At 49.1% G+C, this 288358-nt stretch overlaps 1 long non-coding RNA gene across 2 annotated transcripts; it reads right to left on the bottom strand.

The window, feature by feature from the left end:
- Window positions 1-89329: 89329 nt before the first annotated feature.
- Window positions 89330-269885, bottom strand: LOC115642988. 2 transcript variants are annotated; one of them, XR_003998271.1, is made up of 3 exons: window positions 269788-269885; window positions 260623-260693; window positions 89330-89538 (listed from the first exon to the last, which is right to left on the bottom strand). It is a non-coding gene; the product is annotated as an uncharacterized LOC115642988 (long non-coding RNA). The 2 variants fall into 2 exon arrangements; XR_003998270.1 differs by lacking the exon at window positions 89330-89538 and adding an exon at window positions 110176-110455.
- Between the last annotated feature and the right edge of the window lie 18473 nt (window positions 269886-288358).

Here is a 288358-nt window from a genome sequence, read left to right as displayed (position 1 = left end):
GGAGGATTGGATGGAGAAGGGGGAAGACCCCCAGGGGGATCTCTTCCCTGAGGTGGGAGCCAATCTCCCCATCAGGTGTTCCCCATTCAGAGTCACTGGGAAAGCAGCCCAGAACCTGGACAGAGAGATCAAGGACCTGCTGGCGTTAGATGGGATCCAGCCATTTTACAGCTCATGGGCCTCACCTGTGGCTGATCCCCAAGGGAGACAGGATGATCTGGTTTTATGGGGGTTATCAGAAGCTTAAAGCCATCACAGTGTCTGATGCTGACCCCATGCCTAGGCCTGGGGAGATTCTAGACAAGCAGAGGGCGATGGAGAACTTGGCCCTGGCAGACACTGATAACATGTGCATCTTTAGCCAGACCTGGGAGGAACAGGTGTCCCAGGTGAAGAGGGGGCTGGGCTGCCTCAAGGAGGTGGGACTGACGGTAAAAGCTGGAGAGTGTAAGGTGGGGACGGCAGAGGTGTTTTATCTGGGCCACAAGGTGGGGAGCGGCGGCCCAAGCCCAGAGCTGGCCAAGACCAAGCTGAGGGCTCTTAACCAAGGGAGCCCGAATTGCAGCCCAGGGAGCTGGGAAAAGACCCAATCCCAGCTTGAACCCCAGGGGTACTGGGGTGGCAAAGGGTGTGGGCTGCATAAACCTTCCCACATGCGGCCTGCAAGTGCCATCAAGCATACCCGACCTAAGGGAGGGCGTGAGACTGGACTGTCCTGGTGTAACTCACACCAAGGAATGGGAGAGATGCTGGGGCATCCCTGGGAACCTTGGTGGGTTTGAACTTCCCCAGGTCATTGGCTGGAGTGACCTCGCTCAGTTCGGTCTCGAAGGGGGGAGAGATGTGATGAACTGGGAATGTTCTTAATGTTTCCTATGAATACTGTGTTGGTGCCTCAGTGTCCCCAAGGCAGTTCTTAAGCATCTGGCAGAGCAAAGGGCCAGTGCACCTAAATGCCTGGCACTCTGTCTCCTAGCAACTGATGGCCTGGGCCCCTCCCCTGCAAAGGTGCCAGCTGAAGGTGTTGGAGACAAAGGGATCAGGTGACCTCCTGGCCCAGGAAAGGGGCTGAGGAGAGAGGAGGGGCTGGGAGGGGTTGTTAGTCTGGAGCTGGCTGGGGTCAAGGGTGGAGGGCAGACCTGGGGGTCTGGCTCACTACCCCCCAGAATGGACCCAGCCGAGGGGTCCGGTTCGCTGTATCTACAAGCTCTGTTTTAGACTCTGTTCCTGTCATCCAATAAACCTCTGTTTTACTGGCTGGCTGAGAGTCACGTCTGACTGCGAAGTGGGGGTGCAGGACCTCTGGGGGTGCAGGACCCCGCTGGGGTGGACTCGCTGTGGGAAGCGCACGGAGGGGCAGAGGATGCTGAATGCTCCAAGGAGAGACCCAGGAGGTGAAGCTGTGGGAGCTTCTTGCCCTGAACAAGTCTGCTCCAAGGGAGAGGAGGCTCCCCAAAGTCCTGCCTGGCTTGGTGGGGAGCAGTTCCAGAGCATCGCCCGGGGACTCCGTGACACCACCCCTTCCCTGCCCCTATCCCTGCCCCTTCCCCAAATTGCCATCCTGGCCCTGCCTCTTCCCCTGAGTGCGCCGCCTCCCTGCTTCTCCCCCATCCCTCCTGGAAAGTCCTAAGAGCTGCCAAACAGCTGTTTGGTGGCGGGAAGTGCCGGGAGGTAGGCAGAGGAGTGGGGACGTGGCGCGCTCAGGGGGCCGGAGGCAGGGGGTGAGGAGAGCCATGGCAGGCTGCAGGAAATAACTCGGCCTGCAGGCCACGTGTTTGAGACCCCTGGGGTATTCAAAGGGTGCAGCAGATCTGGATATTCAGCCCAAACTCAGCTGGCTGCAGCCGCTGGCCATCTATCACAGCCACTGCTTTGCATTTTGTGATACGGCTGAAGCATTTGGGTAACAAATGAAATTCTTCCTCTGTGAGGCCCAAACTCCAGCTCCAGGCCGCGCATTCAAACTTGGTAATTACTTGTTTGCAGACCACTGGGACATGCCAACCAGTAGGGCTCAGAATTTGCCCTTGGATATAGTGTTTATGCTAACGCAAAGGACTTAATCTCCTGCCCAGCCTTAGCATAGAAAATGACCACAGTGTTTACCTGTATGGTACTTTTCAGCCACTTAAGCCCTTTGCCATTCAGGAAAACACCTTCCCAGATTCCCTGCAGGACAATTCGCCTTCCATGTAGAGCTGTTTATCTCAGTTGGCTGCTTGGCAGTTTGCTTAGAGGGCAGTAATTGCTGCCCATGGAAAGCCACTTACAAAAAAGGCTCTTTTAAAAATATGCATAAAATGTTTGTTTAAGCAGCTCTGGGATCTTGTAAGTTTCCTTCCCCCAGGAGTGGGAGGAGAAGAAGTGTGAGTTCTATGGTGGAGTGGAGAGCACAGACCTGCTGACCACGCGAGTCACTCCCCAGCAGTGACGGTGCCCAGGCGTCGCCCAGGGGGACACAAAGCAGAGCATCCAGGGCAGGCGATTCCTAGCTGAAAGCAGCCTCTCTTGGTCTTCAGTGGCTTGACAGGGGCAGGTACTTTCCTCTCCTCCCTAGGAGGCCTGAACCAAGACCCCTGCTCCTCGACACTGGCCCTGAATCGGAAAATTCCATCACTGTCAGCTCTGGAGAATCTCCAGCAGTGGGTGTACGAGTGTCGATGAGGCCTGGCAGACCTGCCCTGAACAGGGATAGACACCGTGGCTGAAATAGGAGCGCCTGGGGGTACCCACACTTGTCCTGGCTAGCAGTTGGGGTTACAGAGTATGCACCGTGCAGACACGGACTCCGCATGAGTCTTCTCCGGCGCCAGCTGCTTTACAGCCAGGTTTTATAGACCAGCACCCAACAGACGGGCCACTGAGATCCCTGAGTCCTCGAGAGCTGTTCGAGTCAGGGGCCCGTTAGATCCTGCATTTCTTGGGTGCTTAGAGCTGTAGAGGTTTGTTCACATGCACCGTAACTGAGGCTTATCTGACCAAGAGCTTTCCAGTGATGATACGAGGAGATTTTTTGGAAGTGAAAACGCTAAGCATCAAAGGACAGGTTTGGATTGTGATAATGGACTCACAGGTGCCTGGGAGAAAAAAATATCTCTCCTGCCAGAGTTCTGATGTGGTTAAAAGGCAATTTAGTTATGTGTGCCTGCTAAGGATAAGCTGGAACGATATCTCTAAGCCCCGTTATTAATATCACTGATTCCGTTTTCTTTTCATCCTCACTGTCCCCAACATATGAAATGGTCGGCTTCCCAGCTCCGCTTCTGCAAATGCCTCTTCTGATGTGAAATCAAGTGCTCCATCTGGCTGCTTTATGCCACCCTTCCTCGTGGGATTCAGAGTACTGCCCCTCACCAAAGGGGGCTGGGTAGGAGAGAAACATACTTTCCCAATCCAGGACTGGGAAACTCTCACGGTGTCACCATTCAGGGTTATGAGATGGTCATTCCAAAGGCAATGAAAGTGCTTCGCTCGTGCGGCAGAGAGACAGGCATGTTTCGCAGAGGGGAAGATTGTCTCCAATAACTTCGATTTCCAGAGGCCCAAGGGGAGTTAGGGCCCCGGACAAGACTTACAGAATGTCCACCTTGACACAGCTGATTCTCACGATGCTCAGTGCCCACTCTCTCAAGAGCAGGCCTTTTAGAATGTCTTAAACTGAACATCAAACACTCGAGGCAGCCAGAACGATGAGTCCCTTATGAAGCGCTTAGCCCCTTTGAGAATCCCAGCCTCCGTGTCAACGTGAACTTAGCGTGGAACAGCGATTAGGGAGCACGACTGTTCATTCTGAGTGACAGAACAGCTCTGAGAGTGTCTCCACTTTCCCTCCTTTTCGCTGCACTCTTAACACCGTTGGTTAGATGGCTGGAAATGTTTCCAGCAGGACTGATACGAACCTGAACTCCAAAGTGGTTTGGACCCAAAGATGGAAAATATTGCACAAGCTGCCGTGATGCAAGGCCTTGCCTAGCTTTGCATGTCTCTGTGCCACACACAGCTGCTGCTATGCAAAGCTTGGGTCACACTAATTTATGCAAAGGTTTATGGCACTGAGACACATGCAAAGCTAGGCACACTCCTGTGTCGCAGTGTCTTGTTCCTGGGACTTGTCCTCCACCCAACCTAGCGAGACACAGGAGACAAATGTGCAATGAACAGCGTGAATCTTCTACCCAACTTGCTGTTTATTCACTAGAGTAAGCACCACTGGAGACCCAAAGGTCGTCAGTAAATAAAAGAGCTTGACAGGGCTCATCAATATTCATTTAGGGCAATAAAGCTCACAAACCAACGTCTCCTGGAAAATAGGAGGGAGCAAGATAAATCCCCCTTGTCGGTTAGTCCCAGGGAGTCCCAGGGTGAGTGAAATAACAGGAGGCAGCATGTGTCACTGGAAAGGGAGCAGGGGCTGGTTTCACCACAAGGGGCTAAAGGAGGCCGGACAGCCTGCTCCCTCTCTGGCTATGTCTACTCTGCACACTAAGCTCTGGCTCTGACTCAGGTTTGAGCCTAAGCCCCCCTTCTGTCCACACACATGGGGAAGTGTCTGTCTCAGAGCCCTGCTGTACAGAAGAGGCTGTGGGAAGGGAGGAGCAGGAATCCAGATTCCTGGGTTCTATTTTTGGCTCAGGGAGTGGAGTCTAGTGGTTAGAGCTGGGAGGGACTGGGAACCAGGACTCCTGGGTTCTATGCCAGGCTCTGCCACTGACAACCTGTGTGACCCTGAGAACCTCACCTATCCTCACAGTAAAGACACTATTGAAATGCAAAGTACAGGTACGTCTCCCCCACTCCCTGTCTGCAGCACCTGCTCCCACCTCCCTCCCACAAGATGCCTCCCGCTTCTGGCCAGAGCATGGGCCGCAGGGCTGGGGCTGAGAGCCGAGCCCCCGGCCGTGGCACAGAGAGCATCAAGCACAGGACCGCTGCTCCCACAGGCTTTGAGCAAGGCAGAGACCATGACTGGGAAGCCGGGGGGTGGGCAGGTAGCTCACAGAGCCTAAAACAGCCCCAGTGCAGCCCATTGGCATCGTGCTCCAGGCTGCTCTGGCACCACAAAGGGGGTAGGTAGGAGGATCCCCTGAACCAGTCCTATGCCGGGGCCACCCAGCCGGTGTGGAGCTGGCCAAGGAGCCTGCCCCACCCTGTGCCCAGCCCTCACGTAGGGAGTAGATGTGGGGGCGAGGCTGGCGCACACCCAGGGCCGGCGTTTCCATTTAGGCGACCTAGGCAGCTGCATAGGGTGCCAGGATTTGGGAAGGTGGCAGACTGCTCCGGTGGACCTCCTGCAGGTGTGCCTGCGGATGGTCCGCTGTCCCGCGGCTCTGGTGGAGCATCCGCAGGCACGCCCACGGCAGGTCCACCGGAGCCGCTGGACCAGCGGACCGTCTGCAGGAATGCCTGCGGCAGGTCCACCGGAGCCGCTGGACCAGCGGACCGTCTGCAGGAATGCCTGTGGGAGGTCCACCGGAGCCGCTGGACCAGCGGACTGTTTGCAGGAACGCCTGCGGGAGGTCCACTGGAGCCGCTGGACCAGCGGGCTGTCTGCAGGAACGCCCACAGCAGGTCCACCGGAGCCATGGGACCGGCGAGCCCAAAAACCCTGGCGCCGCTCCAGCTCGCACTGCACTGTGGCTGTTCTCTGCCAGCGGTTACCTTTAGCCAATCCCTTCACCTCTCCGGACCCGGCTCCCCACTGGTGAAATGAGGGGTGTTAACCCTGCCTCTCCTGCCTCTCCAGCTGTTTCTCATGGAACACCAAGCACCCGAGCCCTACTCCCAGGAGAACCCAGTTCCCACATTCATCCTGTATGTTCACTGCACAAGGCAGGGGCAGCTCCATCAGAGGGATGCTCAAAGTCCAAAATAAACACGGAGAAGCAAACTCTTCCCTCTGACCCAGGTTCAGTCCTCAGCTGGCGCTTTCCCTCTCCCAGCCTCTGCAGGGAGCCCAGAATCCACCCCGCCTGCGCTCATGCCATCCGACCTTCCCTCTGCTGGCAGTGGGCTCCTCAGTCCCTGGGCCTGTCCCCAGCCAGTCGCTTGGCCCACCCGGAGCACTGGAGTCTCCTCTCTCTGTTCCCACCAGGCACCCACTGTGCTGGGCTCTGCCTCCCAGCCAGGCCCCTGCTTCAGGGGCTGATTGAATCCCCAGCAGCCCTGCAATCCTTTCCTGCCTGTGGTGGGGTTCATACACCCCATCACACATGCAAAGGAGGAAAGATGGCTTTGGGCAAGGAGCTGGCCAATGGGCAAGCCAGGCTGGTGCAATGAGATGGGAAGATTGACAGGGCAGGGGCAGAGTTACACAAAGCATTGAAGGAGAACCCAATTCCCTGCTCTAACCCATTATGCCACGCCGCCCAAAATTCCTTCCCCACGGCTCTGGAAGTCTCCGCTTCCCTGTCTGCTCAAAGTGAGCTGCTTTTCCTGCTGGCCACCAGATACAATCAGCTCTTGGGACACAACTGTACCCAGACCATGGTATAAAGAGCTAGGTGTGTACACCCCTGGATAGAGGGTACCTGCACTCATGAATGGATAGAAGGGTGCTTATGTGGATGGATGGACATGCAGAGGGGTGTGTACGGCGACAGACAGACAGAGAGCCTGGCCTGGCACATCTCAGAGTGAAGAGACTGTTTCAAGGCCTCTTTGTCAGCATGCATTAATTTTCTCTGTGATGGGTTCTGCCCCTCTCCCCTAGCCACCTCCCATGAAAACCGCCCCAGAAATCTGGATACACCACTGCATTCTATTGGGTTTGCGTTTAAGGGAGGCCCCTCTTGCCATGTCCCCTAGGCGTTGGGTCCTTTGAGAGCTAAGGGAAGGGGAGCTGTGCGTGTCTGACCTACTGTGACCCACCACTGCTTCCACGCACAACCTCCAGGGGACTCGGAGACCCACTGATCCATCACCAGCTACCCCTGCCCCCACCGCCGCTCCCTGTAATTATCATTCCTATATGGCAGCATCAAGAGCTAATGAGGCCTGGCAGCACTAATACCACCATTTATATGAACTTAATTAGTAATAATAGCTGAAGCAACACCAATAACATCCTCATGATGGGATGCCGAGAAATGATGTGGCTGTGTCAGAATCTGGAGCAGCCTGATCTCGGCTTGATTTATTCCCCCTGGGGAATAACTGGCAAATCTGTGCTGAAAACTGGGAAGCCAGAAACTTCCAGAGCCTTTTGCGTCTCATAATCTGCTTTTTCATACATGTGCTTGCTTACGGAAAAGGGAAATAAACTCCTTAGAATGGGGGAGGGTTGGGAGCCAGGACTCTTGGGTTCCATCCCCAGCTCTGGCAGAGGAGTGGGGTCTAGGGGGTTATAGTAGAGGGGGCAGCCTGGGTTCCATCCCCAGCTCTGGCAGAGGAGTGGGGTCTAGTGGGTTATAGTAGAGGGGGCAGCCTGGGTTCCATCCCCAGCTCTGGCAGAGGAGTGGGGTCTAGGGGGTTATAGTAGAGGGGGCAGCCTGGGTTCCATCCCCAGCTCTGGCAGAGGAGTGGGGTCTAGTGGGTTATAGTAGAGGGGGCAGCCTGGGTTCCATTCCCAGCTCTGGCAGAGGAGTGGGGTCTAGTGGGTTATAGTAGAGGGGGCAGCCTGGGTTCCATTCCCAGCTCTGTCCCACAATCAGAAATGCCGAGCTCTTTCAAAAATCAACAACTGACAACTCCATCCAAAGCAACTTCTCCAAGGTCACGCACACAGAGGGGGGCTGTGGCAGAACCGGCGCAAGATCCCTGAGTCTCAGCCCAACACCTTTGCCCCTGGACCCACTCTGCAGCGACAGAGACCGGGCAAGAATCTGACCAGCCATGACAGTAATGTGGCAACTTCTGCTAAGAGACAATTCCCAGCTAATGTGCTAATGGAGCAGTGACAGGTCTGATGTCACCCCCTTGGGTGAGAGACAAAGGACTGAACCGGAGACCTGCAGAGCTAAAAGCAGAAGCTGCTGGAGCATGAGCTAATGAGCAGAGCCACCATAGCTAGCAAGGCAAGGACTCCTGTCCTCTGTGGATCAGCACGGAGAGGGAACCTGTCAGCATGAGCTCCCCTTGCTAATGTGCCCATGCTTATTTAGCTGATATCGATGTACTGGGGAGGCTAGCGTTCTCCTTTAGCACGCCCTTTCCTGGACAGTGAACAGGACATTTTTACATCCCTCTGCCTAGGTCTGCGACGGAGCCTTCCTGGGCTGGAGACCCGGAAAGGAATGACATTCCAAAATAATACTTCGCGGCTAATTGAACCAATGTGCTTCCGTCACTGCACATTTGGTTCAGTTTCTAATTTAAGATAACAGAATGAGTAGCGATTGCAGAAATAGCTATAATTATTCCTGTTTCACATGGGGAGATATTCCGGCTTAAGCAAATAGCAACATAAAATATTAGCTAGATAGCTGTGAAATATTAGCAGGCTTGACAACCCGAGAGAGAGCACGAACCAGCTCGCACCCTGTCTCCTTCTGTTGACCAATCTGCTGAAAATACAATATAGCCATTGCTGTTTACCCGGGCTCAAAGTGAATTGCTTTAATGCCATTAAAATAAGCTTAGAGCAAGTGGTTTACATAACAGAAAATTAAATAAGGCGGCTGTGGCCATAAAGGAGCGGGATTAATTTTGTCGGAGTTATGCTAATGAAAGCAACAAATTTAAACCTTATGCAATAAAAATGTTGGGTTTACTTTTTAATTAATCAATAAATCTAATAACCCTTTTAAAAAAAAGACTTGCTAACGTTGTCAAAATGCAAAGCTCCAAAATAAGGGGCGATGCCAAGCTGGAGGGATGGATTAGCAGGGGCTTGCTTGCACCCAGAGATCAGTCTGAGGATGCCAAACATGTGCAAGTGCCATGGAAGGGTGGTGGACGGTCATGGTGCTGGTCTGGGACCGAGGAGATCTGGTTCATAGTGTCACAGAGTTTAAAGGCAGAAAGGGCTATTCGATTAACTAGCACAGTTACCCCTGTACTGAGCCCCAAAACTTGGGACACACTAAAGCATTTCAGGCCTCAGGAGACTAAATTGTGAGGAACAGGAGAGCCTGAGGGGCCACCTATGCCCGAGGCCCCTGCGCAGGCAAGGAATGGATTAGATGAGATACGGCTAGATGATCCTAGGCAAGGCATGCCCCATGCTGCAGAGAAAGGCAAAAAGCCCTTAAGGTCCCAGCCAATCTGATTGAGGGGGAAATCCCTTCCCAGACCCAAAGCTGGCCATTGGCTTGACCCTGAGCATATGGCCAAGGCAGACAGGGCTGGCTCCAGGCCCCAGCATGCCAAGTGCATGCTTGGGGGCGGCATGCCCTGGGGGGCACTCTGCCGGTTGCTGGGAGAGTGGCAGACGGCTTTGGTGGACCTCCTGCAGGTGTACCTGCGGAGGGTCTTCTGGTCCCGCGGCTCTCGTGGAGCAGCCGCAGGCACGCCTGCGGGAGGTCCACAGGAGCCGAGGGACCAGCGGACCTTCTGCAGCCATGTCTGCGGGAGATCCACCAGAGCCGCAGGACCGGTGAGCAGCAGTGCGCCCCCCGCGGCATGCCGCCGTGCTTGGGGCAGTGAAATGGCTAGAGCCGGACCTGAAGGCAGACCAACAAGGCACCTAGAGTAGGATTCTCTGTTCCACTGCACAGCACAGGTCCATCTCATCTGGTGTCCTGTCTACAGCTGTGGCCAATCCCTGATGCTTCAGAAGAAAGTGACACCCCTTCCCCCCTCCACCACACGCAATATATCTAGCCAATTGTGCACCGAGAGGAAAAATTTCTTCCTGACCTTGGCCAGTGAACAAGAAAATTCTACAGCAGGAAGATCCATTCTTTGCTCTTCTGAGTTACAGATCAACATCGATAACAGCTACTGGATATAGTCCAACCCAACTCCTGATAAGAAGACAATTCAGAAGTACTGTTCCAATTTTGGAAAAGAAGCTATCTATCTCCATAGTGGCCAGACATGAAGAAAGAAGACAAATCAGATAAAAATACAAGAAGAGCGTAGACGTTCTTTTACAAACAGTGCGCTCAGAGAACTGCCCGGTCTAGACCCTGGTGCCTGTATTTGCAGCAAGCTGGATGGAGAAAAAGGATGGACAGCTCCAGCTGTCATAAAGAAAATGAATTCAGTGCCCAGCTCCTACGTGATCTAGACCAACAGTGGAGAGTTTAACAGAAACTGTCACCATCCTGTTCATTACAGTGAGAGGGGGGGACCCAGCTGCCCCTCCTGCCCATTTAGTAGAAATGTCTGCGCCGATTACTGGTGTGGTAGCTCACCCATTAGCATCCTCCAGTCTTTCCCTGCATTAGCTCCCAATGTATCCCTCCTGTCACGGAGTGTGGGGGAGTCCGGTCCTGCACCCCTCTTCCTGGGACCCACAGTGACTCTCAGCCAGCCAGTAAAACAGAAGGTTTATTGGACAACAGGAACACAGGTTACAGCAGAGCTTGCAGGCACAGTCAGGACCCCTCCACCGAGTCCTTCTGGGCTTTCAGGGTGCTTGGATCCTAGCTAGGATACCCTGAATTCCGCCCACACAGCCCCAAGCCCAAACTCAAAACTGCTTCCCTCCTGCCGCTCCCTTCCTTTGTCCCCCTTCCCGGGCAAAGGTGTTGACCTTTCCCCTCCCTTACCTAGCTCAGGTTACAGGCCCTGGCATCGTCCATCCCCTAAAGTCCTCCCCTGCTCTCCCACTCCTCACACAGACAGTCCCTACTGCATCACACCTCCGCCCTTGCCCGCTCTCTGCAGCCTGGCAGTGTTTTCCATTCCCAGTCGTTCCTTCAGGCTACAGCACTGGCCTGGGGCTACGTCCACCCAGCCACTGATCTGACCCCCTAGAAGCTACAGTGTGTCTGGCACATCCTCCCAGAGCAATTACCCATGTCAGACACGTCAAGCTGCTGTCGCTGTCTGCCGGTGTGGGAGCACCAGGGCTGCAGTGAAATGCAGAATAGGGATCCACAGCAGGATGGAAAAGAGAAACTCGGGGCCTGAGTCAAACCAGCATGAGGCGGGTGTAAAATGCTGCCAGTGCCCAGTGCAATTCCTGGCTCTGCGGCCGGCTCACAGGGCTCAATTCTCTGCCCACCCTGCACCATTGTTCACCAGGGTAAAGTGGGCACAAGATGTCACCACATCCACATGCCCCCGCTTTGCCCTGCAGCAAACGACTGACTGAGGAGCAGGACGGGGGGAGCAGGGCCCCAGGCACGGCCATGGGGAGGTCACCTAGGGCCAGAGATTCACACACAGCTCAGCTTCCACCTAAGCACCTCAGGATGGGTCAGATTTCTAAACATCCTCTGCGTGAGGAGCTGCTGTTCTTCTCAAGGCTGCTCTGACTTTTTGGGATTGAGGAGAGTGGGCAGAGAATAACCGGAGCGCAGTGCATTGCGGCCACACCCCATATCCACCCTATGGGCCCTGGGGGGGCAGAGAATATCCAGAGTGCAGTGCACCCTGGCTGCACCCAATATCCCCCCCATGGGCCCTGGGGGGCAGAGAATAACCAGAGCGCAGTGCACTGTGGCCACACCCCGATCCCCACTATGGACCCTGGGGGCAGAGAATAGCCAGAGTGCAGTGCACCCTGGCTGCACCCAATATGCCCCCCATGGGCCCTGGGCGGCATAGAATAGCCAGAGCGCAGTGTGCCCTGGCTGCACCCAATATCCCCCCCATGGGCCCTGGGGGGCAGAGAATACCCAGAGCACAGTGCACTGCGGCCACACGCCTGATCCCCCCATGGGCCCTGGGGGGCAGAGAAAATCCAGAGCGCAGTGTGCCCTGGCTGCACCTCATATCCCCCCCTATGGGCCCTGGGGGGCAGAGAATACCCAGAGCGCAGTGCACTGTGGCCACACCCCTGATCCCCACTATGGGCCCTGGGCGGCAGAGAATAGCCAGAGCGCAGTGTGCCCTGGCTGCACTCCATATCCTCCCCTATAGGCCTTGGGGGGCAGAGAATACACAAAGCGCAGTCCACTGCGGCCACACCCCATATCCCCCCATGGGCCCTGGGGGGCAGAGAATACCCAGAGCACAGTGCACTGCAGCCACACCCCCGATCCCCCCATGGGTCCTGGGGGGCAGATAAAATCCAGAGTGCAGTGCACCCTGGCTGCACCCCATATCCCCTGCTATGGGCCCCGGTGGGCAGAGAATATACAAAGTGCAGTGCACTGCGGCCACACCCCATATCCCCCCTATGGGCCCTAGGGGGCAGAGAATATCCAGAGTGCAGTGCACTGCGGCCACACCCCATATCCCCCCTATAGGCCCTAGGGGCAGAGAATATCTAGAGAGCAGTGCGCCCTTGCTGCACTCTATATCCCCCTCATGGGCCCTGGGGGGCAGAGAATAGCTAGAGCACAGTGCGCCCTGGCCACACCCCTGATCCCCCCTATGGGCACTGGGGGGCAGAGAATAGCCAGAGCGCAGTGTGCCCTGGCTGCACCCCATATCCCCCCATTGGGCCCCGGGGGCAGAGAATATCCAGAGTGCAGTGCACTGCGGCCACACCCTTGATCCCCCCATGGGCCCTGGGGGAAGAGAATATCCAGAGCGCAGTGCACCCTGGATGCACCCCATATCCCCCCCTATGGGCCTTGGGGGCAGAGAATAGCCAGAGCACAGTGTGCCCTGGCCACACCCCATATCCTCCCCAAGGACCCTGGGGGCAGAGAATATCCAGAGCGCAGTGCGCCCTGGATGCACCCCTGATCCCCCCTACGGGCCCTGGGGGGCAGAGAATAGCCAGAGTGCAGTGCACTGCAGCTGCATCCCTATGGGCCCTGGGGGGGGGGGGGTGGAGCAGGGAATAGCCAGGGCACCATGTGCTCTGGTCACACCCTGATCCACCCCATGGGTCCTAGGGCGGCAGAGAATAGCCAGCGCCCACGAACCTGCCTGCTGACGGTGCTGAAAAGTAACATGTAAAGAACCCACCACACTTCAGCTCCCCCCGAATACACAGCTGCGTGGGCGTGTGCCAGGGCCGTGAGGATGGGTGCTGCAGAGTGTAGATTTGACGTGCGCTTGCTAAGTCAAGAATTACTCCAAGCAAAGTCTGTAAATAAAATAAAAATTCCATTTACAACACCACCCGAGAAATTAAGCTAACCCAGAGCCGAGGAGTTGGGCGGGCGGAACCTTACTGTTGTCAGCAAGAAACGGAAGGCAGGAGACAGAAGGACCCAGCCTGCCAACTAACCAAGCCGAGGCACTGAATTATCGCTGACGTGTGAAGGGGATGTGAGTGCAGATGTGAACCCTGCAGCTGGGGCTGGAAAACAGCCTGACTCTTCTTGCACCTGGGAACAAGGGAAGGGGAAGCTTTCTGCACATGAACAGAACTGGCAGCAGGGTGGGATTCAGCCAGTCCTTGGAGCCAGAGATTTGTATCATGCGCAGCGGATCAGAAGCTGGGCTGGGCTGGCTCTGCAGAAGATTTGCTGAAACCAGCTGCATCATGGCTGTTCGCTGCTGCCCAGGGCCCAAACGGGTGGATCACGGATGTGGCTCGGATACACTGCACCACGGCTATTGAAAACTTTCCCTTCATTCCCTGGGGGGAAATTCAGGCCCCAAGGCATAAGCTGGGCCCTCAAGCATCCATGTACCCACTAATCACACTCTGCTTTTATCACTTTTGCCCTAGTTTTCTTTTTTAGAAGAAAAAATTTCCTTGACCTTCGGAAACAATTTATCCTGCCTTTATCTGTGAATTTCACTTCGCAAGATGCCACTGACTCGGGGATCGGTGCTGCATTTCCTCTTCCCACCACCTAGTTTTTAAATACATGTCTCTCTGGCTGCAATGACATTTCTGCTAATCTGCGCTCAGGCTTGCTCCTTCCCCACAGTCTTTAATTAAAATAAATCCTTTTTTGTTTAGTTTAAAGACTTTTTGCCTGTTTCAAAGCAAATATTAAAAAAAACTCAAACCAACCTCCCCCCGCCCCCCCCGAACACACACACACAAACCAACCCACCCACACGGGCCAGTCACAAATGCCTTTCACCTTCCAAAGTGTACTGGATCCTGTGGAAATGTGAAAGGGGCGGGTTGGTGATGTGTGCAGATAAAGGGGAAGGAATCATTAGAGGGGCAACAACTGGAAAAGTCAAGCAGAAGGGAGGCCAGATGCAATGCAGGGAGGAGGGGGAGGAGTGTGAGGCTGAGGAGAAGATGAAGAAACAGCCGGAAGGCGGAATGAGGTGTGGTGGTTCCAATGGAGCAGGCAGAAAGTTTGATGTGGAAATGTTCACGAGAGGTTTTCATCAAGAGTGTCCAGGTTCACGCACTCTCATCCAAGTGGGAATTAATTCAGGGAAGTCGACAGCCTGTGCCAGGCAGGAAGTCAGAGCAAATGATCCCTATGGTCACTTCTGGTCTGAGGATCTATGAAAATTTGCTGGAAATTAGTGTTTGAGCGAGAGCCGTAACTATAATTATTGTCATTGTTATTGTAATGCCTCAGAGCCCCAGGCCTGGAGCAGAACCCTGCTGTGCCGAGGATGTGCAAAACCAGATCCAAACGATGTCGCCGAAGAGCGAAACCCATCAAGTCTCTGGCTAACCCCCTGAGCTAATTCACTGCAGCTCTGTGTTTGAGACGACAGCCCATGCTGCTCTGCGAGTCTAATTGTCTGTAATTACGTGATGCTGAACTAGTCCTGTCTCTCCTCCTGGACAGCCGGCAAATATTTATTTATCCCAGCCCTGCCCCTGCCCTCCAGCGACTTTCCCTCGCTGTTTAAATCTATTACTTCTCGATGCGCTCCCCTTCGACTTCAGCGCTGTTTGTGTTACCCTGTGCACCGCCTCCCAAGCATTAACTTGTTCCCTCCTGCCTCAGCCCCGATCCCATTCTCATGGAGACCTCCGGACACGCGCCTGGACTGTGAAACGGGAGTCCAGAGTCTATTTCGACTGTGAGATTTTTAGCGTAGGGACTGTTTCCCACGCTATGCCCATGCACCATGGGGCCCTCGACTCCGCAGCTGAGATCAGGCTCTGTCCCCGACAGTGGCCAGCAATTGTCCTAAAAAGGAGGCACCAGGTTCGGTAAATATTTGCTGTTAGATGTCAGGGATCTGCCCATGATCTGCCAGTGTCCCTCAATCCTGACCCACCAGCTCTGCCCCCCAACACAGCTTTACCAGCACCCCCTCTGTCCTGACCCACACCCCCTCCCATTCCTCCACACCCTCCCTCTACCCCCCATTCAACCCAGCAGCCACAATACACGTCTCTAACACTCCAGTGACAACCATCACCACGATCATTGGCCTCCGTGTTCTGTCCCCACCCATAACCCCTAATCTGCTGGTAGCATTTATACTGTAGCACTGATCCCCCCCCCCACACTCGGTAAGGCAACTCCCATCTTTTCATGTGCTGTGTATTTATACCTGCCTCTGTATTTTCACTCCATGCATCTGATGAAGTGGGTTTTAGCCCACAAAAGCTTATGCCCAAATAAATGCGTTAGTCTCTAAGGTGCCACAAGGACTCCTTGTTGTTTTTACTGATACAGACCAACATGGCTACCGCTCTGAAATCTAACAGCTAGATCTGTGTGTGATTAGTTCTCTAGACTGGGGGCAGCCTCTTCCCACCCCCACCTTCTGCTCCTCTAGTGCCCATTATAGAGTATAGCCGCTCCTTCCCCATCCCACCCTCTGCTGCCCCTTGTGCCCATGATACAGTATAATCAGGGGTGATGGGTTCAATACTCGAGCCCGGGTGAAAATTTCGGGGAGGTTTCACCTTTCACTGCTTTCTGTGCATATGTTGACGTCTGCAGGATTGTTGCAAGAGAACGGGGTCCTCTCAAAAGCTGAGCGTCTGTCGCTCCGACTGGAAAGCCAGGGTATGGAGCACCCATTGCTTTAGGGAACGTGTAAGAACCCTGCAGCAGCGAATGTGGCACGATCTGCTCCCCACATTAGGACTTAGCCTGATCTCTACTAGCTAGAGATTGGCTAAAAACCTGAAGTACAAGGTTTCATCCCTTCCAGCATTTATCATAATTAATTATATCTGTACATTATTGTTATCCATAGGTGTGTCCAGTCCCTTTCCGAATCTTGCTAAGTTGTTGGTCTCAGCAATCTGACAAAAAGTTTCACACTCCAGTTACACCTTGTGTGGAAACACAGTATTTCTTTTTATCCATTTTGGATTTGCCACCTTCCAGTTTCAAAGAACGTCCTCTTGTCCTTGTATAATGAGACAGGGAGAAGAAACGCTCCTGATCTCTCTTCTCTAGACCAGCCTATATTTTATATAGACAGTTATACCAGATCTATGCATCTATCCATCCCTATAAATGCCGATCCATTCCTATACACGCCCATCTATTCAGCCATCAATTTTAGTATCTACCCCTATAGATACAGACCATCAATCTATGTAGATACCCATCAATCCACCAATGTACTACCCATCCACCCATCCCCAGACACACTCATCCATCGGATAGGATGAGCCATGTGCGCTGGGGATTGTGCGTGCAGAAAGGACCATGCAGGTCTCAAGGCCGCCTGCCCCGGATGTCTCTTTCCCTGCCGTATCTCTAGCTAATTGGAGCCCAGGAGCCGGGCACCGGTGCTGAGATGAAGGGCAGCAAACGTTCTCTTTGTGGCTGCGCGTGCCGAGGGCTCAGGCCCCACTGGGTTGGAGAATATCATTATCACAGCGCTGCAGGTGCGCCACGCACAGGAGTGCTCCTTGGTTATCGCCTCGCTGATTAGGCTCCAGTTCTCCTTTAATTTATGTTTCAAGCACATTCTGCTTGCTTCAGCCCAGGCACCTCTTATCGAGTATGAAACGTGGCCATGAATATATTTAATAGGGCTTTAATGCTTTTTGCATTAGGAGCTGAATGCATCTGCAGATGCTCTGCAAAGGAGAGAGAAAGACTCCTTATAAACCATTCAGGGAGGGTCCTTTCTCACCCGCCCTTTCCCCCAACCCTGCCATCGGCTGGCACTCAGGCCTGACCCAGTTGGAGAAACAATGGTGACTGTTTCACCGCAGCTGGGCGAGTGCCTGTGTCACTTAGGGCCTTAGACACCCGAGTTCCACATTTTAGGCACCAACATTCACCAAACTGCTGCTCAGTTGCTGGCTAACACTGCAGGAGCCCCACAGGTGCCTAAACTTCCACCAGTTGGCACGTGCAGAGCGAGTCCAGACCTGACGCTGCTGCTCATGCCAGAGTCCTGGTAGCCTTTTCAAGCAAAGCCTTCCCCTGCCTAGCTCACCTCTGGGCCCGATTCAGTGAGTGTGCTTTGTACACACCTACCCCCACAAGCGACAGCGGGGCCGAGCGAGTCAGGGTGGCGGTTGCATTCAGTTTTCTGTCATCTGAAGCTTTCCAAATTAATTTTGCATTCTTAAAAGATGTTGGATTGATAGCCCTGAAGAATCGCTGTTGTGTGCCTAGCCCCAGACTGTCTATCTACCGCCCACTCATCCATCATCATTCTACTCAGCTAGCTATTTTTTATTTTCCAGGGCCCTTTTGCACCACCCAAGTGACTGAAAGCACCCTCGGTGCAGATGAGACGCAGGGTCATAGAAATAGTATTTATGAATCTCAAACTGGGCAAGGAATCCACAGAGAGGGGGAGCCCGTGGGTGGTCGGAAGAAGGGCTGAAATGAAGCTGTTGCCAACTCAAAGCTTCGCCAGACAAACCTGCAACACGCAGGCTAATTCTGGGACAATCCCAGATTCCACAGAGTCCTTCCCCACTGGGATCTAAGGGGCAGGGAGGAGTCCCCAGGCAAACAGACAATCAAACCAAAGGTACATAGGCAGCTGTAGCCTGAAACCCCCACCAGAAAGGGGATGAAACGGCAACTGTCCCTGGTATATTAGTATATGAACCCCAGACGAATTCATCGCCTCCTTGGAAGGATGCCCTTGCAAACCGGAGGAGAGTCTGAGTTCATGCTCTGGGAAAGGGTGTCTCTAACTCCTCCAAATCAGGGTGAGAAAACAGTGACCTGGCACCGTGGCTGCTGCCTCTCTGATGTTTTCATTAAAGTCTCTGAGCACGGCTAATCCAGGCAGCATTGCTATGTCATCGTTTTCAATCCCCGCCCCTTGCCTCCACTTGCCCTGTCCGAGCAATTCATCTTAAACTCCTGCTCGTGCTGCTGACTCTGAAAACATCTGGTCAGTGTGTAGCCGCAGTGCCTGGTCACTGCTAACAGACTGTTCGGAACCATTAGGGCAGGGGTAGATAAGACAGAAAGTACCATAATGCCACTATACAAATCCGCGGTGCGCCCACACCTTGAATACTGCGGGCAGATCTGCTAGACCCATTTCAAAAAAGGTCTATGAGAATGGAAAAAGTACAGAAAAGGGCCCAAAACAACCAATCAGAGGTGTGGAAGGGCTTCCATAGGAGGAGAGATTAAAAGATTGTGACTGTTCAGCTTGGAAAAGAGACAAATAAGGGGGGATAGGACAGAGGGCTATAAAAAACATGACTGGTGCAGAGAAAGTGACTAGGGACATGTTGTTTACCCCTTCACTGAATACAAGAACCAGGGGTCCCCCAATGAAATGACTAATCAGTAGATTTAAAACAAACATAAGCAAGTACTTCTTCACCCAACACACAGTCTACTTGTGGGACTAAAGTAAGCCATATTTGGCCTTCCTACATAGAGCTCTAGCTAAGGTACGCAGTACAGAATCTCACCCATAGAACCTAATAGAGAATAGACATCTTTTCTGTGTTTTGTGCCAGGGGATGCTGTGAAGGCCAGAAGTATAACTAAGTTAGAAAAGAATGAGATAAGTTCATGGAGGACAGGTCCATTGATGGATATTAGCCAAGAGGTCAGAGATGCAACCTCATGCTCTGGGTGTCTCTAAATTCCAACTCCCAGAAGCTGGGAATGGGCAACAGGTCATGGATCACTCAATAATTGCTCTGTTTTGTTCATTCCCTCTGAAGCACCTGACACTGGTCACTGTCGGAAGACAGGATGATGGGCTAGATGGAGGACTGTTCTGACCCAATGTGGCCATTCTTGTGTTCACCTGCCATGTTTCCTGTTATTCCTGCAAAGGTCTCTCCCCTACTTGTCTCTGCGCCATATTCTTGGCCTGGCTGGACCCTCTCAGTGTACTGTTTCCATTCATAGGGTGGTGCCATGGATTATAAACGGGTACGCGGGTGACTGCATCCCACTCCCTTTCCACCTAAGCCAGGCTGTAAAACCAGTGCTCCAGATGACAGACACATTAGCCTCACCCCCAGCGGGCTGCAGCAGCAAACACAGCTCTCCGCATAGAGTAGATTCGAGATAGCGAGAAATAAAACCTGAGGGTGCCATCGATGGGGCATGTAGCACGTGGGGCTGCTGACAGAGCTGAGTAATGCTCACTTTCAGCAGCTCTGACATCTGCTGGAAATAAGGAGGCTGGAGGCTTTCGTGCGATGTTTTGCTTTGTTCTAATGCAAGCCCATGCATTTGCGATTAACGGACAGTACAATTTCACGTGTCGCAGCAGCGTGGCCGGATTGCAGAGCCACAGAGCTGGGGTTGTTAATTGCATGGCTTCTATCCACAGGTAACTGGAATTAATTCTCCAGATGGGAGCCGTGAACTAACTGCTCACTGATTGCTCTGTCTGCAGATGCCAGGACAAGCCTGAAATACGGGGCGATAAAAAGAAGGGGATTGTTATGCAGCTAAAGAGAGATGCAGTAGCTAGGAGCTACTGGAGGGGCAGCTGCACTACATGTGCAATGACATATTTATCAGGGTCTCCAATGTTTTTCTGCATCTTCTTCCAAAGTCAAATGAGCTTTCCCATAATTTTCTAAACAACTGCAGAAACATGTACACACACACACACACACACACACACACACACACACACACACACACACACACACACACACACACACACACACACATGAACACCTGCCACCATCTTTTTCCCCTGGTGTCAATGACTGCACACGGTGCTTGGCAGTGGAGAATTGGTGCCTGGGGCATCAAACTGTCACTAGCTTTTCAGACTCTCCTCCTTGCAGTTCCCCAAACAGCTGGGGACAGATCCTGCCCCCTTTCCCTATGTGTGGGGGATCCCAGTGTGAGGTGTGGGATCCATGGTAGGTAGCCTGCCCTATCCAAGCTAGACTGTGAGTGGCTGGAGTATTGTGTCCAAGTTTTGGGCATCACACTTTAAGAAAGATGTGGACAAACTGGAGAGAGAGTCCAGAAGAGAGCAACAAAAATTGATAAAACTGACCTATGAGGCTGGATAAAAAAAATAATAGGCTACGTTTAGTCTTGAGAAGAGAAGACTGAGGGCGGACCTGACATCTGTCTTCAATTATATTAAGGGCTGCTATAGAGACATCTGTGATCAATTGTCCTCCATGTCCACTGAAGGACAAGAAGCAACGGACTTAATCTGCAGCTTGGGACATTTAATTTAGAAATCAGGAAAAACTTTCTAACTCTCAGGGTAGTTCAGCTCTGCACCAGGCTTCCATGGGAGGCTGTGGGATCCCCGTCACTGGAGGGGTTTAAGAATGGGTTGGACAAACATCTGTCAGGGATGATCCAGGTCTCCTTGGTCCTGGCTCAGCGTGGGGCTCTGGAATTGATGACCTCTCGCAGTCCTCGCCTGCCCTAAATGTCTATGATTCTTTGATCTGCTCCCCTCTCTTTGGTGCATAAACAGTCTCACAAATGCAGCCTTCAAACAGGGCTGATTATTCTGCCTCGTTTAGCCATTGAGTGCCTGATATTACAGCTGCTGAACAGCGGCCAAGAGTCAGTTTGTGAGCAGAGGGCCATCATATGGCTTCCCTTGCAAAGGAGAATGAGTGGGCATTGCTTTGTATAGGCACTCCTTGCCATCTGCTTTGCTCTGGTAATGTCAGCCAGACACCTGGACGGACAAGTTTCTGGCTTGTGGGGGGGTCCAGGTGCCACAGTCACACAAATAATTAATTACAGTTCTCTTCCTCCCTCTGCACGGACCCATATCCTGAGCATTTCACATGCAGATTCTTTATTCCAGGAATTTCTTTTGCTTCCTGCTTGTATCTACATGGCTTAAAGCACCAAACATTTCCCCTGAAACTTCAGTATTAGTAGCACCTAGACTCTCCAACTGGGCTCTAGTGTCAGGTGCTGCACATACATACAGGGTATTGTCTACACAGCGAAAGACCTGCACAGTCTAGGCTATCTGCACTAGCTTGAAGGCATCGAGTGTGGGTAACAACAGCAGTTGAAGACAGCACTGTGTGGGCTTCAAACAGGCTCCAAGCTGAGTCTGTACCCAAGGTCCATGCTGAGGTTGTGTTACCCGCATTGCAGCCCATGCCGAGCTGCCTTCACTTGTTACCCAGGCTACCTCAGGTAGGCTAAAGCGTATGTAGCTTTTGCTGTGTAGACATGCCCAGCATGACTCCCTGCCTTCGAGCGCTCATGGTCTAAATCAGGGGTTCTCAAACTTTTGTACTGGTGACCCCTTTCGCATAGCAAGCCTCTGAGTGCGACTGCACCTTATAAATTAAAAACACTTTTTAATACCATTATAAATGCTGGAGGCAAAGCAGGGTTTGGGGTGGAGGCTGACAGCTCACAATGTAATAACCTTGTGACCCCCTGAGAGGACCCACTCCCCAGAGTTTGAGAACCCCTGGTCTAAATTGACCAAGGAAGGACTCTTATTCCCATTTTTACTGTTGGGAAACTGAGCTCCTTAGAGATGTAGTGAATTTCTTAAGGTCATTCAGAAAGTCTGTGGCAGAGGCAGGAATTGAACCCTGATCTCCTGGGCCCCAGCCCAGTGCCCTCACCTGTTAAACCTTGACAACACTGAGTAATGCACTCTTGAAATATAGTGTGATTCGTAACATGCGGGTGGCTGTTCTGTTGTTGCGAGGCATTATTAGCATAATCATCACTTTAATTATGGATCAATTATTTATAAAACTTCATATTAGTTCCCTTGTGAGATCTCGGCTTGTTGTCCTAGTTTTGTTGATGAACCTCTTACAAACTGATCTGATTGAGCAAGTGCCTTTCAGCTGAGCCTAGACCTGCTCCGGAGCCACGTGGTGTGAGGTGCATACAGCCCTGAGCTGCCTGGACCCAAAGAACACAGCAGGCAGAAAAACAAATTAAACATAAAATTAAACAAGCAAATCAAGTAATTCTGCCCTCCGGGACACACCGGGAACCACCCCTGACACATGCTGGTAACTGAATAGTTATATTTATTGCAGTGTGTGTTAAGGTAGCGCCTATGATGACCCCGGAACATAGCTCAGAGCCCCATGGTGCTGGGCGCTGTGCAAATACAGGAAAAGAAGACGGGCCCTGTTCCCAAAAGCTCAGCATCTGAGACAGCTGCTGTGCTGGTGTCACCCCCAAATTCTAAAGCTTAGCCCCTAAAAGAGCTTATCAGCTACTTAAGTTTTAATAGCCAACCAACATAAAAAAGAAACTGTAATCCGCTCTAAACCCTTCGGTGTTCAAGCACTGCAAAAGCAACATTCACATCCTACCCCTCAACCTTACTTTTCGGTTGGTGTTGACATCCCTCCCCCCTGCTTAGCCTGTGAGATTCAGGTGAGGGTGACTCTCTTAACTGGGGCATGCTATGCACAGTTGCTTCTGCTGCCCTGTGTCAGCCCCTGCTCACAACCCAATGGTGAAATTCTCCCCGCTGTGGAGGGAAGAAGGGGACAGCGCAAGGAAGGTGTCCCACTCAAGCCACATCACTTTGTAGCGTCCTAGGTGCAACGCCAGAGGAGTCCATTGCAATCATCTAGCCCGGTGGTTCTCAACCGGGGGCACACTGCCCCTGGGAGTACACAGAGATCTTCCGGGGGACACATCAACTCATCTAGATATTGGTCTAGTTTTACAACAGGCTACATGAAAGCCCTAGCTAAGTCAGTACACGCTGAAATTTCATACTTACAATGACCTATTTATCCTGCTCTATATACTATCCACTGAAATGTAAGTACAATATTTATATTTGTCACAGAGTGTGGGGGAGTCCAGCCCTGCACCCCTCTTCCTGGGACCCACAGTGACTCTCGGCCAGCCAGTAAAACAGAAGGTTTATTGGACAACAGGAACACAGGTTACAGCAGAGCTTGCAGGCACAGTCAGGACCCCTCCACCGAGTCCTTCTGGGCTTTCAGGGTGCTTGGATCCTAGCTAGGATACCCTGAATTCCGCCCACACAGCCCCAAGCCCAAACTCAAACTGCTTCCCTCCTGCCACTCCCTTCCTTTGTCCCCCTTCCCGGGCAAAGGTGTTGACCTTTCCCCTCCCTTACCTAGCTCAGCTTACAGGCCCTGGCATCATCCATCCCCTAAAGTCCTCCCCTGCTCTCCCACTCCCCACACAGACAGTCCCTACTGCATCACATCTCTCCCCTCTTCGAGACTGAACTGAGCAGGGTCACTCTGCCCAGTGACCTGGGGAAGTTCAGGGCCCCCTCTCCGGGACAACGTGTCCGCTGTCAGGTTGGCACTTCCCTTCACATGGACCACGTCCATGTTATAGTCCTGCAGGAGCAGGCTCCACCTCAGGAGCTTGGCGTTGGCTCCTTTCATCTGGTGCAGCCAGGTCAGGGGAGAGTGGTCGGTGTACACGGTGAAGTGTCGCCCAAAGAGATATGGCTCTAGCTTCTTAAGGGCCCATACCATGGCCAGGCATTCCTCTCGATGGCCGCGTAGCTTTGTTCCCGGGGTAGCAGCTTCTTACTCAGGTACACGATGGGGTGTCTCTCCCCCTTTTCATCCTCCTGCATTAACACCGCCCCCAGTCCCGTGTCTGAGGCGTCGGTGAACACCATAAAGGGTTTGTCAAAATCTGGGTTTGCCAGAACTGGGCCGCTAACCAGAGCCTCCTTCAGCTCCCGGAAAGCCTCCTGGCACTGCTCAGTCCAGATCACCTTGTCTGGCTTCCCCTTTTTGCACAGTTCAGTGATGGGGCCGGCTATGGCACTAAAGTGGGGCATGAACCTTCGATAGCACCCCGCCATCCCAATAAAGGCCTGGACCTGCTTTTTGGTTTGGGGAGCAGGCCAGTCTCTGATCACCTCCACGTTGGCTGGTTCTGGCTTCAGGCAGCCGCTCCCCACCCGATGGCCCAGGTAAGATACTTCAGCCATCCCCACCTTGCACTTCTCAGCCTTTACTGTTAACCCAGCCTTTCGGAGTCGGTCCAGGACTTGTTTAACCTGGGACATGTGGTCCTCCCAGGTCTGGCTGAAGACGCAGATGTCGTCAATATACACCATGGCAAAACTCTCCATCCCCCTCAGTAGCTGATCCACCAGGCGCTGGAAGGTGGCCGGTGCTCCCTTGAGGCCGAAGGGCAGGGTCAGAAACTCGTAGAGCCCCAGAGAGGTGATAAAGGCCGATTTCAGCCTGGCATCTGCGTCCAGCGGCACTTGCCAGTAGCCTTTGGTAAGATCCATAGTGGTGAGGTACCGAGCACCTCCCAGCTTGTCTAGGAGCTCGTCAGGCCTGGGCATAGGGTAGGCATCAGATACGGTGATGGCACTGAGCTTTCGATAGTCCACACAGAACCAGATTGACCCATCCTTCTTGGGGACCAGCACCACTGGCGAGGCCCAAGGGCTGGAAGACGGCTGGATCACCCCCAAAGCCAGCATGTCCCTGACCTCTCTTTCAAGATCCTGGGCAGTTTTACCAGTGACCCGAAAAGGGGAGCATCTTATAGGGGGATGTGACCCGGTCTCCACCCGGTGGACAGTCAAATTAGTGCGTCCAGGCTGGTTGGAAAACAGCTGTCGGTACAGATGCAGCACCCCCCTGATCTCAGCGTGCTGGCCCGGGGTCAGTTGATCAGAGAGGGGAATCGCCTCCAGGGGGGAACCAGCTTTTGTCCCAGGGAATAGATCCACTAAGGGGTCATCTCCCTGCCCCTCCCAATGTCCACACACGGCCAACACCACATTCCCCCTGTCATAGTATGGTTTTATCATGTTCACATGGTACACCCGACGGTGATGTGCCTGGTTCGACAGCTCCACCACATAGTTTACCTCATTCAGTTGCTTGATAACCTTGAAGGGCCCTTCCCAGGCGGCCTGGAGTTTGTTTCTCCTCACGGGGATGAGAGCCATCACCTGATCCCCAGTGGCGAAGGCACGGGCCCGTGCCGTGCGGTCATACCAGACCTTCTGCCTCCTCTAGGCTCGGGTCAGATTCTCCCTGGCCAGGCCCATGAGCTCGGCCAGTCTTTCCCGGAAGGTCAGGACATACTCCACCACTGACTCTCCCTCGGGAGCGGCCTTCCCCTCCCATTCGTCCCTCATCAGGTCTAGGGGCCACCTTACCCGCCTTCCATACAACAGTTCGAAAGGTGAAAACCCGGTAGATTCCTGGGGTACCTCCCTGTACGCGAACAGCAGGTGAGGTAAGTACTTGTCCCAATCCTGCGGGTGCTGGTTCATAAATGTTTTTAGCATCATCTTCAGCGTCCCGTTGAACCTTTCTACCAGCCCGTTGGACTGGGGTGATACGCTGAGGCCCAGTTGTGCTGGACCCCACATTTCTGCCATAAGGACCGGAGCAGGGCCAACATGAAGTTGGACCCCTGGTCTATTAAGACCTCCTTGGGGAACCCCATCTGGCTGAAAATGGTCAGCAGCGCATCTGCCACTGTGTCTGCTTCGATAGAGGACAAGGCCACCGCCTCGGGGTAGCGAGTGGCAAAATCCACCACCACCAGGATGTATTTCTTCCCTGACCGGGTCATCTTGCTGAGGGGTCCCACTATGTCCATGGCCACCTTCTGGAAAGGTTCTTCTGTGATGGGTAAAGGCCTCAAAGCCGCTTTCCCCTTATCCCGGGCCTTCCCCACCCTCTGGCAGGGGTCACAGGATTGGCAGTACTGTCGGACATGGGTAAAGACCCCAGGCCAGTAAAAGTTCTGTAGCAGCCTCTGCCTGGTGCGCCGGATTCTCTGGTGCCCTGCGAGAGGGATGTCATGGGCCAGGTACAGCAGCTTGTGACGAAACTTCTGGGGAACCACCAGCTGCCTCCTGATCCCCCATGACTCTACTTCCCCTGGGGGAGCCCATTCTCGGTACAGGAACCCCTTCTCCCACAGGAACCTCTCCTTGCAACCTCTCCTCATGGTCTGTACCGCACTAAGGTCAGCCTGGTCCCTGTGCTTCCGCAAGGAGGGATCTTTCTGCAACTCGGCCTGGAACTCAGCAGCTGGGACAGGGATGGGGACCGGCTCTCTCTTGCTGGCTGGGTCTGAGGCCGCAGCCTCTCTGAACCGTGCCCCTGGGCGTTCCCCGCTCCCTGGGTTAGGGTCCTGCACCTCGGGTCGAGTACCTTCCCCGTTGTCGGGGTGCAGTGCCCTTTGCCGACTCTGACTACGAGTCACGACCAGGGCATTCTGGGTGTTACTAGGCCAGTCCTCGAGGTCCCCTCCCATTAACACGTCAGTGGGCAAATATCGGTGTACCCCCACATCCTTGGGGCCCTCCTTGGCCCCTCATTTAAGGTGTACCCTTGCCACGGGGAACCTTGAATGAGGTCTCGCCCACTCCCATCAGGGTCAGGTAGGTGTTGGGCACCATCCGATCTGAAGCCACCACCTTGGGTCGGGCCAGCGTCACCTCTGCGCCCGTGTCCCAGTACCCAGTGACCTTCCTCCCATCTACCTCCACGGAAACAATGCACTCTTTCCGGAGGGGCAGCCCCGCGCCCACTCGGTAAACCAAAAACCCGGAGCCTGGAGCATCCACAGGTGGTATGTTGCCAGCCCCCCTTTCCTGGGAATGTAGCCCCTCCTCCGATTGGGTTTTTACCCAGTCCACCCTCTGCGGGTTGGGTCTGCTTGGTGTGTCCCTGAGCTTGGGGCACTGGGCCCGTATGTGACCTCGTTGGCCACAGCAATAGCAGCCCATGTCTCGTGGGTCCCCTTGAGTGGGTCAGAGGGACCTGCCACTGGATGTTCCCCTTTTGGGGGGGTTCTCCATAGGTCCCCTTTGGGAGGTCCCATGATGACTCTCTCTCTGCGTTGAGGCAGGCTTGCTCCTTCGAGACTCCTCCCTGCCATCCCCTGCCCGACTGTCCACAAATTGGTCGGCCAGCTGGCCTGCGTGCTGTGGGTTCTCTGGCTTCTGGTCCATCAACCACAGCCTCAAGTCGGACGGGCACTGCTCATACAGGTGCTCCAGTATGAATAGGTCAAGCAGGTCCTCTTTAGTTTGGGCCCCAGCTGTCCACTTGCGGGCATACCCCTGCTCCCGATTGACCAGTTATGGGTGTGTGACCTCACGGGTTTTACGCTGACTCTGGAATCTTTTCCGGTGCATCTCTGGAGTCAGCCCAAACTCGCAGAGCAGGGCCTGTTTGAACAGCTCGTAGTCCCCTGCCTCCGCCCCTTTCAGTCGGCTGTACACCTCCACGGCTGTGGAGTCCAGTAAGGGGGTGAGAACTGCGATCCTGTCTGCAGGGTCAACCCTGTGCAGCTCGCAGGCATTCTCAAAGGCCGTCAGGAAGGTATCTATGTCCTCCCCCTCCTTACGCCGGGGCAGCAAGTGCTTATCAAAGCTCTTTGTAGGCTTGGGCCCCCCCTCACTCACCGCAGCCGGGGCCTCACTTCTCCTCAGCTGGGCCAGGTCCAGCTCATGTTTACACTGTTTCTTCTTCTCCTCACACTCAAGCTGGCGCTGGTTCTCCTCATGTTTACGCTGTTTCGCCTTCTCCTCCAGCTCTTGCCTCTTTAACTCGAGCTCCTCCCATTTCAGCTCCCTTTCGTATTCCAGCCGCATCCGCTCCACGGATGCTGAGCATTGCCGGGAGGATCCCCTGCTGGGGGGTGAGCTTCGCCGGGAGGATCCCCTGCTGGCCGGGGGTGTCACGGTGCCCTCGGTATACACTGGGCTCCTCCCCGCCCTTCCCCTAGGCCTAGGAAGGGGGGGTCTCGGGAAGCCCTCGTCCGCCGGCTGACCACTCCCAGCGGGGACAGACACTGGTGCCTGCGCTGCATCTGCCCGGCTGCTTCCCTCAGAGACAGGGCTCCGTTTATTCATGCGGTCTCCCTGCTCCAGCTGGGCAATCAGCTGGTCCTTGGTGCGTCTCCCCAGGCGCAGCCCCCTCTGCTTGCACAGCTCCAGCAGGTCGCACTTGTACCGCTTGGCATACATCTTCCTGCTGGGCACTCACAGGCCGGGGTGCTCGCCGCTCCCCACGGTTTTCAGGGGGACTCCTAGTGCACCAACCCTTCTTGAGGTTACCACCTCTCTGCCAGGGTCGAGCTGCCGACTCCTCCGCCCCTGGGACCACTCGCTGCAATCCCCCGGGGGACCCTGTTACTGCAAAGTCCTTCTCACTGGGCACACACCCCCAGGGGTTAATCACCCCTTCGTTTTACTGCTCCCCAGTCACTTACTGCAGGAAGCACCGTCCACGGGGTGCAGTATATCCCACCTCTGCCACCAGTTGTCACGGAGTGTGGGGGAGTCCAGCCCTGCACCCCTCTTCCTGGGACCCACAGTGACTCTCAGCCAGCCAGTAAAACAGAAGGTTTATTGGACAACAGGAACACAGGTTACAGCAGAGCTTGCAGGCACAGTCAGGACCCCTCCACCGAGTCCTTCTGGGCTTTCAGGGTGCTTGGATCCTAGCTAGGATCCCCTGAATTCCGCCCACACAGCCCCAAGCCCAAACTCAAACTGCTTCCCTCCTGCCGCTCCCTTCCTTTGTCCCCTTCCCGGGCAAAGGTGTTGACCTTTCCCCTCCCTTACCTAGCTCAGGTTACAGGCCCTGGCATCGTCCATCCCCTAAAGTCCTCCCCTGCTCTCCCATCCCCCACACAGACAGTCCCTACTGCATCACAATATTCCAATCGATTTACTGTATAATTATTTGGTAACAATGAGAAAGCCAGCAATTGTTCAGTACTAGTGTGCTGTGACCCTTTTGTATTTTTAGGTCTGATTTTGTAAGCAGGTATTTTTTAAGTGAGGTGGATCTTGGAGGTACGCAGGGCAAATCAGACTCCTGGAAGAGGTATGGTAATCTGGAAAGGTTGATAGCCACTGATCTAGCCTGACCAGTCCTGCATCACACAGGCCAGAAGAATCACACCAGGAGATTCTTACACCTAGCTCAGAATTGCTTGTTGAACTAGAGCATGTCTTTTAAAAGGAGACACCCAAACTTGATTTAAAGATTAAAGCAACGGGGAATCCACCAACTCCCAGGGAAGTTGTCCCAAAGGTTAATTAACTTCACTGTTAGAAACTTGCGCCTCATTTCTAATCTCAGCTTTTCTGCCTTCAGTTTCCAGCCATTGGAACTTGTCCAGCCTTTGTCTGCTAGATTACAGAGCCCTCTGGTGTCAGAAATGTCTTCCCCAGGCAGGTACTTTACTGAGGCATAAACTGTGCAGGAGCGAATTTTTCCCCACGAGGTTGTGGCTCTGGAAACTTACATGGATGAAGAAGGGTGCTAAACCTTCCTGTCATTTGGCATCACCTTCACAGGTGATCTGCTGACATCCTGGCTGTGTCAGTCTGTATCCCAAAGGGAAGCGAAATGGCTCGCCTGGGGCTGGGTTTGGTAATGTTTTGAGGTGTCATTTATATAAACACTCGAGTGTCATTTCATGAATCACTTTCCATAGCAAGCCACAGATTGGGTCAAGAGACCTGGACACACACCTCATCCTCTTCTTCATCGCTGCATCCTCTGTGAGGTATTCGCTACAGATGCATCTTGCAACCAAGTTATGCCAAGTTATACGGCTGAGATGCAATTGCTCCTTAAATGCAGAGAGGACACTTACCCCAGGTGCATCCGTACAAGGCAAATGTTCCAATTTGTTTTCATTTCAGCCCCGTTCCTCAGGCTGAAATGAAATCTGAATGGCTGGTCAGATGGAAGCGCTTCCTTAAATGCACTAGCTTCCTCCAGGGCAGCCTGGACCCTCAGCTCCCCAGATGGGGAGGTTGGTGACTCAGCCTTTTGCCTGTCAGAATAAGGATGTTCTCCTTCTGCGTGACACATGGCCTTTGAGCTGGTGTGGAGTTAGCAGCCCCAGTGCCTAGAGTTATTCCCGGCTCCCCTTCCCACCCCTTTAGTGCTGTCTGTGACGTTAAAGTTCCAGGCACCTTTACTGTGATGCAGTAGGGACTGTCTGTGTGGGGAGTGGGAGAGCAGGGGAGGACTTTAGGGGATGGACGATGCCAGGGCCTGTAACCTGAGCTAGGTAAGGGAGGGGAAAGGTCAACACCTTTGCCCGGGAAGGGGACAAAGGAAGGGAGTGGCAGGAGGGAAGCAGTTTGAGTTTGGGCTTGGGGCTGTGTGGGCGGAATTCAGGGTATCCTAGCTAGGATCCAAGCACCCTGAAAGCCCAGAAGGACTCGGTGGAGGAGTCCTGACTGTGCCTGCAAGCTCTGCTGTAACCTGTGTTCCTGTTGTCCAATAAACCTTCTGTTTTACTGGCTGGCTGAGAGTCACTGTGGGTCCCAGGAAGAGGGGTGCAGGGCCGGACTTCCCACACTCCGTGACAACTGGTGGTAGTGTTGGGTCTAAACTTTTGGTGAACTTTGGGGAGCCAAAACACACCCAGACTGGCCGTCTCTGCATAATCCTTTCTGAACCCTTTATCGAACAAAGCACTGACCTGCAAACTACTCATGACACCCCCTTTCTCAAGTAGCCATTAGCCTTTATCTCTATGCATTTACTTGTTAAACTTGCTTTTCCTGTAAAATCTTGATTGATTATGCATGACCATTATCTTTTGTTAATCACTTTGTTTACTTCTGTGTATAAATATTGATGCTCACCCCTAATAAAGGGGCCACACTTAATCTAAAGCTTTGAGAGCTAAGGATAGTGTGAGCCCGTTGATCAACGCATTGGTGTCTGGTCTCTGACAGAATTGTGTGCCCCATACCAACTCCGCACGAACTCGGGTGCTGGAGAGGTGAGTGAGGACTTGCTTTATTACCTAACAATTTGGGGGCTCGTCCGGGATGAGTCGCCCAGAAAGTTCTGGTCGAGGCTATTGGAGGGGGCCCGAATGTTCACTCAGATGGATCCTGAGAGAGAAGCAAACCACCCTACTCTTATTTCATTTTTTGTGAATCAGTCGGTGCCCCCTGTAAGGGATTACTTAAAGTTTCGCCCTGGTTGGGGAGGTGAGTCAGTCACTTCAGTGTTGGACGTAGCTGATTTTGCCTGGGAGAAAGAAAGGGAAAGTAGTAAAAAGAAAGAGAAAAAGGAAGAATATAAGCTGATGGCTTTAGCTTTTCACGGCGGTGTTCGAGGCAAAGGCCGTGGCCGTGGATTCCAGGGTGCTCGGGGAAGAGGGTCCTGGCGACCCCAGCCATCAGGAAATTGTTTTCAGTGCAGACAGCCCGGTCACTTTAAACATGAATGCCCCTGGGGACGCCCAGAGGGTCTGGTTGCATCCGCAGATGCTTACACAAGTGAGGAATACACCCCTGCACCACCAGCTCAGCCCATTCCCCAGTCCTGGATCAACTACGGGAAACAGCAGCAGCCGCAGCAAACTCAGCCTCCTCAATGACGGTACCCCGGGGGCGAAGGCAAACAATGTGATGGTCTTATTTCCTTAATGTCTTTAGCCGGCTCCTTTCTCACTTTCTCCCCTCCCAGCAAAGAGCCTCGTTTAACCCTTTCAGTCCAGGGACTGCCTGTCTCTTTCCTCATTGATACTGGGGCTACTTTCTCTCTTTTAAATCATGCCCCCTCTCCCTGGCTATCCTCTGAGGTTAAAACTGCGACTGGAGTGGAGGGCAACCCACAGTCTCTGGAACTCACTTTGCCTTTGAATGTTGTTTATGCTGATAAATGTTTTCCTCACCGTTTTCTTTTTTTCCCAGCTTGTCCGATCCCTTTGATGGGCCGGGATTTACTCTGTAAGCTTGAGGCTACTTTAACCTGCACTCCTGAAGGGGTAGGATTATTGATGACAGTGTTAGGAGATTCGGCCCCTACTCAGGGTAATTGGGAAACCCCCCCTCTCTCTCCCCTGACCTCACTGACTTGCCTTCAACCCTCTGGGGAATTTCTGACACTGATGTTGGCCTGCTCCTTTCGGCAGAGCCCGTAAGGATTCAGGTGAAGCCTTCCTTAACCCCCCCGTCAGTCCCTCAATACCCCCTGTCGCTGGAAGCCCGGGAGGGCATCCGCCCCATTATCGAGGGATTCATTGCACAAAAGCTAGTCCGCCCTCAGCGCACTCCCTGTAACACCCCTATACTGCCTGTCAAAAAGCCTCCTAAAAAGGATGGAGACCCTGTTTGTTGGCGCTTTGTACAGGATCTACGAGTTGTTAATCAATATGTGGTCCCTCTTCATGCAGTAGTTCCTGACCCAGCTACTATCATCAGCCAAATCCCCTGGGATGCTGAGTGGTTCACTGTTATTGACTTAAAATCAGCTTTTTTCAGCATTCCTGTGCACCCAGACTCTCAGTTTCTCTTTGGTTTCACCTGGGAGGGACAAAGTTATGTCTGGCAACGACTTCCTCAAGGCTACAGAGACAGCCCCACGATTTTCAGCCAGTGCCTCCGCCACGACTTGGAAGGTTTCACCAGTCCGCAGGGATCCACATTGGTCCTATACGTAGATGACATCCTATTAGGTAATCGCGAAAAAGCTGCCCTCCGCATCGATGGTAAGGCACTTTTATTATACCTACACACCAGAGGCCACAAGGTAGACCCTAAAAAGATTCAGTGGGTCTCACAAAAGGTCCAATATCTGGGCTTCCTGTTAACCCCAGAGGGAAGACAGATGGACCCAGCCCGCATAAAGACTATTCAAAACTGCCCTCTACCGAACACCAAGAAACAACTTCGAGGTTTCTTAGGATTAATTGGCTTCTGTCGCCCCTGGTTGCCGTCCTGCGGGGAGTTAAGCAAACCGCTCCACCGAATCACTGCTAACCTTGCTCCTGACCCTTTGCAGTGATCCCCGGACACTATTCAAGCCTTTCAGTTACTCAAGGACAGTGTGGCCTCCTCCATGTCTCTCCGCCCCCCCAATTACAGCAAACCCTTTCACCTTTTTGTCCACGAGAGGGGCGGAATTGCTAGTGGTGTCCTTACCCAGCTGAGCAGGCCCCACCATTTCCCGCTTGCTTTTTACTCTCAGCAAATCGACCCTGTCGCTCAGGGAACCCCATCCTGCACCCGGACTCTGGCAGCAGCTGCCCTGCTGATCACAAAGCCAAAGAGCCTAACCCTGGGTCATTTTACCACGGTTTGGACCTCTCATGCCTTGTCAGCCCTTCTGCGTAGGGGCACAACCCAAGTCTTTTCGGCCCATCGTCAGCAACAGCTAGAGGCCGAACTCTTAGAAGACACTAACCTAATTTTTGAAAGGTGTGGACCCCTTAATCCAGCTACCTTGCTTCCTGACCTGCCAGTCCTCCAGGATCAGCATGACTGTGTGGAAGTAGTTTCCAGCATCTTACAGATAAGGGACAACCTGTTTGACGTGCCACTGGACAATCCCGATTGCATCCTCTTCTCGGACGGAAGCTCCTTCTATGTTGATGGCAAGCATTTCACAGGTTATGCTGTCACCTCTGAATGGGACATTCAAGAGGCCGCCTCACTGCCAGGCAACTGGGGAGCCCAAGCTGCTGAACTCTATGCCCTGGCCCGAGCTTGCCAGTTGGCCGCTGGTAAGACCGTTACCATTTTTACTGATAGCAAATATGCTTTTGGAGTTGTGCATTGTCATATCCACCTCTGGAAGTTTCGAGGTTTCCAGACAGCTGCCGGTAAACCCATTCAGCACCTCCCCCTCATCCACAAGCTTTTGGACGCCGTCCAAAAACCCTCTGTCCTGGCTGTAGTTCACTGCCGGGCCCATACTAAAGATAGTAGCCCCGTTACCCATGGGAATGCCCTGGCTGACGCCTCCGCCAAGAAGGCTGCCACCTTACCTTTAGCCATGCCCACATTGGCTATTGCAACCTCCTCCTTTACTCCACCGCACCCCGTACCAGTACCCGCTGCTGAACTACAATCGTGGGAAAGCCTCGGGGCCACTCTGGTCAAAGGGACCTGGCTTATGCCAGATGGCCGAGCCTGCCTCCCTCGCTCCACATACCCCGTGGCAGTTCGCTGGCACCACGATAAAGGGGGTCACTACGGCACGCACGCCCTCGTGGACACTATCGCTCGCTTTTGGTATGCTCCAGGCATTCAACCCTATTGCCTATCAATAGTGAAAGCATGCAGCACATGTCAGCGTAATGGACCTGCTCCGCCTCTTAACAAAATTAAGGGTGGAAGACCTCCGCCTGCTGCTCCATTTCAACATCTTCAAATTGACTTTGCAGATATGCCAAAGGCTTTGGGAAAAAGCACCTCCTTGTTTTGGTTTGCCCTCTGACTTCCTGGGTCGAAGCTTTTCCTACTGCTAATTGTACTGCTGCCACAGTGGCGAAGATTCTCCTTAGAGACATTGTACCCCGTTTTGGCATCCCTCTTGTGCTCGACTCAGATCGCGGACCTCACTTTACTGGTCATGTCCTTGGCCGTTTAGAACAAGGACTGGGCATTTCACACTCCTTTCATACACCCTACCACCCCCAGTCTAGCGGGAAAGTTGAGCGTATGAATAGGGAACTTAAGTTTACATTGGCTAAATACTGTCAGGAAACAGAATTAAAGTGGCCTCAGGTACTTCCCTTGGTCCTGTTTCACCTTCGTACTCGCCCAACTCGCGCATTGGGATTATCCCCCTTTGAACTGCTCTATGGACACCCCCCTTTCAAAGGCGGGGCGCTACCACGTGCTGATGTTTCACTATTGGGAGGGGATCATATGACCGCGTGTCAGTTTCTCTCCCTACAGGCTCGCCTCCGTACCCTTTGGAAAGCCTCGCAGTTTTCCCAGACCGTGCCGCTGGAGGAACAAATCCACCCGTTCCAACCAGGGGACTTCGTCTGGGCCAAAAAGTTCGTTCGTGACGACACCCTCCAGCCAAGGTTTACTGGACCCCACCAGGTTCTTTTGACAACCCAGACTGCAGTGTTCCTGGAAGGACGCAAATCTTGGATCCACCACTCCCATGTCAAGCCAGCCGTAGTGGACCACAGTGACGGACCAGCAGCTCTTGTCACCACTGAGGACACTGCCTTCGACCAGTGGACCAGCTTACCTCTCTCAGACATTAGACTTAAATTGACTCGAAAAAAATGAGAGGACCCTTTATTCTGACAACTGTATGTTTTTTCTAATGCTTTTTTAGTTTATTTTCTGCTTATGAAGATAATGCTTTTATTAGATATTCCCACGAGGTTAAAACTCGTATTTTAGGAAATAGAAGTGATTGCTGGGTATGTACTCAATTTCCAGTAAATGCAGCACAGGGACTCCCCTTCACACCCATTCCCCTAACCACTGCTAATATGACTTGGATGCCACCGACTAGAATAAAAAATCCAGTCCAACCCAATCTTACATGGGACAAAACAGGAGTGCCAATTAACAAATATCTCAGGGTAACCAATCAAACAGGATCACTGTGTTTTGTTAAAGAAAAAGGGTCAACTTTTGTGGGAACAAGTAAATGCAACATATATTTTAATGGCACCGCCTTTAGTAAAAATCTTGGCTTCAAGCCTTGCGCATCCCACTTATCCCATATGTGGATCCCTCACCCCGATCCAATCTTTTCAACTTTTTCATGGAGGGGCAGGTTTTCAGAGTCAGTTTTTAAAAAGCCCTGCTCAGATCTCGAGGGTGTCCAACTAATTGTTAAAGGATACACAATTGCCTTCTACAACTGCTCAAGCAGTACTACACTGCCCTTTGAGGACAACACTACCAAATTGTGCCTCTGCAGTTCACACAACGACCCCTCTGCGTTACCAGGGGAACAGTGGTACAACGGGTGGTGGGTTACCTCCTACTTTGAGAAATGGAATACCCAAAACACATTATATGGAACATACTGGGTGTGCGGGCCCAAGGCTTATTATTTTCTCTCCCCTGATTGGGCAGGGTCATGTTATTTGGCATGGCTAGCACCGCCTTCTCGCATCTCCCTCACTCCCCCTCATTTTCCCCACGTTCGTAACATCCGTGAAACTGACAGAGATATTAATCTCCGTGATGGTTTATCCTGGCAGCGGTGGGCTGGTCACACTAGCTTGAAGGGTGCTATCATCCGTCTACAGGGACTATTAGAATCTTTGACCAATGAAACTGCAACCCTATTTGAAAATCAGGCCAGGGAAATGTCCCAGCTGCGCCAGTTAGCTTTGCAAAACAGAATGGCTTTAGATATGATGTTAGCAGCCCAGGGAGGAACTTGCGCCCTCATAAATGAAGAATGCTGTGTTTTTGTAAATGACACCTACTCTGACACTTTTCAACGTACCAAACACCTAAGGGAAATGGCTAAAAACTACTCCTCTGGCCAGCCACCTTATGATTGGTGGGGAGCCTTATGGAATTGGCTGCCCGGACTTGGGTGGGTTAAAAACCTCTTGGTGGGTGTTGTTGGGGCCATAGTAGTCCTTATAATACTGTGTTGCTGTATTCAGTGTGTCCCCTCCCTCATAAACTCATGTAAGTCAGTTTATTCTTTTCCCACTTCAGCTAAAAGCCTTACTCTCTTCGAATTGGCCCAGGCTGAAATTGCCAAGCGGCCCTTGAGATCTTGAAATAGGGTGTAGCTTTTTGATTAATAGTTATCTCAAAGCTACAAATGGAGGAATGTTGGGTCTAAACTTTTGTTGAACTTTGGGGAGCCAAAACACACCCAGACTGGCCGTCTCTGCATAATCCTTTCTGAACCCTTTATCGAACAAAGCACTGACCTGCAAACTACTCATGACACCCCTTTCTCAAGTAGCCATTAGCCTTTATCTCTATGCATTTACTTGTTAAACTTGCTTTTCCTGTAAAATCTTGATTGATTATGCATGACCATTATCTTTTGTTAATCACTTTGTTTACTTCTGTGTATAAATATTGATGCTCACCCCTAATAAAGGGGCCACACTTAATCTAAAGCTTTGAGAGCTAAGGATAGTGTGAGCCCGTTGATCAACGCATTGGTGTCTGGTCTCTGACAGAATTGTGTGCCCCATACCAACTCCGCACGAACTCGGGTGCTGGAGAGGTGAGTGAGGACTTGCTTTATTACCTAACAGTAGCGGTGGGATATACTGCACCCCGTGGACGGCGCTTCCTGCAGTAAGTGACTGGGGAGCAGTAAAATGAAGGGGTGGTTAACCCCTGGGAGTGTGTGCCCAGTGAGAAGGACTTTGCAGTAACAGGGTCCCCCGGGGGATTGCAGTGAGCGGTCCCAGGGGCGGAGGAGTCTGCAGCTCGACCCTGGCAGAGAGGTGGTGACCTCGCGAAGGACTGGTGCACTAGGGGTCCCCCTGGAAACCATGGGGAGCAGCGAGCACCCCGGCCTGTGAGTGGCCAGCAGGAAGATGTATGCCAAGCAGCGCAAGTGCGACCTGCTGGAGCTATGCAAGCAGAGGGGGCTGCGCCCGGGAAGACTCACCAAGGACCAGCTGATTGCCCAGCTGGGGCAGGAAGACCGCATAAATAAACGGAGCCCTGTCTCTGAGGGAAGCAGCCGGGCAGATGCAGCGCAGGCACCAGTGTCTGTCCCCGCTGGGAGTGGTCAGCCGGCGGACGAGGGCTTCCCGAGACCCCCTCTTCCTAGGCCTAGGGGAAGGGCGGGGAGGAGCCCAGTGTATCCCAAGGGCACCGTGACACCCCCGGCCAGCAGTGGATCCTCCCGGCAACGCTCAGCATCCGTGGAGCGGATGCGGCTGGAATATGAAAGGGAGCTGAAATGGGGGGAGCTCAAGTTAAAAAGGCAAGAGCTGGAGAAAAAGGCAAGAAAAAACAGCGTAAACATAAGCTGGACCTGGCCCAGCTGAGGAGAAGTGAGGCCCCAGCTGCGGTAAGTAAGGGGGAACCCAAGCCTACAAAAAGCTTTAATAAGCACTTGCTGCCTCGGCGTAAAAAGGGGAAGGACATAATTACCTTCCTGACGGCCTTTAAAAATGCCTGCAAGCTGCACAGGGTTGACCCTGCAGACAGGATCGCAGTTCTCACCCCCTTACTGGACTCCACAGCCGTGGAGGTGTACAGCCAACTAAAAGGGGCGAAGGCAGGGAACTACAAACTGTTCAAACAGGCCCTGCTCCGCGAGTTTGGGCTAACTCCTAAGATGTACCGGAAAAGTTCCGGAGCCAGCGTAGAACCCGTAAGGTCACATACCTACAACTGGTCAACCGGGCGCAGGGGTATGCCCACAAGTAAACAGCTGGGGCCCAAAATAAAAAGAACCTGCTTAACCTATTCATACTGGAGCACCTATACGAGCAGTGCCCGTCCAACTTAAGGCTGTGGTTAATGGACCAAAAGCCGAAAAACCCACAGCACGCAGGCCAGTTGGCCGACCAATTTGTGGACAGTCGGGCAGGGGATGGCAGAAAGGAGTCTCAAAGAAGCAGGCCTGCCTCAACACAAAAAAAAAGTCATCATGGAACTTCCCAAAGGGGGCCTATAAACCCCCCCCCCCCCCCCAAAAGGGAAAAATCCAGCGTCAGGTCCCTCCGACCCACTCAAGGGGACCCACAAAACATGGGCTGCTATCGCTGTGGCCAACAAGGTCACATACGGGCCCAGTTCTGGCAAACCCAAATTTTAACAAACCCTTTATGGTGTTCACCAACGCCTCAAACATGGAACTGGGGGTGGTGTTAATGCAGGAGGATAAAAAGGGAAAGAAACACCCCATCGTGTACCTAAGTAAAAAGCTGCTACCCCTAAAACAAAGCTACGCGGCCATCAAAAAAAAATGCCTGGCCATGGTGTGGGCCCTTAAAAAGCTAGAGCCATATCTCTTTGGGCAACACTTCACCGTGTACACCGACCACTCTCCCCTGACCTGGCTGCACCAGATGAAAGGAGCCAACGCCAAGCTCCTAAGGTGGAGCCTGCTCCTGCAGGACTATGACATGGACGTGGTCCATGTGAAGGAAAGTGCCAACCTAATAGCGAATGCGTTGTCCCGAAGAGGGGGCCCTGAACTTCCCCAGGTCACTGGGCAGAGTGACCTGCTCAGTTCAGACTCGAAGGGGGGAGAGATGTGATGGAGTAGGGGCTGTCTGTGCGGGAAGTGGAAGACCAGGGGAGGACTTTAGGGGATGGATGATACCGGAGCCTGTAACCTGAGCTAGGTAAGGGAGGGGAAAGGTCAACACCTTTGCCCGGGAAGGGGGACAAAGGAAGGGAGTGGCTGGAGGGAAGCAGTTTGAGTTTGGGCTTGGGGCTGTGTGGGCAAAATTCAGGGTATCCTAGCTAGGATCCAAGCACCCTGAAAGCCCAAAAGGACTCGGTGGAGGGGTCCTGACTGTGCCTGCCAGCTCTGCTGTAACCTGTGTTCCTGTTGTCCAATAAACCTTCTGTTTTACTGGCTGGCTGAAAGTCACTGTAAGTCCCAGAAAGAGAGGTGCAGGGCCGAACTCCCCACACTCCGTAACATTTACAAATCCTTTTGCTACTGAGTTCCCTCCTGCTCAGGCTGGGAAAGGCTGTTGGTTTTGCAGGATTGTACTTAATTGTCTTTCCTCTGAGTACCTGCCTCTTGCTGTCGCGTGCATTCCAAATTAGCTTCCACTGACCTCACAAGGGTACTGGGAGGGTGAACATAGATGAAGCAAACCTGAGAGTTTTAAAGAGGGGGAAATGAAATGTCCATGAACCCCTCCCTCATTTCCCAATCAATGAGCCAGCTGGTCAGAACTTTCTGAATCTTAAAATCTCTGATATTTTGAAGCTGAAACTTCAAAAATTTGGGGAAGGAAAACATCTGAAGAAAAAAAACCCCTGCAAAGTTCTTTCCCCAATTTTCCATCACACCAGAGAGTTGCCCTGGACTGTGGTCCCTGGGTTTGGGTGCTGGCCAAGGAGAGCTAGGTTCAGTTTCCTGCTCTGCTACAGACTCTCTGAGACAAAGGACCACTTACGGAAACATTTTCCAAAGTGCCTAAGGCCTGAATTACACTAGAAAGTTATAGTGAGACAGCTACATCAGGCAAGGGTGTGACTTTTTACCAACACAGCTATACCAGTGTAAGGGTGCTTATTTATGGCAATGGCAGGGAACCAACTTGTATAGACTATACAAGGCCTTAGGGATTTATGAATGTAAGGAGCCACTTTTGAAAATGGGACCAAGTCTCATGGACTTTCGATGACATTTTGACTCCTAAGTGTCCAAGTTAATCTTTCAAAATGGCTTCTTAGGTACTTTGGAAAATGGCACCTTTAATCTATCGTGTGCTTCAGCTCTGTCCCCATCGCATAACATGGGTTTAACAGCCCTGTGAGGGCACCACTATGGGGATTAAAGATTGTGAGGTATCTGATATAAGGGTATATAGGGCCATAAAAGTACCTATGGCCAGGTCAACTCTACAGACTTTTGCTGGCAGATACATCAGTCAGGAGTCTGATGAGTAGAACTGAGTGAATAATGGGATTTTTGGCTTGGGGACAGAACCAAAGAATCCAGTAAGTAAAGATAAGAAATCAAGTTTAATTTGAACCAAAACCAATTCTAAAATAAATTCTCATTGAATTAAAAAAATTGATTTTGGATTGACCAAAACATTTTGGTCAACTCCAAACACATTTTTCCGCCTATTTTTTTGTTTTGATTTGGGTAGTTCTCTCTTTTTGTGTATGTGACTTGTTCTACTGGCTAAATTTGAAAATGGAAGACCATTTCAAAAAGGAAAGTCATAATGAAATGTTTTGATTTTTTTCAAAATTTATTTCCTCAGGCTCCTTTTGGCTGAAACAATTTATTGAATTTGACCCAAAATCATGAACAGTTTCAGAGTCCTGAAAAAATGGATTTTTCAGAAAAATTTCTCCTTGTTGAAAAGGTTTTGCTCAGCTCTGGTGAGGAGGCATGTCAGCAGCACCCCCAGTAGAGACGCATTTATACTGGCAAAAGTGCACTTTTGCCAGCATGATGTATTTCTCTTGGGGGGGCGGGGTTGTAATCAGCGATATTGTGCACTTCTTGTCAGGATAAGCTGTGTCCATGCTAGGGAAGTGCGTTGACAGTGTAGCACAATGGTATAGCTGCACCAGCAAAGCCTTTTGAGTGTAGACCTGACCTTGGACAGATGCCCTGTGGCAACGGGGGAGGAGGGCATGTTGATATGTAGCCAAAACAGACTGTTTCACAGCTGTTACACAGGATCAGACTGAGCGAGCACAGCCTGAGCTCTGATAAGTGTCTGCCTTGTCAAGAAAACTAGCTCAAGTTTTGCAATGAGACAAATAACTAGGAAAATTATTCAACTTATCTTTAATAACTCACTACGTCCAATGTTCCTAGTTAAATTGCTCTACACCTCATCAGCCCGTCTCACGAGGAAATGACAAAGCACGAGACATCAAGCAGGCAAAAGCCCAGTTGTTGGAGCAGAAAACGATAATGCCAGCGTGAGGGCAGTGAGAATGGAGTCAATATTGATGTTTATATATGAAAGAAAGAGATCCCATGGACGGGGAAGATTAAAAGAATAAACCAGCCATACAAGCTCCTGCTCCAACTGATGTAAGATTTCTACCAAACCAAAACATTTCCGGTGCATAATAAATAGCTCTCTGCAGCTACAGTAACCACACGTGTCTGGTTGTTGGCAGGGCATCAGCAGACCTATTATTTCGAGATACCAGTATTGCTGCATGCAGCAAATCTCTGTCAAATGGGGAACAACCCCGTTACTGGAAAAGGAAATATTACATAATGAGGGGGCCCTTCTCAGGATGTGAAACAGCCTCCTCATCTGCACCCGGGTGAAAACCAGACTCCAGGAAACAGGGGTAAGGAGACATTAACAAACAATCCATGCAAGGGAGGGAGTGTTGAACACAGAAATCTGTGCAGCAGAAACCCTGGTGTTCAGAGAAAGACGGGGTCAGACTGGGAATTCTACATCTAAGTTATGGTGGCAGTGCCTGTGCCCTGAGGTCTCAGCGCATACACAGAGCAACCGCAATCAAGGCCCTGTCTTCCCAGGTGCTGCACATAATTAGAACAACCACAATCAAGGCCCCGTCATGCCAGGCATTGCACAGACACAGAGTAACCGAGATTGGGGCCTCGTCGCTCTCAGGATCAGAACCTCCCTGGCCTGGATACATACACAATGAAAAGAAAGTATTTGCCCCAAAGAGCTTAAAATGTAAGTGAGCAATGAGGGAGAACAGGCAGAGGGGGGACACCAGATACCAGTGGGAGGCAGTCCCTGCCCAGACAGCCGACAGTCTAAATAGACAAGTGTTATTAACCCCATTCAACAAATTTTGGTGGGGGAGAATGCTAGGGTCCAGGGAGATGAAGTGACTTGCTGAACTAGCCAGTGTCTAGAGCGCTAGCCCAGTGCCTGAACAGCGAGGCCTCCTAATCGCTTCAGCTGGAGTCAGTCACAGCCCCAGAGGGTCAGCGCCCAGAGCACTTTTATTTTGGTGCTGAAATATGAGCTTAGCTGCCTGACATTAGGCCCCAAAGACTGAAGTGTTTTGCCCCTAGCTGCTTCACGCCACTGCAGCCCTCCCCACAGCCCTTCCTCTCCGGTGGGCATGAAACAATGAAATACAACCTAACGCTCCGCAGCACCAGGTAGCCGGGGACATTTCTGCCTTTCCCTGGCCAGATAACCCAATCTGCCCTCTCTTCACCGCAGTGGATTCGCAGCGGTGCCTGCTCTAAAATGTTCTGTCTCTGAACAACTGTTCCAAATGCAATGCTCAGGAATTATTTCTGCTTTGCAAACCCAGATGCATTTGGCTGGGAACCTGTATTAACTCCATTAAAAATCTACCTTCCCTGCATAGCACCTACGGCACTTCAATCCCATCCCCTCTACGCAGGGGTGAATTACACCAAAAGTGAGCAGAGCTAGACACCCCAGAGGCAGATCATTATTGTCTGTCGCTCAGATCCCAGTAGTGTCCATCTCCTGTGCTAAACACTTTCAAATCACAGGAGACACAGACCCTGCCCCAGGGAGTTTGCCATCAGCAAAAGATCGGCTGAGTGAGCAGATTTCATTGTCATGCTGTTATTTTCCTGAGTACAGTACAGTAACAAATTGTGGTATGCATGTCTAAGCATCCTTGAATAGCTGAAAATATATTTTCTTCTGAGGTTAATTAATAGCACAGGGTAACATTTACACTAGCACAGACATTCCTGACCTTTTATCTCAGGCCGTGGTGCTGGACTCTTTCATCCACAGCAGGCAGTCTGACTGATTTAATGGCTCCCTGGGCAAAAAGCAGGTATCCCCGAGAGCTTTCTTCTGCAGAGGATAAATAATGAAGGACTTTAAGCATTCTGGGAAATGAAACTGACAGCAAAGGAAACGCTCCTGGTGGCCTAATTTAGAGCCCTCAGTGGAAACCTTTTTCAGCATGGGCTACCTACAGGGCACTGCCCCGTGCTGCTCTGCAGGTCTCCGCAAACAGAGCCTATGGCATTTGCTTGGTGGAACAAGACAAGAGAGAAGCACACTTGGAACAAGGTTTGCCCTGGACCCCACCCTATAACCAGGGGAAAGCCCCCCCCTGCCCCACATACACTCTGTGCAGCCTATGTGGGCGGTTTATTCCCCCCTTGCAAGCACAGGGACCAGGGGGGTTTAAACCAGAGAACTTTATTAGGGAAAAAATAGGGGAAACTTGTGTTAACCTTACAACATAACAATTTCTACCACTGCTGCCCTAAGCTGCACGAATCGCCGTCCCCATCCACATCCATCCTCATGATAAGCCATGAGCGGGTGATGCAGCTAGCTGGTCAGGAAGTCCCAAGGAGAACCAAGGTCCAGGCTGTCTAGGGAGCTCTGCTGCCACAACTTTCGGCTTTGATGCCGGATCAGAGAGGACTCATCAGAGCGCCGAGGCAGATGGAAACAGTAGCTCTAGATCTGTTCTCCTAGTGACTGAAACAGCTGCCATCCATCTGCTCAGCTCTCCCGAACACCACCATTCAGCATTGCTAACTGGCCAAACTGCTGAGTCGCTCTGTCTTTTTGGAGTTGGAATTGCTACTTTACTCTGTGTGTAGGACTCAATCGGATCAGGTCACCTGTTTTACCTCTCAGAATACAGGTGCTTCTTGCACTTCAGTTCTTTTAAAAGGGGATCAGTAACATAAGGGACCCTGTACTCAGGCTCCCCGGCCAAGCAAGCAACTCCTGCAATAGGTCACAATTGTGTAATCACTTTCTTCAAAAATGTGCATTTGGTCCAGGGCCTCAGCTCAGCTGTGGCAAACAGAAGTGGTCATTGGGGTGACCCAGCAGTGACCAGGTGGTTCCCAACAGGCCGAGCTCCAAAATATTGGCCCCAGTGCAAAGCTTAGACAGATTATCCCCTAGTGTTCCCAAATTTACCACAGCTGCTCTGTAAATGCAGTAAAGCCCTGCTCAGTCCGTGCCCCAGCATATAGCTCCCTCCACTCCCTCCCTTGTCCCATAGGCTTCATACCTACACAATTAAAATGTAAAGTCTGTGGGTTGCCAGTGCCGAGTTTGAAACTCAGGAGTCAGGCCCCAGTGAGTCATGAAACTGGCTTAAAAATTCATGAGATTAAAAAAAATAATAATAAAATAAAGTGCCTGCTGGGTGTTTTGAGCTTTTAAAGATTGTGTTTTCCAAATTTTCTCTGCAGCCATGAGAGCTAGAGACAGACAGAAAGGGGTTCTCTCACCGACACAGGACTCCAGGAGCCGGGGCTGTCAGAATCCCCCCTCCCCAATACCAAACATTCACAATGAAGCTGGAAAGCCCCTCAAATGACAGAGAGCCCAGAGCGTTCTGGTCTCCAACCCTACTTGTTACACCAGCTGTGAACACTCAGAGTAAAAGGCTCTTTCCTGGCCTGCGAGTCTCTGGGCTTCACCAGTGGCTAGTTATCAGCCTCCCAGGTGGCAGGTTTGGGCTGGGCCTGGGCCTGGGTCTGGGTCAGGGGTCCAAGCAGCAAAGTTGTTAGCACATGGTGCTTCCTGTAACACTAAGAAGGTTTTACTGGGGGTCTGGGCTGTCTGCAGTCAGCTGGGGGTGAGGCCTAAGAAACAGCAAGAGAAGGCTTAGGGGAGACACAGGCTCGGAAGGGAAGGCCTGGGAGAGGCCTCATGTCTGGAGTGGGCTCAGCAGAGCTCCTCGGCTCAGAGGGAACTGGGGAGTCAGGCCTTGCTACAAGGGTGATGGGGAGCCCCAGAGCAGGCCCCAAAGCCTTGAGCTCACCTAGGACGAGGAGTTAAAAATTCTCTGTTTGGATTCTGTGTGCTGAGCGTGGGGGGTGGATGTTATGGTTCGTCCGGGGCTTGGACCCTCGCCTGGTGCCGGAATTAGCCCGTCCGAGAGTGAGAAACCTCTGGAGCTGGGAGAGCAGAAACTGAGTCAGGGGGCAGCAGGTACCAGGGTGAACGCGTCACAGGATGGAGGTGTTAACTGGAAATAGTCTAACCACTCCGGGGGGCTGAGGGGAGCCTGGATTTTGATTCCTATTTCTGAACAGATGATGTCCACACACAAGTAAGCGAAAATGGCTGAATTTTGAACTGTGCCCCATGGACAGGGACTAGCTGAGTGGGGTGTTTGTGTGGATAATGAAAATGCCCAGAGTTTCAGTCTGAAAGGAGTGGGAGGTAATAAAACCTCCTGCCTGAGGGATTAAGCCACTTTCCCGCTTTTAGGGCGAGCCCTTCCTGGGGGCAACATAGCGCTGGCACTAGGGGGGCTGCCACACCCCCTGGCTGGAAGCGTTTCCATCACATACAGGGGTTAGCTCAGAGCCATTGGCTCAATGGCTCTGAGCACCCCATTGTATACATTGCCCCAGCCCCCTGGGGTGCCGAGGGCCTCACCTCTGTCCGCTGTGGGGCTTCTAGAACCTTCCCCCGAAGCAGCTGCTGCTGGCCGCTCTCGGCCGCTGACTAAAGGGACGTCTTGGAGGTGGCCCACAGACCCGGACCTGGTGACTAGGGGCCCGATTCACAGGCAGCGCTGCGGGGCCACCCTCTGAAAGCCAGGCTCCCACACAATGCTTGAAAGGTTGCTGGTGGCCCAAGATGCTGCTACAGAGTGTTACGGGGCGACAAAGCGAAGCACGAGACAGACTCCCTTTGTGTCCGACTGCTGTCAGCGCCCTCCGCATCCTGGCAGAGGTGAGTGCTCTTGGCGTGTCAGACACTTGAGCTGTGAGTTCCTTCTTCCCTTCCTCGCACTAATCCCAAACCCCTCTTGCCCCACCGCTGCCCTCATGCAGCCCAGCACAGGGTGCTCCTTGGGGTATCCGGAGCTTTGTGTTTTTATGCCAATGTCAAACCAACGTGGCCGGCCCGTCTGCCAGTGCTGTGTCCCCAGAGTCTCTCCTTTTGCTCGCTTTTCCCTGCTTTATCATTTGCTTTCATGCTGGGCAGTTCTTGGTATAACATTTTCATAGGCTGTTTTCTCTCCGGCGCCTCTGCAGCCTGGAGGCTGGTCTGGGAATGATCCGTTAGCTTTAAATAACCTGGGAGTGATGGCTCACGTATGGGTTTAAAATAACAGCCTAGACTCTTAGACCGCTTTTTTCCCTCATTCATATGATTAACGTTCCCGTGGGGCTCAGGCTGAGAGCTGGGCGCTGCACGCACGGACAGTGAGAGAGGAAGACTGCAAGGAATCCTCTCCCCTTTTTACTGCTAGAGGATTGAGAGCCAGAGGAATAGGGCCTGATCCTCCACGGGCGTACACTACAGCTGGACAGGAAATGCCACCTCCTCCCCTTGTGGGGGTGGGGGAGGCTTTGGGATCGCTTGGGTTTCGCTGGGATTCATTGGGAGCTTTTGATGACAACTATTGACATAATAGACGCTAAGAGTCAAGCTGTGTCCAAAAAAGCCAAATTAGATCAGGAAAGAGCCCCACATTTCCACAGAGATTGGTGACTGGCTCTCCCCCGTGTGCTTTGCAGTTTCAGTTCCAGGGGTTGTTCTCTGTCTGCTGCAAGCATGACCAGGTCAGTGGCTTACAGAGGAGGAGTCTTTTCCTGTGTATGGCCTCCCGCTTTCTCCAGCCTGTTTATGCCTTCAGTTAGGTCCCTTGCGCTGTGGGAGTCAATGCGTTTAATCTAATTAATCATAGTCTGGAGGGTGGCAAGAGAGGAGATGTATTGGCTCTCCAGGACTTGTGGTTAATATTTTGACCTGCGTAATGAGCGTATGACACACACTCTTCCCTAGGGATGCTCGGGGGCCGGGGGAGAGATTAATCTCTCTTTAGTGAGAAATTACCCAGAGAGATTATATGATGCTGCTTTCTCCGTTTCCCTCACTTGTGCCATGGCTGACTTTTTCCAGCTGGCACCCAGTTCTGACCTATCTCTGTGGTTTTGTGTCAGTAAATCTGATGCGGGGGGGAAGGCAGGGCCGGGGGAAATCAGCGTAGGAGTCCCACAGGAGTATCACTTCCCTGTAAACAATGCGATGAGATTGCAGTAAGTGGGTTTCATGCTGCAGGCTGGGAAAGTGGAAAAGACAGGTTTAACACCTCTCCCCCCAGCCAAAATAATATCCCTCCCACACTAAAATACATGGGCATGGCCTTATTTACAGTGTGTTGTTCTCTTCTACCGGAAACAACTCGTTGGGGCTCTGAAATCTTCCATCACCTGATCCCATCTCATTTCATGGAAGGGAGAAAAATATATTTGAGGCTGTGCATGATTGTGTCATTTGCTCAGGAAAGACATGAGACTTACATGGATCAAGAGACAGCTGGAGAAAGGGCTATGAGGAAGCATGCCTTTGTTGGGCTGGGGTGCTAGCGACTTGGGTTTGGTTCCTACCTCTGTTGCCTACTTACTCCCTGTGTGACCTCGGGCTAATGATTTCCCCTCAGTTCCCATCCGTAAAATGGGCATAACCCTTCCCGTGTTGGTTCAGATCCGTCAGGGAAACAGGCTGAGAATGTAACAGGACAAGAAGAGGTGGGGTGGAGGAGAAGCGGTAGCCTGTGCAGCCTGCCCAATAGGTGAATGGGATGCAAAATCAGCAGCCAGAATGGGATGGAATTAAACTGTTTGTAGGCCAGGGAGGGTGCTAGGAATGAGAGTGTCCAGAGCCACAGGGCATGGGGAGTATTTCCAGCTAGAACATCCTGTCTGGTAGGGATGTCTCTGCATCTGCCTAAATTTTAGGGGCTCAGTTTGGTTTGGACATGTGCTGAAAACCTGGACGCCTAAAGTCTGGCTCCTAAATTCAGTCCCTTCTGTACAGGGAAGACCCATATGCTAGGGAGAGGGTGGAGGCTCTTGTATTAAGGCATCGAACTAAGAATGGGAAGATCTGGCTTTGATTCTTGTCTTTGCCATGGACTCCATGGGCGAGTTTCGGGCTGGATTATTTTAAGGGGCTATTTCAGGATCCTTGTGCTTGGCACCAGGTTTTCAGAAGTGCTCGGCGAATGCCTGATTCTGCTGGGATGTAGGTCCCCCTTCTGGAAAATTGAGATAATAATTCCTGTCCTTTGTCTTGTCTATTTAGATGGTTAGCTCTTTGGGGTGATGATGGTATGTCTCTCTCTGGCTGGGCAGCAGCTGGCACAATGGGGACCCCGATCTCTATTGGGGTCTCTAAGCTGTACATTAAGTCTATTAATAAACAACAGTTGAAGTAAGCTCATTAAGAGCTAAACCAAACCCACCAGGGCTCTATGATTCTTCTCAGTCGCTTTAGCTGGTCAGAGATGCTCAGGGGAGAGCGATTCTCTGTGTTCGAGACTTTCTGATTCTCTTTTCCTGCCCCCAAATTGCTCTGAGACCAGACAGTGGAATCATCCCTTCAAAAGGGTGTCTAAGGAATTACGTGCTGTGATCAGTGTTTGAAACGAAGGATCAGTCAGGAGCTGCTTAATTCTTATCAGCAGCTAATCACCTTCCAGGGAATTGTGTTTTTTTTAATTTATTTTAAATCAGCCAAATTAAATATGAGGATTGAATGGGGCTATTACGTTGTGCACTGCGGTTATCCTCTTAAAGGCTTAGCATGGCGGATGCGCAGGCCAATTAAGTCGAGCAGCATGTGGCATTGTCATACTGCCATACTGGTCAGACCAACGGTCTGTCTATCCTGGCAGTGGCCAGTATCAGAGCTTCAGGGGGAGTGTATGAAACAGGGTGATTTTTGGAGAGATCCACCCCGTCTTCCCCCTCCTGGCTTCTGGCAGTCAGATGTTTAGGGTCGCCTCAAGCATGGGCTTGCATCCTTTGGGTAACAGCCATTGGTAGACCCATCCTCCACAAACTTAATCTAATTCTGAATACAGCATCACCAGGGTAAGTCTAGCTCAACTCTGATGTGCTGCGCCTGTTCCTGTTCTGATGCGGTGTGTGTGTGCTATGGTGTTTCCTAATGAGTTTGATTCAAATTTAGTCATTTCTAGAAAAGCATTTAAGTTAGATACCTTTAAATCTCTTGGATGCATGTTATCAGCAGGTCCAGATAGCTTACATCCAAGAGTTTTACAAGAGCTGGCTGAGGAGCCTGCTGCATAACTAGTCTTGATTTTCAATAAGTCTTGGAGCTCTGGGGAAGTTCCAGAAGACTGGAAGAAAGCGAATGTTGTGCCAGTTTTTTAAAAAGGGCAAAGGGGATGCCCTGGGTAATTATAAGCCTGCTAGCCTGACATCGATCCCAGGCAAGAGAAGGGAGTGGCTGATACAGGACTCTATTCATAAAGAATTAAAGGGGGCGGGCGGGGAATGTGGTTAAGGCAAATGTGGGTTTATGGAAAGTAGATCCTGTCAAACTAACTTGATATCATTTTTAAAAATCAGATTACAAATTATAAAGGTAATGGTTTTGATGTAATATCCTTTTGCTTTCTGAAGGCATTTGACATGATACCACATGACATATTGATTCCCCACCCCCGCCCTCCAATGATATAAAATTAACATGGGACACATTAAGTGGATTAAAAATTGATTTACTTATAGATCTCAAAATGCAATGGTAAACAGGGAATCCTCATCAGGCAGGACTGTTTCCAGAGGGGTCTCGCAGAGATTGGTTCTTGACCTTCTGCTATTTAACATTTTTATCAAGGATTTGGAAAAAAAAAACATAAAATTGTCACTGATAAAGTTTGAAGATGACCCAAAATTGAGGGGAATTGGAAATAATGAAGGGAACAGGTCACTGATTCAGAGCAATCTGGATTGCTTGATACACTGGGAACAAGCAAACTAGATGCGTTGTATTATGACTGAATGTAAATGAATACATCTGGGAACAGAGAATGTTGGTCGTACTTACAGGGTGTGGCATTTTGTCCTGGGAAGCAGTGACTCTATCAAAAAAAAAAAATGGGAGGATCGTGGTGGATAATCAGCTGAACATGAGCTCCCAGCGCGATGCTGTGGCCAAAAGAGCAAATGCCATGCCGGGATGCACAAACAGGATTCTCAAGTAGGAGCAGAGAGGTTATTTTACCTCTGTATTAGTTACTGGTGTGACCACTACTGGAATAACCATGTCCTGTTCTGGTGCCCACAACGCACGAAGGATGTTGATAAATTGGAGAGTGTTCAGAGAAGAGCCTTGAGAATGATTAAAGGATTAGAAAACCTGCCTCAAAAAATTCAATCTATTTAGTTTTAACAAAGAGAGCATTAAAGGATGACTTGATTATAGACTCTAATCATCTGTAAGGGGAGCAAATAATTCACAATGGGCTCTTCAGTCTAGCAGAGCAGTCCAATGGCTGAACACTGAAGCTGGACAAATTTGGACTGGAAATGAGATGCACACTTTTGATAGGTTTCAGAGTAGCAGGCGTGTTAGTCTGTATCCGCAAAAAGAACAGGAGTACTTGTGGCACCTTACAGACTAACAAGTATATCTGAGCATAAGCTTTCATGGGCTACAGCCCACTTCATCAGATGCATAGAATGGACCATAGTAAGAAAATATATATATATATATATATATACACAGAAAACATGAAAAGGTCATACCAACTGTAAGAGGCTAATCAAGATGAGTTATTATCAGCAGGAGGAAAAAAAACTTTTGTAGTGATAATCAAGATGGCCCATTTTAGACAGTTGACAAGAAGGTGTGAGGATACTTAACATGGGGAAATAGATTCAATGTGTGTAATGACCCAGCCACTCCCAGTCTCTATGCAAACTCAAGTTAATGGTATCCAGTCTGCATATTAATTCAAGCTCAGCAGTTTCTCGTTAGTCTGTTTTTGAAGCTTTTCTGTTGCAAAATTGCCACCTTTTAAGTCTGTTACTGAGTGACCAGAGAGGCTGAAGTGTTCTCCTACTGGTTTTCTCCTACACTTTTAATAGTAAGAGTAATTAACCATTGGAACAATTTCATAAATTCAAGGCCAAAAAGGGTATTGTGATCATCTAAGCTGACATCCTGTATAGCTCAAGCCAGAGAACTGTCCCAACAATTCCAAGGGTTGGGGTGGATTCTCCATCACTAACCATTTTAAAATCAAGGTTGGATGATTTTCTAAAATCTCTGCACCTAGGAATTATTTTGGGGCAGCTATCTGGCCTGAGTTCTACAGAAGTTCAGACTAGATGATCATGATGGCTCTTTCTGGCCTGTGAAGCTATTAATCTAAAGTGCTCTGGATGGATATTTCAGAGCCGGTTATATTAGCACCTCAGCACTGGTGAAACTGCATAATTAACCATCATAGTTTCAACAATCTTCTTGAACTATGTACACAGGATTCCTATAGCAGTTGCATCGGTGCTGAATACAGAAATGACATCTCTACTCCTACTGCAGGCTGGAGCTGTTAAAAACTCTTGGGATCAGCTTGTGTGGATTGCCCTGGAGCCACAGAGCTGGGTTCACGGAATGGGACCTTCTTCATGAGCTTTTTGGTGCTGCCAGATCGTTAGCAATCTAGGCTGGATTGTATCAGAGGGGGAGCCATGTTAGTCTGAATCTGTAAAAGCAGCAAAGAATCCTGTGGCACCTTATAGACTAACAGACGTATTGGAGCATGAGCTTTCGTGGGCGAATACCCACTTCATAGGTGAATACCCACTGTGACAGATCCAAACCAGTGGGGTACAGGAGTCTAGCAGAGGGCAAATATACTGGTCATTGGATGAGTAGTTTTCTGTTCCCTGAGTGACCAGAGCAGGGGCTGCACTAGAGTAATCAGGAACCTGCTAGAGCCAATTAAGGCAGACAGGCTGATTAGATCACCTGCAGCCAATCAAGGCAGGCTAATCAGGGCACCTGGGTTTAAAAAGGAGCTCACTCCAGTCAGGGAGGGGGGAGTCAGAGGAGAGGAAGTGCCTGTGAGGAGCTGGGAGCAAGAGGCACAAGGAGCTGAGAGGGAGAGGCTGTGCTGCTGGAGGACTGAAGTACAAGCGTTATCAGACACCAGGAGGAAGATCCTGTGGCGAGGATAAAGAAGATGTTTGGAGGTGGCCATGGGGAAGTAGCCCAGGGAGTTGTAGCTGTCATGCAGCTGTTACAGGAGGCACTATAGACAGCTGCAATCCACAGGGCCCTGGGCTGGAACCCGGAGTAGAGGGCGGGCCCGGGTTCCCCCCAAACCTCCCAACTCCTGATCAGACACAGGAGGAGTTGACCCAGACTGTGGGGAAGATCACTGAGGTGAGCAAATCTGCCAATAAGTGCAGGACCCACCAAGGTAGAGGAGAAACTTTGTCACACCACCCATCCATAGCAGGGATGATTTTGGAGATGGCACCAGCTGATTGAGGCTAGCCTTGTGCTTAAGGTGCTAGGCTGGGCTTGGGAAAGCTGAGTTCAATTCTCTGCTCTGTCCCTTGCTCTGCCTAAGCCCGTGTCTGCACCAGTACTGGAAGTTGTAATGTCTACTCGAGCTAGCTGCAGCGGCGGGAGAGGCTAGCCCACCGGAGCGTCATCCAGTCCGAGAGCCTATGTCCGTTTTCTGCTCCCTGTGCACCACTGCAGCTGCCTTTCGTGTTAGCATGAGACCAGGGCTAGAGTGGGTGTATCTCCTCTAGCTGGAAATTACCTTTCCAGTGTGGACGTGTCTGTGCAGTTCTTCTGCCTGGGGCCTGGGATGTTACTGTAGTGATTGTCTGTATGTAACATGGGGGCAGGAGGGTTTATGCCTCACTAAGCCCTGCGGAGGCCTGTGAGTGACTGACAGGCCAACCGAGCGAAGACGACATCTTCCTTAAAAGGAAAAGTCTTTGATTTGGTCACTGCTCCCACAGGGACTTTTAAATACAATTTGTCGCTGAACTTGTCCTAAAGCATTGAGGTGCATAATTCATAATGGGGACATGTCAGCAGCTCGTGGCTCAGCTTTGCGCACACTTCCCTTCCAAGTCTGTCTTGTTAGCACATGTCTAGCAAGGAGGAGGAAAACGAAAATGGGCAAATCAATCTAGTTTGTATCTGCTCAATGAGGAGTCACAGATGGGAGGGGAGAGACGACACACGGTGTCTGTGAAAATCAGTCTGACCTTTATCCATGCCACTGCTGTATGCAGCGCTCTTTCTCTCTCTCCCCCTTCGCTTTTGTTCTGTTTCATTTAAAATCATGTTCTCAGGGTTTTTTATACATAAAAGAGAACAGAAATATCTGAGCAGCTGCCTAGACATACAAGGCTTTTAAAAGTCCCAGGCGCCTTTGTGTTTAGCTTCCTAAGGGTGGATTTCACTCTCGTGCAAAGACTCTTCACAAGATGAGCTGGGGGTGGGAGTCAGGGTCTAAACAAACCAGTTGTACTGGCTGAATTTAGCATGACTTTTTGTTTTTTTAAAATGACTTAATTAAGCTGATGCAAACCCCTGTGTGGACATTTATAATGGTTTAAATGTGGATTTATATTGGTTTAACTGGAGCCTCTACATAAGCCAGTTTTCAAACTGATGAACGCCAAAACAAAGTTGCGCCAGTTGAATTACATTGGTTTAAAGCAACACTTCAGCTAAACCACCTAACTTTCAGTGTAGACTATATCTTGGTCATTCCATGTAGGTGTCCAGATCATGCCACAAGCACCACTGCTCCTGATAATCTTTCCCGATAGTCTATCTACTGAAGGGGTTATGGAGATGTGAGACTGAGGTTTCGGTGTCCGAATTCCCATTGAAATGAAAAGGGAAACTGGAATCAGACATGCAAAAAAACCACCATGTGACTCTGGGAATCCCAGGGTGTAATGCCTTCTTAGTGGTCATCTTAACCATTTCCTCTGTGTGGAGAACTGGAAGGTTCAGAAAACCTTGTTCAAAATTTTTTAAACCCAAGCGCCTAAAGTTCCTATGTATCTCTGCCCCGACTTTCAAATATGCCCAGCAACTGCAGCTCTCCTTGACACTGGTGGGATTTTACACTGTTGCCAGCTCTTGTGAGAGCTGCAGGGTTTCTTAAAGCTGTAGCTCCTGCAGCCTGGGGTTTATGGGAAAATCTTACTCTTTGGGGTTTTAAAAAATGAAAGCCATGCCTCTAGCACTTGTGTTTCTGGAAAATAAGACTTCTAGTGGCTGTTACAGCAGAAGGGGATAAAACCCTCCCGACAAATAATCCCAAACTTGTTCTCATCGTTCTCTTATCCAAAACCCGTCTCGTGACTTCGTTGGGTTGGAGGCCTGAGTCATGGCTTTTGAACGCCTGAATTTGTGACTGCTCTCCATTGTAGAAAAATTGGGCCAGTTCTGTGTAAAGGCTTAAGTGTGGCTTTAGGAAGAACTTCACTGCGTAGGTACCCAGGTTTGAAAATGTTTGCCCTTATGGATCTGCGCCTGGTATGGGCAGGATGCAAAAGCAAAGGGATTAGTTAGAGATGGAGTTCTGCAGTGCACCGTTGAGGTATTTCTCTCTTCTCGTGTGCACGGTTTAATGTAATAGCAGGGAGGTTGGCTTTGTCCTCTCTTAACTCTATTTAAACACTGCTATCTCTGCTTGCACATGGCTTGCATACCAATTCCCTCCTCTATGCCTGATAATCAGTCACTTGTGATGAATGTCCAAATAGATCCATCATTTTTGTGCTGCTCCCTCTCGGGGGACTTTCCCTTTCTTTATTTATCAGCTTCTCTTCCCTCCAGGATATGTTCTTGGTTCTCTTTTCCCCTCCAAGCCCAGCAATTCCAAGGCGATAGCAGCAAAAGGCCACTCGAGCCCCAGAAGCTCCAGGAAATCATTAGACTGGGTAGACAAGAAGGGTCTTTTGTAGAGGAATGGTTGTTCCTTCATGTAATTTGCCACTCTCTAATTGGGGTGTAGCTGCCAGCGACAGCTCTCCTCTCCTGTCACTGACAGGATGAGACCTTCTGGCTATGAAACAGAGTGAGCCTATTCCTTGGGACAGGAGGGTTTCCCTTCATGTGCTGCTTCAGCAAGGAAGGGTTTAACCTCTTTCCTTCTAGGCCAGCCCTAACGCTGCGTCATGTCACCTAATAGAATAACTTGGGTCTCTCTCGTCCAGGAGCTGAAAGAAACAGCACACTTGGAATCAGACTAGTCCTGGGGAGAGAAAGGGGGCTGCCACTTAAGCGTTGCCTAGGCCTGGTAGGACCTATGTCCTGCTTCAGCCCTCTGGGCTGGTCCCACTTCCTGGGTGTGAATTTCGAACTCAGGTGCCCCTGAGTCACAAATGCTCCCCACTGCTGCCGCTGGGTCCCTGCCATGCACAATGATCTGTGGGTTTTGGGGGCTGAGAGCACGGCTATATCCCATGTGTGAATGCGAGGGGCTGCATGGCCATTCCAGGGTGTTGTGCTGATCACCACCACACAAGCTGCCCCCTGCTAGGTGAGAGAGAAACTTTAGCAGAGGGTTACAAATATGCAAAGGAAGTCTTGTGGCCTTGGGAGATCTGGGGTCAATTCCTAGGTCTGTTCTCCTGTGTACATTTGTGCTGCATTGTAAATGGGTCTAAGGGAGCCAGCTTGTTTCGAAGTCCACACTCAAGTATCCACATTGCATTGTAAACCTGGGTTTGCAATTGCTGCACCTGGATCTCCTAGCCATGCTAATGCATCCATACTGCTCTATGCAGACCTTTGGACTCATGTCTGTGGCTTGAGCTGTGCCCACGCTGCAAAATGACAGGACCTGACTCACAGCGGGACTCATGTTTTCTCTCACACACAGACCCCCGCTTCGCAGGGTCCTAGGACCCAGGTCTTGAGTGTTTGCTCACCCGAGTCAGACTGATTTGTGGTGTGGACAGAAGTGGGCCTTGGGCTCAAAGCACAGTATAGACACATCCTCTGTGATCTGGTGCAAATCACTTCCCTGTGTTTGACTCAGTTCTCCAGCTGTGAAATGGGGATAACAAGTTGGGAGCAGCGAGAACTAACTCACTAATGTGCACAGGCTGATCAGCTCTTGGAGTGATGGGGGGCAGATATTATCCAAGTAGTGCCTGGAGGCCACAGCTGTGATCAGGGCACCATCTTGCTGCATGCTGCACAGACGTACAGCAAGAGAGAAAGTCCCGACCCCAAAGAGCTTATGGGATGGTTGCTTTCCTGGCTGAAACACTGACTGCAGCTTGAGCTAAAGGGCCAGAACTCCCTAGCTGGGGCTGGAACAGACTCGTCTCATCTGCAGATCTGGCACAGAAGGAAATACACTGGGGTGTGTGTGTGTCTGTCTGAGTGTGCCAGTCAACAAACCATGCAAGGTAGGAGAAAGGAAGATTTATTATCCTCAGACCAAAAAGCCCAGACAGGGGTTACAAAAACTTTTTAAAAAGACTTTGACAACTCCATTTCCACAAGAACAGTCTGCTGGGTCCTAAAAGACAGAGGAAGTCTTTGGGCATATAGTGTTGAAATCAATGGGGCTAAGCACCTGTTCTGCATAGAGAATTTTGAATGATCCACTAGTTATCTGTAGGTTCCTGAATGCCTTTGAAAATCTGCTCCCTGATGTAGAGACACTGTTAGCATTTGCGGAAGGAGGCAGCGTGCACTAGCAGATGGAGCTCAGGTCTGGGGGTCAGGAGACCAGGATTCTATTCCAAGCTCTGACACTGATCTTGGATCCCTCCCATCCTTCGTCTTGTTGCTATCGGCTGTGCGCCTCCCGCACAATGGGGCAAGGTCTCAGGAGGCGATTCTAGGTGCTAGTTGTCTGCAAATATTTAATAATAGCTTCCCTTCAGTTTAGCTGCACTGCTGCTAATGTCATGAAACCATCCAAATGATACTCCCCTGTAGAAGAGGACTGATCGGAGCTGGGGCACGATTTTGTTGGAAGGAAATGCCACAGCAGGATCTGAGCTGCAGTCACTAGTCTGAGTGACACTCCCGCATACAAAGTGCCTTCAAACTACTGTGAACTTTATGGGTGGGATCATCAAAAACACTTACTGCTCAAAGAAGTAGTAGTGTTACACATGAATACTTGCATACAGGCCCTATTTTACTGAAGTCCAGCCCCGACGAGCTTGCAGTCTAATGAGACTTGCAGCTGATGGGAAGGGGGACAGGGTTAGGCACCAAACTCCCATCGAAAGGTCAAAGTTCCCACTGACTTCAGTGGGAGCAAAGTTAGGCCACTGCTGAGCAGTGCTGACGGTTCCGCCCTACCCTTTCAAACCCCTCCTTGACTTCTCCAAGGCCAGGCCTACTCCAGAAAGGTTTGCCGAGAGAGTGATACCAAGACATCTATACCAGCAAGCCCTAGGTTGTGCCAGTTCTCCAGGCAAAATAAGCTATGCTGGCCAAAGCACTTTTGTTGGTATAACTGTAGGCTTATATGAAAATGTGGGGGTGGGGGAGGAACAAAAGACGATATTGCATCTCTAAGTGACATTGCTATACTGGCTAGAGTTTGGAGTATTGTAGATCTTTTCTAATAAACACTCTCCACTGTTGCTGATTACTCTTCTTAGCATGGATGAAGAGGCGAGGAAGTACGTTTGACCAATAAACTTCAATGTTTATTCATCCGGAATGAGGAAACACTGATTTAACCCCCAACCCTCCAAAAAAAAAAAAAAAAAGGGAAAATAAGCACCAGTTCTTCTGTTTCCATAATGTCCTTGCAAGAGACATGGGATAAAGCTGGCTTTTGAAACCCTGAGAACTCAAAACCTTATGGCTAAAATAATCTTCAAAGCAAATCTGCAGTGACCAAGCCATCAGTCTCTTTAATAGTTTGCAATTTTAAAGAACTTTTTTCCCAAGATTTTAAAACTATTCCAGTCCCTCCAGAGAGCTGCTCCCATCAATGTTCAAAGCCAGATTTGCTTAAACATGTAGTAACGTGGGTTCTTCTATCTGAGTGCTTATTAAACAAGACTGCTTGCGATTTCTAAAATACGTAACTTGTCTTGCTGCTCCCAGCTGTGTTTCAATGTCCGCTTCTGAGCGGTTAGAAAACAAGAAGTCGTTCATGCAGAGCTGCAGATAGACTGTATTTCACCTTTGTGTAGGGGAACAGCACAAGCTCAGACTCCATTTAAATCACACTGGAATCATAAAGCCAAACTTTCAAAAAAGCTCAGCGGCAGATTGTCAAGGGCTTGGCTCCCAATTGCCAATTTTACCCATCCTAGGCTCTATGGAATTTAAGAGGTGCCTATGTGACTTGTGCTAGCTCCAGTCTAAAGTTACCAAGAGCTTCTATTTGCTAGTTAGAATGGAGGGGGATTAATGCCAGGTCTTTGACAGTTTTATGTTTGGTGCCAGGGCTGTGTTTTCTTTTTTAGTGATGAGACTCCAGCCTGGTCTTTCAAATTGATTGTGAGGCACCTGGGTATGGCCTCCACGTGCGAACCCATCAGTCTGAATGCACAGGTCGGAGAAGCAAGTTAACTGAATCTGGTGTGTGTGTGATTCCTCCAGAAAAGCCGGCAGCTAGTCCTGACTAGAAGCCTGGTTCATATCCTGAAGGGAACCGAGAAAGCAAACAATGCAAACCTGTCTTGATTATATTGCATCTTGGCTTTTCTCCCCTAGTACAGATCAGTGTGTGTGTTGCCTAGGAGCTCCTTGCACTATTTTTGATTCTGGGGGAGAGGGGGGGAAACTCTCTACAGATTTGTAGAATATATGGCTCAGACCTAAATAGGTTATACATGACTTGGCTAGAAATGTCCAGTTCAGGGAGTTATGTCCGTGTACAGAGCTCGCTCACCTCTGCCGAAATGGCATTGTTAAATGAGTATTTCTGTTCCTTGCAGCTGGGCCGGGAGACAGGAGTGATTTGATTCCACTGAAATGTTAATTTCACAGTATGACACCTGCACAGTTTATAACACTTAACACTAATAACAGAGATGAAATCTGGGCTGAAATTCTGAGCCTTGGAAGTCCTGCCAATACACCAGAGTCTGAAGTACAAAAGCTTCCTTTCTTCCATCTGTCTTTTTTCTTTTTTTAATTTCTCAAAATTATTTCTGCTTTGTAGATAATTGCATTCTGCTGTCCTCAATTCCTCCTGCAGTTTCAATAGAACACACACAGTTCTTTCTTGCTTCCTGTCCGAATGTCTCCACCCACCCCAGAAATGCAGCCCCCTCTGATCTGTGCATATAGTAGATGCATACGTTCCAAGGCCAGGAAGGATCATGATGATCCTCCAGTCTGACCTCCTGTGTGACCCAGGCCAGAGAATTTCACCCAGTGATTCCTGCATCCAGCCCAACAACTTATGGTTGAACTGCAAGTTTCTCTGGCATTTCCCTGAGTGCTACTGGAGCAAAGCGCCTGATTCCACAATGGTTGTCCTCTCTGCGCGTTCACCCCGGAGTTAGCTTCCCACTGCCAAGGTTCAGCTAATGTTGGGTTCCTCCCAGCAAGGGTGCTAAGCACCCTCAAGCCCTGATCCAGCCAAGCACATCAGCACGCATCGTACTTCAAGTACATGCCTATGTGCTGTGCAGTAGCCAGCCCCCAGGCCTCGGGGCCTCAATGCTTCTACCCTACAGAGCTTCTGCTTCAGTGCTTTCCACCCCTCACAGAGACTGGCCCTACCGGCAAATCCCAGTTGAGACCACCTGTAAGTTTCCCTGGGACTGGTGCCCATCTGAGTCCTGCTCCAAAGCCCTTGAAGTCAAGGGAAAGGCTCCTGCTGATTTTAGGTGCTTGGCACAAGAGCTGGGTAAATAATGGAGTATTTGACTCGTTGGCAGCTCTGAAAAATGGGAAAAAGCTTTTGTTTGGAATTGAACAAGATGTTTCAATTTTGAGAGTTTAAAAAAAAATCCTAGTACACTGCAAAACAAAGTCCTTTCAAATCAAAACACTTTGGAAATGTCAATATTAAATGCTTTGGGGCTTTTTGTGTTTTTACTGGAGCAATTCAGTGAAATCTACATGAATTAGCAAAGTGTTTTAGTGTCCCTGAATCTGCTAGGGGGAAAAAATGTTTCAGTCAAAAAAAAGTTTCGACCCGCTCTGCTTAGCCTAATGGCGAGCATGATCCCGGGAGTGCGGCGTTGTGGCTGCGTCTGCACCCTTCAAACCGAACGGCAGGTTACGTGCACCTGTTTGCCAGCTCCGTGCCATGCAATTAACCCATGATCTGTTGAAGTTGGTAAGGATGCCGTTACTCAGGGTACATTGACGGTGCGACCATGGGTGTGATTTCAGCTTGTGTGAACTCATCTGAGTTAGCTTTAGTCTAGTCAGTTCAGATGTGACTGGAGCTCATTCAAACCTAGTGTAGACGTACCCTGAATCGGCAAGGACTGACTCACTGGTGGTTTATGCCCTGTGAGCTCCTGCTTTGCTTCCTCTGTTCTCGAGTTGTGTCCCTTTGTGATACAGCTGCAGAGTCCAGAGCTCAGGCCACATGACTCAGCTCAGCACCCCAGGGCTCTGGGAGTCAATCTTTCATCACAATCGTGTACATGGCATGGGCCTGGGCAGGAGAAAAATGGGCTCATTAAAAGCAACCAGACGTGGCTGCACTTGGGAGGTGCTCAGGTTTGTGGCTGGCCTATTCGGTCTAATGCCACAGTGATGGTCCCATTGCTTAATGTGCTGCCGGAGGGTGGCGCCCGAACCTACGGTATTGGGGGCGGGGGGTAACAGACTGGAGGGGGAAGGGAGTTTTTTTTTTTTATCTGAGCTCTGGCTGCAGTGTGAGGTATGTGGATACTTTAGAAAAGACATGGTTGTGCCGGGAGGGTGCATGGCTTCTGGCCACCACTTCTTTCAGCTACCACCTCTACGGTTCTTAGCTTAAACCCCAGCAGAAAGACTGGTGGCAGTAAATCTGAGCACCTGAGAGGCCAGGAAAGGGGAATCGTCTTGTGAAGGCTGTGCTTAGCGGGAGCTCTACCAGTGTGGTGGCATCGTGGGAACAGCTGCCTCTTCATGCCCTTAATTCTGCTTCACAGGAAAAACGTGGGGGTTGGAAGAGAAGGCAACTTGCTGCCGCTCAGAATGAGCAGAGAGTTCAGGCCACGGTAAACAAGCTTCACGTCTCGGTGCTCAGCTTAAGCCTGGATAAACAAGCTTTGGAGTTGAAATCTGAGGCTGATCTTGAGCTCCATGAACCCCAAAGGAATGGGCTGAACTTGAGAAATAAATTCTTCCAGGCTGGGAGGGATGAGAGGAAGGAACCTCATTAGGTTCCCTGGGTCTCTGGCTATAGAGAGAATCCATCACTCCAGGTCCACGCATTAAAACAGTTAATCCATTTCTATTCCCCGCCCTGCGCTCCCTCCAGCAGACACCATAATACCATGCGTCTGCTACAAAGGGGGATTATCCACTCCACAATGTGTTCCAATTATCGGCAGGCTTGTCAAAGCAGAGCCAGCGGCAGGGAGAATAATGCTCAGACATTAGCAAAAGAGGGAGTAGGAGACTGAATCTGAATCGTCTCCAAACCGCAGCACCAGTGTCCTACATCGGTGCTGCTCTTGCCCTGGGTGGGAAGTTGCCTGGTTAGAGCTAGTTAAAGGGCAGGTGGTGCGGTGGCAACCTGCCTGAGCGTCTACAGGCTCTGGCTACCATGGGCAGGCAAGGTGCAGGGCAGACTCCAGCTTGCACCATCAGGCCAGCACTTTTTGTTCATTTGCCCTTCCAATGAAAAGGAGCCACTTAGACTTTGCTCCAGTGTCCCTCCTGCGCACACATTTAGAAATAGGCTCCTTCAGGATCTCTCGCCCCCCTGCACTCAGTGATTGACCTGCATCGTAGATCAGCAGTTGAAACTGCATTTCTGATTACTGGGATTTAGCGGAGGCAGCGCACACAGTGTGCTTGTGTCTGTGTGGCACGGCATGGGCCTGCCCCGAGGGGAAGGGGCAGGCTGGCAGCACAGGGCCGAGCAGGCCACTGTGTGTCTGGCAACTGCTGGTTTGTAAATAGGGCCCTTGTGCTGGGTGGAGCAGGGAGGACCCTGCCATGCTCCATTGCCCCCAGCTGACCCCTTGCTCCAAGGACTGACCTCCCCACGCCATTCCCCATTGCCCCGGGCTGGCCCCTTGCTCCAGGGACTGACCTCCTCGCACCATGCTCCATTGCCCCCGGCTGGCCCCTCACTCCAGGGACTGACCTCCCCGCACCATGCTTCATTGCCCCCGGCTGGCCCCTCGCTCTGGGGACTGACCTCCCCGCACCATGCCCCATTGCCCCCGGCTGACCCCTCACTCCAAGGACTGACCTCCCCACGCCATTCCCCATTGCTCCCAGCTGACCCCTTGCTCCAAGGACTGACCTCCTTGCACCATGCTCCATTGCTCCCGGCTGGCCCCTCGCTCCAGGGACTGACCTCCCCGCGCCATGCTCCATTGCCTCCATGGGGGCCCACAAATATTTTTGGAGCCTGCCCACAAAAGGTTGATCCAGGCATTCAAGTCCAGGTGCCTGCAGAACTCAGAGGAGATCAGAACAGGAAAGTGGCAAAGTTGGACTGATTCTGGTGCTGCGCTGTGTGATCTGCACTCTGCCATGCACACCTCTCTGCAATCTACTGGTGCATCTTGCTGCACATTAACGAATAAATAAACGCATTGGCTCTTTTCCCCTAGTGCTTGGCCTTTTGAGGCAGTTGGCAGTGGTTATTCCAAGTCAGGTAGCTTTAATGTGGGGCCACAATCATTCCGCAAATGGACGTGCTAGCCACCCAAATGGACGTAGGTCAAGGGGGTTGCTTTGCTCTGGCATGAGTGAGGCAGACAAGGGAATGCTACAGCAGAGACGAAAGCTGCTAATTAGCAGACCGAGAACCATTGTCCTGTGCATCAGCTGCTGCATCCAAGGTTATCTGGGAACATTGTCAGAGATTAAAGTTTTAGAAAAGCAAGAACGTTGTAAATCAGATATGTGTAAAATCAGATCAGCCTTATGAGGGTAAATAAGGTAAGTTGTTTCTTCTCCTTTGGCTTTTGCAGGCTGGAGATGGAAGCGGCACATTGCTTACTGCAGTAATGAGTAAAAGGCAACATTATAATCTGTTCCCGGTTTGGATTTAGTGACTGATCTAAGGGTTTTGAAAGCCCCCGTTAGTGCCTGCCTCAGGGCTCCAACCAAATTAGCTCTACATGAAATTAAAGGGCAGAGCTGCTGTTGTTTCCCCAGAAGGGGTTTATAGACTGTGACGAACTGGGAATGTTCTTAATGTTTTCTCTGAATACTGTGTTGGTGCCTCAGTGTCCCCATGACAGTTCTTAAGCATCTGGCAGAGCAAAGGGCCAGTGCACCTAAATGCCTGACACTCTGTCTCCTAGCAACTGATTGCCTGGGCCCCTCCCCTGCAAAGGTGCCAGCTGAAGGTGTTGGAGACAAAGGGATCAGGTGACCTCCTGGCCCAGGAAAGGAGCTGAGCAGAGAGGAGGGGCTGGGAGGGGTTGTTGTCTGGAGCTGGCTGGGGTCAAGGGTGGAGGGCAGACCTGGGGGTCTGGCTCACTGCCCCCCAGAATGGACCCAGCCGAGGGGTCCGGTTCGCTGTATCTACAAGCTCTGTTTTAGACCCCGTTCCTGGCATCGAATAAACCTCTGTTTTACTGGCTGGCTGAGAGTCACGTCTGACTGCAAAGTGGGGGTGCAGGACCCGGTGGCTTCCCCAGGACCCCGCTGGGGTGGACTCGCTGTGGGAAGCGCATGGAGGGGCAGAGGATGCTGAACGCTCCAAGGAGAGACCCAGGAGGTGAAGACGTGTGAGCTTCTTGCCCTGAAAATGTCTGCTCCAAGGAAGAGGAGGCTCCCCAAAGTCCTGCCTGGCTTGGTTGGGAGGAGTTCCGGAGCATCGCCCGGGGACTCCGTGACATAGACGTTCTCAGGACAAAGTCTGTGTCCTTTGTCTGGGGAAGATTCCCCAGGGATGCTCTGCTCCCCTAAGGCCATGCTCTGGCAGCCTCTCAATCCAGCCCCATGTGGCTTGGGCAGCAGAGAAAAGCCTCGGTGCAGTGTGCTCAGGCCCTGCCCCGATCTGCCCCCTCTTTGCTGGGATTGGGGAGCTGGGTGAGTGAAGGACCCTTATGCTAGCGCAGGGGTTCTCAGGACAAAATTTTTGGTGGCCCCAGAGTGCGACCAGCTCTTGCTGGTGGCCGCTTTCACACTTTTCCCTAAAACACTTAATTAGCTTTAGGAAAAACAAATAAGGATGCACATAGACAGGTCCAAATCATGGTAACTTCTTTATTGCTAGCTAGTAAGTCTGCTGCGAAAAGTGATGTTAACAAACATACAAATATCACTTTTCACAGCAGACTTACTCAGCCCCGGCAAGCCTGGGGGCAAATTAGGCCCTGGAGGGAGGGGTTCGGAGGAGGCAGCAGGGTCCAGGGGCAACAGTGGGGGGCCAGAGTCCAAAGCCCCATTGCTGTGGGATGGGGACAGAGCCCAAAGCCATGCAGCTGGAGCCTGCTGTCCTGCCACCCCAAGGGTGATGCCCAAAGCCAGAGCTTCACTGCCCCTGGGAAGGTGGGGAACTCACCGGCTCCCTGCTCCTCCAGCATTGTCTCCAGCTGTCTCCCGAAGGGGCAGGGCCTAATCCCTGCTTGCAGCCCCAGCAGCTAAAACCAAGGAGGTGCATCCAGGAGCGACAGGGAAGGGAGGAGCTGCTGCTTTGCCTCCCCAGCCCGATCACAGTCCAGGAGGATGTGCCCACACGAAAAGCTCCTGGTGGCTGCATGCGCGAAACACTGTACTAGCCACACCGCCTGGGGAGGGCTCTTGGGAGTAAGTGGGGGGGGGGATATTCCTGCTGCTTCTCACTGACAACACAGAGGGCCCGTGTAGGGTGACCAAGTGTCCTGATATTATAGGGACAGTCCTGATTTGGGGTTTGTTTTTTTCTTATATGGGCACCTATTACTCACCACTCCCGTCCCATTTTTTTTACACTTGCTGTCTGGTCACCCTAGGCCCGAGTGTGATGAAGAATCAGGCTGCAGTCTGTGAGCAAGGCCATGGAGGGCTCTGAAAACAGGTACATCTAAACTGGGGGCCTTGCTTGCACTGGGAAAGTTCCCCTGGTTTAGCTTAAATCATTTTTTAAATTGGCTTAGTCACACCAGGGCAAAGCTCCGTGTGGACAGTGTGAGTTTGGTTTAGCTTAAACATTTTCCCAGTCAACTTAAGTTAAATTGAAATAAGCCCCTCTTAAACTGAAATTGGAGTGTCCACACAGGGGCTTGAATTGGTTTAACTAAACTGGTTTAAACTCGCTCCTGAGGTTAAACTGGTGCCACTTCCCTGTGCAGCTGAGGCCTCAGCTAAAAGGCAGGTGTTGAGTTTGCTTTCCCAGCTCCGTCTCTCCAAACACGTGCTGTAGCCGGTCAGGTGGTGAGTGCAAGCAGCCAGACACCTTTTTATCCTAGTCAAACCTAGGGAGGGCAGTTTTGAAGAGAAGGCTGAAATAAATGGGGATCCGTTGGCACTGCTGGGGGAACGGTGATGGATGGGCTCTGCCACCGTTCGCGAAATCTCTGCAGTAATTAGCACATACAGCAATACCTTCCTCTGTCCACACTGAGCGAAAGGGGGTTTGCTCCCCATACGGTGAGACAGAGAGGAAATAGCAAACATTCACCACAACCCTGTGTTTCCAGCCTCTGCCTCTTTGTCTCATTTTGTCTGTTGAGGCCTCGCTAAGCACATTAGCCTCTAATGAAAACCAATTTCATGTTGTTTAGGAACAATTAAAGTGCAGTCATTTGAAAGCTCAAGTGGGAGGGGACACTGTGCCTGGCACATGTTAAAAATGAGTTAATTGCAGGTATAAGGGCAGACTTTTCCCAGGCAGTGGGGCTCTCCGGGGTGCCGTTCCACTCAGAGTGAACAAACACTGTTGTGTTTTGCTTCTCCCTTGGTGCATATGTGAACGCTGGGAGAATGCTGAGGTCCTGAGCGCTGATTTATCCACAGGAATCCATCCCCCTAAGAATGGTATTAAAATCATTAATGGAGTCCGAGCTGGTAGAGTGACCTGCACCAAGGAAGCAGCTTACAGGAGGCAGAATTCTCGGTCTGGGCTGACCTTTAGGTGGCAGGACTCATTGCGTTTGCAGGTTACAATTAAACCTGTGGCCCAGTGAGGGCTGGGAAGGTTGGGTAAGGATAACGCTGAAACAACCAAACAGCAGGAGACGGAGGAACTTTATTGTAAAAGCAAAGTGAAAGGAGTGGAATTTCATCTCTGGATACAGTGTGCGTCAGAATATTGATTAGAAGAGAGAATGCACTTCCAGCTAAGCTCTGGCAATCCAGTTTTTATTCCAATAATGAATTGTAATTGGAGAGAGTTAGTTTTTAAATACTGCCAAGGATTTAGTCCCGATTTACTCCTGAGCCCGGGCAGATGGCGTGAGAGATAAGTGTGATTGCAAGGGATAGTGTGTGGGGACCCAACTGAGAACCACCCAGCCCTTTCCTTGACCTGCTTCACACAGGCCATAGGATATCCCAGAATTAATTCCTGTTTCAACTAGAGCAGGTATTTAAAAAACATCCAGTCTTGATTTGAAAATTGCCAGCGATAGAGAATCCACACGTGCTGGCTCTCCTTCCTTCCTTCCTTTCAGTTGCACCCAGGAGCACAAACTCCACGAGAGACTTAGGAACATAGACCACTGGATGGCAAGGGACTTCCTGGGTCATCGAGTATAGTTCCCTGGTAGTAAGGTGGGCTGCATCCTGAGGCCACCTCGTGGCTAAAGAGGTTGCTCTGCAGGTCCCTGCCTCTGTTTTCCCCTTTTTCAGGGCTCCCCCAACCTACTCAAGACAGTCCAAAGAAAATGAAAACATTTCCCCACCTGGGGTCCACTTTATTCAGTCCTCTGGCCCTTCAGTGCAGCGTCTCTCTCCCCTTGGGTGGGGTGGGCTGTGCCTTTTTCCCAGGCACAGTTCAGTGGGGCGCTGTTCGCCGTCTCTTGCTGCTGCTGCTGCTGCAAGCTAGCTACACTACCTCTGGCTTTTGTTTCCTGGGCATTCCCCACTACCAGCAGCCACCTGCTGCTCTTTTCAGGGGTTCAGCTCCTCTCACACAGGTCTGCCTCTCTGAGCAATCAGGGCTGGATAGCCCAGGGCCTCCAGACATCAAAGGATGGGCAAGCCACGCTGGTCCGCCTTTGCCATCGGAGACAACCCCACCCTCCCATGCATTCACAAACTCATCATGCTCCATCTTACAACTAGTCAGGTTGTTTGCCCCCCACTGCGCTGACTAGAGGAGCTGAATCAAACCTCGTTCTGATGGTTGGTGTCTTCCTCTAATTCCCAGGCTAAATTTATTCACAGCCGGTTCATCCCCATTTGTTCTTGTGCCAGTGCTATTATTTAACTTCAGGAGCAATTCCTTTTCTCTGGGGTTTATCTCCCCACCTTCCCCTCGATGTATTTATAGAACACAAGCATGTCCCTGCTCAGCATTCTCCTGACCCGCCTAGACCGAGGGAGCTCAGTCAACTTAACGTGTCAAAGAGCAGGTCGAGAGGCTGCTTGATCATGGCCTATCCGTATCTCCACAGGGAGGTGGCATCTCCTGTCGGGGTGCTCTTCTAAGGAGCAAACTGAGGCAGCAGGAGATAGAAGGATGTGCCTTGGAAATCAGACGCTACTCTTTAGCAGTCCGAAAGAGCTGTAGCAGCTTTGCAAGGGAACTCGCAAACATCACTTGGAGTCTTTGGATCAAGGCTGAGTATCTGTTTCCAAAAGCTCTGCTTAAGAAGAAACACCAGCTGCTGGGCTCAGGGGTGTGATTTACCTTGTAGGAGAGCCTAGTCCCCGCCAGTGGGTGGGGTTCTCTGGCCAGTATGAGGCAAGAGGTCATATCAAATTGTCCCTTCTGGTCTTAAAACAGATGAAATACTAACATGCCAAGTGAGAGAGAGAGACTTCTGTTGTTTCTGATCCAGTTACAACTGAAATACTCTGCAGATCTCTCTCAAATTATTTTCCTCCATCGTGACTCCTCCATTTAGGAACAACATAAATACCTAGCTCTTGTATGGCGCTTTTCAGAAGTGGATCCTGACTCCTAGCTCCCCATGCTATAACCAGTGGATGCATTTCCAGGGAGTCCAGCCCATTTAGGAACATAAGAACAATCATAGTGGATCAGACCAATGGTCCATCCAGCCTGGCATCCTGTCTCTGACAGGGGCCAGTGCCAGAACTTCAGGAGCATTGAAGAGAACAGAGCAGTTTTGGAGAGCTCCATCCCTGGCTTCCTCTCCCAGCTTCTGCCAGTCAGAGGTGTAGGCTTACCTTGAGCATCAGGTTGCATCCTTAACCATCGTGGCTAATGACCATTGATGGACTCTGTCCTCTACTTCTTTTTTGGAACCAGTTCTACTTTTGGCCTTCACAACATGCCCTGGCAATGAGTAACACTAGTGAATTGTGCATTGTGAACGAAGTACGTTTAGGGGATGACGGTCCAAGACACCATAGGGTAGGTAAGTGTCCAACTTCCAGCAAAAGTCAAGTAGTTAAAGCTGGGTGCCCAATCCCCTGTGTGCCTTGGCAAATCTCTTCTTAAAGAATCTCTCCCCCTCTGGCTTTTCTTTGTAATCGCGCTTGATTCTGAGGGGAACCAGGTCACCTTCTCTCACCCATGCTGTCATCTCAGCGCTTGGTGGCTTGTGAGATGTTTCAGAAGCTGTCTGTTGATATGTTCACATCTCACTGAAGGAAGAGCTGTCATAAATGTTCTGCAGGCAGGATGCAGCTGGCATTTTGGGGGCAGTTTGTAACAGGAAAGTAACTTACCTCTATACCAGTATCTTTGGTGAATGCCTCTGGTAATTCAAACCCATCCCAATTCCCTATGACAGCTCCGTGAAATCCAATTGCTCATTCCATTAAATACAGTAGTCCCCCAATTTGTCTCATTCTAAGTAGTTTGCTAATGATTGGCTCCATCTGTGCAGGCTTTGGCTTTATATGTATTTTATGAGTGTGTTTTATCTGCCTTGTCCCTAAAGACCAAAAGAAGCATTTGTCTTATTTGTGACAAGCTTTTGTGGTCGGTATCCCCCAGCAGAATGATCAACGAGGCATTAAATAGGGGAATAATCGGGAGCTCCTGCGAGCACTGACACGCGCATAAAATTCGTATTCAAGGTGCAATATATGACTCTGAACTCTCACCAGTTTTCCAGAGCAGAGTCACCTCCATCTGTCAAATGGCTGGAATGAGCTTGAGAAACAACCTGCAACTGCATGCATCCCAGTCAACATAAAATCAATAAAAGAAAACCCTTCTTTATGCAGCATATACCCAGCTCATGGACGGGGGTGTTTGGGAGAGACAGGAGGAAACCCGCATTGCTAATTATAGTCTACACTGGTAGCGGCTTGAGTGCAGTGTGGAAGGACTGGTTTCTTCACCGTATTGAGGTGCCTAAAGCTACAGCTAGGTGTGCCCCTGTGATTTTCAAAAAGGGAGTTAGGCATCTAGGAGCTCACAGAGAATTCCTTACAGGGAAGAGACTTCTGATATATGAGGGCTCTTCAATCCAGCAGGCAAAGGTAGGAGGAGATCCCATGGCTTAGAAGTAGAAAAATCACAACTGGAAACAGGGTGCAAGGAACAGATTCCCTGGGCCTGTGTTGGGGTGTCCATCCCTTGGAGGCTTTATGTTAAGACAATGTTGTTTGGGTGACATTGGAGTCTGGGTATTTTCGTAAGGCAACTTGTTTGTTTACACTAGGTAGGTACCGCTCCTGGCACAGAGGTGGCTGCAGACCACTTGCATTTGTAGGCAATCCCCTCTCTTAGGGGTTACAGTCCAACAGCAGTGCCTCGAAGAGCTGGCAGTGCTGGCGGGCTAGAGGAGGGGGGAGGCAGGCCAATGGGCATGCTAGGCAGATGTGGGGGAGGAGGGGCCAGGAGCTAGCATGGCCTGGGACCAAGCAATGCATGTGAATAGTTAGCAGGTATCAGAACGTCCCAGACATACCCTCAACCACTGTCCCGAAACAGAGAAATACGAAGGCTCTTTGAGAGCCTCCCACCGGCTCTGTCTCATCTCAGGCCTTTTCACTGCCTGGGCTGCTGCAGCTTTTCGACTTCCAGCCAGCCCCCTTTCCCCAAATAGCATGAAGCTGGGACTGGTGCTGAATGTGAATGAGATTGCTCGAATCCGGTACAAAGCCCCACTCCCCTCTTGCAGCAGGGGTGAGAATCCAGGAGTTCTGGTTCCCAGTGCCCCCTTGCTTTAACCACTAGACCCTACTCCCCTCCAAGAACTATAGCTAAATCACCATTAAATGATCTTGTCTGTCAAGGCTTTTGCTCTGCGATGGATCCTTTAAGGCAGAGTCAGTGCAGGGACCCTTTTCAGCTTGCACAAACACCCAGAGCAAGTCATGGGGAAGTACATCAGCCCTCAAACCGGGCGCTCCACATCCACCCTGAAAGCTCCCCTCCCCACAAGACCCGGCTGCTGCGGCTGCTGCATCTCTGCAGTGTGAGCATGGAGAGAGACATACAGCAGCTGCTGTAGGCATCAAATGGATTCGCCCTGGGGTTTGTCTCCACACAAAGCAAACCAGCTCCTCTTTGGTTTGTCTCTGATCAGCCACATACTGTGAACGGATCCCTGAACATCTCCCTCCACTGCCACTTGTTAAGCGTTTCGGTGCTGAGCCAGCCTGGGTTTTTACTCCTCTCCACCACCTTGCAACATAAACTGTGATTAGGAAGCTGAGACAAGAGCCCAGGCCAGCATAAAAGTAAACAGATCAAAAGCTGGCAAGGGTCCCTGATGGAAGCAGGGATGTGTGAGGAGAAGCCAGAATTTCAGTCCCTGCTGTAGGAACAAAGGGAATCTGTGTGCATGAAAGGAACTATTCATGCCTAAAGGGGGGAGATATTTCTTATCAGGGGACTGAGGAGCCAGGACTCCTGGGTTCTAATCTCAGCTCTGACACTGACCCTAGCTGAGTCACGTGCCCCATCAGTGCCTGATGAGCACTGCAGCAATGTCTCATGGGCTGGGTTTGTGAGGGGGGAATAGCCAGAACACCCATGGCGCAGGTTAGTGCATTAGGGCTGAATTACATGGCAAAGAACCCAGGAGTCCTGGCTCCCAGCTGCCCTGTTCTAACCACTAGACCCACAATTCTCCCTTCCTTTATTCAAATATGGCCCCTGAGCTTCAGTGCAAAGCTGCAGTAGACTTGTCCATTGCAAACAAATGTGTCATCCTGGGTGTTTAACTCTCCTCTTCTCATCAAATTAAGGGAAGTTGGAGAGCAAGTTCCCAATTAACACCTGCAGATTTATTTGTGGAGTAGAATGTAATGGCCAATGTTTATGAGCGGGCCCTGAAAGCTCTTGAAGAAACCCGACTAAAGCCATGATATATACACAAACTAGGCTGCCTGCACAAACACACTAGGCTAATGTGAGGCACTAAACTGCTGAGCGCACGTTTTAATGATATTAATAAAATAACTTTGACTTAATTAAAGTAAATTATTGCATAATGATGCTCCCGGGGAAGTAACTGAGGGTTGGGGGATTTTTTTTTCTTGGAAGCTGTACAAATAAAGTTGCCGGATACTAAATACTTTGTTGTTCCACTGCCTGTAGAAAGCAGGGGCCCCCCTCATGGTTTAGTTGGGCAGCTTCTAATCTAGGATCTGCTTCTTATTTAAAATACCTCATTAGAATGGTCACAGCGAAACCATCAAAACCCCAGCATCCCGCCCCTTGCATGCTGGAGATCGCTGGAGATTTTAAAGAGCAGGTTGGACAAACACCTTTCAGGGACGGTCTAGATCATACTTAGTGCCATGAGTGCAGGGGACTGGACTAGATGAACCTCTCGAGGTCCCTTCCAGTCCTACAATTCTATGATTCTGTGGTAGCTGTAATTTACTGGAAGAACTTTGATCAACTAGCTGTTCTACTGTCACCAACCTCAGACACTGAAAACCCTGGTGCAGGCCCCCCAAAATCATGAGGTTTTAACCATAATAAAGGTGGAGTTATTTTTATTTCTCCTAATAGCTTTTGAGACTTTAAGATTCACATTAAGTTTTTCTTCCGCACTAGGGAGAGGCTAGAATTTTGTTTGAAAAAGAAAAAAGAAAGCTGAGATTCTCTGGTAAATCACATAGGTCTTGGAGCTAGGCCTTGAAGAGAAGCCTCACATATCATGAGTCAGGAATGTTGCAACCTGTCATGATTTTATCCGATGTATCTTGCAGTCCAGCTCTGTGCAGAGGGGAAAATTCTCAGTGCAGATAATAAGAACATTGAAGGCACAGGTTCTGTTTGCATTGGATACAAAGGAGAGGCAAGTAATAGTTCTTTGGGGTCTCAGGATTCATTCTTTTCCCCTCAGCCAGGAAACATGGGGTTGGGTTCTGTGCTGTCTCCCTTGGGAGGCACAGGCCAGGGGCAGGGGGAGAAGGTGACTTTGCACCATCCAGTTCCTGATCTGATGGTGTCATTCATCACCCCGTGTTATGGGGTTTTCTCCACGTATGCACAAAAAGTACCTAGAGACGTCCAGGGTCTGATTATCTACTATCCTGCACCTCCTGCAACTGCTGATGCTGGCTGAAAATGTCACCATGGTGAACTGGTAGCACGCTACGGCAACCACTCACTGCTGTAAGCAATGGGGGCCATGGAGAATCCTGAAACATGCATGCCTGAGTATGTGTGCAAGGTGCTGCATCTGCCCTGAACTCAAGGACATTAATTTAAGTGGCCACATCGCTCCGGGCAGTGCAAGCGCTTATCCCGGCAGAGGGAGGGTTGTAGTGACTGAACGTGGATTAGATGAAGTGAATAGATGAGGCAGTTTCCAGCACGACAACCCCTCCCATTAGTCCCCGCCTGCATGGCAGGTTATCACATGGGCTGGGCTGAGTTAATGCAGCCACAGAGATCTGTTAAGGTCTCTGCCATCCCTAATGCCTATTGCAGGTGTAACAGGAAGGGTGGGAGTGTGATGGGCTGTGACATGTGTGCTCAGCACCAGATATGTAGGTTCCCGGTGAAAGGAGTGCAGATAAACCTGGAGATGGATCTCCCCCAAACACCTGCAAGGCAATCCATGCCCATGGGTGCCACCATGCGCTCCCACAACTCGCCTTCCTATGCAGAGTTTTCCCGGGAATTGAAATTAGAGAGGATGTTTGAATTTACAGGGGAGAGGGTCGGAAAATGACTAAATTGGCAACACTGCATAAGTAGCTGATATTGGGGGGCTGCCACACCCATGGGCTTGAAGTGGTTTCCATCACAGACAGGGTTTATAGTTTTGTTCAGTGGCTCCCAGCCCCTCTCCCCCAACTGTACAAATTGTTCCAGCACCCCTGCTAGCTGACCACTGGGATGGGGGAGTTCAGGGAGGATGTAGGGAAATCCCATGTTACAGGAGACAGAGAGAAAGAATGTGCCCTGTCCAGCCACACTTGGATCTATAACCCCATAACTGCTGCAGGACCCTGTGTGCTTTCCAGGTGGGGAGTGGCATTAAGAGAGCTGCAATTAACAGGGCCGGCTCCAGGCACCAGCCCAGCAAGCAGTTGCTTGGGGCGGCCAACGGTGAGGGGGCGGCACGTCCTGGTCTTCGGTGGCAATTCGGCGGTGGGTCCCTCAGTCCTTCTTGGAGCGAAGGACCAGCCGCTGAATTGCTGCCAAAGACTGAAGTGGCAGCAGTAGAGCTGCAGATTGTGATCGTGGCTTTTTTATTGATTTTTTTTTATGCTTGGGGTGGCAAAAACCCTGGAGCTGGCCCTGGTGGTTGAGAGCTGGCTCTAAAGCTCAGTGGAACCTGAGTTCTGAAATCTGATCCATTTGCAGACGGTGTTTGCAGGTGAATTAACAGCAGCCGATCAGCAATGCTCGGTGCCGGAGAGACGTCAAATCCAGCTCCCTGGCTGGGGGTCTGCCACAACCATGCAACTCTGCTTCTCCCAGTGCTCCTGTCCCATCTCCCAGTCCCCTCCTTACCAAGTCAGAGTGCAGGATGTTGAATGGGTGACGATAGTCGTCACCTGCCTTGCTGCACGGCAACACCTCAGGCATATGCTCCTTGCATCTATCAGCTGGAGTTGGATTTGACCTCTTAATTGGGGACCAGAAACCAAGCTCCCCTGCTGCTGGGGGTCCCTGGGCAGGAGCTGACAGGCTGTGATGACTGGGGAAGACAGGAGAACGGAGGGAGCGATAGCACAGACGGAGGGAGGAGAAACCTGCACATCACTTGGTAATTTTATTCCTATTTTGTGCATGATACGGCGCCTTCCCCTGCCTGTCAGACAGCTCAGCTGTCTCCAAGACGCCTGTTTACACAGTTGGAGTCGGGGGGGGGGGATTGTAGGGGGGAGGCAGATACCACCAGCAGGAAGCTGGAAAGGAATGACAGGCACATCTTTAAAAAATAAACCTCCTCTTGGGAGAGCAATTCAGCACCTCCTGGTTTAACCTTTGAGAGCTGGAGTTCTGATGTGCTGCAGCCTGGAGTTCTGAGTGCCTGAGAATGGAAAGGCTTCGTGTTTGCTGCAGCAGGGCTGCTCTGTCTTTCCTCCTCTTGCTGAGCTAACACGCTGTTGTGTGCTCAGGGTAGGGCGACCAGACAGCAAGTATGAACAATCGAGATGGGGGTGGGGGGTAATAGGCGCCTATGTAACATTAAGCCCCAAATAACGGAAGTGTCCCTATAAAAAATTGGGACATCTGGTCACCCTAGCTCAGGGTAGCAACAACCTCCTGATGCCCTGTAGCATGGGTGTGAACCCATGGACCATCTACCCCTAGCCACAGACTTACCTCTGCTCATTAAGATAAAGGATACTCCCACTAAGTGGCAGCAGTAGTAGGCTGTTATCCTCTAGGGGTCAGATTTTCAGAACAACTGAGCAGACGTCGTCTGTTAGTCTAAAAGCTGCCACAGGATTCTTTGCTGCTTTTACAGATCCAGACTAACACGGCTACCCCTTTGATATAGAATAACTGAGGGTACTGAACATCCCCCACTAGAGGGGGACTTGCATCATCTGTGCCTTTCACGACCCTTTACCCCCCAGGCCAGGACTTAATTGTTGTCTTAAGTGAACATAAGAACATAGGAACATAGGAACGGCCCTACTGGGTCAGACCAAAGGTCCATCTAGCCCAGTATCCTGTCTTCTGACAGTGGCCAGTGCCAGGTGCCCCAGAGGGAATAAATAGAACAGGAAATCATCAAGTGATCCATCCCCTGTCGCCCATTCCCAGCTTCTGGCAAACAGAGGCTGAGGACATCATCCCTGCCCATCCTGGCTAATAGCCATTGATGGACCTATCCTCCGTGAATTTATCTAGTTCTTTTTGAACCCTGTTGATAGCCTTGGCCTTCACAACATCAGAAAGGCTCATGGCCCAATTTTCTGCTGCCCTGCGTCCAGTGCCGTCATCTCCATCAGTGCAATAGGAGGGCAAAATGTAACCAGGTCAGCAGAATAATGTTGCACGCCCACCTTGCACTGACGCAAAGGATTGCACAGGGTGCTGGGCAGAGGGGAATTGGGCCTCATGTATGGTAGGTGTGTCCTCTGATTGAAGACACACGTATAAATGCATGCACATGCTTACACATGCACATACATACGTCCGCCTTGATCCGTCCACACTCCTGTAACAGACGGTCATGGAGTGTGGAGGAGTCAAGGCCCTGCACTGCTCACTTCCTGCAATTCACCATAACTCTCAGCCAGCCAGTACAACAGAAGGTTTATTAGACGACAGCAACACAGTCAAAGCAGAATTTGTAGGTACAGAGAACAGGATCCCTCACTCAGGTCCATCTTGGGGGCAGGGGGAGCCCAGACCCTGGTTCCGGGCCTCCCTCCTTTTCCCCAGTCAGCTCCAAACTGAGAGTCCCACCAGCCCCTCCTCTGGCGTTTGTCTCTTTCCTGGGCCAGGAGGCCACCTGATCTCTCTGTTCTCCAACACCTTCAGTTGGCACCTTGCAGGGGAGGGGCCCAGGCCATCAGTTGCCAGGATACAGGGTGTCTACCATTCTCTGTGCAGACAGCATCACCCCTGCCCTCTAGGGCTCTACAACAATCACACAGCCTTATACCACCATCTAGATACTTAAGAACTGCATAGGGGGAAACTGAGGCACCCACACAGTATTCAGAAAAAACATTAAGAACATTCCCACTTCGTCACACAGACACAAGCCTGAGCCAAGCTGACTCGTCCAGGGCCAGGCTTACGATCCAGGAGTGAGCTCTGTACAGAGACACCCCTTGATTTACTGTGCATAGTAAACAGCCCTGGATAACGAGTTTAATGAATTTCCCCAGCTCTGCTGCAGGAATCCTCACAGCTCACTTTTTCTGGAGAGTGCCTCAGTGCAGCAGCAGCTGTCTCCCTGTCTCGCGTCCAGTCAGTAATTCTCTGAAATGTATTCCAAGCGTTGCTGCGCACGGTGAGGATCTGGGGTGGGAGGCGTGTCGATGAAGCAGGTCAGCAGCATGAAGGGAGGAGAATGGGAGCTGCTAACACCACTTTGGGATTTGCTTGTTCTTAGATACTGGGATAATTGTGGGCTTTGGCCCCATTTCCCCCTTCTCTGGATGACCCGCTCCTCTGTGCAAAGGGCTCTATTGAAGCAGGCCAGGCCTAGAATTTCCCTAAAGGAGCTGGACACCTCATTCCTGCAGGTTCCTCTGAAAATCCCAGGCCCGGACACTACAAGAAGTCAGCAAAGTTCAAACTGGTTGCGAGAGGCAAAGTTCGCAGTGAAGACAGGCTGCTCGCAGCATCACAGAGACGCTCCGAGAGAGAGGTGCTGTCAGCTGGTGATTTTCAGGCAAGCAAGGATTTCAAGAGTGGCTAAATCTCTCTTTGTGCCATCTGGGCAGGATGGCCCCACTCCCCCTCAGTGAGGTGGCCTTGCAAACAGCTGAGCTCACAGCAGATTCTTCAAGCTTGGAAAGACAAAGCGCTAGGAAATCAACTGCAAGTCACAGTCTTTTATTGGTAGGGGACCGTCTGGGTGAGTGGATAGGACACTGCCCCCTCAAGGGTCTCTAAAGCACAGGGATTCCTAGTGATCCTCTGAAAACTGGGGGTTTGAGAAAACAGTTCTGGATGTACCTGTGGTTGCATGACAGCCATTCACCTCCTGGGTCCTTGTCCCCGTGCCCTGCTTTGATAGTGCACCTCTCCATTTTGGAAAGGCTCAGCATGGATGGAAGGGGCCTGAAAACAGCAGCAGGAAAGAAATGAAGCATGGGAACACTGGACCAAAGTGCTCTGGCCCTGTGTGCATCCAATATGCTGCGCTTTTCTGAGTATCTCGTCCCCTTTATAGGTGCCAAGTTCTTTGGGAAGCCTGGCCCTAAAGGGCATTGCAGTGTGAAAGATTCATGCCAAGAGCAGCCAGAGCCCAGTGGATAGGAATCTATTCCTGTAGGAATAACTCCTTGGGAAATTGGTCCATGACCTGGGGAGGGGGGAGGGAGCTGACTTGGGAAAGCCCTTGCAACGCTTTGGCATTTAAAGCAGTTGAGGATTTTGCTCTAGGAGCTTTCAGAATCCACTGTGAAAGATATCCAGGGTATTTACTACCACTGATGCTAGTGAATTGGAAGGATAAAGTGAGGGGCAGCAGGACTGGTTTTCCTGATCACCTCCAGCTGCAGACATGCTGCCTCCAAATTGATTTCTGATTGCTCAGTTCTTCTGTGAGAGCTGTGGGCTGAGGTTAGCCCCTTGCATTCAGCCAACGGGTTCTCTGTACTTTTTAGGATTAAAGCTGCTAGACATTAACAACCTGCTGGAGCCTGGTTGTACAAAGCAATCATCGTGCAGGGCAGAGAGACCAAGCAAAACACGGGCCTTACGTTCACATCTCCGTCCTCTCTCTGACCTGGCGGGTCCAGGACTGGGGGACTCCGCACAGAGGCCCGGTACAGGCAGGGGGTGCTGCAAAATTGCATCAGTGACCCATCCTTTGTTAGTGTCAAAGAACAGAAATCGGTTCTGGAGCTTTGGTTTCTGTTCCGGCCAACAGACAGCATCCTTGCTTATCTGGCTCAGCCAAACACTGCCTGCGAGTGAGTCCACATGGCTGGGAGCTGGTCTCTATTATCTCCCAGGCTAATAAGCCAATTTATTTTTGTTGACATGAGGCTTGGAGTAGGATAGGATCACTCACTGAGGTCTGTCAAAATGATTGTGCCTCATCAGGATTCATTTGTACATTGCAGCCTGCAGACAGGAGCCAGACAGCCCATCTCCAAGCTGTGTGGCAACGGCACCGCAGACCGCCCCTGGGCTCCGTGGGATGGGTGCTCTTGCTCTGCTGGGTGAACGGGGATAAGAGAGGCCACCGACCCGGCCACGGCCATTTGGGGGCATCGTCGGAATGATGCACCCAGCGAAACCCACGAGTCTCTACGGAGACAGGTGCAAATATCCCTCATTCCAGAGATCGTCTTCCTAGCATTGAAGGGTATGTGAGAGTGGGTTGAGGAGTAAAACAGAGGAGAGGGGAGTGAATGCAATAGCAGGAAAGACAGTTGGGGTCTGTGAATATGGGGACGCCTGGCTACAGGCAGCCAGAGGCTGGGCAGCTTCCTGTCTTGTGGTCAAGCTCTAAGAGGCTGATTCTGAGTTATGCTAAAGCAGGAGTTCTCAAACTGGGGGTTGGGACCCCTCAGGGGATCGTGAGGTTATTACATGGGGGGGTTGCGAGCTGTCAGCCTCCACCCCAAGCCCTGCTTTGCCTCCAGCATTTATAACGGTGTTAAATATATTAAAAAGTGTTTTTAATTTAGAAGAGGGGGCTCGCACTCAAAGGCTTGCTGTGTGAAAGGCGTCACCAGTACAAAAGTTTGAGAACTACTGTGCTAAAGCCATGTCTACACTGTGATGTAGCTACAGCCACTTCAGATCCCTCCCCCTGCAGTGTGTTGGCCAGGGGCGGCATCAGGATGGCCCTGCAGACTTCGACGTTGATGGGAAAACTCCAGGATCCAGGGCCCAGAAGGGAGTCTGAGTCTCGCTGTTGACCTGCATGAAGCAGGGTCAAGCGCTGCTGAAGTGCAGGATGGCCGGTGCAATGCCTGGGCTGAAGTGGGGCACTTGTGCAATTTAAGTGGCATCCTCAAAGCAGGATATAACTGGGACTTAACTGGTGCATGTGACTTGAGCTGGCTACTCTGCCCCTGGGAGAATTTCACAGCACTGTGTCCCGCCCAACACATCCAGAAATCCTGAACCAGGCCCTCAAAAGCATTTGCTTGTCGTAAAAAGCATGAACTATTTGAAAGCAATCAACTTTGCTTCCTGGTATTAGAGCCATCAGGGATCACCTTTTCAGGCTTTACGCTGCCTCTACAAGGGCCAGAAATGGACTCTGCTTTTTAAATGAAAGCAAGGATAATAGTGCTATCAGCTGAGCCCAGGAGCTGGGGATTTAATGATGAAGAGACTAGAAATAAAACTGAAAGAACTGGCAGCGCTGTAAGACACGCTGTGCTGGGGTAAGATGGGGCTTTTAGAATCCCCTGCTGTTGCATCAGGCTGGGGTGAACTTGGACACTCTGGCTGCTCTGCCCTGAGATCGGGGCTCAGAACTGGGTCAGGAGCAGATTTCATTTTCCACTGTAACCCTGACACAGATGGATTGATGAGGAGTGATTTCCCCCTCGCCACCCCCTTACTGATCTCCTAAAACAGGGGTGCCCAGACTCAGGCCTGCAGCTGAAAGGAGAGAAATGGGTATTGATTTAAAAGAGGAGCAAAACTCTCCTCTTCAGAAAGTGCTGTCAAGCTCTTCAGGGATCGTCTCAGCCAGCTGTGTGTGACCGTAGGCTGAGGAAGAGCTAGGATGGAGATCAAAAAGGAACAAGCCTCTGAGGCGATAGTCCCCCCTGCACGCGCACACACACACACCCACCCACCCACCCACACACATTGTGCATGCTCCATTATACAACCTTGTTTTCATACAAAGTTCATGCATTCATGCACACAGATGCATACACACATGTGTGCACAGACACTGAAGACTGAGGGAGGGGGCATGGTGCAGTGGACAGAGCAGTGGACTGGGAGTAGGACTCCCAGGTTTTATTTGCAATTTTGTCACCTTGGCAAGTCTTTTTTCCCCGCTCTCTGCGTCTCAGGTTCCCATTGTAAAGGGGAAAATGAGACCTCCTGCCTCCCAGGGCTGTTGGAGAATTAATTCATGTGTGAGAGTCACCTATGCTGGAGACTGAGAAGTAGAGAGTGTCATGATTATTCGCAGTGCCCTGGGCTGGAATAGCAGAGGAGCTCTGGGTCAGAATCTAGGGGCCTCAGCAGAGCAAGGTGTCTGGTGGGGAGGCCGGGGCTGGAGCAGCAGTGGGAAATGTAGGATGGGATTGCGGGCCATCGATAGGCCGGGGCTGGAACAGCAGGGGCCAGGTGCATTGTCCAAGCTGGATGTGAGAAGCTGGCACTGCCCCGGTGGCCAGCCCCAGAGCCAACATTCCTTCATTCCATAAACAATAACATAATTAAAGAGCTGGAATTGCATTTGCAAGGAAGATGCAGCCTGTTGGCTGCTGCTCTGCCAGCCCTGGGATGGGCTTTGCTTGTTGTCCGCAATTGCACTCTCTGTTGGGTTGTGTTGGCTGGCTGCTTGGCAGAGCCCAGACAGCGACATTTGGGATTGTGCCTTCGGCCGCTGCTGCAGGTCCAGCCGTTTGCCTCCCCTATGTACTGGTGTGGCTGGAAGGCATCTCCTCCATTTGGGCTGGAAACCTGGGACGCAGCAGGAGTGAGAGCAGCTGCTGAACTGGCCGCTCCTGGCCAGCACTCTGGATGTCAAACCAATGGAGCGTTACGCAGCCTCCCCTTCTCCAGCAAGGCATCAGGCTGCCTTCCAGGAGCTAGACAGCAGCATAGGGTGCCAGGCAGCAGTTGCAGGGCTCCAATTAGACACAGGCACAATGCTGTGGCTGCTGCTGCCAAAATACTGCATGCTGCTCACAATGCAATGTGCTGCTTGCTTAGCGCCTGCCTAAGGCAATCATTGGTGTCTGGACCAAATTCCAACCCAGGGAATTAAATTCTCCCTCCCCAAACCCCTCCTCTGCAGTTTCATCTGGACACAGGATTAATCTCCACTCCCTGTCCTGACCTGCCATGCTGTGGTGTGTGCTGCTAAGCAGTCAGGGAGTGGCTTTCAGGTACTACATGGAGTGATTTCTCTATGCCCAGAGGGAGTACTGTGCCAGCAGTAATCCCAGCATCGTGCACGTGTGTAACTGGAGAGTTGGCCCGTGGGTTTAAAGGGGGCTACGCAGCAGCTTGGTTTGGGTGTGAGGGAACGGGGTCTCGGTCTGGTCGGGGTTAAGCAGTGTCTGGCCCTTATAGGATGGAAGTGGTGCCTACAGTCTGTAAAGCACTTTGGGATCCTTTCAGGGCCAGCTCCAGGGTTTTTGCCACCCCAAGCAGCAAAAACAAACAAACAAACAAAAAAAGTCGTGATCTGCAGCTCTACCACTGCCACTTCAGTCTTCGGCGGCAATTAGGCAGCTGGTCCTTTGCTCCGAGAAGGAATGAGGGACCCGCTGCCGAATTGCCTCCGAAGACCCGGACGTGCCGCCCCTCACCATTAGCTGCCCCAAGCAGCTGCTTGCTGGGCTGGTGCCTGGAGCTGGCCCTGGAGCCGTCACAATACAAGGTAGGTCTAAACCTGATGGCTGTGATGAGCTTTGAGAACTGTAAAGCACAGGGCAGGGAGCTTTTGCTGCAGGTTCTGGGAGGTTGCATCCCACAGTGAAATCATTGCCTCAGAGGAAAGCTGCCCTTGCATGATAAAACCTCAGAACTGCAGCACGCAGCCCCAGTTAAATGGAGGGCGAAGCCCGGCCCAGCCATGAACACTGGGCCGTGACGTGATAAGGAAATGGAGGTGCTTGGAGTGGGCTGCGTGGAAGGTTAGGGTGGCACCAATCACGCTTGGGGAAGCATTAATGTCAGAATAAGCGTTCAGCGCCCCAGCAATGCAGCCCTGCAGGGAGACCCAGGGGCTCTCTGAGGTGGCCATCTGGAGCCAATACCAATTAGCCACGCTCCGCGGTGGTGCTGCGTGACTCTCCCGGAATGAGCTGTCGAGAGAGACGAGAGATTTAAACATTCACCATCATTTCTCTGTGGGAGAGCAGCGCCCCTGGGCACAGATGCAGCACGAGGCCTCGGCACCATCATGTCACTAAGTAGTATTACATAGGGCTTAGCGCTCTCATCCTCTCTCTCTCCTTAGACTTCCAGTTGCCCTCTGCCTTGGAGCTGTCAGGCAATAATGACCTGCTCCCCGCTGAGCCGGCCAGAGGCTGCTCTGATGGCCTGTGGGAGACAGAAGCCAGAGCTGTCACTAATGTGCCGCCATCTCTTGTGCGTGCCATGGCATCTTGTCTAGCTGCCCAACAGCCAGCACTAATTATTCCTGCCCAGGGGCTTGTGCTAGCTATTGGGATGCAATTACCTACTTGCCATGCCAGGCTCTTTCTCAGCTCAGCCCTCGGTTCAAGCATTATCCCGGCCGGCTGGGGTGCTTTGGACAGCGGTGGTGGGTTGCTGTGGTTACAGGTGATTGGCGATTACTCATCCTTGGCATCCCATAGCCTGGTATGTCTCCAGGCCTTGTTCTCTCCTGGCCCCGGGAAAGGGTGCAGGCTGCCGTGGACTGGTGAGTACTCTAAGCAGCAAGGTCCCTGTCCGCATTCTGGAAGGAATGAGCAGATGGTGGCAGCGGCTGCTGAAGTCTATTTGTACCCAGAGTCCTGGGTGGGCAGTCAGGGCCAGCCTGTGCAGCCATCTGTGCTACCACGGCTTTGCTGCTGCTGGTAGTTCAGCGGGCTTGTCTCTAGCTAGATCACAGCTAGCTTGGGCACGCCTATAAGTGGTGCAATCACACCCCCCTGTTGTAATGCAGACATCCCCTTAGTCTTCCTGTGGCTGTAGCTTGGGGAGAAATGTCCCTCCTTTGTCTGCATTGTCTAGATGGAGAGTTTTGGGGCAAGGACTGTGTCGCACTCTGTGTCCATCCAGCACCATGGGGCCCTGGTCTCAGTTCCAGCCTCTAGGCACTAAAGTAATGGAAGTAACAATACTTGGGCCATTAGATAGTGTGAGGTGAAAAGGGCCATTAGGCCCATGGTTGCTTGGATCAAATGTGGTACTTTCAGTGCTGCTCATTCTCTATCTCGAAACCGGAGGACAGAGGTAATGTGAGTGAAAGCAACACAGAGACGCCTGCCTGAATTTGCAGAGAGCCTGGAACAATAGCTTGGAAGTAGGGATGGGAGGAAGAAATGCCCTCAGAGTAACCTATGTAGAACGTTCCTGCCAAAAGCAGAATCTGAGAGAAGGACTTACTGCCCTTCTTCACAAACAATTTTAAATTAAAATATTTTCCAGCTGGTAACTGGCGAGCTCTGTGGGCAGACAGCTATGATTCTGTCTTTGAACAGGATGGGGGCCTGTGAGATCCAGTTGTCCAGAAGACTTCTGTAGTGAAAAATGGATCCTCTGAATTCCAGGATTTCTGGGCCTTGCTGAGTGGCAAACAGCAGGCTCCAAAAATCCTATTTCCTTTTATGGTTCTGGGATATGAACTTTGTGGGACTTTAGCGTGATCGGTTTTAATGGAATCAAAGAGATGCATAAAAAGAGTGTGTAATACGGGTTATTGCAGTTAGCCGGGACATTAAAACAGCAGGGTCTCTGGGCTGGCAATGCACTTCAGTCACATCACTACCAACATTTAGGCCAATTTTAGAGTGCTGAATAAACAACAGGCCGGAACGGCAGTGGGAGATGGTGCAGGGCGGAGGTGGGAGTGGGGATTAGAATGGCGCTTACTCCATTACAAAAAGTATAATCAAACCAAATGGACTTTTCCCTGTCCCCTGACACCTTGTAAGAAACCGAGCATAGCGGAGTTTAGTCAAGTCTTTAGAAGCAGAATATGGCAACAGAGCCTATTGTGTTATAGTCTGTCCATTCGCTGCAAAGGAATCGGATCCGGCTTGTCGTCACTGAACTCCAAGAAACAACATATTTGGACTGGACAAGTTCTTAGAATTGATGCTGAGCCGGGAGAGGGCATCAGGGCAAGTGCCTGGATCACAAGCTAACAAAGGCCTTAATTCAAAGCCTTATTTTTGTTATGACAAGAAGTGAAAATAAGTCTGACATTGCCATTTGTGTTCCCTGTTACCCATTGCAAAGAAAGCAAACAGCAGCTAGTTCTCTCTGGGCTCCGGGCTGGAGTAACAGGAAGCTCTGTGGGTGGGACATAAGAGATATCAGCAGAACTGGAGTGAGGATGCCAAGGGCTGGGACAGCAGTGGGGACTGCAGGTGGTGTATTACAGGTATTATTTGTGAGATTTATATCTGTTATTGTGAAGTAGCAACATTTTTTTTCTGTAGTTCTTCATAGCAGGGTCCTTCCTCTACTTTCTGATATACTCTGAGGGACCTATCCGCCATGAACTTATCTAGTTCTTTTCTGAACCCTGTTATAGTCTTGGCCTTCACAACGTCCTCTGGCAAAGAGTTCCACAAGTTGACTGTGCGTTGTGTGAAAAAATACTGCCTTTAGTTTGTTTTAAACCTGCTGCCTCTTAATTTCATTTGGTGACCCCTGGTTCTTGTGTTATGAGGAGGAGTAAATAACACTTTCTTATTTACTTTCTCCATGCCACTCATGATTTTATAGACCTCTATCATATTCCCCTTTAGTCAGCTCTTTTGCAAGTTGAAAAGTCCCAATCTTACTAATTTCTCCTTCCATGGAAGTTGTTCCATACCTCAATCATTTCTTTCTGTATCTTTTCCAATTTCAATATCTTTTTTGAGATGGGGCAACCACATCTGCACGCAGTAGTCAAGATGTGGATGTACCATGGATTTATATAGAGGCAATATAATATTTTCGGTCTTATTATCTATCACTTTCTTAATGACTCCCAATGTTTTGTTCACGTTTTTGACTGCCATTGAGTGGATGTTTTCAGAGAGCTATCTACAATAACTCCAAGATCTTTCATGTGATCCAAGATCTCCAAGATCTTTCTTGCGTGGTAACAGCTATTTTAGACCCCATCGTTTTATATGTAGAGTTGGGATTATGTTTTCAATATTGAATTTCATCTGCCATTTTGTCACCCAGTTTTATGAGATCCATTTGTAACTCTTCGCAGTCTGCTTTGGACTTCGCTATCTTGAGTAGTTTTACATCATCTGCAAATTTTGCCACCTCACTGTTTACCCCTTTTTCCAGATCATTTATGAATGTGTTGAACAGCCCCGGTCCCAATTTAGATCTGGGGACCCTGCTATTTTCCTCTCTCCATTCTGAACACTATTTATTCCTATCCTTTGTTTCCTATCTTTTAACCAGTTACCAATCCATGAGACGACCTTCCCTCTTATCCCATGACAGCTGACTTTGCTTAAGGTTTTCTCTGCAACCAAAACAGCCAGAGACATGTTTTTTTGTTTGTCTGTCTCCCCCACCGCCCATGAAAGCTGAGATTCTGGCCAACAATCCGGAGGTCTGTCCTTCATGCCTTCCAAGCTGGGGACCTGCCCTGCACCCTGGAAAATACCATCTTAGAGAAATTTCAGAGCATGTTTCTAGATCAGAGGTAGGCAACCTATGGCACGCAAGCTGATTTTCAGTGGCACTCACACTGCCTGGTCCTGGCCACCGGTCCAGGGGGCTCTGCATTTTAATTTAATTTTAAATGAAGCTTCTTAAACATTTAAAAAACCTTATTTACTTTACATACAACAATAGTTTAGTTATATATTGTAGACTTATAGAAAGAGACCTTCTAAAATTATTAAAATGTATTACTGGCACAGGAAATGTTAAATTAGAGTGAATAAATGAAGACTCAGCACACTACAGCTGAAAGGTTGCCGACCCCTGTTCTAGATCATATTCCTGAAAATGGCCCATTTCCACACAGCTGCGTTTTTGCGCCCTTCGTTATTAGCTGCCGCTTCACTCTTTATCGCATGAAATTAAAATGGCTGTTGCCTGGTGGGGCATTGTGGTGATTGATCACTGGCCATCGATTTCCAGGAACCTCTCTTGTTTTGGCTCCTGTGAACGTGTGTAGTTTGTTTCACCCAATAAAAAAAAAGACTATTCCTGCCTGGGTCAGAGCACTTGTCCGAATGGAATGGCTGACAGCTTCCTGCAGTTACCACAACCACTGCTGGTAGAGGGGCCAGACACTATGTCCTGGCTGGGGTTCGATTAAACTGTTCAGGGTACTTCTCTGGGCCATGTCACCATTAATGGACTTAGGCTCGCAGCACTCCTGTAACACTGAGACTGGCTATCCCTTGTGTTACATCGGAGGTACAGAGAGACTAGGGTCCGCATCCCCCAAGGTATTTAGGCTCTTAACTTTCATTGATTTCTAACAGACTCGCCATAGATCACACAGGGAGTTTGTGGCAAAGTAGGACTCAAACCCATATCTGCTGAGGTGCAGGCCTGTACTCACCCCTCTAGACTGAACTGTGGGGGAGAGGGAAGGGTTGGACTGGGACTCAGGAGATCCGAGCTCGGTTTCTGCACTTGCCACAGAACCTTTGTGGGACCCTGAGCAAATGACTTCATCTCTTTGGGTCTCAGTTCCCTCATCTGTAAAATGGGGTTAATAACCTTTGCTTTATCTACGTAGACTGAAGCTGCTTTGGGGCGAGAGCTGTCTCTCTTCCTGTTCCGGTGCAGCACCCAACATAATGGGCTCCCATCTCAACTGGGGCCTGTCAGCGCTACTGCAATTATAAATCATACATAGTAAGAACTTTAATAGAGAGAAGGCTGCACGTGAGACCAAGCAGAGCAATCCACCCGCATTACAGAGACAGAAAGCAAAGCTCCAAGCTTCAGTATCTCTAAGTTGGATTAATCCGCTTTCCTTCCTCACCAATGTTTTTTGCTTTGATCTGGCAAGATGTTCTTCTTCTGTGGATTGTGCATAATGACTTACAAGACGTGGCTGGAAAGCAGTTTAGGGAGAAAAGCGTAATAATTGTCCATCTGATTTTATCCAAGCTTTATGAGAGCAGATAACCTTAAATAAACAACGTATTCAATTACCTCTTGGTACATGCATGCTCAGAAATAAAGGAATTTGTCTGCTTCTAACGGACACGCCACGTACTAGACATTGGATTGTGCACTCAACTTGAAGCCCTCAGGAAAAGGGGAACCTTAGTACGCTAAAGAAAAAAAATTTGCCATAAATAAACAAACACAGCTTTAAAATCCACCAAGCTCTGAGATACCACTGGGACCAAGAGGGCAAGCTGGTTGTGATTAGGAGTAATACATCTGATTTCAGAGAGGTGAGACTCATATGAAAGTAAAAATAATTTACTTGGGAGCATCACACTTTGTCTATTGGCTTGCTAGAGATCAGCTGGCTGGGGGAATACGAGAGTGTCTGAGTGATGCTGCTCTGCTGGGAAAAATTGTGCCTTTGCTTTGCCAGTAATAGATAATGAATTCTTTGCTCATTGTATTATTAATGTGGTAGTGCTGAGGGGGCCAGCTTGTGCCATCCTTACCCTCAATAGCTTCCAGTTTGGGTTCAGTTCCTGTTAATGCCTCACCCAAATTCAGACTGAGGGGTTAGTGGGTAGCAGAGGGAGGCATGGCCTCGAAGTTCAGCTTTCAGCAGGCCTGGTGTCAGTTCCCAGCTCTTCTATGCACAGCCTCCCTTGTGATCACTTCCCCATCCCATTCCTCAGCCACCCCATCTGTGAAATGGGGACAAAATCTGTCCTTTTCTCTCATCTTCTCTGTATTTAGACTGCCAGGTCTTTGGGGCAGAAGCTGCCTCTCACAGAGCATTTGTGTAGCACCTGGAGCAATGGAGCCCTGTCCCCAGCTGGCGGCTGGCTACTGTAATGCAAAGTGGGATAGTGAGTGTATGGCGGATGGGAAGAGATGACAGCTTGGAGTAGGAAGGTTTGGAAGCCCAGTATTCTGAGGCCAGGTTGAACCAGCTGCGTTGCTTGGGAGGGTGTGAAAAATCCACCCCCTGAGTGATGTAGGTAAGCCGACCCAACCCCTCATGTGGACCGCGCTAGTTGACAGAATTCATCCATCAACCCAGCTGCTGCCTTTCAAGGAAGTGGCTTAACTACGCCGACAGGGAACCCCTCCTATCACTGTAGCGAGTGTCTACTCTGAAGCTGCCGCTCTGGGGCTGTAGCATTTCAAGTGTAGACAAGCCCTAAGTTCTGGAGGAGCAGCAGCAGATGGGAGGTTGGATTAGTGTTGTACTAACCTCCAAACCAGGGGGGGAGAGAGGGCTTTATTTGCACCGGAAATGTCAGTCCTTATAGGAACTTCCTGGAGTCAGGAAGCCTGGGTGGGAGCCTCCCAGGGAGGAAACTTTCAGGCAGGGCAGTGGGTGGAGATAGCATAAAAATAACCCAGCTTCTTCACACTGGGGGGAAAAAACCTGTTAGCTTTTGGGTGAAAGTCCAGGTGGGATATTTGCTCTCCCCTGATTGCCTAGAGACACTGTGGGCCAGAATTTACTACACGGCCAGGGGCCTGTGCACCCACAGATCCCACAGCGAACTTTGGTTGCTCAGAACCTTGGAAACCCAGACCGTAGATTTTCCACCAAGAATTTTTGCCTCTCTTTTTACACATTCACATTTGCTGTTGCAACTGGCTGTGCTGGCATGAATGAGGAGATGGTCGCTTTGCATTTGCACGCTGCTCGTTGGTTATTGGATTTGCACACACAAATAGCTGTTGGCTGGCACAGAGCGAGCAGATGCATGAGTGAAAATGAAGACTGCGCCTGAAAATCACATCGTGTTGCAATGATAACAGTCTTATATTGTTGTTGTTCTTTATCATCTCTGCAGTCTGATATTTTTCCTGCTGACATGCCTTCCTTCAGAGCTCCCACACTCCCTAAAAAAAAAGGAACATGGTGTTAATTTTGCATCAGGCCCTGCTGCGTATTTTTAAAACTACATAAAACCTGGGTTTCTTTTCTGTTTATCATTGGGCAATGTGATGTGTTACCAAGACCACTTGGCCTCACGCGGTGACATACCTGGGATAAATTCCACTCCATGCCCTCTGCTGGCCACTTCCTCAATTGGGAAACCGCAGAACTCACCTGGGTTGGGTTTTTGTTCTTTATGAAATTGGTCTTTTTTAAAAAATAAATCTTTTAATGTAAAAAACTGCCAACATTATCAAAATGTTTCATTCATCACAAAAAATTCTCTGATTTTTTGTTTTTAAATAAAAAGTTATCAAAATTGTTCTTTTCCCCAAATCTGGGTTTTTACAAAACAAAAACATTAGATTAAAATAATTCATTTAAAGCTCTGACATGGCGAATAATGGGTCTGTTTTTGTTGTGAAGACTTCAAAACAACCTCAAAGTGTTGAAATTTTTGGCAAAACTCATTTTCCCATCAGCTCTATGACAGACCAAATGGAAACCAAACAGAGGCAGGTGGTGGGGAGTGAAGATGGGGCATGACCATTCTAGGCCATCCCCTTCCTGGTGTCATGGTGGTGTTAGTTATGGTTCATGTCCCTGGTGTGTGCTACCTGACAGCATCATGCTAGGAGACATGAGCAGGCAGCAGAGTAGGGATCTCCTGCGTCTTTGTGTTATGGGACCAGTTTTTATAACTGAGCAAAGCATAAGAGGCAGGTAGGAACTGCACGGCCCCTGGAGGATGCATTCCCAATGAACCTCTCCCGTTATTTCAGTATTATTATCTGTGTTATGAGTAGCTCTGAGAGGCCCTAGCCAAGCTCAAGATCCTCTAGGATTAGAGCCTCCTTGCAGACTCAGTCTCCTCTCACTACCACCAGGCTAAACCAGAAGTGACACCATCCAAGCCCGTGGCCAGGGAGGGAATAAGGGGAAATCCGGGCTAAGAGTGTGTTTGAATCAGGGCCGGATGAGTCACCTCAGCACAGTCTCTGCATCTCATGTTGACAGGCAATTGGGAGGCTGAGCCATGCCACTTTGCCTTAGGCTTGTTATCCAGCGACAGCATCTCAGCCTGGGGACAAATATTGTCTGTCAAAACACGAATAACACACACATTGCCATCTGAGAGGCAACAGGGAGGTTTCCTGTCAGGGCCGAGGATCCCGCCCTGCTGCGCTGTGGTGGCTATTTTTGGAGGGAGCCCGGCCTGCGGGACAGGGAGCGCACCCTGGCCCACAATATCCCAGCTGGAATATTGGGATATTTTCAGCCAAGGAACCCAACCCAATCCCATGCACAGGCAGAGTGCGCTCCACCAAGGAGCCAGAATCTGCTGGCAGGCAGAGGGACAGGGATGAAACACAAAGAGCAATTAGCCGAAAGAGGCTGGCAAACGAGACTTGTGAGGGTGCTTCTGTCGCAGAGAGGATTATTACAGGCTGGATGTTTTCTGGCCAGGAGACAGCAGCTGAAACACCTCGTACCAGGGGGAGCAGAAGCAGCAGAACTGGCTCACGCAGAGTCGCACGCCGGTTATTGTTAATAATATGGCAGTGCTTAGAGATCTCGGCTAAGATTAGGGCTCTTGTTCGGCTGGGAGCTGCACGGGCCAGTCCCTGAGGCTGTCAGACATACAGGATCTGCAGGGCTGCCCGTTGCAAGCTCTTGCTTCTCTGTGGCAGGCGCTGTCATGTAGCAGAGCATGATGTATCTGCCTCATCAAGCGCTTTAAGTTGCCTTGTTCGTCCCCATCAGCTCAGCGTGTTGGGGAGCAGTCAGGCCGGCTAATGCAGTGTGATGGCCTCTCTTCTGGTGCAGCCCCTCTGCTCAGCATGGCTTTGTGGAATCGGCTTGAGAAGGACGCACGCTGGTACCCACCGAGTCTTGCAGGCATATTAATGATGAGGAGTAGGGTGCAGTAGCTTTGTTACCTTGGTGTAGTCCCCCCATCCTGCTCAGGAGTTGCACTGATTATTGAGTCACCTTGTTTGGTTATGTGACAGATAGCAGCCCCCCTAACAGTTTCTGGCGATCCAGATGGGACCCTCCTAGCTCGGACATCGGACTCCGAATGGCTGCGGTGAACTGGGAGCGGCACCACTGGGGTGTTTAGCCTCTCTTCCTCACTTCACCGCAGCCCCTGGGGGTTCGTGCTCCGATAAGGTGAGCCCTAATAGGATAAGGAAATCATAGGGTTCTGGTTATATTCTGGTTACTTGGTTACTGTATTTCTGTCTTATACCTTTGGGTGCTAGGTGTGTGGGCAGAACTGAGATTCTTGTTCGTAATTCCTCAGGGTGGAAGCCATAGAGCGCGAGGAAGTCCTGAGGTCATATTAAGATCCTTCTGTTCTGTCCCCTGTAGCAGTCAGTATAAGCAGAGATTGCTGGCTTGGATTTTTTGGATTAGACCATTATTCCCTCCTTCTTTCTGTTTAATTCTCTATTTAGTGCCAGAAAAGGGGATGGGTGAGTCTCAGCAGAAACCCTCTAAGGATAGTCCTTTGGATTACATGTTAAATAAATGGCCTTTACCAGGTGTTCAGAAAGAAATGTCAAAGAGGAACTGTTTATTCTTGTCTTCTGGACTCTGGGGCTGTCCTCTTCACTGTTACTGTCAAGCCGAAGAAGGGAAGCCTCATGAATACAAGTATTCCGGTAATGGGTATAGGCGGAAAGCCATTTGACTCTTCTGTGCTGCAGGAGGCTACTGTGGAAATCTCTGGTGTCTCCGCCTCTCATGCCTTTTTGCTAGCTCCGGATTCCCCAGTTAACCTCTTGGACAGACACCTGTTGTGTAAACTGCATGCTCAGATCTTTTTTTCAGATGACAGGATCGTCCTCCAGTTACCTCAAAACCAACTTCTCCAGCTATGTGCTGTTCTGACCCAGGCTTCAGAGGACTCGATCCTGCCTGTGGACCCTATCGTATGCAAGTGACTCAGACAGGAGGTAAAAGCCTCCCTGTGGGGCACTTTAAAAACAGATTTGGGCACTCTCCGGACAGAACCAGTGCATATAACCTTGAAGCCAGGCATTGTAATTCCTCGAATTCGTCAGTATCCCATCCCCCCAAGAAGCTCTGCTAGGCCTCTGGAACCTTATCACCACATTCCTGCGGTTGGGAGTGCTAGTTCACACTAAGCCTCCTTTCAATACCCCTATTCTGCCAGTTAGAAAACCTGACATGGATCCAGAGGGAAAACAGGTATACCGGTTTGTCCAGGACTTGTGTGCAGTGAATAAAGTCGTCCAGGCTAGACACAACATGGTACCTAATCCTCACACTATCCTGACTGCCATTCCAGCAGGTACGGCTTGCTATTCGGTAATAGACTTGTGTAATGCTTTTTTCAGTATTCCCCTAGATCAAGACAGCTGGGATATCTTTGCATTTACATGGACAGATCCAGAGACTGGGAGGGCAGAACAGCTGACCTGGACTCGGCTACCAGAAGGATATGTTGAATCGCCAACCATTTTCTCCTCTATCCTGACACTCAATTTAGCTGATATTAAGCTACCTGGTGGGTCTACTTATCTCTTGTATGTGGATGACGTCCTGGTTTGTTCTCCTGATCAGGTAACATGCGAAACAGACACTATTTACTTGCTAAATTGCTTGGCAAATAAGGGACATAAAGTGTCCTCTTCTAAGCTTCAGTTTGCCAAGGACCAGGTAACCTACCTCGGTCATGTACTGACCCCGGAACATCGAGCTCTATCTAGTGCCTGTATCCAGTCAATCCTTAACATCCCATGGCCAGAGACTAAACGTGAAATGCGGGGATTTTTAGGCCTTGCAGGATTTTGCCGTTCTTGGATTCCAGGTTTTGGAGAAATGGCAAAGCCCCTGTATGAGCAGATAACCCATGATGCCGAGGAGCCCCTGCACTGGAATTCTGGGGCTATCAAAGCCTTTCAGGAGGTTGAAACAGCCTTGGCCTCAGCCCCAGCCCTTGGGCTCCCCAATTATCGGAAGCCCTTCGTTTTCTATGTGCATGAGCGACTAGGGGTGGCCTCGGGCATCCTGACCCAGACTTTTGGACCCAAGGAATGACCTGTGGCCTACTATTCCCAAAAATGGGATCTGGTGGCACAAGGCTTTACTGGTTGCCTTCGGGCGGTGGCTGCGGCTGGCCTTCCGGTACCCCAAGCAGAGAAGGTTACTTTAGGCCATCCAATGGTCCTACGGACCCCACATGCGGTCCAACTACTGTTAGTCCAAAAGGGCACTCAGCATTTAACCTCTCAGAGACTGACCCATTTGGAAGTTTCTTTATTGTCCAGAACCAATTTAAAGATTGAGCAATGCCGTACCTTGAACCTAGCGACCCTGTTACCTTTTCCGGACAACGATCAGAAGCCTTCACATGATTGTCTTCAAGTAGTGCATTCTCAGGAAAAACCTCGACCAGATCTTTCAGATGTGCCCATTCCAAATGCTGACCTGGAACTGTATACAGATGGCTTGGCATTGGTCATGGAGGGCCAACAAATATCTGGATTTGCAGTATCTACCCAGTTTGAGGTATTACAGTCTGCACCCCGGGACCCTCCACCTCAGCCCAGGCGGCAGAATTGGTAGCCCTCACCCGAGCATGTGAGCTGGCAGCAGGACAGTCCGTAAACATCTATACTGATTCGAAATATGCTTTTGGCATTTGCCATGCCACGGGCCAACTCTGGGCAGAGCGGGGTTTTACTACCTCCGGTGGCACTAAAGTAGCACATGGGCCCTTAATTCTGGAACAATTAAAGGCCGTGCACCTGCCATCCAAGATTGCCATTAGTCATGTTCATGCCCACCAGAAGCGAGATGATCTCATCATCTGTGGGAACCGATTGGCTGATGCAGCATCAAAAGTGGCCTCCCTACAACCTTATATCACCAATCAAATGGTGCTCACACCCTCTCCCCCATCAACACCGGTCTCATTTGTCCCTGAACCATCAGAGGTTAGTCGCTGGGAGAACATAGGGGCCACTAAGACACCAAGGGGGGAGTGGCAGCTACCTGATGGGAGAAGAGCCTTGCCCCGGGCTGCTCTGCAGCCTGCCCTATTTAAACTAAACCAAGAAACACACAGCGGAGCAGAGGCCATGGCAGCTATTGTGAACAGACTTTGGTATGCCCCAGGAAGCCAAAAGAGTCCTTTCCACCTGTGACATTTGTGCACAATTCAATCCAAGGGGGGAAACAAAAGGCCCCCCGGAACAAGGTTATGGGCATATACGCCCTTTAAACGGCTCCAAATCGACTACTCAGAGATTCCCAAATGCCAAGGCTATAAGTATCTTCTTGTAATTGTACGCCAACTGACTGGCTGGACTGAAGCATTCCCAACTAGATGAGCAACTGCCTTGGAAGTGGGAAAAACCTTATTGAACCATGTTATTCCTAGGTTTGGTCCTCCTAGGTCTATTGACTCTGATCAAGGGACTCATTTCACTGCCCAGGTTATTCAATACATTGCAAAGGCCCTAGATATCACTTGGCTTCTACATACTCCTTGGAGACCACCATCTTCTGGGCAAGTGGAAAGAATGAACCAAACTTTAAAGCTTAAGCTCTCCAAAATATGTGCACAGACTGGGTTAAAATGGCTTCAGGCTCTGCCTTTGGCCCTCTTGGCAGTTTGAACTGCCCCTAGGGGGCCGGCTTGGTCTCTCACCTTTTGAACTTTTATTCGGCAGGCCATACAACGGATTTGCTGACCCAGGACCTGTGACTGATTTAGCCACTTGGGGGGACAAGGAGTTGACCAGCTACGTTGTTTCCCTCCAAAAATATTCTCATGTCTCTTCACAGATATGCAGCCCAATTTCAGTCCTTACCCGCTGATGTACCTGCTCACCGGAGCCAGCCAGGGGATTGGGTCTATGTAAAAGAGTGGAAAATAGAGCCTCTCCAACCCTGGTGGGCTGGCCCTTTTCAAGTCCTTCTTACCTCCCACACTGCAGTCTGAGTAAGGGAACGGGATACCTGGATCCACCACACCCAAATCAAGCTAGCCCCTAGGCCGGGGCCAGAAGCGGATGACATCGGACTTCGAGGGAGCACCGCCAGCTCTTCCCACCACGACCCGGAAGAGCCAGAAGCAGATGATACCTGGAAAACTGAACCTCTCGAGGGACTAAAACTTTTGTTCCAACTCTCAAAAATGGATTATTTTCTTTCTTTTCTTTCTGTGTGTTTTTTGGGTAATGTTGCAATGTGCAAAATGTTTGTGTAGTGTTGTTACTAAGGGCTCTAATGTCTGTAGGAGAACACAATATTTCTCCCTCTAACTTGATTGCAAATTGCATAACGGGCCTGACAATTTGGATTGTCAGGCCCGAAGCGGGGACTGTGACAGATAGCAGCCCCCCTAACGGCTAGTTATAATAGCTGGCGACCATTAGGAGAAACTGGACACTTCACGGACCCAGTAACCTGAACTTTTGAACTGTCTTTTCTTATCAGTCTTGAGGCAGTTGGAGCTGGTCCTAAGCTGGTTTTTACTGAGCAGATTGCAGAAGTGCAGGGTTGCTAACCACTAATCAAATGCTAACATGACCGAAGCCTGTGTGTGAGTATGTATAAAAGATTCTTGATTTTTGTATGGAGTAGAGTTTTTTTGTACCAAGATACAGAACTCTCCTTTCTTCTGCAGAATAAAGCAACCTTTCCTTATCCCTGTCTGGCTGTCATTGGCTCTCAGCTAGGCGGACCCGACATTTTGGTAACAGTTATGTGGATTTGAGCAGCCACAAGAGGTGCCCGGGTTTCGGCTCCAGGCTGCTTTGCCCCCAGTTACAACATGCAGGACATGGACGCAAAGCAGCCAGAAGTCATGCATTCCCCAGCCCACAGAGGAACATACTCCAAGCCAAAATCACACCCCCACTGAGACTCCAAGCCCTTTTGCAAGGTGGCTGCTTACCAGGAGCACAGAGCCTGGCCATTCTGGGCTGATTTTCAGAAGTGCTGAATACTTGCAGCTGGACTGAAAATACCAACCCATTGTGGGATTCAGACTTGGGGATGAAGCAGAAGGTAACATGGATGCTATTCTCAGGGCTGGTTCGCATGCAGATTTTGTATAACTGGCAGAGGTGAGAGACTTTTTCAGCTTATTCCCCTTCCTGTATGGGAGTAGCGACACTGGTACAAAGCACCTTTTGCATTGGGATGACTGCGCCTTCGCTAACAGGATTGTATGGCTTTAACTACACGTGTGTGTTAAGCAGTCTGACTTCTGTGGGTAGACAAGCTGCAGATACTAGAGGGAGCAACAGAGACATGTAAGGCCTTGTCTGTATTACTGACATAGTCAGTTCTCTGTGGCGTGATCATCTTGTTTTGTGTTTGTACAGGGCCTGGCACAGTGGGGTTCTGGACCATGACTAGGGTTCCTAAGTGCTATGGTAACACACATAATAAGTCATCACAGTTTAACTAATTCGATTTAAAATCAAATTAGTTAAACCGTGGTGCCAATCCCAGTTTAAACCGATTAAGAGTAGGTTAGATAAATGTCTATCAGGGATGGTCTAGACAGTATTTGGTCCTGCCATGAGGGCAGGGGACTGGACTCGATGACCTCTCGAGGTCCCTTCCAGTCCTAGAGTCTATGAATCTATGAACCCTTTTGTAAGTCAGTTTAGGTTGGAGTGGTAATTATGAAATTAAGTGAAACCGATGTAAGAGTTAAATCAGTTAATATGTGTCTACATTAGGGGTTTAACTAAATTAGTTTAGGCCCAGTTTAGTTAAACTGACGCAACTTTTTTAATATAGACCAGGCCTTTATAGACCCGTCCGTCACACAGGGAGGGGTCCTTTATAGACGGATGAAATGCAAATGAGCTGAGCTAAGTGATGACTGTCTCTGACTCAGGCTAACAAAGGGCAGGAAAGGGTTAGCGCTTTCAGTTTCTCAACAAGTGAGTTTTCGGTCAGAACGTGCAGGCTGCCGCACTTTGTGGAATATGGGATCCCTGGGCCTAGAAATACACTGCGTCCCTTAAACCCCATGTAACAGGACTGGGTCTGAGTTCAGAATTTGTCTGTCTTCCTGAGGTAAGTTCTGATGACAAGCTGGACAAGGCAATGGAAGAAGTACTGCTTATCTAATAAAGAATTTACATAGAAGTGTCCCTCTCTCTCGCCCACCTCCAGTTTATGTCCCCGGATCTCTGATACCCGTGATGAAGCAGCAAACTCCCTGGCCAAGATGTGGTAAGACTGTCTAACACCTCTTTCTTCATGGCGCTTCTGCTCTCAGTAATGCTTCCCCACAAATAAGGACATGCGAAGTGGCGTCATGCAGAGGATTGCAAGACAATTATCCCTAGAAGCAATCTTCATGCTCTGCATAATTACCCTGTGCAGAGGACATATTTTTGTATATTTGTGTTATATGATGAAGAATCAACTAGGCTGGCTCCTGCTGCGCTTGCTAAATGGAGCAGATTCTTCCAGGTAAAATAATGTAGCTGCTGCACTCTGAACATGCCAAGTAATGTCCTAACAAGACAGTGAATTAAGATTAAGACAGCCTGGATGGATGGCAGAGGGACTAGCAATAAGGGGGTTAAGCAGCGTTTTCCAAAGCACTGAATAACGTTTGAATAAAAAAATAACTTGGGAAGCCCGCCAGGAAAGAAGAACCTCATGCTAAATACTGAGGACTTTGCAACCACATCTCCTACAGCAGCTGCCTGCTCTGCATTAGTGTGCCTTTCGTGCTGGGTTTGGATCCGAACGAACGCACCTTTCCCCAGACACGTGAAACAATTCCATGCCCTCCTAATTGCCTGCCTGCCCATCCAGGAATCGATACTATCCTTCAACCGTGTTGCTGTTTGTTTCAGCAGAGTTTGCCGTGACTTTAAATAAGGATTCTCTCCGCACCCTATAATGGGATCAGGCAGTTTACATGCTGGGACTTGTATTTCCTGCACAAAGAGGGCTGGTGCACGGTTCGTGCCAGGTGGTGGGACGAGAGTAGAGTTTCTCTGGTGATTTCTATTCTATTGTATTCTGGCTCGTATCACCTTCATTACCCCATTTGAATGCCCTGACAAGTACATTAAGTGATGCGAGTAACATCTGGCCTGTGTGGTTCATTCTCTCTCGTCCTCTCCCCTGGGAGAGAATTGTGAGCAGTGGAGCATCGTTGGATTGTCTCAATGTCCGCGGTGCTCTGCGTTTGTTAGAGATGGAGGTAGGAGGAGTGGGCCGTGCACTTGGAAGGGAAGGCAGTGAGGTTGGTGATGGTCCTGGGGGAGCTGGGATAGCTCCTGCAGGAGTTTATTCCACAGTCTCAGCCTGGCACCTGAGACAGTGCTGTCTGCTGCATGGTTTTACCCTGATGGCAGGAAGTTCCCTTGCGAGAAACGAACATAGCTGTGAGCCACAGACCCCGTCCCAGAGCTCTGGGCTGTTTTAGGCATCCAGGGCCTTGAAGATAAGGGCTGAGATCTTGACCTGGTACTCTGGGAAGCAAGTGAAGAGAAAGGAGGATGCGACTGATGTGCAGCTAGGAGGCGTCTCTGCAGCGTTCTCTACTCATTGGAGTTTCTGGTGCAGAAGGTTAAAGCGCCATTAAACCAAAGAGCCTCTCCTAGGGTGAAATACATCTGTGTGCAGAGAGGCCAGCTCAAGGGCTAGATGACATGTGCCGGCTGAGTGGGGGGGCAGAATGTGGGCAGCCGGCTTCAGCAGTGTTACTGAGCATGCTCAGTACAAGCCAAACAGCAAATCAGAGGGCACATGGGACCTCGCATGCCCCCTCCCCGCCACGCCTCTAGCTGTGGCAGCTGCGAGTGACAGGCAGCAGCACTCATGGCAAGGGACATGTGCAAACAGGCCTGTACTCTACAGGACTGAACTGAAACAAGCCCTAGTCCCTGCTTTGCACCTCCTCTGTTGGAAACCGGCAGACCCCCTGGGGCAGGAGCAACTCCAACCCCACCTGGGGACCTCCAGTAGCGACAGACGGTACGGCATCCAGCAACACATTAGCCATGTAGTAGAGCAGAGGGGTGTATATTGGTGGGGTTGCGCCGTTAGCTATTGATCACCTGCTGCTCCTTCATGCATGGTCTCTGCCATTTACACGTCACTTTAGCCCTCATTCAAGGACCAGGTGCTGTTTAAACTTCATTTCAGCCCTCTGTGTTTCCTCGATTCATAGATGTGCCCATTCGATCATCTAGTCTGAGCTCCTGCACCTCACCGGCCTCGTTACTTCTTCTAGTTACTCCTGTACTGAACCCAGGGACTGCTCTCTGGAAGAGGCGCTACAGCCAGACATGCTTCTAGTCTTGGTGTGAAGATACCAAGCAACAGAGAACCACCCCTTCTCCTGGTAGTTTGTTCCAGTGGTTATTTACCCTCGCTGCTGAAAATGCATGCCTTGTTTCTAACTTCTTATTCCCCAAAAGCTCTTTTTAAAGATCGCACCTTAAAGAAAGTGAAAGAAAGTCTCTTTTTTCCTATGGCGCGACAGATTGGCCAAGATTCCCAGGTGACAGTTAATTCATCCCTTTGCAAATTGTAACATCAGCTCAAATGGATACAGAGATGACACAGATTTTCTGGTCAACAGGGAATATATTTTAATGGCATTTTCATTAGATCCATATATACAGACATCTCGGATCCTCCCTTTCCCTCTCTCCTCAATCATGGCAAGTGGGTTTGTTGTTTGGAAGGAAATATTCATTTGGCTTTGCACATATCACATTATACCTGCACTGAACACGCGTCATGGTCCATTAGCATTGTTTTGCATCCTGTGCTCCATTAACTCTGCTTTGGAAAATGCGAGCAGAAAATGCAGGCCGTTTGAAGGGCGGAGCAGTGATATGTTTCTGTTACAATCAGTTGGACAGCAAAGGAATGAATGCACATAGCACTGTCATCACATCTCCTCCTAGGGAGTCTCTGCTTTAGGACAAACTTCAGCATAGCTATGTTTAACTTCTGCCTGCTGGGATCATAAGTCAGGTTTGATCTCAGGACCTCCCATGCTGAAAGTATGGGTGGCTATCACTTGTGTTACTTATATGGCACCCACTACCAAGGGGGGGCACCTCACCATCTTTATTACATTTATCCTCACCGTGCAGTAGGGCAGTGCTAGGATCCCCATATCACAGATGGGGAACTGAGGCACAGGGACGCTAAGACTATGCTTACACTAACTGCAGCTGTAGACCTCTCTTACATCAACAGAAGGGTTTTTTTCCATCACTGTAAGTAATCCCACCATAAGTAATCTCGCTTCTCTGAGTGGTATAGCTAGGTCACCAAGAGACTTCTTCTGTCAGCCTGGCCAGGGCTACACCTGCCATTAGATTGGCTTCATTATGGCGCTCAGTGGTATGAATTTTTCAACCCGAGAGACGCAGCTATGTCAACATAAATGTTGTGTAGACCAGGCCTAAATGACTTGCTCAAGGTCACTCAGAAAGTCTGCATCAGAGGAGGAAATTGAACCCAAGGTTAGTCCCCTAACCGCTGAACCATCCTGTCTCTTCAAAGGAGTAAAACTGCTATCTGACAGCTGTAGTAGGCTGTTACCCTTTTAGAGAGGGAAGCCTTTGCATAGGCATTAAACTTCTCCATACGTAAGTAAAACAAAATTGTATTACTGACTGTAGCAGCTGGGTTTGTGTCTCTTTTCTGTTAATGCCAGCAGAACGTTAAAGAATGCCTTTCCCTGAAGTCCTGACTTCTCCTAAGGAGATTCAGGGCTGGGTCCTCAGTTGGTATAAATCAGCATTGCTGCAGGAATGTCAATAGAGGTCTGCTTGTTTACACTAGCTGAGGTTGGGGCTCTCTGAATCTGAAGCAGGAGCAGGCAGAAGAACCAAAGCTGATGGCTTACCGAAGATCAGAAAATGCTGCTGCAGCCCCCTGGAAACTGATGCCCATGCGGCACAGTGCCCCTCACATTCCCCCAGACTCAGACAATACACAGCAGGAACTCAGGGCACATGATGAGACTGGATACCAGGATCCTGGCTAGTGGCTCCTTCTAGGAAAAAACCTTAAGCTTGTAACTGTGCAGCATGGTGGCCCCACTTCTCAGCCACCTCACGCAGCCTGCCAACTAACCAGAGACAGGAACAAGGGTTACAGGCCTTTGGGGAGAGCAGGAGGCTAGAAACCTACCCAGCCTCTGGCCCATTCGGCGTCTGGCAGGGAACATGCTCCCATATTACAGAAAACACAGCTGTACAGGCGGCTTTGTGGAGGGGCTAGGTTGTGGCGCTCTCTGAGTGTCCTTTGGAAGTTAGCACTATAAGTAATCTCCTGGCTAGAGCTGCCTGGCATATTTTACAGGCTTTGTCCTGCAGGCAGCCGTCCCGGCGAGCTTTACTGTCAGGATCCCTTTATTAAAAGACACAAGAGTGAATGACTCTCTGGTGCCCAGAGTGGTGGAACGGCAGCCTGCTGCTAGCAGAGAAGCCAGTGTCTGGCTGCTGCTCTCCCCACCAAGGACAGGGCCTGGGCACATCTCCCCAGTGCTCTTCAAAGGGCTCTTTTCCTTTTCCAGTGTGAATTTAGTACTGGCGAAAGGCAACAAATCATCAGCCCTGGAGACTTGGGGGCTGATTTTCCGGCCTCATCTCGACACAGACGTTGTCCTGGTTGCTTGCCCACACATGCACAAAGGGTCTCTCGACACGACATGCAGCACCTGCAGATGTACCCAAGCTATAGCCAAGCCGGCCTGGGTACCTACCAATAACAGCAGCGTGGGCCGTTCAAATGTGTACCCTGGGTCCTGGGTGAACACAGTGCGTCTGGCAACCTTGCTATGGGTACTTGAGCTAGCTCGATCAAAGCTACCTTGGATATGTCTACATGAACTGCCAGCCCACTTCCCTTGGCCGTGCAGACGTATCCTCTCCAGCCACAGGCAGCAGGAAAAATTATTCGTCAGTTGCCGAAAAGGTGAGAGTGACTGGCCTTGTGAGAAGCATTGAGAGATGGACGGGGCTGTGGAAGCAGATTTGCTAACACCTTATTTGACAGCTGGTGAGGGCATCAGAACAGGCAAAGAGAGAGTCCGAACTCTTGGGTTCTCTTTCTGGGACTGAGTGGGGAGCAGGAGTTTGGAGCAAGAGACACAAGGAGACAGGACACCTGGGTTCTCTTCCTGGCTCTAACTTGGACTAGTTACGAGGTCAGGCACCATGAGAGGGGCGCATGTAGGCCTGAGAGCGTGAGTAACCGGGGGAGGAGATGCGCACAAGGGGAAGTTTGTGTTGGTATCAAAGCCCACACACTAGCTGTATCTACAGTGCTCCAAAGATGTGCATAAATGAGGAATCAGAACCACAATACATGTTAATAAGACAAAACAAATCCTTAGCATTGTTCAGTTTTATGAAAATATATGCTAGCTGAGAAAAGAAAACAAGATACATCAGAGGCCAGGGTGTTCTCAGAGGGGAAGGAGAAAGAAATCATTGATGTGCCAGTGAAGTGAAGATGAAAAATATCTCGTGTGTTGGTGATTTAACAGAATGGCCTATAAGGTGGGAATGTGCTCCATGGGGACCAGAAGATGAAGACAAGGCGTTCAGTGATGTTTGGAGGCAGAAACCTTGTGTGCACCCCAGCCCCCTGCTCTAACCACTACCCCCCCGTGGGAACAGAACCCAGGAGTCCTGGCTCCCAGCCCCCTGCTCTAACCATTACCCGCCACTGGGAATGAAACCCAGGAGTCCTGGCTCTGAGGGAGGGTGTGTAGGGAGAGAGATGCGCCTGTCTGCCCAGCACTGCAGCAATCATTTCCAATTCAGTATGCACTTCAGTCAGCTCCTCTTGCGTCAGCTTTGCTTGGCCAAGCTGAGCCAAGTCAGGGCTCGGCTGCGGGACCTCGAGAAGTGCCCAAGCGCTGGAGGATGTGATGCTGGGGAGTCAGAGGCTGGCTCTGATCTCTCTGGTTCCAGAGGGAAGATTAAGTGCAAGTCTTGTAATCATTGGCGAGCCCAGGCCCTTCCCGGGTACTGCACTGCAGCTGGCAGTGATCGACTCGACCTGGATAGAGAGACTGGTGCTAGCATGCTAACAGGAGCCTTGTGGACTCTCAGACTGACTAGTCCTTGTGCTAACCTGTCTGGTCGCGAGTGAATTTCATTCTTACACCAGTTTCCCTCTGCTGTAACTCCCTTCCCTGACAGCACTGTCACTATCCTAAGAACCCACCCTCATCCCCAAGAGCGTGAACTCTTTCCTTGCCCATGGCCAGGGGCTCAGGGAAACCTTGCCTGAGTGGGATTTCTCTTTCTTTCTCCTTCTTCCCAACATTTTGCAAGCTTGACTTCATCAGAAGCAGCTCCTCTCCATGGCTGTGTGTGACTCTAATTATCTGAGTTGTAGCCAGAGGGGGGGAAAAAACCCACATCCACTTAAATTGCAGTGTGGCAGAAGGGAAGCAGAGAGTCCCAGGCGGGGGTGTGCAGATAGGGCAAGGCCAATGGGGAGGCTGTTGTATGTGTTAATGAGAGCGAGTCAGCCAGGCACTCAGGAATAAATTAAAGTAGTGGGTTTTGTATGAATCATTGGAAAACTCTGGAAATGATTTCCTAAACAGGAACTTCTGGGTACGTGCAGGTGTGCACCTTGGGGCATCTCACAGCAGGATGCTCGCATGCACTGGCTTTGCATGACAGGGGTATCAGACTTCTTGGGGTACCCAGGGTTGGGAGGAACCTTGCTACCACCTGCCTTTAGCCTATGGAAGTCTAGTCTGAGCCTGCCAGAGGTCAGTTCCCTGATTGTCCCAGCCATGCCCTTCACTCGAGGCTTTGCTGTCTTTCTGCAGGTTAGTGACAGGAGCAGTCCACTCCCCTAGTCCTCCAAGCATCCCCAGGCCACTGGACATTCACAGAATTACTAGGCCTGCTGTTCCCCAAGGAACAGTGCTCCACAGTGGGCTAATTATACCTTAGACCCCACCCAGCACTTAGAGCTGTTTATAGAGAAAGCGAGAATACGTTTGTGTAGTACAGGACAGAGATTCAAATGACAGCAAGCAGAAATACCATCAACAAAGTGTTACATATAAAATCCTCAGGTAAGTCCCTGTTTCCCATATGTAACATGGGGATAATCTGTCACTTTCCCCAGCCACGACCCACTGGACAGTCCTAGCTCAGTGCCCTGTTTGCTAGGCCATACACAGATCCTGCCATGCTGGGCTGATCTGGGGTGTTTGCAGCAAGACAGGGTCATAGCAGGGAGAGGGTTAGAGCCCTCTTAGAACCTTGGACGTTCCTTGTGAGACCAGTTCGGAAATGAACAAGTTGCTGCTGACATCAGCCGTTCAGCGTGTTGCTGTTCTGCACCAAAGGCAGCTGGTCTAGAAGGTGGGCATTTGATAAGGAAAGTCTCTGCAACCATGTCGGAAACAGCTCAAACTAAGCCTACAAATCTCCCAGTGAAATGAAATGCAGCTAATTCTTCTTGAGAGAGAGTCCAGCTTCCCGATTTCCCCTGCATCTTCTGCTAGCACTGACACCAGCGCAAAGTGACTGTGAGACGCTGCCATTCTGACTTAGTGTCGTTTTGCACTGGCGTGACTGCAACATGCAGGTCAGTGGAGAACCTGGAGTCCCAATCCTTTCCTCATAGAAACATTCCCTTTTCCATAACTGCAGAACAGCCTTGGGTGCTGACCTCAGTGACTGACCTGAAACCCACTGGCAATATCGGGACATAAATAGTGTGGAACAGTACTGGTCACATTGGCAAGGCTGGGAACTGCATGTGGCAAATAACCAATGGGAGGCAGCCTCCTCCTGAGGACCTCCAGCGAAGGAGTTTCCACATCCTCCCTGCCCAGTCTGTTCCACTGTCCTATTGGTCCCATAGTTAGGAAGTTTTTCCTGAGTTTTTATCTAAATCGGCTGAGCTGTGGTTTGAACCCAGGCCCCTTCTCCTGCCCTCCGTGGCAAGAGCGAGAGAAACATTTCTCCATCTTTTTGTGGCACCTTTCAAGTATCTGAAGACCACTATCATGTCCCTGCTTAATCTCCTCTTTTCCAAACTAAACATGCCCAGTTCCTTCAGCTTTTGCTCACATGGCTTGTGTTCCATTCCTTTGATCATCTTTGTCGCTTGCCTCTGGATCCTTTCCAGTTTCTTTCCATCCTTTCTATACATTGGTGACCAAAACTGCACCCAGTACTCCAGCTGAGGCCTAACCAGCGCCAAATAGAGTGGTACTAACACCTCCCGTGACTTGCATGCTTTGCCTTTGTTAATGCAATCTGAAATTGCATTAATAACTCCGCCAAGGTCACACAAGGACTCTGTGGCTGTGTCAAGAGTTGAACTTGGATCCCATGAGGCCCTGTCCACTGCTGTAACCACTAGACCATTCTCCCTACCCCAGATTGACTGCCCAAATTCTCTACATGACTTTGCACCTCTCAGCTCAAAGACTCCGTCAGCCAGTGATGACCGACTCTTCAGTCACATCCCCACCAGTCTCACTACCTGCAGCAATGCTTGTACATACTGTAGTAGTTTAGTTTTTGTGAGGGTTTTATCCCACGGGAAAAAAAACTTTGAAAAGTCCCCTCTGCAAGTGTCTCAAATCAAAGACAAGTCCAGCAGATACAGCTGAATAATTAATGCAGAAAATGAATAACAAAGCAAGGTTAATGTTACATCCATTTTTTATGTTGTTCTTGTAACAATGCACAGGTTGGGTTTAAATCACTCGGCAGGTTGGGTCATGGCCTGGAACCAGTCATGGAAGAGAAAACTGCCACCTGGAGAGAAGGGTGGCGGAGCAGTGGGGCAGGGTGAGGGCTATGCATGCATGCATTGTGGGGGAGAGGGAGCCCGAGTTCCCCACTGCCTTGTATGCTGTGCAGTCACAGCAGGGCAAAAGGGAATGCGAATACAAAGCTCTGCAGAACGGCAGGGCATTGCTCTGGTGCAAGAGGCTGCATGAGGTGCAAACCACTGGGGAATCCAGCCTTTGCTCTCATGGGAGCAGGCAGCAGCAGCAAACACACAGAGAGGCTTCAGTGGGTGGGGAATGGACAGGAGATCATAAAAGCTGGTGTGTAAAGCTCCTATTGACCTCAGGGGGGTCAGGATTTCACCCAAGTTCTAATCCAGCTGTGATGCTGGGCAAGTCCTTCCCCTTTCAGTGCTACTCTTCTGCTCTCACCATCCCTGTCTTGTCTGTTTAAGTTGTATGCTCTTTGGAGCAGGGATTTTCTCTCCCTGAGTGTCTGTGCAGCCACCAGCCACTTGGGAACCCACTCTTGGTTTGAGTCAATGAACCTAAATGAGACTCGGCCACCTTTCTAATCTGTCATCTTCGCCTGCCCCCGAGAAGCAAATGCAACCAGCAGCAGTTCTTTGTCGGCAATGGAAAGCTTTCCATCTGCCACTCCTCCTTTTGTTATGGAGCTTTCCTCTACTGGAGACATTACCGAGCATGTTCCTCATCTGGCATCCTCCAAAGAAAGTTTGCTTGAAGTCAGGCTGTGGGCACTAATTTGCTGCCAGCTCTGTATTTCTTTAAGTGATGGAGAGGCACCAAAGTGACACTTCAGCAGGCGGATGTGCTGGCTGGTATTAGTTGTTCGTTTCCCTTCCTCCCTATAATCCATCTGCTCAGTGTGAGGAGCCCCCGGCTGCCTGACCTTTGCTCGAAGGGCTTTAATGAAGAGCTCCTGGCGCGGCCAGCCAGCAGGGAGCTGCGAGGACTGAGGAATGAACCCAGAGCCAGATGGTTAGAGGCTGTGCAATACTCCCACAGCAGCGGTGCCTGGCAGCCTTACCCTCGACCATGGCATTGAAACACAGTGAGAGGCATTCCCTGCTCTGGGGAGCTCAAAATCCAAATGGATATCGTGGAAATGGAGGCACAGAGAAGGGAGGTGACCTTGACTGAGGTCATACAGCAGCTCAGGAGTAGAGCAGGCAACAGAGCCCAGGTCACCCATGTCCCAGCCCGGTGCCCTGCCCATTGCATCGGCCTCGGCTCCTGAGAATCTATCCTTCAAACTCCACATCTGTTTCTCCTTCATGTCAGTGCTATGTCTTGAGATTCTATTTGTGCTTGTGTCATTGCGAATTGTTTATCTAATTAAAAACCACTCCTTGCCAACAGCAAAGCCTTTTCCTTCTCTCCTCTTGAATGTTGTTGTATGCATCCCATAATTCTCTGTGCAGCTCCATCTTGATAAATTTATCAAAACAGTTTTGGGTGCTGGGATCCCCAAGGGACATGGTTGTAACAACTGAGAGTTTGACAGACAGCTGCATTTTTAGCTATTTCATGCCACGTCCGCCGGATATGGCAGCATCGCTAGGTTCACACATTTGGAGAAGGCGTTAATAGCAGAAATTATTTTTCTGGAGATTTTCTTCCCTCCTCTTCCTTCCTCTCCTCCTCCCTGTCCCCCCACCCCATAATAACATTTCACAAAGAGCAGAAGGGAATTTTGCAGTCTGGTAAGTCGCAGAGCATTAAGTTGAAGCAAGAGCCCTCGAGTGTGAAATGCGTTTCTAGAGATGCACAGACCCACCTGCCTGCGTGGTGTGTCACAACGCACATTCTTGACACTTTGCTCTTCACTTACTTCCCGTTCGCACCTCAGCTCCAATCTGCTAATGACGTTTGGGTCAGACCTAGACCCCAGCCCACCTGCTGCCCCCAACTGGCTGAGCTCTCATACAGTCAGAGCTCTTTACATCACTCTGGCAGTGCAAAGGTGCCTCACACTGGCATGAATGAAAATCTTGGCAGAGACAGGAAGTTGTGTATGTCTCCAGTTCAAACCGGGGGTGTAATTCCCCCTTGAGGACACATGTTCCTGCTGCCTCTTATTGAGCTAGTGCGGTGAAAAGGGGATGGAGCCATGCCCGCGTGAGCAGCCAGCTGGCCGGTGTACATACCTTGCGTAGGGGTTGTGAGTTCAATCCTTGAGGGGGCCATTTAGGGAAGTGGGGATTGGTCCTGCTTTGAGTAGGGGGTTGGACTAGATGATCTCCTGAGGTCCCTTCCAACCCTAATAATCTGTGATTCTGTATCCATTGGGCAGATACTTGGAGCAGCTAATCCCTGCCACTGCTCTGTTTTTAGCACATGAGCTCGAGGACAGCTAGCACTAGCAGACTTCCTGTGTTCTCTTCCTAGCCATTGACTTGGGCCAATGGCTTCCCTTCTCTGTGGCCTTCTCCTTTCTAACAGCAGATTGCAACTAGAGGGCAAACATTCCTCTGACAGAAGAACTGCCTGCATTAGATTGCAAGCACTGTGAGTGTAGCAATGGTCTTTTACTCTCCCCTGCTCGTACAGCACGAAGGGGCCTTGACCTCTGGGGTCTCTTAGGTGCTACTGGAATTAAATCATAATCAGGTGCCATTTAACTCCAGTCATCCATCCCCAAACAAACTAGACGAGAGGGTCTCCTGTATTGATCTCATAGGGCCAGATCCTCAGTTGGTGTCCTCACAGCTGTGCTGCTGACTCCTGGCATACTGTATTTGCAGCCGTAGAAGTACCTGTGTGTGCAGCTAACTCATCCATGAGAACCAGCCTAAAAACCAAAGATGACTGCAGGGTCTTGGAAATTCAATGACATTTCACCTGCAAAATTATTGTCAAGCCCCGAAAGTTCTCTGATGAGTTTGCCTTGCTTTTCCTTGGAGCAGAGATAGGAGAGCTGCAGGGAGACTGGAGAGATTTACTGGACTTTCCTTAACTGCAAAAATTATCCCCTCCCTGATTATGCAGAAAATCTCCTCCCCACCGGAGCTGGATCCTAGTGGCCTAGGAGGTGACTAGCGTCTGCTCGCTCCAGCGAGCGTGAAGTACATGCCATGTTCATTCACTTATTTGCTCCAGTGGTCTCAGTGCAAACATCTTCCCTAATGTGTTCTGCTGCTGCTGGAAATCCCATTTCTTTAAGTATGTTCAATACTTGTCCTAGTTGCTCTGTGTGCAAATAAACAAGAGGACTGACTCTCCCAGAGGGCAGAGGTGGGGGAAAGGCCTGGAATCCAGATATTCTGAGTCCATGTCTGACATTGACTCCATCGGAGGCTGTGAGGCAATATGCTGCCCTTTTGTGCCTCAGTTTCCTCATTTGTAAATTGGGGCAGGGAAGAAAAGCATATCTGACTGTGTATGGTGGGGGGATGATGTGAGAATTAATTAGTGTTTACAAATTGTCTTGAGGCTGCAGAGCATTGCTGTGGTGTGAGGTGGTATTACTTTATCTGCACTATCGTTGTATACAAAGTCTTTCTCCCAGCCTAGAAGTTATTTATTCTTTGTGTTACTGGAGCACTGGTCCTGCACCAGGATTCTATCGTGCTAAGCACTGTAGACACATAGAACAAAAAGGTGGGTTGTGTCCTGTTCCCCTCAGCTTTCTGCTGTGGGAGGGCACGTTTCTGCTGACTGTTTGCTAGTGGGTAGTGCTTTGGCATGGGTTTGCAGTGACTTGGGTTATGCCCTGTCCTGCTGTGTGCACCTGATGAACCTTGTGCCTGTCTTGTCTGTCTATGCTGCAAGCGGTTAGGGGCTGGGGCTGAGACTGCTCCAACTCTGTATTCGCAGTGCCCAGCACGGATCTCGGTGCTACGGTAATACAAGACATTTTAAAAAATTGGATTATGTTCGGTAATTGGACACAGTTCAAATGTGTCCGTTTTTTCATAGCTTCTGCTGTCTTTATTGTAAAGGAATGTTCCTCTCTCCAGGTGAAATTCAACCTGGTGCAGAAGATGGAGTTCACCCACAGTCTGAGGGGATGGTCGTTAGGTTCAAGTGGGTGACTTGGAGCTGCTGCAGCCTTGGTCAAACATTGCTCTCTCTCCTCTGGGCCCCTGTAAGAGTGAACACAGCCTCGTCAGTTTAATCAGATAAAAACATAAGGTAGGTTCGTTTTGGAGTTCAGCTGTGCCCAGCACATTTGGATGCAAACTCTCTGGTTTATATTCTCCCACTTCCAGTATTGTAAAGTCTGACAGTGGCCCGGCATAATAATCACAATAGAAAAAAATAAGCGAGTCAAAGAGATCTCTGCGTCTGGGCTCAAAGTTGCTAAGAACAAACATACATAAATTTTTCATCTCTTTAACATGCAAAATTAACTTTGCAAATCTGCAGAAACAAACCCCGGTGTCTCTGGGCTCTAGTGGAGGGGATAAAACATTACTGAACTTGCATAACAGAAAACAAAAAATAAAAACATCCGAGGTTTGCAGCAATAGGGATGTGTGGGTGTTTATGCAGGTGATTAGATTAATTATCTTTATGATCTTAACCGGTGGATAGCTCTTAGTGGGGCATAAGTGGTATATGGGCCCTTGTTCAGGGGTGAATCTCACCTCGAAGGACAAATGTAACAGCTAGCTAATTGTGTTTGGTGCAGATGTCTTTTCTGATGGAGATTTCATAGTGCAGTTGTATATAAGATGAAGTTGCCCTCTACACATTATAAAACAAGACACTTGGGAGGTGGAAATTGAGCTGGGAGAGGATAAAATAACACGACAAAAAACAAGCAAAGCAAAAGTCCTTCCTCTCTTTATAGAAAATCAGGGTTAGAAGTCACCTAGTCCAACCCCCTGCTCAGGACAAGACCAGTCCCCAAATGCCCCCCTCAGGGATTGAACTCACAACCCTGGGTTTAAGAAGCCACTGTTCAAACCACTGACCTACCACCCCCAGCACTGGTAGGGATGAGAGGAGCCAGGTTGTTATTACAATAGTGCTCAAGCCCTTGCACCACTGTGGACCCTTCCCCTGCATGCTGCACCACCTGTTCTGGAAATGATGCTGGCATCTTATCCCGACAAGGCTTCTCTTGTTACTTCTTTAACTTAAAATAAAAGAGTTGGCACCAAACAGAAGGTGAGAGAAGCTGCTATCAAATCCCCATTCACGAGGCTCTGCAAGCATGCTCTATGCTGGAGAGAAAGGAGCAGCACTGCTGCAGGACTGGAACTGGGAGCTTTCTTCTTATCCCAGAACAGATATGAGAGAGGCTGTGCCACACCCTGTCCCTCACCAGGGGGGCGGTTAGCCTGACCATGGAGTTCCATGCTCCTCTGATAACTCAAACTCCACAGAATCCTAAACTACTCAATGTGGCCCTGATCTTGGCCGGGATCTGGGCAGCGCTCGGCGCGACAGGGCCCTGATCTCGGCCAGGTTATGGGGGGCACCCGGCCCGACGGGGCTCTGATCTCAGCCAGGTTACGAGGGGCACCCGGCCCGACGGGGCCCTGATCTCGGCCAGGGTCTGGGCAGCACCCGGCTCGATGGGGCCCCGATCCCGGCCAGGGTCTGGACAGTGCTTATAGTAACAAGGCCACAAGTAAGACCATTGTCCCACTGCACAGACCACTTACCCCTCCCTCCATGTACACTCCATCACCCTCAGCGCCCAGTGAGCTTTGCTGCTAAGCGTGTACAGTAAGAGCAAGGAGCCCATTAGCAATGCCCTGCAATCGACATGCTCCGGCTGCACTTACGCTGCTCTCTGTTTAGCATTTTAAAGCCTTCTGAAATTCATCCAATTTATGAGAGATGACCCAGGAAAATTAATATCCAGCCTCGGCGTCTTACAGTTTGCATGACAGAGTCAAACTTCTTCCCAGTAAAGCAATGAGGCAAACACTGAGTGGCTGATTAAATCTCCCAGCCTTTTCCATTAAAGGCAAAAGATTGAGTTCCCATAGTCTTTCTAAATCCTGCTTCTTGACAGCCACTTCTCCTGCCTGGATGCTAATGTGATGGGGATGGATATGAGGCAGCAATTTACTATCTGCCAGGATTAACGAGGGCATGGTTGGTTCTTGCATGATGGGTGCTGGTTCTTGCATGTTTCCCGGATGACTTTGGGGGCACATTTTGAAAGGAAGTGCCAGGATTTTGCCTTCCACTCTACAGGTAGCAGCACAGCCACAAGCCTCTATGATGTTCTGGTATTTTACCTCCTAAATTCAAGTGGTCGTTGCACTGTTGGTGTTAATTTGTTTTATAGTAGCAACCGGAGGCCTCAGCTGAGATCAGGGCCTCGTTGTGCTGGGTGTTGTGTGGACATGTCATAGGACAGCCCTGCCCTAAAGTGCTAACAATTTAAATAAACAAAGGATTTTGAGCCCCATTTTCTCCTGGGGAGCCGAAGCCCAGTGAGCTGCAGTGACAGGTCAGGCAGAGATCTGTGCCAGGAAATGTGCCAAGTCCCCCATCCAAAGCACTAACCACCCCCTCTGTCCTGAACACAAGGGAAGACTTGTAAGTAAAGCCAGAGCTCCCTCTGCCCCAAGAGCACGTCTACACAACCGTGAGCTGACTCGTGCAAAAACGAGCCGTGCAGACGCTTCAGCCTGGGTAGCAAAGCCCCCCCCCCCCCAGGTGTCATAGCTTGAGCTCTGCTCCAGCCGCAACCTCTCCACGGCTATTTTTCAGTGGGGTAGCACAAGGCTGGGTCTGCTGCCCCAGGCCCTGAGACTCGCGGCCACTCACTGTATAGACGTTTCCCCAAACTCCAAGGTCACTGCAAGCAAATCGGCTCCACCGCATTGCTGCTGCTGGCAGCGCTGCCTTGCAGCTTGTGAATTGCTCTGTTGAGTGGAAGGAGACAGGGCATCATTAACCAACACCCTCATCGCACAGAATGAAAGAGGAAATATATGTCTTGACTTTGGCAGGCTGTAAGTTAAGTAGCACAGGTCTGTGAAACGGAGATGTGATATACACCGCCTCTGCCGAAGATCCTCAGTTACCCGCACCCAGTGCATTTCCTTTTGTTAGGTGACCAAACAAGCAAAGACTGTGGGCTGATTCATGACCAGTTTACACTTAGAGAGAGGTGCGTTTGTCCTGCTCCAGCAATGGAGCTTTATCAGATTAGGGCTTTGAGCTCTCTGCTGGCAAATCTGCAAACTCAGATTTACACCAGTTATGATTAAAATGCCCCTAGGCAAACAAAGAATGTCAGAAGTTTGGAAGGTCTATAAACCTTCCTGTTTCAAGGCATAAACCAGGCACTAACAGAGCAGGTAAGGGAGAAATACTCCTATAAGGCAATGCCCACTTAGCCTGTGGATCCCACTGCCACAAGATACTGAAGCCAAGTGTTTCGCAGTGTTCAAAACCAACATCAACTGGCCATTGATTTGGGCAATAAGAATATCCAGAATTACAGTAACTAGACTTAGGAACAAGGATTGGAAGGGACCACTGGGGTCATCGAGACCCTGGTCTTGCAGGCCACCCCATCGTATAACTCTGTTCGTAAATGTATCGAGCTCCATCTTAAAATGAGGTGGGTTGTTTGACCCCGTTGTTCCTAGTGCAAAACTGAGCCAGAACATTGATCCTCTGTGAGACAGAAACCTTCTAATTTCCAGTCTAAATTTGTTCCTGGCCAGTTTTTCCCCATTTGTACCTATGCTAGCATTGCCCTAGTGCTTGTCCCTCTTTGGGCGTACCCCCTTGATGTATTTATCGAGCGTGATCAGACCCCCTCTCAGCCTTCCCTTTGCTAGGCTAACCAAGCCAAGCTCTTTGAGTCTCCTCACATATAATAGCCTCTCTGTGCCCTTGGTCATCACAGCAGCCCTTCTCTGCACCTGTTCCAATCTCAAATCATCTTTCCTGAACAGACAAACCCATGGTCTGGGATGGGATCGGGCCTTCCTGTGTCTGAGTTCAAATCAACCTCCAGCTGACAAGAGTTGGGAAGAAATTTCCACCATGGACAGATCAGCCCATAAACTGACCTTTGCAAGTTTCAGGCACATTCTTCTGATGCAGCTGGTGCTGGTCAGTGTTACAGATGGGATACTAGGCTAGGAGCCCTTGGTCTGATCCAGTCTGGCAGTTCCTGTGATCCTATTCACCACATTTTGAAAACAGAAACTGGCTTTCTTGCGTCTATATAGAGCTGGTCAAACTGCTTTGACCTAAATTTTTTTCATAAAATTTTTTAGTTTTAATTTCTAACTTATTGTGGTATGGTAAAACCAAAGGTCAGCCAAGAACAGGGCCCCTTTGTACTAGGCAATGTTACCAATGTAGAATACGGACTTATCTGTTTGGGGACAGTCAGGAAAGTTAATCCAAATAACTAAAGGTGTGAATTTAAAGTTTAAACCAAATTAAGGCCACTTAATTCAGAATAAGAGTGATTACACACACAGATTTAATGCAGTTTACCTAGGTTTGGAAAGATTAGATTTTTATTGGTAAATGTTGATTTCATCCACAATCTTGTCTTAAATCTACGACTGTACAATTTATGAGGCATTGACTTTCTTTTGTTATCTGTTTGTGCAGTGGACAGCACAACAGGGCCCCGATCTGGTTGTGGATTCTTGCTGTTACTGGAGAATAATAATGACAAAGTTCTTGCATCACAAATGTTATTTTACTCTTTTATGCAAACGTCCCCTCTCACAGGGAAGGCTGGAGCATGGAAAGGTCAGAACTGGACGCCTAGAGCGCATGTTTCTGCTTTCATATCTGTGAAAGGAATAACTCCCCTTTCCCACTGAGATCCCTCAGGCACCCAAACATCTTAACTCAATTTCCACCACTGCTGCATGAAGATCTTCTGAATAATATTAACAACTTCCCTTCCCTGCAAGCCTGTTTACCATGAAGGAACTTGTCTTGCACTATCCAGATCTAAGTAACTTTTATTAAAATTCTGCCACATGCAAGATTTATTTAATCAAATGTTGGTAGTGTTTCAGTTTTGAAAACCAACCCACAGGGAAGAGAACTGCTCCAGATATTTTTATTTCTCTGCATATCTCAAAATATTGCGAACCAGGGGAATCGTATGCTTCCCTAGGACAACATCAACTGAAGATATTGTGAGAAACACATATGGTACTGACCCTCAGAATTACCTTCTCATCTCTGACTCCTACAGGTCAGTCAAATGACTTTCCCATGAATGCGTCTGTCCTCTCCTTAATTCTTATATTTCCTGCTATCAGAATGTTGAATGAAATTCACCCCTGTGCAAAGAGCCAGCCTAAAGCATCCCATTAAAGCCCTGAAAAGAGGGTCTTTGCTCTGGGCTAATTTCACTTGTAGGGAGCAATAATTTCAGGTGATAAAATGCTGTACTCACTCACTGGCTGTTATTTCCTGAGTCCGTCCCTGCCCTCCTATCATCATCTTTTAATGGTTCTTTTATTTTTTTAATTAAAGTTATTTAGCAATGCTATTTTCATTGTGCTGAACCACAGTTGACAAACCACTTGGCATTTCATTTACGTAAGCCTTTGTCAGGATAATATGCTACGCTTGACTAGCATCAGTCATGCCTAATGGCTCTCCAGGAATTGCCACGGAGATGCAGCCTCCTATGGGATAAAGAAGCTGTCTAAGAGCCGGGCAGTAACACCGCCAACAGGTTGGGGCAGAAAGGGGGATGTTTTTCAAGATGCTGAGTCAAGGGGAGTTGGGCCTCTTAAGTCCCATTTGCACCTTAGGAAACCATGCCCCAAGCGTCGAGGATGCCTGCGAGGGAATGCACTGGCTCAGCTGGGATTTTGACTAGAAACATGGGGATTGTACTGCTAGGAGTGGGGAAAATGCTGGGTGATCTTTAATGACAAGCAGCAGCCAGCTCAGCGCTCTGAGCATTAATTACTGAATCACCAACTTCACCAACCTAGACTAACCCTGCTCAGCTCGCACTGCCAGATAGGGAACACAGCTGCACAGCTGCAGCAGTCCAAGCACCACTGCCAAGCACTGTCACGGCAGAGCAGGGAGGCGGCTGTCGCTCTGCGGCATGTGCCCGGCATTCTGAGGTTGGCTTATTTCACCCTCTTATTACTAATGAATGAGCTTGCCATGGTGCCACTTGTCCTGTTCTTTTATCTGTGTGTGCGTGGGGGGTTCCCTGGCTGCTACAGGCTGAACGCGGGTCTCTAATTCAGGGCTGCCAGAGAACCTGAGAATGCAGCTCTGTTTGGCTTTCAAATTAAAAAATAAAACGTCAAGTTTCATAATAGCTGTCGTACCTAGTGCTTGTTACCCCATTACTCATCACAGGCACCGAGCCTCACGTAGTGATTGGCTCTGCTTTAGGGGAGGGCACCTGGGATGGGTTCCTGCAAGAGCTGAATCCGGCCAGGTGGGCCCCATCAGCCAATTAGGCTAGAGGAAGCTGATGAGAGGGAATTGCACCTGTGAGGAGCAGGCAGGGCTTCTCCACAGCCAAGGCGCTGCAGGGAAGTAGGCTGCAGCCCCTCCCTGGGAGAAGGGAGGTGTGTTTGGGCTGTGGCTTTGGTTGTTCTCTGGGAGGAGGGACCTGTGAGACTGGCAAACCTGGAACCAGAAGGTAAGGGAAGGACTCAGGGAAATGTAGTAGGTTCAGGAGAGCTGGGAGCCACAGTGGAGCGCAGACTCGGGTTCCCTTGCCAGTTGCCAGCCACTGAGGGAGTGGTACCATGGGGCAGGCAAAGGGGATATTGCTAGTGAGCAGGAACATTGTTACACCCCCATAAGGGGAACCCACATAGTGACCTGGCTGCTGCCCAGGCCAGCCCCAATTGGGGCAGAGAGGGGGCGCCCCCCAACTGCGGCCCTGCCACCGGCCCTCGACTGTGGCCTGCTACAGTTCCGCTCCCCCAGCCCCCAAAGTTAGCATGGTTAAGAGACACCCTGTTCTGTCAGCCTAGCCGTGCCTACACTGTGGGCCGTGTCTGCACAGGGGCTGGGCCAGGGGCATGATGCAGCTGTGCCGCTGTAACGTCTTGGTGTAGAGCAGGCCTGAGACCTGACGTATTCATAGTTTGCATGCAAAAGCGACGTCGACTCGAGGTAGTAAATAACTGGACTTGGCATGCTGGTTTCAAAACCTTTCACCTGTGCTGAAATTAATACAGACTTTATTGCTGTCTTAAGGACAGGTCCTGTGACATTGCACTCCATAATGTTTTATGGAAATACTCTTATGGTGTGAATATGATGTAACTGGAATATGCTTCATGCAAAAGGTCTCTTGTAAGGTGGTATTACAAAGCTTATAATCTACTGATGTGTTCATCCCATTTGTATGAATGTATCATTCTTGTATCTGAATCTAGGAATATGAAAAAAGAATAGGAGTAGTTGTGGCACCTTAGAGACTGTCTTGTTCTTTTTGTGGATACAGACTAACAGGGCTGCTACTCTGAAACCTTGGAATATGAAGTTAACTCTGAGTCCTATTGTAACTATGCAAAATGGGGGCCATTAATGGTGGTTTGGAAGCTTGACGGTTCCCATTGACTAGGACAATTGGTTGTAAAAGGTTTATAAATTTGCAAACCTTCCTGGGTGCCTGCAGGCCAGCCCTGGAAGAATGGAGGCTGGGGGTCTCACAGGACATGTGACCATGTCACATGATACTGGTATCCATCTTAAATCTGGTACTTTTTCATTTAGGAGGAGGGGTGGGGACCCAACGACACAAAAGATTCCTGCCTTGTGCCAAAGCTATAAAAGAGGGTGGAACAGAACAGAGAGGACTCCAGTCATGAGAAAACCCCTTGTTTCTACCTAAAATGTTTGCTGGAACTAACAAGGGCTGTACCGGGGAAAGGATTGGGTCCAGACTAGAAAGGCATCTAGGCTGTGAAAGACGCTGATTGGAACATCTCTGAGGGTGAGATTTTACCTGTAAACAGTTTCTTAACATATTAGGCTGAGACTTGCGTGTTTTGCTTTATTTTGCTTGTAACTTACTTTGTTCTGTCTGTTATTACTTGAAACCACTTAACTCCTACTGTTAATTCTTAAAGAAATCACTTTTGTTTATTGATAAACCCAGAGTGAGTGAGTGGTACTGGGGGGAGGGGGGGGAAGCAAACAGCTGTGTATCTCTCTCTATCAGTGGTATAGAGGCTGGACAATTTATGAGTTTACCCTGTATGAGCTTTATACAGAGTAAAACAGATTTATTTGGGGTTTGGATCCCATTGGAAGCTGAGTGTCTGGGTGCTGGAGACAGGTGACTTGCTGAGAAGTTTTTGGTTAAAGTCTGCAGCTTGTGGGGGACATGGTTCACACCTGGGTCTGTGTTGCAGCAGGCTGGTGTGTCTGGCTCAACCAGGCAGGATTCTGGAGTCCCAAGCTGGCAGGGAAAACAGGCTCAGAGGTAATTCCAGCACATCAGGTGATAGCTGTAAGTGGGGGGTCTCTGTGACTGAACCCATCACAGGTCCCTCCCCCCACCTGTCCAAATTCATAGCTACTGAACCCTTCTGTACGTCAGCAGCTTGTGCAATCAACCTGCAGTTACAGCTGTTTCAAATTAAAACAGGCTGCAGTGCCCCAGCTCCTGCATGGAGATGTCAGGAGAAAATTCACTCTCCCGGAAACAGACTCTGGCGCCTGACAACACGGTCAAGGTTGCCCTTTCGTACATTGAGGCTTTTTGTGCTTTCGACAATGTTTCCACCTTGGGAACAGCTGCCTATTTTCTAAATGCACATAGGAGTCTCTCCTCCCCCCATCCCCACCATTATTACCTTCTACACAAACCCCCCAGTGACCCTTTCTCTGCCTGTAACAAGAAGTGAATGATCAATTCCACACAGAGAAAGAGTTGTGATCCCGCTGTGTCCTTGAGAGGATATTCTCCCTGTCAGGACGTGAATGCAGGAAGCTCTCTACACTCCCAATGAACCTTTTTAGCTCATCTGCGTTAGAGACTTCAGCATTTTAAGCTGAGAGGTAGCATTTGTCGAGGGCTATGGGATTTGCTAGCTATTATTCCAATTACATTCAGTCGACAGCGTGACTTCCGCAGCAGTGCAGGCAGTGGGGAGGGTGCACGGAAGTGTGTGCTGGGGTAGGGCAGAGCAAAGGGGAGCAGCACTCGTAGCATGCAAACAGACTTTGTTAGACACTGCTCAGATACATCCACAGCTGGTGCAAATCATGGTAGTGTTATTGTCAGCCCTGGTCTTGCCAATTATGGTGCCCTATGCACCTGACCCCTTCCAACCCCCCACGGAGGATCTGGGCTGTGCTCAAGGCCTGCAGGACTGCGGTTGCAGGAGCTGTAGGGGGGTTCTTGGGGGGGGCACAGGCCCAGAGCAGCCTAGGGGATTAGCGGGGGCCTGGCGCGGGCAGCAGAAAGCAGAACAATCTGGCCCCAGCCCGCTCTGCTCCCCCCTGCCCCAGCTATGTTGCTCATGGGAGGGGGCTTGGGGGGAAGGGGTCCACGCCTCCCCTTGCACTCACCAGTGACAGGAAGTGGAACAACCCAGCCCCAGCCTGCTCTGCTCCCCTCACCCCAGCCGTCTTGCTTGGGGGAGGGGACTTGGGGACAAGGGGTCCGCCCCTCCTCCCTGCACTCTGTGGCAGTGGGAAGCAGAGTGACACAGCGGGGAGCCAGTGAGCAGAGAACTCCCCATGGCATAATGAAAGGTGCTAGAAACACACTCGGCCTGAGACGCCATCATTTACATGCCTGCAAAGTGCTAACTGATCTGATTGATGGTGTTTTGCTTCACCTTGGGCTGGTGCCAATGACTGAGCAAGGAGCAGAAGAGGGAATCCAGCCCTCTGGCTTTGATCACCGAAGTTTTGCTGGACGCTGCCTGAACACTTTATTTGAGACATGTGGGCTTGTCTTCAGCAATGAGGGGGTCCTATTACTGCTGGCCTCCAGCAGGTTGCAGAGTATCAGCTCCATGTGCTCTCACGCTCTGCAGAAGGTGTGTGAATGACACCGACGTTCAGGTTTTCCACTGCGTCCAATCAGACGCTTGCTGCTTTTAATACTGATGGATGGAGATAAGGTGGCAGGAATTTATCCTTGAAAGCACTGGTGGTGGGGACAGGCCAGGGGGCAGCTGAGCTGTATCTCACCAGCTCAGATAATGTCTTCGGGTTAAAACTGAACCAGTCTCAACCTGGGTTCAAACCCATGTGGCAAGAAGGCAGGGGAATGAGGAGGAGCAGGTGGAGGGTGGCTGCCATGGACAATAGAACGCAGGTCTTAGTATCATAGTCCATATGGTCTGAGTCTCATTTACAGTGTCTGGCCATGCAAAGGGACTCAGAGTAAAAGAGAACCAGGCCCAGGAATATTAAAGTCAGAAGGATCCATTGTGGTCAACCTGTCCAATCTCCTGCATAGTGCAGGCCACAGAATTTCTCCCCGAGATTGCTGCACCCTGCCCAGCGACTTGGGCGTGAACAAGCAGTATCTTTCATAAAGAGATTTAATGACGCCAACAGATGGAAAATCCACCATTGGCCTCTGGAACGTGTTCCAGTGGTTAATTCCCCCCATAGGTACCTTGTTTGATGCTGATTTCAGCTTTCAGCCATTAGATCTCATTCTCTTTTGTCTGCTCATATAAAGAGCCCTTTTTGCTCACAGAGATCTTCTCCCTGGGCCAGTGCTTATAGACTGTGATCAAGACAACTCTTGAGCTACCTGACTAGCAATTAGGTGAAAAGGATTTAAAAAGAGAACCCCCCCCTTGTGAGTGTAACCGAGCGCTCTAGTCTAAACATGGGTGGGCGGTTTCTCACCTCCCTTCATTTCTAGTCCTACACAGAGTGTACTGTCTCCCCAGCTTCCCCAAAAGCAGAAGCCAAGAAAAATTGAGCTGCAGGGCTTTTAAATCTAGTGTTACTAAAGCCACAGCTGGTTAAAAACTGAACTGCCAGCAGGGACGGGTGTGCAGCCAGGGCATGTATGTCTTTGGGAGAGTGTGTGTGTATGCAGTCACCTCTGTAGGTTTGGCTGTGGAACGGAGGTATGCATGGCTGCACTGAGAAGTGTGTGTGTGGGCGTGCACAGATTTCTGTGTGGGTGTGTGTATGTACACAGCTCTGAGTTGTGTGTCTGCGGGGGGGGGGGGGAGGGCGGTAGCCAGCAGACATACATCCCTCTATCTCCCTTGCATAACCTGGCGCCCCGCTCCAGGGTAACCACCTAGCAGACCCCAGGCGGCACTGACTGTTTTCTTGCACAGCAGCTCTCAGCTGTCTGAAAGCACTGCATTCAGCTTGGAGCTGTGATTGCGTGGCAAGCACTGTCCCGTTGCAGTAACCCTGATATGTCTCAGCAATTATTTCTCTGCCTGCTCCTATTCCTCTCCTCCCTCCTACCATGAAGCCTTGGCCTGAACTGATGCCATCCCGAGCGTTTTTGTGGCAACATGCTGTGTTTTTCATAAAGTGTAGGGTTATAAACCTTGCTGCAGCCTCCAGAGGAGCCGGATTAGGTGGTTGCCATCAGCCCCAAACTGCGAATATCTCGCCTGCTAGCCAGGGAAATCCAGGGCAGGATTTCATGTGACACAGCGTTTTTCTCCATCTTGGCAAAAGACTCTTGCCAAAGCAGGTTCTGTGAGGAAGTGAGATGCAGCGATAGAGACAGAGACAAAACTGACCTCAGAGCTTATGACTAGAATGACTGAGTACCTTTACTGACTGGGAGAGGGGACAGGTTTCATCTTACAGATCTGTTCTTTTAATTGGGCCCTCTATAGCAGGACACTATTTTCCCTGCAGGTTGAGGCAGCCGTTCCCTCTTTTCATTTACCAGCCGTGCAGGCTTCATTAATTAGTCTTTAACCAATTTCTTGTATCTGAGCCCATTTAAGCTGCAGAGGGGACATTGTTAAATACACAGGGTGTGGGGAGGGGGAGCACAATGAACATGTCTGCAGACTCCAGTCCTGGGCTAGAAAATCCCTCATTAGATTTCTGCTGCCTCTTCCAGGCTGGAAACACAATTAGAAGCCCACTCAGTCTCTGGGACAGGCACTCTCCAGCTGCTGTTTGTTTCAGTATGTGATCATTTTCTCATGTATTGCCAGGAACCCGACAATGGGCTGGATTCTTAATAGGCATGGCCGTCTGGGTGCAGCTGCTGTGTCAGTTCTCTGCGGAGCAGTCACTGACACCCATGTAAAACACTACTAAACCAGAGTGAGTCCTGGTTTATGCTGCCCTGGCAGAGGCGGAGGTGACTGCACCAGTCCGTGACTTAAAGATCTCAAGCTATTTAGTTTATCAAAAAGACGACTAAACTGTGGTGTGTCAGCAATTTCACAGGGAAAAAATCCTGGGTACTAAAGGGCAAGGCAGAAGAAGAACCAGGCTCTGTACACACAGCAGCTTAGGTTGTATAAGTTGTGTCAGTCAGGGGTGTGAATACAACCCCCGGGAGCAACGTACGGTGTGGACAGTGCTATGTCGGCTACTTCTCCGCCAACACAGCTATCACTACTCCCAGGGGCTGGAGTAGTTAAGTCAGCAGGAGAGCTCTCTCCCGCAGCGTAGAGCATCTGCACTAGCAGCGCTACAGTGGCGCAGCTGCATTGGTGCACGTATGTGCGTAGGCATGCGCACGGGGTATGCTGGCTGTGCCCAGGCACGCCCTAATGCCTGCAGGCCAGATCCGGCCCCTCAGGCCTTTGGATCCGGCTCGCAGGATTTGCCCCCCGTGGTGCCGCAGGCCCCGCGCTGCTCTCAGAAGCGTCCGGCACCATGTTCCTGGGGCCCCGAGGGGGGCAGAGGGCTCCGTGTGTTGCTCCAGGCACCACCCCCCGCAGCTCCCATTGGCGGGGAACAGGGAACTGCGGCCAATGGGAGCTTTGGGGGAGGTACCTGGAGGCGTGGCAAGGAGAGCACGTGGAGCCCTGTACCCTCCTCCCCCCCGCCTGCACCTCGCACCCCTCCTCTTCCCCAATTCCTTGCCCTGAGCTCCTTCCTGCACACCGCAACCCCAACCTTTATGATGTTCGCCTTTAAAAAAAGAAAATAAAATATAATTCCCTGGGTGCATACGCCTCTGTATATGTGTGTGCATACAGCAGGTGCATGTAGCCTCAGACAAATTCAAATGAGAAATAAGGCACAACTTTTTACCAGTGAGGGTGATTAACCACAAGAACAAACTATCAACGGGCAGTGATGGATTCTCCATCTTTTGGAATCATCAAATCAAGACCAGATGCCTTTCTGGAAGCTGCTTTAGTCAAACACAAGTTAGTGTGCTCAGCACATGGGTAACTGGGTGAAATTTTATGACCTGTTATACATGTGGTCAGACTATGTCATCTAATGGTCCCTTCGGGCTGTAAAATCTATGAATCTATAGACAAGATGCACGTCAACAGAGAATTGGGCCCCATATGTGCAGAGAGAGATTCACGCTGCTTTGCCCTAGGGGGTTTCACAGGAGCTGCAGCAAAATTTTGTAGCTTGGTTTAGATTAATTGTTCTGTGTTTGTTCTGAAAAATCTCATTTGATGTTTGCATGATTTTATGACTTCTTCAGCGGATTGCTCACAGCTCAGCAATCCTGGGGCTGTTTTTAATTTGTCCTGATGCAATTTAACAATCTGGTGTCAGAAATCTTTGTTGTCTGTGTGCTGTGCAGAGAACAGGTTCATTCTGGTCAATGAATCTCACTTGTGGGGAGGAAGATGTGAAACATGAGAAGGAAAAAAAAAAAGGCAACTTCCAATCATGGGTTGGGTTGATTTTTTTTAAAGGGAGCCATGGTTGCCCATTCCAGTCTAAAGGGAAAAGTGCTTCGGCTGCTTGCAAATGAAACATGTTCATGGATTGTTTGGTAAGCACCAATTCTGTGGAGGGAGTAAAGTACAAGGAACAATTCTGTCCTAGCCTTTCAGAGAGGACCAAGCTGATCTGCAAAACAGTAAGAAATCTCTCCAGGTGATGGTTAAAAATTGTCAGTGTTTAGTAAACTGAACTAAAAAACACTTAAGCGATGAGCTTTTGGGAGCATGGATGGCCTCTGACTCGGTCTGTGCAGAACCCAGCACAACAGAGCCTTGGTCTCAGCTGGGGTCTGTGCAATGCGTGGCACCTTGGGGCCTCAGCCTTGCTCGGGGAAAGGAATTGCTGGAAAGCTCCTGGCAGAGGCCGTATGTGAAAAATCTGGACCAGATTCCAGAGTTCTTTGGATAAATTTCAGAGCAGTTTCCTAATGACTGGGTTCCTATCTGACCTGAGCCTCTAACATCATTTGCCCCATTTGTCTCTCTCCACTCTGGCTCCTGATAGCAAAGTGCCAAGCGGGTCTTGGAAGTTTTTTCTTAGCATCTGACACTGACTCTAAACCAAGGCTGTGTGAAAAACAGACATGTCTGCCTTTCTGTGCTGGGGAATTTCTCAAAGTGACAAGGAAAGTTGTAGGCAATCAAAGGCCATTAAGGAACAAGCTGACATCAGGAAAACATTTTAATTCCCAAAAGCTGTTCCAAGCTGAGTCTTAGGGTTGCTTAGCGCCACCTGCTCTTTGCAAGGGCTGGTTCCTGTCTGAACAGGGAAGCGGCAGATTCCCATTTGAACACTCCCGAATTTGAATTGTGTAAAAAAAACCAAGTGAAATTAATTCATCCTGAATGATGGTGTCTGCTATTTAGAGTGGAGTAGGGGGTCTGGGAGCCTGTACTCCTGGGTGCTAGTCATAACTTGGGGGGAGGAGTGGGGTGCAGTGGTGGTAGCAGGGGGGCTGTGAGTCAGAATGCCTGGGTTCTAGGTATGGGAGGGGAATGGTGTCTCATGGCGAGAGGAGGCAGAGTCTGGCAATCAGGACTCTTGGGTTTTATTCCAAGCCTGGAGCAGGGGCTAGTGGTGAGTGTGGGGATGCTGGGAATAAGGACTCCTGGGTTCTGTTCTCTGCTCTGAAAGAGGAGTAAGGTTAATGGTTAGAGCAGGGGACCTTCAGATGAAAGTCACTTTGGAAGGGTAAAGTATTATCGGTTTGCCCTGACATGAAAAGTGACACGGCTCAACACTTTTGATTCTGCTGCTATTTAGGGATGACCTCATCCTGGCAAAGATGGTTCAAGAGCATCAGTGAAATTAACAATAAAGGATTATCATAATGGCCAGTGTATCATGGCTCCTTCAAGTCAGGCATTCCACCCACCTCCTTCTCTCCCCCCCCGCACTCATCCCGACATCAATTCTGCTTTGCACTCCCTGTCACTAATCCACCATGATTTCTGGAACGACCATCCATCTCAAACAGAAAATGTTTAATAAAGAAAACAACTACAAAAAAGATATACAAAGAGGCTTCCACACAACTTGAGTGCTAACTTTTTGTCTCTCTTGTTTGCCAGGGATTGCACTACCTGCTTGGAACTCCAGAGAGGACACAGACAGCTAGTGATGGTAAGTAAGTATCAATATACTGGTACAGCTCCTGGTCATTAGAGGTTTTTTTCCCCTCCACTTCCCCAATGACTCTTTAGTCTATTCTATATAGGTTCTTACACCACATTCAGCACCATATTGTTATCTCACCCACCTTTGCCTCCTGTCTCTGACTCACTCCCAGTTCTAATTTATTCTTTAATTACAAACAGCGCAGTATTCATGTAATGAAAATGACCAGCAAAGTCAATGGAATGAAGCTGCTATTAACAGGTGAAACAAATTAAAGTCCCTTTTTCCCCTTTGGTAAGATGACAAAGAAGATTTGATAAAGGCAACACACACCCACTTGGAAAGGGATAAACTCTGTGTGTGTGCGCGTGTGCGCGTGTGCATGCTCATAATGATTTAACACAACAGCAATCATTCAGGATTCACAGACTAACATCTAATGCTTACAGATTTAGCCGTGTTCAAAGGCTTGCACAGATCTAACATTATACTCATCTGATCTCTGGAAACAATTTAGTTTGTGTGTGTGAAAGCCAGGTGATATATCAAAGTGGAGCTGGGATAATCCACTTCCCTTTCTGAATAAATAACTGAGCCTGCGCATTTGCTGGTGCTTTGGAGGGGAAAATACAAAGAAAAATCACATCCCAGAAATGAAAACTAGATGCGATCATCAGGGTGTGTTCACAGCAGATTGGGTTTCATCAATATGGCGTAAGAGATTGTGAAAAATTGGATGCAGGCCGTTTTGGATTCATTACTTATTAGCAGAGTCCTTGTTGTTCATGAGAATTTGTTCAGTTGCGAGTTTAAAATGCACGGGAGTGAAAGATGAATCCTTTCTGTCCTTGGTGCCCCTTTCAGATGAGAAGTGGAATGGATTACACTGGTCAGTGCAAAGTGGCCTGAGCGGAGACAGGACTCAGGGCCAGAACTCTCATTGCAAATGAGCAAAGACCTTGCCACAAAACATTATTTAAAAACCCCCAACCTGCGAATGTGTCCGAGCAGATGGGACTCTAAAGGAATGTGGCTGAATTTACCTTCCCAGCCATGTCAAGCATCATCAGGAACAGCCTCACACCATGGGTATGTCTACACAGCAAAAGTTGTGCGCAGACTAGCCTGAATCCATTTAGTGCAGGTAACAGCAGGCAGCACAAGCCTGGCACGGACCCTGGGAATGGGTTTGCTCTGAAGTGGCCCTTGCTGCTCTGTCTTCACTGCCACTGGTGCCCACGCTAGCTTGGACCGAGCTTTTCCTATGTAGACATACCCTCGGTATCTGCACTGCAGCCAGCACAACAGGGCCCTGAGCTTGGCTGGCGCCTTCAGGTGTATCGGAACATAATTATATCATCAGTAAATCAACAGGAGAGAGAATAGTATCTTGCTCCTCTCTAGCCCCTTCCATCTAAGGATCTCCAAGTGCGTGGCAAGTTCTAACCCAGCACTGCAACCCTTCTGGGAGCCAGGCGAGTGTTGTTCTACACAGACACACAAAGATTTAAGCGACTTAACAGAGGTAACACAGGCAGGATCAAAGCTGGGACTTGAGACCAGAAGTGCCTGGCTCTCGCTGCCAGAGCTGAGAAGGAACCCAGGCATTCGGAGTCCCCTGCCCCACTGCTCTGATACTTTCTCCAGGAGCTAGGACTAAAGTGGTGCCGGCCTATCCTTCTGGGAGTGAATTTCACCCGATGAGATCTTCCCCGAGCTGCTGCTTTTGGATTTCAGAGACTTCACTGCCATAGACATTGTCCCATGGTTGGCTGGCAGGAGGAGGAAAGGGTCAGCAGTGGGTAGCAGAAGTGAAGCCCTGGTGTGCCACCCCCCAGTGGCTTTCATCAGGGACTTGGTTACTCCCCCCACTCCCACATCCATTAGAGACAGAAGGATGGCTATGGAAGGGAGCTCTCCCCTATGTGAAGAGCTCGGCGCAGCAGGCAGTCTCAGGCTCTCCATTTCAGTGCCCTGAAATGACACCGGCAGCTGCTGGAGTCCCTGGTGTTGTCATCTTTGATCTGTGAGCGTGGAAAGGAGGGATGGGGAAGATTGGCAGCACAGCTACAGAATTCTGTGGTTTATTGGCCTTCACAGATTTATACGTTTTTAAGGCCAGAAGGAACTGTTGTGATCAGCTGGTCAGACTGTCTGCAGCATGCAGGCCAGAAAGCGCCTCTCAGTAATTTCTGTAAATGGAGTGCAAATGCTGGCGTTCGGAATCGCTAGTGTTCTGCACTGGTATAAATAACTGCTCCTGGTGCAGGGCAACAGAGAGCTGGACCTGGTAGTGTTACACGAACGGGCAGGATGTACATCATGTACTGGGCACCCTGGTCAAGGGAGAGCCTTGCTCCCAGGGACTGGAGCTCCAGTGCTTTCTCATGAGACACTGGAGACGGCGAAGTGAAATACAAGTAACCAAGGAATTTCTCAGGAGCAACTCTATGTGCCTGATTCCCACTGCCCTTACCCTTTGGGCAGTCATTTACACCAGTGCAAAAGACAGTGACTAGCTGTCAATTGTGTTTGCACCCACTCTGCACTGGTGTGATTGAGTCCACATGGTGTGGGCTTATGAGAACCTGCAGGTGAAATGCTTTGCAAAAACCACACTACACGTGCTCCAAGCAAACCCTTGGAGACAAAGGTCCAAACCCAGAATTCAGTCTTAGATTTATAGTGTTTAAGGCCAGCAGATGATCCAGGCTGACCTCCGTAGATCGCAGGCCAGAGCATGTCGCCCAGTTACCCCTGTATGAAGCCCAGTAACTAGTGTTTCACTAACACATCTCTTCCAGAAAGGTGTCTGGTTTTCATTGAAGATGACAAGTGATAGCAAATCCACCACTGCCTTTGGAATTTTGTCCCAGGAATTAATCACACTCTTTGTTAAAATAATTGTGCACCTTATTTCTAATTTGAATTTGCCTGGCTTTAGTTTCCAGCCCATTCTTGTTCTGCCTGTCTCTGCAAAGCTAGAGAGCCCTTTATTACCCAGGATAGTCACCCTAAGAGCCAGCACAGGGCATGTCAACACTGCAATCAGAGGTGTGCCTGCAGCAGTGGAAACGTGTCTTTAAGGGCGACAGGCTGGAGGAAGATGTAACGAATGGGAAATATTGATACCTACAGCCCGACTTCTGCCCTGGTCCTCAGTAGTAGGGAGACAATGAGGGGAAGCAGGAAGTGAGCTTAACAAGATCATGGAGATTCCTGTGGCTCTTGGCAGTGCTGGGGTAGCTGTTCGAAGGGAGTCAGCAACCCCTAGGAAAATTACACATCAGGAAAATCTAAACCAATAAATCCAGCTGCAGTGTGAGGGCTCCATTCACAACAGTAATAGGTTGGACAGCATGACAGAGAAAGTGACAGCACTAGGGCATGGACACAGACTCTGCTCACACCAACAGCTCAATACGCCCAGCGGCGACAGCTACGTTTTAAACTAAAAACTACAACGTGATTTTTTTCTCCCCTCGCCTGCCTTTGTGTCTGTAACGTGTGTGCGCGTGTGCACGCTCTGTGCATATGTGCGCACACACAGACACACAAAACTTAGAGTTGTGTTTTGTTTTTGTTTTTAAAATCACACCAGCAGAACAAGGTTTCTTTCCATTGCAGTGGGAGGCAGCACAGGAGACTAGCTAGATATTTCCTAGTATCAGGAAGATGCTGCTTGTCTGAAGTTGCTAAATTTGCTTCCCTGATCCCCTGACCTTCAGACAGGCAGATTCAGTAACAATAATAATATCTACTCTCCCCAGACGCCTCCAGCACCCTTGAAAAGGGAGTCTGAGATCCCCTGCAGAAACGTCTTGTAGCTGCACTAAGACACAGCCCTGGCTTTCCTTAGCATGGCATTTTTCTAACCCCTGCCAAACAGCAAACTTCCGCCAATGCCCCTCACTTACAAACAAATTTCCCCTTTTGAACACTGCTTCAAAAATGTAATTAACCTGTCTTGTCGCCCAATAATTCACCCAGTTAGCTTGTTTGTATCTTAAAGAAAATCATTTCTATCATTCCTTTAACTGCAGCTCATGCTTATTTGAAATATGACATTGCTATCTCTGTCACCCGATAATTTATAGCCCCTTGTTCGTGTCCCTCGCTGTTTAGCCAATCTTGTGTATTTTGTGTCTCCAGAAGATAAATTGGAAATCTGCTTGAAATTAAAGATCAATTGCCAATTGAACTTTCTTTTCACTTTCCACTGCAGCTGTGGGAGAGGGGAGAAGCCATTTGCAGATACCCTCCCCTCAGTGGCCCAAAGTTTGCTCTCTCTTTAAAAAAATAAAAATAAAATAGAGCTGTTTTTTGTGGCCCAGCCCTTCTGGGCAACTTGGCACTGCTGCGGGAGGAAGGAGGAGGCAGCATCTATTCTTGGGGCCTGAGTCAAAAGGCTCCTTAATGTCAGTCTTGCAGTGCACAGTCAGGGCTAGCTGCGATGAGAGAGGCTGGCAACCTGTGACTGAACAACAATACTTGTCCATCTGGACAGCCATGCTGCTGGGTTTTGCTGGGATAAAGGCTGTGGCATTGCATACTTCAGGATGCTGCGGCACCACAGTCAGGGATGAATGTCCCCCTCCCACTTGTATCATTACACAGTAGCCCAACTGCATGGTTCTTTGCAGTCTTTGGGGGATTTGCCTTCCTCTCAAGTATCAGCAACATCCAGAGACAAGGACCTAATGCACCATGGGTCTGGCCCAAGGATTTGTGACCCACTCCTGGAAGCTCACAAACAGGAAATCGGCGGGGTGGGGTGTCACAACCATCTTGCATTTCCCATGTTGCTACATAGGGGGTGCAGCCCAGCCGCAAAAAGGCAAACGTTTGAGTCACTTTTTGCTCAGCCACACTCTGCAGCGCCTGAGCCCTCCTGCCATGGCTCCAGGGGAATCTTTCCAGCTTAAAGCCCAAACTCAAACCCACCTGGGGATTTTTCTGAAAGCCTTCTACAGGCTAAAGAGACAACCCAGTTCATGTCAGGCTCAGCGGCACTGAGCCTGGCTGCTGCACGCTGGGCCTGGCTGCACTTATATCTCCCCACAAAGCCATGTGAAAGGACAGGACAAAAGGTCCGTGTTACTCGATGCCACAGGAGCTGGTGCAAATGGATTCTGAGCCTCTCTTGAATAACGCTCCAAGAGCAATAGACCAGGGAGCAGATTATCCACAGCACCAGAAAGGTCATCAAGTAGCCAGTGGGGGGAAGCAGGTTTAAAATGTATCTGTTGTAGGGCCCCTCCCCTACTGGGGGCCAGAGAGCTGTACTTCCCTGCCAGACATGTGGGGCTCGCGAGGAATCAGCTTGGGGCTCTAGCCAAGGGCTGCCCTAATTTCCACTCAAGCTTAAATGGCCTGTTTGGGGCTTTGCAAATGCATACAATGCGCACAGCACTGGCCCACCCGTTATGGCCCCTCACTCCTGTCAGCCAGGCCTCACCCATCCTGCAACACTGGCCCCACCCAGAGCTGTAGCAAATGGGGTTCAGCTGTGCATATCCACAAGCAGACTCTCTGCCCCCCTGTAGGGGGGCTGCAGGGTTACCATGATTAGGGCTAGTTGGCTTGTGCAGCCACCCGCAGAATTGCACCTCACAAAAGATGGCAAATGCATTGCTGCCAGCAGGAAATACTTGATTCACACATCATTAGCCACTGGAACTCACAGCTATGGGGTGTTGTTGATACCCTTAAGTTAGCACAACTCACTGCGATCAGCTGTTTATATGGCCAACAAGAATATCCAGCCTGATACTAGTGAAAGCCAGCAAAACCTCATGTATCAGGTTTTACACTCATCAGCATCTAGTGGGCGGCAAGGTCGGGTTGGGACAGGTTATCTCACATCTGCCCCCTGTAGGGTCTCCTGCCCTTTTCTCTAAAGCAGCTAAAGAGATGGAGTCCAGGAGGACGACGGTGCTGAGCCAGGCTGGTGGTACCTCTCTTCCTAGCTTTGCAGGAAGAGAGGAGCAAAGAGAGTCCCACCCTCCTTTGTCAAAATACTCCATAAGAGCCAGTCCTATAAATTCGGTTGCCTGAACAGACTAGGGTGGTATTAGGGTCAAATTTGTGCATTAGTTGCATCCCACATGGTCCCATCTCCACACTGTGATTCTGCACCTCCCTGAGTGCAGGCGACATCAGGTTTCAGAATGAATATGAATGGGGCAGCTCATACCTTTTGGAGAGACCATTTCAGGCTCCATGCAGACTCAGGCAACCATCAGTTACACTCAGTTCATGTTTTCAAGGTTTTTTTGCCACCCATGAGGGCTACAGAGATAAATGGAAAAAACCATAACTAGCCTCCTGTAACCACTGTTCCAGATGTGTTGCTCATGTCCATTCCATGCTAGGTGTGCACACATCACATGCACTCTTGGCAGAGTTTTTCCCCCTAGTGGTATCCGTAGGGGCTGGTTATAGTGTGCCCCGGTGTCCCACGCTTATACACCGGTCTAAGGGATCCTGCTGGCCCCATGCGCTTTGATAAAGGGGTAGGAGGGCAGGTCATGGAAGGGATATTGCAAAGAACAACAGTTACGGAAGGTTAATAACTCTTTTTTCTTTGACTGCTTGCTCACGTCGATTCTATGGTAGGTGACTCACAAGCAGTATCCCTGGTGGTGGGCTTGGAGTTCACAGATATGTCGACTGCAACACTGCTCTCCCAAAACTGGTGTCGTCACAGGCTTGCTGGGTAATGGCGCAGTGGGATGCGAAGGTATGAATTGATGACCACAGGGCGGCCCTGCAGATGTCCTGGATTGGAATCTGTGCAAGGAACACTGCTGATGAAGCCTGGGACATTGTGGAGTGGGCTGTGAAAATGTCCAGAGGCGGAACTTTCACCTGTTCATAGCACATCCTGATGCAGGAAGTTATCCAGGCCAAGATCCTCCGGATGATACTGGCACACCCTTTGTCCTGTCCGCCACCTCTATAAAGAGCTGCATTGACTTGCAAAAAGTGTTTAGTCCTTTTGATGTAGATGGCCAGGGTCCACCAAAGTCTAAGTTATGTAGTTGACATTCCTCATCCGATCCGTGAGACTTCAGAAAGAAAACAGAAAGAAGAATGTCCTGGTTGTTATGGAATTACGAAAGCAGCTTTGGCAAGGACCAGTGGGGGGTGCAGTCAGACCTTGTGCTTGAGGAGCACCATATAAGGGGCTTCTGAAGTGAGTGCTCTGATTTCGGACACCCTTCTGGCTGACGCAATTGTCACTAAGGCAGCCACCTTCCATGAGAGGCACAGCAGTGAACAAGATGCCAATGGCTCGAAGGCACCAGATTAAGCCACGACAGCACCAGATTAAGTCCCATGGGAGAATCGGGTCACGGACCTGGGGGTAGAGTCTTTCTAAACCTTTAAGGAACCTGATTGTTATCTCATGTGAGAAGACTGATTTACCTTGGACTGGAGGGTGGACGGCCGAGAGGGCCGCCAGGTGGACCTTGACCTGATAAGGCCAGATCCGGTGCTTCAGGTGGAATAAATAGTCCAAGATGGACTGCAAAGAGGACTGAGATGGAGAAAGACCCCCATCAGAGGTCTAAAATGTGAAGCACTTCCACTTGGCCAAACAGGTCACCCTGGTAGACAGTTTTCTGCTACCCAATAAGACTTACTGGATCTGCTCTGAGCAGGCCTGCTCCACAGGGTCCAGCCATGCAGCAGGCAAGTCGTCAGAGGTAGGGATGTGAGATTTGAATGAAGGAACCAACCGTGGTTCTGCAAAGTCCGGGTGTAGTGGGAGCTCTAATAGGGCTGCCTGAAAGGTCCAGAAGCGTGCCGAACCAACGCTGGCATGGCCACACCAGGGCTATCAAGATAACCCTCACCTTGTCTCTCTTGATAGTTAAGAGGACCCTGTGGACCAAGGGTGTCAGTGGGGAAGTCCCAGCCACCCACAAGAGCAGGATGGCGTTGGACAGGGAGCCCTTGCATCGAGCAAAACTGCTGGCATTTCCTGTTCTGTCTGGAGGCGAACTGGCCCAACCAGGGAGTCCCCTTGCAATCGCAAGAGATGTTCTAGCAACCGTCATGGGGCGTAAGAAGGGACTGAGAGGGTGTGGGGCCGGCAGGGCCTCTTATACTGGCGCATAAGTGTGGGGCTCCAGGGAGCGCTAGGACCAGCCTCTATGGCTAACTCTAGGGGAAATACCTCCAGCAACAGTGCATGTGGCACGTGCACACCTAACATGGAATCGACAGAAGAAAGCACTCTAAGAACTGAAATTCTGATCTCATTACATGCCTCCAGCCTAGGCGGCTACTGCCTTTGGGTTAATCTGGCACAATGGAGGCTGGCATAAGGATTTTATTGGCACTTGTTTGGGGTGTCCTGCAGATGTCAGTCATAGCTTCACCATGCTGCAATGCAGCCATGGCAATTAAACCTTTTATACCACACCTTTTTGTATTCATGTGTACACAAAAGAGTGTGTGTGTGTGTGTGTGTGTGGAAGGGGGAGGGGAATCAATAAACACGAGGCTTCTGTGGAGAATGCACTCCTTCCGCAGCATCCTTGTGTTCTCTCTGTGCCACATGTGACCCTCCTGTTGCTAGATTTAAAAAAAACCCACAGTGATTCAGGTTTCAGGGAGAATCTCCCACGGTTTATTTTTCCTGTTTGTTCTTTTCATGAATTCAAATATCCACAAAAGGTGCCCTGCTTCCATTCAGCTTCATAGGCCCGGCCCAGGCTCTCTGTTTGCGCTAACACTGATGTTTTGTTCATCTCCAGGTTATGGTGGCATTTTTTCTTTTTATGAGGAAAAAAAGAAAAGCAGTTGTGTGTGTTCCCTCCCTCCCCCGCCTTCTCCTTTGAAAACATGAAAAAAATCAACCAAAAGAAACAATTAAAAGAAAAAAAATCCAAAACTCTCAACTGTAGGTGAAGCAAAGAGTGAGAGATGCCTCAGATTGTCATGGAAACAAGGGGTTTTGCTGTACAAGGTTACAAAGGCTTTTGTTTGGCTCCTTTGTCATTTGAAATTTATATTTCTTGGTAAAGGCCAGATGCCGACATCTGATGCACACCTGGAAAAAAAATCCATCACTGAAAATGTTGCGCGCACGCACGCGCACGCACGCGCACACACACACACAGAGCAGCAGTGCCTTGTCAAGCTGCAGAATTCAGCCTTCTGAGCTAGTTTTAGAAAGGAAGCCTTGTCTTGTTAAAGGCTTGGAATCGGAAGCTGGGTTCAATTCCTCCTCAGTCTGGGAAAGTCACTGACTCTTGCTGGACCCTACTGCTCACATCTGTAAAAGGAGACGAATAAAATTAATCTTTCCTTTGTCTGTTTGGCCTGTGAGCTCTTTGCACCGCTCTCCCTCTCTATGACGAGGGCAGGACAAAAAGGTGGGAAAAAAAAATCAAAATTTTTCATGGCGTGGAAATTTCAAAAAAATTTCAGTTCTGAAATGTGAAAATATTTCGTTTTAGTTCAACATTAATTTGTTTCACCCGAGCTGCTGTAGTGCCTTATGGGACTTGTAGTCTGAGTATCTCACACCTCCATTGTCCTGTATGGTTCACGCTCCCCAGACAGACTGCATCTCCCATGAACACTATGGTAAAAGACCACCTCTCCATGAGGTGCCATGTTAGTTCAATTGAAGTGCATCATGGGAGATGCATTCAAACAGATGGGAGCATTAGGTACCTGAACTACAACTCACACAATGCACTGGGGTAGCTCAGGGAACACACATTAATATTGACCTGTCCCACCCTGAACTGAACTATGTTCATTTTCCTGATGAAAAAAAATAAAAAAAAATTCAGCAAAAATCTGTTTTTTCCCCACGGAGAATGCTGATTTTGCAGAAAGTGCATTTTCCATCAAAACCCCACCCCTATTTAGATGGAAAATTCCCAAAATGCACTAGGGAACAGTACTCAGTTGGGCCATCCATCTGATTGGCTGCTCATCTCTCATTGCCAAATTTATAATTAAACTTAATTGCAACACACGTTCTGGATGCTGCAGGGCTTTTTGGGCTCTGTCATATCTTTTGAGTTTAGCTGCAGCAATTAGCCACTTTCTGCCAGGGAGAAAGCAATGAACTTCTGAACCATAATTAGCATTTGTTCCCAGAGAGACAGATCACATTCTGTCAAGTATCTTTCCCAGGCTCTGCCACATGACAGTGAGTGGGAGCTTTGCCCATTTCCTTTGCAGCCTTAGCAAATCCCATCCATTTTACCAGTGGTGCTGCCTGCAGACACCAGAGAGGTTTTCAGTCTTTGTTTCCCCTTTGCCTTAAATTCATAAGTTAGATTTACTCTGCTCAGCATTGCAATGCCTAGCCCCTAGCTGACCTGCTGGAATCCTCAGCCCCAAGGTAGGTGCTCAGGTTCTCATACAACCACAGGGAGCGCCTGGTACTTCACGAAGGGCTTTTCAGCCGCTGGCCAGCTGAGCAGAGCACTGCGAAGCTCACCAGCCGTGCAAAGACGAAGCTTAGGCCCTGAGTGGATGACGGCCCAGCGACAGTGTAAGACTACAGGCCAACATTGGTCCTGAAGAAACAATGGTTGAGTTTAAATATTAGCATGAGTAACTGGCTCAAACTATGTGACCAAAAGAATCAGCTCACCCAAAAGAAGAGTTGTTTGAAGTGACCATGGAAGTACCAGTGTGATCAAATTGAAGGTTTGAGCTGACGTAACAGAACTATTGAGAACATGGGTAATTGGGCACCAAGTGCAGGGTTTAGCTAGAAAGCCTGCCATTTTTGTTTTTGCCTAAAGGCCAAGATCATCACTTGTTTGTGTTAGTGTATAAAAACAAGGCTTTGAGAATATTTTTTGTCATAACTTTTTCCTTACCGCTTTGGAGAAACACTGGGATGGGAAAAAAATCTCCCAGGCCTGCTTCTGTTTTGAGTATATTGGCCAATGCTTATAACTGTATCATACATACAGTAAAAACAACGAGGAGTCCGGTGGCACCTAAAGACTAACAGATTTATTTAGGCATAAGCTTTCGAGGGTAAAAAACCACTTCAAACAAACTTTTACCCACGAAAGCTTATGCCCAAATAAATCTGTTAGTTTTTAAGGTGCCACCAGACTCCTCGTTTTTGTGGATACAGATGAACACAGTTACCCCTCTGATACTTGACAGATAAGGCAAAAGTTTGTACATATGCCTGTATTGGTATTTTGGCAGCAATTAACATCAAGTGGCCTTTGGACGAGTAAAGGAATCCTGTGTGGAAGCCAAGTCACGGTAAATCATAATAAACTTAAATGAGAAATTATTTCCAACAGACAGATGCCTCCCTCCACTTGGAAGTCAGCCATGAACCCTCTCCGGCCAGCCACTTAGCTAGGCCATGGCCTAGCATCCAAACTGCCCCCCCTGCCCCCAGACTGCTGCTCATGTTCACTCTACATTTCCATTTGTCTTCTCTGTGTGCGCGCTGTGCTGTCCCTCTCCCGCCAGGGGCTGGCAGGTAACTAGTGTTAGGCAAGCTCTGAGCCAGGATCACATGGGCATTTCCTGGCTAGTTTGAGAATCCTGCTTCTGGACATCTGGGGCTTCGGCCTGAGCTGCTTTTTGGCTGGGGGGTGCTGTCAGTGCTTGGGCAGCTTTACGAATGCCAAGGAAACGTAGGCACTTAGCAGGTGTAGGGACCCACAGGGCTGGCTGGCAGCTGAATGGAGGTTTTGAAAATGTTAGTGGTGCCTAAATGGTGGATTTAGGGGCCTAAAGAGACAGGTAGGGGCCTAAATACATTTAAGAAGCTGTGTCTAAGTCATTTTTGAAAATGCGATTTAGGCTCCTAAGTCACTCTGGCACTTAAATTTTTTTTTTTTTGCTGTAACATGCCAAAGGTCTTTCACAGTCTATGCAGAGCAAGGAACAGAACCCAGAACTCCTGGGGCCCAGTGCTGTTTCACAACCCCAAACACCTGAAAAGAACAGAGCTGGACTCTTACAAGAATTTCCAAGACCAAATTCTAGCTGCTAAGGATGTAAATCAGGACAGAACTTTGAAGGTTTTGGCCTCCGATTTTAGGCTCAAGTCAAAAAGGGGATCCTGTGAATCGGCTGGGCACTGAAGGGCCCCTCACTTGTCCTGTGTCCTACATGGCAAAAGTTTTGACTGCAGACACTGGGCACACGGGTGCCATGAAAAGCAGTGGGAGCTCCCAGCGACACGCTGAATGACTTGAGTTTGTGGGTGGCCAGCTCCATTGCTGGCTGCATGATAAGTCTGTGAACACTTCCAGCCTACTGATTCCTCCTTCACATAGCTGTCATCCTTCCTCTGCTATGGAGTCCCCTTCACAGCTTGAAGCCACATTCGTGGCCCTGCCAGGAATTTATTCACTTTTGAAGGTAGAGTGACTCAGCACCTGGTAAAGTCTGGAATCCATTTATAGAAAGGGGGGTTCAGCCCTGTGACGCAAACTAGCTTGTGGGATTGTGTGTCTGTTCCAGAAAAGGAAGCTTGCTTGAGAAGTAGCTACCTCGCCGTTTTACTTCATGCCAGGATGAAAGCAGCTGGCCAGTGGGTCTGGTGACAGAAGCTGTGCCCGGGCTGAGGGTGGCTACAAGCAGAGGGTTATTTGGACACAGGATCAAGAAACATTTCCAAAGCGTGAGATCTCTTGGCCTATGCAATAGGAAGTGCTGGAAGCCCCATCACCTGAGACTTTGCACACAAGACAGGTACAAAGTCCTGCTCAATAGTATAGGGCCTGACCCAAAGGCCCTTGAAGTCCAGGAGTCTTTCCATCGATAGACCTCAAAACACTTCATGAAGGGATGATAGCAGCACTATCACCATTTTACAGCCGGGGAACGGAGAAGGGAAGTGCTTCACCAGAGCTGGGCACAGAACCCAGGAGTCCTGACACCCAGCCCCATACTCTGGTCACTAGACCCTCATTTTCCCTTCTGGAGCTGGGACCAGAACACAGAAGTCCTGACTCCCAACCCTGCTGTTCTAACCACGAGACCCCACTCCCTGCTAAAAGCTGGGATCAGAACCCAGGAATCTTGACTTTCAGACCCCCGCTGCGGGACCATGATGTCATCCGAGACTAGACTGTAGCGAACAATCCTGCATGGGTGCTGGAGGGATGTATGAGAAGGTGTTTGCCAGGTCTTCTCTATCTTTATGCTGCCACATACTGCTGCTTGCCTGCTTTCTACCAATACCACGCCAGTCGAGTCAAAGTCATGGAGTTTCAGGCCAGAGGCCACCAGTTCCTCTGTTCTGACCTCCTGCATACCACAGCCCACCAACACCACTCAACAGCTGCACACGCTACCAAAATTACACCCAAGTATTACAGGTCTTAGGAGACTAGACAGTTCTGTGACACAGGCAGAGAATAGGGGGGAACCAAGGTGCACCAGGGCACAAGGCCCTGCAAGGGCAGGAAAATTATTAAGGGCAATAGACCCATACAATCCTGGCAAGTGAGAGAGAGAGAGAGTGTGTGTGTGTGTGTGTGTGTGTGTGTGTGTGTGCAAACGCACATGTATTATACCTCTCACCGCTGGGTGATTGCATGGCTGGCCCAGAAGCCATCATTACCTTTTGTGATGTTATTGTTTATCTGGTGTTTAAAGCCGACTATAACAGAGGTTTTGAAATTAGAGAGTAAAGAGAAACCAATTCCCCGGGTCCTGCTAGATGAATGGCATTGTTCTTGACAGCTCAAGAGGCTACTTAAGGGCCTTGGAAACTTCACAAGCCACCTGGGACTTATCAGCCCGCGTTGTATGAAAAGCCTCGAAATTCTTTCCATAATAACAATCACCCTCCCCTCCATCAGTGGAACAATACAGTTAGACGCTGGGATTCTTGTGCCCTTGCCATTCCCCGTCTGTGCAAGGAGAACTTCGGGAAGAGGCATCAGGATCTTTCTGTAAGTAAAAGTAAAGGTTAAAAGAAAAAATAGGACGTTTTAAGGCAAATTGCACCACTGAAGGCAATTCTTTTCACCTTCCCTGTGTTCCCGCACTGATTGCTGCTCCCTTAGGATCCTGTTTTGGAGCAGTGTGGGTGGAGGACTGGCACGTGCTCAGGCAGTGGGGAGTATTTTCGTGTCTGTGTCTGTGTCTCTGTGTGCGCGCGCGCGCGGGCTGGGTGATAACATAAGTTACATCCTGCTCACGCTCTGAGTATCCCAGGAACCCACCGGCGCCAGCATCACTTACTCTCAAAAGTGGGCAGGAGGCGTGGGGATCACGTCAAACAACAATTCTTCTCTTCTTGGCTCTGTCACCAGCCCAAAGCTAGGCTGAAATCCTGGCCCTACTGAACTCAACACGAGTTTTATAACCAACATCAGCAGAGCCAGGGTTTCAGCCCCCTGCTGCAAATTATGGTGCCTACTCTTGGCATTTGCACCAGAGCATCTACATCAGCTGAAGCCTCCCTGCCCTTCAACAGTTCTAGACTCGGACGAACAGCACTGCTTCGCCAGGGCGTTGTTTCTCCTGGGATTTATTTGTGCTAAGGCTTCAGCTACATCGGTGGCAGTACGTGCAGCTACATACCACAGCCAAAGGCTCTGGCAGCAGGACACTAAGCTTGTAACGACAGCAGAGTGAATAGGGAGGCAGGACTTGGGCACATACAACGCCGTGCAAGGTAGCTACTAAGGCTCTGCTGCGTCTTTACTCTCCCGGCGCAAGCAGTGCCTCACCATCTCCGCTGCTGTTTATACCCAAGCCGGGGGCTGCGCTCTGTGCTTGTGCGCTGTACGCCTTGACCTAGCCGAAGGGGATCACTGCCCTGCAACTGGAGGTGTGCTTGCAGCACGCATAGCCCTCCCCCAGCTGGCTGTAATCTAGTTACCACAAGTGCCAACTGCAGCGATGCCGTGGCAGCACGGACGTCAGCATGGGCTCACTGCGCCTGGGGCAGGTGTGTACAGCCCACGCTGCTGCAGCATCACTGATTGGCAACATGCTGGTGAACGCTGACTCAGATACGTCTACACATGTTGCAGTCATGGGGGAACCTTGTGTGAATCCCCCAGGATAAAGCAGAGCTTCCTACACTATGGCTGCATGTTAGTGGTAGTGATGGGGCAGTACCGGGAAGGATTTTATTTAGCTGAGCTGAGACTGCAAATGTGCAAACAGAAACCTTTAAACCATGTTATCTTTGACACTTGGATTTTTCAACAGGGAGCATTTAAAATGAATGCCTGGGGCTCGACTCTTCCATTTACACCATTGCAAAACCCTGCTACAGCTGAGCCAGGGTTGCATTTCCCATACACTCTGCACGGGTGTAAATAGCTGCACTAAGTAAGGGGCCTGGAGAATCAGCCCTCACCCCACCCCGATTCTAATCCCTGCTTCCACAACAGTGCCCAGTGTGGACTTGGGTCAGTATTTTCAAAAGCATGCGACCTCGTGCAGATCAGCAGCAGCTAACACCCATTACACAGGAGGTTAGTATCCTTATCCCCATGTTACGCTGGGGACACTGACACACAGAGAGGAAAAGTGACTTGTGCAAGGTCAGCCAGAGCTCCGAATAAAACCAACAGCTTCTGTGTCTCAGGCCAGACCGCCAGGGGCTAAGTGCCTCACTGGAGACATCACGGGCCTGGTTTTCCCTCAGTGTTGCCCACTCGACACTGTAGTTTAAGTCAATGGGAGCAATGGGAGCTTGGTCCCTCTGAAAACCAGATGTGTCTAGCTGGGGAGACCCCAAACTCAGTGCCCGCTCCGGGTGCTCTGCTTACGCCCTACACATGGGGGTGCTACATGACATTCATGAATGGGTACATTGAGGGACAGCTTGTCTGATGCGCTCAGCCCCCCTGTAGGTGCCTATACCAGTGGCTCTTAACCAGATGTCCGGGGCCCCCTGCGGGGACGGTAGCAGGTTTCAGGGACTCTGCTATACAGGGCCAGCATTAGAGTCGCTGGGGCCCAGTGCAGAAAGCAGAAGCCCGGGGCCCTGAGCCCCGCCACTGAAGTCTACACAGTGTAGGTTTGCAGGGTCCCCATGCAGTTGCCCTGCTTGCTATCCCCTAATGCTGGTCCAAGATTTTATACGCAAAAACACAGTTGTTGTGGCACAGGTGGGCCATGGAGTTTTTATAGCATGTTGGTGGGTGGGGGCTCTTAAAGACAAAGGTTGAGAACCCCTGGCCTATATGAAGTGAGGGAGCTGCTGGATGCTGAGCAGATATAAGCATTCAGCCCTATCGAAGGTTGCCTGCACTGGGACCCAAGAGACCTGGGGTCTATTCCTGCCTCTGCTACAGACTCTGTGGGTACGTCAGTTCAGTTCCCTGTCTGTAAAATGGAGCTAACCATTCCGTTCTCAGACCCTTGGCTGGTTAGACTGGGAACTGTGTGTGTTAGGGACCATGTCTGCGCAATGGACCCCGAGCTCAGCTGGGATGTCTAAGTGGTACTGTAATTAACAGTACTCTCTATTACAGGCTCTCTGCTACCACTTTCAAGAATGTTCCTTTAAATTCCAGCTTCCCTTTGCACTAAACAATCACTGATCTCTTTTAGCGTTCACTGCGATTTAATGTTGCTAGCCAGCTTAATGTGGTTAATTAGAATAGCAAATATTGCATTGATTATTGAAATAACCTTTGGCAATTGATGCATGAAACATTAAGTAATTGCCAGAAAAAAACAAAAACAAAAACTGCAGAAAAGACAAGTCGCATTTTAATACTGAAAAAAAAAATTGTCCAAAGTGTTTGCCAAAAGAGGGCCAGTGGGCGGGCGAATGGAAAAAGGTCTGGAGGTGATTGTAAGGAAGTCCCTAAATATTTTTAAAAAATGTAAAATTCCTTGCTGGATGGCTAACAGGGTCCCTGAATATCTGAAAAAAGGGACACCTTAGTCCAAGAAATCTAATTTGTGTTTGCAGAAGGTTTCACCACGACTAAGTCTCTTTTCCGGTCTTGCTTGAAGAGATAGTGCTGCCAGCTTCCTCGAAGCTCGCAGCCCCACCGACCATAGACGCTGACTCTGTGGGTGCTCCGGGGCTGGAGCACCCACAAGGAAAAATTGGTGGGTGCTCTGCTGTTTTGCGTGGCAAGCTTGGGGGGAGCAGGGGGAACGTGGCACGCTTGGGGGAGGAGGTGGGGCCGGGGCGGGGATTTGGAGAGGGGTCTAATAGGGTCAGGGAGGGGCGGAGTTAGGGCAGGGACTTTGGGGCAGGGGTGGAGTCGCGGCAAGGCCAGGCATGCAAGCACCCACCAGCGCAGAAAAAAGTTGGCATCTGTGCCACCATCCAGCGCTAAACTGGCAGCAGCAACACTGTGCAGCATTTCTGAATGAAGAAAGTAGGAAAGTCTAACATACAAGTCATTATGGGCCAGGGTCTCCACTGCTCTTAGCACCAAAGAGGACCTACAATGGCACATAAATCTTTGGTGAACTTCTGCATGGGGAGATTTATATCAGAGGCCTCAAATGAGATCAGACCCCCAGCTGTGCTGTGCACTTGAAAGACACAGTTTCTGCCTCAAAAAGCCTACAGTCTAAGCAGCCAAAGGAAAGATTATTGGCTCCATTTTACAGATGAGGAACTGAGACACAGAGACGGGACCAATGTGACCAAGAGGTCAGTGGCTCAGGCAAGAACTGAACTCAGATCCCCGTCACATGTTCTAACTCAGGGGTCGGCAGCCTTTCAGAAGTGGTGTGCCGAGTCTTCATTTATTCACTCTGATTTAAGGTTTCGTGTGCCAGTAATACATTAACGTTTTTAGAAGGTCTTTAGTTATATAATATAGACTTATAGAGATGCTATTGTTGTATGTAAAGTAAACAAGGTTTTTTAAATGTTTAAGAAGCTTCATTTAAAATTAAATTAAAATGCAGATCTTATCAGTTTAGTGCAGTGGTTCTTAACCTGGGGTGCACGCAGCCCCTGGGGTTGTGAGATACCCTTTCTGGGGGTACAAGACTTGCAAGATTTTTTTTTTTAAGAAGCTGGGGGGCAGCTGCACAGCCCTGGGCTGGTTGCCAGTATCCCAGGCCGGCAGCAGGCTGAGTGGGGCCGATGGCTGGGGCCTCTGCTGGCCGGGGGCCAGAACCCCAGACCGTCAGCAGGCTGAGTGGGGTGGCGGACAGAACCCCAGACCGGCAGCAGCTCAGCCGGGGTCCCAGCCGCCAGCCCCGCTGCCGGCCCAGGGTTCTGTTCACCCAGGCAGGCAGCAGGCTGAGTGGGGCTGACAGCCGGAAGCCTGGCTGGCAGCAGCATGCCAGTAAAACTCATCATGTGTGCCACCAGTTGCTGACCCTGTCATACCCTAGTCCCAGATTTGGACTTTAGCGTCCAAAATATGGGGGTTAGCATGAAAACCTCCAAGCTTAGTTACCAGCTTGGACCTGGTAAAGCTGCCACCACCCAAAAAATTAGAGTGTTTTGGGGCACTCTGGTCCCCCAAACCTTCCCTGGGGACCCCAAGACCCAAATCCCTTGAGTCTCACAACAAAGGGAAATAAACCTTTTCCTTTCCCCCCTCCAGGTGTTCCTGGAGAGATACACAGACACAAGCTCCGTGAATCTAAACAGAGGGACTCCACCCTCCCCGTTCCCAGTCCTGGAGAACAAAATTACCAAGAGCTAATCTCTCTTCCCCCCTCACCCAGAGGGAATGCAAAGTCAGGCTAGTAAATCTAACACACACAGATTTCCCCCTGACTTCTTCCTCCCACCAATTCCCTGGTGAGTACAGACTCAATTCCCTGGAGTTCCCCACTAAAGAAAACTCCAACAGGTCTTAAAAAGAAAGCTTTATATAAAAAGAAAGAAAACTACATAAAAATGGTCTCTCTGTAGTAAGGTGACACATACAGGGTCATTTGCTTAAAAGAAATATGAATAAACAGCCTTATTCAAAAAGAATACAATTCAAAGCACTCCAGCAACTATAGACATGTAAATACAAAAAAACCATATAAATCCTATCTGATCTTTTGTACTTACAACTGGGAAACAGAAGATTAGAAAGCAGGAAACAGAAATCACTTCTCATAGCCGAGAGAGCATACAGGCAGAAGAACCAAGAACAAAGGACTCACACACAAACTTCCCTTGACCCAGAGTTGAAAAAATCCTGTTTCCTGATTGGTCCTCTGGTCAGGTGCTTCAGATACTTCTTTCCAGGTGAAAGAGACGTTAACCCTTAGCTATCTGTTTATGACAGACCCCTGTTCTAACTGCAGGGCCAGCCCAGTTTCCTACACAGCTGTCAATCCAGCTTTCCTTGGAAACATAAATCTAAATGCCAAGCTGAACGTTTGCAAAGGAGAAACCTGTGCATCAAGTGAACCACTTGGACAGAGCGAGCACTGAGTGGGCTGGCTGTAGAAAGCTCGCAGAGGTAAATTACTGAGTGATGAACTGCACAGCACTGAGCAGTGAGAGCACAAGCAGCAATCTCAAGCCAGCAGGCACTCTGATTTAAATCAATGTTTATTTATATTCAGGTTAACATTTCTGTGCATGCTTCAGAACTGATGCACATACAAACAAACTACTGCACTCACTGGATTGCAGGACAAAGCAATCTGCCTCTTTTGTCTCTGACAGCTATGCCTGTCCTTTTGTTCCTAGGAGATCCATACTCCATGGTCATCTAGTAATCCAGAGAGCTGTAGGGGCCTGAGCAGCCTCTGCCCACATCTCTGATTTTGCCCTCCAGCTCTCTGAATCGAACAGTTATTTTGGAGTCACCAGTCCTACTGCAAGCAGTGATATTAGATTTTATATTGTGATGTCATGCTCTTCTCTCTTATCTATAAAGTTCAAAGCACCTTACAGCATAAGCGCCAATATCATTGAGGTCAGAAGGTCTAGCAGTGTTTTAAACAAAAACCACTCCACCCTGCCAGTCACCATCTGTCTGTCATCTCCTTTGGTGCATCTCTGTGACCTCCACCACATCCACATGTACCCCTCCATCCATATCAGTTCATCATCTCCATATATACCTCTTCATCCATCTATCTTTATTCATCTCCCCATGTAGATGTCTGTCTGTCTGTCATCTACATACATATCCCTCTATCCAGCCCTATCTATTCCCTCACGGTTCTGATGCTGACACCGGTCCTCACGCTGTCTGAGCACCACAAGCAATGCAACCCCAGGAAATGATACATTGTGCCCTTGCCGCACACACAGGTTTTATGCAGCTGCAGTGAGAATTTCCTACTCTGTCTAAACCTGGGGCTGATGAATCTCTGATGAAATTAAACCCTGAAGACAAATGAATAATCAACAGCCTGTTAATAAGCCTGTTGACTTCTCACTAGAGACTCTGTTTCTAAAAGGAGGGGAAGGGAGGTGCTAAAAATGTCTGTGGCAGAGGCATACTAGCACGGCCCACGTGGGAAGCTACCTGTTTCTCAAGGTAGTGAATGGATATTGGGTTTCATAGGCCTCTTGCTAGTCTGTGGTCAAAGTGACCGGGGGTTAAGTGCAAACTGGGAACTTGCCATTGAAATTTTGAACTTAAACAAAGCAGTGGGCTCAGAATGGGTGACATCGCAAATGAGCCATCCCCCAGGGTGTGCACACCCAGGAACCCTGCCATGGGGACCATGGCCCTGTGCTAACTGGGGCAGGGAATGCGTTGCTTTTACACACATTGCTAAGTAGGGAGCAGGCTGGGGCTGGCACAGCAGGATATAAAACGCTCCCTAATCAAATGGGTGGCGTTTTACACACACTTTGGCCCAAGGTAGGGGATACAGGTGGGGAGAATCAGCCCCCTGGTTTTCAAGGGAACACACAGAAAATGAAACGCAAACCATGTGGCTCCTTTAACTACTTTGCTACATTTTCTTTTCGGGTGGGCACTTCCTTGTTTGAACAGGGAAATGGGAAATTTCCCTGAGCAACACGGGGTCAGCACTGACCCTTCAAGAGCGTGCTTTGCCTTTGAGACTTCTTGCCAGTTGCCGCTTGCCCTTCGCATTGACCATGGAATGCAACCACAGCAGCTAAAGGAGGCTCACAGAAGAGTAAATGTTAGGTGTTAAAGGTAACCACAAAAGCTTTGCAGCAGCACAAAAGGTGGCAACAGGCAAGGACTTTCTATCAGCTGTGAGTCATGAATTGTATTTATGGCACAGTTAGAGCAGCCATGTGTAAAGGATTTAGCCACATTACACACCTAGTCACCTCTATGTCCCAGTATAAGCTGCCTAGCAGGTCGGACTCCGAGATGGCGAAACCATGTGCACCAACAACAATGGGAATCATTTGAACGGGGCAGTGTTGAAGCAAACTTCTCCTTCAATCTGCAGGCAAGCTCTCCTGGAGCAGCCATTCATGCCTAACACTAGGGGTTAGGGTCACCAAAGGACTCAGGCACTGTAATGCTAGTGTAATCCATAGCTATTCATTTTACATGTGAGAGCTCCACTACTCTGGTGACAGGGACCAGGAGAAAACCCGAAGACAGAGTGTTTAGAGCCAGGAGGGACTATCAGACCAGCTAGTCTGACCTCCTGGATCACACATGCCAGAGAAGTTCACCCTGTTACCCCTGTATTGAGCTCAATAGCTAGAGCACCTCCCAGAAAGGCCTCCAGGCTGCATGTCACCAAGAGATGGAGAATCTGCCACTTTTCTTGAGGGTGATGAACCATTGGAACAAAACTCCCACTTTTCAAAAAAGGTCTTTATTTTGAACGTGTCTGATTTCAGCTTCCCGACATTGGTTCTTGTTCTGCCTTTTCCCACTAAGTTAAAAAGACCTTTAGTCCCTGGTATTTCCCCTCCCCATGAAGGGAGATCTACTCCATCACCTCCTGACCTTCTTTCTGATAAGCTAAATAGATTAAGCTTTGAGTTTCTCACTGAAAGGCATTTTCTCTAGCCCTCGAGTAAGTTTTGTGGCTCTTTTCTGTATCCTCACCAATTTGTCAATATCCTTTTCAAAATATGGGCACCAGAACTGGACTCCAGTTGGTCTCACCAATGCCACCTACAGAGGTAAAATCACCAGCTTGCTCCTATTCACTACCACCACTTTATATAGCCAAGGGTTGCACTAGTCCTTTGCTACTGCATCACACGGGGAAAAAGCATTTCAAAGGCGCAGAGGAGAGTGAGGTGAAAGTCACTCGGAATTGGGTGCTTAACTCCCACTTGTCCCTTTGAAAATCTCCCTAGATACAGTTAGGGTGACCAGATGTCCTGATTTTATAGGGACAGTCCCGATTTTTGGATCTTTTCCTTATATGGGCTCCTATTACCCCCCCACCCCCGTCCCGATTTTTCACACTTGCTGTCTGGTCACTCTAGTTACAGTCAAAAGGGCTGGGAACCCACAAATCCCATTCAAGTCAGCACCAGCACCTTAGAAAAAACGCAGGCAGAAGGCAGGATTTTCAAAAATGCCAAAAGTGTTAACATTTTCAAAAGCCCCTAAAAGCCTCTTTTCCAGAAGTGAATGAGACTTAGGGTTTGATTACTGAGCACTCGTCACTCCTGTTGACTTTCACTGGAGTGGTGGCTGAAAAATCAGAGCTTTCAGCTCCATAAGTGGCTGATCACTTTTGAAAAAGGGACATAAGCGCTGAAGTCACTTAGGCATATCTGAAAATGCTACTCTTTGGCAGTAAATCCCCACCTTAGTGGTAGGGGGGTAACTGCTTGGTGAGGGCAAGAAATTCATTGTGAAGGGACAGAATGAAGTTCAGAAACAAATTTTTAATAAAAAGTCAGTAGAGAGCGAAACTACAATTCCCTGCAGGAAACATTCGGTGACCTACAGCCTGTGAGCAGCACATGGTCCAGTCTGGCCTGAACGCCTGCACCGATAAAGGTGACTGGGCTCAGCTCTCCCCTGCCCTGCATTTCATGCAATCAACAGTAGTGCAAATCAGAATGGGATCATTCAGCACTCCCTTTGCTCGAGTGTCAACAGAAGATCAGGCTCTGGGTTGGCGTGTTTGTTGCATGTGTGAATGCACACTATGGGTGGGTGACATTTTATTTTTGTGCCAAGGGCCAGTCCAAGGACAAGGCACTCTTCCCAGGGATTAATCTCACTCTGTGTACCATATGTTATCTACACTGCGTGATGAATCTTTGCTCCATTAATACAGCTATATGCACTTTCTAGCCTACAATTCTCTGCATTCAGTGAATACATTTGCACAGATATTCAAAGCCTGTTTCGTAAACGGCGTATCTATTAAGGAACAAGAAGATCTGAAATAAGCTAGTCTTGGGAGTGAAGTAAGGGTCAGTATTTCTTGGTCCTCCTGGAAACTTTCCTTAAAAAAAAAAAAATTCTTATTTCTAAAGGTTATAAAAGGTCTGATTTGAAAGCTCAGCAGGAATTGTACAGAAATCTAAGTTCATTGCTACAGAATGGGATTCTGCACAATTGCTCCCCTAAACCAGTCGATTTCATTTTCAATATCACAGGCCACTCTTTCCTCTGTTTGACAGGTTCAACGAGGAGACCTGCAGAGGTGGTTCGCAGGCATTTATACAAACCCTGTAGCAGCCTCTCCCCCATGGCTGTCCTTGTGCCGCTGCCAGTGTCAAAGAATCCTGCACTGTGTGGTACAGAATCTGTGCTCATAAGTACTCGTGTACGGTTTCTGAGAATTGTAACTCAGCTTTCTCTCCTCACAGCAACCAGAGATGCTCCCAGTCGCATTTTCAGCCCTTCCTGAGCTCTGTGGGGACAGCAACATTTTGAAGCCACATTTGTTACTAGAAGGAGCTTGGAAACAAATACTTGGAGCCAAATTTAGCCCTTGCGTAAAGACTGTGGGTTTAATTCCACTGACGGCCCAAGGTTCCACATCCTCAGCCCGTGTAAATCAGCCAAGCGCTATGAAAGTTAACGGATTTAGGCAAATTTACAGCAGCTGAAGATTTGGACAGGTTCATTGCTGTACCTCGATACACATGAAACTTACCTGTTTTCATGCTGTGTTACAAATTCCAAACTTAGACCAGATTCCTTCAATGTTCCACCGAGGTTCAGAAGCTTTCCAAAAGGAAATGAGGGCCTGGATCCCTGCTTTATGGTTTCAACATGAAATCAAATGAAACTTGGCTGTGTTAGGCAGGGGATGCACACGCACTAACCAGGCTCTACAAATATGCTAGCATCTGTGTGTATGAGAATGTGCATGCCAACCAATGCGTGTGCACACCTGTCCATGCTAGCTAATGTGCTAGTATGCAAATTGTGTGTGCACTAGTGCATGAATGTGTACATGCCAGCTTGTGTGCGTGCATGGACACGTGCATCTGTATCAGTGCAACAGGGTGCGTGGGCACACCAGCCTCATTGTATGTGTATAATCTACACTTGAGCTACACGCAATGCCTTAGCATTGTGGGTCACAGTGTGGTGCTTCTCCCCTCACTGTCTCAGCCCAGGCAGCACACGAGGCAGCTGCCTGGGCAACAGCCACACAGTAGCATGAGACAAGAGCAATGCATGTGACCACTGCTCTGGAACTCCCGCTCCGCTTGTCTCCTTATCCCTGTCCGCTCCCTTTGTTCTGACGCACCAGACGCAGTGCGGGAGAGTTATGTCTTGGCATGATCAACTGTGCTGAAGAGTAATGAATCCTGATCAGCTATTGAACACAGAATCAGCTGCTCCAGCCCCCGGCTCCATCTTTTGTTAGTAGCTACATAAATGTGACAAAGATGCACTGGTTGTGGGGAACCAGAAGGTTCCCTAGTTCTGTGACTTCCATTAATCAGTGCCTCATTAGGGGAGGTTGCCATAAGCCAGATCCATCTCGTGGAGGTGAAACATTTTCAAGTGACACAGGAGAAATTTTTAGCCAAACTTTTGTGTGAGTGTATATATATGTGTGTGTGAGAGAGAGAGAATTCAGATTTAATGGCACTGAAATGTTTTGCTAATTCATGCTGATCTCAGTGTCGGGAAAAAAAATATTCAGAAAAACTGGAAAAGGTTTGTTTAAATTTTTTGGTTCAAAATTACTGTTTCAAAAGTTCCTTCAAGTGTATTTTTAAAAAATTCACATACATTACAAAACACACTCAAAATAAAAAATGGTGGGTTTTTTGACTTTTCAATTCGGTGAGAATTTTGGAAAAAATTAATTTGCAGTTTAACCCAAAATTGGTTTTTTGCCCAATTTTTAAGAACAGCCAGTGAACTGAACAATCGGTTATTTTCATAGCTCTGCCGGTGAGCCTAAGTCCCACTGACAATGGGATCTTGGAGCCTGTGACATTCAGGGGCCGTTGGAAATATTACCCCTAGTTATTAAGGGCCCAATTCTGCTGATTTAAAGTCTTTCTGCAAACACTTCACAACCCCAAAAGCTTCAGGATGAATTTGTTCTCCATAATACACTTTACACACACACACACAATGCAGACAGGGCGAGTTTTGCCACTGCTCGGCGCCTTGCGTGGCCATTCACACCAGCATCAAGTGCAGGTAAATTGTCACACTTCTGACTTACTAAGCTGTCACAGCCATTTTGCACTGGTACAAATGTACAAGGTGCAGGACACTGAAGCATTCAGCCCATGAGCCTGTGTGTGCATGAGCAAATGTATTTCCCTGAGACACTCTCACTACCAGCAAGTAGGTTAAATATTACTGGGGGGTGGGAATAAATAAATAAATAAATAAAACCTGTGCAGTTTGCTGCTGTTGGAGAAGAGTCAGAGAGCTGGCTTAGTCTCCTCTTTTAAGAAACAATCTCATGGAACCCATTGAGAAGGCTCCAGAGGGGAACATTTATTTTCGCCAGGAGAAATAATGAACTGTATAAAGGGGTGAGGTGGAACTGCACAAGTGCTGTTTCTTGGACAAGCAGAAAATCTTTGATCTTGCAGACAACTTTTTCGGAGGCTGGAGGAGTCAGTACATGATGTGATTTGAGCTGTTGATGCCAGGTTCCAGCACTCGGGGAACTATGGACTCTGCAACTCTCTCATGCGCTCGATTCTTTCCTTTTACTGATCATATGAAAAAGATTCCCCCTCCCTCTTCCTCTTTTTTAAAAATTGTCTTTTAAATGCTTTATGACACATGTAATGGCCCAGTTAGTTTATACGCAGCTGATAAGATATTTTGTCAGATGATAAAGGGCTTTTCACTCTACAGATTGGGGCCTTGAAATGTCATAAAATTTTCCTTCACTGCAGCCATTAATTGGATTTTTCATTTCAAAGCTATGGTAAATCAGATAACTTATAACTGTCCAGAGAAACATCATTCTCGTGCCACCCCAGTGCAGCCTGTGCCAATGACAGACTGCAGCAGCAGTCTTGGTCTAAGGAAGGGAAGAGTCTCTCCTTGTCTAGCTTTGGAAATGGTTACAGGAGGTTACAGGGAGGGTACATTTATTATTTACTGAAAATCTTGCTAAATGGGATATGCTCTGCTAGCTGTTTGAGGGCCAGCTGAGTTTTTGTCCTGGTGCGAAGCTAGGCAGCCTGAGAATTCAACTCTTTTCTTTGCACAAACAAGCAGAGCATGTCTGAGCAGTGGTCACCAATGCAGAATCCGGTAAGAGGACACACTGGGCCTGTTTCATCATAGCACTGGTCAGCAGATGGTGGAAACTGGCACAGCAACATTGACTTGGATGGAGGTTCCTCTCTGATACCAGACACGGCCTGGCCTGTAGCAGCGCAAGAAATGAACATGACACTGAACCTCCTGTGACCAGGATCTGGTTGCGGTGTCACTACCAGCTCCACCTAGAATGTAAAATACACACGCACACACACACACAGAGCCCTCTCTCTTATTCAGCACTTTCAATCTGTCCATCTCAAAGCACTTCACAAAGGTGGGTCAGTATCAAGGACATGCCAAGGTGGCAAACTTAGGAATAGATCTCAGGTCTCTGAGTCCTGACCCAATGCGCTAGCCTGGGGACTTCTCTGATGAAAACCATGCATCTAGTTTCCAGCGTGACCTTTTTCTAAATCCAGCAGATTCCCCTCAGTCGCTCTGTGTACGTGTACACACACAAACATACACACACCCCCCTAGCTGTAAATAAATCCGACTAATACTATTATGCCTTATCCCAGCACACATCTCAGGCAGAGATCTCACATCAACTTCTGTAACAGGAATTAATAAATCCTCTTAATATTGGGGAGAAGGAAAATTTCTCCAGCTTGTAAGTGATCATTACAGGGCTGGAGTCTCAGATGGCGTAAATTGATACCACTCCATTGAAGTCAGTTGGGCTAGGGCAATTTACATCAATTCAAGAGTTGGCCCATGCATTACAGGTGATAGGATGAGGAAGGTGCAGCAGCTGTATGCTGATCAGAGGGGAAATATTTTTTCCAGTGCTATCACAGGAGGTCGCTTGGAAGCGTAACCTAGAGACCTCTCACATTTGAGGCAATTAAAGACAAAATCGTGCCTCTCTGGGAACGCAAGCCAATCGCAGAAAGCCTTTGGCATAAGATAAAAAGCTGCTATCAAAAGCTAAAACTCCTGCCCCTGTCATTTCATGTACAGATTATCCCTATGCACCATGGGGGCGGTAGTGTCACACCAGGGACACATGGAGACTTCAGGGTGATTGTTCATGGCACAGACGTGTTTTTAGCTAAACACAGGGGTTGCCGTGCTGGGAGATGGGCCCTATCAGGACAGATAAGAGATGTGATATGGCACTAACGTTCTGTTAGACAAGGTTAGATTTGACAGCTGGTATCAGATACACTCGGCTGGAGTCAATGTTCAGCATGTGGCAGCTAGGCCTTTTTGTACAGCCACACAGACATTCATCTTGTTCTTATGACATGTTTGCTTCCCGTCTGCTCTGAGTAGCACCCAAAACAAAATGTCACAGAGTGCTGGCCAGACAGACATGCTAAGAAGAATTGGTTTAGCAGCTTCTGCCATGAAGGACCTGCATAGGGTCTGGAGCCAAAAGAAGGTGAAATTATACACAAAAGTACAGAACTATCTGTGTATTTCTGATCCCCTTCTATGGATCTGAAACATGGATGATGCTTAAACAAGACTTCAGGAGGCATTTTTGTTGCACGGGTAGCAGCACCTGCTGGGCATACAATGGTTTGATTTTTATCAGTCCTAGTGAGGTTACAACTGGCAAACTGAGCTAAGAATTCATGTCCCCCTCAAATTCCTGCAGCTTCTAATTACACTGGGCTGAATTTTCCATGGCCCTGCCCTTTGTGGCTTCGCTGACACAAGTACAAATGCTGCCAATTTAGAATGGCAGTGTTTTGCACAAGTGTAAATAGCCATGTGGGGTGCAGTGGAGAATCAGGCCTATCAGACATGGAATTACATAAAAAGGTTCCCCACTCCAGCGTGCCTGGTGTTTTGTGCTTTATAGCTGAAATTGTTGTAAATTGTTGCTGTGAGGTAATGAAAGGGAGTAGGAGTTCTACCAATATATTAAAACACTTTATTGATATAATAACGGCCCAGGCCATTCGGAGAATATAACTTTTGTACCCCTGTCCCACTTTTACAGTTGCAGAGTTTATTAACTCTCTTTCCCAAGGTCTGTAATGATAAATAATGCTCAGTGAAATTTTTATGACCTCCACTGTCCTGGTTTATGCTTTTCACAGAGTACGGTCATGCCTACTACAGCCGCCATGGCTCCAGAGGACTGAAACGTCTGATGAGCCTCAGATGGAATCGCTGCCAGAAGGACTGAGAGAAGTGGGAAGGAAGCTGAGCTCTGTCTTACCGCCTCTGGAGCAGGTCAGAAGGCCACTTCCAAGTTGACAAAACAACACACCTCGCACTTCACCAAATGCACGCGAAGTGGCTCTCAGGTAAGTCTATCCTGCAAACCGAGATGTAACTACATCTCATGCGGACGTATCCAAGCTAGCTTTGATTTAACCATGGCCGCACGTGCAGCTGCCCAGACTATACAGCCCCCCACCTGGTACATCTTGCACAGCTAGGCCATGCTGCTATATCGACACTGTGATCACTGTTCAGGCTAGCTCAGGTCTGTCTAGAAGTGCTGCAGTCACACCCCTGATTACCATGAGATATTCCCCTAGTTACTGTCATAGCTTTTTTTTTCGGGGTGGGGGTGGGGGCGGGCAATAAAGACAGCTCTTATGTCAAATCCTAGTGGATATAAGGCACTGTGGTTTTTAACCTCATAGAATTTCAGGGTTGGAAGGGATCTCAGGAGGTATCTAGTCCAACCCCCTGCTCAAAGCAGGACCAAGCCCAACTAAACCATCCCAGCCAGGGCTTTGTCTATGTAGCTAGGTAAGGTAAACACCAGCTGGGGATATAGGGTGGACCTCAGCTAACTATATCAAAGTAAAAACTGCCTGAGCCTTCTTTCCACTAATTTACACCCAGTTCGCTGTCTCAGTGGAAAGTCACCCAGGTTATGTAGTGAAGACAGGCACAGTATAGGCTTCAACTCTACTAGCTTCACTCACATGCAAATACACATGCCTGGGCCACGTAAGAGTTTTAGACTGCGTTAGGAAGCACCATCCAACACCACCTAGTCCAAAACCTACTCTAGACAAAGGCAATGACGTTAGAAGAATTACTACCTCACCAATCAGCTGGCAGAAGGTCCCCTGTCTGGCTGATTTCCATTTCATTCATTAAGGGTTTGGTCATTCCCTGGTTATTTGTATTGGATGGCTGTTTTGAAACGGGGGCAGCATGAGACTGAGGAATGCCCATGAACTGCGGAGGAGGAGGAGAATGTTCTTCTCATTTTAGGAACACAAAAGTGCCAGTGATTCTAGCAGTGATAACATGCCTCGTGGTGTAGGACATAATGACAATACTGTAAATGGTGGAGCGGCCTGGGAGGTTTTTTTGAAAATAAAGAGGTTGCTGCATTTAATTTCCCTGGCTTCACTACTTAAGGAATAGAAACGAGAACGCGGAAGAGACTGTTCTGAAAAACAGCTCTTAATGAGCAGTGTTACAAGATGATAAAGGAAAAAACCCTCTCAAGGTGTGCATTTAGCCAAGAATTCATAAATCGTAATTATCCTAATTTGGCACCATAATCCATAATGGAAAAGCTTCTTTATGAAATATGGGCATATGGGGAGCAAAAAGGAAAAAAGCAAAAACAACCGTATCTTCACTCCTGTTGTCGCCTACCTGCGCTACCATTATACCTTGATTTGTGGGGTAGATCTAGCCTCACTCTGTGTCTGTGTGGTGCCCGCCCCACAAGGCCCCACTCTCGTTTGCACCCTCCAGTAATGAGCAACTAAAAATACAGCATCACATGTGGTATGAAATAGTTTCTCCAAAATTCCAACTAGGAGAAAACCAGCCCACTCCTTCCAGCTCGGGCTAATGCTTCAACCTTCAACCATTAGCCAAGGTAAGGAGAAAACTACAGTTGTAGTGACTCTCCTTTAGAGACAATCCAGCCAGTACCAGTGCTAGCCCATTGGCGGCCCCAAGCAGGAATATTTGGGGGGGGCACACGTACCACATACTAATAATTAATAAGGGGGCCTTTGAGCTGCTCAGGGCCCTAAGCAATTGCTTAGTCTGCTTATGCGAAGTGCCAACTCTGAATCCATCCAGGTCATTCCTGTTCCCTAACCTCTGTTGTCCTTATGCTGTGAGCTGCTCGGGGCAAGGACTTGCTCTTTTTGCATGGCTGCCCAGCACCCGGCATGTCGTGGCCTTTTTCATAAACAGACAGCAAGTTAACATGAAAAACACTGTTGTGGTGGAGTTCTGGTTGCCATGGCTCAGCACTGCCCTGTGATCTCCCCGTGCCCACCAAGAACCAGAGAGATTCTCCTGGCAGAACCAGGTAACGTGATGTTCAGGCTGAACAGGATGAGTCACCTTAACTCTGACCCCGATTTGTTCCTGCCCTGAGGAGTCCCTTGGGGAAACAACAGCACCTTCTCCCTCCCTCAGTCCCTGAACCCTGGCAGCTTGCAGCTGGTTAGCTGCCAGGGTTCAACAGTGATGCCCAGAGAAGCAGGGGGACTGTCTGCATGGGAGCCCCAATTTAGAGCTGTGATGGGCACCGGGAAAATGGCAGGAGGTTGGCAGGTTCTATTCAGGATGAGGAAGGTGCCGTGACATCCCCTGTGCCTCAAAGACATTTGGCAGGAGCTTCCCTGAGAGCCCAGGGAATGGCAGTCTTTGGCAATAAAGCAAGGACACAGCCCCAGCCTGCCATTCTGTTAGCTGCATCCCAAACGTTCTCTTTTCTGCCCAAACACAGCAGCACTGAGGGACTATTGGGATGTCCAGACTGCAGGTGAGGTTGTGATGGTAGCACAGGCAGGCCTACCTGTGCTAGCTCTTCTCTCTGCTACCTGGATTTCAATAGCCCCCCCCATCAACTCTCACTTGCAGCACCGACATACCCTCAGCAGAAGGACGGTCCCCTTCCCTTTGGTCCATCGCCCCAGCACGTCCACTCTGCTGCTGAAACTGGTCAGGAGCCCTGTCTCATCCTGCAATGACTCTTCCCTTCCCACCCCATTGCACAGCAGCCTCCTCCCCAGCAACATCCCCAAGAGCTTCCTGCCAAACGGGCTTCCTGCTCTGTGCAGCCTTCAGAACTATTTCTAGCTGCAGCGATGAGCTGGGGGAACATCTCCCAAACCCCTCACAGAGTTATTTTCTGGTACAGTGACAATAATAAATCGGCTCTCCACTTCCATGCATGAAAGGCAGCTGCAAGAACAGAGAGTCAGCCACACAGCGAAAGGTCTGTTGCTCTGACATGGTATCCAGGGGCACATGGAACCTGCTCCAATGCTTCTGTGACAAGTAATGAGTAATTGCTTGTTGTTCTGGAATTGTCTTAGCAACCACAGTGCAAGGATTTCGCACAGCTACAAACAGGGCCTGGATTCTAAGTTAACTCCAAGAATCTTGCACAGAGGATATTAAAGGGCTTGTCTACACTACTGCTTAAGTCAACGTAACTTACGTTGCTCAAGGGTGTGAAAAAGCCACACAAGTTCCATCGACCTAAGCACTGTCCTCACCAGCGCGAAGTCAGTGGAAGACACTTGTCTCTCACTGTGGTGGAGTACGTAGGCTGAGGGGAAAGTGCTCTCCCATTGGCACAGAGCAGGGGTGGCCGAACCACGGCTCATGAGCTGCATGTGGCTTTTCTGCAGTTTAACTGCGGCTCATGGAGCCTCCCATGCCCCCCCCCTCCATTCTCTGGCCACCAAACTGGGGCGGGGGGAACCTTGGGGCTTCTGCCCTGAGGCACGGTAGTGGGGGGAGGGGAGTCTCAAGGCTTTAGCAGGAATGGGGCTGAAGCCCCGAGCCCCCCACCCCATAGGGGACAAGCCCTGAGCTACAGCAGGCACGCCTGGCTCTCGAACCTCTCAAGATTATCGAATGTGGCTTGGCAGGTCAGTAAGTTTGGCTGTGCACATATATCACATATATTGCATGGGAGAGAGAGAAGCTTGTTTACCTTTTAACTCTTGGGCTTAGAGCATCTTCACCAGATGCTGCACAGTGGCACAACTGCACCGATGTAGCACTGTCATGTAGACTAGCCCTGAGTACCACAAACGGCAGCTTTGAGGGCACATCCTCCAAGCACCTTTGCTCTAGCTCTTCCTAGGCTATGCTGGGTCACTAGTCCAAAACGGACTCAGAAGGATGCTGTTAAGCTTATCAGAAAGAAGAGTGAGAGCTGACTTGATTATGGTGCATAAATTCCCTCTGGGAAGAAAAACCCCAGACACGAAAGGGTTCTGTAATCTAGTGGAGAACGGCAGAACAAGAACTAGTGTCTGGAAGTTAAAGGCAGACAAATAAGGCACGGTGGTTGTTCTTTTTAAACAGCAAGGGCAATTAACCACTGGAACAAACTGCTATGGGAAGGGATGCGTTCACCACCTCTGAAGTCTACAGGTCAAGACTGAATGCCTTTGGGGAGGTCATGCTTTAGCCACACACATGCACTGGGAAGAGGTGAAATTCTCTAGCCTATTATTCACAAGAGGTTAAACTAGAAGGGCCTTGCAAACAGCTCTGGCAGTATAAATGGAGCTTGAGGAAGGCATACATTTGCACCCCCTTCACAGGCCCTGTACACTGTTAGTGGGCTATACAGGATCCTTGGTGTAAATCAGAATCAGGCCTGATAATACCACTGAGGTGTTCAGCACTCTCCAAAGTTTCAGAAGCCCAGGAGTAAAAAGGTAAACAAGATTTTCTCTCTCTCTCTCTCTCTCACACACCCCCACACACACACACACACACACACACACACACACTCACACACACACCCCCACACACACACAATATGTAATATATATGCATAGCTCAGTTGTCAGGTGGAAAACTCATTATATTCGGCTTTAATATCAGATCCATTCATAACATGAGGCCTGACTGACTGCAGTGTTTGCTCGTCATAAAACGGCAGGTCACCGCCATGTAGATACGGGGTTTCCGTTATTCATCACCATCCACAAGTGCTGCAATTTTACTTCCCCCCTGCAGTTTAAGACTGTTACAGTACCAACTGCACAGATGGCTGGGAATTTGTCAGAACGCTTTGCACTCACTCATCCGAGGAATTCAAAATCAGGTTGCAACGCTGAGTCACATGTTTACATACAACTCCAGAGATGCACCAATGTGCACAAAGACAATGGGCTTTTGTTTATGATAACACTTTACTCGTGTGGTTACTACACATAGTGCCAAGCTAAGAGGTTGCTGTACATAAACCCCTGGCATGACACCCTGGCTGCATGGATGCCATTGGCAAAACCCCCTTTCTGGACAGGATTTCTCCCCAGGGTAGACAGCTGGGGATCAGATTTTTCAGAAGAGCTTAGCTTCTAACATGCACCCATAGTGCTGAGCTCTGTTGCGAATCTGGCCTACAGATCACTGCCAGAAAAGAGAATCCTATAAGCCAGTAATCTGATTAAAGATATGCGTTGGCTCCAATGGAAGTTGTGGGTTTGATATAGAAATCACTAGGTGCAATTCTCTGTCCTGGATTAGGCAGGAGGTCAGAGCAGATGATCATAATGGTCCCTTCTGGCCTTCAAGTCTATGAATCATGAGTGAACTATGCATTTGAGAGCCTAAATACCATTTTCAAAAGTGACTTTAGGCCCTTAAGAACTAGAGTTTCACTGGACGTCACTAGGACTTGGGCTCTTACATCACATCAGCACTTTTGAAAACTTCACCCTGAGGGAGGTTTTCAAGAATGTGCTGGTCTCCTGAAAACCAGGAGGCTCTTTAGAAAATCGACCCCTAAGTAAGACACATGCCCTGCATAGGTCAGATAGAAAGATCTACTGCTTAAGACAGGAGTAAGGTTGCTTTTGTCTGGGTAGCACTGCCTCTCACGTTGTGCCAATTGCAAACTGGCCAAGCTCACCATGGCTGAAACTCACCCCTCTGTCCGCACTAGGACTAGACACTACTTAAGCCCCACTGAAGACCTACAGGGGACACAAGCGATGCTTATGCTTGTGCTGGCTCCTGCATGCCTGATTTCTGAGGCGCTCACAAGGTATCTGATGTGTCCTTCCATTGGGAGCTGGACAATGCCCTCTGCATAGTGTTTCAGTGCCCTGCAAGTTGCTCAGTCATTGACACCAAGGTTTATATCCATTCTGATCTGGCTTGGGTGACCAGATGTCCTGTTTTTAAAGGGACAGTGCCATTTTTGGGGACTCTCTTATATAGGCGTCTATTACCCTTCACCCCTTGTCCCGTTTTTTCACAGTTGCTATCTGGTCACCCTAGATCTGGCAGTGTTTTCACACCCACTTTATGCTGGCGTACATGACTGCATGAGGTGTGGGGCAACAGAGAATCATGTTTAAAGGCAACCTGATGTCACAAAAATATAAAGTTTAATGAAAATGACTGAGTGCTTTCCCCAACAGGGAGCATGAGTGCATGAAATATTCAACAACAAAAAGCAAATACTGCATAATAGATTCTCTGTGATGCAGACATATCCCCTGACTAAATCTACTGACTTCAACCTGGCTGGGCCATACCTTCCCCAGGTTTCCCTTTGCTAAATTAATAGGATGCACCTTTGCCTGGTTTCATGGAGCCATTTGGTCTCCTTCACTTTTGTACTGCAAGAACATTTATAACAGAGATGATCAGGCCGAAATTCCTGCACACCTACAGGGCAGCAAGATTTTGGATTGAGGTTAATTCATTTAGCAATTTTAAGGCTTCTCGTTAAACCCTCTTCACACTGTGTAATCTCCTTCTCATACTTACATACCCCATCCCCCAGATAGATAGCTTTCTGTGCAGTCCCCCATAACATAGTCTGCAAGTGCCTTTCACACCAGGAGATTGGCCTAGCCCAGACCAGGTGTCAGGGTGAGCTGGCCCTTTAAGAAGGGGGGGATCTCAGCCTCACCTGTTCCAGGTGCAGCCTGCCTCCTCAGCTGAACAGAAAGCATGCAGGGGCCATGTGATGGGAGCATGTGATTCAAAACCAGGCCCACTGGGAGTCTAAGTGCACTAGGCGAAGAGAAACAAAGACCCCATGGACAGGGTTGATATGTTTGATTTATGCTGTGCGGTTTTTAACTGGAGAAATAAAACTCACCCCTGAAGAGACGGGACGGAAATCCTGGTGCCACTGGCAGTATTACTCAGTGCACTGGCTAGCGTGTGAGGCCAGTGGCTTAGAGCAAGCTGTTTATTATTTGAAAGCGAAAGGATACATGGTGCTTGGAAACTGTACTGAAGACAAAAGGGCCCAGACTTTTCCAAACTGACTCGAGTTTCAGGTGCCCAACCTGTGATAACTTAAGGAGACCCAATTTTCAGAGGCTGAAGTTTCAGCCCTTTCTGAAAATCATCTGAGGAGGCTCAAGTTGGGGCCTAAACATTTAGGCACCAAAAATCATTAGTCCCTTCTGAAATCTTTCCCAAGCTCCCTGACCCACAGCACTTACCTACTATAGACAGAGGAGATCAACCCTATGGAGCAGGGGACCTGGCTGCTGGCGGTTCTGGAAGGGCTTGTCAAAGGCACTGTTTTAGAGACAGGAGGAACACAAGGTGGATTCACTAGTTGGAAATATTGGACCCAGTTCTGCACTAAGTTACAGCCACATCAAACGGGTGCGTCTCTACTGACAAATTAGCACAGCAGAGAGGAGAATCGGGCCGCCTGCTGCACTCAATGCTCCATCCAGATACTGCCCTTGCAGACAAGGACCTGCTCCTTCTGGACAGGAGACTCTCTCAAGAACAATGCACACGCCCAGTAAATGCAATATATTCTCAGCCTCACTGCAGAGTAACAGTCTGAAGAGACAGAAGGGATGAGCAATCTGATAGCAGGCTGGAAAGAGCTCCCAGAAAGTCAGGAAAGAGACAAAGTGAACCAGCCAGAAAATTAATCTACAAGTGCAGTGTTCAACAGCGACAGAGAAAATGCTGGAGACACCCTCATGTTTATTAGGTGGAGGGCATCAATCTTACAGGGCCTTTCATCTGCCAGGCTCCTGATGTGCATTCTTTACTCACCGGCACACTCACCTGGCTTCCCAAACTTGGCCAGGTTGCCCTGATGTTTCTGGTGCTGAGCATCCCCAACTTCAGCCCCTCTGGAAAAATCAGACCCAAACGTGCCAATGCTGAGCAACTACAACGTGAGGTACCTGTGACACTTTCTCTGGCTGTCTAGGCCTGTACACCACCTTGCTCCCCTCCTGCCAGAAGATGATTTGCTTGTGCTTACCTGGGCCCAGCTCCCTGACACCCCCAGTCTGTTAGCTACCCCCACAGTGAATGCCAACCCAGGTCAACAGTAGGGCAGCCTAGTCCCCGAGCCCTTGTGATGTGTCCCCTGGGATATGGAGCCCTGGCCCTGCCTGCTCTCAGCCATACCTCATTTGCTCTCGCTCAGGGGATAGCGTACACACTGCTTGTTTGCTTCAGTGGAGAGTATGGCAGTGTTGCCAACTCTCATGATTTTGTCATGAGTCTCGGGATTATTATTGTTTTACTTAAAGCCCAGCTCCTGGAGTCAAGCGGAGATGTGATGATTTCAACCTTCATTCTTGAAAAAGTAAGTTTCTAGCCCTCGTGGCTGTGGAGAAAGCTTCAAAATGTGACCTCAGTCCATACTAAAGACTCAAAAAGCAGAAGGCAAATAAAAAAAATCTATTTGTACGTAATCTCATGATTTTTGGTGAGCCTAACTCGTGATTTTTGAGCATCTGGGGTTGGCAATACGGGGTATGTCTACACAGCAAAAAAAAACAAAAAGACCCGTGATAGCGAATCAAAGCCCTCATCACCTGACTTGGGCTGGCAGGATGTAGATGTTTGGGTTCGGGCTAGAGCCAAGGCTCTGAAACCCAGCGTGTGGGAGGCAGGGTCTCGGAACCCAGGCTCCAGCCTGGGCCCAAACATCAACACTGTTATTTTTAGCCCCCCAGCGTGAGCTCCACATCAAACTCGCTGCCATGAGGTTTGTTTTTTGCTATATAGACATACCCTTAAGATCAGTTCCTAGCGAATATCACAGCACTGAGTTATATTTGTAGCTAATACAATAATGTTTATTATCAAAGGCTAAGATTTCAGAGATAGTAAGAAAGGATAATAATGAAAACAGAAAGGTTAAATATAAAACAAAATCATAACACGCTGTCTAGAGATTAAATTTAATTTAACAGGCTAAAATCCTGTCTAAAGCAGTCTCATCTCACCCAAAGTCTTGCAATGTGTCCAATCCAGGCTGGTTAGAATCCCATTTTCACAACTGTTATCACACTGCTTTATTACTTCCTCAGGTGCAGGATAAAGATATGTCCTTTTGCTTTCTCCTGATTACTCCCAAAACTCATGATCCCCAGTGTCAGGATGCCCCCTTCCCCTAGTGTTTATTACCTGATGTGCTGACTTCATGTTGAAGTCACAGCCTCTTGCTGATTTTGTATGCAAATACGGCTTCCATTATGTGGCTTACAATACTTATTTCACATGTGACCTGAATCAGACAGGTGACTATACACCCTGTGTCTGGTAGAAACTTGTTTGCCAACACTGACCTGATTCAGATTTTAGGAACAAATTATATATAAACAAACATTTTACATATTATCTGTACGTACCTTTCACACCTATATTAATGATCAGCACAAACTTTGCTTTCATTTAAGATCTTATATTACAGAGGGTGCTAGGTGTAGTAAGTCCGTCAGGCCTGTTCAGAGTTACTGTTATAGAACGGTCATGGTGGATAACCAGCTGAACGTGAGCTCCCAGTGTGGTGCTGTGGCTAAAAGAGCTAATGTGATCCTGGGATACATAAACGGGGATCTTGAGCAGGAGTAGAATGGTTATATTACCTCTATATTTGGCATTGGTGCAACCGGTGCTGGAATACTATGCCCAGTTCCAGTACCTACAATTCAGGAAGGATGTTGATAAATTGGAGAGAGTTCAGAGAAGAGCCACGAGAATGATTAAAGGCTTAGAAAACATCTGTATAGTGATAGACTTAAGTAGCTCAATCTATTTAGCATAAGAAAGAGAAGGTTAAGGGATGAGTTGATTATAATCTATAAGTATCTACATAGGGAACAAATATTTAAAAATGGGCTCATCAATCTCACAGAGACAGTTCTAAGGCTATCCAATGGCTGGAAGTTGAAGCTACGTAAATTCAGCCTGTAAATTTTTAATGGTGAGGGTAATTAACCAATAGAACAAGTTACCAAAGTTTGTGATGAATTCTCCATTGCTGACCATTTTTTTAAATTAAGACGGGATGTTTTCCTAAAAGATCTGCTCTAGGGATTATTTTGGGGCATTTCTCTGGCCTGAGTTATCCAGGAGGTCAGACTAGATGATCACAATGATCCCTTCTGGCCTCAGAAACTATGCATCTCACCTACACATCTTCACCCACACACTTTATTTTAATTACATAGTTCCCTTTTTATCGCACTCCTTGCCCTTGAATTTTCAGTTTGTACCATTCCCCTCTTCTTGCCTTGGCCTCCTCTCGTGGCTGCTTCACACAGTGTTAACGGCAGTGGGAAAAGTTCTCTCTTCTCTTCAGACACTCCTATTCTTGCCTGCACAGCCACGCTATTTATGTAATTATTGGTCTGGTGCAGTTCACCAGAAGCTGAAGCCACACAAATTCAGACTAGAAATAAGAGGCATGTTTTTAACATGGAGGGTAATGAAGCACTGGAACATTTTACCTATGAATATGGTAAATTTTTTGTCACTTGGAGTCTTTAAATGGAAACTGGGTATGTCTAAATGACACAAGCTAGCTCAACCACAAGCTATGGGCTGGATGCAGGAATTACTGAGCAAAGTTCTCTGGCCTGGGTTACCCAGGTCAGACTTGATGATCATAATGGTCACCTTCTGGCTTTGGAAATCAATACATCTATTAAATGGGGCGTACACATTGCTCATGGAGTTATAGAATATAGACACCTAGCAACAGCCCCGACCCTAAGCAGCTTAGGATCTAAAAGCACAGAAGAGTGAGAGGCACAGAGCGGAGAACGGTCATGGCTTTGCTGGACAGATGGGTTTTTGCAGTAGGGAATTGACAGACAGTCTAGCAATCTGCAGCATGGAATGAACCAGAACCTTTATGCACCAAAATAAGAGACCTCTGCTACTTGAGTAACAAAAATAACTATTAGATGGCAGCAGAAGTAAGCTCTTATCTTCTACATGCACCATCCACCAGGTATCTATTACAAGCTCATCCCTGGACTATATGAGTGCTGGCCCTTTAAGAGTCAGCTCTCTACCATGAAAGATGCTTGAATTCAATCATCATAGTAATCTGTGTTGTCTGAGTCCTATTGGTTGCCATGCACTCCATTCCCCAGGGGAAGAAGGCCAGGGCAACAGTGTCACCCGCAATGCATTTTCTAGTCCTCTCACAGAGATAGGGTTTCCATTTGTACAGGCATATTTCCCATTCCAATGGCAAGGAGTGCAGCTGCGGTAGAAAACAGCCTCTGACTTTTTATGGCTGCATCAGGTACACAGAATTAGATGTTACATGGAGATGCTGACTTTCCCTTTAAATATTTTTGTTACACCAGTGCCCGGCTGCAATTCTCTACCTTTTCCTGATTGCATCCTCTAGGGTCGGAGAGGTTATTTGGCTTTCGTGAGCTAAGAATTTCCTGACATTGAGTCTTCACCTTCCCTTCTGTCTGATGCACCCAGGGCAATTTATACCACTTTGCTTTTTGCTTCAAAAGCCCTGAACCTTTTACTGGTGTCAGTTTCAAACTGCAAAATGTTCCAAGTCATGTGACCCTGTCAAGTCTCTAGCTTGTTACAGACAGGTCAAAGCTTTGGATTGTCAAGCCAAAGCACCTGAAAGACCTATAGCCGACAAGAACAGGGAACAGGTAATCAAACCAAATGGAAACAACAATCCATGAGCAAAGCTGACCTGGGGCCATAGCACCAGGCTCTGAAAATAGAGGAAAACATCCCAAAGGAAATCATATCTCTCTCTCAGTAAGGGGCTCCAGATGCCAATTCTTAAGTGGACTCTAAGCGTATGTCTACACTGCAATTGGAAGTGTGACTGCAGCTTTGGCAGGCATGTCCAAACTACCTTTAATCTAGCAGTGGTACAGACCCCGACGCAGTCTAGGAACACAAGTAGGTACCTAGGGTTTCAGGTGGGCTTGTACAGCACAGACTGAGGGCCATGCCACCATGACTTCACTGCTACTTTAGTTGTGCCAGCTAGATTGAAGCTAGCCTAGGTCTGCCTGCCAATAATCACACCTCTGACCACAGTGTGGAGATGCCCATAACCTTAGTCTCTAGTCTGTTTCTGTATTCACCTGCTGTCTCGTCTTATGCTTGGACTCAGCTATTCAGGGCAGGAACAGTCTGTTATATGTGTGTGTACCGTGCCCAGCACAGGGAAGGCATGATGGCAATTACTGATAAACAACACTACATAAAACTGAACAGTACATTGTAATAATGAAACATACACAGTAACAGATTAAAAAGTGTTAAGATCAGAAGGGACCATTACAATCAACTAGTCTGACCTCCTGCATCACACAGGTGAGAGAATTTAACCCAGTAATTCCTGCAACAAGCCCACAACTTCTGTTTGAGTTAGGGCTGCTCTTCTGAAAAGAGACATCCCATCTTGGCTGAAAGATTTAGCGAAGGAGACTCCTCTGCATCCCTAGATAAGTTACTCCAGTGCTTACTTACCCTCACTGTTACAAAGCTGTGCACTGGGCTTGATAACAGTTACTGCACTGCGGCTGTGCCACTGCAACGTTTAGAGAATACGCTACCTACGCCGATGGGAGGCGTTGCTATGTCAATGGGAGAACCTGTTACGCCTTTTCTGCTTGTTTAAAGAGCTCGCTGCAATGAGAAATCTCTTTGCCGTGCAGGTTCCCATAGACCACAATAAAGTCACCAATTAGCATTCTCTTCGGTTAAAAATCTAATTGTTCTACCTATTGTATTTATACAGGGCCCCTCCTTGTCCTATCTGAGCACTTCACACTTTGAGGCATTTGTCCTCGCAAGACTCAGTGAAGTAGGGAGGTGCTATTACAATGGGGAACTGAGGCATGGAGAGGAGAAGTGACTTGCTCAAGGTCATGCAGGAAATCTGTGGCAGAATCAGGATTTGAACCCAAGTCTTCCAATGCCCAGGCTGATGGCTTAGCCCTGGGCCAACCTTCCTCTCCGGCCTGATAAAGCTGTATGTATTGTTCAATAAACAATAAGACTCATTTGCTGAAGGAATAAGAGCACACAAAGAGAAAGCAAGAGGGAAAAAGAGTTCTCCTTGTTCTCACAGGAAACAGCAAATGTGTTTCTATTCTTGAACTTGGAGCCTGTTGCTCTGCTGTGGAATTTCTCCTTTCAATATAAGAGATACTGAACTAATCTAAACAAGGGATGCAAGATATACAATCACCAAGCCGTGCCCTCCCCACAGCATGCAATGTGCTTGTTTCACTTTTTTCACCCTGAGAAATACAAGTTGCATGATTTCCAGGTTATCTCCACTGATGTATTTTGATAAATAGGACTCCACTTCCCGACAGGAAAGCAATTCTGCTATCGGCTACTGCATCAAGTTTATTACTGAAAGTGCCTTCTGAGAACACAGCTCTAGTCAGAAAGTTCAAATAGTAAAGAGACATCTTAGCATGAGCCGGCCAAATCCTTGAGTTTTTCTCATCAGCAAGAGCTTAGGGGTGACAGCCCAGCAAGAGATAGCTCAGAAAGGTAGAGAGCTCCCACTATTAAGGAAAATCAGGCAGCAGAAGTTAAACTTTGAGGAGCCTGCCCTGAGCTATAGCTAGAAAGTATCATGGGTGCCCAGGAAAGATTGAAGGCCTGATGCTGTGCTCACTTTCATTGCTTTTTCGTCCACGCAGCTGCGTTGACTGGAGTGGTGTCGCTCCTGACTCAGGGCAGGTCTAGGCTACAAACCTGCATCGGTGCAGCTGTGCCGCTGTAGTGCTGCTGGGAAAGAGACTCTAAGCTGACCAGAGAGCTCTCCCGTCGGTTTAACTCCACCTCCACAAGAGGCGGTAGCTGTGTCGGTGGGAGAAGCTCTAAGCTGACATTTTTCACATCCCTGAGCGATGCAGTTATACCGAAGTAAGTGTGTAGTGTAGACTGGCCTCAGGGCGGATTTAAACCAGTGCAGCTTCTGTGTATAGCTTAAATCCATTTAGTTTAACTGAAGCGTGTGTGTGCATGCTCTTATATCAGTTTAAAACTGGTTATATTGGTTTAGTTTGCACATACCCAGTTTTTATACTGGTTTAATTATTTTGATTATATAGGGGTGTGATTTTTCTAAGAAAGTAGTAAAAAACCCAGGAAAACTCCTAGTGTAGACACAATTACATCGGTATAAAGGTGCCTTATATGGATATAACTTAGCCAGTGTCTGCACAAGCGTACCGATGCGGCTGCGCCACTGAATGATCTCTTGTGCAGCTGCTCTGTGCCGATGGGCGAGAGCTCTCCCACAGACATAGCACTGTGCACATTACCGCATGTGCCGGCGAAACGTGTCACTCCAGGAGGTGGAATATTCACATCCCTGAGCAACATGTTTTGCCAACATAAGTGGTAGTGTAGACATGGCCTTATTCCCCTCCCTACAGGATACATGGCCTTGTCTACACACCAAAGTTGTTCCATTTTAAACTATACCAGTGTAGTTCTATCAGTATAGCTATTCCTATACAGGAAGGAGAATAAGTTATATCAATATAAAGCTTCATACTGGGATAACTGCATCCACACTAATGGTTGTATCAGTATAACTATTTCAGAAAAAAAAAACAAAAAAAACCCACCACACACACCACAACCCACAGCCCAATATAATGAAAATAGTTATATCGTTATAAAAACGCTGTGTAGAGCAGGCGTACGGCACCTTTACACTGATATAACTGTGTCCACACGAGGGTGTTTGCTAAGCACAAATTTTGTGCCTCAACAAGGCCTAAATTTACAATAAGCACAAGTGTAAAATGATCTAAGAGCGTCCACATACAAAGCTGGGCTGGTTTAATGCAACACAGCTAGTTATATCAGTGTGACTGTGTGTGTGTGGCCCAGCCCTTGGAACTGATTTAAGCTAAACTGAAATAAGGGGTGTCCACACAAGGGGCTTGCACCTGTTTAATTAAATTGTTTTGGTGCAATTAAACTGGTACAAATTTGTTTGTAGAGAAGGTCTTAAATTAGCATAAGTCAGATCTCCATAAAGGGCTTATCTACATTTGAAAGTGAATTCTGGTTAAGTTAGGGTGTGTATTTAAAGTGCAGTCACTATTCCTGAATAACTCCATGTGTGGTTACTTTTATTTCAGTTTGGAACACAGCACAATTTACTCCAGACTCAGTGTGTCCACACATGGAGTTATGTGCAGACAAGCCCTCAGGGTGGTCTTATGCTGCTGACACATCCCTCCCATGCCTCCAACCTTCAATGCAGGGTGTGGAAGGGGCCAGGCTGGGCCCCCTCTGTTTAATAAGAAGTAGACTACCAATGCCCAGGACAACATGCTGGGAAGATTTTCAAATCATCATCTGGAAACAAAAGGATATTGCAGTTGTCCCCTAGCCCACGTCCTCTGCTGTCACTGGGGATTTTCATCTCCAGACGTGGCCCCAGGAAAGCAAATTCCTTCACAAAGTGCCCTTATAGTCCAGTCTCAGTTTCCCCTTGGGATAGTTTTGACCTTTGTTTTACTGGTGCACATCCTAGCAGATGCCTCTCTGCTTTTCTCACTGGGGAATTTATAAATCAACCCTAATGGACATAAAGACTAATGAGCATTCACCTGGCTTCTCTTCCTTCACACTTAGAAGACCAAGGTCTAATGGTGTAATGCTTATCGTCATTAGTCGTAGGTAGAGGGCTCAGCTGAGATCTAGGTGCTGCAAAGAGACAAGACACAGTCCAAGCAGACACAGGGAATGGTGTGCTCTCTGTGTCACAGTTCAGGAACTGAGGTGGGCTCTCCTAAAGTACTCATCATTGGTCTAACTTAAATTCCCAATGACTCAACCAGTAGCAGAGCTAGAACAATGCAGAGTGGTTCTGAAAACCTCATTCTAAGAAACTCATGCAGGTCCTACAGGGGATGCCAGGAACGGAACTCATGACTGAGTCCCAGATCACTGCTTTTTTCTCGACACACAGCTTGTGCGCCACTTTATCAGTTCAGAAACCACTCAAGTTTAAACAGACGTTACCCAAAGAGAAAAGTTATGCCACTTACCTCTACCCATCTCATTAGAGCTGTACACGCCTCGAAATGAGGGTGCATTTACACTGGTTTTTTTAGCAGTACAGTTGTTTCTGTACAGGAAGAGAAATGTGGCACCTATACACCAATATTACTGTGTTCCCCACTAGGAGCTGTACTGGTATAGCTGTATCTGCAAGAAATCACACCCCTAATTGAAATAGTTGCACTGAAGCAAAAACTGTACATAGACCAAGATTTACAGTAATAAGTTATAGCACTATTTGAAATCCACCTGTGCTGCCATTAATTCTTGGCTGCCTTCCTCACTGTACTACTTTCCCCAGTGGTTGAGTTCAAACTTTGTCTTAATCTTTGCTTTGCTAAGATTATGCTAATAAATTGGCCTCTTCTAGATGAGGTGGATTCAGTTCATTAAACTGCATGTTAACCTCCCTTGTTCCCCCAATGAGACACATCATATTTTAGTTACAACGATAGGGTTCTGAAATACCCAATTATTAAAGTCCCACAATCCCAGCCTTGTCATCTCTACAAAACACCCATATACGTGGGATTTAACAGAACCATTGTAGGAGCAGGATGAAAGAGCCAGCACATTGTAGTCTGATTCTGTACAATTCATAATTCCAGTTCCGCCCCTCCCCCCCCCCCCGACACCCTCATGTGGGGCAATGCAAATGTGGAAATACAAAAATTCTCTCTGCAGCCTGGGCTGTAAGCTGAGTCTCACTGAAGGTACAAAACCTGGAGTCAACCTGTGTTTTTTAAGCCATGTATCTCTGAGTGCCCTGCTGGTCCCAAATTTGAGATGTGGAGATCCTGAATCAGTCAAGAAAAGACGGAGCATGCCTCTCTAACGTTTAATAAATCCATGACAGGGGCATGGTCTAGTGATTAGACACAGATGTGCCATGAGAATGCCTAGATTCTATTCCCCGTTCTAAGAGGGAAGTGTGTTTTAGTGGTTAGGGCAGAGACTGGAAGCCAGAATTCCTGGTTTCTATCCCCAGTGACTGGAGCAGGCTGGCCGAGAGTCAGCACTCCTGGGTTCTGTTCCTTTTCTGCTTCGTGTCTTTGCATAAGTCATGCTGCCCCTCTAGTTTCCCCATCTGTAGAACAGGTGTGCTACCTAATTTACTCAAGGTGAGCTTCAAGGCTAAACACTACAGGTGCTGGGCACATGGGCCATACAGCTTGCTAATTCCAATGGCAAGAACCCAGCTTTGAAGAAGGAGATTGCACATTGGACCTGGGTTCTGTAGCAACATAGAATGTTTGCATCCTTCTTCAGGCGCTACAGGAAAAAAAAAATCAAACACAAACACAGTAGCCTTCCCACTAGGCACCTACACCTTTAGAAATCTGGCCTTAGTGTTTCTCTTCCCCCACCTACCAAATGGGGATTGTTTTTGCAGGATTGGTGTTATCATCTTGGCCCCAGGATGTAAGAGACAAAAGGTGGGTAAGGTGATATCTTAGGTTGGACCAACTTCTGTTAGTGAACGAGACAAGCTTCTGAGCTGTCACAGAACTCTTCCCCGGGTCAGGCAATGACACTGTTTATAGCCTCTGCTACTGTGCGGCCTGGAAAAACTTTAGCCATGAGGGAGAGACACATGGGTCTCCACCCAGAGAGATGATGCTGAGGAGCAGGGTCGGCGCTACCATTTAGGCAGCCTAGGCAATCGCCTAGGGCGCCAGAATAACTGATGGGCACTGTTTTGCCGGAGGGGGCGGCAGGCAGCTCCGGTGGAGCTGCCGCAGTCGTGCCTGCGGAGGGTCCGCTGGTCCACGGCTCCGGTGGAGCTGCCGCAGTCGTGCCTGCGGAGGGTCAGTTCCTCGCGCGGCTCCAATGGACCTCCTGCAGGCACCACTGTGGCAGCTCCACCAGAGCCACGGAGCACCGGACCCTCCGCAGGCACCACTGCAGCAGCTCCACCGGAGCCGCGGGACCAGCGCGCGGGGCGGTGAAATTGCCGTGCACCTAGGGCGCTCAAACCCCTAGCGCCGGTCCTGCTGAGGAGCCAGAAAACTATGGTGGGTGCTGTTGCTGGATCACAGAAGGGAAATACAGGTGCAGTTGCTCTGAGCTGTGACAGAGGTGATACATCCCTACCTCATGCGGGTGCTGTGAGGAAATGCACTGAAGACTGAAGTACTGTGATAATTGGGGGGCTGTCTGAGTATATCAGTGGGAGTTGTGGGTCTCTAGCCATTCACAGAATCTCAGGGTTGGAAGAGCCCTCAGAAGGTAGGTATCTAGTCCAACCTCCTGCTCAAAGCAGGACCAATACCAACTAAATCATCCCAGCCAGGGCTTTGTCAAGCCAGGCCTTAAAAAGCTCTAAGGATGAATTTCATTTTGCTTTGACAAACCCTCAGCTTTAATATTAGCACAGGTGGTTCTTGCCCTCACGACAGAGAAACTCAGACCTCAACAATGAGGAGCTAATTTCCAGAAACAACAGAGAGGCCACTGGTGACAAACTGTTGAGGATGAGGAATAATGCCATTAAACAATACAGATAAGAACAAGAACCATATTACCCAGTCCCCAGCCTTGACTGCAAATTACTGTAGAGACCGGCAACCTCTGATTTGATCAGCTGAGAGAGCAAAGATACACTCCCCTATTAGTGGAATCTAATAAACAACAGAGAAAACTCCCCTGCTCCAAGATACCCCATTAACTATTTAGTTCTGTACTACACGTTTATTTAATAACAGCAGCATTTTTCACAGAAACGGCATCCCGAGTGCTTCCTGGGACAGAGAAACACAACCCCAAAGAGGGTAAATTGAAGGTGAGAATCCATTTGGCTTTCAGTGGAGGAAAGATGGAATCTGAGCTGTGCTTTGGAGAGGAGGCCGCCTCTGGTGGAAGAAAGCTGGGGAGGGGGTTGAGAGGAGCTGGCTTCCAGAGGTAACACTCTTCTGCCATCCCAGCTGAGAGCCTGGAGTTCTCAGCAGGCGCTGTGAGATGGGCTGGAAGCAAGTCCTTGGGGATATTTTAAAGGGCTCTGCACCCGCCCTGCTCCCAGTGCAGGGGACAGATCAGGGGCATGACCGGAGAGCTCTGCATTGTGGCTAGTCACTGCTCCCTGAGCCACAGAGAGCTCTGACAGACACTGGGGGCCACACAGGGCCCAGAATCGGGCATGTTTCCAATGGGGGCTGAGCACTGCCTCTCCCCAGCCAGGTTTGGAGTCACTGAGAATCAGGCCCCTAGAGGGCAAGAATCCAGCTTGATCCAAAGAACTTGCTCTGTAATAATTCACTCTCCCCACCTTGGCCCAACCACTGAGCTGTATCACGGGGCAGCTCCCCTCAGCCTAGATCCTAGAGTCAGACCACATTAAGCAGGAGTCTCCTCCACTTCTGGGAAAGAATGACAGGCTGAATCACACCTGTCACATTGCCTCTCCAGCTTTGCTCGCAACACAGACTTGCTTTCATGTCAGCAGAGCAATGTCTGCAGTATCTTGGATGACAGCATTGCTCAGTCGATCAAAGTGGGGCCATGCATTTAAATTCTCAAGCAGGTATCATGACCGAGTCTCTGCCGCACGAGAGATTTAGTGTGGTGTTTGAGAGTGGGACCAGAGGTATTTTCACACTAGCGCCTGGCAAGGAGGTGTGTGCAAGGAATGAGCTAAGGCCAGAGGTGTTTATTATAGTGAAGCCTCCCTTGAGCAGTGTATTGCACATACAAATAGTGAGAGAATCTGTGCTCCAAAGAGCTCACAATCTGCATAAACCAAGTTTGAAGGGAAACTGAGGCATGAAGAGGGGACGGGATGTGCCCAAGCTCATACAGCAGGTCACAGCCAGGAAGGTAATTCAGGTCTCCTAAGCCAGTGCCCTAACCACTGCATTACGCTGCCTTTAGTTTTTCTGCACACTTAGCTGCCAGAATCCCCTGGGGGAATAAACTCATTCTACCAAGTTTCAGCCTTAGAGGAGACTTAATTTTTAAATTAAAAACAACTTTAATTTAAAAAATAATAAAATAAAATGAAATCTCATGCAGTAACTCAGACATAGTATGATATAATTGCTACTGTTATCTTGGCAACTATTAATGGGCATTTTCCCGCTCCCCACAGAAACCACTTTAGAAGGAGGGGGAATGCATGACATTCAAATCTGCAGCAGATGCAATAAAATTAAACCCAGAGTATAGGAAGGTGAGAAGAGAAGACTATGAAATAAGATTACACTGATAATTCTGTTAAAATTGTCCCTCTCATATCCAGACAGGGCTTGATGGGCAGCTTGAAGAATGACTTAATTATGATTTTAAACCTGTGCAGAATCAGACACTCACCGTACTGCTCCACTTATTAATGCTGGTAACAGAAGAAAGGGACAAAGGTTCTATAGAGTTTCTACTGCATTTCAGGGGAGGCAAGTGCTTTGGAATACACTCACACAGGAGAAAATTTCTGATAGTAGATGGCTCTTTAAATCTACCAGACAACGGCAGAATGGCTGGAAGCTGAAGCTAGATAAATTTAGTGTTTGTGTACATAGGGAAGTTGTCACAGAGTGTGGGGGAGTCCGGCCCTGCACCCCTCTTCCTGGGACCCACAGTGACTCTCAGCCAGCCAGTAAAACAGAAGGTTATTGGACAACAGGAACACAGGTTACAGCAGAGCTTGCAGGCACAGTCAGGACCCCTCCACCGAGTCCTTCTGGGCTTTCAGGGTGCTTGGATCCTAGCTAGGATACCCTGAATTCCACCCACACAGCCCCAAGCCCAAACTCAAACTGCTTCCCTTTTGCCACCCCCTTCCTTTGTTCCCCTTCCCGGGCAAAGGTGTTGACCTTTCCCCTCCCTTACCTAGCTCAGGTTACAGGCCCTGGCATCGTCCATCCCCTAAAGTCCTCCCCTGCTCTCCCACTCCCCACACAGACAGTCCCTACTGCATCACATCTCTCCCTCCTTCGAGACTGAACTGAGCGGGGTCACTCTGCCCAGTGACCTGGGGAAGTTCAGGGTCCCCTCTCCGGGACAACGCATCCGCTGTCAGGTTGGCACTTCCCTTCACATGGACCACGTCCATGTCATAGTCCTGCAGGAGCAGGCTCCACCTCAGGAGCTTGGCGTTGGCTCCTTTCATCTGGTGCAGCCAGGTCAGGGGAGAGTGGTCGGTGTACACGGTGAAGTGTCGCCCAAAGAGATATGGCTCTAGCTTCTTAAGGGCCCACACCATGGCCAGGCATTCCTTCTCGATGGCCGCGTAGCTTTGTTCCCGGGGTAGCAGCTTCTTACTCAGGTACATGATAGGGTGTCTCTCCCCCTTTTCATCCTCCTGCATTAACACTGCCCGACTGTCCACAAATTGGTCGGCCAGCTAGCCTGCATGCTGCGGGTTCTCCGGCTTCTGGTCCATCAACCACAGCCTCAGGTCGGACGGGCACTGCTCGTACAGGTGCTCCAGTAGGAATAGGTCAAGCAGGTCCTCTTTAGTTTGGGCCCCAGCCGTCCACTTGCGGGCATACACCTGCGCCCGGTTGACCAGTTGTAGGTATGTGACCTCACGGGTTTTACGCTGGCTCCGGAACTTTTTCCGATACATCTCAGGAGTCAGCCCAAACTCGCGGAGCAGGGCCTGTTTGAACAGTTCGTAGTCCCCTGCCTCCGCCCCTTTCAGTCGCTGTACACCTCGGTGGAGTCCAGTAAGGGGGTGAGAACTGCGATCCTGTCTGCAGGGTCAACCCTGTGCAGCTCGCAGGCATTCTCAAAGGCCGTCAGGAAGGTATCTATGTCCTCCCCATCCTTACGCCGGGGCAGCAAGTGCTTATCAAAGCTCTTTGTAGGCTTGGGTCCCCCCTCACTCACTGCAGCCGGAGCCTCACTGCTCCTCAGCCGGGCCAGCTCCAGCTCATGTTTACGCTGTTTCTCCTTCTCCTCCCACTCACGCTGGCGCTGGTTCTCCTCATGTTTATGCTGGTTCTCCTCAGGTTTACGCTGTTTCGCCTTCTCCTCCAGCTCTCGTCTCTTTAACTCGAGCTCTTCCCGTCTCAGCTCCCTTTCATATTCCAGCCGCCTCCGCTCCACGGATGCCGAGCGTTGCCGGGAGGATCCCCTGCTGGGGGGTGTCATGGTGCCCTCGGTATACACTGGGCTCCTCCCCGCCCTTCCCCTACACCTAGGAAGGGGGGGTCTCGGGAAGCCCTCGTCTGCCGGCTGACCACTCCCAGCGGGGACAGACACTGGTGCCTGCGCTGCATCTGCTCGGCTGCTTCCCTCAGAGACAGGGCTCCGTTCATTCCTGCGGTCTCCCTGCTCCAGCTGGGCAATCAGCTGGTCCTTGGTGCGTCTCCCCGGGCGCAACCCCCTCTGCTTGCACAGCTCCAGCAGGTCACACTTGCGCCGCTTGGCATACATCTTCCTGCTGGCCACTCACAGGCCGGGGTGCTCGCCGCTCCCCACGGTTTCCAGGGGGACCCCTAGTGCACCAGCCCTTCGTGAGGTCACCACCTCTCTGCCAGGGTCGAGCTGCAGACTCCTTCGCCCCTGGGACCGCTTGCTGCAATCCCCCGGGGGACCCTGTTACTGCAAAGTCCTTCTCACTGGGCACACACTCCCAGGGGTTAACCACCCCTTCGTTTTACTGCTCCCCAGTCACTTACTGCAGGAAGCGCCATCCACGGGGTGCAGTATATCCCACCGCTGCCACCAGTTGTCACGGAGTGTGGGGGAGTCCGGCCCTGCACCCCTCTTCCTGGGACCCACAGTGACTCTCAGCCAGCCAGTAAAACAGAAGGTTTATTGGACAACAGGAACACAGGTTACAGCAGCGCTTGCAGGCACAGTCAGGACCCCTCCACCGAGTCCTTCTGGGCTTTCAGGGTGCTTGGATCCTAGCTAGGATCCCCTGAATTCCGCCCACACAGCCCCAAGCCCAAACTCAAACTGCTTCCCTCCTGCCGCTCCCTTCCTTTGTCCCCCTTCCCGGGCAAAGGTGTTGACCTTTCCCCTCCCTTACCTAGCTCAGGTTACAGGCCCTGGCATCGTCCATCCCCTAAAGTCCTCCCCTGCTCTCCCACTCCCCACACAGACAGTCCCTACTGCATCACAGAAGTTAATACAGATTAAGGTATGCTATGAATTTCAAGTGGAAGAGTGATTCCTGGTTAACACTATGTGGAGGGATGCTCTTATTTTGGAATAAGAGTGTATTACTCTGAATTAGTTTAAGGCCTAATCTACACTTAAAAAAAAGTTCGGTCGACCCAGCTACGTCACTCATGGGTGTGAAAAATCCACACCCCTGAGCTCCGTAGTAAAGACAGCCTAATCCCAAGTGTAGACATCACTAGGCTGACAGAAGAACTTTTCCATTGACCTAGCTACTACCTCTCAGGGAGGAGGATTATGTATGCTGATGGGAGAAGCCCTCCCGTTGGTGTAGGTAGGTCTACAGTGGTGTAGCTGCAGCTGTGCCACTGAAACTTTTCAACTGCGGACAAGTGCTAAGCCACTTTTATTCTGGAATGAGTGTCCACATAGGGAGCCAATCAGGAATCGCTATTCCAGAATAACTCTCCTAGGCTAGAAGTCAGGAGCAAGATTTTGACAGTGAGGGTGACTAACCCTTGGAACAGATTACCTAGGATGTGGTAGTTTCTCCATCATGTGGAGAGTGAAAATCAAGGCTGAATATCAGCTTCTAAAAAAAGATGTTCCAGCTCAATAGCAAGATATGGGCTCGAAGTAGGAAAAGACAGACAGTTACCTTTTCCGTAACTGGTGTTCTTCGAGATGTGCTGCTCACGTCCATATTAGGTGCGTGTGCTTGTCACATGCACCAGTGCTAGAAGTTTTTCCCTCAGCAGTATCCGTAGGGGACCGGCTCTGGTGGCCCCTGGAGTGGTGCCCACATGGCGCGGTATAAGTGGTGCCGCTGGCTCCCCCTACCCTCTGTTCCTTCTTGCTGGAAACTGACAATGGGGAAGGAGGGAGGGCTGTGGAATGGACATGAGTAACACATCTTGAAGAACACCCTTTACAGAAAAGGTAACTGTCTTTTTTTCTTCGAGTGCTTGCTCATGTCCATTCCATATTAGGTCCCCTCCAAAGCAGTACCAACTTAAGCGGGTAGGAGTTCACAGATGTGTAGATTGCAACACAGCTCTGCCGAACCCAGCATCATCCCTGGCTTGCTGAGTGATGGCGTAATGAGCCGTGAACATATGGACAGAGGACCACGTCGCAGCTCTACAGATGTCTTGGATAGGGATGTGCACCAGGAAGGCTGCCGAAGATGCTCGAGCTCTAGTTGAGTGGGCTCTGACAATCAGCAGCAGAAGGACCCTCACCAGGCTCCTCAAATGAAGCAAGTCGTCTAAGACATCCTGTAAGGGAGAATGCAAGGGAGAGGTGCCACGCTCAGATGCCCAGTGGAAAAACCTGGTCCATTTGGTCAGGCAGAGTCAGTCTGGTTGAGGGCTTCCTACTTCCCAGGACAATCTCTGAACAGGTCCGTTCCTCTGGCTTCAGCCATGCAGCATCCACGCTGAGAGGTGAAGGGACACAAGGTTGGGGTGCAGGAGCTGATCGTGGTCCTATGACTGTTGGGCAGGGGCCAGGGAGGGGCCACTGACAGGTTCATGAGTGTGCCGAACCAGTGCTGATGAAGCCATGCTGGGATGATCACAACCTGTGCCTTGTCCCTCTTGATCTTTGCCCGGGCCCTGCTGATGAGCGGAATGGCATACATCAGGCTCTCTGACCACAACAGGAAGAAGGCATTGGATATAGAGCCCTTGCCCAGATCCTGTCGATAACAAACCTGGTGGCATTTCCTGTTCTGTCTAGTAGTGACCAGTTCCACTTGGGGAATTCCCCACCTTTGGAAGATCATGCAGGCTACCTCTGGGTGGAGTGACCACTCGTGGTGAGAAGAGAAGTCCCTGCTGAGCTGGTCCGCCAGCGCATTCCTGATGCCGGGAAGGAGACATGCTTCCAGGTGGATTTTGTGGCTGATGTGGAAGTCCCATAGACGGAGCACCTCCTGACAGAAAACCGACGCGCACGCGCCCATTGCCTGTTGATGTAGAACACTGAGGCTGCATTGTCTGTCAGGACTCGCGCCACCTTGCCCAACAGGTGGGGCTTGAAGACTCCCCAAGCCAACCGGATCAGTCTGAGCTCCTTGACATTTATGTGCAATTTCACCTCCTCTGGGGACTACATCCCCTGAGTCTGGGGTCACTGAGATGCACCCCCCAGCCAAGGTCCAAGGCGTCTGACACCAACTCAATGGAGTTGGGGAGGGGGGATGTCGAACAGATCCCCCTTCGGGACTGTCCTGTGGTCGCTCCACCAACACAGTAAGATAAATATCTCCTGGGGAATGGTAACGATCTTTTCCAGGGGGTTCTGGGACTGGGAATAGACCGTCCCCAGCCATTGTTGTGTGGGCCGCATCTGGAGCCTGGCATGGCAGACAATGTAAGTGCACACTGCCATGTGACCCTGCCGGCACAGGCAGATCCTGGTTGTAGTTAGGGGAATGCAGAGACTTGAAAGGTTCCAGACATCGATGGACCTCATCTAGTGGCAGGAACACCCTGGGGCAGATCGAGTCGAGGACCACTCCGATGAACTCTGTCCTCCGCACCAATACTAAAGTCGACTTTTTGTCATTTACTAGGAGGCCCGGAGAGCAGCATGTGACTTGAAGCACCACGACATCCCTTCAGACTTGAGACCCGGAGGTGCCCTTGACCAGCCAGTCATTGAGGTATGGGTAGTTCAGGATACCCTGGCGCCTGAGGTAAGCAGCTACCACCGACATGAAGTTTGAACATATTTTGGGTGCTGCCGCCAGGCTGAACAGGAGGACCGCAAACTGGTAGTGGTGGGGCCCCACAATAAACTGGAGGAAGCATCTGCGTGCTTGAAAGATCGCTATGTGCAAGTAGGCGTCCTTCAAGTCTAGGGTGGCGTACCTGTCTCCCGGATCCAGGGAGGGGATGATAAGCCAGGGAATCCATGTGGCACTTCAGCTACTTTAGGTACTTGTTGAGGTCTCGCAGGTCCAGGATGGGCTGTAGACTGCCCTTGGCCTTTGGGATTAAAAAGTACCAGGAACAGAACCCCTTGTTCCTGTACTTGAGAAGAACTTCTTCCACCGCACCCAGCTGTAGTAACCCCCTTATCTCCTGAGCAAGGAGATTCTCGTGAGAGGGGTCCCTGAAGAGGGACAGGGAAGGCAGGTGGGAAGGGTGGTGTAAAAAGGAACTGTGCAGAGGACGCAACGTTATAGCATTCCAAGCAGGGAGGAAAAGGGAAAGGCAGTTGGAGAACACTGGGAAAGATGGATCCGGGGAATAGTCTGGTAGGTTGCCCCCGGGCGCACCCTCAAAATGACCGTTTGAGCCCTTGCTTGGTACAGGTCGAGCCTGACTGGGCAGAGAGTGGAGATGGGTGGCCCAGGCAGCAATTGTAACCCTTAACTCATTTGTAGGGCTGGTCCTGATGAGGCTGGCTCCCCGGCCCTGAGGCTGCTGCGGTTTGAGCCAGTCAGGGAACCTTGCTCAGTGCCAGAGCTATAAGTGGAGTGGGTAGTACCGGGTGACCAGGATCCGGCAGAGCAGTGGCTTTCATCTGACTGGTGCCAGTCACTGCATCCTGGAGCTGACCTGTTTGAGTGGGACGGGCATCTTGGTTGGGGTCTCAGGACTGACGTTTGGCAGATCTGCATCGAACACCCGGCGATGCACGCCTCACGCTACTCGACTGGTACCGGGACGTCGAATGAGACTGGGAGCTACTACGTGCCGGTTGCCGAGCGAATACGTGCGGTTGCCGAGGATCACACCCGGCGATGCACGCCTCACGCTACTCGACTGGTACCGGGACGTCGAATGAGACTGGGAGCTACTACGTGCCGGTTGCCGAGAGGATCTTCCTGAGTAGGGCGACCTGCTTCTGGGAGACGAGCGATGACACTTCAGAGATGTGTACTCTGTGGTCCACAGTCAGTCCTGTGATCGGTACTAGGCCGTTGGCGATGGTCGGGGCCAGTCCCGGAGTTTCTGCTGGGTGGCGTGTGCCTCAGAGGTAAGCCTCGAGTCCCTTGATCAGTGCCCCATGTGGGGAATGAAGAGGGCTGCGCTAGGCCTGCCTCTCTAGTCCTGAGGTGTGATGGCTTCGGGTGGGCCAGCGATGGCGAGATGTCCCTCGCAATGGGGAATGGCGGTGCTGAGGTGAGAACACACACGTAGGTCCCAATGCAGGTTTTCCCCGAGACCGGAGTTGCAGGTAAAGTTTGGGATGGGCTGCATCACTCGACTTGAGGTGAGGCCCGACTTCCCGAAGGGGGCATTGAGCTGCCTGGCACGGGTCTAGCCAAAGCTGCAGGCATTCCAGCACCATCACTGATGTCAAGAAAAAACTGGGGGTGGTGGGGAACCGGTGGCATCCCTTATACCACACCATGTGGGCGCCACTCCAGAGGGTGCCAGAGCCGGACCCCTAAGGATACTGCTGAGGGAAAACTTCTGGCACTGCTGCATGTGGTGAGCACACACATCTAATGTGGAATGGACATGAGCAACTGGCCAGGAACGAGTTGAGGCTGGAAACTAGAAAAAGATTTCTAACCAGCTGAAAAGGGAAGTTCTGGAACAGCCCCCCAATAGCAGGAGTGGGGGACAAGCCACCTAACGGTTAGCTGGCTGGCATTACTATATATTATGCTGATAATACTAACATTCCAAGCATTGAAGTATACACATATTTTTATGCATTAGTATAAGAGTTCTATAGCCCAAACTGGCCTGTACCTTTGTTACAAGAGCCTGGTATCATATGGAACGTTTTCCTGTACAATATTAACACATCTGACTGACACTGGTTTTGTGGCCTCTCAAGAATATTTCATAACAAAATAATGAACCCAAGTGTGGTAGAGCAATTGACGATACAATTTAGCAACAAGATGGAGTTGGCCTGCACTAGCAGTGGACTGGAGTCAAGCCCGGAGGTCCCTTCCAGTCCTGTTCGTCAAGACTGTGAACCATCTATATTTTAAATCAATTCTGAAAAGTGGAAGAAATGAAGATCACCAAAAATGCCATGTGGCCTGCTTTTATTTATCTATTTATTAGGCTAGAGAAATGGAGAGAGGCCGAGTGGAGAGAAAAGAGGAGACAGAAGCATTCACGCCACATTCCCAGTGAAGGGGAAATAATGTTTGTGTTGAAGTTTAAAGAGTGTTAAAAGCAACAGGAGCCAGTTGGGCACACAGCCACTGCTGGACTGAACTGCTGTGCCAGGGGTGTGAAAAACCAGACGTCTGAGTCATTGGGCTTACAAATGGGCAGGGGAAGGATGCACTGTGGGGGAAAGAAAAATATCAACTGAATTTTCTAAACTGGAAGCAATTTGTTGTCGAGATTCCTACGACTTACACTAGAACCTAATTTTGTGAATGACTGGTTATATCAGGGACCGGCAACCTTTGGCACACAGCTTACCAGTGGGAGCCATGATCAGCGGAACCTGCCAACATGGCAGGTAAACAAACCGCGTGCTAAAGGTTGCCGATCTCTGCGTTATATGAACCATTTTTACCAGTGACGTGCAACACCTAGGTTTGAAAAGGCCAAGACCTTTAGTGAGAAAAACGATGCAAGTCTCTCAGACAAATAAAAATCTGTGATTTATTTCACCAGTGTGTATAGCATGACGAGGCTTGGAAGGATCAGAGTTTATTGGTTAATGGTGGTAACCGATGAAAAAATATTTCCATCAATAATAATTGAAATTCACAGAGGCAAAGATAAAAAAGGCTGCCTGAGAACTTAGGGTTTGATTTAAGGATATTTACTCTTGTACTTTTACACGTGATGTTGACAATTTGTGTTTTAATGATTATAACGCTGTAACTTTTTAAATCTTAAAAAACATCTACTGTAATTAAATAAATTGTCGGACACTGCCCCAGTTGTCTGACCCTCTTCACCTAATCTCCTGCAGCTTGGAAATTTTAAACTAAAAGAATAAACACTAATATTATCCTGTGAAATGATATAAAAAATAAAAATCAAAGTCTGTCAAGGCTCTGTATATGTTAGTGCAATCAATTTGTAACAGGCACATGGTACACCTGTGTTACCATTTGTTACGTACTTAACTGATAAATAAACGTATGCACTACACCTATTGCCATTTTGAGATGTTCAGTTTTATGAACTCCTCAATCCCCAATAAGAGTGAATATACCCGTGAGAGGGGATAGCACATGGGACCCAAGACCTGGGTTCTGTTCCTGGTTCTGGCACTGGCAAGCTGTGTAACCTTGTCAAGTCACTTTCCCCTGCTGTGCCTCAGTTCCTCGTCTATAAAATGGAGGTGATTACACCTCCCGAATGCAGAGGGGGGTTGCAAGAATAAGTATATTATTACGCATGTAGCACTCAGATACCATAGGTTGGGGGGCCATGAACTCCGCAGCTCCATGAAAGTCAAAGGCAAAAAACTCTGTAGATTTGTTGGCATGAGCCAAAAAGATGCTTTAGTTTAACTTGATTGAAGACCCACGTTAGCATCTACAGGAGTCTTGGTTACAAAGTGACCACAGCTCATATGATTTTAAAGACATTAAACTGTGTCTGTGTTAAAAAGGAGCATGTGAGTTGGGGGAGGGTGATTTTCGATCAGGTTAAGATAAGCCAATTGAAAAGCCAACCAGATTTGTACTATGACCTCCAATTAGTGCTGTGCTGGCTACCTTTCCCCAGCTCTCCCATGGAAAGGGCTGCCATTTGAAGGCCTGGGGCATGATTCCATTCTGGATTAGTCAGGCCACGAGACGCCAGCCATACTTCAGCAGAAGGGGCTCTGCCCACATGCTTCATTTGTGCATGTGGAATGAGCTGCATGGCTTGGTTAAAAGGTTTATCCCTTGTTTAAAATGTCAGTTGGTATTTTAAGCTTTTTCCTGTTCTGGCTCAGCATGTGGTGGCATTACATGGCTCTGAAACATCTTTCCTCATCAGGTTACAGTTCTGCACTAAGCCTGAGTTCCACCACACAGCAGGGAGCTGCATCCACCTCAGACAGGGCACGGGGAGGGTTTTTAATGTTTTGTAAGTATTGTTAAATCCACGGAGCTGGGGAATGCGGCCTTCGGCGAGCGCTCCAGTCAAAGCTGCTCTGGCGAGGAAAGATAGTGCAACATGGGTGCCCGTTAACCAGAATATACAAGTTTGCAACAAACCTAACAGCATCTAAGAAGAAGTGCCAGGATAATGGCGACAGCAGGTGAGAGAGGCAGTGTGGTCCAATTCTCTGCTTTGCCACTACTGTATAGTGTGCCTTGAGCACTTCTCCTGTCTTTTTCCTCTCCCCATCTGAGGTCTTGTCTCTTTAGCTTGTCAGCTGCTTAGGGCAGGGACTGTCTCTTTCTTTGTGTATGTACAGCTCCCTGCACAACGAGGCCTTGATCTCAGTTGGGCTGCTGAGGTGTTACCATAATACAAGAGTGAACACAACCTGATTATGGAGCCAGGAACCAGCATTCCAACAATCATGACTAATCCTATCCTCTGAATATCTGCTTTTTCCTGGACGGGTTGTCCACAGATTATTGCGGAAGACTCTGGAAATGCAAAGGGCCCAGTTCTCCATTGCCTTGCACAATCATTTACACCAGTGCCGAGTGAGAGCGGAAGCTGCCCTTCAGATTTAGTAGAGTTTATGCTCACTTTGGACTGGTGCAGCTAACTGCACGCAGCGCAGCAGAGAACTCAACCCAGGCTCTGGATCAACAGCCAGACACTTAAGCTGCAAAGTATCAGAGGGGTAGCTGTGTTAGTCTGGATCTGTAAAAGCAGCAAAGAATCCTGTGGCACTGTGATGGAGTAGGGGCTGTCTGTGTAGGGGATGGGAGAGCCGGGGATGTCTTTAGGTGAGGGACAGGATCTTTAAGCCTGTAACCTGAGCCAGGTAAGGGGGAGGGCGTTAGCACCTTGGCCTGGGAAGCTGGACAAAGGAATCGGCCAGCTGGAGGAGGGGCAGTTCAGTTTCGGTTTTTGGGCTGGGTGAGGGGAATTCAGGGGATCCTATGCTGGACCCAAGCACCCTGAAACTCCAGAAGGACTCGATTGAGGGGTCCTGACTGTGCCTGCAAGCTCTGCTGTAACCTGCATTCCTGTTGTCCAATAAACCTTCTGTTTTACTGGCTGGCTGAGAGTCACTGTGGGTCCCAGGAAGAGGGGTGCAGGACTGGACTCCCCCACACTCCGTGACAGGCACCTTATAGACTAACAGACGTTTTGGAGCATGAGCTTTCGTGGGTGAATACCCACTTCGTCAGATGCAAGCGGGTATTCACCCACGAAAGCTCATGCTCCAAAACGTCTGTTAGTTTATAAGGTGCCACAGGATTCTTTGCTGCTTAAGCTGCAAAGCAATCGGTGGTACTGTGAATCCCGCCTCATGCAAACAAAAGCATTGCTCTGCTTCCATAATACAAATGTTCCTAGATCAGTCGCATGCACTCAGGATTGTGGCTCAGCTGTGCTGGGAGCCATACAAATACATACAAACACATGGGCCTTGCCGCACAGAGCTTGCAGTCTAATGACCTGAACTCTGTCCAGCACCTTGCGCAGTCATTTTGCACCCACTTTGCATCGCTGTAAACACAACCATTGTAATTTGCTAGCATTGTACACCTAGCTGGCGTAAATGGCTGCAAAAGGAGAAAAGCAATGGAGGGACCCGCTGTAAAGCTCCATTTTTCCATCTCGTCAATAGTGGGAGAATTCTCCCCTAATGAGTGCACAGAGAGTCGGGCATACAGAAGAGGGAGCCCAACCTGCCTTCTTGTGCATTCTGCTGTCCCTTCCTCCTCACTCAGAAATCAAACAAATTGCATTTATCCATGTCTCAGCAAAAGGCGGTGAAGCGATACCACATCAGAGGCTCCATCAAACCTGTTACAGCCTCCACTTCTCTAGGCTCAGGGGCTTAGCATGATCCCGGCACTGCTGCAGCTGCCTGGTGGTGACTGTTCTGCAGCTAACCGATAACAACTTGGAGTCGCACTTCAAAATCATATCAACCCGCAGCAGTCACAAACCCAAACCAGGTGAGGGGAATAACTATCCACTGGGACCCAGAAGTAAGCAGTTGACGGGCGCTGCTCATTTGCATGTGTTAGGCCAGAATAAAGATATAGCAGACAAAACCAGGTATGCCAACCTGACCAAAGTCAGGCTAACAGAGGTTTGTGGGTAATCCCTGAGTGGAAAACACTGAGAAGCAGCAGCATGTCTCACAAGCGCTGGGAAAAAGTGAGATAAAAGAGAAGCTGCATTCCTGGCATAGTACCAGATGTGCTGTGTTCGGGCAGCTCCTTCGAAGAACTGATAAGAGCCCTAGTTTCCCAGCCTCCTTGTTTTCACTCCCTGGTTTTGTTCTTTGTTTGTTTTTAACTCCCCTACATTTCTAACTTTAGGCATGCATGTATACTAAAGGTGTCTAGTTTCTAGTTGTTAAAAGAAGGGAGTGGGTTGCTCCAGTGAATAATTTATGACGCGATGGAACTGTCTATATAGGCTTATACTAAGATGTAAAGAGGGGGCTGGTTCTCTCTGGAGACGAGCTGCTCTCTATTGATGCGTGCACTTGTCAATAAAGAGCTTTTGATCGGACCTTGCTGGTGTTGCCTGTCTCTCTCGCGGTCAGACAACGAACTTTGCCGTCGGGGTTAGAGTCCCTGACACATGTCAGTGTCTAGGGGCGCTGGGCTAAGTCAGGAGTCCTCAGTACCAGGTCAGCCATTCACCGGCTGTGAGTCTGTATTGGTGCAGGTGGTCCACTCCAGCTGGGGGTGGGGCAGAAGCAGCCAGGGAAACCTGCAGCTAATTAGGGTGAGGCTTGTTAGGAGCCAGGCAGAAGGCAGTTGCTGGGGCAGCCTGGATCTAACAGAAGCGGAGGGGAGTCTGCCCCTGACTAGCATGGGAGGAGGACTGGCTCCTGTGGTAAGGAGGCAGCACCTTGGACAGAGCAGTGCTGGGCAGGCTGGTGGGAGCAGAGGAGAGCTCTGGCCTGTAACCTGCCAGGCTGCAGCCCCTGACTAAAAGGGTCAAGAAGGTGCAAGGGCCAAAGGAGAAGAGGCCCAGGGAAGATAGGCGGACAAGGGGAGAAGCAGAAAGCGGCTGCCGCTAGAGGGTCCCTGGGTCGGGACCCAGAGTAGCGGGTGGCCCTGGGTCCCCCACTTTCCCCTTGCACTGTACCAGGCTGCAGAGGCACATGGCCAATACAGACTGCAACTTGCCCTGAAGTGAGGGACTAGACTTTGGGTTGTGGTTCACCCCTGCGGCGGGTGCAAGCCAAAGGACTGGCGTGACCCCCAGCAGGGGGGCAAGAAAGAAGTAGTGGGCACTGCTGGAGGGCAGTGTCCTGAGGAGGACACTGCCGAGCAGGGAAGCAACATGGGTCCGAAACAGCAGAGTAGGACAGACAACGGGCAAGACACCACCCGCAGAGGGCGCTCCAGAGCTGGCCTGAGCTAATTCCACGAGCAACCAGCGGGAGGCGCCGTGGTAGTTGGTCTAGTACCATTACAGAGTCACTTCCCCTCTCGGGACGTATTTCGCCTCCCACCATTTATCTTGTATCTGTTTCAACGGTGAGCTCTTTGGGGTGGTGGGGGGCTGGCTCTTGCTGTGTTTGTATAGTGCATTAGTCCACTGGGGCCCTGAGCTGGCCCTGCCACCACTGGAGCCAATGGAAATTTTGCTGCTGGGAATCCAGTCTATGCTCTGAGAAAACCCTTGAAGACAGAAAACTCTGCTAAGAAAGAGCCAATCCTCAGTGCCGTGCAAGAAACCCAAAGAGGGCAATCATGGAATATCGCACGCATGTGGGAAATATAGAAAGGAAGCATGGTCCAGTGGGTATGGCACTGAACTGGGATGAGGGAAATGGGGGTTCAGTGCTTAGTTCTGCCAGCCTGTGTCCATGTCCCCTTCCACCCCACTTCGATTAAATAAAACTGAAAGATCTGTGGGAAAGGGAATGTCTCTCACTCTGACTCTGCAGCACCCTGCACAATTGGATCCTCTCCCTCCTCCAATCAGGGCCTGTGCAGCACCCGGCCCCATTCCCCCCTCCCACCACCACCCCGCATCTCAGTCAGGGCCTCTGTGTGCTACAGCAACACACACAATAATAATTAGTTTCTTCCTACTCCATCAATTAGAGACGAGATCAAGCCCTGAATCATCCAGGTTCAGAGCTGTGGACTCTGAGGGCTCTCACCCACTGGTCACAGCCGCTAAGCACCTACATGTCTAGTATTCACTCTCCGTTTCTTTACTGATGGATTTTCTAGAATGATGTACTAATGCATCTTTGCAGGGTGGAAGGTGCTGTATTTTTATGGCAATATCCTCATTGATTTGCCCCAGATTGGGGGCTGACTCCGGTGATGGATCTGCCCACTTCAGCAGGATCACCATCACAGGCAGCACTCCTTCTGCTCTTTGTTATTCCACAGTTTGAATGATTTGACCAATTCACCCAGGAAGGAAATGAACAGCACAAAGACTTTCAATCCTCCAGGAGGGCTGGGAATGGCTGGCAGGTGTCACTGCCTTTGAGATACAATGGGGTTCCCTCACCACAAATGCTGCCTACTTGTATGTATAATAGGGAGGGACAAAGATCACTCAAGAGGCCGTCAGAACAGGCTATTGGATAAATTCCTTCAGTGGGGCAGAGGTGGACAGAGGACAAAGGCTGCCTGGAAGCAGCAGACACATGAGTGTTCTAAATGGCAGGCAGGAAAGGGGAGTCAAAGTGATCCAAGAGAGACACTGGAGGGCTGGAGCAGTTCCTAGGCCTTTCACCTGCCCAGGGAGGAATTTGACAGTGCGGCACCTGGCCACATTTTGTGCAGCTTACAAATGGGGCCATTTAAAATGCCAAATTCCCACTGAAGACCTGGGAGCTTCAGAGGCAGGGAGAAGAGAGAGAGCCAGAACCGGCCACCCGAGCACTGAGGCTGGCACAGCTCACATTCAGCTGAAGGCGTAAACAGAGAGAGACAGCTCAAAAGCCTCTCTTACAATGGCCAGGTTCACACTGCGCCCAACTCACCCTGCCTCTCGGATGGTTATTTACACCAGTGCCTACTGGGTGGGGGGGGGGGGGAAATGCTGCCGAATCCGAACAGCAGCTTGTGCCCTAGTGATGATGACAGCACGAGGTGCAGAGCACTGGAGAATAAGGCCTATTGCTCCTAAATGACTATTTAGGAGGAGCTGAGGTACCATGTGAAATATTTAGCTCCTGCAACTGGAGCATGAAAATGACCCTATGGCCTTATTTCCCTCCTACTGCTTGGAACAGGGCACCAAGGAGAATGGGCTGTGTCCAATTCCCCCCCAAGGGACCTACCTCAAGTGAATTAGAGACAGCCGGGTATTAGAGTCTTGCCAATTTACATTTATACAAGCCCGGTAGGATTTTACGTTTTAGGAGCATTAGCCTTGATCTACGATTGCTTCCCACGACTCATGTGTCTTTCAAGGGACTCCAGGGGGCTCCCTCAATGTCTTTAATGAGACCATTTTGCTGGCTGACAAGAAGGAAGGTTCAGAGTCCAGAGCCCTGTAATTACATGAAAGCCAAGCAGGTCCCATCTCTCCTGCAGCCTCCCAGGTCTCCGGATTTTAGATTTCTTTAGTTAAAAGAGAGAGATTTAAGATAAAATGATTATTTTGTGCTTCCTGAGCTCTCTCCACACAGTGAAGAGTCCCCATTGTGCTGTCTTGAGCTGAAGGCTGCACGGTCTTCGATTGCTTTCAAACAATGGCTAGGAGGAAAAACGTATTTTTCTCCCTCGGTTCACTTTCTCTTGAACTGCCCTCAGCTCCCTCATCACCCCTTTTTATACCACCTGGGAAGAGCAGAGGTCACTCAATTAATCCAGGCTTCTGCTGCCAAAAAAAATGTACCTAGTATTTATTGACCATTCTTAGTCATTTTTGCAAAGAAAACTATGAAACCTGGTGACTGTAGGATTATTTTGTAAAAGTTGTGGCAGTACAAGAGAGTCCTGTATGGGTTGGCTGTGTAGCCCCATATGGTTCCATGGGGTTACAGCCTATCATGCGGACAAATGCATCTCCCTTAACATGGTGGTGCTCAACCACGGGTATGCGTACCCCGGGGGGTACACAGAGGTCTTCCAGGGGGTACATAAACTCATCTACATATTTGCCTAGTTTTACAACAGTCTACATAAAAAATCCTAGCAAAGTCAGTACACACTAAAATTTCATACAAACAATGACCGGTTTATACTGCTCTATATAGTATTCACTGAAATGTAAGTGCAATATTTATATTCCAATTGATTTATTTTGTAATCCTAGGTAACCATGAGAAAGTCAGCAATGTTTCAGTAACAGCGTGCAGTGACACTTTTGTATTTTTGTGTCTGATTTTGTAAGCAAGTAATTTAAGTGAGGTGAAACTTGGGGGTGTGCAAGACAAATCAGACTCCTGAAAGGATCCAGTAGTCTGGAAAGGTTGAGAGCCACTACCTTAACATACCCACAGAGCCTCTGTGCAACCCTCCTCATTTTACTCCCTTTCATTATGGGTTCCCTATTCCGAGCTTCCACACTGACAACGTTCGTTAAAAAAAAATGCGTTAATGAAATCTCTGAATGAACTCCTTGGGAGAGAGTTGTATGTCTTCTGCTCTTTTGCACTCACATTCAGCCATGTTATAGCAGTCTCAGATGATGACACAGCACATGTTCATTTCAAGAATACTTTCACTGTAGCTTTGACAAAATGCAAAGAAGGTATCAATGTGAGATTTCTAAAGATAGCTACAGCACTTGACCCAAGGCTTAAGAATCTGAAGTGCTTTCCAAAATCTGAGAAGGATGAAGTGTGGCGTATGCTTTCAGAAATCTTAAAAGAGCAACACTCCAATGTGGAAACTATGAATTCAAATCACAAAGAAAAAAAAAATCAACCTTCTTCTGGTGGCATCTGACTCCGAGGATGAAAATGAACATGCACTGGTCTGCACTGCTTTGGATCATTGTCGAGCGGAACCAATCATCAGCATGGACACAGATTCTCTGGAATGGTGGTTGAAGCTTGAAGGGACATATGAATCTTTAGCGCATCTGGCATGTAACCATCTTGCAACACCAGCTACAACAATGCCATGTGAATGCCTGTTCTCACTTTCAGGTGACAATATAAACAAGAAGCAGGCAGCATTGTCTCCCATAAACATAAACAAACTTGTTTGTCTGAGCGATTGGCTGAACAAGAAGTAGGGCTGAGTGGACTTGTAGGCTCTGAAGGTTTACATTGTTTTGTTTTTGAATGCAGTTATTTTTGTACATAATTCTACATTTGTAAGTTCAACTTTCATGACAAAGACTGCACTACACTACTTGTATTAGGTGAATTGAAAAATACAATTTCTTTTGGGGGGGGTTCGGCACAAATATTTGTAATAAAAATACAAAGTGAGCACAGCACACTTTGTATTGTGTTGTAATTGAAACATTTGAAAATGTAGAAAAAAATCCAAAAATATTTAAATAAATGGTATTTTTTTTAACTGTGCGATTGATTGCGATTATTTTTTTTAAAATCGCTTGACAACCCTAGTTTCAAGTAAAACAACATCAGAAACTTGGGCCTGGCTGGGTCTCCATTGCCCTGCCCCCAGTCCAGCTGCCTGCACCTGTGAAAAGCAAGCTGCCATTCTTAGTTCACATGCATGCTTTGCACAGGTGCAAACGACAAGGTACAGGGCAAGGAAGGTGCTGGCCCAAAGACCCCTTTTAGCGCTGGCATGTTTCCAGCTGACACCCACAGACTGACCAGCAGAGGGCAGCGTCTACCTGAACTTGCACAGGACAGTCCTACTGTATATGAACATGTGCAAATTCCCTTTAAAACAAACAAACCAACCAACCAACCAACCAACCAACCCGAAAACCAGATTTTGAAGGAAAGGCGCCTATTGTTTGGCCAAAGGGAGAAAACTGTGCATCGCAAATACTGTAGGGGAAGGTTACAAGGTCTGTAGCACAGAGTGTGGCCACTTAAACAGCTGCAACAGCTCTGCACACAAGAGGCAATTCCCCCACTCTCACTCCAATCAACCTGTAATTAATTGTGGCATTGAATCCCACCTGTTGGGAAATTCATTGCTGGTCCCCATCCTTCTATACAGTTCCCATCCAGAACCATTCGTTGTCTCTGCCAATCACTGGGTGAAGTATTCCAGCTACCACAGCCATTTCCTCTGCTGAGAGTAACTGCGTATGTCCTGATTTGCATCATGCTGTATTCATTTCCCTCTTGTGCCTCTGGGACACAAGGCTGTTAATTTTTCTAGCAAGAGCCAGCCTACATACAAGTACAGAGTTACACAAATAATAGTCTGGAGAACACAGACACAAGCAATTTATTGTCATTTGAATTAGGGCAGCTCCAGTGTAAATTGGGGCCCTGTTGTGCCAGACACTGCCTGGACACAGAATGAGACAGTCCCTGCCGGAAATAGCTCCCAGTCTAACTAGTCAGGACAGACAAAGGAAGCGTTATTATCCCTGTTTCAGGGATCTGTCTCTTTTAAGCCCAGAAGGGACATGAGCTCACCTAGTCTGCCCTCCCATATAACCAACACAGGTCACGATAAATGACCCACAGAGATGAAGTGATTTGTCCAAGGTCACACAGAGTCTGGGGCAGAGCCGGGTATTGAACCCACATCTCCTGAGGTTAATGTCTTACCCACAACCCCTCTCCCTCTAACTCGCAACCTTAGAGCTTCTAGTCCATGAGTCTTCTCTCCTCGTTCAGGAACACTGAGCACACGAGGCACTGTTACAAAATGTTAATTCTGTTGCTTGGGGCAACATTTATGTTTATGCTGTAGACTCAGGGTTCAGTAAAAATATAATTTGGTACCATTGGGGAGGCTCCAGGCACCAGCGCATCAAGTGCGTGCCTGGGGCAGCAAAACACGGGGGGGGCGGCATGCCAGTCACCGTGGGGGTGGCACTCAGGCTGCCTTTGGTGGCATGCCTGCAGGAGGTCCGCCAGTCAGGGGCAGCTCTAGGGATTTTGCCGCCCCAAGCATGGCAGGCAGGCTGCCTCTGGCGGTTTGCCTGCGGGAGGTCTACTGAAGCCGCGGGACCAGCGGACCCTCTGCAGGCAAACCGCCAGAGGCAGCCTGCCTGCTGCCCGCGGCACCGGCAGAGCGCCCCTCGTGGCTTGCCACTCCAAGCATGCGGTTGGCGTGCTGGGGCCTGGAGCCACCACTGCTGCAGTTTCGGCAGCAATTCAGTGGCGGGCACGCCGAAGGCGCGGGACTGGCAGACCTCCCACAGGTATGCCGCCGAAAGCCGCCTGACTGCCGTGCTTGGGGCGGCAAAATACATAGAGCCGCCCCTGGGTACCATGTGTGATTAAAGTCACAGAACAAATAGTTTCTCATGAGCTGCTGCAGATGGGTGCTTTGCTCAAATACTTGTGCTACAGGGACCTTTCCCTGGTGTAACAAAGTCCAGTCTCCGTACATCTGGACAGTGGCGCTAACTCTTGGCCCCATGATTCTTGTAATGAGCAGCACCTCCCAGGGTTTCTACCTAGAGATCCAGTCCCTCCCCATGTGTCTGAGTCTGTCACAAGAGCTTGCTCCAATACTGTGTCTTCCTAGTATCTTCCCCCCACCCTGGACTTTCTCCTCTCCCTGCAGGAACCTTCCTGTTCCCCACAGGTTACCTGCTACCAGGAGTTCTTCCCTCTCTTCCTGCAGCTCCTTAAACTTCAGTCTGAAACCCACTCAGGCTTTACCATCACTTCTGCATAGGCTTCCTCCAGCCTCAGGACAACCAGCCTCCAGCCCCAGGCTTCACCACCCCAGCTCTGGCTCAAAACTGCCCAGGCTACTCTCTGTCTTTACCCCCGGAGAGAAAACTCCCAGCTGCCTCTCACATGGGCTCCTACTCCCTGGCTTTCCCCTCACAGCTCTGTGCTCCTTCCTTTCTGAAGGTCCAGCTCCTGCCCCTGTGAGTTTGATCACCAGTTATGCCTAGCACCCCTCCATGTATCACCCAACGGCCTAACTGGGTGGGGGCTCCTGTTAACCCAGGGTTAACCATCCCAGTCAGCAAGTTCACAAACCATATTGCTCAACGGGGGGCTGATCCTGGGCAAAGGGACCCCGCCATGGAAGATGTGAACCTCTGCTGTGGGGAACTGGCACTGAATTCAGCAAAATGCCGCTGGCTAGATCCCTGGCTGGTGCAGGGATCTGTGCCAGATTATACCTGCTTGAGGCTCTGGCCCCACCAATGCTGGGAATGCACTGAACACAGTATCCACAAGTGGACAGAGCCCCTGCTAGGCTGAGGTAATGCAAACAACTGAGTCTAGTCAAACCCAAAATGGACACACCATGAAGGAATTAACCTGCCCCTTTTCTCTCTTTCCCTCCGTCAGCAGCAGCCAGTTACCCTGGGCCTGGGCAGAGTAAATATGCCGCTTGGTAAAAATCTACAGAAGACAAAGCTTTGTCTGACCATTGTCTGCAGTGTTTGGATCTTATTACCCATCATCTGAGATCCTAAGCATCTAACTCATTTCCCTTTAATTCCCAGATTAGTAAGAGCCATCTGCATCCAGCAGATTATTTTTCATTATGCACCATTAGTTCCGGTATTTACAGAAGAGGTAAAATGACAATGAGGATCATTGTTTAAAAAATAACTAAATCTTTTACAGGGGACGAATGCTCTGTTTGCTCCAGGGATATTGCAATAATTGAAATGTGACAGGTCTGGAAACAGGAATTAAACTGTGCATAGAGAGAGTATGCAGGAATCGCCAAACAGAATCAACTCATCTAGCCCACTCTCCTTTCTCCAGCAGGGCTCACAGCAAGCTGCTCACATGGAAAGTGGAAGAACCCTTACATGGGGCAGCTAAAAGGATAAAGCTTTCCCCCAGTTCCCATTAGCGAGTGCTTGCCTGGTGTAGCAAAAAAAATCTCCCTCTCCCCTTTATTCAGTGTAGCGCCAAGAGGTTGACTGAGACCGTGCTAGGCACTGCTCCTACCTGTAGCCAGAGATGATTCTTGCCCCTCGGACCACACTGACAAGAAACACATCATTACACCTCCGCTCCCCGTTACAGATGGGAAACTGAAGCACAGGTAGATCACATGGCTTGCCCAAGGTCGCACACTGAGGAGCCGGAGATTTACATAAGAACAGCCCTACTGGGTCAGACCAAAGGTCCCTTTAGCCCAGTATCCTGTATTCCAACAGTGGCCAGTGCCGGGTGCCCCAGAGGGAGTGAACAGAACAGATAATTATCAAGTGATCCATCCCCTGTCACCCATTCCCACCCATCCTGGCTAATAGCCAATGATGGACTTATCCTCCATGAATTTACCTAGTTCTTTTTTGAACCCTGTTATGGTCTTGGTCTTCACAACATCCTTTGACAAGGGGTTCCACAGGTTTGACTATGCGCTGTGTGAAGAAATACTTCCTTTTGTTTGTTTTAAACCTGGTGCCTATTAATTTCATTCGGTGACCCCTAGTTCTTGTGTTATGAGAAGTAGTAAACAACACTTCTTGATCTACTTTCTCTACACCAGTCAATTTTATAGACATCAAATCATATCTCCCCTTAGCCTCTCTTTTCCAAGCTGAAAAGTTCCTGTCTTATTAATCTCTCCTCACAGAGAAGCTGTTGCATACACCTAATCATTTTAGTTGCCCTTTTCTGAACCTTTTCCAATTCCAATACATCTTTTTTGAGATAGGGCAACCACATCTGCACACAGAATTCAAGATGTGGACTGGATTTAACCCAGATCTCCTGAGTTCCACGCAATTCTTTAAATGCACCATCATCCTTGTCTTCCTCTGTGGTAGTGACCTATGCAAAATTCTTAAACTACCTCTACTTGCTGGGCTTCTAACTCCCTCAAGGCTTGTCTGCATGGAGACCTGCACTGCTTTAACTAAAAGGGAGAATTTAAACCAAATGAGTTCAACTGGTGCAAATCTCCATGTGGACACTGATTTCAGTTTGGCTTAGTTTAATAACCAACCAACCAACCGTGATGAACTGGGAATGTTCTTAATGTTTTCTCTGAATACTGTGTTGGTGCCTCAGTGTCCCCATGGCAGTTCTTAAGTATCTGGCAGAGCAAAGGGCCAGTGCACCTAAATGCCTGGCACTCTGTTTCCTAGCAACTGATGGCCTGGGCCCCTCCTCTGCAAAGGTGCCAGCTGAAGGTGTTGGAGACAAAGGGATCAGGTGACCTCCTGGCCCGGGAAAGGGGCTGAGCAGAGAGGAGGGGCTGGGAGGGGGTCAGTCTGGAGCTGGCTGGGATGAGGAGTGAAATGCAGACGTGGGGGGTCTGGCTCACTGACCCCCAGAATGGACCCGGCCGAGAGGTCCGGTTCGCTGTACCTACAAGCTCTGTTTTAGACCCTGTTCCTGTCATCGAATAAACCTCTGTTTTACTGGCTAGCTGAGAGTCATGTCTGACTGCGAAGTGGGGGTGCAGGACTCAGTGGCTTCCACAGGACCCCACTGAGGCGGGCTCGCTGTAGGAAGCGCACAGAAGGGCAGAGGATGCTGAATGCTCCAAGGAGAGACCCAGGAGGTGAAGCCGTGTGAGCTTCTTGCCCTGAACAAGTCTACTCCAAGGGAGATGAGGCTCCCCAAAGTCCTGCCTGGCTTGGTGGGGAGCAGTTCCAGAGCATCGCCCGGTGACTCCATGACACCAACAGCATCTAGCTTTTATACAGCACTTTTCACCAGTAGATATTGAAGCATTTTACAAAAGTGGTAAGAATGTAAAATGGGGATAATCAGTTTGTGCCTCAGTTTCCCTGGGTGGGGAAGTGACTTCCTCAAGGACACCCAGCAGGCTAGTGGCTGAGCAAGGAATAGAAGTCAGGTCTCCTGAGTCCCAGCCCAGTGCTCTATATCCATTGAACAGCAGCCTCCCAAGTTAATTAGGAGCAGGTTCAAGTTAAACCAAAATAAGCCATCCGTAACTGATACCCCCAGCCTTTCTTGGGGAGGGTCTCCGGCTGGTGTGACACAGGAGGTCAGATTGCTTCCCTCAGGCCTGAAGATTAATGGAAACCGACGTAGAAGTGTCCAGATGAGCATCTGGCACTAGCTTAACTGTAAAAGCAGCAAAGAGTGCTGCGGCACCTTATTGACTAACAGACGTACTGCAGCATGAACTTTCGCGGGTGAATACCCACTTCCTCAGATGCATGAGCTTAACTGTGACAGCGTACATGTGTAGACACAGCCGCAGAGTCCAGCCTCTCCTCTGCACCTGGAGGTGCTAAAAGAAGGCTCTGTTTCTGCCAGTGCCACTGGGACATTCTGGTCAACGCCCACCATCGCGCCTCAGGGAAGGGCGAGAACTGCGGGGCTCCACACTGCAGGTGAAGCTGTTTCTGCTGGGAAGGGGTTGGGAGCACAAGTAAGAGTGAAACATCTCTTAGAAGTTTCCAATCACCCCCCACCGACGAGCTGCTTCCACGTATGTGTAAACTGGCGCTTGCCCAGCTCCACTCATTAAGCAACAGCTACCGTTGCCATAAATCAAGGGGCTGGCAGCTTGTTTAAAGCAGGACCTGGACTATGCTTCCTGGGCACATTCCCAGAATAGCGCCAGTTTCCAAGGTACTGTGCAGGCTGCTTGCTGAGATTCTGTGTCACGGGGAGGTGCTGGACGCTAGGCCTTATGAGACCGCACAGCAGCTTTCTATGCAAACGTCAAAGCAAAACTCCACTCAAACCCTCCAGCCATCGCACAGTCGCAAGCTGCACCTGGCAAAGCCACAAACTGGCCTCCTGGTTTATGAAAAAAGCCCGATAGCTAGGTTCTCCCACTGGCCTGCACCTTCTAAAGTCATCTGCCCTGGTGCAAAATGCTGCTCTTCAGATCGAGGAGCACTCTGCACTGGTGCAATTGTACGGATGCAAATGACAAGCATGAAGCATTGGTGAATCAGACACACAGTGCTTGCATGCGTGGATGAGATGATGGTGTAGGCAGGCAGGAGAAACTGGGGAACCTTTAGGGCAGGGGTAGGCAACCTATGGCACGCGTGCCAAAGGTGGCATGCGAGCTGATTTTCAGTGGCACTCGCACTGCCCGAGTCCTGGCCACCGGTCCGGGGGGCTCTGCATTTTAATTTAATTTTACATGAAGCTTCTTAAATGTTTAAAAAAGCCTTATTTACTTTACATACAACAATAGTTTAGTTATATATTATAGACTTACAGAGAGAGACCTTTTAAAAACGTTAAAATGTGTTACTGGCACGTGGAACCTTAAATCAGAGTGAATAAGTGAAGACTTGGCACAGCACTTCTGAAAGGCTGCCGACCTCTGCTTTAGGGGAACGAGTGGCCTATAAAGGAGGGATTCCCTGTAGCACAGAGGGGAGGGGACACAACATTAATGGAGAAGCCAAGAGATTTGGTTCCTTACTGGGGGTGTGATATTTCCCACTCCATGTCCTGAGAGAATGGATCGCGAGCACGTCCTCAGCTGCCATCACATTGGGAGGTTTCAGGTAGGGGGATACAAGCAGCAAGCATGGGCATGTGGCTAAAGGCCTGGGCTTGGGACTCAGAGATGCTTGGCTCCACTCCCTGCTCTGCCACCGCTGCATGGCATGAAAGGGCAAGTGATGTAGGCCAGTGGTTCTCAACCAGGGGTCTGGGGGCCATAAGCAGGTTTCAGGGGGGCATTAGACTTGCTGGGGCCCAGGGCAGAAAGCCGAAACCCCACCGCCTGGGCCTGAAGCCGAAGCCTGAGCTTCACAGGGCCGCCTGTAGCGTGGGGCCCTGGGAAACTGCCATGCTTGCTACCCCCTAACTTTGGCCCTGGCTTTTATATGCAGAAAAACAGTTGTTGTGGCACAGATGGGCCGTGGAATTTTTATAGCATGGGGGAGTGGGTGGCCCTCAGGAGGGGGGAGAAAAAGAAAAAAGAAGAGGTTAAAAAGCCCTGACGTAGGCCACGATTGTCCAAAGTGACTAATGCAGGGGTTCTCAAACTGGGGGTTGGGACCCCTCAGAGGATCATGAGGTTATTACATGGGGGGAGTGAGCTGTCAGCCTCCACCCCAAACCCCGCTTTGCCTCCAACATTTATAATGGTATTAAATATATAAAAAGTGTTTTTAATTTATAAGCGGGGGGGGGGTGTTTGCACTCAGAGGCTTGCTATGTGAAAGGGGTCACCAGTACAAAAGTTTGAGAACCACTGGACTAATGGTTTCGGGTGCCCAACATGAGACACCGTACAGGGGGCCTGATTTTCAGAGGGCAGGTGCAGAGTCCTAGGTGATGCTTCACGCTGGGTTCCCAAAATCATGTTGCTGGTTGATCTTGCCCTTAGTTTCTGAGCCTCTGTTCCCAGTCTGTAAAACAGAGTTAGCAACACTTCCTTTGTCTGCCCTGTCAATTCAGATTGCAAGCTTTTGGGGAGCAGAGGGCTGCTGTAGTACAAATACAAAATAATCATTTGACACAACACCCCAAAGTTTCTGGAGTCACTTGGGAGTGATTTGTAGATGTTGTTTAATGCCAGATAAACAGCTGTGTTCCCCCTTCAACGTTCAACACTTGCTGAGAAAGAACACACAACACAAGCCGTTGATGTGGCAAGATTTTCCGCACACATCTTAGCATCTTGCACGGCCTCCCCTACGCTCTCTTGGGGGAGAGGCAAGGCATTCTTTACAGAGTCAGGCAGCCCTGCATTTTCTCAGCGCACAGGCAAGCCGTTTGGATGTGCTAATGTATTTGTTTCCAAAAGGCTGCAAGGAATCAAAGATGACTCAAAAGCACCTGGAACACTGCTGACCTTTGGCATTTTCTGCTTGGTCAGCGTTCTCCACCCCCAAGAGGCTGCCAGGCTCAGCATGCCCCATTCAGACAAGAAAAGATGAAACACCAGAGTGGGTGTTTTACCGGCTTCGAGTAACGATGCTGTGCCAGAGTGCAGGCAGATAAATTTATCAGTGTGGTTCAGCAGGAGCTACCTTCAGTTCCTCTCCAATATGAATAAGCCCAACAAGCGGACCAGGGCCAAACAGAAAGCGGGGGCATTTCATATTTAATTACAAATACAATTCACTGGGTAAGAGCAACAGAGCAGGAGGGGGAGCAAACGGTACTGGGGGGAACCATGCAGCAGGATATACCTGCCTCTCTCCTGCCAGCGACATGTGGCCTGCAATGTCGACTACACGGGCGAAGCGAATGGATCTAATAGTTCCACACGTCTCTTGTTGGTAGATGGAGTTTAACGTCCACTCACAGGACCCTTAAATCCATGTCAGCAAACGGCACCTGGTACTTCCCGCGCTAGCGAGACACACACCGAGGCCATGGGCGTCAGCCCAGATCCGGAGCTAGCATCACCTCGGGGCATTCTGCCATTGGATTCCACGGATGGGATTCCTCTCCACGCCCAGCAGCCAGCACCAGGCTGGTGAAATGGGCCCAATAACAACTCACCAGAGTAGAGATTCCTTCTGGTCTGAGCTGACCCAGGGTAGGTATGTGTCACTCCATCTAAGGACCACATGTATTCTCACAACACCCCAGGAGGTTATCCATACTTTACAGATCATAGAAGGCTCTGGGCCTTTCCCTATTTAAGCACTTAATTCCCATGGACTTCTTAAATCTGGGCCCAAATCTTGGGGCTCTGGACCCGTTTGCCTTGCTCAAATCACACAGGAAGTCTGTGGCAGAGCAGGGACTTGCACCCAGTCACTGCATGAGAGAACGGAAGAGGCAGGTGAGGTTTTGTAGGATGGGAAGCCCAGACCAGGGCCAGGGGAACAGGAAATGTGACCCTTCCAGGTGATGGTAGAGGAGCAGACCCCCTCCATGGGCCTTAGAGTACACACACACACACACGACACTCACGATGGCATCACTGGGTATTTCCAATACACGTTTTTGTGGAGCCAGCAGAGTCTCTTTTAAATCACCCTCCCCACCCATCCCCCACCACAGTGGCTGTGTTAAAAAAATAATCCAGCTCATGGCAGCGCTGTGCAGTCGGAGTCAATGCAACAGCCCAAGCCACAGGCTGTTTGGGCTCTGTCATTCCTGGCAGGTTTTTTTTTATTATTATTATTATTATTAACGACACACAGCATCCATCAGTCCCCCTGATGCGGAGCGTGAAGTGCCCCCAAGCACACCACAGAGAGAGAGGAGAGATCCATTCCAAAGGGGCCTGTGTGACTCCAGCCCTATGTCCAATCCCAGGAGCAGGGGATCCACATTGGCAAGCAGCAGACAGTCCCTCCTGCATTAGCGTTAGAGAGAGGCACAGCAGCACAAATCAAGGGCACATCTGGGGCTGCTCTCCTTCTGTAGCCAGTCTTGGAGAGTGTGCACATTTCAGCACTACCAAACCGGAGTGGAATTCAGCCCTGTTCACAGGGGCCAGCATGAGGCTGAGGCCCCACTGCAGTGCTCATACCAGCTCTTGTGGGAGCAATGCAGGGACACAATTGCTATCAGCTGCTCCTCAAAGGCAGCTCGAGCTCTCAGGACCCAGCTCTCAGCATCCCCCCACCCCGCCCAATTCAAATCACACTTCCACACAAAAACATTGCAGACGGATCAGAACAGCATAGTGTGGTGCAGCGGGGAAAGCAGAAGATGAAGGGAATGCAATTCCATGAGAAGAAAAAAATAACCTGAGGAACTGGACCCAGTCCCCTGTGGGACAGCATAACCCTGAACATTGCTATTCTCTCCCCTGCTGTTACATATGTCGGGCAGGAGCCTCAGCTGGTATAAATCGGCCCAGACCACTGGATGCTGATTTACAGCAGCTGAGGATCTGGCCCATTGCACAACATCCCAAGGCAGCACCTTGGGCCTGCCGCTGCATATGTTTCATGCCGGCATTCTGGAGCCCCTTCCCAGCTAGGCGAGAGGTTTACAAATGGGAAATATAAATGAAATAGAAAGCAGGGCGAGCTCACATGTGATGCAAGACGGTGTGATTGCATTCATAAGAGCGCAGCTGTTCCCTGTTAGCCCAGGCGTGAATTCAGCCACGCACAGCTATCAGTGACCTAGCACAGCCCGGGCCAATTCCTGCCTCTCGCTAAGAGATGGACCCTGTGCACATCTGTGTGTGTTTATGTGCATGTGGTGGTGGGGAGGGCATCTTAATAAATGGTCTCACCCATACTTATGCCAGACTCTTGCCCTAGCCTGGACCTGAATTTTTTAGCGCGTTGCATGCAAAGATGCATACAAAGGGGCCTTCAATCTGGCAGCCAGCTCTTCCTGCACTGCAGGGTGCAGCCGATACAGGTATTTCTCTCTGTCCCTTTAATAATAACAAATGTTTATTTCTTCCCGGGAAATCACTCACAAAAAGATAGGAATCAGATGCCGGGATGGGACGTAAAAGGTCAGACAATATTATAAAGGGATAAAAAACCTGCCTGGGCGGAAAGATTCACTCTGGCTTTTACTATGGTTTTGGTTCCTCTCCCAACAACATCCCCGCCCCTGTTGCTTTGCATCTCCTGCTGGTTCTGCCTCTAAAGCACAGCTCCAATCCTCTGCAACGACCATGCTACCAGCACATCTCACTCACTGCCTTTGCACTGGACATGGCAATTCACCAAGTGCAAAGAAATGGTTACGATGACCATCTGTGAGTAATCCTGAGACCATGGTGAACTTCTGCAAACATGTCTCTGACCGTAACCTTGGCCTATCCCCAACCCCATATGTCTGCTTAGTCCCCCATGGGGACTTGTCAGAATTATAGACTGAGAGCTCTCTAGGGCAAGGGTAACAATGCCTAGAACAATGAAGCCTTATTCTTGAGCCAGGTGCTAATGCAATTATTATGGATATTGCAAAACCAGATGGAAGCCCTCCCTCACAGACTAGGGCATCACGGCACTAGGTGCTGTACACCTACATGCCCCCAAAAGTTTACAGCCTAAGGGTTTGTCTACACACTAAATTACTCTAGAATAAAGGTAGGTGTGTGACTTTAAAGTGAATTAGCTATTCATATGGATACTCTTATTCCAAAATAAAAGTGCCTTACTCTGAATTAGCTTAATCCAGTTCCGAAGAGGATTAAGATAAATTTGGAAGAAGGCATTCTGATTCTGGAATAAGAGCACCTACACATGGAGTTACTCAGGACTAGCTATTCCAGGATAACTCCCCATGTAGACAAGCCCTCAATGCCAGCCTGCAGCAGCAAGGCCATTGCCGGCAGGGAAAGATCTGGTGCCCTGCCCCCAACAAAGTGATTTAAACCTGACTCGGGTGGTCAGCTATCAGGGAGAAAAGGGGTCCTTAGTCTCCATGGCAGGGGAAGGTGGCTGTCTCAGAAACATGAAAAATACTTGCCTTCCCAAAAGTGAGACTGAACAACTCATTTCTCACAGGTCACTGAAGAGCTCTCACAGAGCAGCGACTTCTGGCCATCACTGACTTGTCCTGTGTGAAGCCACTCCAGCATCAAACGGCTCCATAGCCCACTGCTAATCCCCTGAGCCTCCTGGTTCTGTTCAAAGGAAACATGTCTACAATGCCATACAAGCCCGGTTTGTTATTCTGTGGCAAAGCATCCTGTAGGTTAACAAAGAGCAGCAGATGGAGCTGTGGCTAACAAAGAATGATAAAGTTATTACTTGCATGCATCCTTGTGCAAGGAACACAAATAGAGCAGAAGCAATAGCTCACTCAGGGAATGGAAAATTCACAGAGCAAGGCTTCCATTTAACTTTTCAGTCCAGAGTTTAATTCCCTCCCCAGATACAGGAGCAGCAAATAATTGGCAGCAGTGGGGAATCTGCTTACAGCAACAAACTGCAGTGTGATTTTCCTTTAAATATCTTATTAAAAGGGAGGATAGAAAAGCGTCAGAGTCAATCTCAAGCCTGTCTGCACTTGGCCCCTTTCACATATTCAGTGGGGAATGAAGTTCTGCAAGGAAGTGGGTAATTCTTTGCTCCTGCAGATTACTTACACACATGGCTTGATTCTCCACGACTCATCATTTTACACGAGTGCAAAGTGAGTGTCAATGCTACCAGCTATGCTTGAGTAGCATTTACTCCATCTTTGGAGAAATGCATATGATGATGCAAGGAGCAGTGCAATGCAGAATTAGGCCTATGCAATAATTTGGCTCAAAAATGCCTCTCTTCAGAGGTTTTGGCTTTATTACTACCACTAAGGGTGTCCTTGGAGGAGTGCAGCTCACGTAGGCTTTAATCTAGCTAGCATGGCTAAAAATAGCAGTGCAGACAGTGGGTTGGCCTGTACAATCCCACTGGGGACCATGAATATGCACTCATGGGGCTAATCTGCACTGAGGTCTGTGCTGCTGTGTTTTCACTGTTATTTTTAATGCACTAGCTAGATTGAAATTAGCGCAGGCATGCCTACCTGCGCGGCGATGACACCTCCAGTGGCTGTGTAGACATCCCCTAGGAATCATCTCACAGCAGCCATGGCTGTCTGCTCCAAAAGGCAGAGTTTGTGCCTCGCTCCAGGAGAAGAGAGAGAAATACATTATTGAGAATTATCTCTGATAAGTTTAGTTTTGTGAGCAGACTGCAGAACTCTTAGATTATCCATAATTAGCTGTAATGACTTGTGAGTTCCTTCAAAGGAATAGTTTCTAGTTAGCAGCTCATTCAGATGGCGAACATCTCAGTTTGTAACTTTTTTTAAACTCACCCACTCACGGATCAGAAACAACTCACTGGATTGGTGGAGGGATCACCCGCAAACGTGTTTGTTTTCTGGGTCTATCTTAATTTCCCGTATTTGGACCTCTCATGCTCCTTGCAAATGATCAGCCCATTAAGAAATGGTCCATAACTGAATGGCATTATTGACTGACTGAATGGTTGTATTGATTTGCAGAGGACCTGTCGCTATAGCTGAAAGCAGAGGATGCTTAAACAAATACTGACTGCTTCTGAACTCCCCATGACACATGGCTACATGAGGGGTCCAGGAACAGCAGGCCCGTTGCTGCAGCAAGCCTGCACCGCACTCATTTGGGGCTCGTCACAGCACACGGGCTGGTGGAAATATACAAAGCCCAATTTCCAGGGCTCTTCATGCCTCATGTTTCCTTCTGGCGCTTCCCCCACCCACCATGTCCCAGATACTCTTGGAATTAAAGCCTTGTGCATCCCTCGTTTCTGGCAGCCAGCAGAAGGCCTTCTGCTGTCAAGTCAGAGCCAGCTCCATGCGGCTGCCTGTTTTGTGCTGGCTTGTTTATCCTTGCTTGTCTTCCCAGTCCCTGCCTGCCAGAGCCTCTTCCATGTTAATGGCCTCTTCCTTGTACACTCCTGCCTGCATCGAAGGGCAGCCATCTCATCTCTGATTATCTGTAGGACAGTACCTGTAAGAAGCCCCAGTCACGCTCCAGGCCCCCTTGACTGGGGTGCTGCACGGACACACAAAACACAGTCCCTGCCACAATGTGCTTACAGTAAATAGACAAGACCGAAAGAGGCACTGGGAGAGGAAGTCACCTAAGCAGGTCAGGGATAGAGCCAGGCCCAGAACCTAAGTGTCCTGACACACTATCCTGACGGATCACGCTGCTATGCCTCTTACAATACTTCACCCTTCTTGAGGCAGGGAGGCTGGGCCGTTGGCCGAGTCCTAGGACAGGAATACAGAGAAATTCCCAGCTCAGCCACAGACTCCATGTCTAGATTTCTGAGCCTCAGCTCCCCAGTAGAATGGCCTGGGCATAGGTGGCCTGGCCAGGGGCACCCACCGGGCCCAGGCTGATGGCAGGAATTGAGACGAGTTACCAAGGTGAAGCACAGCCAGGGTCAGAGTCGAGGGGGGGCAGCGGGGGGAGAGAAAGACAGCAGGTCTGTGGCAATAGCAAGCTGGAGTCTGTGGTGTTGTTCAGCTGGCTCCCTGGACCTAGACCTGGACCCATTTCCTGCAGGTGTGGACCAATCTGGAGGCCACAGAACTCTGTTATAGTGGCCCCGTTGGGTACTTCCTGCATTGCCTGACCCTCCAGTAGTTGTCAGGTGCTACTTGGCCTGCCAGTGGCCATGTGGAGTGTCAGTCACTCTGGGTCCAGCAATGTTGTGTTCTAGGCCTGTGGATCCTTACACCCATCTGTAGACAAGCACAATAATCTTGTTTATTTAGACTGCAAGCTCTTTGGGGCAGGGAACATGTATCCGTGTACCTGTCCAGCGCCTGGCAGAATGGAGCCCTGATCTCAGATGGGGCCTGAAGCAGCTACTATAAAATAATTAACAAACCCGTTAGCAAGTGAGGACTGTGGGGCAGAGGGACTGAAGCTTTGCTTTCCAGAGATGCTGAGGACCCCAACCACAGCTGAAGCCAATGGGATCCGCAAATCTCAGTTGTTCGGATGCATCAAGACCCCTCAGTGGATTTTCCTAACGCCAGAGAGAAACTGGGTCAGAACTCAAGAGCTCCCGATTTCCAGTCCTATATGCAGACTCCTAGGTTCTGGCAAGATCTCCAGATTGTTCAGATTCCGAATAAACCAGATTATTTTAACCTGTCCGTTTAAAACTTCCATTTTGATAACCAGTGGTGCTGGCCCTTGAAATCAGCCTATGGCGGGAGCAGTTCAGGACAATTCACAGCTGTAGCAGGCACCACGCAGCAAGCACCTTGTACTGTACCAAGCAGCAAAGGAGGAGCACTGCACAGAATGCTGCAGGCTGCTGTCTCATCCCTCCATTCAGAGGGAGGAGAGGCAGAGAACCATTTATCACACTAGTGCCTAAATTTGCTAGCAGTAAGCACCATGCATGCAAGAAAGCAAATTCCGCAGGTTTCTCAGCTACTTCAGCACAGCAGATCGGCACTGGGCTAAGGGAGCTGTCCAGCATGATAAGCAGCTCAAGGGCTGAGAAGGGAAAATGCCGCAGGGAGTGAAACAAACTTTTTTGCCACCTGATTTTTTTTCCCCTGCCTGCCAAAGATTTCCATGAAGATGTCTCTAATTGGCTCTTCACACTCAGGCGGCAGTCAGGAACACCTGTCCTGGTTACTGCTCTGCTATTTTTCTATCACTCAGCAAACAAGAACCCCCCTCAGGAGTGACATGCCCAGCTCCCCTGCCCTTTTAAAAATCACTTGCACTGCTAGGAGTCCCAGCTGGGCCCTCAGCCTGCAGGTGGAGTGTCTTGGCTTTGGGAGGCTGCCAAGAGACCTCACCCAATTTGGCTGGGATTTTCAGAAATGATTAGTGATCTTGAGTGCTCAACTTCAACCTCGGGGGAAGGAGGGGCTGATTTTCAGAAGAGCTGTGCACAGACCTGCCAGCAAACTAGGCTCTTTTCAAGGTGTCTCAACTGGGGCCTTCAAGAACTGATTCACCCCCAAATCATTTGTTGCCTTTGGAAGTTTTGACACATAAATAGATTAATAAATAATAATAAATACCCCACCACCATCACAAGCACAGGAATACAGCCCTGGATGTTCTACACAGAGCACAAAGACAGAGTTCGCATTCTACGTACAGAACAGGAGACACCAGATGGAGACAGACAGACAGGAGAGAATAAGGGAACAAGGAGACCATGCTGCTCAGCTGACATACTGTGGGCTCAGCCTAACCATGCTCACGTTTGCTAAAGAACATGGATAGATTGACCCTTTCAGGATGGAGCTACACCCACCCAAACACAGCCCAGAAGAGAATGTTGGGAAGCCCCAGCTCCTGCACTGGAAACTTTTGCCAAATGCTGTGCGGTGCTAAATGAGAGTTGTTCCCCCACATGGCCAAAGGTGGATTCTCTTCAGTGGGTGCTGTCAGTGCCAAATCAGGAAACCACACAACTACCCTGTACCACTCCCTGATGAGATCATAGACCTTTGTGCTCTCTGGATGTTTTCTGGGGCAGCACTGACCCTCTGAACCATGAAATGGTGACAGTCCCCCAGCCAAAGGGTAAGACCCTTGAGGGAACTATTTCAGTGATGCTCACGGACAGAAGCCAACATCACTGCTCCAGTCAGGAGCCAAGACATGCCAGTTTGCCCTTCTGCCCCAAGTCGTCAGCCCGCATGTGTGCACTCGCACACACACTCCCTACCTGCCTATCAGCAGGTCACTCCACTGCTTCAATGAGGAGCTACAGCCCAGTGCTGCCAGCTGTACTGAATTGCACCTGTCATGACTACACCTAAATGGTGTCATACGAGATTGTGTGCTCCAGGAAGAAAATTCAGCCCAGTGCAGAGAGCTGCCTCGAGTCCCCAAAGGCCTAGGCATCACTTAGGCTCAAGCACATGCTCAGGTCTTGTGCTCAGCCTCTGAATAGGGGTGAATTCACCACAAAGACCATGCTGGGTTGTTGGTTGTTTTTTTTTAATTTCCATTAGATATCATAGGAACTCTTCTAAATAGCCTCCCTTTCTCTGCTCTCCTGCTACCCTCGCCCTTATTCCCAACCCATGCCAACTGCATACGTACTTCACTGTGAAATCCTGCGGGCTACTAGCTGGAGTTTCTACCTTGCAGCTGAGGCTTCCATTGGGTTTTGCTGGCTAAAAGCCCACTGGCTACGTCTAATTTAAAGTTCCCCGCCCCCCACCATTCCTTCTCTTCGTCTTCAGAAGCAGCCAGGACTGGTGATTTCTCAGCTGCCAGCTCTTTTAGGACAGAAGTACCTCGGATTGCTGTATTCCTAAACACTTCTTGCAGTGTAATTATGGCATGTGCATTTCCCTGCCCTCTATCAATTCCTTCTGATTTACCAGCTTCTAATGGCAGCTCTGTTTCTGGAGCCTCCTCAATAATAAATACTAATATTTATTTATGTAGCTGACATTTATTCCAGCCCCTTTCATCATCCTTCAAGGATATCACAGCTCTCGGCCAAACTGACAGACATTTCATTATAAACATAGGGTCCATATTTGAGATATGCTGTGCATAACTTAAAGAAAAAAATATATATACATGGAGCTATGCAGGAGAATACATTGCAGCCCTGCTCTAGGGCACAGTATTACTTCTACAGTACAACCTATAACCCTATTTTTCAGTCTGCGCATCTATGGCTGGACTGCAGCAGCCACCTCTACAGTGGAATGATAATGCAGAGAGGGAGAATGCAACGAACAGAGTTCAAATCTGGCCAGGGACGAATTCTGGTTCCCGAGAAAAACCTGCAGGGCAGTGTTTAGAATCCACAAGTTTTCAGGACCTTGGTTTCACATTTCATCTGTCAGAGGGCGTCTCCAGCAGGAGAAAGGATGGCCCAGTGACTGGGGTGCCTGCCTGCGCTTTGGAAAACCCAAGTTTAACTGCCTGCTCTGCCATAGATTTCCTGTGTCATCTTAGACCAGTCATTCAGCCTCTGTGTTGTGTGTGTACAATGGGAATAAACAGCCCTGCTCTGGTTCCGAGGGGGATTGCGAGAATAAATACCTTCAAAACTGTGAGGTGCTCCGATGCTGCCGTGACAGGGGCCAAAGAAGCTCCTGAGATGGACAGACAGTCCTGTGGCAGGGCAGTAATGATGCAAGCCCTGGAAGAATGCCACCTTCTGAATCACTAATCACACTTGGTACAAGCTCTGAATGCTGAGCCTGCTTAGCTTAGGAGACCTGATGGGATCCCTAGCTGAGGAGCAGAGCTGCAAATGTTCGCTCCAGGGACTATGTGATAAAAGCAATGCAGAGACACAAGTAGTTCTCAGCAGCTTTCAGAATTGTTAAGGCCCCAGCTCCATAATGCAGGGCATAATAGAGTTCAAGCCCCATTATGCAGGGCACAGCACATGCACACTGCCTGCCCCAAAGAGCTGACAATCTAAGCAGACAGAGTGGGAACTGAGGCACAGAGAGGGGAAGGGACCTGTGGAAGGTCACAGCAGAGCCAGGAATAGACCCACAGGTCCCCTGAGCCCCTACCCACTAGACCATGCTGCCCCCGCCTTTAAGAGCTCAAGAAGACAGGAAACCTCTTCATAGGCTCAGCTATTTTTAAATGGTAACAAAGTTTGTGCCGTAGCATCCCTTTCACCTCCACAGGCAGCAGGTCTCCAAAAGCTCCCTCCTGGGAATTCAAGGGAACACAAACAATATTTTTCTTGACTCTCAGAAAGCTTTTGCTCAGATTCATCCCTCTGAGCCCCAGATTCTTCGCCAACCCTGGAAACCACTCCGAGCATTAGCTGTTGATGTCCACTCCTCAGGAATATGGACAAGGGGAGGGGGAATGTAATTTGGTGTTCAAATGCCACTTTAAATGTAGATGAAACTGCAATTATGATTCACGCTTCTCTTTCAAACTGGCCTTTGAATCTGTAATAACCTGCCAGCTTTCAAAATGAAATCCTGGAATCTTTTTTGATACAGAGTAACATTTCATTATTTTACTAAAGGAGTTTTAATTTCTTATAATAATTGCTCCACCAAATCAGCCAAGATTTTTTTCTGGGTAACCTGAGTCAATGGAAAATTGCTTTCATCTAATTTAATTACAGCTGCAGAATAATGCATTAAAGATGTACTCCCTTTGTGTTTATTCTTACATTCAAGGGCTGGAATTAATTAGTTCTTAACTTTGAAAAATATCTGCAGCTTGCCTGTAAACAACAAACACTTCAGCAATCGCCTGGTAGGGACTTGACCAACTCCAGTTTTTTCCCACCTTTGTTGCAAGGGACCAAGATAGAATCTTCAAATTATTCTGCCCCAAAAGTAGTTAAACAAACATGGGTAGAGACTCCCCTCTCTATTCCACTGAACAATGGATAAAGCGCTGTCTGTGGAGGAGAAGGGATGCCAGATAATCTGTGGATTCTGGGAGACACCGGTAATTGCAGGCATGCTCTCTGTCTCTCTCTCTCTGAGAATAATCTCATGATATTAAAAAAAAAACAAAATTAAAAAATCCTCCAAACCCACCAGCACAACAAAAACACAGATTTGGAAGTTCCCAAGGAAAGTTAAGGATGATACTCTATGCAATCTCCTCAGAGAACTTTAGGAACTGAAAGGAAAGGTGGACTCAAATCCTACCACTGCCACAGGACGCCCCCCACCCCCAACGCCAACCCCCCAAACAAGAGATGATGAGCAAACCATTGATTTCTTTGTGCCTCTCTTTGGCCAGCTTTGAAAGGGTGCGATGGATTAGGGGCTGTCTGTGTTGGGAATGGGAGAGCAGGGGAGGACTTTAGGGGATGGACGATGCCAGGGCCTGTAACCTGAACTAGGTAAGGGAGGGGAAAGGTCAACACCTTTGCCCAGGAAGGGGGACAAAGGAAGGGAGTGGCAGGAGGGAAGCAGTTTGAGTTTGGGCTTGGAGCTGTGTGGGCGGAATTCAGGGGATCCTAGCTAGGATCCAAGCACCCTGAAAGCCCAGAAGGACTCGGTGGAGGGGTCCTGACTGTGCCTGCAAGTTCTGCTGTAACCTGTGTTCCTGTTGTCCAATAAACCTTCTGTTTTACTGGCTGGCTGAGTCACTGTGGGTCCCAGGAAGAGGGGTGCAGGACGGGACTCCCCACACTCCGTGACAAAGGGGAACAATAATCCTGCCTTTCTCCCACCCGCCGTCTGTCTCAACTATTTAAACAACTACCTTTTTCAGGCAGAGACTCCTCCGGCTAAGCACAGAACCCCAGAAATGTCGGGCTGGAAGGGCCCTCAGGAGATCACCTAGTTCGCCCCCACCGCATGCTGAGACAGGACTAAGTATCATGCCTGACAGGCATTTTCCTAACCTGCTCTTAAAAACCTCCTGATACACACAGCACTTAGCACAGGGGACCTGTGGCAACCTTTGGCACATGGCTCACCAGGGTAAGCACCCTGGCAGGCCGGGCTGGTTTGTTTACCTGCTGCGTCCGCAGGTTGGGCGGATCGTGGCTCCCACTGGCCATGGTTTGCTGCTCCTGGCCAATGGGGGCTGTGGGAAGCCGGGGCCAGCACACCCCTCATCCCACGCCGCTTCCCGCAGACCCATTGGCCAGGAGTGGCGAACTGGAGCCAGTGGGAGCCGCAATTGGCCGAGGCAGATAAACGAACCAGCCTGGCCCACCAGGGTGCTTACCCCGGTGAGTCGCGTGCCAAAGGTTGCCGACCCCTGGCCTAGCACAATGGGGCCTCTAGCAATAAAGGGAACTTGCTCACTATGCCCTACTGCATTCAGGAAGAATCAAAATGTCTGACATCTGAGTCACTGATGAAAACAAATCCATAGATTTATAGATTCTGAGGCCTTAAGGGATCATCGTTATCACCTAGTCTGACCTGCTTAACATCACATGTCAGAGAACTGCCCCCAAACAATACCTAGAGAAGGTCTCTTAGAAAAACATCCCATCTGGATTTTAAAATGGTCATTGATGGAAAATCCACCCCGACCCCGGGGTAAGTTGTTCCAATGGTTGATGCATCTAATGCAACACATAGTAAAACAAATAAACAACCCCCTTGAGAAATGTTTGCTGAAAAATAAGTTACCATGCAAAACGCCATTGACAAAATTCTCTCTTCAGAACTATTCCCTGGCCATGAACCCAGGCACTGGACTGACAGCCTGCAAATTCTCAGGGCGATAAAAACAAAGCCAGTTCCAAACTCGGGGGAGGAGCAGCATGTGAAACCTTCTAACCAATAGACAGCAAATATGCCAGGTTTTAGCCTGCAGCAAAGTTTTACAGCCAACTGACAGAGACCCAAGATGGAGTTCTCTCAGCATTTCCATGACAGCCTAAGCAGTTATCAGGACAGAGGGAGCAGCTATGCTAGGAAGAGCCAGTGAAGAGTCGCCTTGGAGCACGGCGCCTGACCTTCTGCACGAGCGGTGTGAGAAGCTTTCCCTGGCACATTCGTGAAACGCAGAGGCGGTGGGGGAGTTAGAAAGCATGCAAGCAAGACAACTTCGTGGTATCTTTGAGCTGAATGAGGATCTCTCACTCTAACGATCCAGACGCTCTTACCATATGGAGCGGCCACAGTTCATACAATCTGGGTCCAGAAATACCCAACCTAATTACTGAACCCCTTTGGGTTAGAGCTCAATTTCAGGGCACATGCAGCCATATGTGCCCTATAATTCCAGGGAAAGGACAATCTTTTCTCCCTTCCAATCCCACATGGAAAGTCAATATTTAGTGTTCCAGGGTCTGATTTGACATTACTCTGTTCCTGTGGTTGGGGCACAGACAGAGGAGGAAGATTACTTTAGGCACTTTATTGCTCCCTAATCCTCAGTGCAGGGCCAGCTCCAGGCACCAGACAAGCAAGCTGATGCTTGGGGCGGCAGATTCCAAGGGTCAGCGTTCTGTCCAATCCTTTTTTTGTTGTTGTTGCTTCACCTGGAAAGGTTGGGAACAGTACTTCCTTAGATCAAACGCTAGAAGCTTGTTTTTTCAGCATTGCAGGGTCCTGGGTTCAAATTCCAACAATAACCCCAAGAGGGAACCGTTGTATCTACAGTCCATAGACCACCCACTACACTGCTATTAAAACAAATGTGACATTCCATCAGATTCCGTATTACCAGGTGAAAACCAAATGGACAGATCCTTCTGGCAGACTGGAGTCTGCCTCCTCCCTCAGCAGTCTGGATGCCAAATAAAGAAATAAATCAATAACGATGCCCATTGATCCCGCCAGATGGCCAGTCTGCAGCCATTTATCATGGAGTAGTAAGGGCCCTAAATGGGTACATTAGCCAGGAAGACCATTTTGTGCTTTTGTTCAAATTTTAAAGCAACCTTTTCACAATTCATCCTTCCAGCAGGCAGAACCCGACTGCATGAGCCAGGGTGATTTTGGTGCCCGGTGTGATCTGAGACACTTTTCTGCTGGCTGGAAACTGTGCAGCCTCCATCTGTGAGGTGAACCCCAGAGAGCAACACTGGTAACCAACAGGCTTAATAGAATGATCTCCACCTACAGCTAAATTCTGCATGGCGTTTTTCCTCCCATAATCAAACCAGAAAGTCAACAAGGTCGCCTGACATGAGCGACTGCAGCAATGAAACACGGGTGGGCTTAGGAAAGTGGCCCATGCAAACACATGTGATTCCTGTACTGAGCTGTCTGCTGAAAACCCACCTTTTTAAAAATGAGGTTGTGTTCCCAGGGCCTGATTATCCACTCAGGCTTCACAATCGCCTCTTGTGACATGGATTGAAAACTGGTTAAAAGACAGGGAACAAAGGGCAGGAATTAATGGTAAATTCTCAGAATGGAGAGGGGTAACTAGTGGTGTTCCCCAAGGGTCAGTCCTAGGACCAATCCTATTCAATTTATTCATAAATGATCTGGAGAAAGGGGTAAACAGTGAGGTGGCAAAGTTTGCAGATGATACTAAACTACTCAAGATAGTTAAGACCAAAGCAGATTGTGAAGAACTTCAAAAAGATCTCACAAAACTAAGTGATTGGGCAACAAAATGGCAAATGAAATTTAATGTGGATAAATCTAAAGTAATGCACATTGGAAAAAATAACCCCAACTATACATACAATATGATGGGGGCTAATTTAGCTACAACGAGTCAGGAAAAAGATCTTGGCGTCATCGTGAATAGTTGTCTGAAGATGTCTACGCAGTGTGCAGAGGTGGTCAAAAAAGCAAACAGGATGCTAAGAATCATTAAAAAGCGGATAGAGAATAAGACTGAGAATATATTATTGCCCTTATATAAATCCATGGTACGCCCACATCTCGAATACTGTGCACAGATGTGGTCTCCTCACCTCAAAAAAGATATTCTAGCACTAGAAAAGGTTCAGAAAAGGGCAACTAAAATGATTAGGGGTTTGGAGAGGGTCCCATATGAGGAAAGATTAAAGAGGCTAGGCCTCTTCAGCTTAGAAAAGAGGAGACTAAGGGGGGATATGATAGAAGTATATAAAATCATGAGTGATGTGGAGAAAGTGAATAAAGAAAGTGGATAAGGAAAAGTTATTTACTTATTCCCATAATACAAGAACTAGGGGTCACCAAATGAAATTAATAGGTAGCAGGTTTAAAACAAATAAAAGGAAGTTCTTCTTCATACAGCGCACAGTCAACTTGTGGAACTCCTTACCTGAGGAGGTTGTGAAGGCTGGGACTATAACAATGTTTAAAAGAGAACTGGATAAATTCATGGTGGTTGTCCATAAATGGCTATTAGCCAGGAAGGATAAAGAACGGTGTTCCTAGCCTCTGTTCGTCAGAGGGTGGAGATGGATGGCAGGAGAGAGATCACTTGATCATTGCCTGTTAGCTTCACTCCCTCTGGGGCACCCGGCATTGGCCACTCTCGGTAGACAGATACTGGGCTAGATGGACCTTTGGTCTGACCTGGTACGGCCGTTCTTATGTTCTTATGACACCACACTCCTGGGCAGGTCAGCAGCAGCAAGGACCGAATGTGGGTCTTCTGGATTTGAAAGCCTGAGCTAGAGTCCCCAGCTCCGTTAGCCATGGCCAGAGCAGACTCACTTCTCTGCTGTCTGTGGCCCAGGCACATGTAGGGTAGGATGGAGTGCCATGCACAGGGGGCATGTAAGGCAGCTGCAAAGGAGGGTAACTAGACCTCAGCATGGAACTCCTGTCCCCGACATGTGGCGAATGTGAAAGTGGAGATCGTTCTAATTAACAGAACATACCCAAGATGCTTTTGGTAGATAATGACTGAACTGGGTGCTCTGCAGCTCTTGCTTTCTAACGTCTGTGCTGGCTAACTGGCCAGGCAATTAAGCTGTTCAGAGCCACACACATCACAGCTCTTCTAAAGTAGGCAGCCCTGGCTTTCCCTGTGCTTGTTTAGCTTGTATGCAGCTTTGCTGCGAAGCAACTTCTGACAGAGCATCACCTCCCCTCTCTGCAGGAGGAAAACTACGCTTTTGGAAATCATCACAATGAAAATCTGCTCACAATAGTGTGTCTTACAGTAACATCTACAGGCTCCAACCCAGATCAGGACTCTGCGAAATTAATAGGCAGCAAGTTCAAAAACATAGAAAAGGGGCGGGGGAAGGACAGCACACCGTTCATTTGTGGAACTCATTGCCATGGGGATGTTGTGAAGGCCACAAGTATAACTGAGTTCAGAACAGAATTAGATAAGTTCATGGAGGACAGATCCATCAGTGGCTATTAACCAACATGGTAAGGGACACAACCCAATGCTCTGGATGGTCCCAAACATCTGACTGCTAGAATGCACCACTCAATTGCCCAGTTCTGTTCATTCCCTCTGAAGCATCTGGCACCAGACCCTGTTAGAAGACTAGATACTGGGCTAGACGTTTTGACTGAGTACGGTAGTTCTTGGACTGCACAAACACATAGCGAGAGAGAGGTCCTGCCCCAAAGAGCTTTCAGTCTCAGTAGACAAAGGGTGGAATTAAAAAAGCATCATCTCCAGAGACTCTAAAGGCCAGATTTTCCATCACCCTCTCATTTACACTACTGGAAAGGAAGCGGTGCCAATGGTCACAGGTTTTATTGAGACTTGTGCTAGTTGGTGGGTTTTTCAGAAAGCTCCAGCTCCTGGAGTCTTGTTATTCTCAGCTTTCATTCAAAAAAGCAAGTTAAGTTTCTCAACCAAATGGTTTGCAGAGGAAATGCTTGAAAATGTGTCCCCTAATGGCTCAAACACAAGGTAACAAACAAAAAGACCCAATATTAGTTTTGAATCTCTTGATATTTTCAAGCCAAACTTACAGTTTTGGGGCCCAGGCTGGCACTCAGTTTTTGAACACTAAGGGTTGGCAGAAGAGCTGCTAACAAGAACATCAGCATTCCACACACAATTTGCACTGGTGATACTGACTGTATATGGCAGTGGGGAATCAGAGCCAGTTCTCAGCTACATATATCCCCGGTGCAAAGGGACCATAATCAGCTGATAGGGACTCAGAAACCTAGGCTCTATTCCCAGCTCGTCTGCTGGCTTGCTGGGTGGCTTTGGTCAGGTCACTTCACCACCCTGTGCCTCAGTTTATCCATCTGTAAATTGGGGGCAACGATGCAGCCCCTTCTTTGTAAAGCACTTGGAGATCTGGTAGCATTTCAAGCACATTTGGCATCAGCATAACACTGCATGAGATGTAGTGCAATACAGAATATGGTTCTCTGTGTCAGAATCTTTCTAAGCCTCCTGAAATGCAGAGCTACAGGAGGAGGTTTTGCTTTGCAGAAGAATATTTTCTCTGTAGCATGTTCTGCATGAATTATATGGGAGAGCTGCCCTGCTGAACTAAAGTCTTTGTGACAGGCTGTTTCCTTAAATTGCTCGTCTGTCAGAACTTTTAAACACATTGTGGCGAGAGAGTTCTTCACAGGAACTTCTCACAACTGTTAGCTGTGCTGGGCTTGGAAGTTCTGCCGCCCCTGTGATTCACAGAGCTCACAAGCAGGGAAGGGTGAGAAATGGTTTTTCCATCAGAGCAGAAGTTTGAAGATTAAAAAAAAAAATCCTGTCCCAAATCAGGATGAAATTAGAAATCAAACATTTTCACAAATGGAAAAAAATTGGTTTGAATCAACTGAAACTTTTTGGTAATTTCAGAGCATTTCATTTCAGTTTTGACATTTTTAATTTATACTTAAAGTTTAAAGTCAAATTTCCAAAGGAAAAAGTTGTTTCAACCTGAAAAACAAACTTTGTTTTGAAAACATTGACAACAGGGTTTGACAACTGAGACGACTCCTCCTCCCAACATTTTCTCAAATTGGAAAATTTATCAAAACCAACCTTTGCCCACAAAGTTTTCCTTGCAACAAATCAAAATTTTTCATTAAAAAAAGTTCTCTCAAAAAATTTCCACCCATCTCTACTCAGAAGGAGTCTCTTTCTCAGTGGTGCACTTGATACACTTCCTATGAAAACTAAAAAAGGGTAAGAAAGATTTCCTGTGTCACCTCCCCACTTCCCTTCAGATTCTGCCATTCCCAAAGCTTTGGACATGTCCATTGACTGTGCTGGGTAATGAAAGGAGCTCAGATTAAATTGGTTTATATCACAGGAAGAACCATGGAGATGAATTATTAGAGCTGGGGAAACCCTGTGATGAAGGAAGAACTGAATCAAACCTCCACTTCAAGTTTTCAGTGAACTTTTTTAGAGGGAGAGGGAAAGTTGTGAAAAAATTTAGTGTGTGTTAATTTTTGCTTTAGTACTTAAAAAAAAAAAATCCAAGTGCCTCTGTATTGGAGAAGGTGGAAGTGCTCCAGCTTGGGCCAGTTAGAACAGAGTTGGACTGAGAGCATTCACTTACACAGCAGGGAAGAATAATCCCCATCCAGTGCTGGGTGAGGGTCTCTGGCAAATGTCTGTGGTCAGACTCAGGGATTATAATTGTCCCTTTTGGTCTTACGATTCTATGGGCAAGAGCTTTAAAAGTGACACCGAATTCTGAGAGGATTTTCAGAGGGCAGGTGCTCAGGGTGCATCCCACAAAAATCACTCATCACTTTTAAAAGCCTCATAGATGGGAAGGACCAGTCCTGCATTGGCCCCACCCAGGGATTTGTTCACAAGCTTGTGTGCACTTCCCACCAACAACTGTAATTAAACTGTGACCTCCAGAACTAAAAGCGTGAGTCCCCAGAAAATGAGCTAAAGACACGTCTCAGTCATGGATTGGGCACAGAGCAGCACACACACGGACCAGTGGGTTCCTGTCTATTTAGGACAGACAGGACCAAGGCCGGTTCCAGCTTTTTTGCTACCCCAAACGGCGAAGCGGAAATAAATAAATAAAATCAATCAATAAATAAAGCCAGTTGGTGGCACTTCGGCGGCAGCTCAATCATGCCGCTCATTCTTTGGCGGCGGGTTCTTTGCTCCCTCTTCTTCTTCGGCGGCAGCTCAAAGAGGAAGAGAGGGACTGAGGGACCCGCCGCTGAATTCCTGGACATGCCGCCCCTTTCCATTGGCCACCCCAAGCACCTGCTTTCTTCACTGGTGCCTGGAGGCAGCCCTGGATGGGACCTTAGATCCTCTTATGTGACTTCTTGTCTATCATGGGCCAGAGAATTTCACCCATTGAGCCCCATAACTTGTGATTGGCTAACATCTCTCTTCCAGAAAGGCATTCAAGCTAAATCTGAAAACTTCAGGAGATGAAGCATCCACCAGTTCTCTTGGGAGTTTGTTCCAATGCTTAACCGCCCTTGCTGTTAAGCATTTGTGCCTTCTTTCTAATTGGAATATGTCTAGGTTTAACTTCCTGCCATTGTTCCTTGTTGTGCTTTTCTTTGCTATAGTAAGGAGTCCTTTAGGACCTTGTATTTGCTCCCCATGAGAGTCCTTATATGCCATAATCAAGTCACCTCTCCATCTTCCTTTCTGATAAGATACATAGTCGGACGTCTTTCTGTCTCTCAGTGTAAGGTGTTTTTCTAGCCCTTGACTCATTTTTGTGGCTCTTTTCTGCACCATCTCACATTTTTCAGCATCCTTTAAAACCATGGACAACAGAACAGTATGCCATATTCTAGTACTGGTCTCACCACTGCTATACCCAAAGGTCAAAAACCATCACCTCCCTACTCCTGTTCACTACTCCCCTGCACTATGGCTTTTGGGTTATTACCCTTTTATGATTTCTAGCTGCAGCACTGTGGGGTCTAAAAGTGAATGGTGCATTGCATGTAATTGGCGGGTGGGGAGAAGACAAGCCAGTCCCTGAAAGCTGATTTCAGTTGACAATTAGTGCCTAACAGCTTTTAATATCGTCTCCCTCACCTTAGCACACACCAGGAACATGAAACACAGTCGTACATTATTGCTTAATTACTTGGAAATGTCTATAGACACTTTCTATTAACTCGCTCTGTGTGATTTACCCAAAGGCAATGGGGTTTGAGAGGAAGACAAGACACTTCCTTTTTCCAATTAAATCCATCTTTTATTCCCCAAAGCAAATCCTGGAGAACTCTGTAATTAGAATCCTGTTGCCTTGTGGCCAGATCCTACCTCTGGCAACCTTTCAGAAGGGGAAAGGCAGGGTCTGTTCCATGCATCCATTTTACTCTCCATTGTAAGGGGGCTGGCTAGACCCTGCTTTTCTCTTTGCCAACAATTTGCAGATAAAACAGCAGCGACGCAGGGGGCTTATTGCAATGGAGCCATACACTCAATGTCTCATTAATCTAATCAAAAGAGAAAAAAACACAGCAAATGACATGTTTTTTTTTGTTATTGCTTAAATAGCACTTCACAAACTAAAATATTCCAACAAATTAACAGTCTCAAAGGCTAAATTCCCAGAAACAGCTCGGCAATACCAAAAGTATCCATTGGGTTCATTGTTTTAAAGGAATTGGGAGGCAACCTCTCTTCTCCCTACCAATAGGATATTATGGCGGATGCCTGTAATTGTTGCATTAGAAACACAGCTGATTCAGCTCACTTTCATATTCTATACCCACACCAAACATAGTCTGAATTGTGAAATTATCTCTAAGCTACAATTTTCCCCTTGTCAGTCCCTTGTCTCAGTCTGAGGTATCAAAAAATAAATAATTAAAATTTTAAAAAAAACCCACCGCACACACCATCACCAAAAAAAAATACTCAAAGCTGATTAGTGTTTGCAAGAGAATATTTCATCCAGGAAAAAGGAATCTAGAAACAATTAGCACTAATCACCCACAGCAGCTAAAAGAGGGATGACAATGTAGCCATTTAGAACAGGAATTTTCATAATAGATGTGTCATGTGGGTCTAAGATAATTTAGCAGGCCAGGAGTTTCTGTCAGCCCATGATTAATATGCATATGGCTCTGAATTGCACCACACTTGACCAAATGAAAACGGAGCCATAGGGCCCAACTCTGCGACTTGTGTGCTTGTTTACACTAGTGCAAAGAGAGTGTAAAACACTGACATTATGATCTGGTGGGTTTTTTTGTCTGTTTTCGGGTAGGGGGGATTGTATTGTGCTAGCAGCTCAGAGCTCCAGTCATGGGCCAGGGGCTCGTATTCTAGGTGCTGCACAAACAAGTTTGATAGCTTCTTACACCCCCACTTTATTCTAATGCAAATGACTGAACAAGGGGCAGGGCAAAGGAGAATCAGGACTTGCCTGTCTAATGCCCTACAAGAGCTCATGTGGTGAAAGAGGGGTGTCCCGCACACTTTTAAGTGGAGTTGGGCAAAATTTTTCAACCAAAACTTTTTTCTCCCCTGGAAGAGAAAGCAGATTCTGTGACACTGAAACATTCCGCAATACTGTCTAGCGATCTCTGGGATCCCCATCTAGCTCCCTCTGGCTCCCCTCACCCCCGCCACCTTGATGGGAGGAATGCTACCCTCTTTGCACTTGATAGAGGGTTTATTCCAGAGACGGGCGACTGCATTTGCTCCCCCGTCTAACAGATTGAGCTACCCCACAACCTGGTGTCACTTCAGCTCTGCTGGCCTCCCAACTATTTGCATCATTGTCACTTTGATAGTGAAACTCATCTCTGGGAATATAGTATTACTAAAGCCACACTCTCTGCTCTGTGGTGGGTTATCCGATTGGCCATCCAGTTAGTCTCCGTGTCCCTGAAGGACATAGGACAGACAGACATAGATCAGAAACTCTGGGCCAAATTCCCCGCCGCAGTCACTTGTATCTGCGCACAGTGGGTGTGAAACACTACCAAGACAAAATGGCTGTATTTTATAGCCAGTTTTAATAGGTGCGGGACCCAGACAAGGACTCAAGTGCATGCTTAAGTGTATGCTTAAAGTTAAGCCCCATTCACTTCAGTAGGACTTAAGCATGTGCTTAAAGTACCTTCTTGAATATGGATGCCACCCAGAAGCAGAGACAAAATGAGTACAGAATATGCAGGGCAACGCACTCCTACATCAGGAGAATGGTAGATGAACTCGTACAGAACAGAATCAGGTGCTCTACCAAGGTTGGATTTTATGCCCTGGGAGCTAGATTCAGCCATCACAGAAGGAGGGGCCAGCAAACTGTGTATGTGATGAATTAATTAATTCACTGCGATCAATGATTGTGTGTTTGGCAGGCTGGGATGCTGGTCACTAAAGACTGATCTGTGCACGTGGCTGGGGTGGGAGAGGCATTTTGTACAGCATTTCAGAACCAAGATATGCAAAAAACAATTATTGTAAGACATGTGGCACAAATAAAAGAACAAACCCAAAGCACATGGCTTCTTCTGGGGGATAGATTTGGGATGAGGGGGGTGGAGAATATAAAGGAATCCTCAGAATGTGACCCTAGGCTCAGTCAGAGCAAACATGGAGAAAATTAGTAAGAACCTTCACACAATCCCCTTCCTTCATTATTAGATCTCAAGCCCAAATGTTCTGAAATGTCTGCACAGGTTTGTTCTCACCCACTTCTTCATAATGCCATTGTGCTCTGGCCAGGAGGGTGGAAGGGAGTTTCTGCAGAGTTTCCATCTGGAACCTGTGAGGGGAGCTGGCCAAAGTCTCCCACAGGGACTTGTTCTCACCAAATTTCCAGCACAGTTTTGTAGACCTGGGAACTTCAGACAGTGCAGAACGAGAAACAAGAGTTCAGAATCGTCTCAAGCTCGCTAATCACTGAGGTCCTGATTCATCAGGTAACTGAGCACATGCTTAAGTTTAGGCATAACTAGTCTCAGTGATTCAAAGAGAACTACTCATGAGCTTAATGTTAACCACACGCTTAAGTACATGGCTGGATCATGGCCTTGTGACATGTCCTAAGTAGAGCCAATTTGACACAGTTCATAGGCTTCCCAGTGGTATTGGCAGCTGGGAAGGGGTGGAGGGATTAGGGTTAAAGTGTTGTGTTAGGATTCATGAGACCTGGGTTCAAGTTCTAGCAGTCGCAAGTGCTATGGCCCCGATCCTGCGGCGTGTGATTTCCAGGGGATTTCAGCCATTATTCAGCTGCATTAATCTCTTGGTGGCTCTGTTCTTCCATCTGTGAAGTGAGGAAAATAAACCTCCCCTAACCCACCTCCTGAACAGATAACTGTACACAAGGCTCATTCTATGCTGACTGGGAGCATATAATGAGACAGGCTCCTTATAGCTAGGACAGATGTGCATCTAGACAGAAGGCTGGTCATAAAGCAGCCAGGGCTTCTTGTTAGGATGTGCAATAGGAGGAGGAACACACCAGTTTGTTAATTCATACTGGATGACACACACTGCCGCTCAGAGCCCTGATCCCTGGATGTGAAGGCATGGCTGTCGCAGAATCTATTTCCCATGGCCCCGATCGATATGTATCGGTAGCTTGCCTTGTTATTTCCCAATTCCTGCCCTGTCAAGCAGAGTTACATTAAGAAAGGAATTTATCTCTGCCAGGCTCTCCATGGGGCCCCTTTTTCTTACAGTTTAATTTGAGTCTGTTCCTCCAGTAAGGCATGGTGGCAGGCAAGGCTGGCTCATCCAACTTCCATTCCAGCTGCTACCGCTCGATATCTACTTATCTGATTAATCCCGGCTAAGAAGCAGCAGCCTGGTAGGAAGCACCCAGCTAACAATGCTGCAAGCATGCCAATCAAGAATCACTGAGGCCATGTCTACATCTACAATTTTGCAGCGCTGGTTGTTACAGCTGTATTAGTACAGCTGTATAGGGCCAGCGCTGCAGAGTGGCCACACTTACAGCAACCAGCGCTGCAAGTGGTGTTAGATGTGGCCACACTGCAGCGCTGTTGGGCGGCTTCAAGGGGGGTTCCGGGAACGCGAGAGCAAACCGGGAAAGGAGACCAGCTTCGCCGCGGTTTGCTCTCGCGTTCCCGGAGCCACCCTGCAAACCGCTGGGAAGGAGACCTGCTTGCTCGGGGTTCCGGGAACGAGAGAGCAAACCGGGAAAGGAGACCAGCTTCGCCGCGGTTTGCTCTCGCGTTCCCGGAGCCACCCAGCAAACCGCAGGGAAGGAGACCTGCTTGCTCGGGGTTCCGGGACCGAGAGAGCAAACCGGGAAAGGAAACCAGCTTGATTACCAGAGGCTTCCTCCTTCCACGGAGGTCAAGAAAAGCGCTGGTAAGTGTCTACATTGGATTACCAGCGCTGGATCCTCTACACCCGAGACAAAACGGGAGTACGGCCAGCGCTGCAAACAGGGAGTTGCCTCATTCCAGTTATTTGTTGTGGCAGGGCCTGACACCGCGCTCAAGATTAGGGCCCCATTGCATCAAGTACTCTACAGCCTCACTGACAGAGACTGGGGCCCCTGCTGTGCCAGGTGCTGCACAGACAGAGACAGTCCCTGCCCTAGACAGCTCACATTCCAAACAAACAAAGCGTGGCAGAAAGGAAGGACTATTACCCTTCTGTTATAGAGGAAGAGAGCACTCCATTCAGCAAGCCAGCCCTATCCGCCCACACCTACATTGGAGTCAGCGGGGCCACAGAGGTTAAGGAATGTGATTCTCAGCTCTCACACACATACCTGCACTAGCTCTCATGGCACTCACACATGTATAAATAGCAGCGTAGCGCAGCTCACCTGGGCCAGGTACGCGTCCACAGGGTTCAGGTGGGTTTGCTCTTGGCCCAGCTAAGCTGTGCCACGGCCTATGCTGCACTGCTATTTACAGCCCTCTCAGAATGCACAAGCGCATGCAGGCAACCTAGGAATCACACCCCTAGCCTGGAGTGTAGATGGAGCCTAAGTGACTTGTCTAAAGCTGCCCCAGCTGTTTGGGGCAGAGATAGGGACCAAACATGGCTCTGTCAAGTCCCAAGCCAGCATCTTAACCACAAGGTCATCCTAGCCTTGTGTTTGCTGTGGAGTGAGAATGTCTGATTACAGATGGTGCCCCCGCCCCCATGATAACTCCCACGGCCTGCGTTTTAGCATGAAGACAACTCCTGCAGCCATTGCTCAGCCACTGGGGTTGGGAGCAGGTCTCTAGTTTAGCAGGCTGGTGTTGGTGAAGGACTCAGTGGTGGCTGGAGATGCAGGCAGGTGCTCTCCGAGACACTGCCAGGACTAATGAGAGGGCATGTAATTAGTCCACTTGCTACAAGGTGGGTTAAGAGGGAGAGAGCTTTTGAAGGAGGACAAAACTAATTGCTTGGAGATCAAGCAGAAAGGAGCCAGGGATGGGAACGTGTTAAATGCACTCGAGTTGAAGGTGAGTGGAGCGTGCCCTCAAGAGCCCAGACGCAGGGGGTTTGATGAGAGAACCTCAGATAAGACACTGAACAAGACAAGTGTAGCTCCCGCATGCCCCCGGGGAAAGAGCTCCTAGCAGAGGAGACTAATCGCATGCCGGGAGCAGGGGAGCCAGGGCACTCTTTACAGGGTCCATGAACAACAAGTCACTCATGAGTGGAAGGCAGCAGAGCCCACCCTAGGAGCCACAGCCCAGGAAAGCCTAGAAAATGACTTGCACCCCCTTCAGCAGCAGCCACTAGCATCCCCATGGAGCACCCCCCCTCCCGCATCCACACCTCCAAGGAGCCAGGTCCTGCAGTGCCCTCACTAGAGCTGGTCTGAAATTTCCCCACTCGACATGTATCAGAAAAGGCTCGTTTGTCAAACCCAAAAGTTATTTGCAGAAACAAACTGTTTCAATGTCACTGAGGACCAGGCAGAATTTCCGATCAAAGCAGGAGAGCCCAGCCCAGAACAGCCAACAGCCTAGTAGGAAGGGTGCTTACCTGGCACATGGGCACCAAAGGTTAAGTCTAGCCTTTGAATGAGGCAGAGAGGGGACTTGTATCAGAGTCTCCTATATCCCTCACCATTAGGCTATTTGTTATTCTGGGCTGTCATGTCCTGTGTTCTCCCCCAGCCCCCTAACAAAAGCAGTCTTGATTGTGTTTATCGCCCTAGAAACAAACGTAGAAGCCTTGGTTGCACAAAGTAGAATTTGTATTTGCGTCCAGCCCTAGCCCTCACCTGTGGCACCTACTGCCCCAGGGCGCTGAGTCCCATGGTGCTGTCACCACTGGCATAGAAGCCAGGGGCAAAACATCCCAAGGCGCCGAGGTTCTGACTGTTTGAGAGAGGTAATTCTTTGATTCCATGCCCAGAGGGACAGTTCTCACCCAAAGAACCTGCACAAGGAAGGATTCACATTAAAGCTATGCCTATGTGCTACCTTTGCAGGACGACAGGTCAACCTCAGGATGGGGCTGAGGTCTGGGGAAAGAGTCAGCAGCTTCAAGACATTTCAGAAGCAAACCATCCTCGTTGTGCTCACACGGTCACTGAGCCACAGACTTTGCTGCCTGAAGACAGTCTTGAGACAGCAGAGATAAAGCAGAAGTTGGAGCACGTACTGCCTCAAGCTGCGGAGAGGATCTAGGAGCTATGCACAGGGGAGACCAAGTTGATTTGTATCAGACAAGAGAGTTGGAAACACTCCTGTAACTTCACAGCAGCAAACTCCATAGGCTTGGGGATTTTCTGCCTTTTGGGAGTGAGAGTCAGGTAGATGACAGATTAACAATGCTAAATGAGAGGAGAGATTTCAGAGTACATTCGAAAGACAGTAAGCGGGGTTCTGAGCAATATTAAGGGTCTGGTTCTCCATTACCCTGCACCATGTGCAATCCTTTACATCACTGCAAACTCTTCCAGATAGAATGGAAACATACTGCCCCAACTTTACACTGACGACAGGGCAAACTGGCTTAGTGTCACTGAAGTCAGGAGAGCTGATTTACACCAGCTGAAAGCAGAGCAGTGGCCAGTAGCCATTTCGCTGCCCCAAGCATAGCGGCACGCCACGGGGGGTGCTCTGCTGGTCGCCGGTCCCGCGGCTCCGGTGGACCTCCCGCAGACGTGCCTGCGGAGGGTCGCTGGTCCCGCGGCTCCGGCGGACCTCCCACAGGCTTGCCTGCAGATGCTTCACCGAAGCTGCAGGAACCAGCGGACCGTCCACAGGCTCGCCTGCAGGAGGTCCACCAGAGCCGCCTGCCGCCCTCCTGGCGACCGGCAGAGTGCCCTCCGCGGCATGCCGCCCCAAGCACGCACTTGGTGTGCTGGGGCCTGGAGCCGCCCCTGGCAGTGGCAATATTCACACTGAAAGAATTGTTGTGTTGTTTCACAACACAAATTCCGTGGGGGGGGGGAGGTGGAATTAACCAACCACCCAATGCTGTTGATTTCTAATAAATCAATCTCTCTCTCTTTCCTCCATCCCCACCCTGCTCCAAAAAAGCTGCCAGAACCCTTTCTCCACCCATGTACAAATATTGACACTGCTCTGCTTTCAGCTGGCATAAATCGAGTTGAAAGCGTGACATGGCTAGAACTTACAAGTCCAAATAAAATGCATCATTCCCACGTCACATTTTCAGAAACAGTGTGTGGCTGGCTCATTACGACTGGTCACGTGGTAACTAATTCTAGTTCAGAAAAGCCCCCACAGTTCCCAGTGCTGCAAGCTACTGGCCGGGTGCATCCCTGTGTCTACATGGAGACTATTTATTTTGCCATGGCTCCATGGGGGTGTATGGATCTGCTCAAACCCAGCAGATTGGAAGACTGGAGCCCTGCCTTGCAACAAAAGTTACTGGTGGGTGGCAAACATAGGCAGGGTGAGTGGGAGAGCCTGGAATCCCATTGCTAATAATTATTGCTTATTTCAAAGACCTAACTCCCCAGCGTTGGGGAGTGTGTGTGTAGACCAGGCCAGGGTTATTGCCACCACAGTCACACCAGTTTAACGAAACCCTTAGAATCATAGAATATGAGGGTTGGAAGGGACCTCAGGAGGTCATCTAGTCCAACTCCCTGCTCAAAGCAGGACCAATCCCCAGATTTTTACCCCAGTTCCCTAAATGGCCACCTCAAGGATTGAACTCACAACCCTGGGTTTAGCAGGCCAATGCTCAAACCACTGAGCTATCCCTCCCCCTGTAGGCCCTCAAAAATCAGTAAAAACCTGTCTTGCAGCAGTTTCACTTATGGGTAAATGTGCACATGCAAAGTAAACTGACAGAGAATTTTGAACCAGCATAAGTATGTACATGCAGGAATTTGTACTTGTTTAACCAAATCTGGTTTTAAACCAGTGCAAATTCTTTATTTAGACAAGCCCTGGATTGGGCAGAGCTGTGCATTTGAAACTAGACACAGGCCCTTGACTCTCCCAAGTATTGTTTCCAAAAGTGGCATTTCATATCATGATCCCCAGGGGTCGTTTCTGTACTAGGAGGTGGGGGTTAAGGGTTTTATTCTGCAGCCACTTCCTACACACCACGTAAGTGGGGGGAATATAGGTGCTGGAAAGAGGGGTGCTGTCGCACCCCCTGGCTTGAAGTGGTTTCCATCACCTAGAGCATTTACAGTTTGATTCAATAGCTCTCAACCCCCTTACTGTACACATTGTTCCAGCCCCTTTGCAGGAGAAGATTCCATTTCTAGCTGCACAGGCTCTTTAGCCGCTCCTGCCTGATCTCCCAAGATGAATGGGTATCGTTGCTGTGAGCAATCAATGAAGGTAGAGAAGAAGAGATTGAGGCAGGTACAGTAGGAGGCCTGCAGCTTCAATCAAAGCAAATTAAGTGAGAACGGATCTTTTTATTACCTGATTGACACACATACAGTGGCGCGGCACTCTGGCGAATTGATTTGGTTTCAGTGGAAGGAGCAGCAGGTTCAGCTGCAGAAGGGGCCCATCCATCCAGATGAAGACTGAGCACCGTGAGCAGCTTTTTTCCATTCTGATTACAGGCTGCCCTCAGCGCCCAGCACCCGGAATGGAATGGCCCGACATGAAATTCACACTCTACAGATTGCTGTAACTTTATAATCATGTTTCTACCAGATTTCTGTCTGTTTTAGGCCCAGGGGCTGCATCCTGCAGACAGCCGTGCCCAGCGTGCAAGTGTGCACAGTGCGCCGACACTGCAGCATGGATGAGGGGGCACACTGCACTCCCACAGAACCTCCCTCCCTGGAGCTGGTGAGTGTGCAAACAGGGATAATTGGATGATTGCCATAATCCTATAAATATCTGGCAAAGCAGTAAGTAAAGAAGCAATTGAGAAATTAGTTATTGCTGGGGTCACATCTAGAAGCTATTCCCTTCAATGACAGTAATTTACTTTCCTGTTAGCACCTTTCAAAAGGATCCCAAGGCATTTAGCAAACTTCTGCTGAATGTATTAGATGGCCTCCCAAAAAAGCCCTACTTGACTGCAACATCGCATGCACCTTGGTCCCTACATAGCCCTCACAACTGACCAAGCATCTCTTGTTCATCTGGGTTCTGATTTCAGCTCAGCCACTGGCCTGTTGGGTGACTTTGGGCCTTTCTTGCTCTGTGCCTCAGTTTCCCCATTTGCAAAATGAGGATAGAGACGCTGCCCTCTTTTGTAAAGCACTGGGATCTACTGATGAAAAGCACTACACAAGAGCCAGGCGAGGCTCATTAGTATTAAAGAGCTGATCTTCACAGCACCCTTGTGAGGTTTGTGAACATCACAATTCCCATTTTACAGCTGGGAAACTGAAGTCCATTGTGGTAAGCACCGTACAAATAGAACAAGACAACTGAACTCCTGGTGGCAGAGACCATGCAGACTTTTTGCTGGCAGAGGCCATGGACTGAAGAAGCAAATGGAACTAATCTCTCCCTGCTTCCTAGATACGGTCCTGAGCACAAGGTGAACATGCATTTACAGAGGTGGCATGGGTGTGTTTATGGAGAAGGACTGAATTTGGTCTACCCAAATACTGAATCGGTCTTATGAGTGGAACACACACACACACACACACACTCTCTCTCTCTCTCTTTCTAATGAATTATAAACAGGTGATCTACCAAAACTGCTGTTTATAGAGGCGTTTTGCATTTCCCTGCTGGGAGCAGAAAACATGGCTCGTCAAGGTGAAATGATGTAAAGGATTTCATGATCACACACGAGCAGTTTGGACAATCAGCTAGAAAATTAACAATTAAAAGTTGACCAAGTGGATTAATTTGCATTCCGTAATTTTCAAGAAAGCCCCAAGGGAATTAGAGGGTCCTGCCGGAGAGTTTGACATTGCATTAAGTCCAAAGAAGTTTAAAGGAGCCTAAGGCAGCTCCCACAAATAAGACAGAAACCAAGGAGCAGGCAGTGGCCTGCTAGAGTCACCAAGGCCTAACCTTTCAGTATCCTCATGCAGGGCCAGATTCTGCAAGAGCGCAAAGCTCCCATCATGGGATCCCGCAGTTCCCACTGTGACACCCATAAGATTTTCACGAGAATTCAGCTTCTGAAAACCATTCCCATGTTTTTGGATTCCCCACCTGCGGGGATGCAATACCTTTCTGAACATTCTGCCCCTCATGTGTAAACTCCTCCAGCCACCCCCAGAGTCCATGCCCACCCCCGGACATGTCTCCATTCCAAGACGTGTGTGTTTTTACCTTGAGATTCAGTGTAAAATCCTGGTGGAGACAAGTCTGAGGCAGTCTTTACAATCAAAGCAAGTAGCTGAGTTGAGCCCCAGGTGGGGGTACCATTGCTGGTCACGACTAACTACTTGAGCCTCCTCTCTACTAGGATGTTACTGTGTTAGCTCTGACGTGCAGTGAAGACAAGGCTGCAGAGTGACTGGTATGGGGAGGAAGGGATAGAAAACAGGGAAGCTAGTCTAGGTACCGATATGGAGTTCGCTACAGTAGCGCCCTCACTATTCATATTTATTCTCACACACACGCTGTGATGAAGTCCAGTTTTACAGAACATAACGGCTGTACTGGTCAGACCAAAGGTCCATCTAGCCCAGTATCTTGTCTTTTGACAGTGGCCCCAGATAGAATGAACAGAACTGGTAATCATCAAGCGCTCCATTCCCAGTCACCCGTTCCCAGATGGAAAACTGAGGCAGAAAAAGACAAAGGGCCCGTGCACAGCGCCCCACGGTTCAGACTACAGGGCTCCGAATAGCAGGACACACCAAAGTGCTGCACTGTCACTCCCCCATGTGGACATGAACCTAAGAGTCCCCAGTTCACACTAATAGAGCCCTATTTGAAGAGGACTACGTTAGTACGACCTTTACGTTTGTGCCCGCAGCATCCACATAGGTGAGTCATGGTGACAACACTTTGGTGGGTGCTGCTCCTCAAACCGCCAGAGTCCAAACTGCGAGGCAGTGTAGACATGCCCCAAGTCTTGTAGGAATTCTGTGGCTAAGCTGGGAATTAGACAGTCCTAGGCTACACCTGGCCAGCCTCCCACAGCACGGTTGGCCTTTCCTCAGAGAGGACGCCCCACATACCAGCTAAGAGAAGACTTGAGGCGCGCGCACGCGTGAGCACACACACACACATACCTACAGGGAGATGTCAGCTCTGCCAAGATTTCAGCGTGCTGAAAGGGCCTTAGGTGGAGAAGAGTCAAGCAGATCCCTGGACAAAGACACTGGCAGCAGAGTCTTTTTGCTGGGCCCTTCATAAACAGGCTTTGTTGCATAGTTTCCTCAGCACAGAGAGATCATGACTCTGACAGACACGTCTGGACAAAGCCAGCACAGGCATCATTACACAAGATAATAAAGCAAGCCTGCTCCTTTTAATCAGGCTCATTGTCGCTACAAAGGGGAAAAGCCCTGAGCACTCAACTTCTCTCCAGTGCGAAGTGTGCATCCCTTTAGCTCCAGTTTCATCTGGATGATTCACAGCCCTGTCTGCGCCAACAAGCTGCTCCAAGGAACAAGGAAGACACATTACATTAAAGTGATGTGGAGGGAGGAAATTTAACTTCCGAAAGAGCATCTCTTTCAAGGGTGACATTGAAACCATTCACAGCCCATACAGGACAGCCCTGGGCTGTGGCCTCTATGTATTTTTCATGCCTACTGCTGGCATTATAGGCCTGGCTGCACCAGCAGAGCACAATATGCCCAAGGACCTAGGAGGATGAGTTTAAAGAGCCAGGATCCTTGAATTGCCAATGCAGACAGGCTATCTGACATATGGTGTTTTCAGGCTGACAGCTGAGTGTCCACGCAGATGAAGGCTGAAGTCACACAACTGAATTAAGAGCCTTTGTGTCCATTTGTGGGATTCTGCGATAGCTGAAGGATTTGCTTGCTGCTCAATAGCATTAACTGTTTAAAGCCTCTTCTAAACTCTCGTGCACTCCTGACTTTCCCAGCTGGTTCCTGATCTGTCGCATCCAGTGCTCTGTTGGCAAAAGGGACTTGTACTTTAACTCCGTTCTAGTTCTACAGCATGGGGGCATGGGCCATGGCTCCCACTGCCTGAAGTTTGTCTTGGCATAGAGGGGATGACACAAGATACATGTACCATTTGAGCTCTCAAAGTTGGACTCAGGTAGTGCCTAGAACTTTGCCCTTTGCACAGAAGGGAGTTTCACCCTGAAAGCACAGAATTCTCCCACTTGAGCTGACAGAGTGCTTCCATTAGATGCCAGCTGCAGTAGGTCATTATCCCCCTAGACAGCCACTAGAAGGGGACAAAACAAGACACACCCCCACCCCAACCCCGGATTTCAAAAGCAACTAGTAATTTTGGGTGACCCAACTGGAGCTATTTGAAAGCTTTTTCATTGAGAGATTAAGAAAACCAGGCCCCTTAAAATTACCGCAAGTCAGGAACTCAGAACTGCTGGCTGCTCCTGAAAATCATGGCCTGTGTGTGTCATACTCTGCGCATCATTTGCTTCCCCGGTAGGAGAAAGTTTGATTTTCAGCTGACAGTGCCAAGGCTGCTTCATGACAGGGGGCCACTTCTGGTTCACCTGTTCCTCTCTTTCAGCTGCTGCCTGCACATCTCGGTCTCTTACTGATGCTGCCTTCACAGCTTCAGCCAATCCTGTTTTTTTTGTTTTGTTTTAAAGGCAATGACACAGGGGAGTCAAAGGCGCCCCTTGGAGACTAGCCTACTCTCTGTTGTCCTGTACCTTGTGCATAAATTTACCCCAAGATGCTGCTAAGTCAGAATGGATGCATTTCACACCCATTTTGCACTGGTGCCAATGACTGCACAAGGTGCAAGGCCCGGGAAGAATCTACTTCATGGTCTATAGGCTTTGAATATTGGTGGCAGAGAGAGGGCTAATGCTGTCTCCCTGAGCTAAAGAAGTGCCCCACAAGCCCCACCTCCCTGCCAACCAGCATGCAGGTTGCAAATGTTTTCCCTTCAGAGAGAGAGAGAGCGCGACAGTGAGTCAGGATGCCCTGGCTGAGCCTTGTTTTTATTTGCCTGTTCCCAGGAGTCTCTCTGCAAGAAGAGGGGAGCAAAAGCAGAATGACTCATTTAAGAGCAGCATAAAAGGAGAGTTCTTTGTTCACAGCAAAGCAAACACCACTTCAATTTCACTAGGTAAAATTCATTAAGGCTTTTTATTTGACTTATTTTAAACCTCTGCGTCATTATTTATGAAAGCAAGCAGATCTTTTAAAAACAATTTAGAATGACTACTTAATTTTTCCCCCTTGGTGGAAAAAAAACAAGAAAAACCCACAACATTCAGTGGATGCTCCATGGGTCTTTAGGCGGCATTTCATTTAGCTTCTGAGAACTGGCCCCCCCATGCAAGATTCCTAGCAAATTGTGAGGTAGAAAAGCGACTGCACAAAATCCCATCTTTGCCCAGTCTATGCTCCAGCTCAGACCCAACCCTCAATACGTTTCTGATGTTTCCTCAAGAAGCTTAACTCAGTTCTCGTTCTAGTCACACTCAAAGTACGGACACACTGGTTCCTGCTCTGGTGGGATCCCTGTAGGAAACATCACATCGACTGCAATTAGAGAATCAAGTTTTGCATTTGTCCAAGCAAAAAAAGTCACAAAAAATGCCACACAACAGCACACGGGCAAAAGCTGTTAGAAATATTAAGAATTTTCTGTGATGCTTTCACTTCAGGTGATAGTTAAATGTTGACATTTAATCTGCACCACAAAAAAGGGTGTGAAAGACTGCCACCTACAACCATAAAGTTATATCACTACCTCTTCTGCTCTGCCCTGTAAGTCTTCCCCTCTCTAAATGTTCTCCCCAGGAGAATATTTATTTGGAATGAAAAGCAAACAGCACGTATTTCTCAGGGCTTTTACAGTACTAATTAACAGTCCACATTTAAGCAATAGAATTATGTATGAGGGCATCTATTCTTCCTTTGGTAAATGCAAGCACACTCCAGTAGCATTAGAGGGAATCAGGCATTTCTAGATAAATTCCATAGTGGATAGTGTATACGGAATGTAACAGATTGCCCTACATACCCTACATTTGATCAAACAGCTTGCCTCAGAGTGTGGTATAGAAAATCATTTATTAATGCATTCTTACTCAGGGCTGCAGAATGACACTGCCTATAAATAGCACCAAAACCCATTTGTCTGGCTTGGCAGATTTCTCTAAAGCATCTATTGATTGGCAAAGATCCTTGGTGTCCAGGCTCCTGAACTGCATTAAAATGCTTCCCTCCTAATCATCTCAAAACTTCTGAATCCTTGTGGGCCAGGGGTGTCCAGAGACAGCTCAGCTTTGGGCCTTCGCCCTGATAGGAATACTGGAATCTAGGGGCTTTTCAGCTCTTTGCAGCACTTTCCATCAGCAATTCTCAAAAGCCTTTGCAGGGGAGGCAAGTACCATTAGTTCCATTTCCCAAGGGGAAAAAGCAGAGATAGAGAAAGGGAGACAGGATGCGCCCAGGAATAGAACCCATGACTCCTAAATCCCAAGCCACGTGTACCAGGGCTTGAGTTATCTGTTTTTCTGAACATTCAACAGTCATTTACACCAGTGCAACGTGAGTGTGAAATGCTACCAGCTCAGAATGGGGCAAGTCTCACACCCACTCTGCACTGGCAAAGCAGAATCAAGCCTGAGAGTTCAAATAGTTCTTAAGTGATGGCTAGGGCCAGCACAGGGGTGAATTTCCATGCAGAGTAAGCAGAAGTCCTCTTTCCAAGGCCCTACCTTCCTGCCTAAGCCCATATTTCTGGAGCCAGAAAAGAAACCTCCAAGGTCTGATGTACAGAGTTTTGGTATCAATTTAACTATTTTGGACACTTCTAGGTACCCACTCTGTAGTGTCTGATTTTGTATTCCAGCCTCCAATCAACAGAAGAAAGCTTATTTAACACTTTGCATTTACCCTAAATATTCTGACATAGAGGTATTAAGCCTCATCTTATCTTCCCAACCTTGAGAGCTAGGTATCATGTATTCATGGGGAGATGCATGTTTTATTTGCATTATGGTAGCACCAAGACACACCTCGCTTTCTGGAACATGGTCTTATCTGACCATTAAGTCATTATGTGCTACCTCTAAAATTAAATATTACGCTGCTATCACGCTTGTAGGAGAGAAGGATACTTTCCTGCATAGCAGGAATCACTGGCACCAAAATATCAGACTGGTTAAAAAATATATATATATTAAGGCTCTTTTTATATGCTGTCTGGCTTTGGAACCTTTAGAGAGCACGTCGGTTATGTTTTAAAGATTTTCTTGGCAACCACAAAGGCTGGAAATTTGCTTTTTCTATAAGCTGAGACATTCTCAAAGAACGATTCCAAGAGTTGGGACTTCAAGAATAAACGCTCTTCATGAGAGTTGTGACCAAAAAATCCCACCACAGATGCAAAAGTTGGCTATGCTGCTTTCCATGGGCTGTATTATGCAGGAAGTTGGACTCAGCGATTACCAAGGCCCCTTCTGTTTTTTTGTTTGCTTGTTTTAAGTCCATTGGTATGTGAAAACACACACTCCCGCAGAGTCAAGGGCAAGGGAAAGACTCGTGGCATAGTGTTGGAACTACCTCAGCACGGAAGGGTTTTAAAGGCTGGTTGCAGTGAAAAGCTTCGCACCTGATGGAAGGCTTTAAAGCAGCTGGGGGACCGAAGAACAGAAAGAAGTAGTGACTTCTCCATAGGAACTCTGTGGTAGAGTTAGGAATTGAACTAATTTCTCCTGGGTTGGATTCTCTTTTGTCCTGCACCACGGGAAATCATTTACACCAATGCAAACTGTTACTCCATCACAAGAGCAGTATTTTGCACTAGTGTAAGTGACCATACGTGTGGCACAATGTAGAATCTGACCTTGAATGCCACTCTAGTGCCTGGGAGCTGCATCACTCCTTGTAGAGTCATTGGGAGATGAGAATCTGGAGCTAGTAGGAAGAGGTCATGGAGATGCACTGAAACTTCAAGGCCAAGTTTGCAGCAAAACACTGTGGGGAAGAGGTCTTACTTGCTCACCATTTTAGGATAGACAACCCCCTCACTGCCGTCACTTCAGCAGAAAACTTAAGGAAGCAAGTGCAGTGAGGCCGTACAAACTGTTCACCAGTAATGAGTAGGGTTTCTTCTCACAAATCGCCCTGGGAGGGTGCATAGCCTATCTCACTCAGCAGAACTGAGAACAGCTAAATTCTCAGTGGATTAATTTTGTACTGAAAGCTTCCACTCAAAATTACAACTAAAATAGCTCAGGATGAGAAGAAACAGTAAATGCATGAGGTAAAATAAGCCCTGAAAAGCTGCATATCCCAGTCCCACAGCTCTCCAGCAATCAATGCTCCAGTGCAAAAACAAAGGAAACTAGCAGAGAAGGAGCAAAGCTTATAGACTCTAGGACTGGAAGGGACCTCGAGAGGTCATCGAGTCCAGTCCCCTGTCCTCATGGCAGGACCAAATACTGTCTAGACCATCCCTGATAGACATTTATCTAACCTACTCTTAAATATCTCCAGAGATGGAGATTCCACAACCTCCCTAGGCAATTTATTCCAGTGTTTAACTACCCTGACAGTTAGGAACTTTTTCCTAATGTCCAACCTAAATCTCCCTTGCTGCAGTTTAAGCCCATTGCTGCTTGTGCTGCTTTAGTAGTTACTAGTCAGTGGCAGTCTTTATTACTTCAGCAAGTAATAAAAATCAAGAAAATTAGCAGCTGAACTGATTAAGAAACAGCTAATTATACTGTGTGGAGAAGAGAACAGGAATTTCCATAACATTTTTAAAGCATTAATAATTTTATTGAAAATTATAAAAACTCTTGAAAGTCACTTTATGCCCAGGGATTTCAGTGCACTTTACAAATATTAATCAAGCTTTTGTAACCCCCGAAAGGTAGGTACTATTAGCTCCATTTTACATCTAGGAATCCACACAGCAAGTCAGAGACAAGGTCAAGAATAGAAGTCAGAAACTGACTCCCAGTTCCCCCTGCTCCATCCACCCCACCCTCTCCCCCACAGCTGGGAATAGAATCCAGCATGCCCCCATCTTGCTCCAGTCACTATTGCTAAATCTGCTCCATATAGAGCCAATCTGTGCAGATGCCATATGCACAGGCAAAGCATCCTCTCTGGGGCATCATTTCCCCAGGAATTTGTCCATCTCAAGCCTATGGAACTCTCAGCCACAAGGTCTCACTGAGACCAAGAGCTTAGCAGGATACAAACAAAACAAAAACAAACAAAAAATCCTGGACATTTTTGCTGCTAGCAAAAGCTTTTGCCTTTGACAAAGGAAAAGTTATCATTGTATTACAGCAGTGCCCGTTCCCCAGTGCCCGTTTCCCCATTCCACTGGCCTATGCTTTGTACAGGGCCCGAAACAGAGCTTGCAAATGTAACAGGACAAGATTGAGGCTGACTGGGGAAGAAACTTGCCCAAAGACCACACAGCAGGCTGGAGACAAGGACAGGACCCAGATCTCCCAGTTCCAAATCCAGTGTCCTACCCAACACACCATGCTGCTTCCCATTCAACCCTGTATCCTTATGTTTCTAGGCATCAGCTGAGCCCTAATGGAGAGGGGTTAGTTCAGCTAATTCCAGAATTGTGCATGGCAGGGTTTCTTGCACCTTCTTCTGAAGCATCTGGTGCTGGCCACTGTCGGAGACAGTACACTGGGCTACAGGGACCTGATGTCTGACTGAGTCTGGCAATTCCTATTTCCCTAAATAAAAGTGCTATGCAAACACCACAACAATGAAAAATTTAAAGGATTCTGATTTTGCCAACATGAAAACTCTGCATGCTCTGTACAGGCCACTTCCAGCACGCAGTGGGCACAGGCATGTTCTTTAAAAAAAGAAAAAAAGTGTGTGTGTGTCTGGGAATTTGGAGATTTAAAGATAAGTCCTGGACAGGTGGCTGGCTTATAGGTCACAAATAAAGTCCTGCCTTTCTCTCCGCAGATCTGGGCAGATAATCTATCTCCTGCCTGAAAAAGCATTGATAACAGCAGAGAAGATCAATTGATTATTCCTTATTGCTCCTTTTTAATCGACCCTGACGCGGTCACTTCTGTGGGTGGCATTCAGTTAGCAGCAGCAGCCGCTTTCCCACACCTCCTGCTGTGCTTTGCTCTCTTGCTGTTCTACAGGATAACTCTGCTCTGCTTTTTGGCCAACAGAACTCCCTCAGAAGACACATCTGCCTAACCAAGTGACATCTGCTTAGAAATGGAGCTACGTAAACTTTGCAGGTGCAAAGGAGCCAGAGTCTGGGTCACCTCCACACCAGCTACGGACTGTGCAGTAATTACACTTTCTTGAGTCATTTCAGTTTTATATCAGATGATAATTTATTCTCCAGGAGCTCTGAGCCAAAGCCTTTTTATTACTGTCTCGTACTGGTGGCTTTAAACCACAGGGGAAATAGCCTTAAAATCCTGCATTTATTCTTGTTACAGTAACAGTTCTAGACTGAATGACTTTATTTATCCTCCTCTCCAACCCCCCACACCTCTAGTTTTAATCTTTTTTTTTTTAAAGGTCTATTTCATTTCCCCTATCCATTAATTGGAACTTGCAATGTACTTTAATTAAGAGATAAAATCAGCTAGAGAGCCAGCCCTGACAGGATAATGGCCTGCAAAGTCAGAGAGGCATTGACAGGAAATGAGTATCAGGGAAGATACAGATGTTGACTGATAGTGGGGTGGCCTCGGAGGGTCGTGTGATAACCTTTCCCTGTTATTTCACTGATTAAGATGGGCTCAGAACCATCACTTAGCACCCTGGGATAAGCAGCAGCCTCACTGTAGCCCACATGGGTGTGGTGGTCTGTCCCATCTAGTGGCATGGAGACCACTTAGAGATTAATGAGTCTGCTCTACAACCCTCACTCAGAGCATATGGCTTTTAGCTCATGCAGTAGAGCAATGGTCTCCAACCCTTTTAGGCACAAGATCACTTTTTGAATTTAAGATTAACCCAGGATCTCCCCCGCCCCTTCCCTGAGACCCCTCCCCAATCACTCCCTCTCCCCCTCCTCTCACTTTTACTGGGCTGGGGCAGAGGTTGGAGTGCAGGAGGGGGTTAAGGCTCTGGACTGGGGCTGTGGGGTTTGGAGTGTGGGAGGGGGCTCTGGGCTGAGCCTGGGACAGGGAGTTGGGGTGCAGGAGGAGTTGAGGGGTGCAAGCTCTTGGAGGGAGTTTGGGTGCAGCAGAGGGCTCAGGGCTGGGGCAGGAGTTGGGGTGAAGGAGGGAGTGCGTGCTGCAAGCTCTGGAAGGCAGTCTGGGTGCAGGAGGGGGCTCAGAGCTGGGGCAGGAGGTTGGGTGGCAGCAGGGACTGTGCGAGGTGCAGGCTCCGGTAGGGAGGTGCTTACACAGGCGGCTCCTGGTTGGCGCAGTGCAGCGGGGCTAAGGCAGGCTCCGTGCCTGCCCTGGCCCCACGCTGCTCCCAGAAGTGGCTGGCACATCCCTACAGCCATGGGCGGGGAGGGGCCAGGCAGCTCCGCACACTGTCACTGTTCCCGTCCCCCAGCGCTGACTCTGCAGCTCCCATTGGCCTGGGGCCGCAGAGACATGCTTCAGAGGTCCCAGGTTCAATCCTGCCTGCCTCGCCCACCAACCACCGGGGTCTGACAGTGTTACAAGTGGGGACTCGTCCGGGATTTCAACTGGGAAGTCTCTGAAGCTTGGGATGTGCTTCCTCAGCTAGGGGAAGTATGTAACCCACATACCTCCTGGGTGTGGTGTTCTGTCCCCTTTTAGTGGCACCAAGACCACTTAGAGAGACAGATTAATGAGTCTGCTCTGCAGCCTTAGCTAAGGGCCACATAGCCTTTAGTTCATGCTCTAAACTCCAGAGGCCCCAGGTTCAATCCTGCCCGCAGACCACCAGGGTCTGTCAGTTTTACACCATCAGTAGCACTTCTACTGCATTGACGGCATTCTCGTTTATATCTGGATTTGTAAAAGGCACAGAAATAAAAAAAAAACGTAAAAAACCTACTGGAAATTTGTACAAGCATTTAAATTAATTTGTTGGAGTTGTTATTTCTAAATGCTTCAAGCATGATTTGAGTTCTGAATAATTGCCCAGAAAACTTGCTAGAAATCTCTGAAGGGGCTAGAAATTTAAAACAAAAATATATTAGCTGCAAAATTAATTGGTCTCAACCCAGTTTACCCACACACACTACAACGCTCAGAAAAAAGCGAGTGTTGTTAGCTAAGAACTGCCGATAGCTATTGAGAAGGCAATAGTGAGGAAATGGATAAATATTGGTCGTTGCAAGGAGCAATTAGAGGTCAGTTATGCCCCAACAAATCTCAGAATGCTTTAGGCAGTTAGTGACAGGAAAGCAGGTACATGTGGCCAAGAGCAATTCCACAATTTGGGCCCAATTCTAAGACCCACCAGAGGCCCCTTAAGTCACTTTGGCAGTGTAAAGGGCACCTAAAGTGGACTGAAATGGCCCCCTGAGAATTGCCCCTATGCAGGGGTCTCCTCTGCCAGCGTGGAGTTGGCCTGCAAATCCTGCTTTCACCCTGGGGCACATGGTGGATCGGGGTGGAGCAAGAATGCCATGCACCATGGGTATTCTCTGCTCCCATGGGGCCATGGAGAACAAAGTCTGTTACAGCAGCCTTGAGGCAGCTGCAGTTTACACTGGGGGCCAGGCCTCAGAATATGGTGATCACAACGGGGTCCCCTCTCCCACCAACACCTCCAAGCAGAGCGACTGATAATCCTGAAGAAGGTGACAGACCTTTAGGAGACTTCCCTGCTGAGAAATCTGTAAGTATCTTCATAGGGAACAAATATTTAATAATGGGCTCATCAATCTAGCAGGGAGAGGTCAAACAAACCAAGGGCTAGAAGACGAAGCTAGACAAATTCAGAGTGGAAAGGTGTAAATTTTTAACTGAGTAACCATTGAGGCATTTTATCAAGAATCAGAGTGGATACGAGGGGTCACCTCTGCAACCTGAGCACAACATGCTGAGCATTTGTGAAGACTTGGCCCTCCTGTGCATGGCAGCCTCTTGTGAGGAAACCAGCCCTGATCTTTCAAACGTTCTGCCTTGACCACAAGAGGATTCCCCAGCTTAGCCCTTTATAGAGGATGATGAAGTCCGCAGGGGGAGGGAGGCAGCACTCTCCGATTCAGCCCCTCTTCCAGGAGGTAATGGAGGGAATTCGATCAACAGTGCTATTCTGATATGTTTCTAAGTGCAGGTCAGAAGCATTGACTGGCTTATGACTCCACACTGACCCTGGGAAATGTCACCGCAATACACACTTAACTGTTAAATATATTTATGTCAGAATCAATAACTGTCTTGGATCTATATCTTCCACCCACCAAAGAACATTGGGGTTTTGGGTTTTTTTGAAAGCCTGAACATTTGTATATTAAAATTGGGCTGGAAGCTCAGCAGTCGTAAATGCAACCAAAAAGTAAATAGATGCTAATTTGCAGCAGCCAAGGATCTAGCCCCGTATTTTCATAAGGGGCCAATTCTAGTCTCAGGTTTTATACACGTGTTACTCTACAGGGTTATCACCAGTTTACACCAAATGTAAGTGAGAACAGGATCAAGGCCAAAGTCTTATATAAGCCATCTGCAAAACAGTCAGTTATCATTCATTCAGGGCTAAACGCACCCCCAACACCCACCCACACATATCCTTGAACTCTACTCGGTGGTAAGTGGCAGAAGAAATAACAGCAAAACCAAGCTGTATGAATCCCATGATATACCCACCAATTCCAGAATTTTTATAGACATTTGAGCTAAACACATGCAGGGAAAGCCTGTCCAGCTCTCCTGTGGGGGCTCAAGAGCACAAGTACCACTCTCAGGGCAGACTGTTAGGAAACAGGGCAAATACCCCAAATTAGCTGTGAGTTTTATACTTAGATCTCAACAACCAATTATCAAGTGTAAACACCTCAAGTGCTATAACAGCCTAAACATGGAGTCACAGACAGTCTCCTTGGATACGCCAATCTGTCTTGTCACCTAAGCAAGCCTGCCTTTGTGATAGATGGTCCCTTATGCCAAGCATCACAGCAGTATACAGATCAATCCCTGTCCCAGAGGGCCAGTCACTTACCCTAGGCCAATTGCACTTAGATCTCATATCGAAGACAATGCTTGTAGCCAGTCCTATAATAAATCTTTAGACAGTGTGTTATACTGGAAAAGGAAATGACAGAGTTATTTACAAGGTTAAAGCAGGTAAACATAGATACACACAAATGAGCTTCTATAGTAAGCCAGCTCTGTCTGTCCTTTGGGGCTAACCCAGGCTAAGTTCAGGGGTTCTGTTGCTTATGCCTAGTAATGCGTGCCCCCTAGAGTCCCAGCAGCAATGAGATCCAGTTCCTCCTTGTCAGGGTTTTTTATTCCCTTTCCCCTTCTGCTCTGAGCTACAAATTCAGTTGAAAGAACAATTCACTTGCAAGACTCATCTTCATGTGTGTGGCGGGGGAAGTATAAGCAAAGTCTTTTGTCCTCTTTAATATTCCACTCTAGTCTGTCTGGTATCTACAGGCCTTCCTTGTCAGGCAGGACAGGACACCTTCCACTGGAAACCAGCATTTCACACTAGTTGATTGCTCTCTCCAGTCTGGAGATTTACAGTGACAGAAGCTTGCAATGCAACCGTTCAGATATTACCTTACAATATGGAATACAGATGTTATAATGCAGGCATTCAATACAGTCTAAGCACATTCTTATACTTCTTATACCTATTTTAACAATATTCAAGCACAGAGCTGAGCCAGACTCATTTCAGCTATGTATCTGTCAGTGTTCAGTTGAGGCAAGGGAACCCATGGCACGAGCTTGCACCTGGTCTGCCTGCAGGGCTGGCTCCAGGCACCAGCGCAGGAAGCAGGTGCTTGGGGCGTCCCATGGAAAGGGGCGGCATGTCTGGGTTTTCGGCGGTAATTCGGCGGCTCCCTCAGTCCCTCTCAGGCAGAAGGACCGGCCACCGAATTGCCATTGAAGAATGAAGCAGCACACCAATCACGGCTTTATCTTTTTTTTCCTTTGTCCCCTCCCACACCCCCTTCGCCGCTTGGGACGGTGAAAAAGTTGGAGCTGGCCCTGTCTGCCTGTGTCACAGAGACTGAATCCGGAATTCCCCATCCAAGTTCCAAAATTCAGCTTGGTACATCCTGCAAGGCCTTCTGACCACAAAGGCTTTTCTGCAGAACATGTTCACTCTGGTCTCTTAATAGAGAATGTTATCTTAAAAATCATCAAGCCAGATTCCATGGACTCAGGGTGCCAGCATGTCCATGAATATGGTTCAAGGATATTTTATCTTTGCCCATTAGCAGTAAGGTTTTCAACTCAGAAGGAGAGAAAAATCTGTCTGCCGCAAGGCAGCACGTCTGTTCAGAATTAATTCTTCCCAGAGCCAGATGCTGTCACCTCCTTTTTCAGGGATTAGGAAATGCTGCACTCCAGAAGAGACTTTCTTTTGAATCACTTGCTAAAACAAGCCCCACAGGTTGAAAATGTGTTTACAAAAAGCAGGGCCGGCTCTAGCCATTTCGCTGCCCCAAGCACGACGGCACGCCAAGGAGGGTGCTCTGCCGCTCGCCGGTCCCGCGGCTCCGGTGGACCTCCCGCAGGCGTGCCTGTGCATGATCCACCAGAGCTGCGGGACCAGCGGCCCCTCCACAGGGACGCCTGCGGGAGGTCCACCAGAGCTGCCTGCCGCCCTCCCAGCAACTGGCAGAGCACCCCCCGCGGCATGTCGCCCCAAGCATGCGCTTGGCGTGCTGGGGCCTGGAGCTGGCCCTGACAAAAAGGTAGAATATTTACTGCAAATTGAATTTTCACTAAAACAGACAGAGAAAGAAGAGATTGCCAGGGTCTTGGGTACTTGTGCCTACAGAGGAATGTTGAGCATCTGACATTATTTTCCACACCTCTCCATACACAATATCCGCTTGCAACTACAGAATTAAACATCGTGGGGACCTTCCGAGTCCTATCCCCAGCTTTAGGTGGGGAGTAGGGTCTTCTAGTGGTTTGAGAAGGGAAGGCTGGGAGTTAGGACTCCCAGGTTCTATTCCTAGCTCTGGGAACAAGCCTGGCCTAATGTCTGAGCCCCTCTACACTGCCCCCATCTTGGGCACAGGCTGGACTAGAAGGGGGTAGAATCACTTGCATGAGGCAAAAGGGAACAAAGAAAGGACTGTACAGCGGCATCCCTTAGCCATTATTCTGTGGAGACTACTGTACATGCTTCAAGGGCCGGGCAGGCTCCATGGATACAAACTCTCAGCCTTAACGCCTCTCATGGTTGACGAATGGCCTCATGTTTTAGCATGAAATAAAATGACACCAAGACAGGAACAGCTCGGAACAAGGTAAGAGTTTTAGCATCCAGGCCTCTCTGCTGCTTCTCCTCTGAACTGACCCCCAGCCTGTGCCGCATTGCCAGAAGCACAGTCCCTTCTCTGCATGACCCAGAGACACTGTCTAGCTTGATATGCCGGGAGTTAACACAGCAGCTAATACCCTAAAAAGGCAAATCCAGGGCAGGAATTATTTCAATACTCCAGAGAAGAGCTTAGCCTACAGCATTTGTTAACATGATAAAGTCATGTCAGATAAGCTCTTTTGCACATGGTGTGTCTCTCATCATAAATGGTCTATTTTTAACGCCTCAGTTTACACGGTGCATCTCCCCAGAGCCAAACGACTGTGCACTGCAGTAGCAGCACCACTGTGTCCATCACAGCACTTTTAATCCAAGGATCCCAACATTAATTAAGCTTTGCTGCCAAATATAACAGAGCCCGGGGGACAGAACCCAGGAGCCCTGACCTCAGCCTCGCCCCCTCCCCACTTTTAACAATTAGACCACACTCCCCTCCCCCAGCAGAGAATAAAACCCAGGAGTTCTGACTCTCAGACCCCTGCTCTGAATATTAGATTATACTGCCCCTCCTCCATTCCACTTCTTACTACTTCCTCTTCATTCCCTTTCCTTAAATAGACGCCAGAAAATTCTGGCCCAACGCAAGCCAGAAAAGCAGTGTCTCTTCTCCACTAATCTCTAGCCTCCCTTGCTTGAGCCAGCCTCCAAGGTTGCAGCACAGGTGATTCCCAGACTCACCAGAGCAGAGAATTACTCAGGCATAGCGCTTTGCAGCAGCAAATGATAGGCTGGGGAAATGGCGCAGGAACATTACTCAAAGTAAATGGTATTCCCTTGCTCACAAAGAGCTGCAATGTCAGAGACTGTTATTCCAAGTCTCTCCCCATGCCGCTCACTTTGCTAATTGAGATTTATGGAAATAGGAGAAGTGGGTGGGAGGAGAACGCACCAGGTGTTAAATCCCAATATGCCAGCTGCAAAGTCCATTTGAACTGGAGACAGCGCAAGGAGGAGTTAGGAAAGGCAGAGACAGACTTGCCGACACTCAGTAGGAGAGAATCTACATATGTGCAATTTAGAATTCAAGTTAGGACCATAAAAATTGCCAGACTGGATCAGAATCAAGGCCCATCTAGCCCATTATCTAGTAGTTAGAGACATGAGCTCTGAAGCATGAGGTTTGATATGCCCTTCCAGAATTTTTGTCATTAACAACAATTCTGGATATTCTATTATCCACACAGCTGTCCAATCAGTTTTTGACTCTTACTAAATTCTCAGCCTCAGTACCATCCTATGGAAGAGAGTTCCACGGACCAATTGTGCCTTTGATCCATTGTGGATTTGCCACCTTTCTGTTTCAATCAACATTCTCTTGTTCTTGTGTAGTAAACCAGGGAGAACAGAAGCTCTCCATCGGCCTTCTCTTGGCCTGTCTGTATTTTATATACGTCTATCAAGCTCTCTCTCCCTGGTAAACAATCCCAGCCTTTTCAATGTCTCTTTGTACGAGTTTTTTTCTAGACCCTGGGTTTTGCTAGGCTCTCTTCTCTTGAAGCCTCACGAGAATTTTATTTGTTTCCCTGTGCTCGTCTTAGCCAGCTGATGCATCTGTCTGTTGTTTCATAGCATTTAAGGCCAGAAAGGACCATTAGATCATCTAGTCTAACCTCCTGTATATCTCAGGCCTTATACTTCATCCAGGTACCCCGGCACTGAGCCCAATAACTTGTGTTTGGGCAAGCATATAGTTCAGAAAGACAAACAGATGGAGAGCTTTCTACTTCCTTTGCTAGTGTGTCCCAATTGTTCATCACCTTCACTTGTTTTATGCTTTATTTCCAACTGAATGGGTCTGGTTTCAGCTTCCAGCCATTAGTTCTTGTTATACCTTTCTCTGGTAACTTAAAACGCCCTTCAGCGCTAGGTCAGGGGTCCTTATATACTACCACAGAACAAATTATAATGATAGAATGCCCATTCTGTAGCCCTGCCATGAGTGCAGGCAACTGGACTAGAAGACATCTTGAGGTCCCTTCCAGTCCTACACTTCTATGATTTTATTACTTGGGGCATATTTTGAGGCCTTAAAATGCCTAGGCCTCGTGCTGAATGGATGAAGTTCACCCAGGAGTAAATTTCACCCCCGGGCAAACAAGGTGAAGCAAAGGTTTCAGACCCTGGGACTGTCCAGTCAGAGCCTTTACTATGCATATGAGGGTAGCACTCCTGGCCCAGTGCCTTAACAAGAGCACCCTCATCTGTCACAGGGGTCACGGATTCCATGATTTTATGAAACCTTCCTGACTTCTTGAAAATTCCAATAATTCAGCCCTAGGCGGTGGAGCCCAGGCTTCGGCTTTAATAAATTAATGATGTATTGTTTACTGCTCGTGTCCTCTCTGTGACTTCTAATAAAATTACGCACACAAAGAATCATAACCTTAGTTATACTCACATACACTACCCTTGTTCCTAAAAAGGGGCTTCCTTTCAGCAGATGATATCCAGCCTCCCTCAGTCACTGAGTCTCAAAGTTTGGGAAAATCCTAGCAGTCAGCTAAGAAGCCAGAAAGCAAAAATGAAAGAGGGCAGCAGAGTCACCAAGCATTGGAGAGGCCAGAAAGAAATAGATCACCTAGTCTAACTAAAAATATCCCTTTCAGTTCTCACACCATCATGATGTAGCAAAGGTCACAATTTCTACTTGGCAGGTAATGGCTGTATCTTTAGTTCCTTTTCTCTCCTGCTTAAAGGATTAGATAGCTACTTTTTTGCTTAGTAAGCCAGTGGCTCCCTGGTATATTTTCCACTATAATTAAAGGGGTGTCTTATTAGCCCTGGTCTACACTGCGAGGGGTGGGGTGGAGGGGGAAATCGATATGTGAATAACATAGGTGAAGTCGACGTACTTAGATCGACTTATCGCTGGAGTACAGGAGTCAATGGGAGAGTGCTCAGGAGTTGATTTATTGCATCTAGACTAGACACGATAAGTCAATCCCCACTGGATCGATCACTACCCGCCAATCCGGTGGGTAGTGAAGACATACCCTTAGATATTAGAGCAGTTATGCAAGCAGTTTAAAACAACTACATAAAGCTGTCTGGTTGAGCCAGTCCATCTCTTCCCCCCAAAAAACTGATGCAGTGAGATTTAGCTCATGTTAAGGGCCAGTGTAGGAGAGGCATGAGAGACATTTGAAGCGATCCATTGCTTACAGAGGGACTTGGTGCTGGTTCATTCATTTTAATACAAATCGACATCACACACCACAAGTGCTTGGTGCTTTAAATAGGGCATGGGCAGGACTGAGCCAGCCAGCTTGCCAGTTGTTTAATGATCTGCATTAGTACAGAGTGTTTTACACACACTTTGCACTGTGTAAATGATTGTAGAAAAGCTAATGAAACAAAAGAAAACCTTGAAAAGACGGTTACTCACCTTTGTAACTGTTGTTCTTCGAGATGTGTTGCTCATATCCATTCCAGTTAGGTGTGCGCGCCGCGCGTGCATGTTCGTCGGAAACTTTTTACCCTAGCAACTCCAGTGGGCCAGCAGGTCGCCCCCTAGAGTGGCGCCGCCATGGCACTCGATATATACTCCTGCCGGCCCACCCGCTCCTCAGTTCCTTCTTGCCGGCTACTCCGACAGTGGGGAAGGAGGGCGGGTGTGGAATGGATATGAGCAACACATCTCGAAGAACAGCAGTTACAAAGGTGAGTAACCGTCTTTTCTTCTTCGAGTGATTGCTCATATCCATTCCAGTTAGGTGATTCCCAAGCCTTACCTAGGCGGTGGGGTCGGAGTGAGAAGTCGCAGCATGGAGCACTGCCGAGCCGAAGGCTGCGTCCTCTCTGGACAGCTGGACCAGGGCGTAGTGGGAAGCAAAGGTATGGACCGATGACCAGGTCGCTGCCCGACAGATCTCCTGGATGGGCACACGGGCGAGGAAAGCCAGCGACGACGCCTGCGCCCTGGTAGAGTGTGCAGTGACACGGCCCGTAGGGACATGAGCCAAGTCATAGCAGGTCCTGATACAGGATGTTACCCACGAGGATAACCTCTGCGAGGAAATGGGAAGCCCCTTCATGCGATCCGCTACTGCCACGAAAAGCTGGGGGGATTTGCGGAACGGTTTGGTTCTGTCCACATAAAACGCGAGAGCCCGACGGACATCAAGCGAGTGGAGTTGTTGCTCCCTGCGTGACGAATGAGGCTTCGGGAAAATAACGGGGAGGAAGATCTCCTGGTTGACATGAAAGGCTGAGACCACCTTGGGGAGAAAGGCAGGGTGCGGCCTCAGCTGTACCTTATCTTTATGGAAGACCGTATACGGGGTATCTACCGTGAGGGCCCGGAGTTCCGACACCCGTCTAGCTGAGGTAATGGCTACTAGAAAGGCAGTCTTCCAAGAAAGACAGAGCAGGGAGCAAGTTGCTAACGGCTCAAAGGGGGGCCCCATGAGCCGAGCCAGGACCAGGTTGAGATCCCAGGTAGGGGCAGGGCGTCGAACCTGGGGGTAGAGACGTTCTATTCCCTTCAGGAATCTAGCCACCATCGGGTGAGAGAAAACCGAGCGGCCACCCCCACCCGGATGAAAGGTGGAGATAGCCGCCAGGTGAACCCGAAGGGACGATATCGCCAGGCCCTGCTGCTTGAGGGACCAAATGTAGTCCAAAATATTGGCGACCGAAACTTCCATAGGGAGGAAACCCCTCTCCGTGAACCAACAGGAGGAACGCTTCCACTTGGCCGAGTACATCGCTCTGGTGGAAGGCTTCCTGCTGCCCAGGAGTACCTCACGTACCGGGGTAGAGCAGCGTAATTCAGATCCTGTCAGCCACGCAGGAGCCACGCTGCCAGGTGCAACGACTGGAGGTCCGGGTGACAGAGACTGCCGCGGTCCTGGGTGATCAGGTCCGGGTGAAGGGGCTGGGGGACTGGGTTGGCTATGGCCAGATCCAGCAACATGGGGTACCAATGTTGCCTGGGCCACGCTGGAGCTATCATAATCACGCGGGCCCTGTCCCTGCGCACCTTCAGAAGGACCTTGTGGACCAGTGGGAACGGAGGTAATGCGTAGAACAAGTGGGTCGTCCACGGGATAAGGAAGGCGTCCGCTATAGACCCAGGTTCCCGGCCCTGAAAGGAGCAGAACGCCTGGCATTTCCTGTTTCCCCTGGACGCGAAGAGGTCCACGCGGGGACAAGCCCACCTCTGGAAGATCGAGAGGGCGACGTCCGGGCGAAGGGACCACTCGTGCGAGAGGAAGGATCTGCTCAGGCGGACCGCCAGCGTGTTCCGCACTCCGGGGAGGAAGGAAGCCGTGAGGTGAATGGAGTGGGCTATACAAAAGTCCCAGAGTCGCATTGCCTCGTGACATAGGGGAGAGGATCTGGTGCCGCCCTGCTTGTTGATATAGTACATGGTCGTCGTGTTGTCGGTGAATACCGCGACACAACGACCTCGAAGCTGATGACAGAACCTCTGACAAGCAATGCGGACCGCTCTCAACTCCCGCATGTTGATGTGTAGATCCACCTCCTGCGGGGACCACAGGCCCTGTGTCCTCAGGGTTCCCAGGTGGGCCCCCCAGCCGAGATCTGAGGCATCCGTTGTTAGGGACACCGAGGGTTGGGGCAGATGAAACGGGAGCCCCGCACACACGACGGACTGGTCTAGCCACCAGCGGAGGGAGTCCAACATCCCCTGGGGGATAGTGACAAGCGTGTCTAGCGACTGTCTGGCTGGCCGGTATTGCGCGATGAGCCAAGATTGGAGGGGCCTCATGCGGAGCCATGCATAACCTGTCACAAACATGCAGGCCGCCATGTGGCCTAACAGCGTTAGGCATGTCCTTGTAGAGGTCAGGGGGGCCGCCAGCAAGCGCTGAATGATGGTCGACAGCGACTGGAACCTGGGCAACGGCAGAAGGGCCCTGGCCAAGGTGGAGTCCAGAACGGCCCCAATGAACTCTATCCTCTGCGTGGGGAGCAGACTGGACTTGTCCACGTTGATAATGAGGCCCAAGGTAGCAAAAAGGCCGGTGATCCTGCGGACGTGGCTGTGGACCTGCAGCTCTGACGTGCCCCGAATCAGCCAATCGTCGAGGTAAGGGAACACGTGAATGCGACTGCGTCGAAGATGTGCAACAACGACAGCCATGCATTTGGTGAATACCCTCGGGGCCGTAGAGAGGCCAAACGGGAGGACCGCAAATTGGTAATGATGGCGGTCGACCACGAACCGAAGGAAACGTCTGTGGTGTGGCAATATGGCGATATGAAAGTAAACGTCCTGCATGTCGAGGGCGGCATACCAGTCTCCAGGATCCAGAGAAGGGATAATGGTCCCCAGGGATACCATGCGGAACTTCAACTTCACCAGATGCTTGTTGAGTTCCCGCAGGTTGAGGATAGGTCTGAGGCCTCTCTTGGCCTTGGGGATGAGGAAGTAGCGGGAATAAAACCCCTTGCCCTTCTCGTCCTCCGGAACCGCCTCTATGGCTCCTTTGTCGAGGAGCGTCTGCACCTCCTGGCGGAGGAATTGCTCGTGAGAGGGGTCCCTGAAGAGGGACGAGGGTGGGGGGCGGGAGGGAGGGAAAGACGTAAACTGCAGATGGTATCCCGTTTGCACAGTGCGTAAGACCCAGCGGTCGGATGTTATTTGGGTCCACGCCTGGTGGAAAAACGAAAGGCGGTTGGAAAATGGGGGGGAAGGATCCGTGGGGGAAACTGGTACTACGCCCTCGGGCGCACCTTCAAAACGAAGGTTTGGGTCCAGGTGGGGCTCTGGAGGAGCTTTGGTTCTGCCCCCCTTGATTCCCTGACTGTCTGCGCCTGCCATTTCTGCCGCGGCGCCTACTAAGGTCCTGCCGCTGACGGAACTGGGGATACGGCCGGCGCTGCTGCTGTTGTTGCGGCCGGAAGGGTCTGCGTTGTGTCACGGGCGTGTGCATCCCAAGGGAGCGCATGATGACCCGATTGTCCTTCAGACTTTTTAGTCTGAGGTCTGTCTTCTCCGAGAACAGGCCCTGGCCTTCGAACAGGAGGTCTTGGATGGTGTATTGGAGCTCCGGCGGAAGGCCAGAAACCTGAAGCCAGGAGATGCGGCGCATTGTGATCCCTGAGGCGAGGGTATGAGCGGCCGAGTCCGCTGCGTCCAAGGAGGCCTGCAACGAGGTTCTTGCGACCTTCTTGCCCTCGTCAAGAATTGTCGCAAATTCTTGACGCGCCTCCTGTGGCAACAGCTCTTTAAACTTATCCGCTGCCACCCAAGAGTTAAAGGCGTAGCGGCTAAGGAGCGCTTGCTGGTTGGAAACCCTGAGCTGAAGGGCCCCCACCGAATAGACCTTGCGGCCGAGGAGGTCCATCCGCCTGGCCTCCTTGGATTTAATAGCTGGGGCCTCTTGTCCGTGACGCTCCCTCTCGTTCACCGACTGCACTACGAGGGAGCACGGTGTTGGGTGAACGTGGAGGTACTCATAGCCCTTGGAGGGAGCCATGTACTTCCACTCCACGCCACAGGCAGCAGGGGGGATGGAGGCCGGCGATTGCCAGATCGTATTGGCGTTGGCCTGGATAGTCCGAATAAAGGGCAGGGCGACCCTGGTGGGAGCATCGGAGGAGAGGATGCTCACCACGGGATCCTCGATCTCGGAGACCTCCTCAGCTTGCAGGTTCAAGTTCTGCGCTACGCGCCTGAGGAGGTCCTGGTGTGCCCTGAGGTCCAGTGGGGGAGGGCTGGTGGAAGAAGTGCCCACCACAGCCTCATCGGGAGACGACGATGAGGAGACCCCTGGCAAGAGAGTGTCCAGCGGGGGGTCTGTCTGAGCCCGCGCCTCTGACTCCGGAGGGAGCTCAGGGTCCTGCTGTTCTGACCTAGCCTCCCCGTCCGGAGAGGGAGGGGGGCGAGACAGCGATGCTTCCGGCGCCCTGTGCTCAGTCATCGCAGGCCTAGGAGGAAGCTGTTGGGGGCCCTGGGCTTGGTGGTACGCCCAGGGTGTCCAGAACCCCCACTGCTGCAGTCCCTGGTCCTGTTGAGGAGGGTCTTGAAAAAGGGCCGCATGCCTGCCTGTGTCCAGTGCATAAACACTGTCCGCCTGTGAGGACACAGACGGCTGTCTGGAAGGCCATGGAGGGGCCGAACGTAGCTGGTAAGAACTCCCCCATCCTGGCGCCGAAGATGTTCTCGGTGCCGGGGACCAGTACCGGGAGTCATACCGGTGCCGGGAGCGGGACCGGGGCCTGTCTTGGACTCGGTGCCGGGAGCGGGACCGGTACCTGCCACCGACTTGGTGCCGGGATCGGGACCGGTATCTGCCGCCGACTCGGTGCGGGGAGGTCGACCGGGACTGGGACCTGCCACCAGCTCGGTGCCGGGAGGTCGACCGGGCCCGGGACCTGCCACCAGCTCGGTGCCGGGAGGTCGACCGGGGAGTTGATCGACGGCGGGAACGGCTCCTAGAGTCCCGGTGCCAGTATCGGTGACTGGAACCAGACCGGGACTGTCTGGAGGATGACCGGTGCCACGAGTGCAACCGGTACCGCTGAGGGGAGCGGTGCCGGGACTGCAAGCGGCGCCGGGATCGGGAGTGTCCACGGTGACGGGACCTGGATAGCGAATGTGAGTCCCGAGACGGCGCTCTCATCATCGGCTTGCCTCTGGACACAACCCGCACCGGAGGTACCGGGGGTGGAGGCTGAGCTGGTTCTGTCAGAGCGATTAGGTCCCGTGCCGAGGCAAAAGTCTCCAGCGTCAATGGGACCAACAGCTCAACCCCAGATCTTACGGGGGAGCTAGGAGGGACCGGACTCGACGGACTCTCCGGGCCCGGAGTCGACAGGATCCCTGTCGGTGGTGCCGCGGCCGAGATCGGTGCCGGGCGCTCCACTCGAGTCTGCCTGGATGGAGTTGCAGACGTCGAGGGCCTTGCTCCGGGACCCGGTGCCGGGGAAGGACGGTGCCGGGGAGTCTTTCCGGTGCCGGCGCGGTCCGGTGCCGGTGTAGAGGCGACAGTCTGAGAAGCTGCCGGGTTGAGTGCCGCTTCCATAAGGAGAGTCCTCAATCTCTGGTCTCTCTCCTTCTTTGTTCTAGGCTTAAAAGCCTTACAAATGCGGCACTTGTCCGAGATGTGCGATTCCCCCAGGCACTTTAGGCACGCGTCGTGGGGATCGCTAGTCGGCATCGGCTTCTTACAGGCCGTGCATTGTTTGAAGCCCGGCGAACCAGGCATGGGCCCGGTGCCGGGTGCCGGGAAGGGCTACGGGCCAAACCGGCTAACAAATATTTACAACTATTTACAAAATACTACTCAACTAACTATACTTAACAACTATTCTACAACTATGAACTGTACAACGAAGGAGAGCTAGGGATGTGGAAGGCAGCCAAGCTGTGTTCCACAGTTCCAACGACCAACACGGCGGTAAGAAGGAACTGAGGAGCGGGTGGGCCGGCAGGGGTATATATCGAGTGCCATGGCGGCGCCACTCTAGGGGGCGACCTGCCGGCCCACTGGAGTTGCTAGGGTAAAAAGTTTCCGACGAACGTGCACGCACGGCGCGCACACCTAACTGGAATGGATATGAGCAATCACTCGAAGAAGAATTCATTTTACAAAGTTCACTGTAGGAAGGAAAATTTTACAGCTACTTACATATTAGAAAAATACACTTGGACAATGAGCTAGTTATGGGGGGAGAGAGACTGTCCTTGGTTTCTTTAACTTTATTCATGGCTTCCAATTTCTGCTGCACACAAAATACTAGGAGCATTGCAGGGAGGGTATATAGGCATGTGTGTAATCAGAGAAGTTTAGGAGGCAAGTTATGGAGTTATAAACAATAACACCTGGCTACTAAATATACATGTACAGCAAGCACCTGAAGAAAAGAGCAAGCCACATTTCACACTTTGATAATTGTTCTTTCTGCTAGTAAAATCTTTTGCCTCCAGCCCCCAGCGATAAGCAAGTCCTGCTAAGTTGTTAGCAGTGAAGTGCCCATTACCTGGTCTTTCAGTAGCCATTATAATGAACAAATGCCACCTCACAGCCATGGCAACTGCACTGACCAAAGTCTCTTTAGCATAATGCTGCTAGTTGCTGTCATTATCAGAGAATGTCCATTATCAAGAATAAGTGGCATGACTCATCTGTTAATAGACATCTAGTTACCTGAATATAGTTTTATTGCAATAAAACATGTACAGTGCCTTAAATTTACACAGGTCTCAACTGGACAGGGACGAGACCCATCCCCTCTTGTCCCCTTCCCCTGAGAGAGTTTCCAGGTTTAGGATGTCTACACACACGGTACCAGGAACCCTACATCCCACAGTGCCACTATTCATAACCCACCTACTGGATATAGGCCCCAAAGCAACACCCTGAAGGAGGCCACTCCGCCGTGGTCAAGTTATACAGTAGTTAGCCCCTGGAACGCCCCTGAAACGCACAAGGCAGCTTAGCTCCTTTAATGTGTCTCAGAGCCACCAGAAGATTGAGCCACCCAGGAGTAGCCAGTTGCTCTACAATCTGCTGATGCTCCAGAACCGACACAGGAAAGCAAATGGTGGTCATTTGATCTTCACAGACCTGAAAGCAAATTTTTTGGGGGGTCACTCTGGTGCCTTGGGGGTTCACTGGTCCATTTACAGGAGTAGGGCAAAAGTTTTCTAAAATGAATGAATGCTGTATTTGAGGTGCCCAGAAGACAGGACTAAGCTGGGCTAGGCCGTTGAGCCATAAGCGAGTGCTGAGCAAGATTCCCCATGGGGCAGCATACCACCAGATAGTCTAGTCTGGATACATATGCAGCTCTGCCTGTGCACAGGAGCTTGCTCTGCTATTCCAGTCCTGTGCTCCTGCTGATGCCCCTCCATGCCAACCAGCCGTCCCACAGCAGTTCTGCCAACACCCCTGCTGTTGCAGCCCTGGGACAGTTTGGCTCTGAGATGCACAGATGCCCACACAGGGCCACTGTTTATTTTGTTACTTTTTAAAAAGAAAATATTATGCAATGTTAAGAAACCTGCTTTTACTGATTCCAATAACACAGAGAGAAAGAGAGAGAGAATGTGAGTAGAAGAGAAATATAATTATGTTCTGCCCGCACCTGACATAAAAGGAATTAAATCAGGAGAAAGTGGCAGACAATTTCACAGGATCTCTTTATTTGTTAGCAAAGCTTTTGCAGACTGACTCGCTCACTTCAGAGATCCCTGGAAAATTGACAGCCAAATGAAGGATATGTGAAATCAGATCACACTTTAATCATACAGAAGCCCTAATGACACTTGCTTTGAAAATGACATTAATGGCAATGATATGCATAATACCTCATTAGCAGCTGAGTCATCTGGAGTAAAATGACGCAGTTCCGCAGCTGATGGGGTAAATAGGCAGAGGTTGATCAAACAGCATTTGGAGAAGGGGGTAGTTAATTTATGTGATTTAGCATTAAGCCAAACTCCACATTTCCATGGGGGGAGGGGTGTGAGGGAGAGAGGCAGACAAGTCCCATGTTAAGCTTCTTAGCAAAACAGCATCAGCAGAACTCCCAGTTCCAAACAGCCTGCCCACCACAGGTGTCAGCATTCACAGAATCAGTGCCTTCGGCAGCAAGAAACTTTAGCGCCTGCTACTCAGTGCTAATGTGGATTAGTTAGTGCAAGATACAGATGATCAGGAGACCGGCATTCTATCCCCAGCTCAGCCACTGATCTGCTGTGTGACTTGAGCAAGTCACTTAGGGCTGCTCAGGGGGAGGAAGCAAGTGGGGCAATTTGCCCCAGGCCGCAGAGGGGCCCCCATGAGAATATACTATTCTATAGTATTGCAACTTTATTTTATGGAAGGGGCCCCCAAAATTGCTTTGCCCCAGGCAGGGGCGGTTCTAGGTATTTTCGGCGGCATGCCTGTGGGAGGTCCCCGGTCCCGCGGATTCAGCGGCACGCTTGCGGGAGGTCCGCTGAAGCCACGGGACCAACAGACCCTCCGCAGGCATGCCGCCGAAGGCAACCTGCCTGCTGCCCTCGCAGCAACCTGCAGAGCACCCCCCATGGCTTGCGGCCCCAGGTATGCGCTTGGCGTGCTGGTGCCTGGAGCCGCCCCTAGCCCCAGGCCCCCGAATCCTCTTGGCAGCCCTGAAGTCACTTCCCCTGTTTGCCCTCCCACCTTCACCTGCCATGTCTATTCAGACTGTAAGCTCTTCAGGGCAGTGGGCTGTCTTCCATGGTGCATCTATGCAGCATCTGACACACTGGTCTTCAGTGCTACTAGAATACAACAAGTAGTAAAACCAACTCCCCCCACAGCCGCCTTCCCTTCAGCATCCAAACACACCCGTATGGTCTCTGGATTGTATACTGTCCCCAACCATCAGCACAAGTCATTGCAAAGAGTCACACCACTACATGAGGGTCAGATCTCTTCCTATTAACATATTTGTTGGCCAGTTCCAAGGGCTAGAGGGAGACCAGGTTTCAAGCTACCAAAAACACAGCACAAGTGTGTAACAGGGAACAACAGCAATAAGCACCATTCAGCCTCCAGCAGGCCGAAAGCCACAGAAAATGGATGGTACCAAAAGTGGGATTCTGTGTGATGTAGTAGGATATTTTCCAAGAACTTAAAACTGGAACAGTAATTGGACAGGAATAAAGTGGGGGAGAGACAGGCAACAATTCACTCTCCCTGACTCACCACTCACCTGGTTTAAAAAAAGACAAAACACAACAAACCACCACCACAAATACCTGAGCAATGTGATGATTAGCCTAAGATAAAGCTCTGATTGCCAAGTTTTCTGCAGTTTGGGATGGGATAAAAATCAGCCCAGAAATGCCCCTCTGAACACAACGTACGTATTCCTTGCCAAACAGCTGGAATCAGAAGTGCTTTTTATTATTTGTTTTACAGGATATTAGTGGAGGCACAAATCAGGCCCCTTTTAATAAACATACTTGCTGGTGCTCAAAGCTGTTAACCTCTCGTTATCGGACTCCAGAGGGGTGCTCCTGCTGAGCCATCCGCTGAAGTATCTCAACCACCAGGATCCTCAGAGATCTCAGCTGCCACAGAGCCACTCACAGTGGCCGTGGCCATGAAGAGATGGGCCTGCGTGGGCTACTTAGAACTGCACATCAGCAAATGTGAGGCTAGACTCTCATCTGCTAGATCAGGGGTTCTCAAACCAGGGGTTGGAACCCCTCAGGGGGCTGCGAGGTTATTACATGGGGGGGTCGCAAGCTGTGAGCCTCCATGCCAAACCCTGCTTCATTCTAGCATTTATAATTGTGTTAAGAAAAAAAAGAAAAAGAGAAAAAGCTTTTAATTCAGGGGGGCGGGGAAATCACATTCAGAGGCTTGCTGTGCGTAAGGGGTCACCACTACAAAAGTTAGAGAAGCCCTGTGCTAGATGACCCCACGAATGGGACCGCTATTGCAGAGAGAGGCAGTGTGGTCCAGGGGACTGGATGCAGAACTGGGACTCAAGGGCTGAACTTTACTCCTAGCTCTGCTCCTGAACTGCTGCGTGACCTTGAGCAAGTCCCTTTCCCTCGCACCCTTTGTCAAGTTAACACTATGAGCTCTTGGGGGGCAGAAACTGCTTCTCTGCAGCCCCAGGCACAACAGGGCCCTGATCTCAGCACCTGTCCACACAGAGAGGTAGTGCACAGCACACTAACTCACCACATGGACACTGCCACAGCACAATACAGAACTTTTAGTGTGCTGTAGCATTGTTCCCATGGAAAAAGACCACTCAGCAGCATATTGTAGATTCAACACCCTGGCTTGCTGCTCACTAACCTCCAGTGTAGACATGCCAACAGCTAATACAAACACACACCACAGACAATGGGAGAGAGTTCCAGAGCAGACGACAATGGCAGGACAAGCTCAGATGAGAAAGGGGACTGTGGTGTGAAGCAAAGGGGTTTTGCTTCTGGGAGACGCCCTTCCTTTGGGGGTGGAAAAACAAAAATCTACCTGAAATGTAGGAACAACAGTTCCCTCTGACTTGGTGATATTCACGTGCTGGGCTAAAAGTTTAGCAGAAGGCCTAGGAACCATTTTAGTCCCATTGTCTGGGGAGATTTTCACGCATAATTATCATGGCCCAAATCACCATACACAGCAATAGGGTAAGCAGAAGTCCTGATTTTATAGGGACAGTCCTGATTTTGGGGTCGTCTTCTTATATAAGCTCATATTACACCCCCCCATCTCGATTTTTCACATTTGCTCACTGGTCACCCTATACAGCAATGTCCTAGATTAAGGTACCGAGATCCTCTCACATCTGCCCAATTCCTCTCAGGAAGGAAGGATTACATCCCCACAATTAATATTTTAAATTAAAAGTATAGGAATCCACTTTGTTAAACCATAACAAGATTACACCCAATTAAATGCTCAAGTGACATTGCGGGGATTAGGATGAAGACAAAAAATAATGAATTAAAAGTATCAGAATTTATCTGATTAAAGGTTTAAACCCTTAAATTCAGATCAAGTTAATGTATCAAGTTAATGCAATTTTTTAAAACAAAAAGTATTAAGCAACAGGCTTAGAATATGGTTACTATGTGGAGATATAACTATCTCAAAGAATTGGAAGGGACCTTGAAAGGTCACCAAGTCCAGTCCCCTGCCTTCACTGCAGGACCAAGTACCTTCATTTCAATGAAAACAAACAATGTGTTTGATTCCTAATTCAATCCATTGTGAATCAGGAGTAACTCCATTACAGTCACTAGGACCAATTTCCCAGTGTTGTAAATCAGGAATGGAGAATCCGGCCCATTATTACATATTTGTGTGCGCATCACACAAAAACAGACTGCCAACAAATCAGTAGAATCCCAGCCCTCACCCTTAGGTAGTTTTGCTAAAAGCTAATGCACTTGAACAGCAGATCACCTGAAAAAGTTGAACTTCTGAAAGGACAGAAGACTAATAACATGTTCAGTAAGTCTTTGGAAACCCTTGGAGTTTTTTCTTCCGCCAGTTAAGTCTTTTATAACTATTCCTCTCATTTCAGCAGAGAGCAGAATTCCAGTTTCCCTGGGTCTGGATAAAGCTGGTCTCTCCACCCACCCCACCAAAAAAGTTATGACATTCAGAAGAAAATAAGTGAAGTTCTTTTGCTATTCTCAGATGAGCTCTAGTTCTTGAGGCTGATATTTCTATGAGGCATGCCATGCAATCCAAAGTGCCCCAAAGACTGCCTTTGGCACCCTATCATCTCAAAATCCTGATGCTCCTTTGTGATTAAAGATGCTGGTTTTCTACACAGGAGTGCATAATGTAACCCAGGCTGTGCAAAAGTGGCCCTCTTTTGCTTGTCCATTAAAGGCAGGCTCATGAAACCAAGCCAAAACAAGAAAGTACATCTTACCTTTCCATCAGCTGCACCATCAGGACGTGGCTACTACCTCAGTCTCCCCTGACAAATGGTCTTCACATGCCCTGTAGCCAAAGCAATAAAGAACAGAGCTAGTTGGAAAACAGTGAACACTGTCCGTGAAAAGTTTTTAATAAATATTGGAGTTTGGCAGGGGAAAAAAAACAACCACCAAAAAAACCCACCAAAAAAACCCGGAAAATGTCTGTGAAAAACAAACCAACCTCCTCTTCCCACATCTCCCCCTGCCTCAGAAGCTTTTGGGGTTTTCGGCTGAAGTTTTGCATTTATAAACCACCACACATTTCTCATGGAAAAAACAAAGTTTCAACCATTCAGTTTCTATTTCTATTAAAAAGGCCATTTTCCACAGAAAAATAAAGTTTAGTCTGAAAATCTTCAAACAGCTGTTAAGAGTCCAAACTAACCAGCCTTTCCTACCATACCTGAGGCTCTCATCTTCCATTTTGAAACAGGGACCCCTAAACAAAAGGCAGGTACCTTAACAGCCTGCACCAGACCACTACTATAATACCCCAAGTCGTCTTCTCCTCTTGCTTCACTCTTCCCGGGTCCTTTTGTGCCCTACCTCAAGCACATCCTGCAGCCCTCTCAGTCAGGAGTCACTGAAGAGCAGCTGAGATTTGGAGCAGGACTTCATTAGCCTAGGCTTGTCCTTAAAGGGACAGTTCAGCCTGTGACACCAACCAGTCTGAGAGCAGGTACACAGGAGCTAAACACACAGGTCAGCCGGCCCCAAAAGCAAAGCTGAGGAGTGTTGCAAGAGCCTCACTAAGTCAGCCTGACACCTGCACTTACCAGCAAGGGATGGTATCTTTTATAATTCAGACATCAACAGCCAGCTTTATCTTTCATGAAGATAAATGAGAATATTCATTTAAAATGTGAGAATGAGATTGCATCTGGAGCCTAATTCATTTGAATAGGCCTCCTGTCATATTCGGTACAAATTATTTTCTAAATGTTTTGCTAATTTCACATGCAGACTGATCTATTTTACATTTTTACCAGGCTTTGAAATTATCATCTCCTTGTCTGGGTGCAAGTCTCTACTCAAGAGAAAATTCTAGGTCTTCTGTTGCCCAGGTGAGCCAACAAAACAAATACAGATTTACTTATTTTTTTTTAAATCAAACCTTTATTCAAATACTTTACCACAGATGCTTCATTAGCAGTATCACCAACCCCAAGAGTTCAAAACTCCTAAGTCACTCTCCCACCCCCAAAAGTTTTTTTTGTTTAAATCAGGGATTTTTTAAAAAAATTCCCTTTTTGTTTCAGCCTTTTGAGAACTGTATTTTCAAGCTTTTCATTTAAACCACATGGGCTACAAACTTCTTTTTTTAAAGGAAAGCTCAGATTCCCATCTAATCCCATGATTCCCGGAGAAGGGCTTTAGGAAACACACCTAATATTAGGAGATTTGTGATAAAACTGCAAGTGTTGGCAACATGGAATGAGGGTGAAATTCACTCCTATGCAGATGAGCAGCACAAGACTTAAGAGGGGGTTCAATTCCTTGTTCTGCAAGACTTTCTGGGTGACCTTAGGGAAGTCACTTAGTCTTCCTGTGCCTCACTTCCCCAGCTGTAAAATTAAGAAAATAGCACTGCCCTGCCTTGCAGGGCCTTGTGAGGGTAAATGTGTTAAAGATTGTGAGGAGCTCAGACACCATGGTAACGGGGCCTAGGAGAAAGAAAATCCCAAATGGGGATTGAGTGGTTCTAAGTGGTGCATATCCCTTATATTGGCGCTATGCAAAAGGGTGAATTTCACCCCAAATTTCCCTCTACCTTTCCCACCGTGGTGTCTTGGCATTAAGTTTGGAGCCTTAACAGTGAGAGGATCCCTACATAATAGGTAAAAAGTCTCAGTTTAAGAGGTGTGAAAGTAAAATGAATTATATAGTAAGAATAGAAAGGATTAAAGAAATGTTGTCTGTACCTTTAAGCAAAGTTGTTGGAATGTTGCAACCAGGTGTCAGGAATACAGATGTTAACATAGAACAATTGCACCGTTTAAGGGCAACTGGTGAAGCATTAGCCTTAAATCGATAACAGTTAGTAAGGAAATAGGATATGCATGCTGTGCCCCAGGTGAATTTTACTGTTTTGATTTCTTTGTCCCTTTGTCTAAATTCCCGCTCTTTTATCTGTATAAATAAGACTGTTTGGGCCTTGCATGGCCACTCACATATTCTGAATGTTATTGGCGGAGCGCTGCGCTAATAAACAGAGTGGTCTGACAAATTGTGAGTCCTGATTCAAACTTTGACAGAGGTCAAATTAATTCCTGGTGTAACTACCGATGCAGGCCATCCACATGCCTTGTACTGGCCCTCTGTGAATGTCATTCAATACATTATTTATTTCTATTCATTTCTGAATACAGGCCAGGAGCAATCTGTCTTCTTTAAACAGCACAATAAATTAAGGAGCCTAAAGATCCCCTTGTGTCTAAAAATTGAAGATAAGAAACCCACCTACAAATGAAATAGCGTCTGTGGGGCTGCTGTTCACACTGTGTGAATGCTGCCAGTGTATAATGTGGACTAAAACCCAGAGCTGTTCTCCTTTCCCCTCTACAAGGCACAGCCATTGACAGGGTGGCAATGCTATCAAGTCACACTGACTATGTTCTACACCTGCTTTTGCACAGATGCAAGAGACAACATGACATGCAGGAGCCATGGAGAACCACGTGCTGCTTCTCCATTTAGGTTCATCCATGACACCTGCGTTCCTGTGGGACAACACTCCAGAGGAAAACGGGTAAGTGCAGAGACAAGGGGATGGAACAAACTCACAGGGGAGATTAGACTAATCCAGAATCTGGCCATTTTCAGGACATACTCCAAGATTTTCCCCCAAATCCCTGCCCCCACTCCAGAAGTCACCCTAAGCAGAAAAATTATATGGCAGGCCATGAATGCTCATGAAATTGGGGGTTGGGGTGCAGGAGGGGGTGAGGGCTTTGGCTGGGGGTGCAAGTTCTGGGGTGAGGCCGGGGATGAGAGGTTGAGGGTACAAGAAGGTGCTCAGGGTGGGATCGAGGGGTTCAGAGGGTGGGAGGGGGATCAGGGCTGGGGCAGGGGAGCAGGCCCAGGGCACTGCTTACCTTAAGCAGCTCCTGGAAGCAGCAGCAGGTCCTCCCTCCGGTTCCTATGCCAGCCAACAAACCCTCTGGCTGCCTCTATGCATAAGAGGTCAGACTAGATGATCATATGGTCCCTTCTTACCTTAAAGTCTATGAGGCGGAGGGGGGATGTGCCACTGCTTCCTGGAGCTGCACAGAGCGCTGGCATGTGTGGAGTGGGACAAGCCCCTGATCCTGCTCCCCAGCTGGAGCTCGAGGACCGGATTAAAATGTCTGAATGGCCGGATGCGGCCCCCGGGCTGTAGTTTGCTCACGCCTGTGTTAAGGGGAAGCAAGTCAGGCACCCTGGAGCATTTTTGCTGATCTGATTTCTTTTACTGTTGGATGTTTCATCACTTAAAACAGGTGAGAGTAAAAATGTACAGCCAAGAAAAACATTGTTCCACTCTGACTTCACTGCCTCTCTTGATTACAGTTTCATATCTGCTTGAAGTCATCTAGTAATGCAGACTGCACAGCCCAGTGGTTAAGAGATTGATTCATAGATTCCAAGGCCCGAAGGGACCATTGTGATCATCTAGTCTGACTTTCTGTATAGCACAGGACAGAGAACTGCCCCCAAATAATTCCTAGAGCTTTTCTTTTAGGAAAAAAAATCCAATCTGGATTTTAATATTGTCACTGATGGAGAATCCACCATGCCCTTGGGTGAGTTATTCCAATGGTTAATTACTCTCATTGTTAAAAATGAATGCCTGGTAGTTGGGACTGCTAGGTTCTATTCCCAACTCCGATATGGACCTACTCTGTGACCTTTACTAAGTCATGGCTCTGCCTGTGCCTCAGTTTCCCCATGTTTAAAATGACAATAAAGATACAGCCCCTTCATTGTACAGCACTGAGATTGATGGATGACAAGCACTAAGATTTTGTCCACACTCAAGCTCATCTCACATTTAGTTAGCTCTCATGCCATTGCATGGACAGCACAGAGGCCTCTGACCATGTTATGTGCCTCCAGGATATTCTGTCCTGAGTCAAGTTTGGGGTGTTATGGGGTAGGATACCTGTGAGGGACAGGAGTCTGTTGATACTGCCCAGCCATTGTGTTTTAGGCCTTCCAGGGGGTCTTTTCCATCTTGCTTTTACTGGATCTCAGTCAAAGGTGATTTGCGCAGGGAAGTTGCTAGGCTATTCGGAGCAGATGACTACACCCCCCCTTAGTGAGCAATGGGGACTGTTTGAGAGAAAAGGACCTCTTCAGTTAGACAACAGATCCCATCATGTGCCATGAATTCTTACTATTTCATAGTTTTGATAATTCAATGATGATAAATCAAGACAACATCCAACTTCTTTTCATTCATGACAATGAGGGGCCAGGTTGCACTCCCCTGAAAACACTATATATATCCTCAAGCTTTGTCTCTTGACTTATCAGGGTGCTCGGTTTGCAAAAGATGCCCCTGATAAGATACCCCATTACCAATGACATTTTTGCAGCAGGGGCTTCAAGTTCTCGCTTGATGCTGCCTAAGTTATTGGCAACAGACTCAAGGTAGGAGAAATGACTGATTGCCCTAGCATGGATGTACTTGTACTAGTATAAAAGTGCTTAGATGAGTCTAACTTAACCAAGTCCCGGGAATAAGCTATACTATTACAAGGCACTTCTCTACCAGTAGAGCTGTGTCCACCCCAGGGGCTGTACTGGTACAGATAGACTATGGGTACAAATAATCACACCCTTTACTGACAGCAATACTGGTACAAAATCTGTATGCAGATCAGACCTACATGGTCACAGAGACATGTACCCCAATGCACAGGGTCAGCACAAGACCTATGCAGTGCTCAAGCCTCCAAAAAATGGGTGCGAATTGCAACCTACCACACTACACAGGGGTTCTCATGACTCTTGCTAACAAAGTGTAAAGATGTAAATTAAAGGGAGCTGTGATTACTGCAAAGTGCAATTAAAAAGATTAAGTTCCACCTCAGTTGGTATTCAAGGCTTATATTATGTGTTTGGTATAAACACTAATTATTTTGTTTACTATGGGATGATTGCATAATTAGGAATAGGGAAAGATCATGCCCTGGGCTCAGCATGATGCAGAAGAGTTGGCAATGGCAAGAGAAAGTTATGCAGGTGAGCTCAGCTGCCTTCCCCAGACACACAAACACACTGTCTTCCAGGAATTGGGGCTGCAGTGGGAAGAGTGGCACATCAATGAAGTCGCTCACTCCTGGATCCCAGTTACAGCTGGCTTGGGTAATTAATTAGTGCTCTCAGATCAAGTGGTGTCCTACAGTTCATCCTACAGGGGAGCAGGAGAGACCCAAGGCTCCATGCAGCAAGGAAAATAAAGACTGGTTAGATCAGGCTTCTCCTTTCAGCTGTCTCCCTGGTTCCTCTGTCACAGGATCACTGTACCCTTTCTGCCCAGATGCACAGCCCTTTCCACAGGACAATTGAACAAGTGATTAGAGCATGAGTAGGCAAACCCATACTCGCTTTAATCTAGTTAGCACAGCTGAAAACAGCAGCAAAGACACAGAGGCACAGACCCCAAGGCTGGCTGTATAAGACCACCCAGAACCCTGGGTGTGACTTCACATTGCTAATCCATGCTGGGGTCCTGACACCATATCTTCAGGGTGATTTCTAGCCAGTAAAGCTTGCAGGGAGAAAGCTATCCAACCGTGGTGTAGAAATCCCCTTCATTTCCTTCCCTGCTGTAGCCAAGGGAACCCCACACAAAGGGTTTTTTTAAGTGAAAGTCTTCCCTTCCAAGGCCTGACTTAGTCATATAGGTTTACAGGTAGTGACCTTCCTTCACCTGTGTGTCCAGGTTCCCCAGGTCCTTCTGAGCTCAGATGCCACAGTCATCTTTGTCTCTGAGCTTCAGCACCTTTCTATGGGTCTTGTTGCTGCCCCACCTCTCCCCAAGTTCATACAGGGCCCTGAACTACTGTTTTCCTCCAGTTACTCCTGCCTTTTTCTGTGCAGCCCCCACACATATCCTCCCACCCCAACCCCTAGCTTTTCCCAGAACAGAGCAAGAGCTTTGTCTTATATAGTTCCACAGGTACTCACATAAGCCTCAGTCACCTGACTCCTTAAGTGCTGCACCTGACAATTAAAATTCCCAGTGCTCCCACCTTATCTATCTATTGGGTGTCTGGGAAGTGGGCAGGCAAAGCCCGCCCACTGCTAAAGGATCCTCCCCCAGCCTAAGGGGAGGAACCACAGGGCCACAGAACCCACTGAGTGCGGGGGACAACTAATAAAAGAACAGGGACAGGAGTGAGGTCAAAGGGTCAGAAGGAGGGAACCTAACGGGGACACCGAGCAGAGAACCCCGGACAGCGCCCACTGCTCCTCGAAAGCGTCAAGGGAGCCAGTGGACGCCGCCCAGAGGAACTCTGCCCGGATGCGTGATCGGACCATGGAGCGGAAGCAAGCCCCACAGTCACCGGAGTCTCCGTCGGCCAACCTCCCCTCCCTGGTCGCGTGGATGGCCTTTTTCGCCAGGGCGAGGAGGAGGTTGACCAGGAGGTCCCGGGACTTCGTGGGGCCACGGATAGGGAGTGCATACAGAAGGAGGTGAGGGGAAAAGTGTAACCAAAAACGCAAGAGGATGGCTGTGAGGAGCTGGTGTAGGGGCTGCAACCTGGCGCACTCTAAGTACACGTGCGCCAGGGTCTCCCTCACGCCGCAGAAGGGGCAGGTGTCCGGGACAGGGGTAAACCGCGCCAAGTACACGCCCGTGCTCACGGCCCCATGGAGGAGCTGCCAACTGATATCCCCAGTGGGCCGTGGGACCAGGGTGGAGTAGAGGCTGGCCCACCGGGGCTCCTCACCCTCCAGAGGTGGCAGGAGGTCCCGCCACTTCGTATCAGGGCGGGACACGAGGGTGAGGAGGTGAAGAGTGTGGAGCACGAGCGTGTAGAGCTGTTTCCTCGGTGCGGTTTGGAAACGTACCGGCTGCAGGTCGTGCAGCCGGCTTGCGGAGAAGGGACGGGGGGGGGCGGTCGGGCCTACGGGGCAGGGGCCCGATGAAAAGGTCCGGAGGACTTGGGGTGGGGGGTGGGCGGGGCGTGCCCTCCCGCAGGACCCGGTCGAGATAGGCCCGAGCAGCGGGCGGCAAAGCGGCCTCCACCTCCTGGAGTACGCGCCGGGGAGTGCAAGGTCTGGAGAGCCCCATGCGGTGAGCGAGCGTCAGGGGATCCAGCCAGCCTCCCCGGTCATAGTCCAGGAGGTCTCCGACCCTGGTGGCTCCCGCCAGGACCAGCCTCCGGCGCACCGCGGGGGACTCCGCCACCTGCACACGAAGCTGGGGATTGTGTAGCAGGGGCTCCGCGAGGAGGTCGGCCCCCACGGTGGCCGCCACGGACCTGGTCGCAGAGAACAGCTTCCAGGTCCGGAGGAGGTCCTGGTAGAAGACCGGCAGCCCGGAGATGTCTCGCGGAAGACCCCTCGGATGGAGGTAAAAGAGCTGCCGGTCGTACCGGAGCCCTCGGAAGCGGCGCAGGAAGGCGTGCGCCAGGGCTCTCCACGCCGGACTACCCGCACCATAAAGGAGCCTCTGCAGTGCCTGGAGGCGGAAGACGTGGACCTGAGTGCGCAGGCACTTCAGGCCCTGCCCTCCCTCCTCCAGGGGCAGGTGGAGTACCCCTGCAGGGACCCAGTGCAGTCCTGGCCAAAAGAACTCCAGAACCACCTTCCGGAGCTCGGCCAGGAGACCCGGGGCCGGGACCAGGGTGTTGAGCCGGTACCAGAGCATGGACAGGACCAGTTGGTTGAGCACCAGTGCCCTCCCTCGAAGGGAAAGGCACCGGAGGAGTCCTGTCCACTTCCGGAGCCGCTCCGTTACCCTGACCTGCAAACCTAGCCAGTTCTCCGGCGGAGACGGGTGCGTGGCGGAAAGGTAAACGCCGAGATAGAGCAGCGGACCCGCGCTCCACCGGATGGCCTGGAGCGCGGGTGGGAGGGAGCCTGCCTGCCACCCGTCCCCGACCACCAGGCCAGAGCTCTTGACCCAGTTGACCCGGGCGGAGGAGGCCGCCGAGTACACCGCCTGGCAGGCCTCCACCCGCGCCAAGTCGCCCGGGTCCTGGACCACGAGGAGCACATCGTCGGCGTACGCCGACAGGACCAGCCGCAGCTCCGGCTCCTGAAGCACCCACCTTAAAGGGGCATATCCCAGTAAGACATTGGTCCACAAACTGTGGAGCATGCGGCAGGGCCCAGGCCAGCCCTCATAGGAGGTGGGGAGCGAACACATGCCACCCAGCTCCACTCCAGCCCCAGCCCCACCCCCACCCTTACCTGTCGCCTGGCTTCTGGCTCCGGCCCCACTCCTGACCACTGCTCCAGCCCCAGAGCTGCCCCAGCTGCAGCCCCAGGCCAGGTTCCCAGGGGTGCATGGACAGATTACATTATGGGTAAGCAGGGGGCATGACAAAAAGTTTGGGAACCACTTTTCATGTATTTATCTTCATAGCACCCCTGTGGGTAAGTATTATTATTCCCATTTTACAGGTGGGCAACTGAGGCAGGGAGACAGTTTGCAGGCTGGGGCTATCAACAGCACTGAGTGACTGCGGGCTGAACTAGTGACTTGCCTAACAGCTCACAGGAAGTCTGTAACAGAGCAGGCAATGACCCTGGGTCTCCCAGCTTAATAACTTGACCATTGGAGCACACTTGCTCCTCAAAGCTGTTCTATAAAAGCTCTCAGTATCCTCAGGCAGAGCTTGCTTCTCCGCAATCCCCAGCATTGTGGCATTTTGGGGGGTTTGGTTGTTTGTTTGTTTGTTTTTTTCTGCTGCTGGTCACTCATTGCTCTGACTGAATTTGCGTTTGTAAGTAAAAGCAGTATGAGAATAAGAAATCAGAAAGAGAGAGCTGTTTAAAAATAGGCTGGGAAAAAAGAGTCAGCATCAGGCAGTGAAATGCCAAAGAGACAGTCTAACAAGCTTTGTTCCTGGCCCTTTTTACATATCTATCAGAAAATCAACAGTCAGTCATCTCACCCACAAGCAGTTCTCCTGCAGCAGATGTGGCTCCATTTGAGAACTGCAAACAGAGGGAAAGTAGGTCACCCTTCCTCAGAGCTCCATCCCCTAAACTGCATTGCGTGGAATCTTGGAAATGTAAAGGTCATTAGCATTCCTGTTCTAAGCAGCTGAAACATTAAAGGCTAATTCTGCATCATTACAGAATACGGAGGAGGCTGCCTCTGCCATGCAGAATGATTCACAAAGAAACCACCAAGTTCCCTGTGGAGATTAACTACGTCTAGTGCCCCCAAGCCATAAAGCGAAAATGTGATAAAGCTTGTAATAATGTTGTCAATAAGTGTAAATGCTGGTTTTAGTCCCCGTGTTTCTTATTGGCCATGACTGCATCCCTGAAGCACTAAACTGGGCTAACTGCCTGACTTATTCGTTCTGCAAACACCAAGGCTAACCCTGCCAGTGCAAGCTTTGCCAGCCACAAAAAAACCCCATGAAGCCTTGAATTCCAACCTTCATATTTAGGTTCGTGCTTATTTTTAACAAAACAACAAGCTCAGCTGTGGGGGTTGGGGTGTGGGATATTTCTTAGCAGGCGAGCACCCCACCCCTTCAGTAGGGCCAAATCCCAGCAGCCTTGAGATCAGTTGTTCTAAGACTGGCTCCCTAAGAAGCCAAGATGAATTCCAGTCTAGACTCTAGCCAGGCCTAGCTGATCTTTCTGAGTCAGTTCCTAGTTTGTCTGGGTTGAGAGAGGAGCTGGGCTTCCTGTCTGTCTCTTTTAGGTATTTATATGGCCTGCCTCCACATGTTTCACCATTCTTAACGCATTTGTGTCTCCTCACACTGTGTCTGTAACCCATCTCGTCAGCAGAAGGGTCTCCTTAGCCTTGCATAGGCTGCAAGACTACGTCAAAGGAGTCCTTCCCTTCTCAAGGGAGGCAGCGTGGGAGATAGGGCACAGGAGCTGTCGCAGGGAGGGTTTGCAGCCTGGGCATCTCTGAAGAGCTCCAAGTCCCTCTACACACACGGCCAGATAATTACAAAAGAGCTCAGCACCCGGTAACTCTCATTTGTTAGACTAGGGGCCCAGGGGTGACCAGACAGCAAATGTGAAAAATCAGGATAATAGGAGCCTATATAAGAAAAAGACCCAAAAATTGAGACTGTCCCTATAAAATGGGAACATCTGGTCACCCTAAGGGGCTCAGGCTTACACAGGTGTTTAGGGACCTGAAGATGCAGATTGGTGCCTGCTGTGATATTCAAAAATGCCTGAGTGAGCTGGGTGCCAAATTCCCACTGGCTTTGAATGAGGGTGAGGCACCGAAGCTGCTTAGGAGATTTTGGCACTCTCGTGGCTCTTTGGGCACGACCAGGCAGGGGAGCGCTACTGAAATCCATGGTGTCATACCACGAGGAGCGAGAGGAGAGCAAACCAGGCCTGACGACGGCTGTTTGTTTTTTTCACCTGTTCATTTCCCAGACATGAACCCCCAGGTAAAGGTGCCCCATTCCCCATTCCCCCCGCCCACCCCCTGCATTCTCACACCACACCAGGGCCATATTCCCCATTCTGTCACCCCCTCCCTCTGTGTTCTCCCATCATGCCCAACAGCATCCCCAGATGCCTAAGAATAAAAGATGGGGCAGGGGCTGAGATTTTTCAGACCCAGGCAGGGAATCTGGCCATATCTTTCCGTAATTTCAGTGTGAAGCTGGGTGGCTAATTTTCCTGCACTGCTTTGAAAATCACCACTGAGGTTTGCAGCATGCCCTTATAGGGTAACAACTCTGGGGTCTGTCAGACCAATGAGTGGTGAGACAGTCCCTGAGCCTAGCACTGTTATGGAAGGGGGGTTAATACTCTGCCACCAGAACCCCATGACCCAGCTCAGCTGTCAGTGGTATCACATGGAGAGAGATAGGGTCCAGCCAGTACCCAGATTTGTCCCCTTCTAGTATTGTCCCAAGAACCCACAGAGCCACAGGGAAGAGGGATGAGCTAATACACAATCATCTACTAGCAAATCCAGAGAAATAACAAACCATCTAGAGAATTTATTAGCAGCAAAGTATCTGCCCCAAAGCTTTAAAAAAAGGCATTTAAAGTATGTGAAATACTAACAGTAAAAATAAAGCTCCTTTTTTCTCTACACCACAGCCCCCTGTGAGCTCCAAGCATCAATTGTGGAATTAAAAATTGCTTGTAAAATGGCTCTGGATAGTACAGGAACATGGTCATAATGAGATTAAAATATCCAAGGCCAGCCCTGGTAACACAGCAATGTCCTTTCCTTTAATTCCTTGTCATCAAAGGAGTCTCCACCAGGATTAATCTATTTTATTTTTCATTTTTCTTGTTGCCAAGAAAAAGGCCATTCCATGACCCACATTAAGACGGCGAATTCCTCAGAGTGGAGCTGAAGCATTGGCTGTGTTTTAATATACTGTAATTTAAAGCAAAACAACTATCCCAGCCCAGTGGAGTTTTGGATTGCAGGTTTCCAAGGAGCTCTGAAACTTGAGAATCTACCCCAGACTATTAATGGATTCACAGATTTTAAGGCCAGAAGAGACCATTGGATCATAGTCTGTCCTCCTGCATAACACAGGCCAGGGAATTTCACCCGGTAATTCCTGCATCAAGCCTGTAACTTCTGTTGAAGCTACAGCATATATTTTAGAAATACATCTAATCTTTTAAAGATTTTAAGTGATTGAGAATCTACCGTACACTCAGCCAGTGGTTCCAGGGGGTAATTAACCTCGCCAACTAAAAGCTTGCAATTTATTTCTACTGCTCTGAATTATTCTTGCTTCAGCTTCCACCCATTGGTTATTGTTCTGCCTTTGTCTGCTAGACTAAAGACCCTGGACTTTCAGAAATCTGCCTGCATAGGTACTTATAGACTGTGATCAAGCTGTCGATTAATCTTCTTTTGAATAAACAAAACAGATTGAATTTTTCAGTCTCTCCTGGTGGGGCAGGTTTTTCAGACTTCAATTTGTTCTTGCAGCTCTTTTCTGAACCCTTTCCAGTTTGTCAACATCCTGTTTGCAGTGTGGGTAACAATAATCAATTGCGGTGTCACCAATTCTTTACAGAAATAGAGGGTGGAGCTTCTCAAACTGTGGCCTAGCAACCCCTGGTGGTCTCTGGAAAGCTGACTGGCTTCATGGTAAGGGCTCTTCTTCCTTTTCTCCAGCTGCTAAGACAACACTAAATGCTGCAACTACTTCTCTACGATTAATTTTTCCATCTAAGCAATTGCTATAATCACCACAGGGACATTATTAATCCATTAACCGGTGAAGAGGTGGGGCCCTAGCGTCAATTTTTCTATTAAGATGTGGTCCATGCTTTCAGTTGCCTTCTCACACATAATACAAGATGCAAGTGACATTCAATGAAATACAAAGGCAGAAAAATTTAAACCCATGAAAATAAGCACTTTAGCATAAAGCCCACCTACCCTGCAGGACTAATTGCCACAACATCAAAGAAAGGGGATTGGACATTGCTATGGATATTGAGAACTTGAGCTATAACAATAAAGGTTAAAACAAAGAACCATGAAATTATGGCAGTTTATAGCAACTGGGGGTGTGACCCTAACTGTTTTGGAAGAGATATAAACAGTTTCTGCAGGGCACCAGGAGCTAAGAACAGAGATACTTTCCTTATGCATTGGTTATCCCTCAGCTGCCCACTGCAGAGTTTCTTGCACCTTCCTGTGAAGTAGCTGCTACTGGATGCTTTCAGATTACACCCCTGACTTGACTTCTATCACCCTATTACATGTATCTGTTAATTTCAAATCATGTTAAGAGTTTGACTTACATAGAGAGAAGCATGCAGTGTGGTTATAGCTGCGTTGGACCCAAGGTATCAGAGAGACAAGGTGGGTGAGGTAATGTCTTTTATTGGACCAACTTCTGTTGGTGAGAGAGAGAAGCTTTTGAGCTGACAGTTCTTTTTCAGGTCTGGGAAAGTTGGTCCAATTAAAGACATTACCTTCCCTTCCATTCCCCTATGACTGGAGGGGTGTTAGTGGGCCACTTCACCTTGGATGGTCCTTTGAAATATCTGGTAACTACTACGCTAAACAGGCTGTTCCACCTTCTATTTAGCTGTGACACTCTGAGTACATTTCCCAGACCTGAAGAAGAGCTTTGTGTAAGCTCGAAAGCTTGTCTCTCTCACACACAGAAGTTGGTCCAGTAAAATATATTACCTCACCCACCTTGTCTAATATGCTGGGTCAGACATGGCTACAACAATACTGCTCAAAAGCTTGTCTCTCTCTCCAATAGAAGTTGGTCCTATTAAAGGTATTACCTCCCCGACTTTATCTGATAGAGAAGCAGAAAGTTCAAAGTCACAGCTAACATATTTTCCATCACCTACACTGTTATATTCATGTCTCTAAATATAAAATAATATTACAAATGGCACTCATAGATCAAGAGTGTTATTGGTTCTGATTTTCTGAATTCCTGATCTTCGGGTTCCTGAAGTGATTTCTTTCTGTCTATAGTATTTAATTCCCAGAGGTGATTCTGACAAGCTACCCTTTGCATAATCCTTCCTATCACACACACTCATGCTCCTACGTGCTTCATCCCTCACTGGAGCTCTCTGAAAATAGACAGAAACTTCTCATTTGCAACTTCCACTGGTGCATGACTGCCAGTTTCAGCAGCGAAACCTTTGATGTTTCATGGATATCAAAGAAATATATTGATCAGTCCCTCCCTGAGAGAGTTGCTTTTTTGCACATGAGCACATTGTTACAGAGCTGGCATTTACAGTGCACAGCTTGGCTTGGCCTGGTTTTCAAGCAGGCAGCAGAAGTGTCAATGTAGCGGTGGATTCTATAGCTTGGTTTTAAGTTTTATGCCTGAGTTTTTACCTGTGTAGTCACTCTGTTCCTGCCTTTATCTACGAGCCCCAAATGTTGGGATATTATGATCTTACCAAGTGCCTAAGCACTTTCCTTTTTTTTTTTTTTTTTTTTAAACACTCACTTGTGGTACAGTGTATATAATTACCAAAACAATGCAGAGCAGCTGAGAAATTTATAGCTGTTTGTGATGGGATTTACTCCCATCACCTGTTAGCCCAGGGGTTAAGAGACAATTAGTATGCCTGTGAGTTACTGCTTCCTGGCTGGAGCTACACAGGGATAATTAGAAGCCAGAGCCTTTTAAGACTGAGGGTGCAGTTGTAGAGAAGGCAGGATTCTCTTCTGTGGAAGAGATGCTTGCCCCCCCCCCCCCGAGTGGGGGGGGGCCTTAACCCTAAGGTTTAACTAGATAAGCAGCTTTACAAGGAGCAGGTTAGGCCCCTTGTTATGGTATGGGAGGCTCTGAGATAGGATCTGTTAAAAGCACTCCAGGGGTGTCTGAGCAAGGCAGACAACTGTCCAGCAGAGAAAGGAGAAGCTTGAAAACCAAAGGAAGAAGGCTGTGTTAAACATAGGCCATGGAGAAGCAGCACACAGTTGCCTGGAGGTAGGAAGTGGCCCAGGGAAAGAGAGAGCAGCACATCTGAAGAAACAGACTTAGCTGCCTAGTACACAGTCCCTGTACTAGAAACTGGGGGTTACCCTACCAGCCCTGAAGAAGGGGCATACAGGCCCAACTGAAAGAATATTGAACCTGGGAGGTTGAAGACTGACTTTTAAAGGTGAGGTGGGGTAGGGGGGAAGAGACTCTTCCTGTCAAAGGCTCTTTTGTGTTGGGCTGTTTTGTGAACTTCCCATTGGCCCTTCTTGTTACCCCAGAAGGGAACTGGGGTTTGTTACTTGGCTGGAGGACAGAGCCCCAGAAGACCTGGTGAAAGGCAGATAGTTTGGCATTTGCTGCAGGCAAGGACCAGGGTGCAATGCTACAAAGGAATGGTGGGTACACTACTTTATACTCCTACGTGCAAAGTTTACAGCCTCCTCCTCACTTGCATTGAGGTTCCTTCACAGTGCTTTAGTTTATATTTCCACCCACTTTAAGGCCAGCTCATGCTGTCAGAGCAGTGTTGAGGGAGTCTTGGTGTAAATGAGACTCAGTCCTGAAGGTCTATTTCAGCCTGATTCTTCCTTGGCTGACAATAGTCTTGCACCAGGCACTGAAAATAAAAGTTGACACCAGAATTCACAGCAGTGTAGCTAACAGCATAATCAGTTCTCCTTTGCATCTAGCTGGGGCCAGTTAAATTACCACCACCATTTCCTGCAGTGTGTGGATTTTCCTCACAGATCCCTTATCTAATTACTAATCCAGTCTGGCCTTATTTAGCTCATCAGTCACAACACTTGGAGGCCTGGCAGTAGGTCTAGTCCCTTTTTCCCTTTTCATTTAATTCTTAGAAGCCTTGGGGAGGGGGGCTATTTTCTCCATTTGACTTTTTGTTTATTCCTGTACTAGTTAAAGTACAGTTCTTCTCCCTCTGCCCCCATCACCCCTACTCCATTCTTGCAGGAGATGGCAGGCAACATGGTAACTTTCCTGGTTACCATAAAACTAATAAAAGCAGCAAAGAATCCTGTGGCACCTTATAGACTAACAGAGGTTTTGGAGCATGAGCTTTCGTGGGTGAATACCCACTTCTTCAGATGCATGTACATGCATCTGAAGAAGTGGGTATTCACCCACGAAAGCTCATGCTCCAAAACCTCTGTTAGTCTATAAGGTGCCACAGGATTCTTTGCTGCTTTTACAGATCCAGACTAACACGGCTACCCTCTGATACATAAAACTAATGTTACCTGGGAAAGTGTGGCAAATAGAATAGAGCTTGCTCGTCACTCTTGTCTATATCTAGTCCCCAAGGCCAACATGCTCAGAGGCCTGAAGCCAAGCCCCTAACTCTGTATTTAGACACCTATGGCACTATTGTCTGCTCTGCCACTCTTTAACTGCAGTGGGATTGGCAGGTATGTGGACACTCTGGAGGGGGTGGGGCAGGAATCAGGCAACTTCTATTTAGGGCCTATTTTCAAAAAGTGACTAGTGATTTTTTTTTTTGTGTGTGCTCAACATTAGTTGCTTGAGAGGAGCTGGGGCTTTCAGAAAAGAAAGAGCTGATCCCTCAATCTGAAAAACTGGGCCGCTTTGAAGTGTAATTTGGGCACTCAAATGGAGGCATCCAAATTCATTAGTCACTTTTGAAGACTTAGGCACAGGTGCCTGAACAGGGATATAAAGGCCTTTAACTTTAGCCATACTGCATGCCCTGCCCTTTTTGCAGCTGCTCGCAGCAGTGCAGTGGGCTGTCACATCAGCAGGTTGTTTCATGGCCACTTTGCACTGGGGTCACTGGTGGTGAATTGGGCTCTCAGGCCTTATCTCTGAATGTTAAGGAGGGAGGGAGTGTGTTGCTGATGCCCCACAGATTCCCTTCCTTCTCCATTTATCTGTATTGCAGCAGTGCTTTATCTGCACAGACGAGATCGTGGCCCTGACCCCGCACAGCCATGGAGCAACACGGCCCCTGCTGCCACCAATATCTTACTGTCTAACTAGACAAGACAAAGTGACATTATTGTCCCCATTTTAAAGATGACAAAGGAAGGTGCAGAGATCCAGGGCTGGATTTCCCTCAGATGCTGAGGACCAGAAGTGCCTGATGATTGGGAGTTGTGGGTGTTCAATGCTTCTGGAAAAGCAAACACCAACCAACTTTCCCAGGGCCATGCAAGGAGTTGGAGTTGGTGGCAGAGGCTGGAATTTAAAGGTATCCCTAGTCTCACTCCAGTACCTGGCCAGCCTCTGTCTCCTCTTCCTTTGCTGTTCTGTGTTTCAGTGAGCTGTTTCTGTCCTCTTTATCAACATCTGCTAATCTCTGTATCCATCCATAGGTCTCCTCCAGCCTCTCACACTGTTCAGGCACCTGCAATACCCACAGATAAATGGGTAACCTGGTACCTGGAAATGCACAGCTGAGACACTTATCACCCAATTAATGCCTGTGCAGGGGGTTCATGTGGACATCAACTTCTCTCATGCATCCGACGCAGTGGGTATTCACCCATGAAAGCTCATGCTCTAATACATCTGTTAGTCTATAAGGTGCCACAGGACTCTTTGCTGCTTTTACAGATCCAGACTAACACAGCTACCCCTCTGAGGCCACGTCCAGACTACCCGCCGTATCGGCGGGTTAAAATCGATCCCCGAGAGTGCTTATATCGATTCCGGAACTCCATCAACCCCAACGGAGTTCCGGAATTGACACGGAGAGCCGCGAACATCGATCCCGCGCCGTCTGGACGGGTGAGTAATCCGATCTTAGATATTCGACTTCAGCTACATTATTCACGTAGCTGAAGTTGCGTATCTAAGATCGATTTTCCCCCCCCAGTCTGGACCAGCCCACATACTTCTCCAGCACTGTGGACAGAACATCAGATTCTCTGTTGCATGGCACTTATGCAAAGCAGACTCCTCTCACCTGAATGAGTGCTTCGCACTCCATTTCCACTCGTGTAGAGGACCACCCAAGTTGCAGATGGAAAACTGAGCCTAGAGAGAATAAAACTAATGGCTCCCCTGTATTAGTGCAGCATAAGCCCTGTGATACCCCAACCACCCTACTGTATTTATCACTCATAGGCTAGCAGAAGAGATGTACTAGAGGGGCACCAAAGCATAGACAGGAATGCTAAAACCAAACAGCCAGACAATAGGCAGGGAGAAAAGTCAGTCTCTGACTAGGATTTTCAAAGGAACTAAGGAAATCTTAAATTCTCTTGAAAACCCCAGAGCCTCAAACCTCGACCCTCTCCACTCACAAGTAGAGCACCCCTGTGAGAAATAATCTTTCTGCAAGCCCGAAGAATGCTTCCAAACCAGCATCAGAACAGCCGATTTTATGATATACAAAGGCAGAAACTCATACAACATCTAGAGAGACTGACAAGGCAAAGAGTTGTTATGCTTAGAACAGTCACTGAGCAGACATTAAGGGCAGAGCTAAACTGTCCAGCTCTTAAGAACCCTCATCAACTGCAGACAAATCAAAGAGTCCCCAAACTGTTTGAAAAGCTGAGCTGATTCTGGCTAAAGTGTTTATCTACAACTCAAAGGCCTGAAATGGCTTTTCTGCATCTTGGATAATATTCAGCTTGAGTCCCTGTTAAGTGTGCAAATATTTTCCTGGCAAAATGGAAGGGCTGACTGTGCTTCAGGAGAAAAATGCTAGATGATCTAAAGTGGGTCCAGAGACTGAGGTCTGGTCTACACTACATGTTTAAACCGATTTTAGCAGCGTTAAACCGATTTAACGGTTCACCCGTCCACACTACAAAGCCCTTTATATCGATATAAAGGGCTCTTTAAATCGGTTTCTGTACTCCTCCCCAACAAGAGGAGTAGCGCTAAAAGCGGTATTACCATATCGGATTAGGGTTAGCGTGGCCACAAAACGACGGTATTGGCCTCCGGGGGTTATCCCACAGTGCACCATTGTGACCACTCTGGACAGCAATCTGAACTCGGATGCAGTGGTCAGGTAAACAGGAAAAATCCCGCGAACTTTTGAATTACATTTCCTGTTTGCCCAGCTTGGAGCTCTGATCAGCACGGGTGGCGATACAGTCTCAAATCCAAAAAGAGCTCCAGCATGGACCGTATGGGAGATACTGGATCTGATCACTGTATGGGGAGACAAATCTGTTCTATCAAAGCTCTGTTACAGAAGACGAAATGCCAAAGCATTTGAAAAAAATCTCCAGGCTACACAGTGCTGTGTGACAAGCGTAACGGAAAGCCAAAGAATCAAATGGACGCTCGTGGAGGGAGGGAGGGAGGGGGTACTGAGGACTCCAGCTATCCCACAGTCCACAGCAGTCTCGAAAAGTATTTGCATTCTTGGCTGAGTTCCCAGTGCCTGTAGGTTCAAACACATTGTCCAGCATGGTTCAGGGTATAGCTCGTCAATTTACTCCCTCCCCCCACCACGTGAAAGAAAAAGGAAAGAAATCGTTTCTTGACTTCTTTCAATGTCACCCTATGTCTACTGAATGCTGCTGGTAGACGCGATGCTGCAGCAGTGAAGAGCAGTATCCGCTTCTCTCCCCTACCCGGTGGTAGATGGTACAATATGACTGCTATTGGTCGTCACCATCAGCCCGTGAGTGCTCCTGGCTGGCCTCAGGTGAGGATGGCGGGGGCGCCTGGGTAAAAATAGGAATGATTCCTGGTCATTCCCAGTAGATGGTACAGAACAGCTGGTAACCGTCCTCATCATAGCAACTGGGGGCTGAGCTCCATCAGCCCCCTCCCTTTTGTGTGTAAAGAAAAGATTCTGTACTGCCTGGACTATCATAGCAGTGGGATGCTGGGCTCCTCTCCTCCATAGACTCATAGACTTTAGGGTCAGAAGGGACCAATGTGATCATCCAGTCTGACCTCCTGCACAAAGCAGGCCACAGAACCCTACCCATCCACTTCTATAACAAACCCCTAATCTATGTCCGAGTTATTGAAGTCTTCAAAGTGTGGTTTGAAGACCTCAAGCTGCAGAGAATCCACCAGCAAGTGACCCATGCCCCACGCTGCAGAGGAAGGCGAAAACCTCCAGGGCCTCTGCCAATCTGCCCTGGAGGAAAATTCCTTCCCGACCCCAAATATGGCGATCAGCTAAACCTTGAGCAGGTGGGCAAGACTCACCAGCCAGCACTCAGAAAAGAATTCTCTGCAGTAACTCAGATCCCATCCCATCCAACATCCCATCACTGACCACTGGGCATACTTATCTGCTGATAATCAAAGATCAATTGCCAAAATTAGGCTATCCTATCATACCATCCCTTCCATAAACTTGTCAAGCTTAGTCTTAGACCGCTTAATGTCCTACCTGGACTGTCATAGCAGCGGGAGGCTGCCTCCCCCTCATTTTATCTCACTAACAAGTCACTGTTTCTTATTCCTGCATTCTTTATAACTTCATGACACAAATGGGGGGGACACTGCCACGGTAGCCAAGGAAGGTTGGGGGAGGAGGGAAGCAATGGGTGGTGGTGTTGCAGAGGCACCCCCCGTGAATGGCATGTAGCTCATCATTTCTGCGGGATCTGACACCAAGCAGCTGTGCTCTCTGATACACTGGTTCTATAGTACACTTGCCCCATATTCTAGGCAGGACTGACTCTATTTTTAGAAACCATAAAGGAGGGATTGACTCGGGGAGTCATTCCCATTTTTGCCTTTGCGCCCCCGGCTGACCTCAGCCAGGGGCACCCATGATAGCAGTAGACAGTACAGGAGGACAGATAACCGTTATCTTATTGCTAATTTACAATAGCAGCAGACAGTACAGAACAATTGATAACCATCTCTACTATCATGCAAAAGCAAACAAATGCTGCTGTGTAGCGCTGCAGTAACGCCTCTGTCAGTGGCATCCAGTACACATACGGTGACAGTAAAAAAAAAAAGCTGACCGGGCTCCATGGTTGCCGTGCTATGGCATCTGCCAGGGCAATCCTGGGAAAAATGGCGCGAAATAATTGTCTGCCGTTGTTTTCCCAGAGGAAGGAATGAGTGACGACATTTACCCAGAACCACCCGCAACAATGATTTTTGCCCCATCAGGCACTGGGATCTCAACCCAGAATTCCAAGGGGTGGGGGAGACTGCGGAATCTATGGGATAGCTACGGAATAGCTACCCACAGTGCAACGCTCCAGAAATCGACGCTAGCCTCGGACCATGGACGCACACCACCAAATTAATGTGCTTAGTGTGGCCGCGTGCACTGGACTTTATACAATCTGTTTTACAAAACCGGTTTAAGTAAAATCAGACTAATCCCATAGTGTAGACGTACCCTGAAGAAGTCCTGTGCAAAGTGGCTCATCACTTCTGGGAGATGGGTAAGTGCTGCTAGAAGTGGGTTTTGTGGTTAAGAATAGAAGCGTGCAGGATAAGAAACTAGGAGAGAAAACACTCTTAGGTGCTCAGTGGTGTCAGATGAAACCATGCCAGTTTCTCCTCAGTAAATGGAGACAACTGGTCTGATTTCCATTTACAGCGCTCTAGAGACATAAAGGGGTTTTAAAGTGGGAAACTATATACTTCCACCCACCAGAAAGCCCCATTACATGGATAGATCTGTGTAAAGTGGCCTTAGTATAAACATGAATTAAGTTCAATAAGATTTTAATTTTAGCAGGAGAGAGTTGCACATCAGGTCCTGCACCTGATGCAGCCATTCACACCAGTGCAAAGCAGCTGTGAAATGCTGCCAGATCAGAAGGGTTGTGATTGGCACTAGTAAATGTAAATGGCTACATATGGGAATCTGACCCAGCCTGTGCAGGTCAAAGGGATTATATAGCCTGTTCTGGCTGCCCCAAAGACTAAGTGACTTGTGAGTCAAACAAATAACTCAGCTGCTGAGATGCATCTCCTGCATAATTATTGCAAAGCAGCACTCAATGCAGTCTGTTGGCTTCATTTTCCCCACTCACTAGGAGAGTTACTGGCACCCGCTGTTTTATGATCTGACTGCTCCTGTGTGCTAATAATTTTCAGGAACAATAACTTTGCCTGAAACTTCTCATTGCTACCTTCTATGTGCAAAATCCTCCAAGCAGAAATAATTATGCTGGGTGGGTCTCAGCCCAGTTGGTAGGTGAGAAGTACCTATGTCACCCAAGCTGGCTCCTTTGCCAATGCTCTGAACCCTACAGGAGGAATCTCTGGTTCAAGGGTTAGTGGGGAACATAGGAGAAGCTTGCCCATGCTGTATTTGTTTATATTGCAGAGTGCCCAGAGGACCCACTTTCGGTGGGTGCTGCATTCATACATAGTAAGAGAGACAGCTTGTGCATCAGAGAGCTCACTATCCAATAAGATAAGCAGAGCTCCCTTCCCAGCATGCTTTTCTCCTTGTGAATGTCCACACTACGTGAGAGTCAGATGTACTCACATTTGCTCTGGAGATCTTAGCTTATAATTACCCTAAGATCAGCTGCAGCCTGGACATAGTCTGTCAGAAAACTCCAGGAAAGAACTGCTCCAGCTGTTAATTTTATGCATCTCTGTGGATGTGTTGTTTTTACTGACTTAATCAATAAACCCAATCAAAGCTGATTTAGTCAAGGTTTGTTATTAAATTAATCCAGTCTAGAGGACTCTTCCCCCCCACCAATTTATAATCACAGGTAACATTTTATCAACTACTGGTTACCAATAAACCATTACTGATCAGCAGGAGGGAGCACCCCCACCCCCGGGACATGGCAGGGAGGAGAGTAATTAGACTGTAAGGCCTTTTGAATCAGGGACAGTCTCAGCTCTCAGAGAGTCAGCAGTATTAGTCTGTTTCAGCAAAAACAATGAGAAATCTTGTTGCACCTTTAAAGACTAACAAATTTATCAGAGCATAAGCTTTTGTGGGCTATGACACATTTCTTCAGATTTATGGAGTGAAAGTTACAGTGGGCAGGCATAAATATACAGCACAAGAAAAGATGGGAGTTGCCTTACCAAGTGGGGGGCCAATGATTCTCTTAACTGTCTGTCCAACATCTAGCACAAGGGTGTCCTAGTCCATGGGTGGGGCTCTGAGGCATCACTACAATACAAATAATATAATACTTTACCACTTGCAATAACGCAGTGATGTTAACACCATCAAACCTTCACTGTATTAAGTACCTCCTGCAGCAGCTATTTTCTGTTCAGATATTGTTGTAAGTGGGACAATATGGAATCTGTCTAGAGAGCAGCCATGCATACACACTATTTAGCCAGAAGTTTTCTAATCTACTTATTTTAGCAATTTATCTGGGTCCCATCACTGTATAATAGCTCAGTGCCTCGCAATCTTTAATGCATTTATCCTCCCAAACACCTATTATCCCCATTTCATGGATAGTGAACTGAGGCACAGAGAGGCTAAGTGACTGCCCACGATCATCCAGGGAATATGAGGCACAGCCTAAGGCAGCACCCAAGCCACTGGACTATGCTTCCTCTCTAATGTGCCACCAGAGTCGATTAGGCAGTGCATCGGACTAGAGTTGCTGGAGTGTAAGGAATGCCCATGGCAATAGAGTCTGGACCCTGCCAGTCTAGAATAAGATTCTGTTGGAATAATGAGTTCTGAATGAAACTGGTCATCACCACCACCATGTCATCACCTATGGGCTACATCAGCTGGTGCCAGCTCATACAAAATCTATGTCCGGCGCAGGAGGGAGCAAGTGCTTGTGAAAAGGAGTGTGGTTCTATCTCCTCTCTCTGTGACTGCTGGGTCGGTGTAATACCCCAGGGAGAAGGGCTCCTTTGCTCCCAGACCCCTCCCATTCCCTGTTCCTTTCCCCTCTCAGGAAGAACTGCTGAAAAGGTTCTTTTTGTGTCCCAGCCCTTGCTCTGCCATCTGGTCTCTCCCTTAGACCCTGGTACAAATGCGCATGCAGATATAAGGCATGCACACCAGCTTCTGAGGAGCACCCTGGCACTTCTCCCTCCCTAGAAAACCTGATTTTTCAGGAAAGGTGCATTTTATTACCCAGAGGGGGAAAAACTGCTTCCAGCAGCCAATCTTTCCTAGATGTCTTTACTGAGATAGCACCTTTGCTGTAGCTCTCATTCAGCGCAAGGCATGTGGCTGATTGAGGCCTCTTCCATTTAACCTGCACTGCCTGGATCAACATGGCTGCGGAAGGCAGCATAACAGAAGGGACTGATCTTGGAAGACCAGAAGGAAGTTGAGAGGTTTATTAAGCCTGAAGCACAAAGCTAAACAATGCAGTTTGTAGCTCAGCAGATCTGTGGGAAAACACCTGATAATATCACCAAAGCATCCAACCACTCTTGCCCTTGTTTATCATTCCAAACCTTCTCCATTTCCTCCTTTTGGTACATACTTCTTACCATCTTAGGTTATTTCCGAGTTTCTCAGTTCCCCAGCAACTTTCCAAATGTCTCAACAGCTGCCCGTTATTGTTTATTCCCTTATTTGGATGATTTTTGTGTGTTCTCTCTTGCACACATTTTGTAGTTACTGAAATATCTGTTACAGCCATTTTCAATATATGCTAAAAGTGACCACTCAGAAAAATTCCACTTCTACAATTAACTCAACTACAAAGGCTCATGGGACTTTAGCTCCTAGGAGAGCCTGAGGTCCTTTCTTTAACATGTCTTCAATGTCAGCATGCCCTATGCTAATATGCTTTTTCCCCTCCCTCCAACCAGTCCCTTCCCTCTGACCTAGGAAAATCTCTTATCTTCCTGTTGCTCTAAGGAAAGGTTAAAATCCCTCATTCCTGACAGCAATAGAACAGTTTGGACATGCAGGGGGCCTGGTGAAGATGCACCTTTCCTGCGCTACACTCTCTCCAGCCTGTAATAAAGTCAGCAGTCTGTAAGGTGAAATTCACCCCTGGACAGCAGGTCTGCATGAGGCCCATGCACTGCTTTAGTCCCACTTTAAGTGGTGCATGCCCTTTGTGCTGGTTCTCTGCCCTGGTGAATTTTACCCTGGGAGCACAGGAAGTTTCCAGGTTGAGATCTGGGGTTAGTGCCAGTAAAGTTCCAAACACCTTGATTGCTAAGGGTCCCGGATACAATGTCACTCTGAGGCATTAGGAAGGCAATGCTGCCCTGACTGAATCAGGCTGCTTGGTAAGAACTTCCCTGAGGAGCTTCCTGTGACAAGCTCAAAGATTGAGGAGCAGAGGGGTGCATTTGGAAGCCTTTTATGCATGGTGTTTACAAGGCATACGCCACTCCTTGGAAAGACTTGTCTGAATTCCATCTGGTCATGTATGCAAGAGCTTAGCTTTCTTCCTGATAAGTTGTTGAAATAGTGACATCCTTTTGGCTGTACTTAACCTCCACCATCATTTTTAGGTTAGGCTAAGAAGTAAATGTAATGTTGGGAGCTGGATTTGCCAGGGAACAGAAGCTTATTGAGGTTTCTATCTAAAGCTGCAGGCTACTGCACTGATTTCAGTGCAGGACTGAATAAAGGAAAAAAGACTCCTTGGCCAAGTATTCTGTATTGAGACTACGTTGTAGAGACGAGCAGTTCATGCCTGGCACCAGGATCTCCACCATTTGCCACCTTCTGTAAGAAGACCTTTTACTGGCTGAACAAGAAGAAACATTAACATCATAAGAGTTCACCTAGTCACCTAGCAGAGAAAGGCCTGTGCCAGATCTGCAGGAAGCGCATGCTCCAGATTTACAGTCAGTTTCAAAAGAAATGTAATAACCTAGATTAGCTTGTGCGAATGTGAGGGGTCTGGCACATGCTGTGTGTTTGCTGCAGTGCTGCTCCAATAAAAGCAGCAGTGGCCTCCCTCTCTCTCTCTCTCTGAGGGTAGCTTCCTAATCACCCTGAGCTGCTGATTAAATAATCAAGAATCTGAAAATAGGCATTGAAATGAGCAATGAAAATAGTCTGGTTTCATTTACATTTGGATGTGCAGTGGAGCATCAGTTTTAGCTTCTCAGAAGCCAGCAATTAAGGCCTTGGCTACACTCACACTTTACAGCGCTGCAACTGGGGTGTGAAAAAACACCCCCCTGAGCGCTGCAAGATACAGCGCTGTAAAGCGTCAGTGTAATCAGGGCAGCAGCTCCCAGTGCTGCACGCTACACCCGTAAGGGATGTGGTTTACATGCAGCGCTGGGAGAGCTCTCTCCCAGCGCTGCCGCTCTGACTACACTCACACTTCAAAGCGCTGCCGTGGCAGCGCTCCTGCAGCGCTGCCGGGGCAGCGCTTTGAAATTCCAAATGTAGCCATACCCTAAAGAACGTTATTATTCCTTTGTGTTACCGTAGCAGCAAGGAGCCCTAGTCATGGACCAGGACCTCATGGTGCCACGTGCTGTACAACCCAAGACAAAAAGAAAGTCCCTGCCCCAAAGACCTTACACTATAAAATATAAGACCAGAGACAACAGGTGGATGCTAACAGACGGGGGAGTAGAAGGAAACAGAGATGATACTGGTCAGCATGACAGGCAATGGTCTCAGCACATCAGCAGTGTACCTATTGTCAAGGATTTTGTAAGCAAAGGAAAATTTTAAGGTGGGACTTATACTGTACTCAGAGCACTCCATCCTCAATGCATCGTGTAGCTCCTCTTAACGGTGACCTCCAAGGGCTTTAAAACAAATTGGGACTTTGTCTTTTCTTTATGATGCAATCGGAAGGCCTCAAAGGTTCGTGTAAGTATTCTTTCCTGCTTAGAAAGTTCACAAGAGTCTCATCTGGCTTAGCTGTAGGAATGCCAGGAGATCTCAGAGCATATCTATTGCAAGTTCTGACAGCTTAATTGAAGAGGCAGTGGAAAATATCACGTCTTCAGACAAAGAAAGCCTTTCTCCAGAACGCTGATTGCGCAGGGATGTTAAAAAAACATGTTTTTAAACAGCCTGACAAAGCATCATTGACACTCTCAATGGCTCAACTTTCACTCTTGGCTCCTTGTGAAGTCACTGTAAGCCCAGGCTAACACAGTATGCTCTGGCCCCCTCTAGTGGGTGGAGGTTTATGATTCTGCTACTGCCTTGCAGCTAATGAACCCAATACTTCAGGCAGTAGAGAAACTCATGTTCTCAGATCTAGGAGCCCTGAGGTCAGGTCCTGTTACTTCACTTATTATTTGTATTACCTAACTCCTAGGAGCCCTAGTCATGGGCCAGGTCCTCATTGTGCTAGGTGCTGTACAAAACACAATTAAAACTCAGTCCCTGACCCAGGAAGCTTGTAGGTCGTCACTTTCCATAACAAAGCAGCCGATGAGGACACAAGCACATTTCTTGTTTTGCTTTGCAGGTCACCTTTGATGTGGGAGTTGCATGTGGTTACCAAAGCAAAGAAACGAAGGGGGGGGGCAGGGGAAGACTCTAAGTCTTCAAATCGGTTAAGGGGTGTTATAAAGAAGGTGATCAATTGTTCTCCATGTCACTGAAGGCAGGACAAGAAGTAATAGGCATAATTTGCATCAAGAGAGATGTAGGTTAGATATTAGAAAAAACTTTCCAACTCTAAGGGTAGTTAACCTCTGGAATAGGCTCCCAAGATAGATTGTGGGATCCCTGTCATTGGAGGTTTTTAAGAACAGGTTAGACAAACACCTGTCAGGAATGGTCTAGGTTTACTTGGTCCTGCCTTAGTGAGGACTTCTCAAGGTCCCTTGCAGACCTACATTTCTAAGATTCTATGCCAAAGTGTCTTTAGCTGCAGTTCCAATATTTTAGCCATCTTATTGCAAAGCTGCCATTTCCAATGTCACCTCTATGTCTGCTACCTCACCTAACTGTCAGCTGCCTTCTTTGGCTCTCTACTACCCAAGACTTCTGTCACGGAGTGTGGGGAATCCAGTCCTGCACCCCTCTTCCTGGGACACACAGTGACTCAGCCAGCCAGTAAAACAGAAGGTTTATTGGACAACAGGAACACAGGTTACAGCAGAGCTTGCAGGCACAGTCAGGACCCTCCATCGAGTCCTTCTGGGCTTCCAGGGTGCTTGGATCCTAGCTAGGATACCCTGAATTCCGCCCACACAGCCCCAAGCCCAAACTCAAAACTGCTTCCCTCCTGCCACTCCCTTCCTTTTT

Source organism: Gopherus evgoodei, unplaced genomic scaffold (assembly GCF_007399415.2).
Source record: "Gopherus evgoodei ecotype Sinaloan lineage unplaced genomic scaffold, rGopEvg1_v1.p scaffold_48_arrow_ctg1, whole genome shotgun sequence".
NCBI classification, from domain to species: domain Eukaryota; kingdom Metazoa; phylum Chordata; order Testudines; family Testudinidae; genus Gopherus; species Gopherus evgoodei.
The sequence above is the reverse complement of the archived record's forward strand: the minus strand, read 5'-3'. Positions and strand labels throughout refer to the sequence as shown.